Source organism: Pogoniulus pusillus, chromosome 29 (assembly GCF_015220805.1).
Source record: "Pogoniulus pusillus isolate bPogPus1 chromosome 29, bPogPus1.pri, whole genome shotgun sequence".
In the NCBI taxonomy this organism is placed as follows: domain Eukaryota; kingdom Metazoa; phylum Chordata; class Aves; order Piciformes; family Lybiidae; genus Pogoniulus; species Pogoniulus pusillus.
The window spans coordinates 18517540-18793033 of NC_087292.1; the positions used below are offsets into that span (position 1 = coordinate 18517540).

Consider the following 275494-nt stretch of genomic DNA (forward strand, 5'->3'; position numbering starts at 1 on the left):
CATTAGGCAGTAATTAACTAACCTGTGCCCTCCAAAAATCCCTGAGCACCTGCTTCTGCCTGTGACGGCTGCAAGGCAGGCAGGACATTTCAGAGCCGGTACCCAGCACAGCTTTTATGACACATCTTCCATATCTAATCCCAAACCTCTTAATCTCTGCTGCAAAACGTACCCGGGCAGCCGCAGGGGCTGGAGCCGCCCCGGATCGCCGGGCAGCAGGAACCTCCGCCGCCGCCTCGCCCACTGAAGCGGTGCCCGCCCGTCCCCGTGGCAGCTCCGCCACGCGTGGGGACGGGCTGCGATTTCACCCACACGACGGCCACCGCCGCCCTCTCCCGTGACCCCCGCTGCCCACCGCAGGGGCCTGCCGGAGCTGCCCCGGGAGTGATGCTGGCAGGAGCCATGTGATGCTGGGCTGGCGCCGCTCTCCCGTCCCTCTCCCGCTCGCTCGCAGGCTGTCATGGCGACTCCCAACAACCTGACTCCCACCAACTGCAGCTGGTGGCCCATCTCGGCGCTGGAGAGCGACGCGGGCAAATCCGCGGAGGGAGAGGAAAAGCAGGACTCGGCAGACCCCGCTCTCAAATCCCAGGACAGGCTGGTTTTGTACCACTGGACCCAGTCCTTCAGCTCACAAAAGGTAGAACAATGACGGCTGGGCAGGGTGCCGGGGAGGCATCACCTCCGGAGCCCAGCGCATCGCCTTGCTCGGGAGCGTGGCTGCACTCCCGGGCACAGCAAGGGCTTGGCCCCCGGGCTGGGGAGGGCAGCAGCCCGCGGCCGGCAGCTCTTTTACCCCTGCGGTTCTGCGTTTTCAAAGCATCTGCCTGGGGAAGGGCCGGCGATGGGGGGGCTCAGCCAGCTCCTGCTTTTGCTTTAGGATGGTGGCTTGCACCGGGAACAGCCCTGGCTTTGTGCTCGCTCAGCCCAGCTCTGCGGCCAGGAGCACAGACAAAGGCTGAGCCAGGCCCCGGGACCACCCTGATGCTGGGAGAGGAGGAGGCAGTCCCTGAGCCGGGCTCCTTCCAGAGAGCAGATCCCTGCACACAGCCGCGATCTGCCCCTGACATTGCAGCAGCGCCTGGGAAATCCTATTCCCGCTGGATGCCCGCGCCAGAAATCCCATTTTCCAGGCAATAGTAAATGCTCATTTTGCAGCGCAGCAGCAAACCCCAGCTCCCCCCCGCGCCAGCCCCGCCGGCACTCACACCCCACCGATGTTCTGTGGGAGATCCGGAGTGCTGGGGGGGCACAGAGATCCCCAGCGCAAGAGGCCCTCCCGCCCCGCAGGCTGGCAGGGAGGCCAAGGGAGGCCGTCGGCAGAGGTGCCCGTTCCTGCCGGCGGGCACAAAGCGGGGAGGGTGCCCGATGCAGCAGGGTGGTTGCACATGGTCGGCTCCACCGGCAGCGGTGACTAACGGGCGTCAGGTCCGCACCGGGAGGGGTGCTGGTGCCCGGCGCGGGCTGGCCTCGCTCTGGTCTCTGTCCCACTCTTTGGCTGGCACCAGCGAAATCACTTTTGGTTTTTTTGAGGAGGTTTGTTTGTTTGTTTTGGGGTTTTAGGTTTTGGGTTTTTTTGGGTAGGGGGAGGTGTCATTCAACCACCCTCAGCTCTGTGCGGCTGGAGACACTGGGTAAAAGGCAGGGCACACCCAGAGCCACAGCACTGCTGGCACAGCTTTGAGCTTTGGTTTTGAGGTCACCTGCAAGGAAAGTGTTTGCTGGAGGGCAGCTGAGCACAAACTGCTGTGATGGACATCACAGGGCAGGGGGCTTCAAGGGCTGGCCAGGATGACCTGCAGAGGAGTTTTGCTCAGATTCAGCTGTGGGGAAGCTTTTCCTGCTCTCCTCTGGGAGCTGCTCAGAACCACCCTCCATGGGCACTGGGATCCTGAGCCCCGCTCCCCCCCCCCCCCCCCCCCCCCCCAAGAATCTGCCTTGCCTGTGAAGGAGATGAAGGGCTGAAGGGCCTGGATGAGGTGCACCAGCATGTTCTGTCACCTCCAGCTGGGGTCACACCTTGGGATGCTTTCAGGGGCTTCCCTGAGGACAGTGTTTGGAGAGAGATGCCCTGGGTGGTCCTACCTGGGGTTTACCCATCAGTCTGGAGCCCAAGCACAAGCTGTGGCTGAGTTACCCAGGCTTTTCCTCTTGACTTTAAAAGAATTGATTTGCCCACCCTGTAAATAATTACAGACTAATTCCCCAGGAACACTGAGGGACAGCTAGAAATGCTTATATTTGTTAGGTTGTATTTTTAGCTGCTGCTGGAGGCAAAGAAGTGCTTTTCCCTCCTCCAGGGGTCCCGGGAGGTGTGGCTGTTCCACATCCCTGGAGAGGTTGGGGTCTTTTTGGACTAATTCACATAGCTCCTAACAGTCAGGTTTATATAACCTCAAAGCCTAAAATGCCTCCTCTGAGTGCACACTCAACACCATTCCAAGCACAAGGCAAAGCAGCAGAATCAGACCTGAGGGCTGGCCATAGGTGATGGGAATGGTGTCCTGCTTCCTCCTGCGTTGCTGGAGCTTCTGCTTCCTCTTCTCCTCCTCGTGTGTCTGCTGGGCTGTTCTGTGACCCACAGCAGAATCACCCATTCCTCCCAGCTAGGAATTGCCTCCTCTTCCCACCTGCTGCCAAGGGAGGCGCTCACAGCCCACTAGCAGTCCTGGCCCCTTCACCTGTCACAGAGGCTGCCAGCAGGAGGTGGTGGTCCATGAGCCTGCAAAGTTAGGATGAGATTTGGCCTCCTCTGCTGTGAGGACATCTCAGAGGCTGCCTTGATTTTACAGTTACCCCATGCCAAGAGCTGCTCAGCTTCTTGCAGGACAAGTGTGTGTTGTGGCACATCGCTGAGCTCAGTGACTGGGATGGGCCATGGAGGTGCCACGGGGGGATGGTGGCACTCTCAGGGTGCTTCGAGGGCCAGCTGGATGTGAAGGGCTGAGCCTTTTGGCCCCGGTCTCTCGGCGCAGGTGCGGCTGGTGATCGCAGAGAAGGGGCTGCCCTGTGAGGAGCGGGATGTCAGCATGCCCCTGATGGAGCACAAGGAGCCCTGGTTCATGCGTCTCAACCTGGGGGAGGAGGTGCCTGTCATCATCCACAAGGACAACATCATCAGTGATTACAACCAGATCATTGACTACATGGAGAAGAACTTCACAGGAGGTGAGGAGGATGGGGGTGGTCTGCACCTCGGGGCAATCCCAGGTTTAATCCAGACACTGCTTGCAATTTGCCCTTTAAAGCTTCAGCTTTACTCCAGGAGAGGAGCAGGCTGCCAGCCCTCTCCAGACCTGTGTGCTTTGCCCTGAAAATGAAAGATATCCAGCAGAAACTCTCCAGAATCTCTTGGAAGTGCTAGTGGAGGGCTTGGGAGAGGGGGGCATAGCTGAGTCCCTCTTTTTTTCCACCCTGGAGACCACATTCCCACACTGGATCCTTTCTCCCTGCTCCCATGGAGTGTGGTGGCATCTCACTGGAGCCACCACGGGCACAGTGCAAGGCAATGCTTCTGGATTTGGCCACCTCTGCACTTTGGCCTTGGGTAGTGGCATAAACCCCACCATGACTGGCCCTGCTGAAAGAAGGTGGGGTTGCGCCAGGTGCTGCTGCCTCTCTGTCCTTCCTCCACGGGCCCCGTGCAGCCAGCTGTGCACAGGGCACCCTGCTGTCCCTGGTGCCAGTGTGCCCTGGAGCAAACTGCCTACCGAAACGCAAACCTAGCCATCAGTGCTGGGGACCATGGGAGGATGATGTGACACAGACCCAGGGGAAGGGACAGCTGGAAGACAGAAGCTCACATTCCCCTGGAGCAGGGCGGCAGCCAGCAGAGCCTGGAGCAGCAGGAAGCTGAGGAGGCACTCAGAGGTGGCTCTTCGCGCGTCCACTGCGGCAAGCAGCCTCCCCCCGGCATCTCACGTCCCTTTGCCCCCATTTCCCCAAACCTGGGGGCTGTCAGGCTGGGACGCTCCATCGAGGAGGCTTCAAAGCTGAGCAGGGAGCTTGGGCTGTGCCATCACGATGCTCGCCCCAGCATCCATCCTCCTTGCAACAGAGACATCAAAAACATCTCAAAATAGTTCCCGAAGCAAGGGCGTTTTGCCAGCTCAGCTGCTGTCCTCTCCCGGCCCCGCCGCGCCGCGCCGCTCGGCAGCGGCTCGTTGCTCGCTCGCAGGAGGGGCAGCCGGGATGGGATCGACCGGGATCAGTCCGCACCGGCAGCGGCTCCTTGGGAACGGGGAACGCAATGGCAGCGGCTTTCCTGCCGAGGGGCTGCAGCAAGCACGGCTCCGCAGTCCCGCACCGCGCAGCAGCTTCGGCCGGTCTCCGGGAGGGGCAGGTGGTCTGACATATGTGACAACAGGCTGTCCCCAGCGGGGGGGAGCACGGTGCTGCCCGTGCACCGGGAAACGCCTGCCGCCGAGCTTTTCTAGCCAGGTGCAATTTCTCACCTCTTCGCTGAGGAGAGGCGACTCTGCTGGGTGCTCTGCTCCAAAACATCGTCGAGCACCGCCGGCAGAAGCATCAGCAGGAGGCTGCAGAGTTGGTGTGAGGGGGAATCGCCCACCCTGCAGGAACACACAGGGTGGAGAAGTGCCTTTGCAGGAAAGTGTTTCACGGAGTTTTGTTTTCCCCGGGGCTGGAGCACGATGTTGTTCAGCTGCTTGCACACACACTGCAGGTCAGCTCCCAGCGCAGGGTGGAGTTACCAGTAACGGTTTTCTTTCCCCAGAAAGCACTGAACAGAGCCAATAGGCCACCTTTGAGGCTGCTTCTCACTAGGGCACTTCCCAGCAGAGTCAAGAAACCACTGTTGAGTTGGCTGATGGCAACACACCTCAGAGGGGCTTCTCCAAGGACATCCTCAGCCCCATGCTTCTGAGCCTCCTCTCAGCCTACCTGTCAGGGCTCACTGCTTGTGGGCCACACACAATAGCAGCCCATACATGCAGGTCTGCTGTGGTATGCAAAGGCAGGGCCAGCACCACTGAAAAGCCTCCCTGGTACATGCTGAAGGGCGCAAGTTTGCTGCTGCTTCATTGTGGTCACTCGGTCCCGCCGCTGGCTAGGGCAGTCACTCTGGACGTGCTGGGGCAGTGCTGGGGCAGCCACTCTGGATGTGCTGGGGCAGTGCTGGGGCAGTCACTCTGGATATGCTGGGGCCCTGCCTCAGCCCCAGCCTGCTGGGTGCTGGCAGGCAGCCCTGTGGAAGCAGCATGCAGGCTGTAGGTCAGTTACTGCTATTTTGCTCAGCTGGTCACTTTTCTGGGGTGGAAAATCCCCACTTGGAGAGCTGGCACCCAAACAGAGGGCAGGGAGGAGCTGCCAAGGCCTGCCCTCACTCTGGAGACAGAACTGCTGATGCTCCTTGGTCACAACGAGCTTACAGAGTCCACCAGCAGAGACAGCCCCGATCTGGAGCTGTTGGGAGGGGCTGCCAGAATTCCCTGGATCCAGCACGGGAACGGTGCTGCCTGGCCCGAGGCAGGGCCAGCTGTGTCTGATGCCTGCTAGGCAGGCATCACCAGGCTGTGCCTACAGCCTTGCTAGTGCCACCAGCAGTGGGGCCGGGCAGAGCTGTCATTCCAGGCCCTTGGTTAAGGAGCTATGTTGGCCGCATCTATCCAAGTCCTTCTGCCAAAGTGCCTGGAACCAGGGTGTGTGGTGAACCCTGTGCTGGCTGCTGACCATGGCAGGTGGGCAGCCACCGTCCTGAGTCCTTTACTCACTGCCCATCAAGTGCTGTCTGAAAATGCCATAAACATTTATGAGCCCATAAAAAGTGGACCTGGTATTCCTGGGGGAGGCAAGAAGAACATTTCACTGCTCGTAGTGTCCTCTGCTGTGCATTTTGAGCTGTAAGCATAACAAAAAGAGCAGGACACAAACTGCCATCTGCGAAGGAGGAGTAAACCCCAGCAAGGCGAGGGAGGTGCCAAGCTGGTCAGGGCGAGGGGCACACCCTGCAGCTGAGGAATCAGGAACGTAGGGGGAAGATGTGCTGGGCTCCTTCTCTGGTTATCTGCTCCCTGATTCCCCATTTTGAAAGGCACTTTCAAGGGAGCCCAAGGAAAGCAGATGCCTCACCTGCAGTGGCAGGACTGCAACCTGGGAGATGCCAAGCTCACATCCCTGGCTTAGCTCTTCTCTGTAGCCTGACAAGGCTTGTTCCCCTTCTAAGAGATGTGGAACCAGTGTGCAAGTTCAGGAGCTGCAGAGGTGAAGGACTTGCTGCTCTGAGCTCCTGGGGATGTGGGGCCTGTGGGCCTGGGTAATGATACATGTACATGTCCCTGTGGTCCTGGGGGCCCACCCATCTCTAGGGACAGGCTGGACACTGTCCGGGCCACGACGGAGAGCAGGGATGAGGCAGAGCCAGGCACAGCTATGGTTTTGAGTCCATGCTGAGCAGTACTTGAGTCCAGGACTGCATGCTAGGGACTCATGGGGGCTGAGGAGCCCCTGAGGAGCACCCCAGTGACAGCTTTGCCTTCGGCCCCTCAGAGAACGTGCCCCAGCTGATCCCCGAGCCGGGCAGCCTGCTGCACGCGCGGGTGCTGCAGTACCGCGAGCTGCTGGACTCGCTGCCCATGGACGCCTACACGCACGGCTGCATCCTGCACCCCGAGCTCACCACCGACTCCATGATCCCCAAGTACGCCACCGCCGAGATCCGCAGTAAGTCTCTCTCCTGGGGCTGCCAGGGCTGGTGCCAGAGGGGGGGCTCCCACAGCCCTTCCTTCAGGCTCCCTTCGGCTGCATGAACTGGCTAAAGCCAGCTCTCAATCACCCTTCCACCTAAGCAAGCAGCAACAGAGCTGGGAAACAGCAAAGCACAGCCAATGTGGGAGCTGCAGCCACCTTGTAGAGGCTTCCCAGCCCCCATCTGGGTTCCCATGGACCGTGCATGCTTCTCACCGAGGTCCTTCTGAAGCACCTGGATTTGCTCCTTCCTCTGTACATCCTTTCTCCCTCCAGGAGCTCTCAAGGCAGGGTCGGGGAGCACAGCCAGGCTGGGTAGCAGGTCGTGGATGAGTTGGCATAAGGCTGTACCTGTCCTTCAAGCACTCATGAAACATTGATGATGCTTAATATAACCCAATGGCTGCTGCTGGGGAGTCCCTCGCCAAAAAAGTGACCTTGTTAGGAGAGCACCAGAGTGTGCCTTGTGCCCCCCCTTCAGGCTGGTGGTCCCAAGCAGCACCTGCAGCAAACTCCATTCCCCACTGCAGCTGCCTGAGTCATAGATGGTCCCTCTGAGATGGGGGACACTCAGCCACAAAGAGGCTGCTTGCTGGCACCCTGCACAGGCAGCTGTCCCTATGTCACCAAGCATCACCTCCTCCCCTAGACCTTGGGTAGAAGTAGGGTGCAGAGCTCATCCCAACTTGAAAGGGTCCTGCAGTGATGGCTTCAGACCTTATCTGCCTCACTTCACCTCCCCAGGACTCTGCTGAGGTCCTTAAAAATATCTTCCCACCTGAATATCCTCGAGGGTGGCATTTTCCCCAAGCCATTGCTGTGGGCAGGTCTGTTGGGTGCCCCAGTGCCAATACAGTCCTTCCTCCCAGTACATTTCCTGTGCCCAGGAGCTGGTTGGGCTGCCCTGCTACAGTGGGTGCAAAGCAAAATCCAAGTAGTTGTGTCCCAGCGAGAAGATAAACTGAGGGCCAGGCTCTGCAGGTGGCATCCAGGCTCCCACCCAAGCTGCAGCCCCAGGATAGCTGGCAGGCAGCCTGAGCAGAGCTCCCACGCTTGTGGGGGAAACCAGTGGGGGTCACTGTCCTGACCTGGACAGTGACAGCCTGCTGCTGGCTGCGACGCTGGCCAGCCCTGGCACCTCCTGCACCCGCAGGGGGAACAAAGAGGGAGAGGCAGATGGTCCCTGGCAGGAAGAGACGAGCCCAGCTTCGGTCAATTTCTCTTGCCCCTAAGCTGTTACTCTGCCTCTCGTAGCCTCTTCCATTTACTCTGCTCCTTTCCTCTGTTAGCTCCCTTGCACCGTGCCTTGGATTCCTCCCCATGCCCTGGGAGGGAGGAGAGTGGGCATCTGCCCCATGCTTTTAATGGGCTTCACACTACTAAATTCCACCCCTGGACTCTGAGCTGGGTCACGACAGCTTGACTGTGTGGGGAGTTGCCCCTCAAGCTGCTGCTCTGCACACACATCCATAGGTGGACAGTTTGTTCAGACGTCCCAAAGGGTCAGCCTGCTGGGGATGGAGCTGCAGGAACCAGGTTATGGGGAAAGCTCAGGAGTGTTCTTGGAACTGCAGGAGCCAGGGACCTGCTGGCAGCTCTAACGTGAGCTCAGCAGAGGGAAGGAGGAGCTGAAACCCACAGAGCTGGGCCTCAGCACAGCCAGGGAAGGGAACCTGCTGCGTCTTGCAGCGGGTGCTGTGAGCCATGGGTGGGAGGATGGAGAAGCCACTTGCCCTTGGGAGGGTGCTGAGCCTTGGGCACCAGCCCACTGGTAGCAGCCAGCCCTGAATTTGGCCCATCTGAGCTCTCTGGGGGTTTTCTAGGTGCCACAACACTCTGCATGTAGCAGGAAATGCTTTGTTGCTGGATGCAAAGTCATTCTGACCTCTTCCAAACACAGCCCCCCCAGCCCCCCTCTCTGTCTCCCCCCAGGACATTTAGCTAATGCCAGCACAGACCTGATGAAGCTGGACCACGAAGAGGAGCCACAGCTGTCAGAGCCCTACCTCTCAAAGCAGAAGAAGCTCATGGTGAGTGGCTCAAAGCCACACACATCTCTGTGCCCATAGACCTGCCATGGGCACTTGGTGCCTTGTGGCCCACATGGCTGCAGAGACACTGTCTGTCTGTCTGTCCATCTGCCCACCTTTCCCTCCTCCCCTCCTAACCCTGTTCTCCACTCAGGCCAAGATCCTCGAGCATGACAACGTGAACTACTTGAAGAAGATCCTTGGTGAGCTGGGGATGGTGCTAGACCAGATCGAGGCTGAGCTGGAGAAGAGGAAGCTGGAGTACCAAGGTAGGTGCTGGGCTGCATTCCTGGGAAGTTCTCCCACACCAGCCTGAGGTGCTACACCAGGAACAGCCAACGGCCTGGCACCTGAGGACCACCCCCCACGAGGCAACCCCCAGTGCAGCCAGGCTGCTTCTGGGTTCTCCCAATTCGGGGTGCAAGGCTGCCACTGCAGCTGTGCTCTCACCAACCCCCAGCAGCGTGGGAGCCTGCCACACTGCCGCAGGGGACAGCAGGACCCCTGTCCTCATGGCCGCTCCGAGGCTGCTCTGCAGCCATTGCGGGGTGGGTGGCAGGTCCCCTCCACCCCAGCAAGGGGCTGCTAGGGACTGATGCTCTGGCTGGGAAGGAGCAGACTGGCCCCAGGCTCTTACACCGCAAGGAGCACAGGCACAAGTGCAGGGCTGGGCACATGTCCTGCAGCCAACCTCCCCCAGCCACGGGTCCGAGGCACATCTCAGTGGGGCACAGGCAGGGAAATCTGATGGGAATCTGAGAGACCCTGGAGGGGTGGCAGCTCTGACAGGGCCTGCGTCAAATGCCAGCGGGCGGGAGAGACCCACACCAGTCACGCCCAACATCAAACACAGGCTGCTGGGTGCCTGCTGAGAGCCACTCCGGTGGCCTGGCAGGCAGGGCTGCATGGGCACAGCTGGGCACGGCTTGTCCCAGTGCCACCCCGGGTTGATGCCGTCATCCAGCCGTCGCTGCTGCAGGCAGGGCTCACAAGCCCAGCCCCAGAGCAGCCGCAGTGCCAGGCAGTTAAGCAGGAGACCCTGCCCTCAGGGCTGGCCGCGGCAGTGGGAGCTGTGCGGCTCACCTGGGACCACACCCAAAGGCCCTCGGAGGTGCCAGGGTCGGGCCCTGCAAGGCACCGGGATGAGCATTTGCCAAGAGCCCCGAAACATTGCCAGTGCCATCTTGTGCTGCCCTCATTAACTGATTTGGGGCAGCTCAGCAGAGTTCAGCCTAATGAGGTGCCCCGAGAAGTCACCCCAGGTGCCTGGAGCAGTGGGGTGGCTGCTGCTGCCTTTGGGCCTCAAAAGCTGATCCTCCCTCTGCTCCAGGCCCCCAGACCCTCCCTGCCATGCCTACAGCCAGGGCAGGATCGCAGCAGTGCACAAGCACAGGCCCCTTGGCACTGGCTCAGGAGCCGCAGGGCAGCAGCTCTCCTCCCACGCAGCCCTGGCTGCAGGCCCAACAGGAGCGATGTGCACAGGGCAGGGTGGGCAGCAGGAGGGTGGGAGACGCTGCGGGAGCACAGGAGACTCCCTGCTGCAGGCACGGCTGGCATAAGCTAGTCTGAGCTGGGGCTGCTGTGGATGCAAAGCAGACAAGGTCTTTGCTCACATTTCTGCTCCATTTGGTGCTGGGCAGGGGTGCAGGGGACTGGCACAACCCATAGCTGCATCCAGCCCTCAGAAGGGGGCACAAGCCCAGAGCCAGGAGGGGTAGGTCCAGATGGTAGCTCTCTTCCAGGGTCACCATCCCCACACAAGCTCTCACCCACAGCAGTGGGTGGGACCCGGGCAGCCACCTCAGCCCTGCTGCCCTTACCTCTGGGACACAGCATCCTCAGGGTCCCAGCAGCACCCAGGAGGCTCTGGTTGCAGCACCTCCACGATTCTTTAGTCACTGCAAACATTTATCGACTAATTAGGCCCAGGCAATCTGTGCCTCCAGCAGGATTAGGCAGGAGGCCAAGGGCTGCTAATTACCAGTAATGCCCATGGCCTGGCCCAGCAGCACCAGTGCCTGCCCGGGGCTGCAAAGACACCGCTCTCCGCTCACCTGATTACAACAGCCACAGGACAGTGGAAGAGCTCCAGAGCTGAGGATTTGGTGTAAACCCAGGGACTGAGGCTGGACGGGGCTGAGTTTTGACCCTCTGCTGTTCCTCCTTCCCTCCATCTGCCTTCACCTGCCTTATCTCCAGCCCAACCCACCTTCTCAGCACTGAGCCTGTCTCTTCCAGCCTGGCACCAGCTCTGTTAACTCCTGGGCACTCCTCTGCTGAGCTTACTTCCAGGTTCACCCATCACCAGGGGCTGTCAAGCGCATCAGTATCTTTCCTCATGCCCAGCATTCGAACCAAGCTCTGCCTGCTTTGCACACCCAGCTCTTGGCACAGATGTGCTGCCAGTTTTGGTGTCCTAGAGTAAGGTTCCCATTGCAGGAGAGGGGACAGAGAGAGGACCTCTCTGACAGCACACCAGGGGAGCAGGCAGTAAATGGGTTTGATTCCCAAGGACTCATATTCCTGAAACAGAACAAGCTTAACATGACAGCCCTGGAACGGCTCCCAGCACTGCCAAGGACAAACACTGCTGCTGTCCCTGAGTACCAACATAGCAGAAGGGGTCACTCTACCTCATCTTACTTCAAGGGGGACTAAGAACACTTTGCTGGGGATCTCCTGGGTACAGGAGAATGCCATCTGCTACTTCTGACTTGGGAGAGAGGCAGCAGAGCCACTTTGTGGACAGCAGCCTGTGTCTTTGGGTGAGCTGTAAATGCTCCTCTGCTGTTTGCACCCTGCTGCCTCCTGTCTCCTCTACCGTCAGGCCTGGCAGACGAGGTCTGAGCTCCTGGGACACCAGAGAGCTGGGAGCCCTGCCCAGGTCCCACACATTGCTCCTGCCTTCGTGGATCTTTTGAGCAAGCCCTTAGGTGCCCACCCAAGGGTTTCTTCTTACCCTGCCTGCTCTGTCACTTCCCTCTGCAGGGCAGAAGTGTGAGCTTTGGCTCTGTGGCTGCGTCTTTACCTTGGCCGACATCTTGCTGGGAGCCACTCTGCACCGCCTCAAGTTTCTGGGACTCTCTAAGAAATACTGGGAGGATGGCAGCAGACCCAACCTGCAGTCCTTCTTCGACAGGATACAGAAACGCTTTGCCTTCAGGAAAGTTCTGGGGGACATCCACACCACGCTGCTCTCCGCCGTGGTGCCCAACGCCTTCCGGCTGGTCAAGCGGAAACCTCCCTCCTTCCTCGGAGCCTCCTTCCTGATGGGATCTCTGGGGGGAATGGGATATTTTGCTTATTGGTACTTAAAGAAAAAATACATCTAGTGCTGGCTGCTGGGTGTTTAGTTTGGTGTCTGTGTGCTGTGTGAAGTGATGATGAAGCCTCAGTAGCCAGCTCCGAAGCAAGGTAGCGCCGCGTTGTGCAGTGTAACATTCCATAGGCTAGAGTAGAATCCTGCCCCGCTGGGGAACCACAACAGCCTCACCACCGCCTCCCAATGCCGCCTTTAGGTCCCAGTACCCACCGCCAGCAGAGGCTCAGGGCTTTGCAGCTCGGCTGTGCCCACCGGGGAGCAATGCTGCCTCTGGCACCGGCTGGCTCCAGCAGGAGATGGGGACCCTGGGAAGGCTCCCGAGAGGACTCCAACGCTGGCTCCTGTCCGTCTCCTTCCCAGCTGTCCACTGGTCACATTTCACACGCACAGGTGGTGAGGACTCTTCCAGAGGGCATTGTGTTACGCTTGGAGGCTCTCCTGGGGCAGGGTGCAGGAGCTGGTCATGGTCAGGGTGGGTTTGCATTCCTCAAGTCTTCATTTTCCAATTATTTCCATGAACAGGAATGTTTTTATGGAGCTGCACTCAGAATGTATCCACTTCCCATGGCTGGCTTTAGTGGGCTTTTTTTAGAGGAGTTAATGTCTGTCTTTAACTGCCACACTTTCTCTTGAAAGAAATCACTCTGACTCCCATCCTGCATTTTGGCACACGAAGGAGATTATTGGTTTAAGCCTTTTGGCTCCATCTCTAGAGTTTTCCTTCACGGATTTGCAAAGCATCTCTTACTGACTTGAACTCTGCAGTCTGACCACGCTCAGATCTCCTCAGCACTTTCCTGAAGGCTCTCTACTTTCTCTCCCACCAGGGGCTCTTTCCTGTCATTCCCTCGCTGTCTGTTTCCTCAGAGACACTGCACAGAATCACATTGATGACTTTCTTGTGCCTTTTGCATGCTGGGAAGGATAACCTCACTGCTACTCATGCTTTGCAAACTGAGATCCTCAATAAACCATTTGGGAGGAGAAATGGCTTCACATTTATGCCTGTGTTCATCACCCTTCCAGGCCTGCTTCAAAGCATGCCCCGGGGCAGGGGAATGTGTTGCTTCTCCTGTACTGCACTGGTACTGATCCCCGCTGGGATCTCTGCCGGCTGCTCCTCGGAGCGCTCCGGTGGGCCCCGGCGACCCGAGCTGCATCCCTAGGCTGGGGAGTGTCTGCCAAGCGTGGCTAAAGCAATACAAATTGCATTTGCCTCTAACTGCAAAATTAGCTTTATCTGTCCGAAAGCAGCTTTGGTTCTCGATACAACCTGGCAGCCACGGCACTGGGAACACTCAGCAGGAATTGCCAGGGATGAGCACGGGGCAGCCAGTGCAGAACGCACCCCTCTGAGCCGTGCTGCTCACAGCTTCCTGCGCTGCTCTGACACTGCTGGGACGGGACAACCTGTGCAGCTGGAAAACTGCTTTGGTGTGAGGATGCAGAGCCCTGAGGCAGGCTGCCCAGAGAGGTTGTGACATCTCCTTCTCTGGAGAGCTTCTACTCCCCCTGGCCATGGTGATCCTGAGCAAGCTGCTTCAGCAGGTAGTTTGCCTGGCTAAGCTCCGGAGGCCCTTCCAGCCCCTATCTTTCTGTGTTCCTGTGATCCCTGTTACCACCCTGTGCTTAGGGCCACTCTTTACACTGCTGTGCAAGCCCTCAGCACCACCCACTGCAGAGCCAGTGCAGGCACCTGCAGCGAGGCTGCAAATATCCCCACTGCAAACACAGCTGCACTGCAAACACAGCCACGCTGCAAACAGCCATGTCACAAACACAGCCCCACTGCAAACACAGCCATGCTGCAAACACAGCCACACTGCAAACACAGCCCCACTGTAAACACAGCTGCACTGCAAACACAGCCACGCTGCAAACAGCCATGTCACAAACACAGCCCCACTGCAAACACAGCCACACTGCAAACACAGCCACGCTGCAAACAGCCATGTCACAAACACAGCCCCACTGCAAACACAGCCATGCTGCAAACACAGTTGCACTGCAAACACAGCCCCACTGTAAACACAGCTGCACTGCAAACACAGCCACACTGCAAACACAGCCCCACTGCCACGATGGTTGCAGTAGGAGGGGAACATCTGGCTTCAGACTGGGACAAGCATTAGGAGGAAATTCTTCCCCAGGAGGACAGTGAGGCACTGGAACAGGTTGCTCAGGTTGAATGGGGCATTAAGCCCTAGTGGGAGGTGTCCCTGCCCACGGCAGAGGGTCGGAACTGGATGATCTTTAAGGCTGCTGTCAGAGCAGTCAGCAGGCAGATCCTCAAACGTGACACTCTGCTGAAGTGCCTGCCCTGAATCCTGCACTGGCTGCCCTGTGGAGCCTTCCCTGCTTCGTGGAGCCTGGGGAGAGGAGCAGCACGGTGAGGTTACACATGGTGTGCCTGACACCGACAGCTTTGCATTATGACTCACTGCTGCAGAAAATGCAGAGCCAGAGCTTCTGGCTCAGAACAGCTGTCTCTGGTGGAGAGAGCCATGCAGAGCTGATGGCAGGTGAAGATGGTGCAAAGCCTAGTGAGCCTTGCAGCTGAACCGTTGCACCCAAAGCCACCAGGATGGTGCCAGTGCAGAATGGCTCTTGGGAGCTGCCCTCTGTTCTGCTGATGGCGGAAGCAAGGCCAGGTTTAGTGTGTGCTTGCTCTCGACTCAGACAATGCACAGCTCTCCCAGCACTGTGCACTCTTGCTCCAGCGTTGCAGAGCCTGACCTAACTGGTTTGGGATTCAGAAGAATGGGAGTGACAGAGCTGTGCGGGGGTTGGGAACATTTTGTTGTCGGATGTGGTTTGGAAGTTAAGAAATTAAGTTATACCGGGGTGGGTTCGGGGCAATTTTTGGAGTAATTTGGGTTTATGGGGAGGTTTTGGGTTATTTTGCTGCTTTTTTTCTGCTTCTGGCCAAGAATCTTCCCTGTGGCTGTTCTGCTGTTGGCTGCAAAGGCATGGAAATAAATTGCTTTTGGCAATCACACCTAGAAGAGCACTGTGCAGGGCATGGGTGGCACAACCTCGTGCCGCAGTGTGTGGAAGCAGCACTGAGCAGTGCTCAGCTCCGTGCCAAGCAGTGCCTGCAGCACTCCAGGCACTCTCAGAGCTGGCTGCACCCTGTTCTAGTTGCAGAGCAGTGTTATTTGGGTTACTCCTGCAGCTAAAAAGGATTTAGGTCACAGGAGAGATGTGGTGCTGGTAGGAAAGGGCTGAGGCAGGAGGCAGGGGAGGTGGGGGGTGGAGGTGTTATTTTGAGTGAAGGATTTTTAGCAAGGCTTTGTCTCCTGTGTCCCTTGGCTGCCCTTTCTCAAATGCTGGGACAGGAGGTGCTGTGTCCACTGGTGCACAGCTTCATGACCTGTGGGCTCCTGACAACAGAAATGGCTCCGAAGATGGTCCCCAGCTCTCTGCAGCAGGAGACTGAAATCAAGAGAAGCCAAGGGACAGGAAAAGGGTAGACAGTAGAGACTGGTAAAGAAGAGCTGAAAGTAGGTTTCTGTGCAGAGGAAATAGACAAAGATATACAAAACCTCCAGTGAGCTCCAGAGGACTGTGTGGAGCTTTGCCCCTTTGCTCATCAATGCTCTTCAGCGTCAGAGCCTCACCGGCACAGAGAGTATCTGCTGGGCAATAGCTCTGCTGCCTGGAGGGCCAGCCTTGGACTGTAGGACTCAGGTTGTTGCTGTCTGCAGCGTACACCTTGGCCTGCAGCACTCAGCAGGGTAAGCAGAAGGGCAACCGAGCGGGGCATGGCTCTGAAGTCCAGCATGGTTTCAGTACACTGAGCATGCCCTTCTGTCCAGGCATACACCCCACAGACAGACCAGCTGCTTTTAACGATGCTTAGTTAGGAGCTCAGAGTCCCAAAGGCTTTCTTTGCTAGAATTAATTACTTTCATCTTAGGATTTGGTGAAATATGTAAAAGAGAGAATTAGACAGAGGAAGTAAGCACCTGGCAGGGGTAAAGAGCTTTTATTACTAACCTGTGCTCCAGGAGGCAGGAGTGAGCCATGAAAAGCAATAATGCCAGGAAGTAGAGAGGCACAGGCTGAGCAATGGGCTGTAGAAGGCTGACTGCAGAGCTTAGTGGGACAGCCCAGATATGGCTTCCCTGAGAGCTGTGACCACAGACCTGTGCTCACCAGTCCCCAAGCATGTGGTCAGTCGCAGCAGCCTGTGGGCCAGAACTGGGTGTCTGTTCCTTTGCCCTCAATGGCCACACATCCAAACAAGCCAGAGGGTGACTTCTGCAGCAGCTCCACAACTCAGGTTTCAGCACACACAAAGAAAGTGGCAACCCAAGAATCCTGCTGAGCACCAGGGAAGCATGCGTGGGACAAGTCTGCTTCAGCCCCCAACTCTGAGGAAGGACCAAAGCCTGGGTTCAGGCATGTTCAAGTTTAGGCTGCTCAAAGCTCTTACAGAAGGTCTGAACTTTCCTGTCTTGCCTCCAGTGATGCAAACTTTTGGAGAAGTCCCAAGTAAGTGAAGAGTGAAATAAGTCCTAACCCAGTTAATCTTCCCAGGCTGTGCCAGCTGAGAGTCCAGTCCTTGCTGGATCCTGCAGAGGAAAGTGTTTAAGGCACCAAGCCCTGTCTCAGTCCCATCAGTCTGCTGCTCCTGTGAAGGTGCTGCGAGACAGAGCACACATGACAGGCGGCACAAGCGTGGCACCAAGGGACGAGCACGCAGACACTGAAGGAATACGCAGAGGCAGTTCTGGTGTCATAAGTGCATCTGGGGGAGGGAAGTCAGTCAGGTAACAGTGATGGCAAAAGCATGAACACAAGATCTGCAACGTTAGTTTCCGGTTAAAGTGCAAACAAAGACTTGCTCTGAAACAGAGCCTCAAAGGTCTGGAGCAGAAGGGCACCTGAAGCCATCAGCTGGTGCAAGGTCCGTGGGTACACAAGCACCAAGACCTCCAGAGGCACTGCTGCAGCCTGCAGGGCTTCCCCATCCACACAAGTGCCCACGTCTAGAAGATGAACTGCCTGGTGTGGCAGCCACTCAGCAGGAAACTGCCCTTCGTTTTGGTTTGTCTCTTCTAGCATCCTGGACTTTTGAGAACCTGGGCTGCATTAACCTCTCGACACACTGCAGAATGATCAGTGTCAGTCTGTTCCTATCTCAGTAGTGACAGAAGCATCAGGAGTCTGGAACACCCCAGGAAACAAAGAGCAGCAGCATCTCCTTAGACGCCAGGAACAAATGCTCAATGACACAAACACTGATAAGGTTTTCCAGAGCTTTTTTTTCATCGTTTAAACCGCAGCTTTGAGAATAACCACATGCCACATGACTCCCACAATCAAAGGGCTGGATGACACTGGTGAGGAGTGGAGAGATATCTACACAGTGACTGCACGAAACATCTGTGGAGCTGAGCATCAGCAATCAGCTGGTTTCAATAAGGAGTGCTGCCTGGCGCCACTTACATAGAGACATTTACACATAATGGAATTAACCAGGCAGCCCTCTGGGTATTTCATCCCTGTTCATGGTGAAGGTGGCTTCTGTTCTAGCTTAACTCTGTGGGCAGCAGGCTTACAGTACATCAAAAGAAGTCTGCAAATGAATTTGCATTGTTCAAACAGATTGAGTTAAACCCAATATGAGTTAATCAGTGCAAGCTTCCTAAAGAGTCAGCTCCAAAGGCAGTCTAACACAAAAACAAGAGGAGGAGCAGAGCATACAGAACCTGCTGAACAGCCCCATTCAGAGAGGTGATCTCTGCTTCCCCAGGACACAGAACACCTTCCACAGGCCGCTGAATTCAGCAGGCACTCAGGTGGGTTCAGCTCTCCTCAGTGGCAGGCCACAGGTGTGGATCTAACACTGCTGCATTTATTGCAGATGCTGCTGCTCTCTTGCTGGAAGAGAGCTGTTGAGATGACAAAAGGAAACGTGCTGAGATTAGGCTGTGGTGCATTGTCCTCCACACTCAGCAGAACAAACCCCTTGGAGGTGGAGGCTGCTGTCAGAGGAGCAGACACTGCCCACAGCCCTTTCTGGTTACCTCACTCTGCACCGTGACTGCCAAACAAGCTTTGTGGAGCTGGGTCATGAACAAGCCTCCAGGAAATCATAAAAGGCTTTTTGAGATAAAAACTATCTTAAATGTCTGATGGGTATGATGAGGAAACCCATCCTACCTCCCTGCTCTCCATTACTTACTGGTAGTGTTCTACTCAGCAGTGGGTTTTCAGCCACTCCCAAAGTGGCCACCCAGCTTTATGTGCAATCCAAATTAAGCAGCTTATTGGTACTGCTGGCTAAGCAGGAATAAGTATTGCTTCAAGCACCCTGCTAGGACAAACAGGGTGCATCACCCGTTACCAATCAGGCTGCTGGGGAGAGAGCAGCTCAAGCTATGTGTTCTTTGTACCACATCACTGCTCTCCTAGAACAAACCACACAGTGCTGCTCCCTGTTGCAAAGGCTGCAACTCTCAGGATTTAAAAGCAAATTCAACCCCCAAAGCTTTTAGTGAAACTGTAAGGGGTTGGTTGTTTCTGTTGAGAATAAAATGACCAAAGTGTTCTATAGACACTTCACCTAAGGAGAAAGTTAAGGCTTGGTTTGCAAGAGTTTCCCTTCCAAAGGCAGGCAGGGATTTAAAGTCAGTTTGCTCAGACACTGCACCTCAGGGGTACCTGCTGCAGCTCAGCAGCATTGTGGCAAATTAGTGTATTTAGGCTGAGCTGTTGCAGTCTCACAGCAGTGCTGCACACTGCTGATGCTTCCACGATACTCAGCAGCACCATCACTGTCACAGCTCCCCATAAGGCAATAAACAGGAGTATTAAAAGCCAGGTTTGGATCACCTGTGATAGTCAGAAATAAACCAAAAAAGAAAGAAGGGGAATTAATCTGACACCAGAGCAAAGGCCTCTATCAGCCTTGGATCTGCTCCTCCAGTCATTATCAAGGGGAACAGATCCAAGCTCTGAGTTCTTTGCTGAGCAGGGCAGTCAGCAGCTCCTGACCAAGAGAAGCTCTCTTCCAGCAGTCATTTCTCTCTCCCAAGGAAGAGGTTCACTGCCACTTGTCAGCCAGTGGTGACTACAACTTGGGCTCCTCCAGCACCTCATACCTCACAGTGGGGCCACAGTAACCATCCTACATTCTACTCCAGTGCTGAAAGCCAACTCCAACCCCATCATGACTGGTTTTATCTGCTGTAGCTGTACTTCTTAGAACTCAGTGGAACATGTGGAAGAGGCAGTCCAGGAGAAAAGGGTTTCAAGTACCAAACCCTGTATGTCCCATACCAAGCTGTCAGACCTATCAGCACACCCAGGAGCTTCTGACTGAAGTCATGGAAATAGAGGGCAGTGCAGAGAAACATGAACACCCAGACCATGGTGAGGAGGCACAGGGAGACAAGGAGGCCATCGATGACAGCCTGCAGCTTGGAGTTCTGCTGTGTGGCCAGGCCCTCCAGCACCGCCAGCTCCTCCACCATCAGCAGGGCACAGTAGGAGAGCAAGAAGCAGTGGCCCGAGATGTCGAAGCCGCTCCAGACGCCGCTGGCCTGCAGGCATTGCTGCTTGGTGGCAGGTGGGTGGTGGGGCTGGCTGCTCTCACCCGGGATGGAGCATGTGCCAGTCAGGTTCTCGATGTAGAGGAAGAGCCCAGTGCAGATGTACCAGATGGCAGTGCCCACCAGCAGGGCGCTCAGGCGCCGCAGCACCAGCAAAATGCTCTTGGTGGGACCGTAGTGCAACTTGCTCTTGGCAAACTGGTAGGTGGTGACTGCCATGAAGGGCAGCAGAAGCCACAAGGTCCATGCCCAAGCCACCTTCACGAAATACCTGCCAGAGGAAAGCCAGGAGAGAAACGTGAAACTTCTCAGGAGCTGTGGGCTGTGGTGCTACTTCAGGAGGAGTGTCTCAGTGCCAGTGCTCAGAGCCAGCTGAATCAGACACTTGTGCCCTCCTCTCAAAGTAAAGCACAGCTGAAGTCAGCCCTCTCCCCACTGTTCTCCCAGGCCCAACACCTGAACACTTCCTCAGCCAGCAACTTTATCTGTGCCACTCAGACCCAGAGCCCTGGTCCAGACTTGCTGCAATCTGCAGTTCAGTTTTGCAATGGCTTTTACCCTACAGACCTGTTCCACTCTGCCCTGCTTGAAATGCAGCTGCAGAGAGTTTATTTTTAGCTTGCCACCCTGAGCACAGTAACTCTTTCTCTGGCTCTCCTCCTCCATCCCAATTATCTTTGCTTTCAAAGCCCTTCACAGCCTCAACTTCTTGGCACTGAATGAGGTAGCAAGAAGGGCTACTCCCTGCTCAGTCCATGAAGCTTCTCCATCACCATCTCACAAAATGAAGCAGCACCATGCTGGCTCCTCCGCTGTCCCTCGTCCACGAGAGCCTTCCTTTGGCAAGCACACCCCCTTCTGCCTCTCGATCCTCTCTCTTTCCTTTCCAGACTGGCAGTGGAGCATGTGCAAGTGAATTTACTAATGTGTTCAAGAGATCACAGTGCAGGATCTCCTGTTCTGCTGGCACCTTCCACCACAGCTTGGTTCACATCAGCTGGTATAAGAGGGATCTGCAGCCCCCTTGTTACCCATATCTCACTTGGAAAGACAGAGCAGAAGATCCCCTTTTATTCAGACAGTTAAAACCAGAAGAGACCACTGACAGAACTGCCAGTCCTGCTCAGCCACACCACAGCACTCCTCTCCCACACATCGCCAAATGACGACCTGGAATCGACAAAGTACAAACTCGCCCATGCACAGGGCAGAACCACGGCTGTGCTTTGCCGTTCTGACCTCTAGCAGGTGAAGCAGGCATGCCCCGGCCCAGCTCATAGCCTTCCTCATGCCCTTCCAAACGTTCAAAGGTTATGACTAAGCCACTTCAACCACTCCGAAGTGCTTGGAGAGGACAGCAGCGACTCTGCTTTCAGAGGAGGTGGTTTCTTCAGCTTGCTTTAGACCAGCTCGGTAACTATCAGTTTACGCAACTACGACGAATTGCCAGGGAGTTAAAGGGGAAAGAGTGAATATTCCTTCCCTTCCTCTTCCAAAAAGAGAGTAAGAAGCTCCACTCGTTCGGATGCCTACAGTCCTGCGGGCTGTGGCAGGCACCGGGATCAGCAAATCCAACAGAAGGCAGCACCTCCCGCGCCCCGCAGCCTGGCGCACGGTGCCCGACTCCTCACCAGCGTCACCCCCGGCACCGGGACCGGCCAGAGCCGCTGCAAAGCCACCTCCAGCTGCGACCCGGGGCCTGCCCGCCCCACCTGCCCCCCCCGGGCTCACAACAGCCACAGATGGCAGCTCCCAGCCCTCTGTTCTCCCCCGGCCCCTCGGGGCAGCCCCTCCGCCCCAGGGCCAGGGCACCGCGGCACAGCCGCCGCTCCCGTTCAGACCGGGTGACCCCAGCCCGACAGGCTCCCCCCAGCCCGACCCCCAGGGCTCACACGTTGAGCGGGTTGTGCTTGTTCTGCATAGGCGTCTCGGGCACCAACTCGTTATCCTTGAGGGCGGATCCGACGAGGACGACGGCGAGCAGCAGCCAGGGCAGCCGGCGGCGCACCCGCCCGGCGGCCAGCGCAGCTCGCAGCCGCCGCCCGCACCGCTCCAACCGCTCCATGGCCCGAGCCGCTCGGCCGCCGTACTGCGTCACGGCCCCCGCCTGCCGCCACTCCGCTCGGGCGCCCCCTGGCGGCGCCGGCCGGGCTGGAGGCGGCTCCGGGAGCGAGCTGCGCGCATGCGTAGTGCTGCCGCTTCGGCCGCGGGACGGGATGGGTCTGTGCGGGAGCGGCCCCGGGGCGGGATGGGTCTGTGCGGGAGCGGCCCCGGGGCGGGATGGGTCTGTGCGGGAGCGGCCCCGGGACGGGATGGGTCTGTGCGGGAGCGGCCGCGGGGCGGGATGGGTCTGTGCGGGAGCGGCCGCGGGGCGGGATGGGTCTGTGCGGGAGCGGCCGCGGGGCGGGATGGGTCTGTGCGGGAGCGGCCGCGGGGCGGGATGGGTCTGTGCGGGAGCGGCCCCGGGACGGGATGGGTCTGTGCGGGAGCGGCCGCGGGACGGGATGGGTCTGTGCGGGAGCGGCCCCGGGACGGGATGGGTCTGTGCGGGAGCGGCCGCGGGGCGGGATGGGTCTGTGCGGGAGCGGCCCCGGGACGGGATGGGTCTGTGCGGGAGCGGCCGCGGGGCGGGATGGGTCTGTGCGGGAGCGGCCCCGGGACGGGATGGGTCTGTGCGGGAGCGGCCCCGGGGCGGGATGGGTCTGTGCGGGAGCGGCCGCGGGGCGGGATGGGTCTGTGCGGGAGCGGCCGCGGGACGGGATGGGTCTGTGCGGGAGCGGCCCCGGGACGGGATGGGTCTGTGCGGGAGCGGCCCCGGGACGGGATGGGTCTGTGCGGGAGCGGCCGCGGGGCGGGATGGGTCTGTGCGGGAGCGGCCCCGGGACGGGATGGGTCTGTGCGGGAGCGGCCCCGGGACGGGATGGGTCTGTGCGGGAGCGGCCCCGGGACGGGATGGGTCTGTGCGGGAGCGGGGTCCGGCGCCTCGGCAGCCCACAGGCGTGCGTGTCACGAGAGTGTCGCTGACACTTCACCGGCACCCACGGCGTGACTCCACAGCAGGGTGGAGGCTCCCTCCCTCCGTGGCTAAGCCGGGGGATGCGGAACGGGTAGAGGTTGCCCAGTGTGGTGTTGTGTGATTCTAACACTCCCACGGCTACACACAGCCACGTCTCTCAGCACCGCACCTACCTGTCTGCTAAATGCCCCCAGGGGTGGTGAGCGCAGAACTCCCCTGGGCAGCCTGTGCAGGGCTCCACAGCCTTTTCAAAGAAGAATATCCAACCTAAACCTTCCTGGCACAATCTGACTGTAAGCAAACATCCACTGCTAGAGGACAGTGCCACCCCTCTGACAGCATCTGGCCCCCACGTCCGAGGGAAAAGTGGAGAATTTCCTCACTCAGTGGTCCTCTTTTTTTTTTTTTTTCCTTAGGCTTAAGAAAGAGGGGGAAGTATTTCTGGGACTCCTGAGGCTCCCACGCCTATTTCGCTGCCCATGTTTGCAGCGGAAAGTGGAGCCCAAGTGCTGGCCATCACCCTGGTGTTTAGGACCCATCTCATCTATTGAGCTGCTGCTATTTCAGCTCGGTTTGTGCAAAATAAGAGAAGCATCAGCAAGCAAGCAAAGGGCTGCACGAACAAAGAGCCTTTGTTCTTCCCCATGGCCTCGGTAAGAAAAATGTGAGAGGGGAGAAAAACAGCAGATCCCATCTGAGACAGGATAGGAAAGCGTCTGCTGCCAGAGCGCGTTTCAGAGCCGGGCTGCAGGCACCCTCGGCGCATCTGACGACGCCTGGGCCGAGAGCGCAGGAGGGCACATCAAGGCAGCCCTAGCAGATACAGAGTTTCAGCTAAGGAGGCTACCCAGGGTGAATGGCATTTGGCAGCTTATTAGATGTTGTTTTCAACCAGCCTGCCACGGCCACGTCTGGCACTTCAGGCGCGGCACTGCAGCCCTGAGAGAAGACAGACAGCTGTGTGCGCTCAGACGGGCGAGGACGAGAGGTGCTAGGGGCAGGTGTGACAGAGGCCTGCATTGTCTGCCTAAATGCCCCCTGCCTTTGAAACCTTGCCTTCTTTGCTTCCCGGGCCTGGGGCTCTGATCTCCAGGCTGTTTGCAGTGCCTGCACGCTGAAGGTGGTGAGCTGCTGGGCTGGTTGCTAATGAAGCGTGCTGTGGAGTCTGCCACATAGCAGGAGGACTTCATAAGCTTGGCACCTGTTCCAGATGAATGGAGTTGATGGCATGGGCTGGAAATGTGTCTGTCTTCAGCCCAGCTTGGCATGACTGAGGATTATCTCTGTAAATCATGGACTCTCACAAGAACAGTGAGCAAAGCTCAGCTGGGTCCAGGTGCCCTGCAGATCCAGAGTAAACCTCTGCTCTTGGGCCGTGTATTTGCTGCCTGTGCATCAGCCAAAGCCAACAATACTGAGGAGCCCACTGCTCTTCTGTAGAGAATCAGAGAAGTGGAATTCAGGCCTTTTAAAGCTGCAGAAAAGGCTTTTGCTCATGAATGAGGAATAAGGTTTGTTCTAGCGGGAGTGCAGAAGGTTCTCAAAGAGCTCTCACAGAGATCTGGTCCCCGTGTGGCAGGTATAAACTATACCAGACAGAATTAGTCAGTATAGCAGAGGTGTTTGTCCTTCCTTCTCTCCATGTCTTTTCTCTTAACCTCACCATATCACTGCCTGATTCAGGCTTAAATTTGATTGAAGATGATTGGATTTTGAAGTTGCTGTTGTCTTGTTTGTTTCTGGTTTAATTTGATCCAAGACCCTCAATAATTTATTCCTCTTTCATCAAGGAACCACATTTTGCCTCTAAACTGCAGGGCCAGACCCATTAGGGGCCATAAAGGCAGTCTGAGAGCTGAAGAGTGGTTGGAGAGCCTTGTCCCTGCGGGCCCAGCCACCTGCAGCCTAGGGCACTGACTCAGGCTGCAGAGATCCCAGCTGCAGAGCAGAGGTTTGAAGAGCCCACACGCCTGGGAAGAGGGAAGAGCATCCTCACTCCTGAGCTGCAGCATGTTTGAGGGAGGCCTTCCCTGGTCAGCGAGTTCCTTTTGTATTAAGTATTTCACTGTTCATTGGAACAAGAACAAAGACACTCTGAGGTAATGGTTCTAAATAATGTCGTTGCTTAGAGAATGAATTAGTCTCGCTCAGAGGATTCTGTCAGTCACACTGGGTGCAAAGGGAGCTGCCTGGCTTCTGTGGCACTCCTGTGGATGCCTCCCTCAGAACTGAGGATCCCCAAGACTGAGGAACAGAGTCTTAGTGTACAGTCTGTGGAGAGACAGGCTTAGAATCCTTCTCAGGAGACTGGGGCAGCTCTGGATGCTTAAGCCATGGAGAAATTCAAAGCTTTTTCAAGACAGGCTGATGGTGCTGCCTGATGCTGAGAAAATGATGCTGCAACTCAAGAGGCTGCAGCAGTGTCACAGCCTGCAGCATGAATGCCATGAGAGCTCTACTCATAAGTTCTTGCTGCTAAGCATGCTCTGAAGCATTGCATGCCAGGAGAAGGCAAGGTTATCACTGGAAAGTTGGCTGTGCCTTAAAACTACCTGCAGGATGAGTTACTGGAGTCTAATTCTTCAGACCTTTGACAAAGCCCTGCAGAACCTTCAGCCCAAGCAAAGGAGTGTCCAGACACTGAAAAGTAAACTGGCTTGGAGGTTTGGAGGGTTGCTGTGGAGCAGGATCAAGAAGTTTGGACTGAACTTTCACCTCAAACAGTTTAACTGAGCCTCCTGACTCTGCTGAATAGGAATTAAACCCCATGGCTTTGTAGTGGTGAGATCCTGGGTGCACTGTGCTGCGCCACAGCCCAGGAGCGATGCCTGAGGGAGGAGCAGAGAAAAGCTACCAAAGCAGGGGCTCTTTTCTGACCCAAGTCTGGAGGGGTTCTCACAGACTGATGGGCACTGCTGGGAAGGTGGGCTCCAGGGGCAGCAGGAGGAGGTGATGGTGACCTTCTGAGCACACTGCCTAGAGGGACCAGCAGAGCCACTGGATGGTGTCCACACACTAGGTGCTAGGTTACCCCACCGGCAATGGCCCAGCTGCACCTGGGAGACCTCCTCTCTTCCTGGCCTGTCCTCCTGCCTCACAGCAATTCCCACACCCCCTGGCACCTGCTCGCCCACCGCTGCCTACCCGGGCCCCCAGCAGCCCCAGCCCCTCCCTTTGGATGCAGGTGGTGGTGATGTCCCTGCCCTCATTGCCCACCAGCCTGCACTGCTCTGTTTCGCTTGCTGAGGCTGCTCACATCTTCATGACTGATTGTGTTTGAGCTGAGCCTGGCCCGGCCTGGGCTGTTTGCCTGGGAGGAGCTACCTAAGCAGAACTGGTGCTGTATTTTCTCTGCCTAATAGCAGCTTGAGCTTGGAGTTTAAGACAGTTTTAGCCCTTTGCTGAGACATCAGCCCTCAACCTCAGCGCTTTGAGCTCTGCAGCCTCCTCTGCTTGCTATGGGCTTAGAGCCCAGAGAGGTTCAGATCTGTTCCCTTCTGCCAGTGATGCCTTTGCAGTGCTGCTAGGGGCAGGGGCATAGCAGCCATCCTCTTCTCACTGGCCTGGCACTTTGCCACCTGTCTCTGGGGCAGGGATGCTCCTGCTGTCAGCCCCAGCCTTGTCACCAGGCTGGTCAGAGCCAGGGCTGAACAAAGACAACCTTGAAGATTCAAAAAGAGGTTCCTGTGAGCAGCTGCTGGGTTATTTACAGCACAGATGCTGAACTGGGAGGCAGGAAGGAGACCATGGGAGCTCACCAGCTGTGTGGCTGCCCAAACAAGTGGGAAAGGACTTTTCCAGCCCTGAAACCCCAAGAATTTTGGAAGAAGGTGTGGAAATTAACCCCAAGGAATGTGTATAGGCTGAAGCACTACTGGACTCAACATGAAAACATCTGCAGGTCACACATTTCCCCTCCTCAGATGAATAGGGAGGGTCTGATCTGAGCTGTGGGGAGTTTTCAGCATATTTAGTGGTTATCCCCAAAGAGCAAAATATTCAGGGCCAGGGGCCAAGGCACAAGAAAGAATCAGTTCAGTTTTCAGCAGCACAGTCTTTAGTAATGCTACAAATTAGTAGCTGCTGCTGCCCAACATTTACATTTCCAGTTCTGCACAGCCAGGCTGCAGCAGAGCAGACTACTGAGGGGCTTTGATCTGCAGCAGGGATGGCTCTGTAATGAGCGTGGGCTGTCAGGAGCTGGGGTCAGTCTGTAGCTGTGCCCAGCTCCCTCTCCAGCCATGGGCAAGTGCCTTACACTCCACCCCTGTACCTGAGCATGGGAGAGGTTCTGCTCCCCTCCTCCCTACGTTTCTTTCAGAGGTAGTTGTGAGGTTGCAGAGGGATGGGCTAATGGTCTGAAGAACTTAAAACCAACCAGAGTTCACAGAGACACCGAAGAGTTCCTCTCCCTCCCCCACAAACCAGACAGCTCCAGCTGGGGATGTCCCTGCTCAGGGCAGGGGGGTGGACTAGGGCAGGGGGGTGGACTAGGAGAGCACTGAGGGCCCCTTCAAAGCCAGTGCATTCTCTGACTCTGCGACTATGAAATCAGCATCCTGCAGAACCTACGGTGATGACTTCCCCCAAACCCTCTGCTGGGTGGCCCTGGAGCTACTCCACCGAAATACCTCACTTTCATTTCAGCTGAAGAAAGTGCTCCTTGTTGGAGCTGATCAAGGAAGGGAGGGGAATGGTCTGTGTCTGTTCATTCAGAGCCAGAAATATGAACAGTTCAGACCTGAGTGCAGCATTTTTAGCTCATGTTTGCAGGGCAGAACCAGTCATGGATTAAGGTGCAAACTCTGGAGGTGACTTCAGGTGGAGTAGCTGCAGGGGCTGCAGTAGACAGCCTGTGCCTTCAGCTGGGTGGGTTCAGCCACCTACCGTGGCTGTGGCTATTTCAGCCTCCCAGTCTATAGTCACAGACACTGAGTGTGAAACTGATACAACAAATTATTGTTCTGTAGGTCCTTAGTTCATGTTTTCACCTGAAGCTACTCACCAAAGGCTGCCCAATGCCTCAGCTTTCAGAAAGAGAGGAGGATGCCCCAGACCCTGGGGGGTTGTGCCATGGGTGACGTCTAAGAGGCAGGCAGGACAGGAGGACAGCAAGGGCAGAGGACAAGGCAGGATGCAGAGCAATGCTCTGGGCAGCCAGCCCCAGGGTTAAGGCAGTGAAGAAATGAATGTGCCTCAAGGAGAAACCCAGAGCCACAGGCACCTTGTCCCAGCAGGGCTCTCCCCTGTGGCTTCTGCAGGGGTCCAGCAGCACTTCCTTCACTTTGCTTTCCCAGGGGGTCTCACCAGGTACAGGAGGAGAACTGCCGTGAGGGTTACAGCTCCCAACACAGCCCAAAGGGAAGGTTAGGGAGCCTCCTTTGCACCCTCCCCAAGGCTTCTCCCGATGCCCTGGGGAAGGTGCCAGGCACAAGAGGTTGGCAGGGCCATTACCAGCCCATTATGGTCTGGCCCAATTTGCTGACATCAAGTGGGCCAGACTGGCACATCCCAGTCTGTCAGGAACAGAGCAGCTCCCCAAACACAGTGATCCAGCCTGTGTCCTACTGTGAGGAAGGAAGGTGTGGAAGGTGGTCAGCAGCCTCAGGAGGAGGTGGGTGATGAAGGTTGTGGTCCTGCTGCCTGGGTTCAACCAGTTCTGAGAAGAAGCATTTGTTTTCCCCCTTTAGCTTTAAGCTTGCAGAGAAATAAAAGGAAAGCCAAACCCTAGAGCTTTAGCTCAACCAGAGCCTGTATCAGCTTCACCTGGAGAAGCAGGAGCCCTCTCACCAGTGTTTGCACAGCTCAAACAGGGCAGCTTTCTAAATGCAGCCCACTGCAGCTGTGTGACCCAGCCCAGGCTGCTGACACCCTTTAGAGGTTAGCAAAAAGGCCACAAGAAGCATTTTCTGCCACTCCACTGGAAAAAGCTTTTCTTTGGGCTGCTTATTTAATGTAGTCTCCAAACAAGTGGCAAAGCTGATCCTACCTTGGCGTGGGCAGGCGAGCAGGACCCTATGAGGTGATGGCAGATGCCAGTGCTGCACCAGGTGCCTCCAAGGAGGACAAGAGACTTGGATCCCTCCTTGCACAGCAGTATTTTTGCAGCTCTCTCCCCCTAAGAGGTCAGCATTGCTGGGGCTTTGAACTCCACTTCAAAGCTGAGGCTGCAGTGAGGTTTCTGCAAGGCCAGGGAAGCAGGTAAACATTTGTCAGTCTGTTAACCCCTCCACCACCTCAGCAGTCACCCACAGCAGCCAGCCGAGGCGGGGCAGCAGCACCCTGCTCATTTCCTGACCTGCCTCGGGAGGTGAGGAGGCCTAGAGGCTTTCCCTTAGCAGGGCCCACAGACTCACAGAGGTTCTCAGCCATTCCATCACTGCAGCAGGCAGAGAAAAGGCCCCATCCCTCAGCCCTGGACCTCTACAGGGCTCTAGAAATGCCATCAAAAGCCTGACTTTCCTTCTCTGCCAGGACGGGCATCAGGGTGGCTGGGGCTGCTGGTGTTTGAAGTAGGGCTTCCAGCAAAGCATCCCTGTGCTGGTGGGGACCACAGCTCTGACAGTGCCATGGGGGATGGAGAGGTGGGGGCGGCTGACTCTCACCTATGGACTGAGGAGATCAGGCAGGGTCCCAGCAGCCTTGCTGGACTCACCCCCAGTGGGGTTTACTCGAGCTCAGCAGGGTGATAACAAATAAATGCACAGGGTTTCAGCCTGGGTTTTCTCACATCACAAGATGAGGGAGATCAACTCCTCCAACCTGTAAGTCAGAATCAAAACCGCCTTTCATGATGCATGGGCATAAACATGCCCATGGGCAGAGCTCTGGATGTGCTGGACCTCTACAGGGCTCTAGAAATGCCATCAAAAGCCTGACTTTCCTTCTCTGCCAGGACGGGCATCAGGGTGGCTGGAGCTGCTGGTGTTTGAAGTACGGATGGGGGAAATTAACAGCTTCCAGCAAAGATGGAAATTGAGCTTTCTGCCAGCTCACAAGGGAGGAGTATTTCACCAGAGCAGCAGAGGTTGTGCAGAGTTTGGTCAAGCAGAGCCCTGGTTTAGTTCTGTTGTAGCCCGGTAAAGAGAAGGCTCCTGCCATGGAAAGCCACCACAGCCTCTGGGCACAGGGATGCGCAGGCACCACAGCAGATCCCATCCCTCAGCAAAGGGCAAAGCCCTGCTCAGTCTCGTGCGGGCTTGCGTTACCATTTGCCACCTTGATGCACGGAGCGGTGGGCGATGCCCAAAGCCAACAGGTGGGAGGAGAAACCCCAGCAGAGGAATGCCGCTGTGCACTCGTTCTGGAGCAAGCTGCTCTGTCTGCTGCGCGGAGCAGCACAGGTGGTCGTCTGTGCCAGAACAATGCTGTGACCCTAGGGCTTTATCTCTCTCTTCCCCCCACGATGCTCGTTCGAACGGGACTCTGCCGGCGCTGTGGTGTCCAGCTGGGTGCTGTGAGCCTCTTGGCTGCCTCGCTGCAGATATTCTGCTCTGGCAGCGGGGCCAGTCTGGGCTGCAGGATATTGCGCCTGGCAGGGACACAACCCCCTTCCAGTTCCTGGAATCCGGATTGTCTCGCGGAGTGCTGATCAAGCAGTGCTTTCAGGCTGCACCCAAGACAAACCCCTGGCCCGGGCTCTGCGCAGGGGTTCGGGGCGGCGGAGCTGCTGCGTGGCAGCCGGAGCTGAAGTGGCTCTGCTCCGCGCCACCCCCAGCGGAACACAGCCCCAGGCAAACCCTCGGGGGCGAAGCTTTGCAGTTCATGGGGCTTGGGGAGACTTTTCCTGGCTCAGGGCTCTGCCTTTTGCGAAATAATAAATCATTAAAGCCCTCCCCATAGGGCAGCCCCAGAGTCCTCCCCACTTTGGTGTGCACTTGGCAGCAGCTGTTCCTCTCCGTCTGCCCAGACTACGTCCCCAGTCTACCCCAGCTGAGACTGCTGCTGCGTGTCCCCATCTGCCTTTCTAATCCGCTGGGAATGAAACCTCCGTTCCCAGCTTTGCCATTGAGATTTGATAGCTGGGCTGTAGACGGCTCTGTGTGTGCCGTCCTGGAGGGTATCAAGGACTGTCCTGCCACCAGCCCCTAGGGCTGGCACCTCTGCATACAGGTGAACACAAAAGAAGGGTGTTGGCAAACTGGGCACGGTGCTTCATCCAGCACCCACAGAGAGGTGGTTGGTATTTCAGGGTGGTCTGGTGCTGGGAAGGTGAAGCTGAACTCATTAGACTCCCTTTGACAAGAGCCTGGAAATCTGGTGGGCTCTGGGAACCACCCTGACACCCTGGCATGTCCAGCACTGGTACTCACAGCACGGCACAGCTCCCAGCAGTGTGCCCAGCCCTGCCAGTGCTTGGGGTGCTGCTGCCCTCTGCACCAAAGGGTCCCCTCTCAGTCCTGCAGCAGGGCCAGAGGTGCTTCAAGAGCAGTTTCCCTGTCTTTGCACTGGCACAATCAAAATCCCACCTGCTGAGTGAGGAGGGGGTGGAAACATCACTTCAGCTGCTCCTGGGGCCCACAGCATCCTGAGCTGCTTTATGAGAGAGTGGGTGCCAGGAAAAATACACACAGGGGACTGTGTCGTCAGAGGCTCACAGCAGGGTGAGGCTGAGCACATCAGCTCCGCACCTGGATGTTTTTCCCACATCCCTTGGTGACCTGGTTTTGCTTCCCTATCCACAGATCCCAGCAAGACCCCAGCTGGGGAGGAATGAACAGACAGCTCTAGGAACCTCTCCCGGCAGGTAGCTTGAGAGCCGCCCCCCCATCCAGCAGCCCCTCCGCCCGCTGGAGGAGCGAGCTGGGCTCTGCTCACTTCCCCCGGGGGCACGGAGTACGGGTCAGCGTGCCTGCGTGCGCCTGAGTGCGCGGATGCCTCCACCAGCCTATAAATCTCCTAGCAGGGCTCCTTCCAAACTTCGGGACATTCCCAGGGGAAGAGTTAAGATGCAGCTTTTGCGTCAGATGCCGCAGTGGGCTGCCCGCCGGGTCTAGGCTAAACCTGCCGCCCGAATCTGCCCCAGCAGGTTGTTCGCAAAGGTCAACCCCAGCCGCTGCCGCCGCTGCCGCCGAGCTCGGCTGCCCTTGGCTCGGTCCTCACGGTACGTAGTCGGGGGAACATCCTCTCCGCCGCTGCGGGGAGGGCTGGCAGGGATGCTGGGAGCTGCGCCGGCTGACCAGGGACAGCCCAGACTTTCCCTTGTTGCTTCTTAAATTATCTTGCTTTTGTGGTGGTTTATTTTCCTTTCCCTGAGCTAAGGCTGGTGAGGATTTCTCGTCGATGCTTTTCCCACTCGTGTCTTCTGTGCGAGTCCCGTTTGCGCTGGCGACTTGCTCAGCACACCACACGCCTGGGAAGTCGCAGGGCAGGTAGCTGCAGCGTGCTCGGCATGCTCCCGAGTAGTCCCTGCCTGACAGGTATGTGCGAGAAGTGAAAAACGGGGCAGATTTTGTACCAGTTTTGGGGGGGGGTTACAAGAAACAAGAGCAGCAGCTCCCACCCCTAGCTGTCTCCTCGCTTGTCCCGGGGAGGCTGCTGTGCTAAATCAGGTTAGCAAGAGGCTAATGTGAAGAAGTATTTGGGAAAGGGGGAAAAAATGAAAAAAGGAAAACTTCCACCCTCCGTGGAAGCGAAGCCTGAGCAGCGCCTGCCCTGTGCTCTCTCCTAGGTCCCCGTGCTGGCAGCAGGCGCCAGCGCTCGCCTCTGTCCCGGCTCAGCTCGGTGCGGAGCGGCGCGGGCCGGGCCGGCATGGCCTCGCTGCACCTGCACCTGTGCCTCACTGCCCTGGGCTGCTGCATGGCTCAGCAGCCCAGCTCCTTCCCGCTGCTCAATGCCACCGAGCTCCTGTCCCCCGCCGAGGGCAGAGCCATGGGCCTGCCATGGGGCGCAGGGGTGCCCCGAGGCCGTCGGAAGCGCTACCTCTCCCCCCACGACGTGGGTCTAGTTTTGGACTATCACAACCAAGTGCGGGCACAGGTGTCGCCCCCGGCTGCCAACATGGAGTACATGGTGAGTGGGGCTCTGACAGCGTGGTTTAGGGTCTACAGCTCTTAGGTGCTGCAGTGGAGGCCAAGGGCTTGCCTATGATCTGGGCACCCAGCCTGGTAGGGACAGGGCACCCACACAAGGGGATGCCAGGGGGATGCCCTGGATTCACTGCTGAACATCTATCCCAGGGGACAATTTAATGTCTTTGATGCAGGGCAGACTCATGCAGATTCCACACAGCAGGGCTAGAGTTCCAACAGTGATGTTTCTACCCAGGGTAGATGTAGGGTCCTACAGATGTCCCTGGTCCCGTACCTGGGACATCTGGGAGCTTGCAGACTGTGGGATGCAGGATCCACCCAGCTGAGCTGCAGAGGCAGCATGTGGGGAGCAGGTTTCTCCTTTGCACTCCTCCAGGCACACCACATTCCTGCCTGCCCTTGTCCCTTCCTCTTGGCCAGGTGTGGGATGAGCAGCTGGCCAGGGCAGCAGAGGCATGGGCTGCACGCTGCCTGTGGGATCACGGGCCCCCCCAGCTGATTAAACACGTGGGGCAGAACCTCTGCATCCAGTCGGGCAGGTGAGTACTCCTGGAGACACCCTGCATGCTGTGGTGGGGCAGGAGGAGGAGCAGAGATGTTCTGAGCCGGAGCTGCAGAGGACTGAGATGCAAGCAAGAAGCACATCAAGCCCCCAGGGAGGAAGGTCCAAGTCTTGCCCTAGGGTAGATGTGCAAAACCAGAGGTGCCCACTGCCCATCTGGGCAGGATGAATCCCCTCTCTTCCAGACACAGGGACTAGTGATCTGCTTTGTCCTTGCTCGACTCCCTGCCATGGGTCCAGTAGCTCAGGTGCCTCCAGCAAGGGCACAAGCAGCCTTGGCACAAAAACACCATTGCCCCTGCCCCATCCCACTTCTCTCTCTCATTGTCTCAATGTGGAGCCTTCCTCTCCCTCCTCTCCATTGCCTAGCCATGAGCTGAAGTGGAGGAGGTCACCTCACACCCAGCATCTCCCTCAGGCAGCGCTCCGTGGTGGACATGGTGAGGTCGTGGCACCAGGAGAAGCAGCACTACTCCTTCCCCCACCCCCGTGAGTGCAGCCCCCGATGCCCCTCCAAATGCAGCGGCTCTGTCTGCAGCCACTACACACAGGTGAGCACCGAAGCCCCCTGCAGCCCCCGGGGACAGCAGTCTGGGCTGCTGCAGCCCCTGGTGCAGCGAGCAGCCCTTCTGCCTGTGGCAGCTGCCTCTGGGGTCAAATCCTGGCAGCTGCCTGCTTCAGGTGAACTTAGGTAAGGGGTTGGGCTCAGTGATCTTAAGGGTTGCCTCCAAAATGGTTTTGTGATACCAGGCCACAGCTGGAACCTTCTGGACAGTTGTCTGGAAGGCTTTCTATTATTAAGTTTTTTCCCTTGTTTTAGCCTTTTCTTCCTCTCTACCTCACTGGCACCTTCAAGGTGAAGATCAAACCAAAGCCCTTTTGTGCTCACTGAGCATGAATCCTCTCCTCTGCAATGGAGCAGCTTTATAGTGCTCAGCTGTGTCCAGCCCCCCAGGACTGCATCTGCTTCCCCCCCCCCCCCGGGTCATCTTGGCCAGCACCAGGTGGAAAACATCCCTCTGCTCCCTTGCCTGGTGGAAGAGTTCTGTCAACCTGTGATTACTTCTTCAGCATGGCTCCGACCTTTGCCTGAGCTCCTGCATCCCCATGCAGCTCATCTGTGGGAATGCTTTGGGTTGCAAACAGGCAGGAGGGTACATTTTGTAAGGAAGAAGTTCAGCCTGGAGAGGCTTTAGGAGGAGCTTCTGGTTCTGTTTCACCTGCCTGTGTGCAGGGGCAGCTGCCCAGTGTGCTTCAGAAGGAGGCTTGAGCACTGATTTGGGTAAAACGGAGAGGTGACTCAGACTGCTGCTCACTGAAGTGAGCTTGGCGAGGTAGATGCCTTCAGGGCATCACGGGCTGCAGGCAGGAGAGAGACTGTGACAAAGCAGGGCCAGTGATGGGCACAGCAGGCAGCCTGAGCAATCTGGGCAGGCAGAACTTAATGCCCTGGTGGGATGGAGCCCTGTGCGGGGCGCCAGGGTGACTGGCTATGGGATGCCTGGGAGGTTGGTCACCACCAACGCCTGCTCTCTGTGCCGATGCAGATGGTGTGGGCATCCTCCAGCCGCCTGGGCTGTGCCCTCAGCAGCTGCACCAACATACAGGTGTGGGGCAGCACATGGCGGCATGCCACCCTCCTCGTCTGCAACTACGCCATCAAGTAAGTGCCTGGAGAGCAGGCCCCTGTGCCTCACGCCAGTGCTGGCAGTGGGGTGCTGGTGCTCAGGGGTGATGCCCTCCTCTCTTTTCAGGGGCAACTGGCTGGGAGAAGCGCCATACAAGGTGGGGCGGCCATGCTCAGCCTGCCCCCCCGCCTATGGTGGGGGCTGCTCCAACAACATGTGCTTCACCGGACTCAGATCCAACCAAGTCAGCTGGTTCTAGGGCTGCAGCCCCACGAGGAGCCCCCAGGCACGGGGAGGAGTGAACCAGAATTATTTATAATACCAACCCCCTGGCCCAAGTGCCCAACCTGCTTCACCCCTCCTGCTGCTAGGAAACAGCTTTTGTAGTGCACCCCTCCCACAGCACTCGCCCTGCCTGCCAGCCTGCCAGCCAATCTGGGGGAATAAGGATGCTTCAGATCCCTGCTTCCTGAAATAGGGATGGTCTGGGGGTGCACAGGAGGAGCAAGGCTGACTGGTGTGCTCCCTGCTCTGCAGGCTCAGGGAGCTCACTGCCCCCCACCCATGCTGTGGCAGAAACTGAGGCCAGTCAGATGCTCCTGCCACAGCAAGTGGGAGGAGAACTGGGGAGCTCTGAGTGTGCTCCTGCTTCACAGCAGCCCTTCCTGCCACGGGGCCCCCCAATAAAGTAGCCTGGAGACCCCCACGTCGTGTCGCTCCTCCCTCGCTCACAGCTTTGTACACCAAGCAGCTACCTTGTTCTGGGGTTCGGGGCGAGCAGCCACAGGGTGCAGGAACCACAGAATCATGAAGGCTGGAAAAGACCTTTAAGATCATCAAGTCCAACCATAGCAGCCACTACACTGAAGCATCAGCACCTGCCAGCCTTTCCAAGCAGCCTGCAAGGTCGTAACGAGCGCTGCTGGTCACTTGTTCCTTGACAATCTCCCTTCCCGAAAGCCCTCTCCTACCTGCAGTAGCCAAGGGCCATGGCTGTGGGACATGCCCGGGCGCTTTGCTCCATCGTGTGGGAGAAGCCAGCACTGCTGGGACACCAGGTGATACCATGAGCTTCCTGTCCCATCCAGGCTGCCCATGGCACCGCACCGCCCTGCCTCACTCCTGGCGCTCCTGAGCACCCTGTTAGCCACGTCCCCTCCCTCTCTAGGACCTCTCAGCACTCAGCACGCTCAGGAGTCCCCAGATTCCCAGGCCTTGGGTCTGAGCCCCGAGCTGTGGGTTCCTGAGCTGCACCTCACCATGTCCTGGCAGCCTCCTCCCTGCTCACCCCTGCCTGCTGCATGTTCCCTCCTTGGGATGTGCTTTGCCATCCAGAGAAGTCCCTAATTTTGTGCCCTCGAGGCTGCAGGGCTTTGGCAGCCAGGACGCTGGGACATCTCAGGGCTGGCAGACAGCTTTTGGTGCCACAGAGCTACCAGCAGCACAGGGGCTGCCACGGCCCCATGGGGAGGCTGGGGACCACACCTGCACCCCTGCCAATGTGAGGTCCCTGGACTCCTCCCAAGGGGCCTCAGATGGAGCACAGACACCTCTGAGCAGGTGCAGCACCTCATGAGTCCTTCAGCCTGGGGAGCAGGGGACAACGGGGGTGAGCTGCCAGCATCCTGCACCAGGGCCCGCATGCTTTGCACCTCACTGCTGCATCCCTGTGCTCCATCCCCAGCTGACCCCTCCAGTCCTGCAGAGAGGCAACAAGCCCTGGCTCACTTCTGCCCCTTATGCCTTAGCTGGGCTCTGCTCTGCCCAAGTCACCCCTCAGTCCCTGGCCTCCTGGGCACTGCTTGCTCCTGGCTGGCACCCAGGCTCAGCCATGGTTTGCCCATCACGGGTGGGTGATGGCACCGCACCTGGCAGCGCCCTGGGTGCCGAGGAGCAGGATCTGGCCACCTCGTCCTGCCTGAGCCACAGGTGAACCCCAGCCCCGTGGCTGCCCCAGCCTTGACACCGGGTGGGGATGGGAGCCCCAGAAGAGTCCAGTAAAAGCCATGTTTGAGTTCCCAGCTTGGCAGCAGTTACTATAGCTACAGCAACACCTCGCAGATTGGTTTCCACCAGAGCCTGGTTACTGTTTAACATCCCCACCCACATTAGCCCTGATTAAGCGAATCAATAAGATAACAGGAGGGGCAGGCTCCTCGCCCTGCCTGCCGGCTCCCTCCCGCCCGCGCCCCGATCCTCAGCGAGAGACATTTTATTTATTTATTTAGATCTCTTTTTCCTCCTCTGGCGTTGGCCCCAGGTGCCCCTGGCAGCGGCCGGCGGCCATGGTCACTGTAAGCACGCAGCCGAGCGCTGGGATGGAGGCTCCGTGTGGTGAGTACGGCGACCCCACGCCCGCGGGGAGCGGGGCTGGGAGCGGGCAGCAGCCCCCCAGCGGCCCAGGGACCTGCAGAGGCTGGAGCCGGAGGCAGGACGGGGGTCCCCAGTGTGCTCTACAGACACCCGGGCAGTGCCTGTTTCCTCTGCCAGGGCAGCAGGGCTGTCCCAGCAGCTGGCAGGACTGACAGAGCTGGCAGAGGGGCTGCTGCTGGGCTGGCAGCAGAAGTGAAAGCAGCTTAGGAGCTGATGTGCTGCTGTGGGACGTGCAGCCAGCCCCAGTGCAAGAGCTGCAGATGGCCCATGGCACGCCCGGGCTGCAGGCCTGGGTACAGTGGGCACTGGCCAATGCTGTCCTATCACTGTGGGCCAGGGCCAGGTTGGCATTACAGCTGGGTAGGCTGCTCGGCCAGGATGAGCAGCAGCCTCCAGTCTCTGTGGTGCAGACCATTGGGCAACACATCACTGCTGGGCTACCCAGCCACAGGGAGATGCCTACCAGGCCTGTGCCCACACTCCCTCTGTGGCACATCAGGTACCAGCCCAGAGCAGCCCCACACTGCTGCTCTCTTTGGTTATGCCCAGTGCCAATTGCCAACAAATGCATGTGGGCACCAGAGGATGGGGTCTTCCTGCCCAGGCTGGCATTGGCCTGCTGTGATCCCTGGGACAGGTCCAGCCACACCCATGCTGCAGCTTCTCTGCACAGTGAGGAGCTGAGGCTACTCTGGTCCTGCATGGTCTGCTAACCACAGTGCCCTGGGCATGGCCAGGTTGTGGAGTGAGGCCCCAGCAGATGAGAGCTGTCAGTCACAAAGTTCCTCATCACATCCTCGTGGCTCTCCATCACTCCCTGGGGTCTTCATCACAGCCTCTACCTCTTCATGGTGTTACCTTCTCTCTCCTTGCTTTGCTATCCATATCCTGCTCCTCTTCCCCTTTGCCACATCTCTCTCACAAACTCCTACAGCCTCACCAGCCCCTGCTCCAGCTGCCACCTGTGCTCTAGCCAGGCCCCAGGAAGGCTTGTGGGCACCCAGGGCACCTCTTCATGCTTGGTTATGGCCCTATTGTGGGTGGTGGCTTCACTTGCTCCAGGCCTACAGCATCCTTCAGGTGCCACCTCCAGCTCTAACCTGCTCCTGTCCTGGGCATCTGCACTGCAGTGATGAAGCCCTGAGCTGGAGGGGAGGTCACTGAGCTCCTGGAGACTGCCTTGTGCCTCATTGCAGGTGAAAGGGGGGCTCAAGTGACTTTCCCATCAGCCTGGAGGAGACAGCAGTGTGGGGTGACCGGGTCTGGGTGCCCCTAAATCCAAGGTTTCTGTGTTCTGCTGAGTCCCAGCATGCAAGGCAGCTTCATTTCTGCAGTGACCAGCAAGCTTTGCCTCACCAAGGTAACCTAAGGAGCTGGACCAGCCCTTTAATCATTTACAATTAACTTCTGCCCACCTGCAGCTGGCTCTAATGTCAGCAGCTGCTTGGCAGCCCTGGCACATGTGCAGGCAAAGCTTCCTGCCATTAATTTTCTTCTGATTCTTTAAACTTAATTCTAGTTTTCTCCTGTTTTTTTCAGCCTGAGGGTCAGTGGGCAGAGGCAGCTGAGCTGGGGCAGATGCAGGCAGAACTGTCTGGGGAAGACTGAGTGCACATCCCACCTGTGGCTTGCTCTCCCCATCTGCTCCCGTGGCCAAACAAAGCTTGCTGCAGCCGGCAGCCGCTGCCTGCCAGCTTGTTGTGAGGCTGAGCTGCTGAGCCTGGGGCCTTGCAAGGGGGTGAGAGAAAAGTAAGAAGACTGAAAAAGTGAGCAAGGCCTCCAGCCCAAAGAGGAAATGCAGAGTGTTGGCACAGGGAGGGGAGTCCTCATAAATAAAACCGGTGAAAAAGTTATCCAAATAGAGGAGAGGAAGGACTGGCAGGGATGCAGGAACTGGCTTCCCCAGGAGCCTGCAGTGTCATGGGGCTGGGCTGGGCAGCAGGTTGAGTGCAGCACCTGGGATGCACCATGGGGCAGATGGCAAAGTGGTGGCCAAACCCTTCTCAGGGCCACTGGGATTTATCCCCTTGCAAAGCAATGGGAGTGCCCTGCAGAGCAGCATCGGTGCTGTGCCCACCAGCACTGCCACTGCAGGCCTTGGCAGGACAAGACACCCCAGCTGGTATTGCCCTGGCATTGCACTGGCATTGCTGGGGCTCAGCCAGTGAGCACCTATCAGGCTCCACCAGGTGAGCCTGCAGCCTTGGAGGGGCTACGCAGATATTTCCCGGGGCTCTGGGACAGCTGGCAGGGCTCACCTGCTCTTTGCAGTGGTGCCATCAGTAAGGGCAGAGTGTGGCATTGCCCTGCTGCAGGATTGCAACCCTCCCCATCCATGCCTGGCCCACACTGGCCTCAGCACTCACCCCAATACTTTGGGGGCAAGAATTTCCCTGTAGTTTGTGTAAAGGACTTGGGGGGTGCCTTGTGACCAAGCTGTCCTGTCCAGACCCATGCCTGGGTTCCTGAGTGAGGAGGGAATGATGCCACAGTTCCCCAAGGGCTGCAGGGCAAGTTCAGTATCCTCAGCAGCAGCTGCTGGGGATGGGCTGTGAGATGGAAAGGGCTCCTCTGAGCATGCTGGAGCTGAAACTCTAGAGCAGGCTGTAGATGGGTGTGTGAGAGGGCCAGGGATGGGGACAGAGAGAGATGATGCTCCTCTGGGGGGCAGAGGGGAGGTAAGGGTGTGGGGGAGTCCCTGGCTTTATGCTCCCATCAAGACTTGGGAACGATCCGGGTACTTGCCCTCAATCCCAGCCCAAGCAGCACCACTCCCCAGTTCCTGGAGCAGCTCTGGGAGCAGGGGATCCCCAGGGCTGTTGGTTCCTGCAGGCACTGGCCCATGGCTGAGGCCGGCTCAGCAGAGCAGATTTGGGAACTCTCTGGGAAATGCAGGACACCAGAGCTGTGGAGCTGCTGTGGTCAGAGAGAAAGGCTCCAGAAAAAGAATATAAGAGGAGGCAGAATTCCTAAGAGATTTTACTTTTCACTGTGCAGATATTACTTTCCTTTGCCCAACAGACCTCATTTTTTACAGCTTTCCACTAGATATGACCCAAACTGAGCCTTTCCACTTTGATTTCTCCTGTCAGCTACTATTTAATTCCACTGTTCCTTGTGCTCTGTGCCCATGCCCCAGAGGTGGTTGGGGATCAGCACGTGGGAGGACACCCAGAAGAGCCTCCTTCCTTGTGCCCACTCCCACTGTCCCCACCGGCTGCTGGGGGTGGCTGTAACACTGCTGGCAGGGTCAGCACTTAGCAGGGCAGCCAAGGAGTCTTGCTGCTCTAGGAAGGAGCAGACACTGCTTTAGCCACCCTGGCTTGATCCTAAGGGCTGTTTGCTGGTGCTCAGTGGAGGTTTCCTTGGGAAAGAGCTGGGGATGTTCCCCTCATCGTGGAGGGCCCAGAGAGCAAACGTGATGGCAGTGAGCACAGAGGGTTGCTGGCAGTGCCCAGTGAGCTGCAGCTGTGGAAGGAGGGCAGCGTGAGGCTGGGGAAGAGCTGTCGCTGTGCTGTGCAGGGCAGGTGTGGTGCTGCCAGGCTCTGCTACTCTGCTGATGACACTTCTTAAATGGCACTGAAATGTTTATTGGAAGTGAGTGATGGTGCTGCTGGTCCTGCAGGCAGCACGGGACAGGCAATTTGCTTTTTAATACATCAGGATTTGCAGTGGGACCAAGGCCAGCACACAGGGCAGAGCCAGCGGGCACACTGGGCAGGGGGCACACCTGCAAGTGTCCTTGCTGGCAGGCTGGGGGTTAGAACAGGGCAAAGACTGCAAGAAAATGGCCATGACTGTGTTCTCTGTTTGCTTGCCTCAAATATTCAAGCAAACAATGTTCCTGGCAGGGGTGCTTGTAGAAATGGCAAATGTTGCAGGATTTCACAGAAGGCAGGTTTCAAGGCAGTGGCTGCATGGTGAGCCCAGGACTGTTGGCTCACCTGTGCTGGGCAGAGGCTCCACACTGCCTCTGGGGCCTCTCAGCAAAGCCAGCTCCCAGAAGCAATCACTCCAATGGATGACTTCTGGCTGAGCTTTGGGCTGAGCATCAGCAGCAAATCACCCAGCAAATGCCTCCATGAAGTGCCTCAAAAAATATTGTTGGTCTCTGGATGATGCATTGGGGGTGTGAGAGGAGCTCCTTCGTGCAGAGCAGACTGCTGTGGGAAGGCACCAGCAGCGAAGGAGCAAACAGATCCTGGCGCCAAAAAGCTGCAGGTTCTGCAAGGCTGGACCAAACGTTCTATCCTGAAAGGCTGCAGCCTCTGCAGGGACTCAGGCTGCATCCCAGTGGTACCAGGATCCCTGATTTGAAGGGGCAGATGGAGACCATCACCACGGCCTCAGGCCCTTTGAGCCCAACCCCAAGGTGTCCCTTTGGACTCAGACAGTTCTGGCATCTTCTGTTGGCAAGAGGACTGGAGGTGAAGACTAGGCAGTGCTGTGCCTCTTGCCATTGGCCATCATGTGGGCATCTCCTCTGCAGTGGTGCTCTGGGAGCCCTGACACTTTGTCTCTCTGGACAGACAGACTGGTTGGGCACTCCAATGTTCATGGCAGCTCTACTGACCTCTGACCTTGTCCATCCTCTCCCAGTCTGCCAGAGCAGCATCTTCCCCATGGCTTTGCCCATCCACTCCAGAACTCTCCTGCCAGGATTGTTGGCTCAGATCCCACCTGAGTGTGGGGCCAGAGTCTCAGCATGGGACCAGTGGGCACCTTTCAGCTGGCTCTGCAGCAGAGAGCCAGGCTGGGCATGGGCACATATGAGGCCACGTGGGTGACAAGCTGGGAGGCTGGGAAGCACCACAGAGCCGCACGGCAGCCTCCTGGCATGGCTCTGCTCAGGACAGCTCATGTCAACAGACAGGGCTGAGGGAAGGGGCAAAACCAAGCACATGGCACTTCTGAGAACAAGAGATGTAAAGCCTGCACAGACCTCAGCAAGTGCCACAGCACTTTTACAGGCCAGGACCAGCAGCTGAGCCCTCTCAGCCTGCTTGCCAGCAGCGCTCACAGGTGCTGCTCAGCCCAGCTACCCCTGCCCTGCCCAGCCACACCTCTCCCTTCCTGCGCCCAGGGAAGACTCAGCACTCTGGGCACAGTCCCCAAAGCCCTGCTGCCCCACAATAAAAAGCTGCTGCTGATCCTTTCCCATGTGCCAGCCTGTCCTGGTTTCCAGCTGGCTGGGTGAGTCCTGCCCATCACTGGGTCCACCCCCCTGCCCCAGCAGCTCAGGCTGGGAAGAGGATTCACTGGAACTAACGCCACCCAAGGAAACTGGACCACGTGTGGTGAGGCAGGGCAGTGTGTCAGGTTAACAGACAGGGCAAAATTTGGGCACGCAGCAGAAGGCGTAAAATAAGAATTGCCCGGTGGGAAAAGCCCTGTCTGCGTGGCAGGTGCCAGCCAGCAGCTGTGTGGCCTCTCACTCGCAGCCAGCACAGCTTGTGAACTGGAGCAGACACTGCCCCAGGGGCACGCAGGCTCAGCCCGGGCGGGGTGTCCCGGCAGGAGGAAGCAGAGAAGGCACCGATGGGCACCTGAGGGAAGCAGCTGGAATGGAGAGCCTGGCGCCAGCAGGGCAAAGGTGGCATCAGGAAAAGTGGAATAAGGAAGCAAGAGGGACAGAAGGACAAAGAGCTGTGCTCCAGACCCACAGCCCTGGCTGCTCCTCTGCCTGGAGTCTGCTGCCTTCGAGGACTAAACGGTGGTGGGATGGAGATGGAGGCTTTGCCCCCAGCTGGGCACCCTGATGGAAACAGAGCTGGGGGCTGCCCTCAGCTTCAGCCTGGGGCCTGGCACCAGCCGGGAGCGCTCTGTCGCCCTGGGTGTGTCCCCTGAGCGAGGCGAAGCGGGCAGGAGCTGTCCCGGGCTAGGCAGAGTTCGGGGCCGGCCCTGCCCTGCCCTGCCTGCCGCGCACGGCCGTGCTGGCACCGGCCCCATCGCCGCTGCGCCCTTCCCCTGCCGCTCGTCGCCCACTGCTGGCGCAGCAGGAGCCTCCTGGAAGCTGCTGGCAGCTGCCATCCCCACGCTGACCGAATGCCCCCCGGCAGCCCGGGCAGCGGAGGCTGGCAGGAACAGGGCAGGAGCCGTTACGGAGTGGTTCTCCTTTGCTGTGCCTTCAGGGTGGTGCGTGGAGGGCAGAAACGAGCTCTGTGCCAAGGCAGAGAGGAGAGGCAGGCTCGGAGAGAGGAGAGTCGTCTGAGGAGGAGGGAGAGCGCAGGGGCACGGGAGCCTCAGTGCTCGGGCGGGCGCAGCCCGGCGAGGCTGTGCGCAGGGTCGCGGCCGTGCGGCACTGCGCTGCCCGCAGCGGGGCCAGGTCTCCCTTTCAGCACTCAGCTCCTTGCTGGGTGTCTGTGCGAAGCCACTGAAGTGCCGCTCTAACCCCTGCCCCTCGGGGCTGAGCAGGGCCACATGTGCCCGCACACGCCGCCGAGGCCCCGGCGCCGTGCTCCCCTGCCCTGCTCAGCCGACAGAGAGCCCACAGCAGCTCCACGGAACGCCCAGAGTGCAGCCCTGCGGGGGCTTCTTGCAGTGTGATGCAGCAGAGTCCCCCTGCCTGCTGCTGCACTTGCCTTGGCCTGGCTGCAGTGCAAGGGAGCAGCCAACATTTCAGGTGCCTGGCACATGGAGCCCCCTGGATTCCCCTGGCAGCACCAAGCGGCATCAGCAGGGAGGAAATCTCAACCCTGAGAGTTTTGCAGCTTCAGCAAAACTGGGGAAAGGAGGCCACTGGTAGAGCCCAGCAAGCACCCAGGGAGCTGTGGCAGAGTGGCAGCAATGACTTCAGGGGTAGTTTGAGTCACTGGAGCTGCTTGCTGAGGTCTGCAGGACACAAAGCTCAGGGCTGAGCACTGCAGACTGGGAATGTGTGCCTGGAGAACAGCCTGGCAGAGGGGGACCTGGCAGTGCTGGGTGACAACCAGCTGGACATGAGCCAGCAGTGTGCCCAGCTGGCACAGAAGGCCAACGGCATCTTGCCTTGTACCAGGAACAGTGCAGCACTTCCTCACAGGAAGGGCCATTAGACACTGGAGTGGACTGCCCGGGGAGGTGGTGGAGTTGCGGTCCCTGGAGGTGTTTAAGGAAAGGTTGGATGTGGCAGTTAGTGCCATGGTGGGGTCAGTGTGGTGGTGTTAGGTCAGAGGCTAGACTTGGTGATCTCAGAGGTCTGTTCCAGCCTCAGTAGTTCTGGGGAACACTGCCATGTGTGTGGCTCCCTGCCTGCTGCCCTGCTTCGCCCTGGACTGTCCCAGCTGTACCACTCCTGCTCTTAAACACTTAGGCACATCTTCTGGAGCAGGCTCTAGAGCTCTGTGCCCAGTCAGGCATACCCTGCTCCACAGAAATGCAGTGCCAGGCCAGAGGCCAGAGTGAGAGCACCCTGGAAAGGTGGCCCAGAAAGCACCAGGCATGGCTGCGGGCACCGGCAGTGGGGTGCAACCCCAGAGCCACCTTATAATCCCCCTCCAGGCGGTGGTCAGAAGCCTTTAAAGCCTGCAGCTCTGCAGCACAGCCTCCTGCTCCCCATCAAATCTCATTGTGACCAGCATTAAGGGATTAGCTGGGTCCTGCTGCCGTGCCACAGCCAGTTCCCAGCCATGGCTCGTGCCCCACAGCCTGTGGGGGTTCGCTGGCTGGACTGCCCCATCCGAGGGTGAGACTCCCCTAGCTCTGCCCTCGGAGCTGAGCACCCCTGGAAGATGAATGGCAGCAGATGTGACCTGCTCCAGGACACACCAGGTACTTCCCCATGCTCCCCTGGCACTCAGGGCTGTGCAGGCAGTGCTGCAGAGGGTTTGTGAATGAGGGGCACAGGCAACCCCCAGGGGCTCCAGTGGGATTTTGGAGCAGCCAAAATATACTCCTCCCCCACGTTTGTCTGGCTGGCACTGAGGGGACCTCCACCTCTCTGCTTTCAGATTTGCCCCACGCAGAGTGCAGGTTTGTGGGTGGCCATGGCTGATGTCCCCAAGCTTGGCTCTGGGGCTTGAGGAGAGGTACCCCAAGATGAGGGGCATGGTGGAGAGGGTGCTGTTGCTCTCTGAACAGAGGTGGTGCAGCCAGGCTGCTGTGACTGCCTGCACCATTTGGGAAATGAATTCTCAACCTAGTTCTAGTGTCTGGTCTCACTGCCCAGCACTGCAGCCTCAGCAGGCCTGGGACAGATCCTGCCCACGTGTGGCAGAAGCCTGGTCCTGCTCTCTCTTTGATGCCTGCTCCTTAGCTAGAGTTCTGCAGTGGGACTTACCCATCCCTGAAAGCTTAAAGACAACCAAGAGAAAAGTACTTGTGAAGCCAACCTCACCAGCTGCACAGAGCTCTCACTGGAAAGGCTTTCTGGGTTATCCTCCAGTGCTGGTCTCCACCTCTGTGTTCAGGGGTGTGGAGGGGAGCCAGCAGGGAGGCTCAGGGCACTGCAGGACAAGTCTCGAGCATCCCAAGCCCCCTACTGCTGCAGCTTGCAGAGCCTCATCCACAATCCACTATGCCGGCCTCTGCTTGAGCTCAGGGCACAGCACAGCACCAGGGGCTCCTCTTGTTTGAGACATTCCCTGCATGCAGAGCTGGCACTGGTGGTGAGGTTCACGGGCAGCCTGCACACTGAGCCACCATCCCGTGGGATGGGCTCCTCGATCCAGCACCTCACAGGGAGCCATGTGCTGGGAGCTGCTCCCAGCAGATTCCTGTGCTGTTTATCAGCTGGGCACTGCTGTAGGAAAGTTCAGGGCTGCAGCACCCCAGGCTGGGTTACTCGAAGTGGCTCTTTTCCTCGAGTCAGCTCCTTTATGGTCATCATATACTTTAATCTCTTTATGGCAGCAGAGGACAATGGCACTTGGCAGAGGCCAATGGCACTTGGCCCTGCCGCAGTGGCAGATAGTGCTGCTCTGACTGCAGGCAGAGGTCAGGTACCCAGAGGCTCGTTAGCAGCTTGCTGCATTGTTCACAGGAGCCAGGCAGCTGGCACTGCAGCGTCTTGCCTGAGGGGACATGTGGTGGCCTCTCCATGCTGTCCTCCACACAGCAAAGCTTGCCTGTAGAGAGCTTCAGGACAGGCCCAGGTACACTGCACTTTCCTGGCATTCCTGGCTTTGTGGCAGATGAACATCTTCTCCCCACACCTTTGCTTTCTGCTGTGGTTTTTTGTTTCTGGGGCAGTGGACAGGATGGTTCTGTTGCACAGGGCGTGCCGTGGTGGCCATGGGCTGGACTGGTGCAAAGCTGCTGTGGACCTGGAGTTCCTGAGCACTGTTTTGCTCCCAGTTACCTCTCTGGCACTTGCTGTGCTCTGGGGACTGAGGGCACTGGGGTCAAGTGTGGCTCTTGGGGCACTCTGCACAAAATCATCCTGCATTATTAACTTGTTTCCCTCTGACTCCAGAAACCAGGATTGCTCAAACTTTAACTTGCCACCTCCTCTTCGCTGCCTGTCCCAGCTCAGACCAGCTTCTCCCATCTGTGGCAGCCTTCCCCTCTCCTCATGCTGCCTGCCATCAGACACACTCGTGGGCCACTGCTGAGATGCTTCCCCAGACCCCAGCTCCCCAGCCAGGGCTGATTTTGCCAGCCAGCCTGGGGCAGGAAGAGAGCATCTGGAGCAGCCCACAGCTGCTGGGTTCAGGGAGATGTTTTTTGTCCTTGAGGAGCCCTTGATTGTCCTCCTCTGGGCACACAGGCTTCGACTATGTCCTGCCACCCTTGCCCCACTGCAGCTCCCCCCCACACCCCTGGCAGCGCTGCAGTCTTTTGCCTTGGTTTCTAACGAGGGCTGCTCCCAAGAGCCCTGGCAGTGACAGGAGGTTGCTCCCAGCTGCTCTCTGGTGTGTTCACCTTTGCAAAGCAGAGAAAAGACACTTTTAAAAAGCCAAACTGTTGATTTTGGCTGTTCTCCTCCACCTATTGCTCCACCAGCTGGAACGATCCAGGAGCTGTTCTCCCTGCATGCGGCGAATGCAAAACGTCCATGAAACCCCAAAGCCCTGCAGACAGCTGGCAGGGCTGAAGGCAGAGGCTTGCTTGCCAAACTACAAGCTTGGTAGGGATCTTTTTTCCTGAGAGGCTGCAAGATTACTTCAGTTCCAAAGAGATCACATCCACCTGCTAAGCAAGTTCTCTCCAGGTCCAGATGTGAGCTGCCTGGCCTCATGCTTGCAGCCCTTTCCCTGCCATTTTGCATAGCAGCTGGAGTTATTTTAGCCCCAGCAACTGCCTCCAACATCCACCCCAGTGCTGGCTGAACTGCACATGTTGCTTTTGGAAAGGAGCTCAAGTAGACTCTGCTGCCTCCTTTGAAGTGTCTCTTTCCCATGCCCAAAACCTGCCTTGATCCTCCATGTGGTGATTTTATGGCCTGCGGGTCTGGATAGTTTGGGTTGGTTTGGCCACTTTTTGATAGCTTTGGCACTGGTGAGCAACCCATAGTCTGAGGTTGTGGTGAAGCTGTTTCTGCCCCTCAGCTGCACCACTGCATGCCACAAGCTCACCAGTGTCCAGGTCTGCTCAGGCACCACCTGTCCCAGGCCCCTGTCCCAACTGCAGAGACAGGTGCTTCAGCACAGGGAAAAGTGAACCACTCAGAGCAAGGATAGTGAAATATTGATCTTCCCCTGGGCATGGGTCTGTGGTCACCTCCTGCTTCTCAGGGCTGGACCTTTCTGATCCACCTCCCTGGATGGAGGTGGTGGATTTTTCTGGTTCACCCCCACAAAGTGTTTTGCCAGGACAGGGACATGCTGTGTGCAGCTGGCCAGGGGCAAACAGACTCTAATCAGCTTCCACTGAATCATCAGTTTTCCCGGACACTTCTCTCAGCTGCTGGGGACATCCTGGGGATGGACACAGGGGGAGACTCTCATCTGTGTGTTCCTCCTGATTGTCCACAGCAGAGGCAAAGCTCCACCACTTCAGCTAGGGGCTTGCTCCAGCCCCTCTGACCTCAGCCCTCCAGGCCCTGCCAAGCTCCTTGGAGCTGGTCACTGATGCCAGGGCAGCTCTGCTGCAGAGCCCTGGCACACAGAGGCAGGAGGCAGAGGGGTTCGACAGCCTGGCCTAAATATCCCTGTTTACAGAAAGTCTGACAAAACACAAGCCCTTGGCTTTATCTTCCCCGTTTGGAAATAGCCCCAGAGCAAATATACCTAAGGCCCAGAGGGAGAGGATTTCTGTTGACTCGAGAAAAAGCTGCTCTTTAAAAACAGGAAAAGAGCTCATCCCAGAGCTGTGCAGGCTGCCTGCAGGACCCCCAGCCCTGTGCAGAGGCTTAGGGCTGCCTGCTAATCTGTGGCAGTTGTGTGTGAGCAGGTCATGCAGTAAACTGCTCTCTGTTAATTTTTTAATGCAGAATAAACAGGTCAAGAAATGATTAGCATGAGAATAAGTTGATCTTAATCAGGAGAATTAGAAAAGATGAGAGAGAAGAGGCAGCTTGGAGTTATCAGTTAACCACATGGACAGGCTCTGCCTTCACCAGCTCCTCTCATTTCCCATCCCCTCGAAGCTGCCTTTCTCCCCTTCCCTAATTTAAATGAGGAGCTCACGTTGCTGGTACAAGCAGCCTCTCTTTCTCCTTCTGCTTTTCTGTCTGCAGTGTCTGCCCAAAGAAATCACAGCTGATAAGGCTCCTACCTGGTTATTCCCAATGGTCCTTCCCATTCCACATGCAGAAAGGGAGCTGCTGACATGGAAGCTGAAATGTGGCAGATCCACTTTGTGCTGCGCTACAAAAGCTGCAGCATGCTGCTGGCAGTGCCGGGGACTGAGCAGAGGCAATCCTGGGCAAGGGGAAGAGCAGTCCTCGGGACTGCTTGAGTGGAGTTTGGTCAGTGGTCGGAGATCTATACTCTCAGATAGGCAGGACTTTGGCCACAAACTGGAATTTGAAATTTCAAAGGGGAAAAAAAAAAAGGCAGAAGGGACCTTTGCATGTGTGGAGATGACTGCGCTGGGAGCATTCCCCTGGGCTTTCTGGGCTTTGTCTCATACTTTTGTCTCCCTCCCAGCTCACTGGGCCAAATGCTGGTGCACTGAGCAGGGGCCCCAGCTCTGTTTGGAGCTTTCCTGCTCTGGTTCAGACCCAAGCCCATCTCTACCTCACTGGCATGCCAAGGTAAAGTCACTGCAACCTGCAGTGGCCTTGGAGATATGAGTGGCAAGGAAGGAGCTGATCTGGAGTGGAGGTGGCAAGGGGCAGTGGTGGCATCACTGATGTAAGATGCGGTTGATCCTGCTGGGCATTTGCAGTGGCATTGCAAAAATGAAATCACCACAGAACACTTCATGCCCTGGAGCTCTCACAGTCTCCTTCGCAGACACCTCCTGGTGTAGAAAATGGTGGGTGGAGGGCACAGAGAATGGGGACAGGAGGAGAGAGGAGAGGAGAGGGCCTGAAAGCTGAGCACCTGGTCTGGGAACAGCCTTTGCCCTCCAGTGGGGGTTTGCCAGCCGTGAGTTGTCTCAGGCTGGGATAGAGACAACAAAACATCTTCTGTAGGACAGCATTTGGCTTGGCCACACAACCAGTTCAAACAGCCACAGGGCCAGCACAAGCCATGACTGCCTTGGCAAGACGTCCCAAGAGCCACCAGGCATGGATGTCAGTGGCACAGAGGCAGAACATCTCCAGGCAGGCATCAGCCTCATGCAGCAGACCATGGCTGGGGAGCAGGCAGTGCCTATTCATCATGAACCCATCCTGGGGGCAAAGGAGATGCAGGGTGTCCCTGACTGTTGTGGTCCTCAACCTCCAAGCTGAGACAAGGGATCTGGGAGGGGGCACTGGTGACAGATTGAGGACACTGGTAGTGAGAACATGAGAGCCACTGTGAGCCTGGGCAGAAGGTGCCATGTCCTACTGCCAGCCCCAGCCTCATGAGCCACCTAAGGCTCTCCAAACTTCCCTGTTCCTTATCTGCCCCTCTCCTGTGTGCATCTCCTCTCCCAATTCTGTTTCTGGTCCTTCCAATCCTTCCTGCTTGGGGAGCAAGTGGCCTTTGCAGCCCTCCGTGCTCAGCAGGCACTGAAGCACAAGGTTAGTTCTGCTGAGCAGAGCAGAAGGGGCCCTGCTGTTAGGGTATTTCCTCAGACGCTGTGGCAAGCCCTGCACATATTTGACCTGGTGTCTGCAGCATTTATCTAATCAAAGAGATCACTGTGGCCTGGCCAGGATGGGGATGGAGGTCCCTGGGACGGGGCCACGGAAGGGGCCATGATCTGCCTTAGCATCCTGATCCCACTACACACATCATAAAAACAATTCTTGGCTGGAGATGGCTCCTGCTGGAGGGAAAGCCACAGGCACAGTAGTATGGAGAGCTGTGGCGCTCTTGGGAGCCCAGCCCAGGGGTCTGCTTGCCCTGCAGCAGAGGATTGTTCCTCACCAGTCCCAGGGGCTCCTCCTGTGCTCAGCTTTGCTCAGCAGATCTGCAGCTCCAGGGCAGAAGAGCTTGTTGGAAGTGCTCTGTAAGTCAGAGCCCTGGATCCCTTGTGCTCCTAAAACGTGAGCACCAAACTGTCACTAGCACCACTGGCCAAAGGCAGTTCTCTTGGTGTGGCATTGTGACAGCGATGCCACCATGGCCAGGGTGGTCTGGGGAGCCAGTGGAGCCAGGGCTGCATTGGGGTGTGTGGAGAGCAAAAACACGAGGCAGCTGGGGGCCCAGTGCAGGAGCCTGGGACATCTAGAGGCTGTTTTCACTGCAGAGCAAGCAGACACCAAACCACCAGCAGTCTGTTCTCCTGCCCTCAGTTAAATTCCCACTTGTTGGTCTTGCAATTACACTGAAATATCTCCTGTCTGAAGCAGGGCCAGCAGGGGAGGAGAGCATCTGGGTTAGCACAGGCAGCTCTGCCACGTTCTCTGGTCCCTCCCGCCCAGGACAGGTGGGTCAGACGTCAGTACCCCCTGGACAAAGTGACAGAACCACCACTGGTGGCAACAGCTGCACCTTCTGAAGCAGAAGTGCCACTGCAGAGCAAAGCTCTGCCACCTTGTAAAACATCTAAGGACAATTTTAAGGTGCATCAGTCAAAAGCAAAGTTTGAGGGGTGTCTGGCACAGGGTGGCTCTGGCAGTGGGCAGCAGCAGTCTCAGTGATGCCCAGGGCACCCTGCAGCCCTACACACCATTTGGGCATGGCTACAGGGTGGGAACTGTTTACAGTGCATCCAACCCCTGTAAAACTCAGTTTACAGGGAAGTGAGAGATGTGCCTCGGTGCTTTGCATAGCAAGGTGTGAACTGCCGGGCAGGCTCTGACCTTCTCCGGGGTGAGGCAGAAAAAGGAAAAGGCGCAGGAGGGATGGGGGAGCCAGAAAAGGGAAAGACCGGGGAGAAAGCAGCCGGCGGCGGAGAGGGGAAGGCAATGACAGCCGTGAACAGCAGCCTTGTTCTGCTGGTGGGGTGTTTTCCAAGCTTCCCACCCCAGGTACAATTAAGACCGACGCTGGCAGCTCAGCATCAAGGTCAGCAGCCTGGGAAGGTGTTCCCGGGGAGTGCCTGCTGCTGCCTGCGCCTGGCAGCCGGGATGGGCAAAGCACCTCGAGGTTCAATAACAAACAGGCAGAGGAATCAGTGCAGCTCCACCAAAAAGCCAGCAGCTCCCTGGGCCAGATGATTAACGATTAACCCCCTGCCTCCTGCCTCCTCCCCTCCGGGGAGTCCAGGCCTGGAGGCTCAGCAAATCCCTTCAGAGAAGTATTTGAAATAAAAGAGAAGGCAGAGGGGCCGGAGCCAAGGCAGAGGAGGCAGCAGGGCCAGCAGCCTGTGCCGGGGCAGGCGGCGGCAGAGGACCATGCGCCTCTCCAAAGCCCTGATGGACATGGAGATGGCAGACTACAGCGCGGCGCTGGACCCGGCGTACACCACCCTGGAGTTCGAGAGCATGCAGGTGCTGGCCATGGGCAGCGGTGAGTCCCCTCCGGCCCTGCCCGCCCGCGGGGGATCGGCTGGGGGCTGCAGGAGGAGAGGTGCCGGGGCAGAAATGCTGCCAGGGCGGGCTGGGGCAGGCTGGGGGATGCCAGCTGCGGGGTCCTAGCAGCTCAGTGAGGGCTTTCTGCTGCCCTGGGCAGACATCGAGAGGCTGGCAGAATCTGTGCTCTGTGCAGGCGGGACAGTGACCTGCAGCCCAGACACCTTGGGGACAGGCACATGCCAGGAGCTGGGCACAGTGAGGGGTCCTCACCAAACATTCAGCCCAGAGACCAGCCCCGGGCTGAGCAAAGGATGGGTCCCAGCTCAACCAGAGCCCAGACAAGAGAAAGGACTAAAGCTGAGCAAAACACTGCTGACAGCTCACCAGACAGGCAGCCAAGCCCCACAGCAGAGAGCCAGCACCAGCTCAGCAGCAGCTGCAGATTGGCCTCCCTGGGCATTTAGCACCTCACAAGGGTGAAAAATGATTCAGGCATTGCCCCCACAGCTGCCCAGAGGCCTCAGCCCTTCCCCATGCAGCACAGGGGTGGGGGGTGGCATCCCCTTCCCTGGGAGTTCTGCGGGGCTGGGAGGCTCAGTCCCCGGGATGAGGAGCAAGGGGACCCGGCAAAGACAGAGCATTCTCACCCTCTCAGCAGGACTTACCCCACCTCCATTTGCACCTGGCCCACTCATTTGGCGACCAAGGTGATTGAGTGCTCAGCAGAAGATTCTCCAAGTCCCCCCCTAAGGTCTCTCTGAATAGGTTAATGGCTAAACAAAGCAAGCCACAGGAAGCGACTCCCCAAGCCCTTTTCCCCCTGCTTGCTGTGCCCAGGCTGCCCAGACACCCTGTTCTGCCAGTGCTGTGCCAGCAGTATGGGCTCTCCCCTCATACCCTGTGCCTGGCTGCCCTGGGCTATGGCTGTGCTCTGTCACAGCTGTGACACCACAGTGTCAGGGTGGCTCTGCTGTGCTATAACCCCCGCAGCAGCAGGCTCTCAGCCTCTTCTCTGCTCCTGGAGGCTGATCTGCTCACCCAGGGGTCTCAGAGCTGAGAGCAGTCCCCTTTGGCTCTACCAATGCCCATGTGGACCCTTTGGGTCACACCCAGGTCTTGCTCCCTCTCCAACCCTGCAAGCAGAAGCTCCAGCAGAGAGGAGCTGTGTCTTGGCCTCCCCAGACCAAGACTCCCCACGGCAGAGGGACACAATGATTTTATGACAAGATCAAGCACAAAATGAAATCTGCCCAAGGGGTGGATGAGTCAGCTGGGTCAGGCAGCACCAACACCTCTCCTCCTCCTCCTCTGCCCAGCTCCAGGCCAGGGGCAGGTTTTGCCTCTGGGACTACTTGGCACTCCAGCAGCTGCCCACACCTCTGCCTGCAGAATCTTCACCTGCAGAACCTCAGGGTCCTGTTCTGGATGAGGACTGCAGGATTGCTCAGCCCCTGCCCTGCACATCTCAGCAGCTCCAGCCCAGAGGTGGCTGCTCAGCAGTGACCAAGTTTGCCACCACCCCCCCGCAAACTCATCCCCTGCTCAAGGACCTCTCCAGGAGCTCCTGCTCTAACACAAGGCCCCAGACTGAAACTCCAAACCAGCCCCAGCACACCCACAGCTGCAGCAGCTAGGAGCCCACATCAGCTTGACTGGAAAATGATCCAGCAGCCAATAATTTATTGCTGGCTGGCTCTGCCCAGGGATGTTGCAATGCCCTGGAGAGTGGTGCCAGCCTGTCCTGCTCAACGTGCAGCAGGTGACACAGGACTCTGCTGAGCAGGGCTCTGCCTGGGCTGCCACAGATGTGCAGGCAGTGTGATCACAGGCAGCTCAGCTCTTCCTCTCCTAAAAACCCAGTGCTTAGCTTTCCCTCTGGAATGATCCTCCCCCAGCCAAGCCCTTGGCATGCATTGGAAGAAATGATGCTTTGGAGGCAAGCTGCTCATGGGACAAGAGACAGCCAGAGCAGGCTTGGAAGAAGCTCAGAGCTTTGGCAAAGGAGAGAGAAGCTTTGCTTGAGCAGTGCTGCACACATGGGAATGCAGCTGTGTGCCAGGCAGGGACACAGAAGGGGCAGCAACTGACATCAGCTGAATTAAGGGCTGAGCTCTTCAGCCTTGAGGCTTGTTTGGCTTGCTGGAGAGGTTTTAGTGTAGGGCTTGGATAGGTTCGAGCCTTTCAGGTGCCCTTCCTGACAGAGGCTGCTGCAATTCCCCATCCTCTCAAAGGAGCCCTGCAAGTGCCAGCCCTCCTCGGCCTGTGAGGGCTGTAAGATGCTCCAGTCTCAGCCGTGCTGGGACTAGATTCTGGAAGACACTCAGGGCACAGCCTGCACCCTTTCTTTCTAGGCCAGCTCCATGGGCTCTTCCTTGCATGGGCGCTGCTTGCCCTCAGGAAGCCGCTGGAGTTTGTTCTGCATTCCAAGCCTTGCTCTCCTGCAGAGCCACCACACTGGAGCTGCACACCCAGCAGAGAGGTTTCCCAGCAAAGGGAGCTGTCAGCTCAGGGCCCTGGCAGCACTTGCCCGGGGCTGTCCCAGCCCCTCTAAGTGCTCTAACACTCACCCCGAGCTGTCAGACCTCAGCTCCAGCTCTGCCCCAGCGTCTGCTCTCCACACTGCCTACAACCCCCTGAGGAGCTCCTCTGGCTCTGCTCTGTGGCTCTGCAAATGGGTGTCTGAAGGCCTTTAGCAGAGCTGGCACAGGAGGAGCTTCTGCGCCCTGCCAGTGCAGCGAGCAGAGCCCTGCAGAAGCAGCAGCAGCAGCAGCAGTGCGAGCTGCTCGCCCCAGGACACTAACGTCGCTGTGCTGTGCCACCCTCCGGTGCCGCAGCTAGACAGGCAGTGCCTGACCGATCCCCTGCCACTCCTGCCTGCCTTTCCTGGTCTGTGGGGCATGGCTCCTGGCTGGCAGGGTCCTGAGCTGCGCCACGCAGCCTGGGCGGGCACTCCCGGCCTCCCCTCAGGCCGGCTGAGGCAGAAGGGGTGGAGGACCCTGGAAGGCCAGACTGGGTTTTTGTGCTAATTCTGACTGCCTTTTGTATCCCTGCGCTTGTAAATAGCATCTCCCTTGACACTTCCAGCCCGTGTGCAGTGTCCTCGTCCCTAGTGCTGGAAAGGGGCAAGAGCCGTCGCTGTCCTCCGGCCCCGCGCACTCGCGGCCTCGAGCCGGAACACAGGTCTAGCACTGCAGCCTGCGCCAGGGAACAGCAGGGCTCTGCCTGACTCTCCTCCCCGTGTCCCCCCCAAGCAGACACATCTCCCTCGGAAGCAGCCAGCGTCAACGCTCCCAGCAGCATCGGGGTGAGCGCGCTGTGCGCCATCTGCGGGGACCGCGCCACGGGCAAGCACTATGGAGCCTCCAGCTGCGACGGCTGCAAGGGCTTCTTCAGGAGGAGCGTCAGGAAGAACCACATGTACTCCTGCAGGTGAGGCAGGGGCTCCCAGCCCAGCGACACAGGCCTCCACCTTCCTCAGCCTTCTCTTTCTCTGACCTCACTCTAGCTGGGAAGGGTCAGAGACTGGTCTCATTCTGGGACTGCCCTCCAGAGATCACCAGGGAAAGGCTCTGGGAGGCCTCATCCCTTTCTTTACGTACCTCGTGTCATTGGTGGCAGCCCACAGCTCTCTGGTGCCAGCAATGGCTGCGACCAGCCTGCTGCCTGCTCTGAGCAGCCCACGTGGAGATGGTCACAGAGGAGGAAGCCAACTCCAGCTCAGTGTCTGAATCACTTGGGCCTTTGGAGTCAGTCACTCCTGATGGCCTGACAGCCACCTGGAGAGCATGAGGATAGCATGACTCCAAAGCCCAGGGCTGTGGGTGCATGTGGGGCACACTGTCACCTGCACCCCAGGGCTGCTTAACTGGCTGCCCAGGGAGCTGCAGTGGGCACGCCAAGCTGCACAGCTCTGTGGAGTATGAGTTTGCATAGCAGTGCTAAACAGATACTTAGAAAGCTGCTCTCAGGCATCTATTTGGGCAAATCTTGGCTTGGGGCTTTAAAAAGCACAGTAGAAGAAAAAGCACTGAGCTCAGAGGTGCTGGGAGCCCTTTCCCAGCTCCCTGGGCCTTTGTCTTTACTGTGCAGACTTGAACAGCCAGCAGCAAACCAGCAAATTTGCAAGTGAAATTCCTGCTGCCACCGTCCCCCAGGCTTGTGCTGCAGGCAGGAGGCGCACACTGGAGATGAGTGTTTGCCTGCCACGTGTGATGCCTCTGGTGGTGTAAGCACAGAGGGAAGGAGCTGCTTGCTTCCCAAGTCCTCTCTGGCATGCAGGTGGTTGCAGAGCTGTTTACACACCAGCAGTGCTGTCCGGACGTCAGGGCCAGCCTGCCCAGATCCCGCACAGCTCTGGAGATGCAAGGACACACACCCACTTCTTAACCTGACAACCTCAGGACAACCTTCTGCCCTTTTTCTGTTCAAACGCATTCTCCTCCCTCCTAAGCTGGCGCTGACCCTCCTGGCTCACACTTTTAATTTCACTGGGACTTGCTAGTCCCCCGTGAGCATTCTGTGCCTAGTGATCAGTGAGTGCATCCAGCAGCCTGAGTTCCTGCAAGGGACTGTCAGGCTCCAGCTCACCCTTGTTGAACACCCAGAGGCAGATCCAAGTGCTGAGATGCTTGGTGCAAAGCAAAAGCCTCGAGTTACAGCAAACACGGCAATGGCACAGGCTGGGGCTCCTGCCTCCCAGCGAATCACCGAGACACTGCTCTGAGCACATTGTTGCCTGGGGCTCTGTCTTGCCCTGTCTTCAGGCTCAGTCCTACTGCTCCTCACACCTCTCTTTCCCCTCAGGTTTAACAGGCAGTGTGTGGTAGACAAAGACAAGAGGAACCAGTGTCGCTACTGCAGGCTGAAGAAGTGCTTCCGAGCAGGGATGAAGAAGGAAGGTGGGTGATGGGTGGCATCCCTGTGCTCCCCCTGCAGCAGCCACACTGGCTCAGTGTGTCTGAGGGAGCCCTTCAGCCCGAGGACAGCCCCTGCCTTGCAGCCCAGCCCAGCCATCCTAGCCCTGGCTTCCCTCCACCCTGCCCTCTTGTGCACACACCCAGGCTCCCATCACAGCAGGGTTTAAGCAGTTTGGGCCTCCAGGCATGAGCCCTGCATGTGCCCAACCTACCTACTCCCTCCTGGGTGAAAGCAAAGAGCCCTGGTTCCAGCAGCTGAGGGCAAGGAATGGTGGCCCTGCACCTTCCCAAATTTGATTTCAGGGCCTCTCCTCAGGCACCTCTCAAAATGCCAGCAAAGCTGCCCCAGGAGGCAGCTGCGGGGCTGTGCCCACGCCCACGCTTGTGGATGGCACTCAGGCCTCTGCAGCTCACTCTTGCTCACACTGGCACACATGGCCCTGCTCCCAACGGTAGGGCAGGCTGCAGCGTGCTGCCGCTGCTGACCTTGCTGGTGGCCCTGCTGGGGGAAGGACAATCTGCCAGGAGCAGCCCAGAGAGCTGCCTGGTGCTCCACATTGCTCCTCATGTTGATGTCTGCTAAGGGACAGCTGGGAAGTGTTTGGCCTCGCTGCCTTAGGTAGAGAAACGAAACTCTACTCCTCCCAGTCCACAGCCCCTCAGGGAGGAACTCGGGAGAAAAGGGAAGTGAAGACAAGAGGGAAATGCTCTGGCTTGGGTGGCTTGCCCAGGTCCCCAGCCTGCAGAGCACCTCTGGGCAGGCAGACTTTGTCCCTGCTGCACGAGAGGCTGAGGCGTGGCGAGCAGCTCAGGGTGCCTCTTTCTGAAGGACGGAGGAATCCTCCTGTGCCTGCTCATCCCAGGCCCAGAGGCTGGCTGCTGTCTGTTAATGTTCAATGGAGGTTCCATTAGGTGCATGACCAGCTAATACTGAGCAAACATTTGGAAAACATCACGGCGTGACTGAACTCGGGGGCCTGCTGCTGATAACGAGCAGCATAACCTTGAGAGCTCCTATTTACAGCCGCTGACTGCAGGCTTTTCTCCGGCACAGCCTCCTGACTGCTTTTATCAGAAGCATTTATACATGGAGGAGGCTTCAATCCAGAGAGCCACCAGCTAAGGCAGGGCCTGTTCTGGTGCCCCTGCCATTGACCCATGCCTTGTTGGATCAGATGGCTCTGAGTGGCATGGCCTGGGTAAGTGACAGCCAGCCTGTCACAGGCAGAGCCTCCCCTCAGCACTCCTGCTCCTGTCTGCCTGCTGCCACCTCTAGGCTCAAAGCCCAGATCCTTCTCCAGAGCAGGGCAAGCATGGAGGCATGCAAGGGGTCAAACCTGTCCTGGGACTCTCCTCATGATAAGGTATGAGAGGACTCTGCTGCTCTGAGTAGATAAATAGGAGCTGCTCTGCACTTCCTTCCTTGTTGTAGTTAGAAGGAACTTTTCTAACTGCACCTACCCAGAGCAGGAGCTTCACAAAGAGAGCTCACAGAAGTCATGTGGGCAGACAAGCAAGCAGTGCAGGTACTCAGCTCCTCCATCCCACACCTCATGTGGGCTCATGAATATAACCACTGTGTCAGACCCCATCTCTTGATGTGTAAACGTCAGAGCCAGCTCCTCAGGAAGAAGCCCTCCCCTTGAGCCCCACAGGCTCTGAGCCAGGTGCCTGGCCCCTGCCATGAGAGCAGAACAGGGCAAATCCAGAAACAGGACTTCAGGCGTAGGCAGGTCCTGCAAGCACCCAACACAAACCAGACACAGCTACAGCTCCACGTGCCAGGCCAGGGAGATGGCAGGCAGCAGCCAAGGCAGAGCATGGTGAAGGCCTGTGTGGGCTGCCAGTGGGCACTGCTGTGCCACGGCTCAGCCAGAGGCTCTCTTGCAGCTGTGCAGAACGAACGCGACAGGATCAGCACCCGCAGGTCGAGTTACGAAGACAGCAGCTTGCCCTCCATCAATGTCCTACTGCAGGCAGAAGTGCTGGCACAGCAGGTAACCTTTCCTCTCCTTTCACAAGTGCAGAGGCACCAGGCACTAGTTGGCTAGCAGAGCTGCCTGGGTATTTAACAGCCGAGGCCTCAAGCTGCCACCTCTTCTCTAAGTGGCCTGCCGGCTGGGCTCTGTCTCCCCAAGGGCATTTGCTCCTTGAAACCTTCCCTTTGCGTTCCTTGGTCCAGAACTCCACAGCACACAGCCATCTGTGCTGCACCAGGCAGCAACTCCAGTCTCATCCCACCCCCAGAGTAGTTATATACCCTGAAATAAGTGTGGGTGCTGCTCCCAGAGGGGTGGGTGAGTTAATGGGGTCCAGACCTGCGAGGGAAGGACATTTCTGAGGCTCTGAGTCCCTCAGTGGCAGCCTCTGCAAGGCTGGGGCAGGGTCGGCTGGTAAAAACCACCCCCATGGCCAAATCCAGGAGGGGTCCTGCTCTCCACAGGGCACACAGAGACTCAGTAACCAGAGAGGCTCCAGCACAGTAATTGGTAACTTTGCTGTGCCCGGCTAATTAGAAGCAGATACTGCTGAGGAGCTGCTGTCTCCAGGATCTCAGGGCACTCACTCAGAGGTCGTTATTTGTTTGCTAAGCCTTACCAGGCCCTCTGATTAGAGCAATACTTGGTGAGGCTTTTACAAGCCTACTTATTCAGTAATAGCTCCAGCGCTGGAAGGCTTCCAGGTAGTGCAGCTTGAGAGAAAAACATGCAGGTGGCATCTGAATCCTGCTTCCTTGGGGAGGCTGGCAAGGTCCAAGGGGAGGGTGCTGGCAGGCCCAGGACAGGAAGAGCTGCTGCTGTCCAGGAGCAGGGAGAGCAGGGGCTGAGTGTCTTGTGCACAGGAACAGGAGGCTTAAGCAGTGGCTGAGGGTAAGCCACGGGATGGGTTGGGTGAACAGTGATGTGAGAGGCCCAGGCAGCAGTTCTCTGTCTGACAGTTCTTGCATAGCTGCCAGCCTTGGCCTCTGCAAATGGAATGGCCTCAGTTTGCCTCTGCAGTGACAAACAATTCACCACACCCAAAGTACAGCCTGTGCCCAGTGTGCTTGCACACATGCAGCTGTGCCACAGCTGGCTGTCCTTGCAGCTCACACTGGGCAGCAGCAGTTACTGCCCTGCTGCTCACAGAAAGCAGTGCCACAGCCTGGAAGCTGCCTGCAGCAGGCTCCTTGTGCCCATGCTGACTCAGACAGGGGAAGCAGAGCCTCAGTGTCTCCTGCCAAAAGCAGACAAGACAGGTCTGTGCAAGCACCAGCCCTGGGCCAGGGTGGAAGAGGGGAGCAGTTCTCTGCCCTTTGGTGGGATCCTGCAGCTTAGGCAGGCACTGGGTGCACATCTCCTTGCTGCTGCTACAGCTGACCACTGCATGAGCCTCACTGGTGCCTCCTGCGTCATGACAGGGCACCGTCATTCAGAGGGAGGAAGATCTTGGCTTAAGAAACATTTCTCCTGAGGGCATGACAACTTACCAAGACCATCCACAGACTCAGCATTGAAGATTTTCAGCCCCCCAGGCTGCTCTTAATTTAAATGAGTTATGCTGGGCTACATCTTGTGAGAGCTGCAACAGAAAAAAGTAACTGCAGCTGCTGGATCTAGCATCAACCCACAACCCACGGGCTAGGGAGCTTCCTGTGTGTTTCCTCTGAGGCACTGAAAGCTGAAGGGTCCCTTCTCTCCCTCCAGATTTCATCCCCAGTTCCTGTGATCAGTGGAGACATCCGAGGGAAGAAGATTGCCAACATCTCTGACGTTTGTGAATCCATGAAGCAGCAGCTGCTAGTGCTGGTGGAGTGGGCCAAGTACATTCCTGCCTTCTGCGAGCTGCCCCTGGATGACCAGGCAAGCACCTCCCCCTCCCCCCCCCGCGGTGAAGGCTGGGGGGAGCTGAGACCTTCCAGGCAGATGTGCATTGTGTGCTGTGTCACCCTGGCTGCTGCAGCTGTCTGGGAGCAGCATCCACACAATGCCAGCACAGTCCAGTCAGACAGCGAGCATTGGCCTGATAAGGCTGAGCTGAGCTGGGTGCACTATCAGGAGAGCATTTTGCACGGGGCTGGCAATCAATTGCTCACTCACTGCAGATTGTGCACCACTTGGGACACCTCCAGTGCTACACAAATGATCAGGGCAGATTTGTAGCCTAAGGTCTGCTCAAGACTTAAACCCAAACCTGCCTGTCCAAGCTTCCTTTCTGCTTCCAGCCTGGGGACAGGTTTGTGTCCATCCTCCTACTGCAGACTTGGCCTGGAGACAGGTTTGTGTCTATCCTCCAACTACAGGAGGTTGATATCCTCTATAAGATGGCAGGGGCTCAGGCAGCCTCAAAGATACACCAAGAGAGGCCTCTGTGTTCAGAGGCCTGCAGCAGATGCTGCAGGAGATGATGCGTGCCCAGCCCTGAACAGCACACGTGGGGAGGGGGCAGCATTTCTGGCAGAGGACAGCACAGGTCTTGCCACAGGTGGGAAGGTTTTCCCAATTCTCCTAGTGTCCAGCCACAAAAGCAGCATGTGCTGTCTTCAGCCAGGATCAGTCTCCAGCCCTGCTAACCTAGAGGGGCTCTTTCTATCCTGGAGACAAACTGGCATCTAGACAACAAGAGTGCCCCCATAATCCTCAGTCCCAGCCCTCTAGGCACCACCCCACAGCACACAGCTCCAGGGAACTCAGTGCTGTAACAACGGAGCAGGTTTCCTCCTTTTCCACTGTGAGCAGGTGCTAAACTCTTCAAAAGAGTTAAGGACTCTCTTAAACTGCTAAGGCCAATACAGCCCCAAGAGCTGGACTCCAAAGGCAAAGTGCCAGTCACACAGCAGACAGCTGCAGCCCTGGGGGGCTTGCCCACCTCTGCACCACACAGCAGCTTCACAGGAGCTCAGTCAACAACTGAGGGGCTGCAAAACTAAAGAGCAAAACAAAGATGAGCCTGGCTGAACCCTGCCTTCTCGCGGGGAAACGCTGTTCTCAACATGTTCCACAGGCTTCTGGCTGAAACAGGTCTTCTGCTGTGACCAGCCAGTCCTCAGCCTTAGCTGTTCCCAGGCTGTCCCAAAAGGCTTGAGAGAAAATCTGTGCTGCCTTAAACCTGACCAGTTATTGCCATCCAAGGATGGTGTGAGTGCAGAGGCAGCAGATTCTCAGGGGAGTGCAGGAGGAAGGAGAGAGATGCCAGGGAGCCGGATTCAAACCGCTGCATGCGCGGCCATGCCCGGGGGGCAGGAGGACCGGTCAGGGCATGCCCAGCGGGAAGCACAAGTCCAGGTCCTTGCGGTGCTCCCCGAGGATGCCCCAGCTCTGCGCAGGCTTTCACGGGACAGGGCACACCCAGCCCTTGTTCCTCCTTCCCACCAAAACGCTCAGCTCGGGGTGCGGGGCAGCAAAGCCAACACACACTAAAGGGAAAAGCTCTGTCTTGCTTCCGTGTTTGCCGGAGCCTACAGGGCTACGCTCCCTGCCAGAGCAAGCAAGAAGGGTGCTCCAAGCTGGGCTTTCTTAAGCAAGGTATTTCTGTGCCAGGGCTTTCCTTCGCCTTTGGACCTTCCACCTCTCAAAGCCTCCTCACAGAGGAAGGCTCAGTTTCGTGCAGCTCAGGTAATCAGAAGCAGCACCCACCCGTTTGGATGGTGAGAGACTGGCCTTGGCACATGGGTGGAGCCACTCGGGCACCAGGTGTGGTGTGTGCAGGGACCTCCACTCTCTTTATTCTGAGTCACTTTTTCCACTGCCTGCAAAAAGAACAAGTCCCTCTCAGACAGCAGCAGCTGCTGTAACCATAGCCCTCCTCCACGGGTGCCCTTCTCCTGGCAGCTCTGGCAGGACAAGACTTCTCCTGGCTTTGTCAGATCTGAAGGGTACCACAATGGGCCAGGGGACTGCTCCCAGCACCCTCTCCAGAATCCCTTCATTAATGTTTAAGTGTTGTTTTCTGCAGCAGAGGTTCCTGGCTGGACATTAAGAAGCCTGTGTCAGGCTCTCCAATCGTTAACTCCTGATTCTGCCTGAATCTCTGAAATTTTTAACTGAAGGAGGGCAAAAGATTCAGAACATTCTCAGGAGCCACTGGAGGGTATAAAATGAAACACTTCAATCATTAACACCAGGGCAGAAAAACATCCCCATGGCTTCCCCAGCCCAAATGCCTGCTGCTGGGGAGGGAGCCATGGCCAGAGGGTTACCCTTGTGTTACCAGCTGTGATTGTAGTGGGAGGTGGGCACAGCCCCGGGGCACAGCAGCTGTCCAGAGCAGGGATTGCTGCCCCTACCTCCCAGGCTGGAGCATGGTGCCTGGCTCTGCTACCTGCTGGGAGCTGCCTTGTCTGCTAATGGCCCACTGTGGGCATGTGCCACTGCTGCCATCATGTCCTGGGACAGCCTTGCTGATGACAGGTGCTGTAACTATGGGATGCTCCAGATGCTGTCCAGTAGCTGCTGCATCAGCTGGACTTTTAGCTGTCTATGCACAGGAGCACATAACAAAGGCCATTTTGTGCCCTCTGGCTGCAGAGGGGCTCTGGCTCCCCACCCCCGAGGGCAGCCAGGGGCACTGGGCTTTCTCTCCTGCTTGCAGGAAATCACAGCTGTGGCTCTGCCTCACCCAAATAACCCTCCCCTGCCCTTGCAGGTAGCACTGCTGCGAGCACACGCAGGGGAGCATCTGTTGCTGGGAGCTGCCAAAAGGTCCATGGTGTTCAAGGATGTCTTGCTGCTAGGTAAAGAAGTGTGCTTCTGCTCCTGGCCCTTCTGCTTCTGTGAAGCTTCCCTGCTGGGATGAAGAAGAGGGTGGTTCAGCATCTGTTTCTTGCAGGGCACTGGTGTGAGATCTGTATATTAGCAAGCCCAGGCCATGACATGTGGCAGAGCTGGGGGTCTGGGGTCTGTGAACATTCACAATGTCCCCCCGCGTTTGTGTGAGCAGGCTGTGGTGTGAATGAGAGAAGGTCTCACTCCCCGGTAGCTTCTCCTCGCTCGAGTGACTCTCGTGTGAGGAGAGGCTGCTCTGGCAACACAGCTCAGCATTTCTGGTGTCTGGGCCAGGGCAGGGGCAGAGGAGGAGCTTCTGAGGTCCTCCACCCTCAACATTATCTCAACATTGGTTGCCTGGGTTTTGGACTCCTTGACACCCTGACAAGGCGATGGCCTCTGCTTGCCCTAAGGAAACGACCACATCATCCCGCGGAGCTGCCCCGAGCTGGCGGAGGTGACACGCGTGGCCGTGCGCGTCCTGGACGAGCTGGTGCTGCCCTTCCAGGAGCTGCAGATCGACGACAACGAGTACGCCTGCCTCAAGGCCATCATCTTCTTCGACCCCGGTATGCCTCAGCTCGGTCAGGAACACCAGCAGGGGGCCAGTTGGGCTTGTGCCCACTAGCACTGCTGCGGAGCTCTGGAAACGCTGCCTGCTTGCCGCTCTGGCCAGGCTGCTCTGGGAGGGAGGGGAGAAGGCAACCTGAGAAGAGAAGCATCTGCTGCAGCAGGTGATGAGCACGCAGCTTGCCTCGGCCTCACCCAGCTGCAGGTGTCCCTGGAGGGCAGCTGCCAGAGGAGCAGCCTGGGCAGTCACTGTGTGGGTTGTTTCAGATGCCAAGGGCCTGAGCGACCCCTCCAAGATCAAGCGGCTGCGGTACCAGGTGCAGGTGAGCCTGGAGGACTACATCAACGACCGGCAGTACGACTGCCGCGGGCGCTTCGGCGAGCTGCTGCTGCTGCTGCCCGTGCTGCAGAGCATCACCTGGCAGATGATCGAGCAGATCCAGTTCGTCAAGCTCTTCGGCATGGCCAAGATTGACAACCTGCTGCAGGAGATGCTGCTGGGGGGTGAGTACCTGAGGGTTCCACAAGAGGCCTCTCTGTGTTCCTCAACCATTCCCCACATGAGAACCGACACAGCTCCTACCTGCAAAACCTGGAGACAGCCTGCAGGCAGCTCAGCCCTCGCCTCACACACAGTCCTCTCCCTCTAGCACTGGGAACAAAGGGTCCCCCACCTCTGCTCACCTGAAGAGCTCTATTGGCTGTGCATCCTCTTACAGGAGGTGTCCCCAGCTCTCTGCACCTGGATAAGCTTTGCTGGGCCACTCCCAGGCCCCTATCAGCCATTGCACTAACCCTCCTCCCTGTCAGAAAGGAGTCACCAAAGCAAAGGGGTCTGAAAGGTCAGAGTGTTCCAGATTTTCCAGTGGGAGCACCCAACAGGACAGAAGAGAATGGGAAGTGGCCACTTCTTTATGTGGAGCTGTGACTCCGCAGGGGAACATAACCCTGTGAGAGAGGCAATGCAGGCAGCAGACAGGGGTTAGGGAGCCCAAGGCACCCACGAAGGTCAGAAAGAAAAAGGAAGGCGGTGCTGCAGTCACACCAGCTGGCCCTGCACAAGGTCTTGGGCACTCTGAACTGTCCACTTCTGCCACGGAGCCATCTAACTTCCTGGGCACGTTTTTAGGCTCATCGAGCGAGACGCCGCACACTCACCACCCCCTGCACCCTCACCTGATCCAGGAGAACCTGGGAACAAATGTCATCGTGGCCAATACGATGCCTCCTCAGCTGCACAACGGGCAGATGTGTGAGTACCGGCAGAGAGGGCAGGGGCCCACCCAGAGCTTTCCTGACCACCTGCCTCCAGAGGACATTCCCATGCAGGAGAGCCTCTGATCATGAGTGTGTGAGAAATTCCTGTGCAAAAAGAGGGAAGGACTATCAAAGTGGTGGGTGAGATTAGATTAGGACAGACTGACTGATCCCACGGGATGTGCCCTGGCAGACTGCAGCTTTTGCAAAGCCTTCAGGGGGGGAATAATCCCATCCAGTGCCTGCTGAAAGCAGTGGGAAGGCTCCGCTCACCTTGCTCACTGCCCTCTGCAAAACAGGAGACTCTGGGGCCACCTCTTGGGAATTTGGTCTGAGATCACCTCAAGTGACCAAACGAAAGTGGCCAGTCCAGCTCAAAATGCCACAGGTCTTCTCATTTGACATTTGTTATTGTAGTTCTTCCAGGGCATCTGACGGTGCCTCTGCATCCAGGCTGCCTTGCACACAAGCCTCTAGGAGCAGTGATTTTGCTGCAGAGCCTTGCTCACAACCTTGCGTGACTGACGACAGATCCCAGTGCTGTCAGAGCCACGAGGCCCTCTTCTGATTATGTTTCTCTCTTTGTAGCTACTCCAGAAACTCCACAGCCATCTCCACCTGCAGGCTCAGGACCAGAGCAATACAAGCTGCTGCCCGGAGCCATCGCTACCGTGGCCAAGCAGCCCAGCTCCATCCCACAGCCTGCCATCACCAAGCAGGAGGTCATCTAGCACCCGCAGAGCAGCTGGCCTTGGTTAGAAGACCATGTGGGAGAAGAGCCCAAACTGACTCTGTCACTGTGAAAGGAGAAGCCATCCAGAGGCACCTGGATGCAAACACTTGGGCTTGGTTAGTGGACTGCTCCAGCACCATCAGCAGCTACCTTTTGCAGCTACAGACAGCATGTGCCATAGGCAGCCCCAGGCTCCAGAGCCAAGGCTGAAGCCTTCCTGAAACCCTTAGTCCTCAGGGCCAGATTTCTGTCTCCATCTGTGGGGAGGTGGCAGGGGCTGGCTGGGGACAACGCAGCTGCCTGTTCCCCATTGCCACCTCTCAGCACTGTTGGGCACACACCAGACCCTGTGGCCTCTCTGTGGTGTGTGAGCAGAGGGCTTCCCTCCCACAGCCATGCCAGCTCTGCAGCAGCCCCCAGTCCAGCCAAACTTGATGGAGATGGAAGCTCCCTCAGGAGCATAACAGCAGGTGAAGAACATGGGTTTTGCCAGGCACCGCTGGCAGAACTGCTCCTCGCCCTTGGCTAATCCCAGGTCCTTGCATGGTGTCCCCTCCGCACACTGACCCTCCTAGGCAGGTCTTACAACCCTCTACAGCTGATCCAGGGGCAAAGTCTGCCCCCCCAGCATTCTCCACTCTGGTTTTGTTATTTCTGTGCCATGACCACCCCTCCCACCACACAGCTCAGAGAGACAGCCACTGCCAAATCCCCCCCTTGCACCACTTATGCCTTCTTGCTTGGCCTGGGAGGCTGGAGGACCACGGGACTTGGGAGACTGCAGCTGATGGCATCAGCTCACCCTGCACAGGCTGGGAGCAGGCAGCACTACCTAACGTGTCTCAGCAGCCAGAAGAGCACTGGATGCCTGTTTGGAAAGAAGCAGAGGGAGGGACATATGGAGAGGAGAGAGCCGTGAGGGTGGGAAGAGCCCAGGCCTCGCAGACTGGGCCAAGGTGGAGTCCTGGGAGCGTCGTGTGCCAGGCTCTTAGCTGAACCAGACCCTGTAGTCTGCTTGTCCAGCCCGGTGCCACTGCTGCAGCATGGAGAGAGTGGCTGAGAGCAGATGGGAAAGCCTTCATAACAGGATAAGAATTGCTTTGGCTCTTCAGCCCTTGGAGGGTGTGAGGTCAGCAGCCCCAGCCCCACTGCCTTGATGCCTGCAGAGAATGCAGAGGCCAGGCAAAGGCCCTGCCTCACCCACGTCCTTTGGGCCTGCACCCCCCCGCCCCGCTCCCTGCCTGCCACAGCTCCTGTTTCTCCGTGCCTGCCTGTGCCCCAGCCTCACAGCTCTGCCCCTTGCTGCCCAGTAGAGCACAGCCCTGCAGCAGCCAGGCTGGGCAGCACAGGGCCAGGGCAGCCCTAAGCAACTGCAGGCTCTGTAGGGTGCTGGCCCCTGGGGAGATGAAGCTGGGGGAACCTCGGCTGCTGAGAGCTCCCCGGTGGGCAGCAGTGAGCCAGCCCAGCCAGGGCAGCTGCAGGGCTGTGCCTCGACTCCCAGTGCAGAATCAAGCCCTTGCCTCCTGCCCACAAGTGTTGTGCTGCCCTCAGCTGTGGTGGCATCCTACCAAGTAATTTATTGCAATGATGAAGCCAATCATTTTCTGTAAATTAGTTTGTAAATCACATTGATTATTTATAACTGGGAGATTAAATGCAACCCCCCCCTAGTAACCAGGCTGTCTCCTCCAACCGCAGCAACCTTTTCTCCTCTACCTAGAGACTCTCTGCAGGGAAGCCTCCTCTGATCTGTTTGCACCAAGCATTCCTCCATACTGTACATTAATTTTTGCTGGTTACTGCCTTCCAACGGGAACAGAGGAATATTTCTTCACTGCAGTTTGTATTCATGGAGAAAAAACAAACAGAAGAAAAAAAGAAAGACAAATAAATGCCAAAGTGTTTTCTAACCTTTCCCAGACAGGTGGATTTCTTCTGGGAGGATTTATTTGCAGTCCAGGGGCTCACCTTGCTGCTGGGCTGAGCACAAGGCATGTGTGTGCTGAGGACAAAGCCCTACCAGCACTTCCATGGGAGCCCACGTGTGCTGGAGTCACAGGAGCCAGTGACAACTCTGATCAACACAAAAGCGAATATGGAGGAGAAATATTTGCTTTCAGGGTCTCAGGGGGCTTAAAGACTTGATGTAAGCACACTCTGACAGCCAGGCAAAGGGAGCCAAAACATTTCAGCGGTTTGGACCTTTTGAAGTCCAGAGCTAACTTCTGAGCACTCTGAGGTGCTGACTCTGCCTTGGCTCACATGCTGCCAGCCTTCAGCTGCAGCCAAAGGCAGCCTGAGCCTACGGGGCACACGAAGACAATAAAGTGAAAGTCAATTTGCCACTGGTTGTAATGACCCTTCATGGTCTCCCATCTCCTGCCCCTGACATGGAATCAGGTGGGCAGCCTCATCCCAAGGAAGAGGCAGGAGAAGCAGGCTCATCTCCAATCCCACTTGCACACTCAGTGGCCTTCCACTGGGCACTCCCACTGGTGAAAGCTGCCAGCAGGTCAGAGATGCAGGGATGAGATTCAGCCTTGTTGGAGCACTCAGAGTCTGCCTCCACTCTGGGGCCAAGGACCCAGGGAAGAGGAGGGAGCTCAGGTGATGTGCCCTCAGTACCTGTACACCCATGATGGTCCTGAGCCCTGAGTGACTGAGCAAGGCCAGCAGTGGCAGTGGCAGGACAGGTGTCACCTCAGCACACACACTGACTGATTGGTTGTACCCTCGAGGGAAAGAAAAGGAGCTGGCTCCGTCTCCTGCCGCAGGACCCCTGGACTCAGGGTTGGTTCTACCTGGGTATATGCCCTAAGAACCTCCACAGGTGGAATATCAAATCTTCAAAGCAATAAACTCTCCTGGGTTCTTTCCCATGAACTTCTCTATCAAGGTTGCTCTTTACCTGGTTAATTTTAAACTAAATCAGTACAGCCCCCACAGAAGGCTTCTCGTGAGTGGATTTAGAAAAACCCCTCAAAGTGCCCCAGGGACAGCCTTGTGCCAACAGCCAGCTCTGCTGCCCCTGCAGCCTGCAGTCACCCTGACATCCTGCTCCGGCCACACAGGGCTGTGTTTGCCCTGCTGGGCTCCCTGCAGCCCACAGGCACAGGAGATGGCTGCTGCGAGGCCAGCGAGTATCAGCCTTTAAGACGACTTCCCTGTGTAGGCTCTGGACCTGGAGCTGCTCACTGCCCTGCTCTGTGCTTGCAGCAGATGCTTGCCTGGGAAGCAGCATCTCCAGCTGTGAAATCTCTACAAATGCCCAAACACAGATGTGTGGCTGTGACCTTTTTGGGTCCTCTGGCCCCTGTGAAGTGCATTCTTCTCATATTCCTTACACAACCTTCACCCAAACAGCCAACAGGCCCTGGAGCCCCCCCCCAGGGCTTTCAGAGCTCAGTGAGGGGAAAAGAGAACGGCAAAGGAGGTTTATGGCCTGCGTTCCACTCCTGAGCAAAGCAGCTGCTGCTGAGAGGGCACACACAGGCACAGACAGCCATGGACGAGGAGGAGGGACAGCTCACGACGTGGCACTGCTGGGCCAGGCAGCTCTGTGCCACCCTGCCCAGCTCCCTCAAGGCTGGGTGCAAACGGCACCAACCAGGCACACACTGCACAGCTCTGTCCCGTTCAGGCAGGCTGGAGGAGGGTATGGTTAAAACCCCTCTCCCCATTCCTAATGGAGATGTGACCCTGATAATCCTGAACACACCCAGCCCCTGCAGAACTACCAGCCAGGCCAGCAGAGGTGGCAGCACCCTGCCAGCTTCCTGAGGAATGGATTGGGCAGGAGAGCTTGGCAGAAACAAGGCTGCTTCATCCCCAGCCCTGCTTCCCTGCTTCCCACTGCTGCAGAGGCCTGTGATGGGCACCAGGGCAAAAGCTCCGAGAGCAGCAGCCCCCAGCCCGAGGCAGGCAGCAGCCCCCAGCCCGAGGCAGGCAGCAGCCCCCAGCCCGAGGCAGGCAGCAGCCCCAGCCCGAGGCAGGCAGCAGCAGCTTTCCCCTCACTTTGCCCTTTGTCACCTCACCCTTGGAGTGGAGTAGCTGTGGGACCGTACCACAGCCAAGCCCTCCTTGGACCTGGCACCACGTCCAGAGCAGATTCAAACAAGCCTGGTGTGGCCCTGCCTGGGGCGACCAGCAGGGTTTGCTGACTCCCTGCAGCCCTCTCCACACTGCTGGACTCAAGCCTGAGACAGGCCCTGGTGCAGGCAGACCTGGCCCAGGACCGCAGGACAAGTGGCTCCCTGAGCTGAGGCTGAGCTGCCCCAAAGGGCTGTGAAATCTGTGGGGCTGAGGTCCCACCTGCACCCCAAGGACCAGAGACCCTCTTGGCCTGAACTGCAGAGGGATTATCTTTATTACAGGCCTGTTATGTTTGCACAGTTTAGTGATCTAATATCAGTTTAAAGCCTCCTCTGAGCAGTGTTGTTTGAAGTCCTGCTCTCCTTCCAGCCCCAGCTTGCCAAGACTGTAAAACGTTTATTGCCAGTGGTGGAAGCCTTAAAGAAGCCAAGATAACTTTCCCAGGCTGGGCTCCGAGAGCGTTCCGGTGAGTAACTGAGTGCAGAGTGCCACACAGGCTCCATTAAAGATCAACCCCCACCAACAGCCACTGCTTTGTAACACAAGGGCAGGGCGCACAGGGACAGCAGCGAGCAGCCTGGGGGGCTGCACTCCCCACAGGGCTCCAGGGCTGGCTCACACCTCCTGGCTGAAGCTCCTGTAAATACTGTAACTGGGAGCTGATGAAGGGCAGAACCGGTGGGGCTCACCTCCCCTGGGCTGGGGGGAGCTGCACTGCACGTGGTGCAGCATGTCCTGCAGCTGTGGGCTGCTGGGGGAGGACTGTTGGTGTCTGGATGCTGCTTTTCCGTTTGCTGCTTTTACTTCCTTATAGACAGGTTCTGCCTTTACCGATTCCCAGTCACAGGATGCCAACAGCAGGTAGAGCCAGTGGCACCGACACCTCCTAGCGTTCCTGTGGCAGTGCTTTAGAACTCCCCCTGCAGCTCGGCTTGGCGCCTGAACCCCTCACCGCCATTCACCACCCACCGCTCCTCCTGCACGCCAACTCCCCACGTAAGAAAAGCTGAGCTAAGGTAGTTACTGCACTTGGAAACCCTCCCCAGACTGTATCCTACCTCCAGTCCTTCTTCACTGTGCAGCATACTCCCTCCTGCCTGCCTTCCTTCCCCTCTCTCAACCTGCCCAAGGCTCAGGCTCTTATTTGAATAAACCCTTTCAGGTCCCTCTCGCTGACTGCTTCTGACTCTCACTTGTTTTCTGCCCCTCTGGTCCCTCAGAGCAGAGCCTCTCTCACACCCCCCTTCAAACACCCCTACTTGCTCCTAGCACCCTGCCGCAGCAGCCACTCACCAGTCAGGCCTGGGGCTGCCACCTCCCTGCCTTCTAGGAGGGGTGCAAACTTCAGCCAGGCTGTGCAGCCTGCAACACCAATCGCTGTCTGCAACTCCATCCTTGGGGCTGTGGAGCCTTTTCTCAGATCAGCTTCCCTGACAGCTTCAGCCATCAGCTGGACAAGGTTCACCCAGGAATCTCCTCCAGCCGTTCAGCTACGAGGCCACAGACCTGTGGGGCCCAAAGCAGGGCCGGACGGGGCCGGCAGCACAGGGCTCCCACGCTCAGTGCCGGGCACTGAGGCATTTTCTACTCTGGAAGGCTGAGACCGGAGAAGAAGGGACTCAAAGCCGAACCCGGGCGCAGAGGGGCCTGCCTGCCGCCGCGGGCTCCCAGCCTTTGTCCAGCTACCCTCGGCTCCCTCTCCTGGCGGAAAACTCGGGCTACAGGCAAGAGGAAGCAGCGCCCGCAGGGACCCCCAGCCCGAGCAGTGCCCAGCAGGACGCCGACCCTGCTCTGCCATCAGTGTCCGCTGATTAGTGCCTACCGAGGTGCCAGGTTTGCCTCCACCCAGGCTACAGCTGGCTCGACTCGGGCCCCAGGCCCACCCCACCGGAGGAGCCCTTGCCTGGACCCTGCTCTGAGGCTCCCTTGACTCGGACCAGGCAATTTCGCAAGCGGCCGGCAGGAGAGGCTCCGCTGTGGCCACGCTCCCGGCCGCCTTCCTCCTCTCAGAGGTCGCTGCTGCTGGAAAAACTCCGTCCTGGCCACACAGCTCGGGCAGGGAAGAGGCCCTGGAGGGCTCAGTCCGCCGCCCGAGCGCTCCTGCTCTCCAGGGCAGCCCCACGGAGGCACTGCATAAAGACACATCTAACGGTGCTCCTGCGGCTGGAGGCAGGAACCGCCGTTACGAGCATGAGGCCGGAGGGCGGACGCGACCCCGCGGCGGACACCGCAGGCGGCTGGGGGTAACCCTGCGCTTCCTGCCCAAGGCCAAGCGGGGAAACCCGCACGGGCGGCCCGAAGTCGAGCCGCCTGCACCGGTGCCGGGGCGCTGACAGGGGCTGCGGGAACCGCTGCCGGGGGAACCACCACTCCGGGGGGAACCGCCGCCGCCCGGGGGGAACCGCCGCCGCCCGGGGGGAACCGCCGCCGCCCGGGGGGAACCACCACTCCGGGGGAACCGCCGCCGGCAACGGCGCCGCCAGCGCGCTGCGCCCTGCGTGCATCACTTCCGAGACGTCACTTCCGAGACGTCACTTCCGGGAGGACGCTGCACTTCCGGGGCGCCGCTGCCTGGAGTCGGCGCTGCGGAGCGGGAGCCTTCCGGTACGGCGAGGCCGCGGTGCGGCGGGGTGCTGCAGCCGAGGGGCTGTGGGGGGGGTGTGTGGGGTGGTGCTGCAGCCGAGGGGCTGTGGGGGTGTGTGTGGGGTGGTGCTGCAGCCGAGGGGCTGTGGGGGTGTGTGGGGTGGTGCTGCAGCCGAGGGGCTGTGGGGGTGTGTGGGGTGGTGCTGCAGCCGAGGGGCTGTGGGGGTGTGTGTGGGGTGGTGCTGCAGCCGAGGGGCTGTGGGGCTGTGTGTGGGGTGGTGCTGCAGCCGAGGGGCTGTGGGGGTGTGTGGGGTGGTGCTGCAGCCGAGGGCTGTGGGGGTGTGTGGGGTGATGCTGGAGCCGAGGGCTGGGGGGGGGGTGTGGGGTGATGCTGGAGCCGAGGGGCTGTGGGGGGGGTGTGTGGGGTGGTGCTGCAGCCGAGGGGCTGTGGGGGGGGTGTGTGGGGTGGTGCTGCAGCCGAGGGCTGTGGGGCTGTGTGTGGGGTGGTGCTGCAGCCGAGGGGCTGTGGGGGGGGTGTGTGGGATGGTGCTGCAGCCGAGGGGCTGTGGGGGTGTGTGGGGTGATGCTGCAGCCGAGGGCTGTGGGGGTGTGTGGGGTGATGCTGGAGCCGAGGGCTGGGGAGGGGGTGTGGGGTGATGCTGGAGCCGAGGGCTGGGGGGGGGGTGTGGGGTGATGCTGCAGCCGAGGGCTGGGGGGGGGGGTGTGGGGTGATGCTGCAGCCGAGGGCTGGGGGGGGGGTGTGGGGTGATGCTGCAGCCGAGGGCTGGGGGGTGCGTGGGGTGATGCTGGAGCTGTGGGTGCCTTCTTGCCCTGTGCGCATCTCAGTACGCAGAGCGCTGGCAGGGTTCTGCCTGCCTGTTGGGAGCAGGGGCCAAGGGCTCGGGTCCCACAGAGCCCAGGCTGTCGCACATCCCTGTGAGCGATCTCTGCCCCCCAGCCCTTCCCCGCCCAGCCGCCGGCAGGTGTGAGCGCAGCGCTGCCTGCCAGGCCGGAGGCAGGTGCGTGGGGCAGGCCGGTGCTGCATGACCCCCAGCTGCTGTGGTGTGCTCTGAGCCATGCTCAGTAGGAGCAGCTCAAAGGATAAGGCAGATTTTTACCCTTTCACTCCCAAGTCGATCTACAAGAAGAGCACCAAACTCTTGATGACTTTTCACTCATCTCTATTTACTTGCTGCTGGATCTGAAAATCCAGCTCCCAGGTCAGCGACGTTAGCAAACTCAGCCCTGCCAGCCTGCAGTGCCGCCACAGGGCTCCTGGGGCTGCTCTCCTGCTCAGCAGGGCTGTGAGCCGCAGCCGCTGCTGGCGTTCCCGAGCTGCTCTGAGCCCTCTCGTGGCGGCCGTGCCGAGGGACGCTGCTTTGCCAGAGAAGCGGATGGGAGCTCCTGGCTGGCAGAGCTCAGCTGGGCCGAACGAGACAGTCCTGCCTCACTGGGGCGGGTTCCTTTGCTGTCGGCTGGGCACGAGAAATGTTAAGGCACTCGAGCTGTGGGTTTGTAGGGAAGCTCTGTCGCTCTGTAGTGTTTGTGTTACTACTCTTTGTGGTGCTTTCATCCAGAGTATTTCCTGCCTGCTCTGCTGGACAGGTTGATCAGAGAGCCTTGCACTTCAGAGTGCTGGGCAGAGAGTTCAGATGTGTGATGTTGTGGCTGTGGTGCTGCTCCTTGGCAGAGCAGTCTCTTCAGATAGGAGACAGGGTTACAGGACATGATAAACCTCCCTGTGAGTCCATGGAACTGTTTGAACCCTGCAGCACTTGGGTTTTGGCAGGTCCCTGCTGTGCCATGTCGGGGGACAGCGACTGCACCAGGACCAGTCCATCGGCAGGCTCTCCATCTGACACCGAGTTCGCTCCAGCTCGGCCCAAGTATGTTTGCTCCCTGTCTCCTGACCTGGTCACCAAAGCCCGGGAGGAGCTCCAGGAGAAGCCTGAGTGGAGGCTCCGTGATGTGCAGGCCCTGCGAGATATGGTGTGCAAGGACTATCCCTCCCTGGGCACCTGCCTGGATGATGCCTTTCTGCTGAGGTTCCTCAGAGCCAGGAAGTTCGATTATGACCGAGCGCTCCAGCTGCTGGTGAACTACCACAGCTGCAGGAGGAGCTGGCCCGAGGTCTTCAGCAACCTGAGGCCGTCTGCAGTAAAGCCTGTCCTAGAGTCAGGCTTTGTCACCGTGCTGCCTTGTCGTGACCCCGAGGGACGCCACGTCGTCTGCATCCGCCCAGGTACTGCCTGGCTGCCCTTGCTGCCCACCTTCGGGCCGGGGCTGGGCTCTGCTTCCTGTGCTGCTCTGAACAGTGGTGACATCCAGAGGGTGCCTGTGTTCTCTGGCCATGTTTGTTAGCCAGCATGAAGGCACTTGCTCTTCCTGGCGGCAGCAGCTGCAGCTGTAGCTGTAGCTGTGTGAGTGCTGTGCAGTCAGGTGAGCTGCTGCCATCTCAGTCAATGCAGGAGACAGTAATGTGTGGTAACCCCAACTGCAGTGAGGCTGCTGGCCCACGGCATGAGACTTGGCACTTGTCTCGACAGTGAGTGGAGAGGAACTGTGGCTTTGGCTCCTGGGTGAGTATTTGGAGCCTTGGGTATGCTTTTGGTGCTGCCAGACTTGCAGTAATTTTCTCTTCTTTCATTCTCTTTTCCATTTACCTGCTTGCTTTCTGAGCTGAAACTGCTCCTAATAAGCTGTGCTGAGTGGAGAAAGGGATTCTTGAAACCATCGCCTTTGCTCTCTGAAGTAAGCCTGAGCTGCTATTTAACCCTTGAGAAAGGCTGCTCTGAACTAGGACTGTGGCTCTTAAGCATTAGGCAAATAGAGAAGGTCTGGAGTGCTGTTGCTAGCTGCTGCTCGCTGTCCGCTCACCGCCCGCGTTTCGCCCGCAGACAGGTGGAGTCCCAGCCAGTACCCCATCACCGAGAACATCCGCGCCATATACCTGACCTTAGAGAAGCTCATCCAGGCCGAGGAGACCCAGGTGAATGGAATTGTGATCCTGGCAGACTACAAAGGAGTCAGCTTATCCAAGGCCTCTCATTTCGGTCCTTTTGTGGCCAAAAAAGTGATTGGAATTCTCCAGGTAAGCCCTGATCTGGCGGGAGAATAACCTTGTGCATTGTAAATGACTGCTGCTGTGTCTCGAGTTCTTGACTGTCACCAGAAGCTTAACCACCTTGGCTTCTCCTGGCAGACTTAAAACAGGTCTCTGCCCAGCCAGTTTCTCACACCCTGCCAGCTTACCTCACTTGCCCTGTTTTGAATCCCTAAAACTAAACTGGCTTTTGAAATGCAAACTTTGAGTTTGAAAAGCTTAAGTAGCTCTGCTAGGTGTGGTGAGGGAGAGCAGGAAACTGCAGCCAGAGCAGACCCTGTTGTGCCTGAGTGCTGAGGTGTGTCTCCTGCCAGCCTAGGGGCTGCTTACCACTGGGCAGGTGCAGGTATTGCTGCAAACGTTTTGCAGAGAGGACTCTAGATGTGACGTGAGTTGTGTTGGGAGGCAGCCTGGGGAGACTTTAAGAGGAAGCTGGCAAATGTTTTTTACACTGCATCATAAAAACCTCCTTTACCCTTCAGGATGGATTCCCCATCCGGATAAAAGCTGTTAACATCATCAATGAGCCTCGGATATTCAAAGGCATTTTTGCCATCATCAAGCCCTTCCTGAAGGAGAAGATTGCTAACCGGGTAAGGGTTTGTGTCACTTCAACACCACTTCAGTGTCTCTAAGCTCCTGGCTTGGACACTGCAAGGAAACACCACTGAAAACTTCCCTGCCAGAAAAGCACTGGGGCCATTTACTCCATCTGAGTGGCCCTTCCTGCTTCACCTTGACAAATGAGCCTGTTGGGGAAATGCTTTGGGAAATTTAGTATAGGCCCAACATTAATGTGGAACTTCAGTCCTGGGCTGTGTGCTCAGGATATTGATTCCGTCTCTGGGATTGGATCACCTGGGCAAGTAACACTTTGTTTATGAGGTGGTGCCACAGGAAATCTGTGGTGGCCCTTCCTTGCTCTTCTCAGGCAAGTGTCCTCCCTGGCACCGGGATCCCTCCCTAGGCCTGGCTGTAGCTGCAGAGGCTGATGCCTTTCTCCACAAGTGCTTGCAGTCTCTTGAGCTGAGTGTGGACCCCTGGCACAGAGCAGCAAACATCCAGGCTCTCGCTAGGGTTTAAGCTGTGCTGGCCTCGGATCACCTGAAGGCTTCTGTCCCTGCTGTGCCTAACTGCACCTGCTCATTGCTGTCTGCTGCTCATAAAGATCCCGCCTGAGCTGTGCTCTTCAGCTCAAGACAAGCCTGTTAGCTGCAGAGTTTTTGATAAATGCTCTTCAAGCTAACTTTTTGTTTTCTTCTTCAGTTTTTTCTTCATGGCTGTGATCTTAATTCCCTTCACCAAAACATTCCTCCCATGATTCTTCCTGAAGAGTATGGTGGCACTGCAGGAAAACTGGACATCTCTGCCTGGAATGAGTTGCTGCTGGCTTCTGAAGAGGATTTCCTGCATGACTTCTCCCATCTGGTTCTGCCATGTGAGAGCTTGCCTCAGGAGATGCTTGTGAGTGGGGATGCTGAGGAAAAGCAGTGCGATGACTCCCTGCGAGGCATGAAGGCTCAGCTCTACTACTGCTACTAGCTGGGCAGGGAGCTTCCAGCATAGCTGAGAGCTGCTCTGAGAGGTGGCCGTGGGAACTCTGCCTTACTCCTGAGCCTGCAGCTTGGGGACAGGCCACTGAGGCACTTTGCACTGAACCAAAGGAAGCTGAGCAAGGCACAAGGGGGCAGGGCAGAGCGCGGGGAAGACAAAGGCAGTGCAGCAGAGCCCTTGAGGCTCATCCATGAGTGAAGCAAACTGGCCTGTTGCCACCATAAAGAAAAATCCCCGTTGCAGGATGTAGGATTGTCAGCTGCTTGGCCTCTCCACGCAAGTGAGAGGGAGCACTGCTGAGGTACTTTGTGACCATCTGTTCCCTTCCCCTTCTGCAAACAGCAGCAACCCAAGGCAAGAAAACTTCTGAACCCTGCAAAACACAGTTCTGTCAGTGAAGGCTGCTTGAACACATGCAGGTGACTTGGCCTGTCCTCTGTCACTTGGCACTTCTGAAGTAGCTCCACGGATATTTGTCTCTGATAGAAAGCAAAACTTCCTTCTCCAGAGTATCAGTGTGGGGATAACCTCTGCAATGTCTGCACTGCAGGAGCAGCACTGTCTGGTGGATCCGCTGCTGCAGCAGCTGTGCCAGGGCTGGTTATAAACAGATGGAGCCTTCATTTTCAGCATCAGGAGTTGTTCAGGCCAAGCTCTAAGGCTTTTGATTAGCTAACAGCTTCAAGTACCAGGGGTCAGGACCAAAGAAGAAGCACCTGTCAGGCACCTCCCTGCTCAGTTCTCTCCCTCAGCGGGTTGTGAAGAGCAGCTGGGTGAGTCCCTCACAGAGGGCAGTAGTTGAGGTGCTCCTCCAGCTGGGCACTTGGGGCAGTTTGGCTGTGGAACCAAAGGCAAGCAAGCTCCTTGCAAGCACATTTTGCAGTCTGCTGCTCCTGTAGCACTTTGTTCACCGTGCTCCTTGTGAGTTGTGACAGCTTTGTTCTTCTGTTTCCTGATCCCATTTGTCTTTATCTGTCCCATGCCTGTATGAAGTAGGCTTGAATAGTCTCTGTAATACTGACCTGTAGCTTCTGTGCCTGTGCTTCTAGGTCTTTCTCTAGAGACAGAACCAAGGCTCAGGTGTCCAGTCAGGGTAAGATACCTGTGTCTAAACTGTTCCTGCCTCCCAGGCTCACTCTGTTTGGTCTTAAGCAGAACCTAGCACGCTGCATATTTTCCTGCACTGTGATAGTGTGGAGAAGGGAACCCCTCTAGGAGCAGCACAGCACACCCTGGTACTCCAAGGGGAAATGTCTCACTCTTGGTGAAAAAGAACATTCCTTCCAACTGGTGACTTCTCTCTAGAGCACTTTCTCTGGCTGGAATCTGTTTAGTGCCAAGTGTGGTTCAGGTACCAGCTATGTTTCTGTAAAGCATCTGGAGATCTCAGACTTCCACTTTTCCAAGTGCCAAACTCCTGCTCTGAATGTCTCTCTTCCTCAGTCCCCCTGCAGCCTGCCTGCACTCCTCTACGCTCAACTGATTCCCTGACCTGGCAGGAGACCTCATCCTGGGACTAGAGGGAAGTAAATGCCCTACCTGCTACTCCAGCACTGTGAAAGGAGGCTGGGTTTTGGAAAAGGGTAAACTCAAAGCTGAAGTGTTCATCTGGGAGGCAGTTCAGTCTGTGGGAGCAAGGAACTCATTGCTTGAACTGTTTTGGCTCAAAGGTGAGAAAAGACAAATTTTCCTGACTGAAAGCATCTGATTTTTCCAATCTTTAGAAGTAAATTCTTACTCCTCTTTGACAGCTGTTACCTTTAGTGTGGGGTGAAAAAAAGAAACCACTGCCATTTCCGTCTGCTTAAAACCGGGTCAGAGTGCTCCCAGCCACTTCCTCCTTCCTGAGCAGAATGTGCTGCCTGTTCTGCAGAGGTGTACTTCGGTTCTCTGTGCCACCCGGCAAGACAACAGCACACAGCACCAGGACTTGGAAAGGCAAGTGGCTGACCACAGTCTGACTGCCAGAAGAGACTGGTGTTCGTGGTGCTTTAGAGCCTCTTCATTCCAGCCACCATGTAGAGAGTGAAAAAGTCAACCAAGGCAGGGCCATTTTTCCTAGAGGTGAAGGCCTCTTTCCTTAGTGTGCTGCAGGGTCTGAAGTGCTATTTGGAGAGTTAACCTCTAAGATGTTGTGTAACTACTGGAGAAGGAGGTTTGAGTATTTGAGGTTCAGTTCAGTGCCCTTCAAAAAGAAATAAATCCAGTGGTCAGCAGGAGGCTGAGGAACCTCCGCAGAAACAAAACCCTTCTTCAGGCTTTTCTGTTCCCTTGCATGCCTTACACAGGACAGGCAAACCAGACCCAGTTCTCTCCCTGTTCTTTGCTCACAGAGAAGCTAATAATAAAGCCTAGGAGTTAAGCAAAATAGGTAAGGCTCTGTTACCAGTCCTGAGAGCCTCTGCTCTGCCTCCAGGACATCCTTTTCTTCAAGCTGGCTGCTGGGCAGTTGATGTCAAGATACTTAAGTAAGCCAGGCCTATCTTTAGCAAGCTTCTGTTACTCCTCATTTGCTCCTTCTTGGCCTTCAGAGTCAGAGCTGCAGGTTTCCTGAGCTGCAGCTCTAACCCTCTTTAGGTCTGTAACCAGTGCTTGCCTTGTCTATCAAAGCACAGCTCTGCCTGACAGAAACCTGCCTGCTGAGTGAGAAAGGCTCTTGGAGCCTTAGCACTGACCTAGCAGAGCAATCTCTTTGCTCCCAGCATTGCTGATGGCAAATAAGGGAAGCAAGCACTAGTCTGAAGTAGACAATCTCCTTACTGCAAGAGAACAGGCAGATAGCAAAAGCACCTAGGCTGGGCTTTGGGGGTTGATTTGTTTTGACCTTTTTTTCCCCCCCAGCACCAAAACTCTTTTTTTCCCACTTGACAGCTGTGCCCCAGGGGAGCTGCCTTGCCCAGTACAGTGCCAGCCCTGCCAAAGCCAGCAGGGAACAAGGAAAGGCAGCAGAGCTGCACTGGGCAGCCCTGGCTTTCAGCATCAAGTGGGACAAAAAGTAGCTGTGTCCTGTACAGGAAAGGTACTTGAATTTTTGCTCCTGCAGCTGAGTCCTACAAACCCTGAGGTGTTGCCAGGAGCTGGCTGAAGTGGTTTTGGTTACCTCTCACTTTAGCCTGAGGTAACCCTGGTGTGGTGTTGGGGGGGCTGGCAGTGCTGGGTGGGTCCCTCCCTCTGCATCTTATTTGACAAAATTTATTTTTGTATTGCATTTTGTAAAGTGGAGTGGCCAAAGTGTGCAACTTTCTGATGTATGACTGGGTGAGCCAATACAGTGCAGCAGTTCCACCTTTCAAGTGTTTGTCTTGTGTCCTCTTGGGCTGTGCCACTGTAAGAGGCAGCAGTGACAGCTGCTCAGTCTCACACCAGACACAGGTCAGGGACTGGAGCTGCCCGGCAGGACTGCACCTGAGCACCTCCAAGGAGAGTGACTGGATGCAGAATCACCTGCATGTTGTTTGTTCCAGAAGAAATGTACTGTGACTTGGTTGCTGCATGAAGAAAAGCTGCAGTCACAGCCCCCAGGCAGCATCTGAACCACTCTGGGCAGCGTTTTGTGTTAACTGCTTGCTGCTTACCGTCTGCCAGCAGGCTGGGCCCATTTCAGTAGTAAGAGCTCTTTATTCAAATGAGGTTACAGTGCAAAATGCCTCTGTGCCACTACTCACTGTGTACATTTTCTAAGCATACCAGACAAGAGAAATCCATCAGCAGCTCTGCCGTTCCACCAGCAAGCTGTCTGTCACACAGCTTCCCAGTGGGGTTTGGCAAACATACTAAAAGAAGTTACCAGAGAAGCTGCCTCTTAGGGCAACTTTGTTCTTACACGGAACTGGAGATGAACCAGAGATTAACTCGAGATTCTTCAGCCTCAAAAGTTGAGTTCTTTCAGTAAGGAGTAAGGTTTTCTGCCACAACAGAGGGAGGTTTGTGAAATTTAAACACACTTTTTGAGTGGAATGCAGAAATCAAGCAGCATGGTTTGACTTGCAGGAACCAAAGTGTTAGCAACCAGTGCTGCTGACTAGAACAGATCTGGTTAGGACAAGCTTAGGTTGGGTCACTGGAACGGTTGTGGCTACTGGACAGAAGAGAGATTTTCTCCTGTGCTGTGACAGCACAGCTGTAGTGAACTTTGTAACTGCAGCAATAACATAACCATAACTGAAGGTTAAACTGGAAGGGTAACTGGAGGAAGCTTGGGTCCCTCTCAAGCGTTAGGCAGCAGCGCACAGCTTTACCCCTGCAGGTTAGTGTGGACATAAGGAACAGGACCATGGTGAAACTAAAGCAATGCATCAGCATTTTGGGTTTCAGCAACGACTTCCCCACCTCTGTAAGCTCAGAGTGGTGCAGTTTAACTAAAGTCCCTGTTGGTAAGGACAAGAGGGGCCACTAAGGTCCACAGATAGAGAACCAGACAGAACCAGCTGGAGGTTATCTTCACCCACACTGCTGGCCACTTACTCGTCATCGTCTTGAAATCTGCATCAGGGCTAGAAGGAAAAGAAGTCAATTAGCAGATATGAATTAGACCATCCACAGTTTGTTGCTACCTGTCATGCTAATCCAATTGTTTGGGACAATCCAGTGCAAGAGCCTTTGTGGGAGCACAGTGAGACAACTAAATACAGTCATTTCCTGTGGCTCCTCCACATGCTTCTTGCTCTTGGCACCCAGGTCTGAACTCAGCCTGTTGCTGCTGAGTGAGCTGTGCAGAGAGCCCTGCTGCTCTGCATGTGCCTTTGCCCATCTCTAACTTGTAGCAAGGAGGTACAAGCTGCAGAGGATTTGCCCAAGTTCAGTGCAGCTGGCCTGCGGACAGCACCTGAGCCATCCAGGCAGCAGCCTCCTGTCTCCCCTGGAACAGCAGCTGGCACACGTAGCCCACAGCTGCTGTCCTGCTCGTACCTGTACCAGTTGGTGAGTGTCATCATGATGTAAAGGGAGGCCAGAAAGAGCATGAAGTGGAAGAAGGTGTAGCTGTACTGGACGCCGTCCCTCTCGTTATCTGTGACGCGCCGGATGTCGCCCTCCTCGGCTGCGCTGCCCAGTGCTGCGGTGTCCTCCAGCATAGCACTGTCACTGCCAGACAGTGTCAGCTTGCTCACCTGGCTGTGGCTCGAGGAGCGAATGCTGCAGGGCAATAGAGAGAGGGGCACAGTTCTAAGACCCTGCTTCAGTCAGCGAGGGACCACAGTCAATGGCTGGGTAAAGAAGTCCCTCCCCAGCTCTCCTGTAGCCCCCTTCAAATCCTGAAAGGCTGCCCTAAGGTCTCCCTGGAGCCTGCTCCAGACTGAACAACCCCACCCCCCTCAGCAGAGGTGCTCCAGCCCTCTGATCGCCTTCAAGGCCTCCTCTGGGCCCACTCTAGCAGCCCCATGGCCATGCCAGGGTGTTTCTCACTAGACCCAGATTCAGACACAAAAAGGCAAACAAAGCCCAACTGTTTGTCAGGTGCTAGCAGTGCAGATCCTACCTGGAGTACAAGAGGCAAAGGACAAAGATAACCAATCCCACAACACTCTGGGCATCCCACCACTGCAGGGACTTGGGTGGACCTGGGGTGACAGGCACCACAGTGGTGTTCTCTGGCGCAGCTGTGGGTGTCGTTATCTGGGCGATGATGTTCAGCAAACTTGGGTTACAGCTTCGTTCTGAAAGGGATTGAGGCAGGTTAGAGGGGGAGCTTTGTCAGCACTTAGCTAGGAAAATGTAACAGGGAAGCCTCCCGTTTTTCATTCCCTTGAAATGCTGATCCCTGGTTGCCCAGAGGCAGCAATGGCATAGAATATTTTTCTCTCCTCTGAGCTGTGTAAGGGTACAATACATACAAACACAAAATCACCCTGGCACTGGGTTTCTTCCCCTCCCCAGTGCCCCAGCTTAGGTCTGCAGAGGCAATTGGATAGTTTCAGTGAGGTCAGCTTTACTGCTCACTGCATTTGATCTGACAGATCAGCAGTGCCCAGAGATACGAGACAGCTCCAGGCCCCACCAGCAGCCACTGCTCTCACACCAAAGGAAGCTGCCCAGGACTGGCTGCTGCTTACCAGGCTCGTTGGACATGGCTGCCCAGGTGAGGTACATGGTGTAGAGGGTGATGATCGAGGACTGGAGGAGGCCAGAGCGGGGCTGATGCTCCTGTTCAAAGACACAGAAGCAAGGCAAGGTCAAAAGGGCAAGGGCCTTGGGACCTTTCCTTGGGCATTTTATGCTATTCAGCAATCATCAGCAGCATGAAAAGTTTGCATCAGGCTTTATGCTTCAAAGACCAGAAGAAACTCCTTAGACACTCTCATTCATGCAGCGAGCAGCTCAGACATGAAGGAACAAGCAGGCCAAGTTGAGTTCTTCTGTGCCTACGACCTGGTTCTGAGTTCATCCCAGCTTACAGTTTTGTAGGTCTGCATTTAGCATGAGGCTTACTGGAACACCACCAGTTCAGAACCAAGTGGCAAGGGAACTTCTCCCCTTATTAAACATGCTTCCCCACCATTCCAAGCCACAGCACTAAGCTAACAAATTCCCAGCTTCTTTTGTTTTTTCCTAATGGGTTTCTCTGTTCTGCCAGAGCCTTCAGCACTAAAACCACTCCAGCAATTCTCCACATGGAAAAAGTCCAAAGTGACACTGGCACAAAACACAAAGCCTATCTCCAGGCAACAAGGCAAAATGCTTTTCAAAGGTGCTCCCACCTTGTACAGTCCCAACAGTCTGAATGCTGAAGTTCTTAATGTCTGACTCTGCTGCATCCTTCTTACTTCCCTGCTTTGTAATGTCAGAAGAGAACAGCAGAGCAAAACCACACCTGAACTTTTGGAAGGACAGAAACGATGGAGACAGCAATGCAGAGGATCACATTAATGCTTATGAAGATCTTGTTCTCAGTGCAACCATCAGGCCTTGTGTAGAAGACACAGAAGAGCACGAGGAAAACCAGTGACAAGGCATAGAACAAGCCTGTGCAGGAGAGCAGGGCTGCAGGGAGAAGAATGGAGAGTTACAACTCGCAGACAGTGCCAGGTGAGTTACCGACACTTCCCACGGCAATGAGACCCCTCCTCTTTCTCCCCTGGAAACCAGCCCAGCAGAGTGCATGTTTGTTAGCTATGGCTGAACTCCTGCACTAAGCAGAGTAGCTCACAGCAAAGCTAGGCTGCCACCAGGGCAGTGACACCTGCCTTTTGCTTTCACTGCTGCTAGGCCCCAGTGTCACGATCAGAGTGCTCTCTGCACACTCCTCACGGCTGTCTCTTAAGCTCTGAATTCCCCCTTGCATGCTAGAGGCCAATCACTGCTTCCATCTGCTCCCTTCTTTGTGAGAAGCCCCAGAATGCTGCTGCAGCATTTGCAGCTATGAGCAAAGCAGCACAGTACTTAGCACTTTGCTGCTCAGTGGTCAGCTCTGTGCCATCCTGCAGCCCGTCACCCACACAACTGACTTCCTGAGGGCCGCAGTAGAGTGAGTGGCAAAGACAAGTTAGAGTTGAAGAGATCCAGACTGCTACTGCTGCATTTGCACTGCAAACCAGCCAGGTGCTGGCTGCTGTGACTCTCAGACCTGCTCATCATGAGCCCAGAATAGTCTGCAACACTGCAGATGCTTACAGCAACGCCTCAAGAAGACTCGAGTGTAACTCCAGGTATGCTTGCAAACTGGTGAGTGATCTGCAGAGTACTGCCAGCAGAAAGAAACCATTACGGGTGAAGGCTCCTACCTGCATACCAACATTTAGCATTTCCCTCCTCCATTCTCTCAACCCAGCTCTCATTCCAAGAGTGAGCAAAGTCCACAAGCAGCACTAATTGGATAAGAATGAAGAAGAAGGCTCCAAAAATACCAACGACAAACCAAGCTAGAAAAGGGTGCAAGAAACACAGCATTAGCTTCCATCAGCTGCATGCTAGCCCATTTTGAAATAAAACACAAAGTTCCTAATTCTACTGCAGCCAAGCAAAGGAACAGTCTGAGCCTGCTGTCTGAACAGCAGCTGCTATGCATCCCTCTACCCTGCAGAAGCCTGTGGAGAGCCCCAGTCACTCTGGGGAGCAGCCTTTGCTGCTCCTTTAACCCAAGGTGTTTTCAGCATGAGTGCAAGAGCTGACAGGAGGCAGCTGTGGGACAGACGTGTCATCGTGCCACACTGCTTTGAGGATCAACAACCCCTTTGGGCTGCTGTGATGTGGCCAGACAGTAAAAGTTCCTTGCACACATTTTTCAGACTTTAGGGAATTATTTAGAACCTGTCAGTGTTCTGAGCTGCCTCTAAAGAGGGGCAGAAGGCAGCCCAGTAGCAACTGTGTGATGAACACCAAATTACTAACACCCAGCACTCAAAGGCAGATTGCTCACTGCCATACCTGCAGGTGCTCATCAGGACACTGGCTGAAGCAAGACACTCAAGAAGCAGGGCAGAATCTGTGTCTCCCAGCAGATAATTTTCACTAGCACAGCTCTAGCCTAGTGAGTTTATTAAAGAGAATTCCATGATGATTTAACTGTACCTCGTGTGAAAGGCCCTTCAGGAATGTAAAATGCCCCAACCATGAGAGCCACAATGGCAGCAATTTTGAAGAACCAGAACCTGTAAAAGAAAGAAGATGAAAGCTCTGGGCTGGCTCTGCACACAGCAGGCACACAGGCAGCTTGCTGGGCACCCACAGCATAATGAATCCAAAGTGGTCTTTAGTGGATTCCAGAGGAAGGTGTTCACCAAGCCAGAGGAAGGGGCAGAACTTCCAAAGTTCAGCAAAGGCAAGAACAGAGCATTGCAGCTGGGACAGAACCCTCCCGAGCAGCTGGGCAGACTGGGGCAGCCTGGCTGAAAGCTCCTGCTGGAAGAAGAGCTCCAGCAAAGGGAACGTGTGCCAGCAGCTCAGCCCTGGGAGGAAGGCTGGAAGGCTCTGCATTGCACAGCCTGGGCAAGGGTTAGGGTTTTCAGCTGCCTAAAAGAAAGGTGTGAAGACCAAAACCGCAGACTTTCCTTGAAGGTGCACAGTGGAAGGATAACAGGCAACACAGGCAAGCACAAATTGGAACTACAGCTAGATGTGGCAGAATACTCACAGGTTGCCCAGAGAGGCCAAAGCATCTCCATCCTTTGAGATCTTCAACACTCGACCAACAAGGCCCTGAGTAACCTGCTCCACGTTGGTCCTGCTCTAACCAGATGGCTGGATTCTATGACCACCAAAGCTGCCTTTCCAATTAAAGGGCTCTATGATAACTCAGTCATCTAGCCTAAAACTAACCCAGTTAAATCACTGGATCAGAAACCAGTTCCTGCTGGCTCAGTGAGTCTGACTGACCTTGTGAGTGAGCCAGAGAGTCAGTGCCAGGCTGGTGATACAAACCAGCTGCAATCTAGCCTCTCGGTGGGCACACTGCAGGTGCCCAGAGCACTGTCCTTGGGTTACCTGGCCTGAGGGCATCACTGGGAAGTGGAAGCTTTGTGGCAGACTGGAGCATTACTGTGTTCAGTTCAAAACAAACTCAAGGCTGTCTCTGCAGGCACAAACCATCTGCCACTGTGTCCAGCACCTAAAGGAGAGGAATGAGGCTGGAAGCCCAGCGCTGGCTCACGTACCCGTTGTGCACCGCGGCTCGCGGATCGTTGCTTGTTTTCACTGCTATCATGAGTAGAGAGAAGAGGAAGAAGAACACAGCCATGGCAAAGCTGATCCGATAGACTGCCCTGTAGCCCACGAACACGTCGCAGCTGACAAAGCCATCCATGTAGGGGACCAGAGTGTGAAGCCCCTCCTCACAAAATCCAGGTATCTGGGCAAAGACACGTTCAGCTGTCAGCTTCCACCTGCATTTGCAATTACATTCTTTAAGCTGCAACACCTAAAGCTTCCTGCGCTCCTCTGGCAGATCTGATAAAAGACCTTGTGCTCAGCCTTCCCCCGTGTTACCAATAAAAGCAGCAGGGCTCTGGCAGCAACTGGCAGTCTCCAGGTCTGGCTGAGTTTCAGGAACCAGGAATTGTATTTAAAAATTCACATTCACTACGTTTTGTATTTCTGACAGAAGCCATTCAGTACAGGCAGCCCCTTAACTCAGGGGATGAGGCACACGGGGGTGTCCATGTCTCTCATGTCATCCGTTCCAAGGGGGCAATCAATACTCCCTGGCACAAGTAATGTTTTGTAAACAGTTACAAAGAGGTTTTCCCCCCTTCATACCTTTTTCAGCTGCTCTTCCATCCCCGGTGCCAGCATAATGCAGGCAAGAGCAGTACTGAGGAGGAGGAGGAAGGCATAGATAAGACGAGTCACTGTGGAATTCTTGCTGTTCGGACAACATCGGCAGAGCAAACAGGAGGCACCGCTGCACAAGCAGGGAATCTGGAGGGCATGCAGGCATAGTTAGGGCACGTCCCTCGCAGCCGACACCGAGTGTTCAACCACGGAGACAGACAAACCTCAGCTCCATTTAGGGACGCGCCACTGCCTGCTGGACCATACCGATAAGCCGTTCAATCGCCACTGCTGACTGACAGCGTGCGGAAAACTACCCGCAGATATCTGCCTCATCCGCTCGGGTTCAGCTCTCGGAGGTCTGTGCCCGGAAGCCGCCAGGCCGCGGCCCCGCAGCCACCGACAGCGCTTCGCAAGGGCAGGCCCCGCCTGCTGGCCACACGCCGCGCGGCCGTGCGAGCCCGGCGCCCCCGGGAAGCCGCGGCATAGCTACGGCCCGGCGCCCCCGGGAAGCCGCGGCATAGCTACGGCCCGGCGCCCCCGGGAAGCCGCGGCATAGCTACGGCCCGGCGCCCCCGGGAAGCCGCGGCATAGCTACGGCCCGGCGCCCCCGGGAAGCCGCGGCATAGCTACGGCCCGGCGCCCCCGGGAAGCCGCGGCATAGCTACGGCCCGGCGCCCGCTCTGCCTCGACGACCTGAAGCGGCTCCCGGGGGTGGCGGCACCAGGACCACAAGCCGCGGTCGGGGAGACAGCAGAGCACTGGCTCCGGGGCCCCCGGCAGAAGCACCCCACCTCGGGCAGGCAGCGGGAGCGCTGGGCTGGCTGGCAGGCGCTCACCCGGTGCCGCCCGTCACTCACCCAGCTGGCCAACGAACAGACCCCCAGAGCCGCTCCCATGGCGCCGCCACCGAGGCCACTCCGGACGCTTCCCGCTTCCGCCCCCACCCCGCGGCGTCATCAGGTCCCTGGCAGCGCAGCCGCCGCTCATTGGCTCTTCCTGCTCTGCTGGCGTGCGTGCAGGCCAATGAGCGAGCAGAATGGAGCCGCGTGCTGGCAGGGGGGCGGGCAGGGCCAGCGAAGGGCGTGGCAGGGAGATCGCTGTTTACGGACGCTGCTTCCGCCTTCCCCCGGGCGAGGAGCCGGGACGCTGATTGGTCGAAGGCGCCACTGAGTGGGCGGTTCATTTGTCAGGACAGCCAATGAGCGAGGCTGATGTGTGGGCCCGCAGCCAGTCGCCTCCCCGCTGCAGCTGGCGGCTGCCGTGTCGCGGGTGGAGTGTCGCGGGTGGCGTGTCCCGAGTGGCGGAGTGTCGCGGGCGGTTGCCGTGTCGCGGGCGGCGGGCGGCGTGTTCCGAGTGGCAGAGTGTCGCGGGCGGCGTCGTGTCGCGGGTGGCGTGTCCCGGGTGGCGGAGTGTCGCGGGTGGCGTGTCCCGAGTGGCGGAGTGTCGCGGGCGGCTGCCGTGTCGCGGGCGGCGGGCGGCGTGTTCCGAGTGGCGGAGTGTCGCGGGCGGCTGCCGTGTCGCGGGCGGCGGGCGGCGTGTTCCGAGTGGCGGAGTGTCGCGGGCGGCGTCGTGTCGCGGGTGGCGTGTCCCGGGTGGCGGAGTGTCGCGGGTGGCGTGTCCCGGGTGGCGGAGTGTCGCGGGCGGCGTGTCATGGGTGGCGGCACCGGGGCTGGCACCCCGCGAGGTGTGGGGCAGAACGCGTCACTGCCCGCCCCTGAGCGCCAGCTGCGTGAGTGACACGCGTCACTGCCGAGGCACCGACCGCCCCGGTGGGGCCGCGATAAGCCGGATGCCGGAGGAAGCCCGCGGGAGGCCTCCTGCCCCGTGTCGCAGCCCTGTGGGTCACAGCGGTGCGAGGAAGGCTGCGCCGCTCACGGGCTTGAGACACTGCCGTCACCTGCCCTGCCTCAGGCCCGGGGCCTGCGTGGGCGCTTGGAGTTATGGACTGGCTGGCAGCCTGAAACTCGTCCCGACTCGTGTCCCGCCGTGACCCGGGCACAGGCTCACTAAAAGAGCTTGGGTCAGAGTGCTGAGCACCGAGCTGCCTGCGAGCTTTGGCTTGCCTGGCGCTGGGTGGAAGCAGCTCACAAGCCTCTCGGGTGGATCTCTCAAGGGGATGCTTCTGCATCAGCCCACCCTGAGCTCAGTTGATGTTTTGAAGGTGCGTGGCAGTGAAAGGCAGAACTGTGCTCCTTCCAAACGGCAGCAGGGCAAAAGGAGCCATGTGCAGACACCCTGCCGCTGCTCCCGCCGCTGCTCCGGGCTGGGCTTAACCGGTACACGGCACCACGAGCAGCTTCGAGGAGCCGAGACAGCCAAGCGACTCCTCGTAGCCAAAGTCTAGGACAGATGGGAGAGAGGTGGCTGTGAGGATATCGCAACAGGGAGATGGTGACAAATGTTCACACACAAGTGTGACGAGGAAGCTGGAACTGTTTAATTCAAGTTCGTGTTGCAAAACATCAGCGGGCCGGGCCAGCGCTGCCCGCAGTGAGCCGCAGGCTGCATGCTGGCTGTAGCGGTTGTAGCTCCGGCACATCACCTCCCACTGTCTCAGACCTTGCTTTCCTCCCACAGTACCTTCCAGAAAAACCTGCTGCCACGGCAGAGAGGGACAGATAGTCACAGTGATAGCTTCGTTGCCATCTCAAAGTGCCAAGAGACGATAGAAAGCGTCCAGCCACTCACTTTGCACAGCAGCTTTAAGACTCAGAGCGTATGAACATGATGTTCACAGCATCAGCTTCCCCTCACCAGCCTCCTTCGTGAGGACACACAGGCTGCTCTCAGCAAAAGATGACTCCACAGATCACTGCAGCTGTGCCCCCTTCAGCTAATGTGTGAGCCTTCAGCGTTAGCATGCTTCTGTTGTCCTTGGTGCACCAGCTGGGGCTGTGAGAAGGCTTTTGCCGCAACTCTGCCACTTCACTGTTTCTTTACACAAATGTATGCAGAAAAAAAAGGGCAGAATCCAGAATTCTGTGTTTCCTTGTCAGTAGTCCAGGACCAGTAGCTCAGTAGGTGTGTTACTAATAATCTCATAGGTGCATTACTAATACAGTGATGAAACTCAGCTGAAGCCTGAGTCTGAGGCTGTTTTCGTCACAGGATGTTTCTGAGATAAGTAGGTTTGTGAAGTACTGTGGGATGCTCCTCTGGATTCTGCCAGGGGAAGACAAAGAACAGCAATAAAAAGCTTTTTCCTTCCACTATCCATGTAACAGAGATTTCCAAGCTCTCATTTTACTTCCTGATGTAACCTTCCCTGATTCTGCATAACATCATCTCAAACCACACTTAACAGGAGATAAGGATGAAGCCAGCCTAGTGGCTGTGAGCCTTGGGAAAGAGCCAGGCTGTGGCAGGAGGTTATCCTGCCCTGAAGCATATCAGCTCTGAACACCCTTGGGTGCCTCCCTGCTACATCTCATAAATATCCCTGTGTTAGCTGAGCTGCCAAGATCAAACCCCTGGAAATTAGGTAATGAGAAAGTGTGTCCGATGCAAGCACCTGAAAGCAGCTCTCTGCAGTCTTCTGTGCCCCTGAGCTGGTGAAGGTTGTCACTCAGGCTTGCCACTGGAGCTCTTCTGGCTGCTCTTGAGGGTCTTCCTTTTCTGAGAACAGAAACACAGATTGTGTGCTGATGTTCCCCAGAGCACCTAGAGTCACTGTGCCCTGGCCTGTGTAAACGTCCAGGCTTTGAGGTGTCTGCACAGCTGTCCAGTGCCATCCTGACTGCTGGGCTTCTGGAGGTGTTTGGCGTTGAGCAGTGCCTATAAGCCTGTGCTGGCTGGATCCAGAGCACAGGATGCTGCAGGTTCCCTCAGGGACAGCTTCCTTGTAGCTGCTTACTTCCAGCTCTGCACTGAGCTCTGTTCCACCACCCAGCTTTTCAGCCATGCTTTGAGAAGAGCCAGCAAAGCCCTCCACGAGGATGATGGTGGTCAGAGAAAGAGTGGAACACTGCTGTGGCTGAACTCCTGCTGGGTCTGAGCAGTCTCTGTGTGCTCAGGGTGAAGAGCTTCTACAAAATCCTGTCATCCCAGCAGGGTGCAAAGGCCTCCAGTTCGTGGCGCTCCCAGGTGAGTCCCTGGGGTCTGAGTGTGTCCTGTGGGCAGAGGGGCTTGCTTACTGCTGGCTTGTGCCAGCACAGGTGCCCAGTGCCCACCGTGCGGCTCTGCCTGGTGCCAGCCTGGCCCCTGCGGTTTGAGACCAAGAAAAATGAACCTCGGCCACTCTCAAACCTTCAGACACGAAGCTGCTTTTCTCTGCAGTGCTTTGCTCACAGGTTTGCAGCTCTCATCTTCCCTTGGCTGTGCCAGGTGACTGCACTGGCACCTGCCTCTGCACTTCTGAGACTCCCTGTTGTGCTGTCATGTCATGGATACATGAGTCACCCTGTGTGTGATCTGCTTAGCTGGGTGAGAGTCATGGCAGAGCTGTGTGCTGCAAGGCCATTAGTAATGCAGCTAACCCTTGCATAAGAGATTCCTCAGGGTCTGAATCCCTGAGAGATTGAGTAACCGTTTTCTTCTGCACCCCAAGCGACTGCAGCTGGATGAGTCACTGCTGTTATGACAGAGGGACTGCAATCCTTGTGCCTTTCCAGTCTGGTTTGGACAGAATTTTATTCTGTAGGACACCTTTGTTCGATCTGCTCTGTGTCCTCCTGTGTCACCAAAGGCCCTCTCACTGACTCCAGCTCACCCCCGGAGCTCGTGCTCTGCTCTGCAGGCAGCGCTGGTTTGGGCTATTGGTAAAGCATGTGGTGAGAAGTCTTTGCTTTGATCCCATCTCCTGGGAGGACAGCACTGAGTGGTTCAGCTCATCATCTATGGAGGCAGGAGAGAATCTGAAATCTTTTGGAAAGTATCAGAATAGCATTAAATAAACGCTTGTTTTCCCCAAGCAAACACAGAGCCCAGAGACCTACGGATGGATAGCTTGTGCAGATCTGCAGCAACGTCAGTGGACGAACCATGGAAGGCACTAGCAGCAGATGGCTGGCAGAAAGGGGGGAAAAGGTGGCCTTTGGTCAACCTGCTCTCTGCACCCAGCATGGGGTGCTCAGACAGTGCCCTCTGGGCACAGGATCTGCCCCAGCTGGAGCTGCTGCTGCTGGAGCAGCCATGGCCTACACTGCCTAGAGCTGCCGGTGACTGTCCCAGGAGAAGCCTTGCAGCCAGAGACACTGCTGGAGCTTGGCACCTTTCCCACCCCCTTGGGCAAGGGTTAGTGCAAAGCCAGGCTTTAACCCCTGTCCTGCCTGGCACTGCTGATGCAGGCTCGGGGTGGTGCTGCAGCACTGCAGGCTGCACAGGGCAGCAGGGGTTCTGTGGTTAAGGCCTGCCTGGGGAGTGGGGCTCAGCGAGCAGAGCCCCTGCAGCGCTGTCCAGGCATGCGTGGGGGGCTGCTGCTTTACTGCTGCAGTCTTCTCCTGGTTCTTCCTTGCCTGAGAGATTGTTTTTAGTACACCAGGATTTATTTCCCCTGTCTCTGTGACCCCATCTGTCCCATGAGAGCCAGCACTGAAGTCCAGCTGGACAGCTTCTAGTGGAACAGCAGTGGGAGGGGTGGTCAGGAATTTCTGGATCCGGTCCTGCTGGAGCAGTGAGGAGTTGTGTGGCTGTAGGTGAGCCACAGGACTGAGTCAAAATGCAGTGTGGGCAAACGAGCACCCGGCACCGGGGCAGGCTCCTGCTGCTTGTCTTTCCACAGCCTGGGTGAGTGCCTGACCCCACTTCTCTCTCACAGTAAGGAAAGCACTGCAGGAGCACCCTGGCCATGGGTGCTTTTAGCTAGCTGGAGATGTCTTTCCCCCTCCTTTTGCACTGTCCCCTTCAGTGGCACTGCTGCTCCTCAGGAGACAGTGAGACTTTTGTTTCATGTAAATCATGCAAATCCTCCTGAGGTAGCAGCTGACATTTCAGAGGCTGCATTTCTGCACCTGTGCCAGGGAGCATGTAGCACGGCACAGTTGCTTTTGTTGTCTTCTGTTCAAGAAGGACAAGCAGCTCCTTCCCCTCCTGTCTCCAGCGGAGGCTGCTGCTCTGCGAGGAAGGCGTCCACACGATCCGGGGATGCGTCAGATCAATCTCGTCCCACGTCTGCCGCTTGCTGCGCTGCAGGGTCGCTACTGCAGCGCCGGTGGCTGGGCGTGATTTAACATCTCACAGCAATCTTTTTCTCCCATTCACGGGCTCCGAAAAAATGAAGTCTAAAAATGAAACTCTGCATCTTAGGAAGCTCACAAACAAAACCCTCTCCACTGCGTTATCTTCACAAACGTTTGTTAGTTTAAAGCTGGCCAAGAGCTCCAGAAATACTTCTGAGATAACAGAAATGTGCGTCCAGAGCTGAGAGGAGCTCTGTGCAGAGGCCCCGAGCCGGCCCCGGGGGCGGCTGTGCCTTTGTGCTGCTTGCCCCGTGGCGTTGGGTGACTCACAGCGCTCGTCTCTAGGGAGATGCTTTTCCCATCCTACGTCAGTTAGAGGAAAAAGGACCCTGGGGGAGTCCAATAGCACAACAGCACCTACAGCCCCGTGGCTGAGCCCAGCCTGGCTGCTGCTCGAGAGCAGTTTGTCGAAGGCAGAGTGGGGCTGGTGAGGCTCAGAATTCACTGCAGCCACGCACCGGGGCAGAACCAGCCACGGGCCTGGCTGGGGAAGGGAAGGAAGGGGCAGGGCTGAGGCCTGAGCACTGGGTTATCAAGACACCTCTCAGAGCAGCTTCCTGCTGCAGAACACCTGCAGAGCACTGAGCCTCTAGTACCAACTCTGCACTCTGAGGCTGTCACCAGACTGGAGCTTCCATAGGAAACAGAAGCAGGGCACCATGCTAGGGCTGCGCTCCACAGGCGTTGCAGTGGCAGAAGCAGAGTGGTTCCCCCTGACAGAAGGAAGAGTTCAGTTCTGAATTTGCTCTCTGTGGGAGATCAGACTCAGAGTGGCTTCTAGTTTTTAACTGAAATCGTCACACAGTGCATGGGGTTGGAAGGGACCTTTAAAGGTCATCTTGTTCAACCCCTCTGCACTCAGCAGGAACACCTTCAACTAGAGCATCTTGCTCAGGGTACCACCAAGTTTGATCTTAAATGTGTCCAGGAATGGAGCCTCCACCACCTCTCTGGCCATCTTGTTCCAGTGTTTCACCACCCTCCCTGTGCAGAGCTCCCTCCTGGTGTCCAGCATCTCGTTGCCGTGCTGCAGCTTCAGGCCACTGCCCATCACTGCTGCCACATGCCCACGGAACAGCAGAGCTGTGTTTGTCACCCTGTGCTCGGGGCTCTTGCAGAACCAGCTGCAGTGCAGCTCTGATCGATGTTCTTTTTTCAAAGCTGTTTTTTCCCAACCATGCACTTGGTGTCCTTACAGCCCTCAGACAATTTCATGCCAGAGCCAGCAAAGCAGCGCAGAAAGGGACATGCTGCTGCCTAATGCGCAGGGCTGAGCAGTTCACACAGAGCAGAGGCCTCTGGGCTGGGAAAGAGTCCCTGCAAGTGCAAGCCTTTGGTAGAAGTGAGGGCTCTGTTCCTTTCCTGCTCAGATGGGTTCTATCTCACTGCCCTGAGGCTGACTACCAGGTCAGGATCTAATCCATGGTAGCTACTGAGCTGCACCTCCAACCAGTGAGGATGGACAGACAGATGTATTGCTCCCTGACATCTGGCCTGCCAGCTCTCCCTGGGGCCTGGCCTCTGCACGCTATCACAGCCACTTTGATGTCTTATTTTTAGAAGAGTTTTTGAGAGTTCAGAAGGGAAGTCTGATTGTAGCCAGATACCAGCTTCAGTGAAAAAATAACTTGCAAAAAATAACTTGCTGGTCAGTAAGAAGTGTGCTGGGCAGTGTCAATCTCCACTCACTTCTCTGTCTGCAGGGGCTGGAATTTAGTGCTTTACAGTCACGCAGCAGCTGGTGTGAAGCTTTGCTGAACTGAAGGGACATTATTTACCATCAGTGAAGCTGACACCATGACATGTTCTGTGCGGTGTGGCTGTGCTGTCACAGCTTGGCAACGGGAGCAGGAGGAATTAGGCTGCCTGGCTTGCAGTCTTGTCTTCATTGTAGAGGGGAGAATAATGAGGCTGTAATTACCCAGCCTGGAACTAAATGAACCCAACTGAAAATGCTGGATGATGAAAGGTGGCTCCTAACAGCTTCCCAAACTTAGCTTGTTTGGATACCATCACTGATGGCCACTGTCAACTCCTGGCTCTTGCTGAGCTGGATCCATTGCCAGGAGGCACAGCTCTGCTGTGCAGACCACGGGGGTGTCCCTTTCCAAAGTACTGCAGAACAAACAGTGGCAAACACACCACAGGCCTTGCCAAGTGTCCTCTTCACACAAGGTCAGCAACTGGCAAATTGGGCTGGAATTCATGTCCCACAAGCCCCCAAGTATTAACTTGTGGGGCAAACTCTTGTCAGGTGGTGCTTTTACTCCCGGTAGTGGTTTACTCCTGGTGAGCCATTGCCTTGCAGGGGGGGCACACACTCCTCCCTCCACACCAACATTTCAGTGTCCAGTTGATGAGGTTTCTCTCGTTTCTTGTCTCAAGGCTGTACCTCCCCTGGCCTCACCAGCAGCTAGAGCAGATAAGCAGCACCATGCCTAAAGCCGTGGGATGGCACAGGGCCAGCTCAGCTGTCACAGCTGCTCCATGAGGAGGCCTCTGCTTACACACAGCCCTTAACGAACCAGCATGGAGAGCAGGGAGTCATGCCAGGGTAGGCCTTAAGGAGTGTTTCTGGTGGAGCCTGAGGACTGCAGCCCTTTGGCTCACAACAGAATTGATAACCTGAGGTCGATCCCCTGCCACTGCAACGCAGGAGTGCTCCGTTCAGAGCCCGTTGAGCTGGGGCCACAAGTCCAGATCAGAGTGTTAGCCTGGCTGCTGCACACCTGCAGCACAGACCTCTGGCTGCCAAACACCAGGGGAGAATCATCCCTGCAGGCTGGATGGCTCTGGCATGTGTTACAGAGCTGGCAGGAGCGACTTCTCATTTGTTAGTGTGCCCCTTTGCTCTCCAAAGAGGGAGAAGCAGCACAACCACCAGCCCAGCCTGCCACTCGTGTTCTTCCAGCCACCCCCTCTGTCAGGAGCAAAGGGACAAAGGGAAGGAAGACCCCTGCGTGGACCCCAGAGACCTCCTGCTGCCCAGCCAGCAAGACCTGAGCAGTCATGAGCAACTTCAGCAATACCTCTCCTGCTGCACCTTCTCATCCCCACAACTGCGTTTAGCTCCTCCTGCGTACCTGACCCTTCTTAACGAGCAGCATTAGCCTCCTAAATTAGTACTTGCATACTCCCCCCAGCGCCCGACAGGTCCCTGCGCAGAGAGAGACGCCGCGGTCCCTCCTGGTCCCAGACAAGTGGGCTGCTTTCTGGGGAAGCATGTGCTGATCCTGTGGTGCTGGGTGCGTGACCCCTGTGGCTTACGCTGAGGAAGCTTCTGGATGCCCTCAGACCAACAAAGCCCTCAGCAGGCAGGGCTCACGCTCCGCTCCTGGCCTTTATGCCGCTGTCAGCTGCAGCGCTTCTCCCGTCAGCAGCAGGTAAAGTCCTTCTGATGCAGGGCGTGGAAGGGAGTTTGCAGGGGGCTTCGGGACCCTTTGGGTAGAACGTAGCACAGGTCAGTGCTGTCACTGACTGCCACCCTGGCTTGCCTCGGGAGTTGAGGCTTGCTTGTGTTCGTGGCAGCTGCAAAGAGGCAGCAGCTGAGTGAATTCTTTGGACTGCAGGACGTCGGCACGAAGGAGGGTTTGGAGGGAGCATGTCCACAATGTGCTCTCAGCAAAGGCTGACTTTGGAGACTATGAAAAAAACCCAACCACTTCCTTTCTTTTCCAAGCTGAAAACTTTCCCGGGGGGGGGGGGGGGGAAATAAAACAAAAAAAAACCAAAAAACCAACCAAACAAAAAAACCCAAACCACCTTTGGGCTGAGACTCCAAATTATCCTCCTAGGGCAAACCTTCTGGAGGTGGTTGGCTCCGAGGAGAGGAGAAGGTCCCTGCGGAGCCGCGGCTGGGAAGCGGGCAGGGACGAGCTTGTGGAGTGAAACTGCCCAGAAGCGAAGCACAGGCACTCACTTCGGAGTGAAAAGCTTTGTCATCGCCGCCCAGATTACTGCAGCTAAAAATAGCTACAGCTGAGAGCAAACAGCTGAGCTGTCCCTGTGCCCAGGGTCTCCCCGCCGCAGGCTCTACTCACCGACCCTGCCCGCTGCTAGGGGGACCCTGGAGGGGGTTCACTAATGAGTTCAGCCTCATTACAGCTTTGTCTTGTGTTTCACCTGTTGCTGAACCCTTCTGGATGAACAACTTCTATAAACAAATGTGGGTCTCAGCACAGGTGACGCAGACATCCCAACACCCACTCTGTTCCCTGATCCACAGCAACCCCTGCCCTGCATTTGGCAGCAAACAGCTGCCTTTACCTGTCACTCTCTCCTCTCCTCGTGGCTCTCCAAAGTGCAGGCTGCTGTGCAGTGGCCTCAGACATCTACACTTTCCTTAGGGAGCCAAGCAGGCTGCCGAAGGATGTTTGGGGGAGAGGGTTTTATTTCAAGTGTTTACTTTGGGGGAGGAAGTCTGGGGAAAAAAGTCAGGTTTCCATGCATATCTTATTCCATATTTCCTTGCAGTCGTGATGACATCAAGCAGCAGGGACTGCTCAATGCCTGGGCAAGGCAGTGGGAAGCTGCCCTTACGTGAGGAGGCTCTGCACTGCATCAGGGGCTGCAGCAGCACTGCTCCAGCCCCGGCAGCAGCTCCTGAGGGAAGCGAGACTTGGGCTGTGAAAACAGGTCAGAGACAGGTCAGGTCCTTCTGAAGTGACAGCTTTCCTCCTTGGGCTTCAGAGCTTCCTGGAGGGCCCTTAGTGCTGGTGGCTTCTCTTGCTGGAGCAAGCAGTGTAATCCAGCATCACAGCACCACTACAGGGGTGGGTTTCTTTAGGGTGTACCCTTGGGGATCTTCTCACCTCCTTTTGACACCTGCCCTACGAGATCGTTCTGTCTTTGTGCTTCCTCCAGCTACAGGCTGACGGTCAACCCACGGGACAGCTGCTTGCTCTCCCCTGGCCATACTGTTTAATCCTGTGCTGCACCAGAGCAAGAAGGCTACAGGGCATTGTAGGTCTGTCTTTCCCCAGGCTGTTGCTCTCTGCACCCTGCTCTGTGATGCAAAGCTGAAAAAGCAATCACTCCAACTCCCTGCAGACCCAGCTGCACAGTCAACAGCAGCAACCAAGAGAGCAGAGCCAAGCAGCAATGCCACCAGCACCAGTCTGAGAGCACGCAGGAGAGCGCAGCACAAAGCAAAGGGCAGAAACCCTCAGCACAGACCAGGCAGGCCACTGGAGCTGATCGTGGCTGGGGCAGGCAGCTCAAGGCTGCAGGACCCTCCACGCTGGGCAGCAACTGGAATGCTTCTCAGCATAGTCCACACCTCTGGGCCAGCAGTGTATGAAGCAACAGGACAAGAGCTGGTCAACCTGAGAATTAGCTACAAGTTTGAGTGGATTACCAGAGAAAAATGACAGCTTTCGGTTAAGAACAGGAAGGCTAAGGACAGGAAAGCCCTGCATTGCTGTCCTAATGGGCTGTGAGCTTGAGGAAACTTTTTGGCATCTCAAGAGTTTGGGGTTTTTTCCCCTCAAATTGCATTTTTCTACTTAAAAAGAGTTTTGTTGGAAAATGTTTGAGCAGTCCTTGTAGGGGACAGTAGTGGGTGAGGAGGTCACTGTAAAGATGCTGCACTGAAGTGCAGGAAAGGACAGACTCCTCGAGGGATGTTCTGAGGGGCTCGTTCCCAGGCCCAGACAGGACCAGGACAAGGCACATATTAGGCTCTCAGTGCACTTGCTGTGCTCATGGCTTCCCCAGGTGCTTTCTTACTGCGTTGCTCTATATTGCCTACGTGGCACAGGCTGGCACAGGCTGCCAAGGAAACTTTGTGTGGGTTGATGCTGTGGCACTTGCAACCTTAGCAGATTTGGCCTTCAAACCTCGCAGCCCAAGCATTAGTGTAAAGCTGTAGCTTCTGGATCACTTTCAGAGAGGGCCTGGAGTAAAGAAAGATCTGTAGCCTTGGCCAGGCTAGCAGAGCAGTGTCCCGCAGCACAGCCTGGCAGAGCCCCGCTCCCTCTGCTGCACCTCGTGAGGACAGGCAGCGCTCCCTGGTCAGTCCCTCACTGCTGCTTCTGGGTAAGTGGCAAGGCGTGACTCAAAAGCACTGGGGAGAGGGATTTCAGCCCAGGAATACATCTCAGGAAAGCAAATTGGCTCCCTGAGGCTGGTTTTGAAATAAACCTGAACTGAATCCAGAGGCAGAGCTCCACGAGGTCAGTTTGAGGATACACTGAGTGTGAGGATTTCTGCTCTGCTGAGGTTCGTTCCCCTTGCTCTATGCCTCAATATTGTCACCAGGGTGCTTCCTGCACTGCCTGCTGCTGTTGTTGGTGTTTTTATCTCTTCCTGCAAGCAGTGACAGGGGTGTGGGTATCTGTCACAGCAAACAGCATGTTTTCGGGTGGGCACAAACAGATTCTGGCTGGGGGTGGTGAAACCAGCAGAGGTAGAGGAGATTTGGCTGGATAGTTTATGCCAGGGCTAGAGGAGAGACTGGTGATCCTCACTGGCACCCGCAGCAAACTTCCATCTGTCATGGAAGAACTGCAGGATGGAAGAGATGCAGTTTGTGTGGTTGTCTGGGACAGTAGCTTGGGAGAGCCAAGTCCTCCTGGCTCACCCTGCTCACTTGGCTCGAGTGGGGACTGGATCTGGTCCCTGGCAAACACCTTTTGTACTCTTCAGTTGAGTTGTGTCATTTCCTCTCCTTATGAGTCTGAGGACCTGACTGTCCTTACAGCAGAGATAAAGAGAGTCTTTCACTCTCTTAGCAAACAATCAGCGCTGAGGATCTCTGTTCCAGCCTGGGTACTCAGGCGAGAGCAGGCAGCAGTACCAACACTTCTGTGTGCTCACACACCTTCCCCCCACGCTGGTAGAGCTGGGCAGGGGCATGGGCCAGGACAACTGGAGTCCTGGCACTACAACCACCTTGTTCCTTTGGCTTCCGCCACCCACTGCTGTCTTCAGTGCTAATGTGACAGCCCTCAGAGGCATGCTCCTGGAGCCAAGAGTAGCAAGAGCTTCCTCTTTTGCTGGAGCAGCCTTGAGCTTGCTGAGAGCTCCCAGTCTGTGTTTCGCATCAGGATGGGCACCAAGGCATGTGCTTGGTGTTAGGGCTTGCTTTGCCCTAAGCATCTGCTCCCATTAAAATCTGGGTGCTGTCACCAGCTCTGCATTTCACCCCCCAAGTAAGGCTGGCAGCCAGGGACAGATGAGCTGAAAGACACTTGGATTTCACCCCGTGGGAGTCAGTGGATCAACAGGTGCTCCAAAACGACACAAACTGTTTTTCCTCTTGGGAGGCACTTCCCCAGGACTACGTCTGGTAAAACAGCTCAGGCTGCACGGGGGGTGACGGTGCCTTTGGCCAGGTGTGCAGACAAGGATGGATGGAGGGATGCAGCTGTGCACGCGAGAGAAACCTGGGGGAGTGATGGGCAGCAGGAAGCATCCTGCAGCAAAACCACTGCACCCAGCGTCGCAAGGGAGACGTTCGGGCACATGCAGCTGCTGGGAGACAGGGTTACACGGCGAAGTTAAACAAAGATCGCTGCCGGTGGTAAGGCAGGAGCCGAGCTGCTTGACATCATCGGGATGAGCATTGGATTACAGCAGGCAGGGACGGACTCGGCGGGGAGGAGAACACGCCCCTCGGCCCCAGAAGGGCAACTTCATTTAGCAGCTCCCAGCGCAAGGAAACTGCAAGTCTGAAAGTGGCAGCGGCTCCGCGCCCGGCTGCCGGCCACACGGGGCAGAGACGCGGCCCCGGGCAGGGGATTCGAGAGGCAGCGGGAGCCGAGGCGGCTGTAAGTGGGGCTGTGCTGCGGGGCGTGGGGCAGGCGATGGGCTCGCAGGGGTGGCGGCCAGGAGACCTGCTGGGCGGCGACGGGCTGCGCTCCTGCTGCCCCAGCGCGGGAGCCAGAGCCGTGCTGCGAAGGGCTGATCTGGTTAGACACAGCTAACTTTAGATAACCGCCACAACGGCCTCATTTTTGCTGCCCGTAAACCGTGGGCTGAAAACTGAGCTGCATCTCGGGTTTCCTGCTGCTGGGAGAGGCTGTTTGTGGGCTGATGGCAGGGAGGTGGCTGCCGTTTCACTTGGAAAAGGATGCAGCTCAGTACTTGCCATGCAGGGCTGGCAGGGAGAGCAGCCTTGGCGATCAGAAATCACAAAGGACCGTGGAACGGTGATCCCCGTGGGGATTTCTGGCCTCGTTTCTGACATGCCTCCACTTATTTTGAGCGACTCGCCGGAGGGAATCCCGTGCAGCACCAGGGCGGTTCTGTGCTCGCATGGGAACAGATGCCAGCCTGCGGGACAGGCACTCTGCGTGCCATCTGTGCAGGGCTGTGGTATGAATCCATCCTTAGGGCTGTTGGGAGCTGCAGGGCTGCCCGAGGCTCCCCTTTGAACCAAGGGCTTCGGAGAGCATGGTGGCAGAAGCGGGCTCGGAGGGTCACTGGCATCCAGCTATCCAAGCGAATGTTCTGAAGAGCAGGGGCTTGGGATGAGAAAGAGCTGCTGAGTGGTGGCGCTGCCAGGAGGCTCTGCAATCCCTGCACCTCGGAGCTGTGTCTTCCTCCTCTCTCCGGGCTCCCCTAAGCAGCTGGCAGAGAGCCGTGGTGCGAGCTGTCACATGCATGCAGTGCCTTGGTCCCAGAGGGGAGTTTGGGAAACATTTCCCTTTGCTTGGAAGGGGAGGTTAGTTCTGCAGAAGAGCCATGTGTAGCTGTGACCCCAGAAGCAATGCCTGGGGTGGCTGGGCTGGTGGCTTGAACTAGGAGGAAGATGTGCCAGGGTCAAATGAGCAAGAGGCAGCTGTAGTGGGGATGTTGTGGCAGTGCCACAGAGGAGGTTTGTGGAGAGGAGCTGGCTTGGCTGTATGGCAGAGACCATCAGATCCTTGCAGCCCCTGAGACCCTGGTCTGTTTGCTCACAGTGAAGTTGGCACACCTGGTGTGGGTAGCTGCAGGGCACACCTTGGTTTCTGATGCTCTTGGGTAGAAAGAACCACCATGTGGCTGTCGCGGTTCTGCTCTTGTGGGGGGTGGTGTCTGGGAAAGAAGGATGCACAAAGAGCTCAGTTCAGTGGCCACTTAAAGACATGGATGCACCAGAAGTGCTCTGCACACTTCCAACAGGACAAAGCATCGAGTCCTTCAAACAGAGCTCCACAGCAACACAGAAGTCTCCCAGGCCATCGTTCTCAGGGATGCTTCCCAGAAAGTGTAGACTCAGATGCCTCAAGGAGCTGGGAGCCATTGGATACAGTGCACAGGCTCCCGAGTGCAGGTCACAGAGAGGTGAAACCCCAATGTCCACAGCCATGCATTTCCAGCCACCTGGCATTTCTGTTCCTGGTGGCTGGTTCTGAGGAGGATGCAGTTTTGCCTTTGTCCTCTTCCTCTAGTGAAAGGCAGATCTACTGCTGATCCCACTCAAGAATACCCACAGGCACAAACCTTGCCCCCCAGTACAACTGTGAAAGATGTTTTCCAAGTTGCTAACATTTCCTGATCTCCCACATTTCAGAGCCAGTTCCCACAGCACACTGCTCTACATTCAAGCCCTCCAGGCTGCCTGCAAACAAACACCAGCATTATTTCTGGGCTACGAGGGCTGCACAAAGCAGGTGACTCTCCTGGGCGCAGAGAGGTCTGTGGCACACTCAAGGACAAATCTTGTGTCCATAAGGAACAAGAGAAGCCTCAGTTCAGCTTTTTGTTTGTCTTTCTATGCCACCCTGTCCTGGTCTCTCCTGTTTTCACAATCAGAGCCTGGTTCAGCTGTTTCTCTGCTCTCCAGGCTTTCCTTAGCATCACCCAAGCTGTATGTATGGACCGATCCAGAAACATTTTCCAGCACAGTATCCAGGACACTTCTGGTTGTCTCTAGCCCATGACTAGAAAACGTCAAGTCATAAGGGGAGCTGCTCCAAGGCTTGCCAGCACCAGGCAGTGAGAAGGAGAGGTCGAACTCTTGCATGGACTTTGTCCCTAGCTCCTCACAGTGGCAGTTGGAGAGGTTGAGACACCGCTCCAGGTCCCAGCTGGCACCTGCAGCAGAAGCAGGAAAAGCAGCTGGACTATGAACCCTCTTTCTCAGGCCTGGCTCCCTTGAAGCCTGCAGGGCAGTATGCTTTACACCACCCACTTCTGGTTGGCAGGGCAGTTTCTCCAGGGCTCCTGTCCCAACTGGGCCCTTGGCACAGCTCCCCCACAGCAGGCAGGGTGCTGGGCACCAGCCGCTGCTGCAGGACCAAAATGCCAGCTTTTGTTGATTCTTGCAGTGAGGTAATAAGCCAAACATATCCCCACCAGAGCATCAGCAGCTTGACTGGAATTACTGTTTCCACAAGGTGTAATTAATCTGTGGTGCTGCCTGCCACAGGACACCGCTTGGCGGGCAGGGCGTGGGTATTGGGTCATTATCTCGGTGACGAAGCAATCTTGGCCGTAATTAAGAGGATATTGCATTTTAAGGGTTATAAACCCTCCTGGTTCAGGGTAATTAGGAGCTGATGGAAACATTCCACTACAATGACAAGTTTTCTTGCACCTCAGAGGATGACGATGCCAGCTGCTGCTGGGGCCAGGCCTCTGAAAGAGTGGCTCGGTCTGCTCAGGGAGAGCAGGCCTGCCAGGGATGCCTCCAGCCTGTTGTTTACCCAGGAGTCAAGAGACACCAGAACAACCTTCTCTCTGCTGCCCTCACCTTGCCTGAAACCAGAAAGGATTTTCTCTCTGGATCAAGAGCAGCACCATGGCAGCTGTTGTGCAGAGCAATGCTGGGTTCTGTCAAAGCCCTTTCTGGGTTTCTTTGGCACCATCTCTTGCTCTGGAAGCAGTGCTGAGAGCACAGACTTAGTTTTGTGTCTTCATTCCTTCAGGTAACAGCTGATAAACATGGAAGGAATCTGAACCTCAAACGTGCATCACACTGATGCCTTTGCAACCCATTCCTCATAGGCTTTGAATGGGCAACATCTCCACAGGGTCCAAAAGTCACCTGCAGTACCTCGATGGCTTACAGAAGTAGGCTAGGAAATACAAAGTGTTCTTTAACAAGCCCATCCTTAGCCATAGGGCATGGACTCCACGTCACCATCCCTCAGTTCCCAGGCTGCCCAGGTGGGATACTGCCTTGTCTTTGCACATAGGGGCCCTCAGGGCTCTGCTCATCGCCCTGGGAATAGCAGCACTGGATGAGCCAGAAGAGGATGAGCCTCTGAGGATGAAGTACAGGGCCCAGCTTCAGACTCCAGATCCTCAAGCATGGGCAGAAACATCAAGGTAGAGCCAGGGCTGCAGGCTTGGAAAGCAAGACCAAAGAGTTTGTCTCCAGTGTCAGCTTCTTCAAGAGAGAGAAAATGGACTTTCCCCCTCATGTCCCATCAGGAGCAGGGCTGCTCAGTGATAACTTCTGCTTTGGAGATCACTGCTCCAGTTTGCTTTAAGCCTCTCTTGGCAGGGGGCCATGGATTTTGAGATACTATGCAGCACATGTGAAGTGCTGGAGGTTTAACCATTGGTGCTGCAGAGAGGCAGGAAGGCAAAGGAGGAGAATAAAGACTGGTGGATTTCCAAAGCTGGCTTTCTTCCTTCCTGCTTTTGTTTGCCTCCTTGGTGCCCCCGCGGGGCCGTGCATGTTCCCAGAGCTGTGGGAATGCTGCTTCTTTTCCGCTCCAGTGCTTCCAGTCAGCACTCCACTGTCAGTGGAGTAAACACCAACAACAGAGCGTTGTTAAATCCTCCTACCTTTGTGTGGCTTCTGCCATGATCAGAATCAGTATTGGCCACTTCTGCAAGCCTGTCACCTGCAGATCAGAAAGTGCATACAGTGAGGGGTGCTTGTCTTAACAACGCCGCTTAACAGATGGGGACCTGCCACAGGAGTAGCAAGTGCCTGTCCTTGAAGCCCAGCCAGAGCTCCGACAACTTGGGAGCATTAAAAGTGAGTCAAAACACAAAGACCAAGGCTGTAGGTCTGGGCCAGCTTGGGAAATGTCGTGGAGTAGCTCCAGTCAAAGAGCTGCTCAGCCCAGACGGGCCAGAGAGGAGCTTCTGCTGACAGAGTTAAATGGGTCGTGTCTTGCCTTCTGTCCTGCTAGTATTTGTGCCTGGGACAAAGTGAAAAAAACAGTCCACAATGTTCCAAAAAGCCTGAAAGCTGAAACAGCTGCTAAAATAAGCAAATGTCTTGTTGGCTGGGCTCTGCAGGTCAGAGGATTGCAATGCACCCACAGATGCTAAGGCTGCAAAGGAAGTGTCTGAGCAGGCCTGGGATCAGCAGGAGGAGGCACAGCTGTGCACAAGCAGCAGAGAAATGAGAGCAGCAGGAGACTAAAAGTACCATATCTGACATCCCCTTTTGCCCTGGAGAAGCTGACTTGGGGGTTTCACTTCATTCAAGGGCAGTGAAGCTGCAAACCAATATTCACTTATCCTCCTGAGGCAGCCACTGGGTCTGCCTGGGGGGCAGGTCAGAGACCTGAACTTCTTCGGTTCTCCCACACACACCCACTTGATGCTAACAAAAGGAGAAGCAAAACCAACATGAACTTCTCTGTGAAGGTAGGCCCATGCCTGGGCCCCCTTTGCTCCTAGACACAGCAGCCTCAGTCTCTGCAGCCCTCCTAAGAAAGTGTTACGTGAGCACCACCATCCCTCAGCCCTTCATTTGGCATTTCCATGCTCACCCAGGTGCTGTCCAAGCCCTGGTAGACCCCACGCCCCCTTCACTGCCCTGGTCACAGCCAGTAGAAGCAGCAGCTGAGCTTTATACTTCCCAGGAGCACAGATAATGTTTCCTTATGTTTCTTTTCCTTCCTAGAAGCCACTGTCCTGCTGCATGTGAACCTTGTTTGAAGTCATGCCCAGAAGGAAAGTCAACTGAATCAGGTAGGGATTCACAGCATGGACTGATGCAACTTTTGTTGACAGGGAGGCATCACCCAAACCGGAATCACAGAGTGGTAGAGGTTGGAAGAGACCTCTGGAGATTGAGTTCCACCCCTCTGCTTGCATGGGTTCACCTAGATCAGGTTGCACAGAGCACATCCAGGCCGGTTTTGAAAGCCTTCAATGAAGGAGACTGAGTCTTTCCATTCCTGTCTCATAAAGCCATTGGGCTTTCCCCTGGATTCCAGATTGCTAGCTGCTAGAGAAGTGCTGAGGGACAACACATCAACAGCCCTGCTGCACTGCCCCTGCCTCAGCCACATTCCAGCAGCACCTCCAAGAGCAGCTCCCAGCCCAAGCCATGCTGCATGGGGACAGGACATTGTATGTTGACTCTGTTTACAGCCTGCCCAACCAGAGCATTGTTTGCTGTGCGTGAGCACACGAAGGAGTTTGACTCTGCATGTGGAGCCAGCCCAGCCAGAGCTAGGGGTTGCCGAGAACCTAACCTTTTGTGGTGCTTGTGGAAGCAACAGACCCACGAGCTCAGTCCTTTCCCTGGTTTCACTTCTATGGCTCCTGTGCCATAGGGTGAGCATCTCCTCACCCTTCAGATCAGCTTGCTGCTTTCTCCTGCTCCTGCACTGAGCTTTCCCTGCACAGAGTACTGTACTGGCATCAGTTGCAAATCTGGCAAGAGAGGCTCTGCAGTCATTCCTCCTGGAGGTCTCTTAGACCAGTTCATCTCTTGTACTCAGCACCTTTCCTGTCTACACCAGAAACACTCCATGTCCTTCCACACCTAGGCTGCATTCCAGTGGACCATAATTAATTTCATTAAGAGCTTTCCATTTCCTGAAGCTCTAACTTGCAGTGATCTCTGAGCACCCCCAGTGTAAGGTCCCAGGCATGCTTCAAGCACAGCTTTGACTCATGTCTAGAGGTCACCTCACTGGTGACACAGGCAAATTCACCTTGCCTGCAGAAAGGCTCAGAAGCTGCTGTCACCTGAGACAGATGTGCAAAACTTCCCCATCCATCACAGAACCCTGAAGAGAAAGGGGTGTGTAGGCCAGGAGGGCCGTTCTGCCCAGATAAGGCACCAGCAAGGTCACACAGCCAAAGGGGCTGCTGACTCTGGTGGGTAACTGAAGCTGTGAAGCCTCCTCAAAGGGCTTAGCTTGGCCACCTCTCACCGCCAGCCTGTTTTGAACTCCTGCACTTTCTTTTTCTATCGTATGTGAAGCATCCATAGCACCACCCCAGTCACCTAATCCTTCTCACGGCTCCCTGACTCTGTCCCCATCTTCCAAGGCAAGTTTTGCCCCTGCCCTGGGCTGGGCTTTCTCCTGTGCAGTGGGGTGGAGGGGCAGGGCAGCCAGCTCCAGGGAGCAGAGCTAAGCCTGGTTTTGCTAATCAGCCTCATTCCATGCTGACACTCTGAAGAGTTGTCCTGGATATTTTTAGGCACCAGTGCCAGACCTCTTGCACCTCAGGAGGTTTCACAGCTTCTCGTTCAGCCCCTTACAGTACACTGAGTCAGAAGGACTCTTGGTGCAGGATGTGAGCTCCTGTGCAAGCCCAAATGAGGAAGAGCCAAGGCAGGCAGCTCTCAGCTTCATGCACCTTGTGCTAGACAGAACCTCCTCAACTAGCAACAGCCCAAACTGCATGGACAGCCTGGAGTACACCTCTCCCAAGCCAAGCTCTCCTTCCCAGCCATGCCAGCCCCACTTTCACGCAGCAGCAGAGCTCAGATCCTCAGACCACAAAGCAAACCTGGACAAAATTGGTTTTTTATCCTGCTAGGTATGAAGAGCCATCCTTGCTTACCTCTGTCCTCATAGAAGGATCTTCCTCCACCCCAAACCAGAGACATCCCCACAGAGTCTATTGTAACTTCCCCTTCTTTTTATAAGTGACAGGAGCAGCTGTGCTAGAAAATAGCCTCAGCTGCATCTCCTCTGCATTTATTCAGCTTCTCCTTGCCTAGGGGAGCCTACAAGGTGTTGGGGAGGTTGTGCTTGGGATAAGCATCTCTGGACCAGGAATTCAAGCAGGGTTTGAGTAGGCAAAGTTCACTCAAACAAAGGTTGGTGCCTTGGTGTGATCAGAAGAGCTGTGGGGCCACCAGGGAGTTTCCAGCCTTTGAGGTGAAATTCAGAAGGGGTTTTTCTGCCTGGGTGATTTGAGGGAAGTGCAGGAACTCAAATCGGAAGAGGCTTCCCATGGCAGAGGAATCCACCCCGCGGCAAAGGTGTGATGGAGAAGACCCTCTGGCATGCAGGAACAATACTCAGGTCTTCCTGTAACATGCCTGCAGCAGCAGCTGGGGGCCTTTTGCACCTGAAGGGTTAAAGTGACTGGTCTGTGGTTCACCTACTTTGCAAGTGCAGGGAGCAGCAGATCTTCCTCCCAGTCACTGATGTTGCTCATGTGAAAATATGTTGACAAATAAAAGCAGATGAAGAGGGAGCTGGGAGAAAAGTGATGGAGAAAGGCAGAGCCTCATACTCCTTAGGGCTTTGGAAGGGTCTCTGCAGAGGACAGGGAGAGTTGTGGGTGCTGTCTCAAAAGGTGCTCATGGCTGTGCTGGGAGAATATGAGGGTTCACTGCTCCTTGCTGAGCATGTCAGAGCCATGTCCACCCACTGCCAGCTTGGCTTGAAGGGCTGAAAAATGGGGAGGGGAAAGGTGCCAGCCTGCCGAGTCTCAGGCCTGATGGGGCCAAGCGTGCCCCATCCAGGTCTGCCACCCTGCCGGGCTGTGTGTCTGGCAGAGGTGCTGGGGGGGAACCGGAGAGTCCTGATTCGTTGGCACCTCAGAGCTGTGGGACTTAAAAAACAAGCTCGACCCGGGCACAGAACAAACACAAGCTGCTGCCACGGCAACTGTCTCCAGATGCACAGAGACCAATTATCGCCATTAATCAACTTAGTGAGACGCGGCAGAAGCGGCTGAGGCTGCAGCCGAGGCTCGGTGCTGGGAGGAGCGGGGAGCAGAGCTCCATCAACCCCAGGCGCGGAGGCAAGCTGCGGTTCCTGCCGCGGCACAGGTCTTCCTGAGCAGACATTCAGCACCCATGCCCCATGAGGGCTGGCAGAAGGGTGCTGCCTTCTCCAGGCGTGGAGGTGCAGATTGGCAACGCTGTGTGGTCAGAGCTGGGCACCTTGGCTGCTCTCCTGACAGGCAGAAGGATGGACGGAGAGATGGCTCCCTCCTGCCATCACCCGCATGTCCTGATGCTAAAGAGGTGCCGATGGGGCTGAGCAATCCCATCTGCCTCCCCGCTCCTCTCTGAGCCCTCCACTCTCCTCTGGGGACCATGGCAGTGCACATAAGAACTCACCCTACCCAGATGCCAAGGGCATGTCAACTGGGAGCCAGGCAGTGGCTGGGGGGTTGTGGGGCAGCAGGAGGTACCCAGAGGCAGCAGAGAGACTGCAGTGGGAGTCTTTGGTGATGTGCTGAAGGTCAGCGGAGAGAGGAGGGAAACTGAAGAGCTTGGCAGAATTAAATGCAAGGTTTGAGAAGTTGTAGAGGAGTCAGCCTAAGCCTAATCTTAAACCTGGGGCTAAAGAATTAGTTAGCAGTTCTACGGGCACTAATTGACCTTTAGATTGTAAAACCAGGCCAGCAAAGTCAAGGCTGCAGAGTTTTGAGTCCTCACAAGGCACTATGGAGGACTTGGCCTAGGCCAAGTGGCAGATTTGGCAGAGCCAGTTTATTTTGGGGGCCAAGGGAGCAGAGGTGGCTCTGGGGAAATATCTGATGTCTGTGGCAGCCGATGAGGGGCTCCTGCCCTTGGGGCCAGCTGCTCTGGGACAGGCATCACCGCATCCCCACAGCAGAGGGGACACAGCCTCTCTCTAGACAGCACAGAAAAGGTTTTGAGGCACGGGCAGCAGATCTTGGGCCCCTGCTTGTGGTCTTTTTCCCCGTGCCATGCATGCCCTGCCCCATCCCAGTGGGCTGGCACAGGGACCGTTTCTGTAACCCTCATCGTGGCACGGGAGGCAGGAAGTGCCCCTCTGGGGACAGCTGAATCACCTCACCGGAGCGCCCTGGAAACCCTCCCCGGTGCATCCGTGTGCTGCGGGCTCAGCCCTGCAGCGCTGGCAGCAGCTAGCACCTCCTCCCCTCCTGCCAGCTCATGGCAGAGTAAGCAGAGGGGGGGAGCTGCAGGGTGGTGCACCCCCTCATTGCGCCCACTGCCTCCCCTCAGTGACTGTCCGTGGTGACAGTTTCAGGTGGAACCGTGCGGACAGGTGGCAGGCAGGGGATTCCTCCCTCGTCCTGGCAGACGTCTGAAGATGTTTCCACTGACTAGAAACCCTCTGAGCTGCTTTGCACCTGCCTGGAAGTGTGGAAACGCTCTCGAAGAATCAATTCTGCCCATCAGAAATAGAGGGTCCTGCTCCAGTCACCCCCTTGGCTCAGCGCTGGAGTGCCTCTGCCAGCAGGGAGGGAGCCACTCACAGGGCTTGAGGAGCCCTTCGAGAGCCGCTCGCCCGGAGAGTCCCGGCGGAGTGCGGCAGACCTGCGAGCTGCGCTCACGCAGCCGCTGCGGCTTCTTGCGTGGGGCTGCAGTCCCGGGACGTGGACAAACCACAGGCGCCACCTCCCGGCACCCAGCCCTGCTCCTGCCGCCGGCATCTTCCCGCCTTGCAATCTGGATCTGAGCCTTTTCCCATGGGATGGCACATTTCGTCCCTTGGTACATCACTGCCACAGCTGAGCACATCTGCCTTGGGCAGCTACACCGAGGGACACCAGGACAATTGGGGATGTTCAGCCGGGAGAAGAGAAGGCTCTGGGAGACCTTAGACTGGCCTGTCAGTACTTCAGGGGGCCGATGAGAAAGCCAGGGACAGACGTTTGAGCAGGGTCTGTATGATGGGACAAGAGGTGATGGTTTAAAACTAAACCAGAGGGATTTAGAGTGGAGAGAACAAAGGCATTTTTCACAGTGAGGGTAACGAGGCCCTGGCCCAGGTTGCCCAGAGAGCTGGTAGATGCCCCATGCTGGAATCACCCCAGGTCAGGTTGTTTGGGGCTCTAAGCAACCAGCTCTAGTTGCAGATGTCCCTGCTGACTGCAGAGGCTTGCACTGGATGACTTTTAAAGGCTCCTTCCCACCTAAACTATTCCACGAGTCTATGAACATGCCGCATCCTGGGGGCTGTCCTGCTCCTGCTCCTCACGTTGTGGAGTACACCCTGCAAACCAAGTGGTCCAGCCAGTGGTGCAGGGGAAAGGCCCCTGAGCATGTCCACTCTGGACTGGCCTCACTGACATGGGGATGGTCCCAGGCTTGTGTGGACTGCTTTTAGGGAAGCGTCTCAAGTCCTCTTGACATCACTCTGGCAGCTACAGGAGGTCAGCAGCCTCCAGACTCTGTTAAGCTGCCAGGAGGACACATCTGGGAATGCTCAGTGCTTGTTGTGTCCTGGGAAAAGGCATTTCCCTCGCTGAGCTCAGCCAGGCTGCTGCACTGGGAAGGGCATGTCTGCAGAGCAGGGAGCAAAGAGAGGAACAAATCCAGACAGGATCTCTTCCTGGGACAAGGGATGCAGCTCTTGGCAAGGCCTACAGGGGCCAAAGGGATGCCAGACCCTGGAGCAGGCAGCTGTTTGCACAGATTTGCTGGATTGGAGACAGGTTCTCCTGGGAAGTGCCACCAGTGACTTGGTGCCAGTGCTCCTTGGGCTGGTGACAGCACCAGAAAAGGAGTCCCTGAGGCTCCCAAAGTGTTCTGGGTTCATGCAGGTTCGAAGTTACTGCACCCTGCTCAGTCTGTGGAACAAGGAGACTCTGATCTCTTTTCTCCTGGTTATGGAATCTTCCTTCTGCTGCTCTACAGCAGGGCTCACAGAGCGAGGAGAGCAGTTCCTGCCCAGGCTGGGGGTCTGCCAGCAGAGTTCCCTGGAAGGAAGATGAGGGTTAAGCAGGATTTGTGCAGGAGGCTAAGCAGATTTCCCTGTGGGGCATCAGTCCCAAGACACAAAAGCACAAGAAGAGGAATTTTTTTGTTCGTTGCTTGTGAGCATTTCCCTTAGGACCTCTTCTAAGCACCAACAACATCAGCAGGGCTAAAGGCATTTGTACAGGGAGTAGGATCAGGATCACAGATAAGACAAGGATTAATCTCAGATGTCCTCCCAATGCCAAAGCCAGCGAGCAAGGGGAGGAACCCAGAGCAGCAAGTTGGCATCAGTGGGCACCCACTATCTCTGTGCCGAGACACCTGCAATACATCCCCCGGGCTGCTGAGGCCCTCGGGCTCTGCCTGCTGCACCAACGCTGGCCAGGGAGACCCTCAGCAAGGATGAAACTAACCCCGCAGGGACTCCTTAGGCTGAGCCGAGAGCTGGCTGGCAGTGGAGCTCACAGGGGCCCAGTGCCTCTCTGAGCCTCTCTTGGTGCCTTCTTGGCACAGACACAAGCCTGGAGTGCAGGGAGCCCAACATCCCTCTGAGGGGCTGGTTTGCAGGTGCTGAAGTGCTCATCTCAGAGCGGTCCACGCCTGCGCTTCTTCAGTGGCACCCAACAGCCAGTGGAGGCCAGTACTGGCCCAGAGCCCCTGCGAAATACTGTCCCCAGGCTTCCCAGCTGTATCCTTCTGAACCACATCACTTCCCATTGCACTTCCAGGCTGGAACAGCATTCCCAAATCTGGGCTCTGCTCAAAGCTTCATTTGAGGAGGAAGGGGGCTGTAGAAACAGCTGCTGCAAGTGACCTTGCAGCTCCTAAGGGAGAGTGGCAGGAACCCAGCAGCAGCAGATGGCCACTGCCTCGTCTGCTTTGCTGTGCACTCAGAGGGCAGCACAAGGACCAGTAAGGCAGCTGAGACGGATCCTTCCTGCCCACCTGCCCTCATACACCATGGTAGGTCACCTGGAATGGTGGGTGACCCTGCATGGAGAATGACCTGGCAGTGAGCCACCTGCCCTGGCAGCTGGCCCAGTATGGTGGCACTCGGTTAGGGGCCCCAGGTGGCAGAGTTGATACCTGAGATTTCAGTAGCTGCTGCCAAGGAGCTGGAGCAGTGCAGGGACTATTTCCTCATGCTATAGTTGAACTCCACACAGTAACCTATGCTGGAGGGGGCTGCGGGTGGGGGCTCTCTGAGCACCGCTGGCCTCACAGCCGCTTCCCCGCAGCGCCTGGCAGGTGTGTGGAGATGCAATGGAGGTCGAGTCCAGCACCTACACAGACTTCATCTCCTGCGACCGAGCGGGCCGGAGGAACGCGGTGCACGACATCCAGCCAGACGCCAGCGCCGTCAGCATGCGCCAGCTGACCCAGGGGCTGGGGGACCTCGCCGTGGGGGCAGCAGGTGAGCGGCCCCGGGGCAGGGCTGGAAGGGCAAGGCCTGAGAGGGCAGCGCCGCTGGGCACCGCTGTCTCCGGGAGCAGCGCACAGATCCTGCTCCTTGCCACAGGCAGTGCCTTCGGGCTGGCACTCAGCTAGTGGGAGACTGCCCAGGCCAAGAGGGTGCAGTGAGTGGGATGGTCCCAAGGCTGCTGGCACATGAGCACTGCACACTCCAGCCAAGGCCTCTTGCTCAGCTGCTCTGTAGAGCCACTGCTGCTTAACTGAGACATGAAGTGACCAAGAGCCGCACCAGGGCAAATGGCACACCAGAGACCCCGCGGGCTTTGTAGAAGCCCAGCTGTGGGGCAGGTGGTGGCTTGCTTTTTGTTTGGATGGCTTTGGGGTTTTTAGATCAGCCTCCAGATAGCTCCCCAGGTGTTTTACACAGCTGGGCTGATTCTGATCACCATCAGCCTTCTCCAGGCTTTCACCTGCAGCCCAAAGACAGCAGCAGCAGTGCCCTGCTCTGCATATGCTGGCAGACAGGAACAGTCAGAGCAGGTCCAGAGAAGGACACAGAAAGGATCAGAGGGCTGGAGTGCCTCTGCTGTGAGGACAGGCTGAGACAGTTGGGGCTGTTCAACCTGGAGAAGGCTCCAAGGAGACCTCAGAGCAGCCTTGCAGTATTTGAAGTGGGCTACAGGAGAGCTGGAGAGGGACTTTGTAGAAAGGCAGTGGCAGGATGAGGGATGAACTCCTCCAGCTGGAGGAAGTTTGATTGAGATTACACATTAGCAAGAAATTCTTCCCCATGAGACACTGGAACAGGTTGCCCAGAGCAGCAGTGGAGGCTCCAACCCTTGAAGTGTTCATGGGCAGGTTGCATGGGGGCTTGAACAACCAAGTCTAGTAGGAGGTGTCCCTGCCCATGCAAGGGCATTGGAACTGGATGACCTTTAAGGTTTCTCCCAAGCCAACTCATTCTGATCCTGTGACTACATGAAGCATAAATCCTCTGCTCAGAGCACGAGCAAACCAGCCTGCCCCATCTCACTGGCAGGCCACCAAACACGCTGCAACACTCAGCTGTTCCCTTGCCCTTGTGTTTCTCCAGCTTGCAACCTGTAACTACAAAACCACCTGAAAACATTTTATCCCCAGTGTGCCTCTTTCAGCACTGGCACAAGTCCATCCACCCAGCCACAATGAGCACAAATTAGAGCGCCTGTAATGAAGAGCAGCTCAGGGAGCTCTCAGGCTGGAGCGAGTTGCCACTGTGGGTTAGACAAGGCCAGCACAGGCTCCCCCAGCATCACCAGAGATGCTGAGGAGTGTTTGTGCCCCGGGAGCAGAAGGAGCACCCTGATAACTGTAAGCCAAGCATCTGGCCATGGCGGGTAGTGATAAGTCTTCAGCTGGCAACCAGGATAAAATCAGCTGCAGCAATTGCTGATCAATGTGTCCTCAGCAGGGTGTAACCAACCTTTCCAATCCTCCCTCCTGCAGACAACCAAAGAGATGCCACTTCTTCTGAGAAGGACCCTGGAGCAAGACCAAAGGGGCAGGAGAAGAGCCCCTCCCCATGAGGGTGCCCAGGAGGTGGGGTGGGCAGGAGGAGGGCCTTGCTGGCAGCATCAGACAAGAATCTCTTATTGAACCTGTGGACAAATGCCAACCTAGAACAGCAAATGCCTCTGCTGCAACTTCTGTTCAGAGAGCCACAGGATGCTGTGCAAGGACTGGCACCACCAAAAGACCTCTGCTGCCATCCCTAAGGGTTCAGGGCAGCACTGCTGTGGCTCTGCTGCGAGCATTCTCAAGATGCCTTAGCTGCAGCTTTCCCCTCGGGGAAGGAACAGTTTCAAGTAATAACAGACACATCAGGCTCCTGCCCAAGGCACCTTCTCCTCTGCAGATCCAAACTTATTTATTCTGTTTCTACAGATTACAAATTTAGATTCTTGGGGTTTTAAGCCTCACCCCCATCTGCATCTGAGGACTGGCCTGGCCTCTGGACTGTCTGTACAGCCCCTTGTCAGGGTGGGCAGAAGGGAAGGGACCTGGCCAGCCCTGCTGCCTTCATGTCAAGCACCACTCAGTGTACTGCTGCCACTTAGCATCAGGAAAGGACCAAAGCACAGCTCCGTGTGGATGAGTTCCACCTGCAGCCCCAGCCCCAGGCAGCAGTTTCTTTGGGTTTTAGCATTTTAAGATCTTCTTAAAGGGAGAGGAGAAACATTTTGCTGATTTGACTGTTGAAATTCAGGCTTAGCTCTGCAAGCTGTTAGCTGAGATGATCTCTGGTAGCATCTCACACCGTTTTCCCTTTCAGCAGACATGTTTTGTCTTAAAGATGGTTTGATAGAACTGCATAAGCTGTTGGAATAAACAAGCAGTCCTGGAGGCGGTTTTGTCTGCCTGGATGCTGCTTCTTCCTCTGTTTTGCCTTGCAGCTGGTGAAGCCGCAGGGGCCTACACCAGCTCCCCTTAACAGATAAACGTGGAGCTGAAACCCCACCCAGCTGGGAGCTGCTGTAGTTGGCACAGAAAATGCTGGAAGTGTGTTCCCCCTTCCCTGGCTTTCCTGCCCAGCACAGCTTTACCCAGGATGCTTCATCCACGCCTGGAGCTCTGCTCCCCTCCACGTTCCTGCCCAAAAAGTCAAGCACAAGTCTGGCCTGGGGCTCGGTGGAATGTCTCAGACACCAGCAGAAGAGGTGCCAGTGGGAAGCTCTGCAGCACAGAGCTACAAGGGTGTTGCTGGGATTTCACCAGCCCAGGAGAGCAGGTTCCACTGGAGCTGTATGCAGCAGCTGCAGCCCAGCTGGAATCCACAGCTGGCATGGGGATGAGGCATGGATGGCCTGAGAAACACTCTCCACTGGTGACCCAAGGGCAAGCATCACCCTGACAGCCTAGGGAAGGGCTGAACACTGCAAGCTTCCAACAAGGCCACAAATAAGCAGAGAAGTGGCTGCTGGACAGAGGGAGAATTGTCTGTGTCTGAGAGGCGATGGCTGTGGGGCCAGCATAGAGCTGCCCACGGCTGCAGCCCCCTCAGGAAATGAGGATTTGGCAGCCAGGCAGTGGCTGCAGTTGCTCTTTGGCAGCTGCAGAGCAGATCAGCTCCTGGCACTGCTGGCGTTCGATGGCAGCTCTGTGCCCGGACAGCAGCCAAGAGCCTGCTCCCTTTCCCTTGTGCCCGTGGGCACAGCAGCTGGCAGCCCCTGGGCTTGGCTGGCCACACAGATGGGTCTGTAAGGCCCATTTCCATCTCTCCTCACTGCCACTGGCTGAGAGGCAGTGCAGAGGGACTGTGCACCACACACAACCTCCAGCAGCCAAATGTGGGCTAATCTTAGGTCTCCCTGGTCAGAAACCATCTGTTCCAGAATTATATTTAGGTGGATAATTAGGGACCTGTTGGGTGGCTCTCCCCAGAGGGCAGGCAAGAGGCATCAGGTTCCCTCTGTAAGTCAAGGCAGAAGCTCAGCTGCTGTCGCCGATGGTGCTGAAAGACCAAGGACATAGGCTTAACCCAGCCACATCCTGACCTGCAAACTGCTGAGCACAGGGCTGCTCTGAGCCCTGCTCTTCACTTGAGCACAGGGGCACAACAGACCTCCTGAAACTCTACCTGAGCACCGAGTGACCACAAAGTCTTTCAGCAGACTGTCCCCTGCCCAAGCTGGCACAGTAGCCCAACAGCCAGGCAGCCACTTCTGGCTCTGGGTCAGCCCTGTGCAAAACTCTGGAGGCAAAAAAAAAAAAAATAAAGCAAGTATTTTTGGACACAGCAGAAGTGAGCACAGTGCTGGTGCTGCTGCTTCCAGCAGGGCAGAATGCCCCTTGCCTCACCGAGCCGGGAGGACACCTAAGGTTAGAACCACCTGAATCCTCAGCCCCAGGCTGCTCAGCCAGCGAGCAGGGCTCTGGTCCCGCAGGCTGCCAAAGGGCTCTGACCTGGCAAGAGGAGAGGGCAGGAATGGGACGGCCAAAGGCTCCTCACACCTACTGATGAGCCCTTGTGCTCCAGCAGGGGTACAGTGTCTCAGGTTGGGGACCGTGGGACCCAGCAGTCACCCTTGAACTGAAGGGCAAAGGGATTTACCTGCCAATAGAAATCTGTCACTTTATTAAACAGGATCAACAATCAACTGTCCAGAATCCAAACAAAGCAACTCTTCTTCACAAACCATTCTGTGGAGAGAAATCACCCAAGAAAGCCTGGTTCTTACTGCAATCACCTTCTTCAAAATGCTGCTTTATGAAAGTAGGAAAATCAATCTCTTACATCCACCTGCCAGCTGGGTGCACCAGGGGCTCTAGAGATGAGCATCAGCAACAACTGTGGAAGCCCAGAGAGAAGGGAAAAGCTGCCAGCAGTCACTGCCTGAGGCTGGACCAGCTGTGACCATGGTGACCACGGCCCCCCCACAAAGGCAGCTTTTTGGTGCAGTATCTTTGGAGGAAGCATTTTGGCAGACACCTGGGATGCTGAACACACCACACACACAAGGGAAGGAGAGTCTCTGCTCCAGCTGCACAGCTCTGTGGCAGAGCAGGCAAAGTGTGATAAAGCACCAAAGCACTCAGGAACTTTGGTGAATCGTTTATCAGTTCTCCAGACTGAAGGTCTGACTTCTAGCCAGTGCTGTGGTTGAGTGAGAGAAGCCATTCAGACGGGTCCTGGGCCACCGTGTGGCACTGGGCTCTAACCAGTTAATGTCTTTAGTCGGTTCTCATGGTGCTTAAAGATTAGCTTGAAGCAGAAGGAGGGCAGAGTGGTTCAAAAGCAACTGACCCTGAATCCCCCAAGCCCTGGACAGAGACAGAGGAAGAGCAAACTGCACTTCACAGCAACTCTCCCGGATGAAGACCAAAGCAAACCAGGAAAAGTCCCAGAAAGCAGACTTTGGCCCCAGATGATACAAATACATTGCAGCTTGCTATGCATGTGGCAGCACTGGCATGGGCAGCTGCAAGCACAGCTGGAGCCCAAGCCCAGGGTGTGTGCTCCTGTGGCAGTGGTGCTGGTGGGCTGATACCCAGAGTCCTTGTCCAGCAGAGGCCAAAAAGGGGTGCTTGAAGCTGCCCTTCAGAGCTGTGCACGGGCAGGGCACCAGCTGCCAGCTTGTTATTGTTTCAGGCATGTTAGCACAAGACTAACCCTGGGTAAATACAGCTGTAGCCCAGGGACGGGAATAAAGGCTCCGTTTGTGAGGTGCCTGCTCAGCCCCTGTCAGCACTCACACACCTTTGCCCTAGGAAGGTGGAGATGAACACGGGCCACAGTCACAGCTAGAGGTGACTATTTCTGCACTGCAGACGAGGCAGATCGGTGAGGCAGGGCAGATAAAGCTAGGGAAGAGAGGGAAAAGAAGCAGGAGAGGTTCTTCTGTTCTCACTTGCAGTACAGAAAGACTGGCAGATGGAGAAGGGAGTCAGGCCAGGAGGCAGCTGTAGTCTGTGTGCACCACAGCAAGATAGGAAGTTGGAGATCCATTTGGGAGAGAGTTTGGGAGGAGTGATTGACAGGCAGGCAATGTGATATCCTGATTCTGCTCAGCACTGTCAGGGTTAATGCAGGGCTGCCAGGAAGAGAGACTGACTTCAGGCACCTTCTCCTGGTGCTCCCATAGCACAGAGGAGAGTCACCCACAGGCAGAAGGGGCCACGGCTCCAGGCTGGCTCCAGGAACGGGTCAGGATGTGTTGGGGACCATCCCATAGGCTTCATACAGCGTCCTGAGCAGCTCCCGCTTTTCCTTCTCAGGTAAGAAGCTGGACTGAGCTGCATTGAGGTTCTGGAGAGGTAGAGGGGGAAGACATGTCAGACAGGAATGCATGGTTGTGCACATGCCAACATCTGGCTCTGAGCAGCAAGGGGCAGGGAAGGTTTCCACTCTCAAATTCACTGCCACAGTCTCATTTTACAGGGCAACTGCTCTGGCACATCACTAGCAACAGTCTCAAGAGGAGTGAGGCAGGCACAAAGCAAAGGTCTTCAAATACCTTGGAGTTTTTAGGACGTGCACTTTAGACACACTCTTACGCTCCCTTTTGCAGCAGAGCAACGTGGTGGTGGCAGCCTGATGTGCCACTGCTGGCACACAGCCTGGCTGTGCAATGTAACCTGCTGGCCTGTCTTGAGCATGGACCTTGCTTTTGTTGCACAGGAAAGACCTGGCTTGTGCAAGAGCAGGAGGGGACAGCTGACATCGGAACAGCTTTGGTTGCAGGCACCCAGAGCTCAGAACTGTTTCTCCTCCCTGACCCAGGCAGTGATGTCTACAGGAGAAAGGGACTTGTTCCTGCAGCCAGAGCTGGGAGCAGGCCTGATGCTTTCTTGTAAAGTGCCCCTTGCACTTCCCAGCCCAAGCAAGTACTTTGGGAGACGCCTGGGTGAGAGTGCTGAGCGTGGCTCTGGATGCAAACCCAGGAAAGCTTTCCCTAGTAACCAGGGAGTCAGACTCCCAGCAGTGGTCCTCTCTCTCTGTCCTGGGTGAACAACCAAGGATGTCACCAAGACACAGCCACTGCATGTGCCCAAAGCAAAGCCAGAAGGCAGCAGACTGTTTCCAGCTCAGTTGTTGCATCCTCATGCTGCCCATGCAAAACTGCAAGCACTTTCCTGCCTGCTGAGTTGTGCTATCTTCTGGGCCAGAACCTGAAATTCCCTGCCTGCAATTCCAAATCCAGAAAGAAAAAGGCACCAGGCACCTTCCTTCCTCCCTGCTAAGATCTGCTGCGAGGATCTCAGTGGATCATTTCCACTCTGACCTGTTTTCCATGAAGCCCAAAGCTGTCAGCCATGAGCCTTGCAGAGCCCACCCCTTCTCCCCACAGCCTCCAGACAGCCCAGCAGCCACCTGCAGCCTTGTGCCCACTGCAGGAGTTTTGCATTTCCATTGAAAACTCTGCATCTTAGAAAGGAAAGAAGCAGGTTGTCCTGGGCTGCAGCAGGACAGCAGCAGGGCGTGCAGCTCAGGCCAACTCACCACTCTCCTGAACTCCTCTTCAGTGAAGCCCATGTAGTCCTTCACAATGCTGTAGTCCTTGTCAATGCTGGAGTTAAAGATCAGGGGGTCGTCTGTGTTTATAGAAAAGTTAGCTTGATCCTTCCTGAACCTGTAAAGAAATCAAGTGGAACTGGTGGGTAAAGCATTGGACAGAGCACAGGAGGCACAGGACTGCCTCCCCAAGGAAGCCCTGCACCCCCTCCAGCTGCAGCAGGCCCCTCTGTGCCCAAGGACGAGGATGTGCCACGTCCTGCTATGGCCAGATGTGTGTTGCCTTTGTGAAGCCACAGAGCAGCTCCCACCATCCCAGACCATGACTACTGAAGATTGCAGAGAGTTGAGAAGTCTTACTGCACTGCTGGGTGTTTCCTGAAGTCTGGAAGACATGCTCCAGTCAGATAACTGGACCAGGGGCAGACCTGTTTGGGGGAATCAAACACAAAGCCCAGATCAGGCAGGTGGCTCAGAGCTGCAGCTGTGTGGGCTGAAGCATGCTGGTAAAGCCAGGCACAGCCAGAGCTTTGCTCACAGCCACCTCAAGAATACTGCAAGTCCCAGAGTAGGGATGTGAAGAGTCCACTGCCCACGGGTTGGTGGCAGGAAGCCAGGGCCAGTCAGGCAGCAGCTGTATGTCAGCCACAGCTCAGAGACCACCGACACTAAGCATGCACACATCTACTGCACGGAGCAGCTGGGGGCACTGACGGGAAAGAGCCAAGGACAGCTGCCCACCCACTAACTCCCAGGCACTACCACCCTCCACCAGAAAGCCCAGTTTGTGGGAGAAGCCTGCAGGCTTGAGGTGCAAATGAACAAGTCCTCCGAAAATTGTCCACAGCCAGGATCCATTTCCCTCCTGCAAGGCACTGGGAGATCCTGCAGTGCTCCTCACAGCAAAGATACAAGCTGCTGTGGCTGATTTTCCACTCAGGCAGCAGCTACCTGGCAGTCGCACACCCACCACCATCCTTACCTCAAAATGCATCTTAGCTTTCAACAGCTCCTTGTAGAGCTCAGGGTCCTCCAGCACATGGTAGCCATGGCCAATGCGCTCGGCCTTCAGGAGGTAAACTGCCTGGAGAGCACAGGAAATCCATGTACAGCTTCCAAGCACCAGCTCAGCCCCTGCATGCCCAGAGCCCCCTGCCCCACCACGGGGGCAGCCTGCCCCACTGAGCCAGCTCCGGAAAGGTCCTTCTCTGAGCTACTGGGTCTGGTTCTCCACCTGTGTCCCCCACATTTGTGCTGCTATGAGAGGACATGAGTTCAGGGGGCACTTCCCAGCCCTGCCCCTGTCTCTGCCCCCCCAGCCCCTGCTCCCCGTACCTCCTTGACCATGGCGGCCGGGCCAGCCTCGCCCGCGTGCACCGTGCGGTGGATCCCACACCGCGCCGCCTCCTGCAACAGAGGACACCCTCCTGTGCCATCGCCCGCAGCCAGGGCAGCAGACACCCGCGTGGGCACCATTCCGAGCCCCCAGCACACAAGCCCTTCGCCCAGCTGCATGCTGACTGCTGGAGGAGAGTTTGGCAATGCCCATGAGAGGAGCTCGGCAGGCCTGGCACCTTCCCTGGCACCCATCCCTCAGTGCCGTTAGTGCAGGCACTGCCCCCACTCCAGACAGCAGCAGGCTCAAGGCTCTCCTCGCTCCGCCCTGGTGCCCTTCTGCATGAACCTTGCAGCAGTTCCTGTCTTTGAAATTTTACCTCTTGGGCTGCAGCCAGGTGGGAGACTCCCAGCACAGAGCTGGCACAATGCTCACACACAGAGCTCTGAGCTCCTCTAAAGGGCTGGGGACAGTCAGCCCAGCCAGGAGGGCTATGAGGGTGCAGCTTTGGGGGCACTTTGAGAGACTCTCCATGGCCACCCCAAAAGATGCCTTGCCGGGGCAGCCACAGACCACGGCAGCCCCGGGAAGCCAAGACCCGAGCGCAGCCGTGCTGGAGAGGGGCCGCAGCAGCGCGGGCAGGCTGCAGGCACGTCCCGCACAGGCATCCTTCCCAGGCTCCCTTCAGGGCTTTTCACTCAGGACTTTTTTTCAGTTACTTCATTTTCAGCTCCTCAAGGGCTGCACACCCAGGCCCAGTGAAGGTCAGCCCAGGCTCTGCACAGAAAAGCTCTCTGTGCAACGACCTGAAAGACACTCTGTGCTCCCTGCAGTGAAGGGAGTGCTGACTCTTCCCAAGCAGCTCATTCTGACAGGAATTTAAGTAACAGAAATCCTCTGGCTAACCAAGGAGAGAGACAGACTCACACCAGCACCGAGATTTTCCGCTTGTTTCTCCCCAGGATGAAGGGAAACTGGGAACTCTCACCTCGCCACTACAAAGAGGCATCCCTAACTACCCCAGCAGGAGGTGAGCTACAGGCAGAGGGGCCAGAAGGAGCACATGCATGGGGACCCTTCCCCACTGGCCTCCCTGGCTACCAAAGTCTGAGCCCTTCCATCCAGGAGGGAGCTCCTGTCTAAAATCCATCCATGGGCATATCTTCCCTGGAGTGCTTTAAGCCCTTCTCAAGCCCTTTAGCTCAGACACACAGAGCTTCCTGTGGCTCCTCCTGCAAGGATCCTTGGACTCGGTGGTTCTAGGATGCTTGGCCCTGCAGTTCCTGCTGCTCCTCTGCAGCCAGCAGCCACAAGCAGCCCCGAGATCTGCCAGGCAGAAGGTGCTTGCTCAGAGGACACCACAAGTGTCCCAGGTTTCCCTGGATGCAGCAGGTGCCCCAGAGGGCACAGCAGCAGTGTTTATGGGGGGTTATTTCCCTGCCATGCTGGCCAGAAGGGGCTGACAGGAGCAGGGCTTGCTTGAATGTCTTAGAGCCTGAGTGAACTCCCAGCACAGGGACAAGAGGTATCCTTCTGACAGAGCAGTCTGGACCCGGCACACCAGGGCAGGATGAGATGCCCCTGCCCATTGGTTAATGAACTCCTGTGCCCACATCTCAGTTTCTAACCCCTCAGTTCATGCAGCACAGCAGCAAAGGCGGACGTGCTGCTGCTGACAGGAGCAAAGCTCCCCGGAAAGCCTTGTTCCAGGTCCGACCACTGATTGCAAACCACTCAGTCCCTTCTGGCAGCAGTGGTGCACAAGCTCCCTCCCACTGCTGCAGGACACCAGCAGCCCCAGACTCCTGCAGCCCGGAGAGGCAAGGCATGGAGCTTCCCCTTCCAGCTGCTGCCAAGGGCCGGCGAGAGACTGGCACCAGGCTCCTGAAGCCATTCCAGCCTTTGCCTGTGAGGCCATCAGACGAAAGCACTTCAGACCCGCAGCTTCTCCTCTCCCCTTGGGGGGTTTCTGCCAGACTGGAAGGGCCACTCTCTTCCACCTTTGGTCATGCTTCCATGCAGCCCCAGGAGAAGAGCCCAGCAGTGCAGTGCTGCCAGCGGGGCACGGGCTCCATGGTGCTGGTGTCTCACCCAGGTGGGCAGCGTGCCAGGCTCCATCTCCAAGGCCATGCTTAAGCAATGATGCCTGCCATTAATCACTTGGCAAACGTAAACAAACACTCTTTCTGTTTAACAAAATGTTTTTCCCTAGCTGCAAGCAGCGTCTGAGCTGTGCCAGCCGTCAGCAGCCTCAGTAACATTCCATGTGTCCCTCACACTTGCCCCCAGTCTGTCCAAACCCACCTCGTAGGCCTTCTTGTGCTCGGAGGAGTTCTCCACCTTCAGGCACTCATCCCCAGCCAGGTCGATGGCCACCACGGAGTTGTTCCAATACTTCTTGCAGAGCTCCACCACCTCTGGAGACCAGCCTGGAACAGGCAGTACCAGGGTTCAGGAGAAGGCACTGCTAAGGGTCACAGCTTCAGCACTTTCCTGCTCCTACAGCTACAGAGCCAGAGTGGTCTCCTTTGCTCCTTCCTCGGGCCTGATGCTCGGAACGGCGACAGGCTGCTACTAAGGTCTGCTGTCTCCAGGCAAACAAGAGCTGCCAACTAGGAGGCAACCAGATGTATTTGCCAGCTCTAAACCTGCTCTCATCGTGGGTTTTCCACACACTAAGCAAGGGAAAGAAACACAGAATGCCCTTCAGACATGGTGGTGATGGCTGCTGCTGGCCCAAGCTAGGCTGGACTGCACAGCCCAGCTGCTGGAACACAGCTTCCTCCCCATGGCTGGGCAAGGTGGGGAAAGGGGAGAGCCAGCCTGTCAGGTGTGCTGAGTTTGGAGTGATCTCTGAGGGGGCCCATGCGACAGGCAGCCCTGCCCTGCTCAGAACATCCTTGGCTTCCCCAGAGAAGATGATGGAGGACCTGGGCAGCCTCCAGGAAGGTGACCTTCGACACTCCCAGGGTTTTCTCTTTTGCTATCAGTGAGTAACTAGTGGCTGACAACCCCTTCAGAACAGTCCCTGCTCAGGAGAGAGAACCTCTGGGGAAGGACATGCACCTGCCAGCTGCTTCAGCAGCTACCCTTAGCAAAGAGGGACAAACAGCAGTGTTAAGAGCAGGGTGCATCCGATCCCCAGGTGACACAAACCCATACAGACCAGGTGCAATTTCATCTTCCCATCTCAGCAGCTCCCAGCTGATGCCTCAGCAGGACCATGCTGGTGCAGCAGCACACCTGTGAGCGGTGAAGTGCCAGACCTCATGCCTGGCCCCCTGCCCCTGTAACCACTGGCTCTCAACTCTCAGGTGGCTGGGGCAGATGCAACCACTTGCTGTGGCACTGTCTTCAGCTGGGCCAAGGAGAGCTCCAGCCTTTGGGCAAGGTCTAGGGTAGGAGCAGAAACCACACCTGCCCAGAGCAGGGCTGAAGAGCCTGCTTGGCCTCCCTAGCAAGACCCTTTGGATGCTGGTTGTACCCCCAGGTCCCCACTCTTGCATCCGGCAGACCCTTTCCCACAGCAAAGGAAGCAGAAGACTCTCAGAAACAAGCCCTACTCCTCCTCAGCACGGCCTGGTCCCACATCAGACCCGGGGCCACAGGACCAGGGCTGTCCCTGGGGCCTGAGCCCAAGGACCATCCCCCCGCACACATCAGGGAAGGGGAGCAGAGCAGCAGGGCAGCTGCAATACATTACTTGGCATATGGCGCATGCAGCATAGAATAGACCTGGCTTTGATGTGGAAATCTCTTTCTCCATCCTGCAGGCCCTGATTTACGAGGTTAACCACTTCATCTGGAGAGAGGTCTCCCCTGCAGGGAAGAAAAGCCATCAGGGAGAGGTGGACACTTACCAGGGAGGCAGCAGAGCGGGTCCAGCCCAGCATCCCCAGAGGACATCCCACACCAAACCGGCTCTGCCAGGGCTTCCACTTGCCTCAACATCCAGAGGGGCCCAAGCAGACCACCCAGCCAAGGAGCACCTCTCACACCCATGCTCTGGCCACGTGGGGCACAAAAGCATGCATGGATGACAGTAAGAACTGGGTGCTAATCTTGCCTGAGGAGAGGAACCTGCTCTTTGCCAGGGCATCTCATTAGGGCACCCAACTGCCTGCAGCAGGGCAGGGGCAAGCACAGGGGCTCAGCACCCACCCCAGCACAGCTTGCAAGGGCACATAGAGCCCAGCAGTGCTTTAATGGGAGGCACACATCACAGAGGGGGTGATGGCAAGGAAGGGATGGGATATCCAGCCTCCTCCAACGCTGCCCAGTCTCTGCCAGCTCCAACTCATGTTTTGCAGGCCCCTGTCTGAGTGCTGCTTTCCCTCTCATGGAGAACAGCAGCAGCCAGAGGTTCAAGCACAACTTGCTGCACACACAGGGCTGGGTGCCCAAGGCCAGGGACATTAAAACAGCCACTCAGGGATGCTAGAAGAAGAACAACCCTGTTGATGAGGGCAAGAGCTGGAACCATGCTGGTTCTTGCTGTGCTGGACAAGAGAGGAGCTTTGGTTACACCAGACTTTGAACACACACTGGCTGACCTGCTGGGCCATGCCCTCTCCATGCCCAGCGGGCAAACCGGCAGCACTGGAGGGGTCACTCACTCAGCTTGGCCCCATGGGATGGGGTCCACGCGGCAGTTGGCCAGGAGGTGAGGGCTGTACCGGACCTCCACATAGACAATGCCTTCCTTGGCCTTGGTCTCCACCAGCTCGTAGGCGATCCTGCGCACCGCCTCCCGGTCACCCCTGCAGGGACAGCAGTGGCACCCAGTGCCCTCAGGGCACACTGAGGATGAGCAGGCTGACCTCCAAGGTCGAGCAACCCTAGCCAAAGGGTTCTGCCAAGGGCCGAGGGGAACGAGGCAAAAAGCATGGAGCTTACGCAATGGCAGGCATGTAGTGGTTGAACTTCTCCAGAAACTTGGTGAGCGTCAGAGGGGTTTTGTAACTGACGTGCTTCAGGAGGTCATCCACGGTGTTGCCAGGGAGAGGAACCCCTCTTTTCCTGGAAGAAAAGCCACAGGTTACTGATAGGGAAAGCTACTTCCAAGGGGTGCAGCTCGCCCAGCAGTGGTGGTCCACGCTAGCAGTATTCCGCTTCACTCCCCAACGTGGCACACATTGTCCTTCCAGCAGCTCCTCCAGCACCTCCAGCCCAGAGCCTTCGTGGGAAGGAAGGCAACCCAAAACACAGACCAGGCAGGAACACAGCTGAAGATGAGCCCAGACTGACCCAGCAGGAACACAGCTAGGGCACATCTGAAGCTTAAGGAGTTCACCTAAAGGGGCTCTGGGTTTTTTCTTGGCACCTCCTAGTCCTGGTGGCAGAGTCGCCAAAATTCTTTAGAGGAGTTGACTCCCATTTAGGCAGGCTCCAAGGGCTGAAAACCAAGGAGGTGCTCCCAGGCAGAGGTCTCATAGTTCATGGGTTCAATGCCAGCAGCTCCTGCAAGAGAGCTGGTTCCCAAACTCAGCACTGTGGTGGCATCTTCTGTGACAAGAACATCTCAGGCAGGAGCAGGCAGCAGTCCCAGTAACTGCTCATAGCAGAGGGATGGAGGTGGCTGCCAAGAGACCATATGGGGGAGAGGTATCCTGGGTGGGGTGGCAGATGGGCAAGAGGGGGCTGCTGGCCAAGGACACTGCCTGCTTCCCAGGCAGGCCTTTCCACCACCACCCTACCCTCTGGTACTCTGCACATGCCAACCTAAATTAGGGATAATAACCAGACAATTTGCTTGTAATCCTCCTTCCTGCTGCAGTGGACTACAGCTAGCAGAGACAAACCAGCACCAGCAGCTTTAGGGTCCCAGTGCCAGCAGCCATCCCCATGAGCAATCTGCAGGGAAGCAGCCCAGAGGACCCCACTTCTGGGTTCAGTGAACATTGCTCACTCCCTGCTCAGGCAGGAAGGAAACCAGTCCCATGCTCAGCCTTCAAAAGCAATCCACATGGATTAAGTTGCTGGCACACAGCAGGGGACATTCATCACTGCCAAGACATCAGTTTTCCTCTCCGCCTTGCCCTTTCCATGCCACTGACACATGGGTGTCTGCTCCAGGAACCCATCTACATCTTCCTCCACCTGCCCAAGGAGTTTCCCACAGCACAGCCACTTCTCTGACCTCTTTCCTGTGCTTCCCAAAGGATTGCCTCTGGTGGACCTAATCAGCGTTGCTCTGGGAGCTGCTGCAGCTGTCTAACCTGCCTGATAGCTGGAGCCTTCCTGCAGCAAAGCTGCCCCTGCAGAACCTATTTGTGCCCAGGAGCACCTCAGCATCCTGTCACTGGCAGCACTGCATACATCATCCCACTTTGGAGCAGGCACCTCTCCTGGGGACACCCAATCCCATGAGGGGTCTGTTACCACTCTAAACCCTTTTGCTGAGCAGGGGGGGTGGAAAGCCTGACTCAGACCTGACAGAGTTGGAGTCCAAGTCTCTAAATGCAGAGAGTTCAGCCTCTGCCATCAGGGGCTTGTGCACCCCAGCAGCTTTGGGTTCTTTGTCCACAGTCAGCCACCACCTGGCAAGTTTATTTCCATCTCTTTATCTTTTAAAATAGCCCAGGAGCAGCTTTCTGTGCCCAGGGCGAGATTCTGAAGGTGGTTCCCTGCAGCCTCCTGCACTGCCCCATTGCTTTGACATTGGTGTGAGCACTGATTTTGGAGCCCAGGAACAGCACAGCCTTGCTCCAGCCCAGTCAAGGTGGCACCTGAGGACTGGCAGCCCTGGGGGATGCCAAGTCTGTGTGAAAATAAGAGGGAACTCAGCACACACTTGGGCAGTGAACACTTCTGTGCTGACAAAGAGACCTGAGATCTTCAGGTGGTTGATGCCTCCTGGGCCTCAGGGCTCCTACAGCTCTCTTGGGGGATGCCAGCAGTTGTCTTTTGCTGGCAGAGGGACTCAGCAGAGTCCCAGGGAGCCATGACTGACTCCTCTGCCCATGGGGACTTGCATTTCAGCCCTGCAGTCCACCAGCAGCATGGGCAGAGCCAGCAGGGCCCCTGGCTCTGCTCACCATGCTGGTGTCCTGCATGGAATGAGGTAGACCTCTCTGATCCACCTCCTTCACTCTGCACTGCAAAACCTACAGCCACTCTCTGCAGAAAAAGCTGCTTCAGCAAGAACACTCCCTCCTAGCGTCGCTGTGCCTTGGAGTCTGCTTGACTCATGGGATGCCAGAGCCACTTCCCATCCTCCTCAGCACTGATTTCCTCTCCAAAACACTGGAGTTGTGCCTAAGAGCTGATTCCTGAAATCTCTAAGCTTGCTGCTCTCTCAGCCTGAGGCTATCTGATGGTCTCCATTAGCTTTCTGAATAGTCTTGGAAGAAGTCCTGGAAGAAGTCTTCAGGTTATTTTGCTTACAGCTGTGGAGTCAGGTCCTCACCTCAGTTAAGGAGCCACCCTGGAGCTTCCCACACAGTGGCTGAAGCAAGAGGATGCATGTGCCAAGGAAACAACCTCTCTTCAAGCCACTGCCAAGGGCTCTCCCAGGGCACCCTCACAGAATGCTACTCCTTGGTGTTCAGTGGCACACAGCACCAGGGCAGGAAAGAGCCCCCAGGCTGGGCTTTCCTCCCAGGATTGTGGTACCACCACCAAGGTGGCACTCCCAGCCTGCTCTCATTTCACTTGCTATAGCAATTGGGCATGTGGGGGAAAAAGAGACCAGAGAGACCCAGCGCAGCTGTACCTTGGTGGATGGCTCCAGCTTTGGCACCTTGCATGGTGGCTCCTCTGAGCTTGCCAAGCTCACAGAGCTGGTAGCCACCGCACTCATGCTCTTGCCACTACAGCAGCCCCACTGCAGCATTGCTCTTTGGGATGTTCTCTATCTCCCCTCTCCGTGCAGCCAGAGGACCCTCCTCTGAGAGGTGGGACCAGCACCAGCCAGGTCTGCTGCCCGCACAGCAAGGAAAGAGCTTTCCCAGCCTGCCAGCAGAAGCTCTTCTGTCAAGGAATGATGCTTTTGAAGTGCATCACCCAGAGCTTTCTTGCCCCTGCCAACTCACCTGCCATAGTGCAAGATTGTCTCTGGTCTAATGGCTCCATCCAGGTGGACATGAAGCTCCACCTGCAGCAAGATAAAGAGAAACTGGTGAAACAGGTACCTGCCATGCAGACAGACACCCACCTCCCAGCTCATGGCCAGGGTCTTCACTGACCACTTCTGCTGCAAAAGGCCACCACTGCTGGGGTGGGACAGTGCCCAGGCTCAGGCCACCTATCCAGGATGCATATAAAGCTGCCACTGAAATGTGCAGCAATGGGATGCTGTGCTGGTTTGAGGCTGATTGGAATATTTAAGTGAGAAAAATTAGACTATAGGCTGTGAAAAGGAAATAGTGGTGATGTCTGCTTCACTCCTAGGCTTGCTGAGATGTATAAAAGCAAGAACACAAAAATAGATAAACAGTGTGTGTGTGTGTGTGTGCCTGTTGGTGTTTCTCTCTGGGCTTTTGTGTAACTAATGCTTCTGCTTCTAACCCCCCTTGCCAATCCTCTGAGCTCACCTTGAACATCAGGCAGACTCTGGGATAAGGTAGAGGGGAGGAAAGAAGGTGGAAGGGTGGTTGGGAGCCCCTCCTGGGGACTCTGGTTTCTGGGAGGGCTGCTGTGTTCCTGTGCTGCTTTTACCTCGCACATTTCGGTGTATAGCTGTATGTATTTGTGGTATATTGTAAATCTCTGCTTCTATATCGTGCTGAGCTGTGACTATAAAGCTTCATTCCTTAACTTACAGCTGGCTGAGTCTAGTCTGGGTGATTTCAGAAGAGTGGGGGGGCAGGTAACTCCCAAACCATCACTGATGCAAAATGCCAGTGAGCAGGCTTGGGGAAGCTCTTGCTGCTGATCCTGCACCATTCCAATCAGCTGGCCCAGGGGTCACAAATGTCCCCACTGACACCCCTGCTAGCAAGTTGTAAAAAGATAGCCCTGTCCCTTCTCCTGCCCTTAAGACATGATCTGGATCTGCAAGGATGAAGTTACACAATCCTGCTTATGAGGACTAAATGTCCTGAGAGACAGCAGATAGAATAACAGGGTGCAGACACAACCTGCACCGCCAGGTGTGGACACCTGGCACATTTTCCACTCGAGCTCCAATCCCTACTTCAAACCATGCAAGCTTCATTTCTTGATGTTTTCAACAGCCCTTGTGACATTCTGTGGATTTACAGGCTGGAACTCATGCTGGATAGAAAATCCAAGCAACACAAACCTTCTTGGGGTCTTCTCACTGCAGACATGATCTCGAACATTTCCTGCAAGAACATCCCAACATGACACTCCCTTCAGTGAGAGAGCAGATTTAGTGGTGTCTCTCACCCGTGCTGCAGGTGGCATCCTGTGAAGCAGCAAGATTTCTCTCCAATACCAGCAACAGGCTCCTTCTCCACTGCCAAGTTTGGGTTTGGGGGAACCTCAGTGAAATGCTAAGAAGCCCTGTGCGATACTGCTTGGCCCAAAGGTTTGCTCCTCGAGCCGAGTGCTCAGGGTGTTGCTTCCTGCAGCTACGAGCTAATCTAGGCTACATTGATTATCGAGGGACATAGAGGCGAAGAAGTAAATGTGTGTCTACAAGGGACTCCACCAAGAGTCAGCCCTGGAAAGAGTCATCCTAGATAAGGATGCAATCAGCAGAGGCACAACTCAGCATCTCAGCTCCCCAGGCACCCTGCAGTTTCCCAGCTCTGTGGGAGGCTGCTGGCTGCAGATTACAGGCAGCTCGCTCCCTGCCTGTGCTCTGGGTAAACAAAGCACAGGACTTTTCCAGATACAAGTGGGTGATGTGACCTTGCCTTAAGCCAAGGAAAGTACCCAGACAAAGATGAAAGGGTTTTCTCTGGAACTCTGGCTCCATGGGGGTGATGCCTGAGCAAGCACAACTAAGGTGAACCCAAGGGCCCAACTTCTCTTCCAAGGATCTGCTCCTCAGCACACAGGGGTCCAACACAATGAAGTCTCCCACCCCAAGCCCTTCAAGTGCATTCGAAGAGGACATCTGCACACACAGATGAAACAGGCACCAGCAATGCCTGCCTTCCTCACCGCAGACCTGGATGTGGAACATGGGTCCCAACGAAGAACGAGAAAGCAGCAAAGCTCTCAGACACTTTCCTGAGGCAGAAGCTCAGCTCTTCCTCCAGCTGCAGCAAAGTCACTCAGGACCACCTTGGAGCAGTCACCCTCCAGCCCTTTCCTCTGCACCTCCTCAGCACCGCAGCTGAGGGCAGCTCTCTGCCCACCAGCCAGGGCATCCCAAAACCCCAGTGCAATTCAGTAACGCCTCCGAGTGTGTCTGCCGCTTGCTCGCAGCCAGAGAGATGAGTTCAAAAGCAGGGGTGGCCATAGGCTGCGGCGCTCAGCACGTGGCCCCGGCAGGCTGCTGGGGCAGACCCAGCAATTCCCATTTTTAAGCAAAGAAAGTCATGGCCCCAGCGTGGCACATGCCTGGCTGCAGGCACCAACAGCCTGCCTCAGGCCTGAGAAAAGGGGAAGTTTTAAGGGCTTGGGCTTTGCTTTCCTCTTCTGAACATACTCCAATGCCTTCCTTGAACCCTAGTAATGCTCCACAAATAAATCCAAACACAAAGGGGGACACTTCAAGCAAGTGTGTTCCATTCAAGGGTCATTTGGGATTATTTTGAATTCGGGGAAATTAAGAGGAAAAAGTTAACCAAACACCCAAAGTACTTCCAGCTATGGTCAGATTTCTCTGTTACTGTAGAGTTTGCTCAGCAGACCATGGCAGAGCAGTTAGCTGTTCACTTTGCCTATTATGTGGCATAAAAGTTGCCATCTGAGCTGAGGCACTGAAGAGAATTTCTGAAGCAAGTGGTCTGGGGGCCTTTTTCTAAGTATGAACATCAGCCCTGGCAGCACGGTAGAAGTAGCAGCACCATCACCTTTTACTGAGGTGGCTTCCAGCAGATGTTAATAGATAACCCAGGCAGCTGCTAGAGTTGCACCATTTTAGAGTCCCTAGCAGTGACTTTGCCCAGGATTATTTATCAGCACGTTAAAAGGTGGCAATTTAAAGTTCACTCTGTGTCAATCACTAGAAAACCAGAGTAATTACAGGTGCCATTTGCCAAGTGGTAGATAAACATGGCAGGAAAACACTACTAGAGAGCAAAATTCAACAGGAGGTAGAGGGAAGGGCAGTGTTGCACGGGGAGCGAGCTGTGGTCCCCAGACGCTGGGTTCACCAAGGAGTGCTGACAGCAGCAAAGCTCTGCTTGCCATCAGCTCACTACACAGGTTCCTCTAGAAGCAGGAGGTGAGAATGGATCGAGAGGGATGTGAAGTGGAAGAGGCACAGTGTTATCCTCAAATCAGAATGTGTTTTGGAGGTGGACCTGCCATAGTCTTCAAGGCTTACACCATTAAAGGAGAAAGGGGGAGACTGCAAGACCTTGCCCCATGGCAAGAAACACTCTTTCTGGGGAAGCATTCACACCACACCTGGCTTTGCTGGCTGAGGAGGATGCTCCATGCTGCGCAGCCTTGAGTGCCATCCCTCCTGACACCACTTACTCAACCTCCGCTGACCTCAGTGCAAGACTCCTGGTGACAGTGGCTGTGTGTGCCACTCTCCTGCAGGGACAGCTCACAGGGGGTGGCAGGGCAACATCCTTCCCCAGGCCACCACAGACCTCATACCAGACATGGCTGGAGCAAAGCAGTGCTCCGGAGCAGCACAAAGCTGTTCACTGCCACCACACTGGACAATTGGATCTGGTCAAGGATGGATCCACTACCCACAAGGGTGGATTCACTATCTAGGAGAGTGTCCGCAAAGCATCACTGAGGGGATGCCAACACACATCGCTGCCTAAGGTACAGCTGAGCCTGCTGCAGGCACAACAGCAGCAGGCTTTGACCCATGCCAAGCTGGTGAGGGGTCAGGTGGAGTGCAAGAAGTGACTGAGTGGAGGTAAACATCATCCTAGGTACATCCTTATGCACCTGCACCTCCCACAATAAAGACAACTTTAAAAAGATATGTTTCAATTGCTGCAAGTTTTGAACCCAAGGCAGAACAAAGTGGGCACCCTCAGTGCCACCCATGACTTGCTGCTGTCCCAGCCACTGACAGGACAGTCAGCTCTGGATGTCTCTTCCACTTTGCAGTACAAAAGGCACATTGGAGACAGCTGCCTCCTTTTGTGCAGGGACAGGGCCCACCAGATGCTGTGACACACACCGTGTGCACCAATAGGGCTTGTGGGAACCCCTGCCCAGCATGACCTAAACTTATTTTGGGAACAAGCATCTAGCAGTAAAGCTACACCAGTGCCTAGGAGGGTGTGGGCTGACCCCAGAAACTCCCATTTCCCTCCTGCTCACTGCAGCATAGCTCAAGGAGCATGAAAGCCACAAAAGAGCCATGTGTCCCAGAGCCTGGAGCTGCGGCTGGCCCTGCAGGCAGAGAAGCCAGCAGCCAGCGAGGACACAGTCTCTGCTCCGGCTGCGGAGCAGAGGGAAGAGTCTGATGGTGGGTGACCGGGAAGGGGAAGTATTTTCTGCTCTTTTATGGTCTGTGAGAAGCAGGGGTCAAAGCCACCCTCCAGAAGCCCCAGCAGCTCCATCTGCTGCAGCTGCTGGGACTCAGCGAGTTCCTGAAAAACACGGAGGCAGCCCTGGCCCCGCGTGCAGCTGAGGCTCGAACCTGCACCAGTTACCAGAAGCATCTCCAAAACACAGAGCTGATGGTTCCCAATGGCAGGGGGTCCAGGACAATGAATAGGGCTCTTTAACTGACTCCAGACCCATTTTTTTCCCGCAGGCCTGACTTAGCAGGTTCACAGGACTGAAAGGGACTGCCTGACTCAGGAAAACCAGTCTGGTAATTGTGGGCAAGCAGGCAACGGCAGCCTGATCTTACTGGTCAAACCTTGCAGTTTTGAGTAGGTCTCTCTTCAGCATCCCACTCCCCACACACTGGGAACTTCTTGCAGCCAGAGGTTTAACATCAGTGGACTCAGACAACAGTTTTTGTTTCTAGTGCAGCTGATGAAATGTCAACATCTCCCAAAATCAAAGTCACCTTAAAAAGGCTTTAACCACGACCAGACGTCAGCAGTCTCTGCATTTCAGTACCGTTTGCCTGCTACTGCCTGGGTCATCAACACCAAGAGGGAAACCCCACAGTGATGGAACGAAACAGGCACCCGAGCTGTGCATGCCAGCTAGAATTTCCTGGTGTGAGCTCAGACTGAGAGATAAGTGGTTTGGGAGTGGCAGGGGGTGCAAAGAGTGGCAAAAACCCCTCCACTTCTTGAGTTTTGGAATCAATCTTCTGACTCAGGAAAGCTGCATTCAGTTAACACCACTCAGTGGCACCACCACAACCATTGCATGATTTTTCTTGGTCTCCTCTGCTCCAGCTCCTTGCTGCTCATCAACAGCTCAACCCCACCTGGCAGTCAGCACCAGAGCCCAATGGTGTGCTCCCAATAGCAGTTCACCCAGAGCACAACCTGAGAGACAATGTGGCCTGCAGCACAGACAGTGGCTCTGCTAGCAGATAAAGAGTTACTGCTGGGCACATCTGCTCCAGCTTCCTCCTTCTCAGCTACTTTATAATTTGATTACTAAACATGTTCCTCTATGAGCCTACTTGAGGTGTGTTTCTACAGCACACGGTTCGAGAGAAAGCTTGGAGTCCCCCTGGCAGCACTCACCAAGACGGTATCTTGGGTGTCTGAGGAGCAACTGAACTAAATATTTAAGAGGGGAGGGAAAAGGCAACACAAAACCCCAAAACAAAACCACCCACAAAACACACAACCAAACCCCAAAGCAAAACACAAACGAGACAAAACATGTTTCAGACCACGACACCGGTTGGGGCACTGGACCCGTCAGGTCCTCCCCTGCCATGCCCCAGCCAGGCTACGGCATATCTCCAGTCCGCAGTGCAGTGACACAGGCTGGGCACCGGCACGTCCCCGCGGCGGGGAGCCGGCCTGGCCAGGACACCCGGGGCAGCTCCTGGGTGCGTGTCCCTGCGGGAGCACCGGCCCGGGGCAGAGCAGACTCCGCCTAGTACCGCCGAGCGACACCGCAGATACAAGGCGCGGCCCGGCCGCGGTGTCCCGGAGCGTGTCCCCGCTCTCACCCCGCGGCTCGGGCACTGGGGCATGCCCCGGTTCTCACCTCGGGGGCACGTGGGGCGATTCGGCTCCTGTACACGACACGGCTCCCACTCCCGGTGCGTGTTGCTGTTCCCAGCTCCGGTGCACAGCACCTCAGCCCCGGTGCGTGTCCCAGCTCCTGCCCACGGTGCACAGCACCCCACCAGCGGTTCCTACCCTCTGTGCACAGCACTCTGGCCCCCGTGCAAGTCCCGTTCGCAGCCCAGGCCTCACCTTGGGGTCCCCAAAGACAGAGAGCCCCTGCTCCATGCTGCCTCCTCCGCTCCGCTCCGCTCCCACCGCCCCAGTCCCGCAGCTCCGCTCCGCCCCGCCCCGCCCCGCTCTTGCCGGCACCGCCCCGCGGCACCGCCGCGGGATGGGCTGGGGCTGACCCTGGTCCTCCGCGACCCCGCGGTCCCGGGGTCCCGGTAATATCGCCCCCGGCACTCCCTTCCGGGACCGAGCGCCCAGTGGAGCCGCTCCTCGTCCTTCGGGAGCACCGGAGGCGAGCACCGCACCGCAAAACGGAGGCTCAGCTCGCAGCACTGGGGTGCGATCTCCGGCCTGGATCCAGCCTTCGGCCAACGCAACAATACTTTTTTCAACCTGCAAAGGACTTACCTGTTCAGTTTAGGGTGGTGCGTCCCTCACCCCTCTCCTGCTCTCAGAGCTGCCGCCCGGTGGCTCACCTGCTCTCACCGATGGCCACTCGGACCAGTCTGGGCCATCACCTTCCTGCTTTCAGCTCCTGCAGACTCATGCCCAGCTTTTCATTTTGCATTTCGAGTGATTTGCTCCTGTTTCACTCTGCTTCTCTGCCCCCTGCCTTTCTCTCCCATAGATGATGCCCATGGCAGCCCACATCACTGAGGGGCTTTGGGAGTCCTCCTCCTCCCTGCTGAGTGTGGCTCCTGTGCAGAAAGCTGAGCTGTCAGCCCCTCCCGTCCTTTAGGTGGACAAATCTGCAGCATGAAACCACTTTCCAGACTGGACTTTGAGGAGCATTCCCTGGGTCCTGGCACACCCCTGGGTGAGATGAAATCCCAGCAGCCTGGGAGGTGCTGAGCCAAGCAGGTGATGTTTCCAGAATCACACCAGAGGCAGGGACCGCAGCCTGGTGCTGCACAACTGGAGTGTACCTGCCTAGGTGAGGCTGTCCCCAGATCAAAGGCCCTTTCTGCACGGAGCCTTGGAGATGCAAATCTCTGAATCAGTGTAAAGTACTTTGGTCACTTGTCCTGGTGAGGGAGCAAAGAAAGCACTTGGGGCTGCGGGCACCAACACTGTCACAGATGGCTGGAGAAGTTTCCTCATTGCCTTCCCCAGCTGTGCTTACACCTGAGAACACTGTTTGTGGAAGCTAGCAGCAGGGAATTAGCTACACCACAGCTCTGCTGATGGGGAGGGCTGGGTACTTCTCTAGCCCCATGCTGTCACCCCAGCAAGGTGACATGAAACAGCCCAGGAGAGTGAGCGGCAGCCCTGGAAGTCCCAAACTTCTACACTGGGAAGACAGAGGTCACTTAGAGCTTTATTTGAGGTTAAAGGAAATTACAAGGTTAAAAACTAGCATTGAGCAATTTTATATCAAGAGAAGGGTTATTAGCAGAGGTCAGAAAGAGGCAAATGGAGCTGAGAAGGCCCCAGCTGGAAACGGTGCAGTAAGGGGTTTTGATGTGGGGCTTTTTCTGCTTAGCAAACAAATGTACACTGCAGACTCAGCTCTTTCCAGGAGTGTCAACACCAGGACCATGCAGCATGCTCAGTCCAAACAACTGAGCTGCAGAGCCTCAGAAATAAGGCTTGGGCTGATTTGAATTGACCTGACCCTGATCCACTTTATCCATCTTTGCCAGTGGCTTAATCAGGTGGCTGCAAGGACTCCAGTGCTCTTGGCCTCCTGCAGAGAGCTCCACATCCTCCTGCAGCCAGCAGTCTGTTAGTTAATGGCTGATGGTGACTTCCCACCTGGGAAGCCAGAGGGACACAGACAGGGACCCCTCTTCCACCCAGACCCTTGCTTGGATATTTGTGTCAGCCCAACTCTTCAGACCCCTTTTGCCTTCCCTTTCATTGTGGCCTTGCCTTTGAGTCACTTGTAAAGGCAGCTGGCCCTGGGCTGTGCTCAGGTTCAAGGAATGATGCTTTTGAAGTGAAGAGCCCACACCCCTCTGTCCCTTCAGCGTGACAGATGAATCCCAGAGCCTCACTGTTAGGAACACGAAGCAAACAACAACTCAGGAGGAAAACAGTTATGAAGGGGCCCCAGTGTGATCTTGCTCACTCCGGTCACATCACTGCCCTCAACTAGAAGCCTCTCCTGAGCCCTGCAAACTAGGAGACACAGTCCTGGGCATGCAGGCAGGAGGGTGCATACATAGGCAGCTGCAGGAGTGCCATCTCTGCTGCTCCTCCAGGGCTGCTAAAGTGAGGGTGAGGGATCAGAGCACACACAAAGAGGACTGAGGGATGCAAGAGTCACCCCAGGCTGCATTACCATGTGTGGAAGCCACCACAGGCTAACAGGGATGATAAGAGAGACAGGGACATATCTCATGTTTTGGGTGACCTGGCCAAGTACAAGGCACCACATGAGGATGTTCTGGGACCATCCCTGGGGGAAGCAACGGCTCATCTGCACAGCCTGCCCACGGCTCTGGTCTCTGCTGCTGTTTATCTTTTGTATTTTTAGGAAAGTCCCAGGCAGCAAAGAAAGGATAAAACTGATCTTGGAAACTATTTCAGTGCTTATTTCCCAGGAGCTATATTTAAATTTGCTCTCTTTCTCTTGACCCCACAGGTTAATACCAGCTGTGTGTCAGGGCTGCTGGCACCTGCAACATCTTTCCAGAAGAAATGTGCTTATACTGGAATGAGAGGTTTTAAAAACAACAAACTGGAACACACACAAAACCCCAAACCACAAACAAACCAAACCCAAATGAACACGAAAACAAACAAACAAACAAACAAAACCCCAAACCAGCAAAAAACACACAAGAGAAAGACCCCAACACTCTCCTGTTTTCATTTGGGGTTAGTTTGTTGCCTTTTTTTTTCACCAGGTACCAAAGAGTGCCACACTGCAGCTTGTTCTACGTGGCCACGGGAGGAAGAAGTGTTTAGACTAATTGTAGCAGTGAGATATTAGAAATGCTGCTGTCATCTCTAACCTGACTGGCCACTTTCATGAAAGCAGAGGCTCTCAGCCCAAACATCCTTTGCTTCTGCAAAATGTTTGGGTTTGAGACAAAGCCTTAACTTATCTCAGCAGTTCCCATTTAGTTTCTACAGCTTCCCCACAGGACAGGGAAAAACTTGGCTCCAGGGCCAGCCACTCTCAGTCCCCAGTGTTGGAGTCACTGGTGGGAACTCAGCTGTGACCCATTCGGCTCCTGCTGGGGATCACAGGACCTCGTGGTCATTGGGAAAGGCAAAAACTCAGCTGAGGAGCCACCTTGCTCCCCAAAGGGATGTCATTTTCCCTTTGCACTCAAAGGAGATGAAAGCAGACACAACACTACCCCCCAAAAGAAGAAGCAGGTGTTGGAGCACACCACAATCCCAGGCAAGTTGTCTTCCAGATGTCCATCAGCAGGAGTGGGTGATGGACATTTATGCAACTACAGCCCCAAGAGCAGTGGGGCAACCACAGAGTCCTACCGAGCAGCTCTGCAGAAGGCTGGTGGCTGCCTGGGTACATTCCCCAGCTACAGCTGGGTAGAGCTTGCTGTGCGCTCCTGCCTGGTGCTGCTTCCCAGGGAAATGACATCTCTCACCCCACTAGATGCAGTACTTCAAAACAGAAAGACTCGTTAATCTCTACAGCGGAAACTCCTCAAGGCATACCCTAGGGTGCAGAGGCTTCATTTCTCCCTTGGGGAGCATTTTTGATCAGCACAGACATGCCCACCTGGATGACAACAACATGCCCAGCACATGGGGACATTCAGGGATGCAGCTTCTGGCAAAGCCACGTGGGCTGCTGCACACTAGCCACACTGATCCCCTAACTGGATTAGGGCTGTACCATGGGGACCAATTTGCTCCAAGCATCAGGTCCTCCTAAGGTATTGCAGCCTATTCAAGCATCCCCTACACCATAAGGGATGCTTGATCTAAGCTATGGGGAAATGCAGCTGCTCCAGGGCCCACAGGACATGTGTGTAGCACAGCTTTAAAGGTGAGGCAGCAAAGAAGAGGCAGAGAAACAGTGCCAGTAATGTGGGCTGTGGAGGGGGTGCCATGGTCTGGCAGTATTTCGGATCTAGAAATGCCCCTGAGCCCCACCCTGGCAGCTGTGGGCTAGCCAAGGATAAGTGCCACCAGCTTGCACCCTGCTCTTCAGATCACCTGGTGCCTGCAGGTGAGAGGAGCACACAGTCCTCACAGCACGAGGCAGTTTTCTGGGTGCACCACCCTGCCCTCTGCCCTTTGTCAACCTGTTTCACAACATTAAAACCAAGCGAGCACAAGAAAAAGATGATCACACCACGAAGGAAAGTGAGGTTCACCTCGCTGTGTCATGGAGCAGAAGTGCAGGCAGCTCCCCTCTTCCTGAGCCCTTGGGTTCTGGCTGCCCTTTGATGTCTCCTGTAAGTAAAGAGGAGCTGACTCCATCCTGTGGAAAGATGTGGCCCTGTTCCCCTTCTGCCAGCACTGTCAAGAGCAGCTGAGAGGAATCTGAACCAGCCACAGCAGCTAGGACAGAAACCTCACTGAGTTCTGACCCCTTCCCAAGGAAAAGCCAACATCACTATGCCAAGATCTTCCTGAGGAGGCCAGGAGATAAAGGAGTGGGTGGGTAAAAGGCTTCCCCGGCCAAGTGCACTGGAAGAAGCTCGCTACTTTCACCACAGTGGATGATGAGCGGGAGGAAGGTTTTGCTGCCAGGGAATCACTGAATCTGATGCTAGCTTGCACGACTGGAGCCACCTTCCACCAGCTGCTGATTGGAATGATGAGAGGTTCCCTCGCCTGCCCTGCTGCCTGGATCGGTGCCCAGAGACCTCCACCAGGTGAGCCAGGAAGCACTCTCAATGCCTGCATGCCAGGGGAGCCCAGTTCAGGCACACACCAGGGCCCTGGCCCTGCTTTTCACAGCGGAAAGCCCAGAGACAAGAGCAGGATAGGAGCCAGGCATGCTCCAGCAGGTCCCAGTGGATCCACACCCCACACTATGGCAGGCCCCAGCTCCAGACCCCACCAGTAAGGAGGTTGGGATGCTTCCCTCTGTTAATGAACACATCCTCTAACCAAGGCACTGGGCGTGACGGTGCAGGGGCTCAGCTCCGAAGCTCTGACGCCCTGAGCAAAGCCTCTCTGCAAGACTCAGAGGAGCCAAGGGGAGAGGCAGGACAGAGCCAAGTGGACCATTCTGCAGGGAATGTGGGAACAGAGGGGTCTGGGTCCTTCTCACTTTGCTGCTGTCATTGTCCTCCCCATAGACATCATGTGCCCAGCTTCATCCCAGCAGAGTTCAATGTGCTTCTTGTGGGGGGTTTTAGCACCATGCCCAAAGGCACAGTTCATCTGCAGATCCAAGCCTGGATAGAGGCAGCAGCACAGGGTTCAAGCTGGGGCTGGATCGTGACCCCAGAGACCCCCTAGAGCTACGTGACTTCTTCTGCAGAGGTGGACTAGCTCTGGGTCTGGCTCAGAGCATCAGCAGTGCAGCTCATGGCATTGGGACCTGACAGGAAGGAGCAGAGGGAAGCCTCCAAGCCTCTCCAGAGTGACACCCCACATGCCCCTCCCTGCAGCTCTTCTCTCCAGGAAATTTCACATGGGTCAGACTGCCCTGCTGCAGTCAGGGGGGTCACAGAGCAGGGCAGACACAGCTCCCCAGGCACGGCATGAGCCCAGGTGTGGCTGGCGAAAGTATCTCTACTCATGCCCACTCTTTGAAGGGGGACCAGGAGACACTGAGGCTGACAGCTCTGGGTTTCTCTGTGCAAAGCAGGACCTGGGGAACCAAGGCTGCTGCAGTTTCACTTGTATGGAAAACTCTGCAGCCCCAAACCAGTGCTTCTGGCCCCGCTCTTGCTCTTGTTATCCAGGGCTGTCAGGAACACATTTCCATCCTTACAGACCACTCCAGCCGAGAAGCAGCTGGATCAGGTTTCACATCCTATTCCCATGGCCAAGTGCTGTCTGAAAGCTGCGTAGTCACTGCACTGAGGCAGAGTAATGAGGATCCCAGAGAAACCCTCTGGCCAGGGTGCTGTATGCACACCTGGCAGCTGGGACCAGCAGGAACAAGCTTCTCCAGCCCCTGAGGCGGCTCTGCTTGCCTGGGATTTAGCTGCACGTGTTGCATTGGGGACTGGGCTGCCATCCAGCCCCCAGCATAAGCAGGTAATTAGATTGCAAGTGCTTGACCAGACACTGCCACCCGGGACGCTAAGGGACAGGGAGGAACTGAGGCCAACCTTTTTCACAATGGCTGTGCTACTGCAGGTCAGCTCCATCCACCTCATCTTCAACGGCACAAAGAGAAAGAAAGGCAGGAGAAAGCTTCTCTCAAATCTGACCTTGGAGAGGCTCTGCCAGGTCTGAGGTGCAGCAGGAGAACATTGCCCCCGTTAGACTCTTTCCAATATCACAGCCTCGGCTCACAGCAAGACAGCCCCAACCTCCCATCACAACGTCTGATGCTAGATTATACCACTCATACAGGCTCCGACCAAATCGTCTTGCTCAGGCTGTAGTAAAGCAGTGCCAGAGCTGAAGGTGGACCAGATGAAGACAGACCAGAGCTACAGAGTCTTGTTGTCTCATACCTTCATCTCCATTCCAATCCAGGCCAAACATCTGGATCTGAGCCCCAACCCCAGTGCTGGATCAGCAAGAGAAGCAGCACAAACTCAAGTGTGTCAACCAGGTCCAGCCTAGACTATGGATTATAAAACACTATCAAAGCAATGAGGCAGGTCCCAGTCTGAGACAGGAAGTCAGTCTGCTCATCAGGGCTAGGGCTGGGTTCAGGAGCACCAGGAAAGTCCACAAGGATGAGGCAGGACTGATGCCTCATCAGCCAAAAATATGATTAGCAGGTTGACATCAAGACCAAAGTCCCCAGGGTCAGGCACTGCTGTGAATGCACCAGAGCCCAGCACTCCTCCAGCACAGCTGGAGAAGAGCCTGAAGCTCTGGGCAGTGTAAACAGAGCACCTGGGGCCATGAGTGTGCTGGACCACAGCACACAGTACCTGAGTATGCTGACCAATACAGGCCATTAGTGCTCTCAGGGCTCTGACATGTGCAGTGTCACATCCTGCAAAGCAAAACTAGGACATTGTCTCCATTCCTTTGCCACCGTGATGCAGGGCACAGCAAGACCTGTGGAGCCCTCAGACCTGGCAGACAGCAGAGTTGATCCTGGCTCTGGGCATCCCTGTTGCTTCTCAGCTCTGCCCGCAGGTGGGTCTGGATGACACAGGGGCAATTCTGAAGCACAGATTTAGGGTCTGGGGAGCAGAGCAGTAATGTAAGGTGTCCTCCCAGGCCCAGCTCCAGGTTGCCATCCCAGGATGCCCAGATTGCTCACTCTGCAGTGCCATCTAGGGTCTGGCTGATCCCAAACTGAGGGTCACAGCACTCACAGGTGGTTCTGGTCCCAAGAAATGTTCCCTCAAACTCATCTTGCAGACCAACAACAGCAGTATCAAGGAGCAATTGCACTTGGTGCTATTAAAAGGAGGAATAGCAGGGAGGAGAGAAAGGCAGGTGAAGGGGAGAAGCTGCAGGGCAGCCAGATTCTCCTGCCCATCTCCCCACTGCTAGCTCCCAGCAGAGATGGTGGAATGTACCAGGGGGGCTGCCTGTCTGCTGTCTCAAAGAGAGGTGGTGGCACTTCCCTGGGCACACTTCACTGTGTTGAGCTAGAAACTTTTGGAGACACTTTAATTGATCAAATCCAGGCCCTGGATCCAAGGAATATTCTATAGGGTCTCCTGGAGCTCTTTGTTTGGCTTGGTTCTTGGCTTTGAGAGCTGCAGCAGAAACTGAGAACCGTCTGTAGGGGAGAAAGCAGCTTTCAGACAGCTGTCCCTGGCGAGGCTGGCTTTGCTTCCAGCCTCTCCCCAGCCACCATGCAGGGCTGCCTACAGAACGTTTTTTCCCAGTGGCAGCTGCTAAGCAGCAAAGAGTGAAAAACTAGGAACGGTGCTGAGCAGACAACCAAAAGGCTCTGCCTGCAGCCTGCTGGGCTTGCCCACAGCTCCAGCACCCGTGAGCACAGTGTCACAGAAAACCATGCGGGCACCCAGCCAAGAGGCTTTGGGGTGGCACCCCGGGGTGCAGGGCGGAGATGCTGGGGTGCAGGACAGGGGGTGCTGGGGTAAAGTGCAGGAGCTGCCGGAGGGCAGTCGAGGAGTCCGGGGTAGGAATGCTAAAGGGAGATGCGGGGCCGGGTGTACAGCCCAGAGCCCGAGCAGAGCAGCCAGGAGAGGGAGGCAGAGCCCCGTGCTGCGGGGCTGGGGCTGCTGCGGGGCCGGGTCTGCGGGACTACCACTGCCTGCCCCGCCTCAGACCGCAGCTCCAGCCCCACTGGAGGAGCTGCGTTGCGGAGCTATGGGCCCCGATACAGCAAGTAGAGAACATGCTCTGTGGGATGTCAGCCTGCTCCGGTGGTCCCCAAGTGAGATCGCTGACCACCACCCCTGGTCTGCTGGCCAGGCTGGGGGAAAGAGGATGAGCGTCTGCGTACATAAGTCATGGTCCCAGCCCCCATGAAGGGCTGTTTTCTCCTCTCATGGCAGCTCGCATGCCAAGGCCGTGTCCCACTCCCCATTCACACCAAAGACAGCAGTTGTGGTTGGTACACTCTGCAGGTCAACAGCAGGACCGAGTAGAGAGGAAAGCCTGGGAAGTCCCCGTGGTTCAGCTGCCCTCTGTAAATCAGGGGTGGTCCTCCCACTGTGCCCTCCAGAAGGCAGGGAGGAGCTTGCAGGGAAGAGCTTGCAGAGATGAGCTGCCAGTCCCTGTGGCTGTATGTCCGTCCTGCGTCAGTGCTTCTGGTTTGATCCCAACCAGCACCACGATACCTAATTAGCACCAGGTGGGGTCAGGACCTCAGTCCCATCAAGGATTTTGGTACCTCAATGGGCCCAAAAAAGCATGGCTAGTGAGCCCCTGATGAAACCCCATCAGCAGCAATGGCTTGTTAGCAGATGGCATGATCCACCAGCCTGGGACATTGTCACACCCTGCAAACATACCTGGCGAGGAGGAGGCAGCTGAAGAGCTGCAGCAGACGTGTGTTGGCTAGCAGGGGCCACGGTCAGGAAAGCAGTTAGAGGAGAGAGGAGACTTAGGGAAGCTTCCCATGGAGGTGCTTTCAGAATACCATCATGCCAGGCTGCTGTGGGCTTTGCAGTAGCACACAGAACTGCCTCTGTGACACAGATGTGGCCCAGACATGTGAGTTCTGCACTTTGGCCACAACAACCTCAAGCAGCACTACAGGCTGGGGACAGAGTGGCTGAGAGCAGGCAGGCAGAGAGGGACCTGGGGGTGCTGGTAGAGAGTAGCTGAAGATGAGGCAGCAGAGTGCCCAGGTGGGCAGCAGAGCCAATGGCATCCTGGGCTGGCTCAGGAGCAGTGTGGGCAGCAGGACAAGGGAGGTTCTTCTGCCCCTGTGCTCAGCACTGCTCAGGCCACCCCTTGAGTGCTGTGTCCAGTTCTGGGCACCTCAATTCCAGAGAGATGTTGAGGTGCTGGAAGGTGTCCAGAGAAGGGCAGCAAGGCTGGAGAGGAGCCTGGAGCAGAGCCCTGTGAGGAGAGGCTGAGGGAGCTGGGGGTGTGCAGCCTGCAGCAGAGGAGGCTCAGGGCAGAGCTCACTGCTGCCTGCAGCTGCCTGCAGGGAGGCTGTAGCCAGGTGGGGTTGGGCTCTGCTGGCAGGCAGCCCGCACCAGAACAAGGGGACAGAGTCTCAAGCTGTGCCAGAGGAGGTCTAGGCTGGATGTTAGGAGGAAGTTGTTGGCAGAGAGAGTGATTGGCACTGGAATGGGCTGCCCAGGGAGGTGGTGGAGTCGCCGTGCCTGGAGGTGTTGAAGCCAAGCCTGGCTGAGGCACTTAGTGCCATGGTCTGATTGACTGAACAGGGCTGTGTGACAGGTTGGGCTGGATGAGCTTGGAGCTCTCTTCCAGCCTGGTTGATTTGGTGATTCTATGATTCTATGTTAAGCAGCAAATTCTAACCTAAGACTTTTGAATGAAAGCCTGAAGTCACCTCAGTGAATTACCACCCTATGGAAAGCCACTCCTTGCAAAAATCAGTCTTTGGAGGGATGCTGCACAGGGGGTGGCACCTGTGACAGAGTGGAGCCGGTTCCTGGCACTGCTGGCATGTCCTACATGCTCTGTCAGGTCAGTGCCTGGCCGGAACTGGTCTGCCTTGTGGCTTTCTAAGAAGACTGAGAGCCCAGGGCTGCCTGCCCTATCTACTGACTTGAGAAGGGAAGAGGCAGGAAAGAGATAAGCAAGCAGGGCCGGGGGACTCATTCATCCTCCCTGTGCTTGCTTTTGGCACGTTCTGGGTGGCCTCACTGCGGAGCAGCTCTATGTGCTGCACTCCCCCCACGCATGCCTGCCTCACACCCCCTGCCAGCACTCACTCTCCCGCGGTGCCTAGGGCTGAGCCTGCGGTACCTCAGGCAGCAGCCTCCACCCGAGACACACGGACCGGCTCTCTGCTGAGCAGGAGGCCTTGCGTCCAACAGCTGCGGCAGGCACAGCCGCACTGCCCCGGGCTGCAGAGGTGTCTCCTGGACGAGAAGCATGCTGCTGGCCAGACACTGTCTCTCTGGCCGATTTGCTGCACTCCAGCATTTTTCTTTTCCACATATAAGGCAGGCAGCTGACTCCTGCATCTTCATCCCTTAAGCTCTGGGTGCCTTGGTCTGGCTTAATGCCACTAAAGTGACTTTGAATCCATTAGGGGCTTCAGTGATGCAGTTGCTGAGTGTGGCCGTTGCTCTCTAATGAGCTGGTAAGAGACGGGCAGCAAAACTCTCCCAGTGCACTGGATAGAGTCTGGAAGGGAGCCTGAGAACAAGCACATGCAGAGGGTAGTGGAGGGACAGGCTTCTGCCCAGCCACAGGCGCTGGAGAAACATCTCAAGTTAGAGAGATGGGCATGGGGGGATTTCCTCCGGGGCTGCTGTGATAGCACAAAGGCAGATCCAGCCCAGATGCAAGCATGGCTCTGCCTGCCACAAGAGGAAGAGTTTTGTGACAAGCAGCAATGCTCCTTGGAGCTGACTTCTGCACTGAGGCACTTAGGAAAGTCTGGAGAGTGACCAGAGCCAGGACATGAAGTGCAGGAGGGCGGCCACACCCCCAGAGACGCCCAGAAAGTGGCCAGGGCCACAGCATCTGAGTGGACAGATGGCCCCACTGCAGGTGGCACAGCCACCTGAGGTGGGAGGCTCACAGCCCCGAGTTCCCTGCACTGCACAGGAGAGTTTGGCCGAACGCATCCGGCTTTGCTTTGCACATTGCTGAGATCTTTTCTTTGTGGGTTTATTTTCACACAAAGTCCCAGAATGCAGAAAGAGGCAGGAAAAGTGAGAGCTGAAAGCAAACAGGAAGAAGGCAGGTTCCCTGGACTGCTATTTTTAACACTGCAAACATTACTGTCATTATATTTAGGAAAAAAAATTCAGAGCATTTCCTGCCACCCCTTTCAATACCTTCAGCTATTTCCTTGCAGATGTTTTCAGGGGCCAGGGCCCAGAGGCAGGAGATGCATGGTTGGGCTTTCACCCCACAGAGCAGCCCTGGGAGGGGAAGGTTGTGGGAGAGGAAAGCTGGCTTGAAGCCCATGCCCCTGGCCCTGTGTGGGGACAGAGAACCAGGCTGTGGAAGCTGCGCCTGGGTCCAGGCAGAGGGTGCACATCACTGAAGAGGTGCCTGCCTATGAGTTGTAGCTCCTTTGGTGCTATCAAAGGTGGCATAAGAGTGAGTGTACTATCACAGCACAGGTTTAGGGAGAGAAGCTGCAGCAGCCAAGGCTGGAGGCACAGCTCTGCCCTGCTGCAGAGACCTGAGGCTGAGCAGAGCATCCCTGGGCCAAGCTGCTGGACAAAGGGCTGGTCTGCCACAGGGCCGGCACCACTGGTGTCCTCTCACATCCAGCACCACCTCTGCGATGGGGATCAGCCATGAGGTTGGTGACAGCAGCAGAAGCAAAGTGAGATCCCACAGCCAGAGTGGCTGATGTCCCTTGGAGTCACAGCCTCTGCACTTGGCACTCCTCTGCTGTGACAGGCTGGGGGGGTGTTCTGAGGTACTCCTGGCTGCTGTGCATGCTCTCTGTGCCACGTTTCTGATGTGATCTCCTGCCACTCGTGTGCAGCTGGGGACCTTCCCCTCTGCTCCCACAGCTGTCGGCTCACTGCCAGGGGCTGCAGTTGGCAAAGGGATTGTGAGGAGTCCTCACAGAAACCACCCAGTGCATGTTCTGGGTGTCAGGCCAGCAGAGTGGCTATGTCTGCACAGGAGGGAGACCACATCTCAGCAGAACTGCGGGATGTAAAGAAAGCAGGGCTGTGAATGTGGGCAGCTTCTGGTGGTGGCGAAGACAGCCAGCCCATGGGGAAACAGAGCTTGTGGCCCTAACTGTGCTGTGCTAGATGTGGTTTCCAGCAAAGTCACAGCACAGGAGACTAGAATTTCTTCATGTGGCCTGGGGAGCTCGAGGAAGGAGGTGGAGATAATGTCAGAAAAGAGACATAAACAGCAAGCACAGTGGCCAAAGACGCCTCAAAACATCCCCTGCAGGCTGGACCATTACCAAGGGCTGAAGAGCATCCTGGCTGCTGCCCATGCACCTATGGCTCTCCACGCTCTAAGCTGCTGCTTTGGCAGTACCCATGGAAGATGTCCTTCACTAGGCTCAGCCAGAGCAGAAGTCTGCCCTAGCCACAGTGCCAGGACTTCTGGGCTGCATTTCCCTTCCTGGAGCCTGGTCCATGTGAGGAGCTGCTTTGTGAGATACTCTGGCTGACTGCAAACCAGAGAGGGAAGCCTTGCCAGGAGCAGCTCCTGAGACAAGCTGAACTGCGGTCGGGCTGCCACTGCCGTCCCTGGGCAACCACACACAAACTGCCCCACTTGTGGGACACTCCCTCTCTACATTTCCCTCTCCAAAGTCCGGCAGCAGGTGGAAATCCAACCACAAAGCATTTTGATTTGAAGGCTACTTGAGGATTCCCAGTACAGCCCAGCTTGTCCTGCCTGAGGGCAGGAAGCAATCCTGCTGCAGCTCCACCAGGAGTTGCTGGACTTTGTCCCAAGGTGCAGATAATGGCCATGGGTAGGAGTCTTGCTCTGGTGACCCTCGACAGGAGCTCTTGTGAATCTTCACCCGGGGCTGCAGGGGTCTGGGCTGAGCTCAGGGCACTCACAGCTTTCACAGCAGCACCGTCCTGCCTCCCTGGCCAGGGTGTCTGCAGATGGCCACGGGAAGGTCTGCAGGGCAGGAATGTTCTGTGGTGCTCGGCAGGCTCCTTTCAATCAGGATCATCCGAGCCCTCAAGGGGAGCTCACCAGCAGCTCCTTGGAGGAGCCATTCCCAGTGGTGTGGTTGGAGCCAGGGAGGAGTCGATCTCTGTGCTGGAAACAGAACTGGACCAGTTATGCAAGTGGAAAAGGCTCCATGGTGAAAGGGACCAGCCCAGGAGGAGCAGAGGCTAATCCAGAGCCTGACACAGCCAAGTGAGTCACGAGGCCTGGGCTGCTGCTTTCCTTTTGTTTTAGATTTAAAGAATATAATGAAAAAAACTTCAGTCAGAAAAGGAGAAACTTCTAGAAGAGTCTCCTCTCCCACGGCCAGGACACCCCATTCAAGTAAGAATCCAGGAGTCTTCCTGCAGCTGCTGCTCAAACATCTTTTGGGAATGAGGTGGCTGCAACCCAGAGCCTCACTCTGCCAGGTAAAGACAGAGCTGCCACCACGGAAGACAGAGACATGACCACCTTCCGTGGGCAGCTGCAGTTCTGAGTGGTGGAGCAGCTCGTGGGAGAAAGCGAAGCACTTCCCACTCCATCTCCTGCCCCGCAGCGCCGGGGCACAGGGAGCTCCCAGCCAAGGGCTCCACTCATCTGTTTCTGCCTCTCTGCAGCTGTGTTACAGGAGATGCACTCCTGAGAAGTCTGACTGGTGGGGAGAGTTTTACCATGAGGTTTTCCACTCTCTCTGGAGCACAATGGAACAAAAATGAGTCTGTCTCAGCCCTTGTCCTGCCCCTTCCTCACCACATCAGGGAAACTACCACTTTATGGGAGAACCTCATGGCCCAAGACACCAAGCCTCAGCCTCTGCTTGCTTTCTCAGGAGGAAAGTCCTGCAGTCTCCAGCTGGCCACAGGCATCAGCTTTGCAGGGAGTCACAGGGATCTCACAGGCTGTGCTTCCTCCTCTCTGCTTTTGTGAGTGCAGTTCTCCAAGACCTTCCCATGCTCTTAAGGAGAAAACATGCCCCCCACATAGATTGGCACCAGGTTTGACACAGCTTGGGGTCAACCAGCATGAAGTCTGAGGCAACATCCCCACCAGCTCCGTCCTTGCGGTCCAGCCCCCTTCCAGTGCCCATGCAGACCTCCTGTCCGGGCTGTGGTGGGTGCCACACCGCGGCCATCAGCACAAGCCAGCAGGGTTGTAAAGGGGCAGCATCAGCACTTGCTGTGAGAATGAAGCTCAGAGGAAGCCCAGCCAAGCAGCCCTGTTGCTTTTAATTAGCCCTGGGACATGCGTGAGGCAGCCACCTCCCGGTTCCTTCCTGGAGGCCTCTGGTTTCATGGCCACCAGTTTGCAATTAGCAAGTCACTGCTACCCCACTTCCCACAGCAGCAGGTCACCCCACCCGTGGGCAGCCTTGTGGCCAAGCACCTTGTGCCAATCGTGCTGCAGAGCTCACATTCTCGGGCAGTCTATGAGCATTTTGTCTCCTCATATTGATCAGGGCTGGAGCCACAGTAATTACATTCATCAGAAATTATGTCCCCTGATTTGGAGTCGTACTTCAGCTGGTGCCCTGCTCCTCCACTCACCCCTTGTGCCCAGCAGCCCTCTCTGCATTCTGGCACATCCTTCCCAGGCAGCATCTCTGCTTTCTGAACCACAGTGAGACCCAGAGGTTTGTTCTTCTCTGCTGGCTCCCACACACTCCCCGAAGGTTTCAGCCATGTCTTTATTGACTTGGCTGGGGCTGTGGACAAGAGGAGATGGTTTACGTGAAGTGAGTGCTTGGGAGATGTCTCCAGATGTCTCTGGCATCAGGAAGGGGAGGAAAGGAGGGCAGGGGCCTGGGACCCCTCTGCCTATGGAGGCACTACTGGCCTTAGGCTTTCTTGTCTTGCTCAGGAGCTGGAGAGCAAGCCCAGCCCTCACTTTACTTCCTGGGGGGCAGGAAGTGGCATTCACTTAAGCCTTTGGCATGAGCCCTGGGGAGTGGCAGCAGGTCCCCTTGCCGACTGGTTTTGGGTAGTGACCAGTCACTCAGGTTTAAGTGCTAGTTGTGAACAAAGTTCTGGTGCAAGGCAGGTGAGCTGGAGCTCTTCTGCCCTCCCCAGAGCAGCCAACCACACTGAGGCCTGCTAATGTGCCCCATGTCTAAGCTGAAAGCCCCTTCCCTGCGTGAGCCAGACTGCTGATCACCAAGGATGCTAACAAGTGCCTGCTGCACATGGTCTTTGGGAAGGTCCCAGCAACAACCAGGAGTTGGTAAGGAAGCTGTGGAGAGCATTCAGTGTGGAGATGCCAGCTGAGGAGAACTATCTTTGCCCTAGGTCACTGTCCTGTTCCCACGCCATCACCCTCCTTTCCCGGCACACAGTTGCAGCATCTTGGATCCACCTGAGCTGACCCTGCTGATGGGAAGCCAAGGCCAGCCCTGGGTGGGTGAAGAGATGTGACATTTGACCTGTGTCACCCAAACCTCTTCCAGCTACAGGCATAGCACCAGCTGCTGCACTTCCATCACCAAAGCTCTTCCCAGAGCCACAGGGCTGGAAGGAAACAAAGACATCACCTAAGCTCTTCTCTAAAGCAGGGCTGGCTGCAGACAAGGTGAGTGTGGCCAGACCTGAAAGCCTCACTGGCTGTCCCTTAGTGAATGCCTCAATTTGCGGCCTATGGGATGCTGCAAGGCACATGGCAGGCACTTGAGAACACACAGCACCCCTCAGCAAGACAGGAACTGGAAGGAAAACACTGTCTGCTTTAGCCTGACACCACAAGAAAAACAGCCAGAGTGAGCAATGTGGTCAGGAGACCTCAGCTTGCCATGCAGCTGCATGGAAAATACCCGGGGCCTGTCAGTAACCAGCAGACCAGGACCCAGGGGCTGTATCTTCTCTGAAAGACAAAACTTCTGGTGAGATCTTCCTTTGGACAGGTCGATGTCTGGGGGTGTCCAGTGCACAAAACTAACTCCCAGGGGTCACAGTGTTTGATACAAGATGACTTCTGACACTGTTTGCCACATGGGAGCGGCAGACTCAGCTGGCTGGAGTTTCCAGGCTTTGGTTTACAGAAGCCTTATTCTTTGGGTTATCAGAATGTTTCATTTAGGGGGACAGTTATGGATTGCTCTTGTTTGGACTGCAGGAAAAAAACAACCCCACAGTTACTGCCAGGGTCTGCTGTCGGTTAAGGAAAGCATGAGCCTCTCACAGCAGCTGCTGCAGGGCTGTGCTGTGCTAATGACAAGCCCTTCAGCCTGAGTGATGAGATCACAGTATCCCAGTGTCATCAGGGTTGAAAGAGACCTCACGGATCATCAAGTCCAACCCTTCACCACAGAGCTCAAGGCCAGACCATGGCACCAAGTGCCACATCCAGTCCTGCCTTGAACAGCTCCAGGGACGGCGACTCCACCACCTCCCCGGGCAGCCCATTCCAGTGTCCAATGACTCTCTCAGGGAAGAACTTTCTCCTCACCTCCAGCCTAAATTTCCCCTGGCACAGCCAGATCTTGCCACAGCTCAGGCTAAGCAAGCCCTTTCCTGGTTGTGATAGTCCATCTGCTCCCCATGGAATCACTCAGCTCCTTCCTCTTGGCAGCATCAGGTTTTGAGACCAGGACCAGCACCAAGTCCCATTTGTCAGTGCTTCCCAATTAATCCCACTTAAAAATGCCTGGGAAATGGGGAAGGGTCAGCTTCCCCATCCAAAAGCCCCTTTGTCCTTTGGAGAAGGCAATGCCTGGTTGATGCTCAGTCCCTTGCTGGCCTTGCCATGGTGGCTGGGAGCTTGGAGGGGGCAGGTGGTCCCAGATGCAGCCCAAAACTTCTGGTATAGTTGCCTGGCCATCAGAATCTGGACACCAGCCCTGAATTCTTTTCTGGCAAGTCACTTGGACAGGCACCAATGATAAATTCTTTCAGTCTTTCCTAGCCCAGGTCTGGGGTGGAAGCAGTGACCTCAGAAGATTGCCTGGCCCATCCCTCGGGATGGTCAGTCCTCCCAGCCTGGCTCCACTCCTCAGTTAAGGTGTGACAACCAGAGGGAATAAAAATGGCCAGACAGGCATGGCAATGCCCATCACCACCTCCTCAGCTCTTGCTATTTAAAACCAGAGCCAGATTCATTCTGGTAGAGAACAACTTTCCCATCCTGCCAAAAATGAAGGTATTTCAGTTTCCCAAAGCTGGGGTGTTTCCAGAAGTCTCGTGAAAAACAGCCAGCAGCCACTCCAAAGTGTCCAACAGCTGAGGGAGACCTGAGACACCTTCTTTTTTGGCTCAGGGCTCTTGGATTTTCCGAGCTATGTATCATCTGTCCAGCTTTCTCAGCAGCACTGTCCACCCTCCTTGGACAGCCCTGCTTCCCCGCAGCAAGGATGTGAGCCAGAAGTACCCAGAAGCAAAGGGGATGTCTGCCCCACCCAGGTCTGGAGCGGGGCTCTCTCTAAACCCATGCATTCCCCGCTGATGTGAAGAGGAACAGACCCAGCCAGGACACAGGACAGCCTGGGTTGTTGCCTGGCAGAAATGGACATCCAGACCCCGCTCTGATTTCAGCCAGCTCCAGGGCCAGTGCTCAGCGCAGCACGGGGAAGGGCCAAGTCTAAGCAAAGGGAAGGGGCAGAGGGAGAACATGGTCGACGCCCACCGCAGAGATGCGACTGCAACTGAGCAGAGTGCACAAGGGGGAGCTTTGCAGTGGTATTCAGCGTGGCACAGACTCGGCTGTCGGCAGCGGGGACTGACGGGGAGAATTCCTTCATTCCTATAGAGACGGCAGAGCCTGCCAGCGGCTAACTCAAAGGAGATGTCTGCAGATCCCTGTATCAACTATTTTCTTGCACAACTGACCACAAAAAACCACAAAAATTACTCCACCCCCCTGAAAAACCTCTGAGACTAACACCATGGAAACGGCGGAGCACAACAGGCAGGCTGAATCACCGGCCCTGACCCCCACCGTGTGCTGCAGAGCACGTTTGGGGTGCATGCTCCGGAGGGCAACCTCTGTAAGCACTTCTGCAGTGAGCTGCTAATGTGCTGCTCTGCTGCGGCCTCGCAGCCCGAAACCTGGGCAGGGACTGTGTGGGGCTTTGCTGGGCTCTGCCTGCAGACTCTGCACCGCCACCACCTGGGACCCGGAGAACAGGGAGAAGGCAAGCTCAAGCCTTTGTCACCCATGGAAAAGCCTCCTCAGGAAGGCAGGGTCTAGGTGGAATTTATGGGCACTCCTCCATCTGGCTCCTTTAGGCACCCCTAAACCCATCAAGGTACCACCAGAGGCAAAAATGCCATCTGAAGGATAGACAACTGATTGGGTGTGTGATGATGGCTTTGGCCCAGGTCTGGCTGACTGAGCTCTTCTGGCTTCCTGGTGCTGCCATACCACCATGGTGCTTCCATACCGTCATGGTGACACCACCTTACTGCAGTGAGATCTCAGTGACATCAGGCATGTGTCCCTGCAGCAATGTCACTTTTTGTCTCAAGAGGAAGGAGAGGGCAAAGCAGAGGTTCTTGACACAAAGGGCTGAACCTGTACCCAGGAGAGGGCAGGTGTCAGAGGGGTAATTACCAGTGGGCAGTCCTGAGCCCAAGCCCCCTCGGGAGCACCCCAGTATCCTGCAAGGCCTCATCCCTGGGGCTATTGGCTGCTCCCCAGGCTACTCCAGGAGGTCACCAGCATTGTCACCTGATTTCCAACTGGGAGATGAATCCATGCCCATTCATCAGGAGTCCCTAATAAACACGAGCCTGAAATGTGTACCTGAAGTCTCTGTCCTCTGTGGCTCAGCTGACTCAGTGCTTTGGTTTCTCTAGAGCTGTCACTGACAGAGGCACCACAGTCACATCTGGAACACCTGAGTGAGCTGCAGCACCCAAAACAGGGTGGATGGTAGGAGGACACTGGCTCTGGGGAGCAGAGGAGAGAGCAGCAGCACAAGATGTGCCTCCAGCCTTCAATATTGAACCTTCTGGCTTGTGAGCACCAGCTGGTAGGGCCTGAGCCCCTCTGCCAGCAAGGGTGGAGCAATGCATGGTTCTCACACCTCCCCTGCCATGGGCAGGCCTGCCAATGCAGATCTCTGGACCTACAAGCAGGGTGAGGGTAATGCAGGAAGCTGGGGCTCCAGTGCAAGAGGTGGGGACTCCAGCACTGGGATGAGTGACAGCAGCCTTTGGAAAGTGGCCTGGCATTGCCACAAGCTGCCGTGACCTCATTAGCAGACTGACTGCAGCTGACAAAGCAAAACCAAAGCAGATAAATGGGGTAGTAATGGAAGAGCTCTGACTGCATTATCCTCCCTGCTAAGTTCTGCCTTCCCTGTTCCATGCCCTGGCTTCAAGGCTGTGGCAAGCAGTGAAGCTGTGTTTGGGACTGATGATCCGGTGAGTGGGGACCTGTTTTGCAAAGACAAACGCAACAGGAAGAAGAAAAGGGCTGGAGGGAGGGAGCACCACTCTTGCTGCATCACTCTGATCTAGTCCTCACCATACTGCAAGACACAGAGAGTTGGTGCATAGCTGCCAGGATCCATCCCTTGGGCCAGGGCAGGAGCAGAAGACCCATCCAGAAGACCATGTTCTGTAGGCAAGGGATGTGCAGAAAAGGAATAGGGAGATCTTCAGAGCATCCCACATCCCTTTGTGAGACTCAGGCCTTTCCTTTGAGCTCTGAACTCACAAATTCCTCTTCTTACATCTTTTGATAAGATCTAGGGATGGGAATGTGGAACAAGGATTCAGTTTCCTGAAGGTCGTGAGATGTTTAATTTTTTCTTTGCAAAGAGGCAGCCTAGAATACCCATCCCAAGGCTGTCAGGAAAGCTTAGAAAGGGCAGTAAAAAGCAGTAAAGCATTGGGAGGCAAATCCTGGGCATCCATTTGTCTTCCTCAAAACTGGACTCTAAATTCTCATCATCAATTAAGATGGTCATAGTTGTTCAGGAGCTGAACTGGGGGTTATATGGTCTGGAACCAGCAGTGCCTCTGCAGGAGCCAGCCTGCAGTCTGCTCTGCATCACATACCTGAGACAATGCAACATGATGTGCATCCAACCCGTGGCCTCAGCAACCCCCCTGGGCAGACAAGGCCCCAAGTAGAATGAGAGTGATGTAGCACCACCACCACAGCAAATTCCTTTCCTGCTCTTATTGTGACAGAGGATAGGAGAGGGAGGCACACCTGGGCTGTCTGGAGAGCATGTCTGGCAATCAAAAGCAAGCCACATGCTGTCCCCAGCAATGGATGGACAGGATCAGGGCTCTGTACAGCTGTCCCCTCTCTGACAGCCTGCCATGCATCATGCTCAGCTTAAAACACAGGGACAGGTCCCCTAGTCCTGCTCAGTGTCCCAGAGCCCTGCCAGACCTTCCAAAACCCAGCAGGAGTCTGGCTCGTGTCTAGACAAACCTGGATCAGCAGGAAGAGGCAAAGACCTTCCTTCCCAGATGTAGCTAGCAGCAAGTAGTAGGTTCAGCCCACCAGCCTGGCTCCCTGGCCTCTCTCCCGGGACAGCATCCCTTGCCTTCTCTGCCTGTCTCGGTGGGTAGCACGTTCTCACCTTGAGCAGAGTGGAAACGGCAGCTGGAATGTGGACTGGCAGAGAAAAGAAAGGAAAGAAAACAAAAAGAAAATCTTGAGGCTTGTCCAAACCTACTCATGTTTATACTGGAGCCTGTGAGTGACATCAGAGCAGGGAGAGTATAAACACCAGCAGGACCTGCTCGGGGTTTTAAAACCTGCGCACACGCCACTGCCTTCAGCTGCCCGGGGGCAGAAGCTGAAGCGACAGGAGGAGAGCAGAATGAGGCTCCAGCTGGAGAAGCAGCTCCTCTTCCTCTCCCTTCTCTGTATTTTCTGTAAGGTAAGAGAAGTGCTGCCCTTGGGGTGGCTTTATCCTCGCTCAGGAAAAGTCTCGGCTCTCGCAAAGTTCGGAGCAGGCAGGACTGGGGTGTTACGAGTCCGGCGGCTGGTGCTGGCCGGCACGGGGCAGAGCTATGCTTGGGAGAGACATTTACAACTAAGCAGCAAGGTCCTCATCTCCTCGGGCCAAAGACATCCGTGGCACGTTTCCACGGAGCAGGCAGGAGTGACAGTGACAGGCTCTGCCTGCTCACCCAGTCCCTGCGGCTCCCGGCGCTGCGTGCCTGCGAGCGAGCAGCAGTCCGGCGGCAGCGGCTCCTGCAGGCTGTTCGGTCTCTGCCCAGGCTCCCGAGGCAGGCGTCCCAGCAGCGAGCACCAGCCCCGGCATTACTCAGCTCTCCCTCTTCCCGGGACGCTCGTACAAAGCCAACACTTCCAGCAGGAACTGGGGGTTAGTACTGATTGGGTTTTTTCCTCCAGGACTCGGTGTCAAATAGCTGACTGTGCAGAGAACAGGGAAGGTGAAAAGTTTGGGGTACCTCAGCTCCAAGGTCTTGTGCGGCTGCTTGAATCCCAAGACAGACCTTCTGCAGGCAGGGGCATAGAGGCAGTGTCATGCCTCTGACACCTTGCCCAGAAAGCTGGAGAGGAGACACACTGCCAACCGAAGACAAGCTAATTACAAGGAGCAGGGGGAACAGATTAAAAGAGTTGGCTTGGCCAAAGCATTGATTTGTAATAGCAGCCTCCTGAAAGATGAAAAATGCCCTTGGCTGTCTGAGCAAATCTGTAGCAAAGAAATTACTCCTGCCCCAGGTACTCATGCCTGGAGAGTCACCAAAAGGCCTCCTGCCTCCAGCCCAAACCTGGCCACCACAGCCAGGTACTCAGTCCCTGCCACACATCTCTCACTGGTTTCTGTCCCACTTGCAATGCTGCTGCCTGATAAAGCAGAGCAGCATCCAGACTGCCCAGACCATTTTGAACTAATTTTGTCTCCTGGCACTGCCATTTCTACAGGCCCATGAAACCCACCTGAACTGCTGATAGTGGGGAACAGATAGGACACTAGTACCCACCTTCTCTAACTGGCCATGTCAGACCTGATGTTACTGAAAGAAACTAAAAGAGAAAGAAAAGTGGTATCTGCAATCCACATGGTCCAGCTGAACCCACTGACCTCTCAGTAGCCTCAGCAGAGACACCACTGTGTGGGACCAGCACAGGGCTGAACCGCAGAGTCACAGAGTGTCAGAGGCTGGAAGGGACCTCCAGAGATCAGCCAGTGCAACCTCCCCTGCCAAAGCAGGATCACCCAGGATTGTTTGCACAGGAATGCATCCAGGAAGGCTTTGAAAGTCTGCAGAGAAGGAGACTCCACAACCTCTCTGGGCAGCCTGCTCCAGGGCTCTGTCACCCTCACTGTAAAGAAGTTTTGCCTCATGCTGAAGTGAAACCTTCTCTGTTCCAGTTTGTAGCTGTTGCTCCTTATCTTGTGGCTGTGCACCACTGAAAAGAGCCTGGCCCCCTCCACTTGGCACCCACCCCTCAGCTGTTTACAGACACTGATCAGATCCCCTCTCAGCCTTCTCTTCTCCAGACTAAACAGCCCCAGGGCTCTCAGGCTCTCTCCACGGGGGAGATGCTCAAGTCTCCCAGTTATCCTCGTGGCTCTCCACTGGACTCTCTCCAGCAGGTCCCTGTCTCTTGAACTGGGGAGCCCCAAACTGGGCACAGTATTCCAGGCATGGTCTCAGCAGGGCAGAGCAGAGGGGGGAAAAGAACCTCCCTAGCCCTGCCAGACACACTTTTCTTGCTGCCCCCCCAGGATGCCATTGGCTCTCTTGGCCATAGGGGCACATTGCTGGCCCATGCAGAGCTTGCTGCCCACCAGCACTCCAAGGTCTTTCTCCATGGAGCTGCTGTCCAGCAGGACAGCCCCAACTTGTACTCGTGCCTGTTGTTATTTCATCCTGTGGTGGTTTGGGTGTTCCCTGCCCCCCCATACTCTGGAAATCACCCAGACTAGACTCAGCTTATATTTACAGCTTAGCAAGATAGACAAGCAGGTATTTACAGTATATACAGAAATATACAAGGTAAAAGGTAACACAGAGACACAACAGCCCTCCCAGAAACCTGAGTCCCCAGGAGGGGCTCCCAATTGCCCTTGCACCTTCTCCCACCCCTGTCTACCTTACCCTAGATGTTGCCATGTGCCCAAGGAAGATTGGAGGGTTGGCCGGGGGGGGGTTAGGAAGCAGGGGGATTAATCAAAGAGACGGCAGATTGGGTTAGAAAGAGAAAAATGCAGCTCACAGCCTGGACAGAGAGCAACTCCCTTATCTGTGTTTGGATTCTTGCTCTTATACCTCTCAGCAAGCCTTTGAGTGAAGTAGACATCACCATTGTTTCTCTTTTCACAGCCTGTAATCTAGTTCTTCTCACCAAAACATTCTAGCTAGCTTCAAACTAGCACACATTGCATATGCAGGGCCCTGCACTTGTCCTGATTACACTTCATGTGGTTAGCCTTCATCCAGCTCCCAGCCTGCCCAGATCTTGTTGGGTGTCAGCACCTCCCCAGTTTTGTATCATCAGCAAACTTGCTGAGGGTGCACTCAATGCCCTCATCCGGGTCACTGATAAAGATACTGAACAAAACAGGACCTGGTATTCCCTCCGGGGAACACCACTGGCCACGGGCCAATGTTTTGGCTGCACGGCTGATGAAGTGTTGCAGTGTTGCTGGCCATGCAGCTGGGCGTGTGGCAGGGCTGCTGGAGAGTTGCTCAGAGCTGCTGTGTGAGGCTTACACACGAGCAGACACTGCCAGGCCAGCATGGACGGAACGTTTGCTTTCAAACTGCAGAGCCAAATCTCCTGGCTTCAGGGCTGCTATGCAGCAGCCCTGTCAGGTACAACAGGAGCACAAGCACTGTCAGGGTGACTGTGCAAGCAGAAGGGTGGGTACAACACCTCCCTGCCTCGGCCAGCTCCTGCAGGCACAGCCCAGGCAAACAGCCATGGTGCAGAGCCCTGCCAAAGTGATTGCTTGGTGTAGCTGGGAGGGGAAATGTAGCTCCTAGTCCTCAAAAACATGTCCATCTCAGGGCTCCTCACCCAGTGTCCCACGCCAGGCAGAGGATGCTACACCAGGGACAGGCAAAGGCAGCTGGACCAGGGAGAATTACAGAATCATAGAATTGTTTCAGTTGGAAAAGACCTCTAAGATCATCGAGTCAAATCTTCAACCTAACACCACCATGACCACTAAGCCATGTCCCCAGGTACCATGTCGACACATCTTTTGAACACCTCCAAGGATGGTGACGCCACCATCTCCCTGGGCAACCTGTTCCAACATCCGATGGAGCACAGCAGTGAGGTTTGCTCAGTTTCAGCTCCCCCACTACCCAGGCAATGCCCTGTTTCTTGTTAGGAATGAGAGCTGTTTAAGATTGTTTGGAGCAAGCTGCTGTGCCCTCACCACGTGCATTCGGACACTGCAAAGCCTCCAGCTGGACACTGACCTGCTGCCTTGGTGGCAGGCATGGGGCAAGCTGCTTTCTCTGCCTCCTTCCCAGCTGCTTAGAGCAGTGTATGACTGCTTCCAGGTCTGCTAGCCCTGTTAATTAGCCACAACTGCATGGACTGTTCACCTTGCAGATCCACCCCCATCCTGTGTAGTCAAAGCAATGGTGTGTTTAAATTCCCATCCCTAAGGTGACAGCAGCTTTCCAGGTTGCTTCACTGTATCCTTGTGGATCTGCAGAGTCTCCCTCCACCAAAAATCTGTCCCCATGATGGAGAGGAGGCTGCCTGGCTGTCCCTGTGGAATAACAGTCCTTAGCCAAAGCACAACCTGTCTGGACTCAGCGATGGCTTTGCCTCCACAGGTGTGTGCCCAGCTGTGCAGCAGACCATGCTACTGCCCCTGGGTGCCACCCCGCTGCCCCCGTGGGTCTCCCCTGGTCCTGGATGGTTGTGGCTGCTGTCAGATCTGTGCCCGGCGCCTGGGAGAGCACTGTGACTTCCTCCACGTCTGCGACCAGAGCCAGGGCCTCATCTGCGACTACCGCATGGCATCTGCAGGGACAGGAGCCACCTGCAACTGTGAGTATAGGGCTACCTGCTGCCCCTGGCATAACTTCTGTCCCCGGCAGCTCCAGCCAGGGCCCCGGGCAGTGCCAGGCCCCCTGCAGTGCTTTCAGTGAAGTGGTTAGGACTCAGAAGCATCTTTTTTGAGGCTGGAGCACACTCTTGGCAGCAGAGCTTTGCAGCCAGCTCTCAGACCAGTGACCAGCTGGGGATTCAGGGTGGGTTGAGCAGAGATGGACATGAAGGTCCCAGAGATGCTTCAGTCACCATGATGGGGCTGGCACCTGGGGGTCCTGCAGAGAAATTTCAGATAAATTTTTCTAGCCCAAACACCTGAACAGGCAGGGTGGGAGCTGAGGGGCAGTGAGTTTCTCACCAACTGGTGAGCTGCTACTTTGAAAAATAGAGAAGGTCTGGAAGTGGAGGCAGGAAGAGGGGAAGGCTGAGTGAGGTACATGATGCTGCAAACCTTTGTCTGCCCTACACACCTCTCAGTCACTTCCTCCCTTGTTAATGAGCCCCTTCATAGTGGCTCCATGGCTTTCCCCATCAGTCCCCTCCCCCATCCACATCTTCCTGTCACTTTATCCCTAACGGGGTCCCTTCTGTCTGCAGTCGAAGACAGCGAGGAGGGTTGTGAGGTGCACGGCCGGGTCTATAGAGACGGGGAGGTTTTCCAGCCCAGCTGCAAACTGCAGTGCCGCTGCCTGGACGGGGGCTTCACCTGCGTCCCGCTCTGCCAGGAGGATGTCCGGCTGCCCACCCCTGACTGCCCTTACCCACGGCGCGTGGAGATCCCAGGCAAGTGCTGCCCCGAGTGGATCTGTGATGCCCGGGACCAGCATCTCCGTCGGGATGCCGTGGCAGGTAAGATGTGGGACACAGCTACACTGGTCACTGAGGATGGTCCCTTCATGCCATCTCACAAACATCACCAGGAGAAGCCTCACTGTCCGTTTCTCTGCCATGCAGGGCACGCTGTGCAGCACCTGCCTCCAAACACTCCTTTCTCCCTTATCTCTTTACATCCAGCCCCCGGGGCAGCATCCTCGCTTCTGTCATACCTCTGCCAGGAGTGGAGCACAGAATGGAGTGCCTGCTCCGTCTCCTGTGGCGTGGGCTTCTCCACCCGGGTCTCCAACCAGAATCGGTACTGCAGGATGGAGACTCAGAGGCGGCTCTGCATGGCCAGACCCTGCCCAGCTCTGCCTGCAGCATTCCCAGTGGTAAGTGAGAGAGCCTCGGTGACGCTGGTGCCTCTGGGCAACCGGTGTGACCAAAAAAGGGAAATGCCAGTCAACACAAGCCCCACTTACCTGTGGGCACCCTATCACCCCTCCTCACCCGTGAAGTGGCCACATCTCAGGGACGGAGAAGCCATCTTCTGAAACTCGCTCTCCACTCTGCCTTTCCAGAGAGGAAGAGAAGGTCATTTGTAGCCATGCCCACCTCAGTCACATCCCACTGCCAATGCCTCATCCCAGCAAAGAGTCTGGCACAAGCCCATAACATTGTGATTTCAGTCGAGATGGAGGATATGTTCCTTGGGTCAGAACTGTTGGACTTCAGCTGCAAACGAGAGTGGAAATGGAAAACAGGATCCCTGTGCCACCCAGCACCTGCCTGCTCTGTGCATGTGGCTGCCTTGGGAGGGGTTACTGGGCAGCATCCCAGAATTTCCTAGGCTGAGTGAAATGGAAAACGGAGAAATTCTGCCCCTGCTATGAACCCATTCAAGCAACCAGGAATTTGCTCTTCTCTGGAAGGGCAAAAGAGGTGATGCTGTTCCTCTACCACATCATGCATGCAGTGTAGGGGGCTGTGAGAGAGACCATCTGGAAGACTGAATCCTCAGAGGGAGCCCTCCAACCCTGGTACCTGGGGAAGGAGCAGGCACATCAGGCTGCACACCGCAGGTCACCACCGTGCCAGGCTGAGCAAATCAGCCGCGTTCAGCCAACCCACGGTATCCATCCTGCATTCCAGCAGCCACATTGCTGGGCAAGGGCAGAGGCATCCTCCTCGACGGCAGCTTTAATTCACCTTCCCTGCATCCCTCCAGAACAAACACGAACTCTCCCTCTCCTCCTCCCGGGCAAGGCGCTGGCGGTTTGGCCGGGCTGGGGAGCGCAGCGCCGCCGGCATTCCGCCCGCCGCTCAAGCGACGCCCGCCGCGGAGCGGGGAAAAGGAGGAAAGGAAGCCCAAAGACGAGTCGGGCTGGTGCCCGACGGGCTGCAGCTGCTCCAGCGCTGTCGGCTCGGCAGCTCTGCCTTTACTTTCTCGCAGCGATGAGAAAACCTCCCTGGTCGCAGAAAAACGAGACCCGAAAGTCCTCTAACGGCCTGGCACAGCGTGCAGAGGGGACACGCGTCCCGCGGCGGGACCAGGACCACAGGCAAGGAGCAGCGGTTTAGGTGATGTGTGCGGGGGATGGACAGGTCAGGTGTGCATTTGTGGAACAGCAAATAAAGATTTGCTCATGGAAGTGTGGAGCTTGCCTCGGTGCATCTGTGCAGGGGGAGCCCTGATGCTCACGGGCAGCTTGGCTGCTGCAGGAAGGGTCTGACCCAGGGCAGGGTGCTTGGAGGTATCTCCATTCAGGCTGCTTAGCGCCATAAGAGAAAACAAAAAAGGCCAAAAGTGTGTCTCAAAGCACTGAAACCCGTGATGACAGCAGAGTATCCTGGATTAAGTGATGCCCTTTCACTTTTACCCATCTCTAAGCTCCATCTACTCTGCTGATGGATCTGACTCTGGACATAGAGGTGCCCAGATCGTGTAGGACAGCATGGCATGGCACTGGCTGCATTACTGCTGGGTCTGCAGCTGCACAAACCGGGCTGTACCTCTTCTCAGACTCTCAAAACCCAAAGACCAAATTCTCCTCCTGGAACTCATCCTCCCACCAGTTCCTTACCCCAGGAAACCCCTGAAGAGAGTCCACTAAAGGCTACAAGGGTGCTGAGGGGCCTGGAGCATCTCTGTAAGGAGGAAAGGCTGAGAGCTGTGGGGCTGTTGAGCCTGGAGAAGAGCAGCCCCAAAGGGGATCTGATCAATGCTTGATAAGAGCTAAAGGGTGGGGGGCAAGAGGATGGGGCCAGGCTCTTTTCAGTAGTGTTCAGTGACAGGACAAGGGGCAAGCCTACTTGGACATTGTGATCTTGGGCAACCTGCTGTGGCTGACCCTGCCTTAGCAGGGGAGTTGGGCTGGATGGTCCCCAGAGGTCACTTCCAACCTCCACTATACTGAATGTGATTCACTGCTCATGCAGTAAAATGTTGCTTACAGAGAAGATTGTTTGTGTGATCATCTGGCCTCTGCCTGAGCACAGATCATTAATGCAGTCTAATATGAGGGCCTGTGGTGAACCTCTGGCAGGCAGTAGAGCGTGGAACAACATGGCCCCATCTGCAGCCCTTGTCAGCTTTTTCTGCTTCTGCTATGGCCATGATGAAAAACAGGTGGCATGAGGCTCATATAGACTTTCAAACCACTCTGTCCTTTGACTGACATGGGTAAGACATGCTCTGGGTACTGCAAATACTGCTTTTAAGCCAGTCCTTGTTTGAGCAGATTGGGACATGGACACTGGTTTCATGAGCTGCTGTAAGGGAATGATGCTGGGACTCTTACCCTTCCCAAATCCTGCCCAGCCACCTCTGGGTACTTCTAAAAATCAAAAGGCCACATTTAAAGCAGCAACTTGCAGTTCTCATCTCAAACAGAAGTGACTCAAGACACCTCTGCTATATTTTTTCTCTTTTCCCTGTGAAATGTCATTGGTCCCTGATTCACTGAGCAAGAAACATCTAAATAATAAATCAATGAATCAAAACAAATCAAAGTTATTTCTCCCTAAGAATAAAGGGAAATCAGCTCTTGTCATATGATTGCCACCCTCACAATATCTGCTCTTTTCTCTAAAGCTCTGCTACCCTGGAAACGTGGGGTTGTTGAGGAACACATTTTTACAGCCTCTGACCCTGGGCTTTGTCTTCTCTTGTGGGGCAGCAGATGAAGAGCTGCTCTCTACAAGGCGTTACAGAAACCTGTACAGATCAAAACAATCCAGACCAGAAGGCAACTCACCCCTGTCCTCAAGGCATACTGACACATCTGCACACATGTGGCACAGGATTTGACAACTCTTTCCCCAAACCAGTGACTAGCAACAGCTCACAGCTAATTGCAGTATGACCACACACAGCAGCTGATGGAGGAACTGTGCTGATCCATGAGTGCACAACACACGCCAATTCTCTTCCCAAGCCATTCCCATGACTGATGATTTTTAAAAGCGTGGAGTTGTCTGAGAAAGGGCTGGATGAGTCCCTCATCAAAGCTAGACATCTTCAAATACACCCTGAGCACAAGAGCAATGCTCAGCAAGGCTGCAGACCAAGTCCCTTTTATTTTGTTAGAGAAAAGCCTTGAACTGGCTGCCTGAAAGCCCATCCGAGGGTGTGCGCTGCTGCCTGCGGGAGCTCTCCCAGCCCTGTGTCCTTGCATTGCCCTGGATGTCCTGGCAGCAGCATTGCTGCCACATGCCAGAGGTGGGCACTGGAAGGGAGCACCCCCAACACAGGCTGCTTGGGCAGTAGCACCTCTACTGCAAGTGAAACCATAGGTCAAGAGAAGATCTTAAACATGCCAGAGATAGAAGCTGTGATGCTGTGTTGTGCCTCCAGCCACTCCAAGGAGCAAGAGGTGTGGATGGCACCAGGCTGCAGCTGGGCACAGGCAGCGCTCCCTATGCCTGGCCCTGCTTCTCTCTTTCCAAGGCTAGAGGCATCCATCCTCAAGCCTTCATTTTGGCAATGGAGGAAGTTTTGCCTATGCTGCTGAGAGCAGCTTGTGACCCTTCCTATGACTACAGCAGTCCTTGTGGCCAGCTGTGGCCTCTGCCTCAGTTTCCCCAATGGCTGATGCTGTGAGATATCTCATATTGCATTCACCTCACTGCACTTCTGCACCTCCATAAAGCTGCTCTGCAAGTACCACCCCAATAGCCAGCTGCAGGAGCAGCTATAAAGCGTGGAGGGGAAGGGGGCAGGAGCAGGGGAGGATGGAGGACTGCTTTCCTGAGAGATGAACACCCATGGGCCCCTCTTCTGCTGCTGCTTTCTGCAGGAACACAGACTCACCAAATGCTCTGCACACCTCAGAAGAGCCCTATTCTCACCCCATGGAGACAGCTTTTAAGCATCACCTCACTGAGCACAACTGTAGGAGCCAGATTTTATCATGTAGGCAGAAAACGACATGCAGCTGTTCATCTGCTCCAGCAGGCACTTTTTGGAGTCAGCACAATGATGCTCACAACAAGCTGCTACCACCATCCCGTGTCTCAGGCTTCCCTGTGCTGGTCCTGACCTGCCCTGCTTGAGCACAATCCAGCACAGATGTTCAGCTGCTCCTGAGGAGGGAAGGGCTACCAGGGCGGCCTGGCAGGACTCACTCCCTCCTTCCCCACCTATCAGCCACTTCCCACCTGTTGCCCTAGGCTAAGTTCCGGGAGAGCAGGTGGCCCTGGTCCTTCCCAGACCCAGCCCTTCACCTGAAGCTGTTTTACCAAGGTCATTTCCCTGAAGCTTTCCAGGGCAAACTCTCCTTCTGGCTGCGGTCTGTTTACTCCTGGGTCAGAGATGAAGCTGTTTCTGGTGTCCTTTGAGCAGTGACACTGCTCAGCACTGCACACAGGGGCTGGCTTCCTTTGGGGGTCCTTTCTGGAGATGCTGGTTTTAGCTCTTGCCCCAGCCTCTCAGTATCTGGCTGTATTCTGGGTGGCATCCCCTGCAACAGGGGTAGCAGGAGAGGAAGGTCACAGCTTCAGCTTGTCTCACATTGTGCCCCTGCATGGGTCAAAACTGCTCAGAGCGGGGCTGGAGAAGGACGTTTGTACATGGGGTGGGGTGCAGCAGTAGGCAGCAAGAGCAGATTGGTGCCACAGCAAGGTGCAGTGGACCAGCAGGTCTGGGGTTTGCTGCTGCCTGCACTGGGGACAGGCAATGGCCCAGTTCTGTCCATGGCACAGAGAAAGCTGCCACCTTACCCCTGCTCCTGGCATCTCTGGATGGACAGCATGGTCTGAGCAGCAGGGCCAGCAGAAAGGCCATCAGGAGTGGAAGTGGGCTCATGGTGTGCAGGCTTCCAGCCCCTGGTCTGGAGGGCTGGGGTGGTGTCTCACCCTGAGTGAGACAAAACAGAAGCAGGCTGGAACCTTTGGCCCTCATCATCACACATCTCCTGCTTGCTTCAGGGCAGAGCTCCTCTCCCCCCTCCCTGCTCTCCCCAGGCACACACGAAGCAGCCAGGGCCCTGCAGAACACTGCTGCCTGCCTCAAAATATTTCAAGTGGGCTGGAGCAGGCATGGAGGAAGCAGTGGAAGCCACCAGACACTGAGGCTTTGCTGCAGCAGCCTCACCACATCCTCCCATTGCTTCAGTGGAAAGTCCTGTGCCCTAAACCCCCATCTAGGAGAGGGGAGGGCAGCTGCAGCCTGTGCCAGGGAATGCAGTGGTGCCAGCTCTGGGCGTGACACTGCCAGTGCTGCCCCACCCCTGTCACCACTTCTTCAGCCACCGGCACCTTCAAGTACTGCCACAACCAGCACAGCTGTGGGAACAGCCACCCTGCTACAGGCAGGGCTGCCACAGTGTCCCATGGCCACAGAGGATCTGGCCCCATGGCCCAGCAATGCCAGCAGGACCTTGTGCCCCGTGGATTCCACCTTTGCCCAGCACTTCTTGCCCATTGTTTACCTGGTGGTGATCCCCATGGGGCTGGTGGGGAATGGGCTGGGGCTATGCCACCTCTGCCTTGGGATTTGGCATGGCACCCACCACCCCCTTGGGCTGCTGGTGGGCAGTCTGGGACTGGCTGACCTGCTGTATGTCAGCACACTGCCCTTCCTCGTCAGCTACTACCTGCGGGGCAGACTGTGGCTCTTCAGGCACGGCTGGTGCTGGGTCACCTGGGGCCTCTTCCACCTCAACCTCTACACCGGCATCAGCTTCCTCACTGCATCAGCGTCCACCACTACCTGGGCATCGTGCACCCGCTGAAGGCACAGGGCAGGTGCCAGGCAGTGACCTCCTTGGCGTGGCTCAGCGGAGTGCTCTGGCTGTGGGTCGCTGTGCAGGTTGCTCCAGATTTTGCCTTCAGCAAGATGGATTACAAGGGGGTGCGGTGCCACGACACAACAGGACATGAGAGCCTGGGCATTTACCTGCCATACACCACAGCCATCACCATCACTGGGTTTGTCATCCCCCTCCTCATCATCGTCGGATGCTACTGCCACGTGGTGGTGGTGCTCTGCAGAAACGACACCGTGGACCTCGGCCTCAGGAGAAGAAGCATCAGACTGGTGATTCTCATGGTGGTCCTCTTCTGCCTCTGCTTCCTCCCCTACCACATCTTCAGAAACCTCAATTTGTTGTCTCGAGGCTGGCAGCTGCAGGGGTCCTGCACACAGGCTGGAAAGAACATCTACATTTCCTACCAGGTGAGCCGGGGCCTGGCCAGCCTCAACAGTGCCCTCAACCCCCTGCTCTACCTGATGACCAGCAAGGACTGCGTGTCCTGTATGAGGACCGTCCACCGAAGTGGCAGCCAGTACCTCAGGTCCACCTTTAGGAGGAAAACCTCTTGCAGGGGAGTGAGAGGAAGATGGGCATCATTCTTCCTGAGGAGGAGGCTTCTGATGAGCTCTGAGGCACCCAAAACTTCCTCCAAAGGATGCATCACTTCAGTTTGTGCTTGGCCCTTTCTCAGGAGCAGCTCCCTCCACCTGGTTTTCAGAAGGATGCTGACCGCAGCACCACTGGCTCCAATCCCACACAAGGGATAGACAAAGCCATCAGAGAGCAAACTAGGACCAAGTCATAGAGCAAACCTACTCAACCCAACCCTTTCACCTATAGAATGCCTGGAGGTGGAAAGAGATGAGCATTGCATTTACTCCAGTCCTGAACTGTTTCTCAGTCCAGTCTCCAGGGCAGTGGTCTGAGCTGATAAACAACTCCCAGGCTCCCTGGCTGCTTGTCAAGCTCCTCAGGGAGTGAGGCATGGGGATGAACGATGCCTTGATGCCTTGTCCCCACCACTGCATTTCTTCTCCCCTGCTGGACATGTATTTGAGACAGGATTACATCCTTCTGCTAAGCAGGGAGCATCGGTAATGAACTACTGTGCCACAGGACAGCTGAGATGGTGAAATGCAGGGGAGAGGAAGTGCTGTGGGTGTGGAAACACCACAAAAAATACCAGGTCTAAATAGGTGACTAAGCTGTGCCAGTTCCTGGGTTAGCTGCTCCCAGGTGACTGGGCTGCTGCAGGGCATGTGCCCACCTCCTCTGCAGAAGCAAAAAGGCTATCTGCATTACTCACTCTCTTTGGGCAGAGTGTGCAGCAGCCAGCAGCAGGCTGGTATTGCAGAGGTTCTGGAGGCTGCTGGTTGTTGGGTTTCTTTGCCAGGTGAATGACTGCAGCAGCCTGAACCGTTGCTGTCAGCAGACAAATCCCAGGAGGGTCCTGAGATCTTCAGGTGAGTGGTTGCCTCCTACTCCTGCATCCAGTCTCGTGAAGGGATTAGACTCGTCTGTTAGAAACGAGACATGTGAAAGAAGAGAAGCAGTGCTGGTCTGAGGGCTGCGAAGGCAAGATGTGATGGGCAGTCCATCTGTGGTCTTTGGCAGGGGCTGCGGTGATCTCTGCTTCAAGGGAGGGCAGAAGACCCCATGCAGCATTTTGGGTTTTGCTCTTGGTGTTCCCTGCCACAAGCAGCTTGAGTGTTTCAGTCTTTGTGGAAGGAGAGATGTGATTTGCATCAGCAGACCTTGCAGTTCCGCTGGAGGAAGAGAACTCCAGGTTCAAGTCAGCTCGTTCTGGGAAAGTGCTGACCCGCAGCCGTGGTGCTCTTTGGACCAAAGCCCAGTAGCTATCACAGTCTCCTTGCAAGGACCCATCTCTGCTGCTGCTGGGGAGGAACCACAGCGGTCTTCAGATGGAGTTAGTATGTGTAAAGTGCGAATAACCACCAACTGCTCCCCGCCGAGCGCTGTCTGGCTGCTTTGAGTGCCGCAGAAGCGCAGGGGCCAGCTGGCCTGCAGGCTGCAGCGGGGGCCCGCCGCTGCCGGCGCCCGGGACGAGTTTCCCAGGGCCCTGCAAATGGGGAGCTGCCAGGAGAGCCTGGGTGGTGAGACTGCAGGCACCCAGCCAAGAGCAGTGCTGAGCCAGGCAGGCTGTGATGTACGTCCCCAGAGTCTGGTCAGCACCAGGCAGGGGAACAGAGAAGCCCTGAAACTTTCAGCTCCCACCTCAGCCAGAGGAAGCCAGAAGGCAAAGCTTGCACTCCCAGAGGAGCTGTTGGTCTGTCTCTGCAGAGGGTAAGATCTTTGGGACATTAGGAGCAGGTCTGGCCTCTGCTGCTCACACAAACTCCTCAGATCTGGGGCCCTGCAGAGCTCTGAGCCCTGCTCCTCCTTTCCTGAAAAATGCTCACACTTCAAAGGCTGCCCAAAGCTTCATGCTCACACGTGGATCCCACCCGAGAGGCTGCAGCTGCCCACAGAATCGCTCTCGACTCCCCACAGCCTTGGGATCTGCAGCACCGCACCACTTGCACCCACTTTGAGTGGCAGATTGAGTAAAGCATCCCTGCCCCCGGGGAGGCAGTACAGTGTAGGAAGTGCCAGTAGCCTCTGCCCTCACCCCTGTCGTCTCCAGCTCCCCCTCACATCATTGTTAACGATGATTTAAAGATTTGTATCCTGGAAGCATCTTGCAGCCCCAGGGATGGTCGCAGGCATAAATCTGCTCATTTTTCTCTGTCCTGCAGCTGTCAAATCAGCAAAAGCCATTAGAAGTCTGTGCCTGGGCTGAAGCCCCTGAGATATTGGGGGGTTGTACCTCTTGCTTTGCAGTCCTTCTCCTTCTCAGATGACGATGTGAATTAGCTGAGTAATTAAGGGCCAGCTGCTGGCTCATGAGCCTACACGGCAAGAGTTGCACTAGGTGGTGGAGCAGCACAGGAGCTCTCCTCCTTCCAGCCCTCACCATCAAGGTAAAGAGCAGTCACTGCCTCTGTGGGACACTCTGCATGGGACACTGTTCATGGCCACTGCCAAGAACCTGCTTAAAATATGTGGGCATGGCTGGCCCCTCCAAATCTCCCCCGTGGTGGGATACCACCCCCCCCCGCCTGCCCCCCAGAGCTGGGATTATCCCTGAAGTAAAGAGCTTGGGAGTACTCGTGGCATGAGAAGAGGAGGATGTAAGGCGTGTTTTGGCAATGGATGAGGGGATAGGGAAGGTGGTGGGTGACATATTCCCCATTTTCAGCTGTCAGCAGGACCATGCACAAGTATTTGCTGCTGGCAGGAAGGTGGTCACTGCCCACCAGAGTTGCTGTGCTGTGGCTGCATCCTGAACCAGGCATCAGCCTTGGTTCCTGGCTGGAACAAGCACAGGGAGAAAACCTCAGCAGAAGACCTTCAGCAGTGCCTGAGTCAGCATCCACCTACTCAGGGGCTGGTTTTGAGTGAGCTTCTTTCTCCTCTACTGCAGGGACCTTCCAGCACTGGCAGGTTCCTTTACACAAGCTGCACATCCTCATGGACCGAGGTGGCTCTGCAGGAAGGAATAAATTCACTTCACCCCATTTGGGCTCCTAGCTTGCAATGATCTGAATGTTCCTCTTCCCCTCCCTTGGCGATCTGTTGCTGGAATTGAAGATGCCTGAAGTCAGGCGAGAAGAGTGCCACCTGTGCGGTCTGCTTTTCCCACAGACTCTCTGGCACAGCAAAGTGGAGCAAGGAACTTGTCTGCAAATCCAGCCTCAGTGCCGACTTTTAATTCCCTTACTCAGATTAGACCCAGCCAATGAACCAAACATGGTGGGAACTCTCCTGATGACATTAATGGAATTGGGATCAAGCATGGAAAACTGGCAGCATTTCTTTCTCCATTAAACAAACCCCTCATGGTAGAGGGTTTGTAGCAAACAGTTGAGACCTGTTACGATAAAGAGAACTTCTGAGCTGACAGCTCCAGGAAGCCACTCAGACAGCAACAGGTACAGGGCCACCTTCTTTCCCCAAAATGCAAAATTGTTTGCTTTGGCATGCAAATTGCTCTGTGAGAATAAAATAGCACTGTCAGCAGATAAACACAGAGGACCTGAGCATTTCATTCGTTATTTCACTTTGCATAGGTTTCTAAAAGGATGTTGTGCTTCCAGGCTCTGTGTTTCCAGATGCACCCAGCAAAGCAAGTGGGCGAGGGGCTCCTGTGTGTGAATAACAGGGAGAGAGGAACTGGGAGTGCTGCAGGAGTTGCAGAGACTCCCTGAGCTCAGCAAAGTCATTGCCAGGTCGAGTTTGTCGGCTGATGGCTGCAGAGGTACAAGACGTTAGCCCACTGGAGTAGGAGGATTTTCCCTCCCCTGCTGCATGCAGAGTGCGCGGTGGGTGACACACAGCCTCCGGCTGAAACAAGGCTCTGACCGAGCTACCCACCTCACTCTGGAGAAGGAGGGTTTGTTACAGCCAGTAAAGCCCTGCTTGCAAGCAGGGTGGGTTAATAACGTGGATTTAGGCATTTGTCACCTTGACAGAGATTTATACAGCCTGAGAGGGTGGGAGCTGCTGGTCACACAAGGACTGGGGCTGCTGGGGACATCACTGTGGGACTGAGATGATCCAAATGGTCAAAAGTTCAGCCAGCCCTGGCACACTGCACCACGGGGCTGCACCGTGCAGATGTGGCAGCTCCACAGCACTTAGATTCCTCAGGCCCCGGCTGTGAAGACTATGCAGTGGAACTGGAGAATAAGCAGCATGAGCAAGACGCTGCCACAGGTCTTGGCTCCCTATTACTCTAGGCACCAGGCAGCAGGACTCTGTGGTGCAGCTTTGATGGTGCAGTGGCAGGCTGCAGCGTGCACACAAAAGGGATGAGTCACTCGGGTCACAAACAAAAGGTCACAGCATCCTCACCCTCAGCGAGAGGCATTTATTTCTTCAGCAAAGCAATTCTGTCGCTAAAGTACCTTTGGCTACAGGGACAACAGCCCTGCCAGGTCATGCTGTTAACCAAGGACAGTGAGCACGCTGACAAAAGACCAGCAGGTGCAATTCAGGTGACCTGGGACAAAAGGGCAAATACTCCTGGGACTGGGTGCCACTGGTGAAGATGTTTCTAAAAGAGAAGGGGAGACATTGCTGATGCTGTGCAGAGTGGTCTGGCATCTGGGAGCCTAACAGCTTGCAAAGAAGAGCAAATCACATAAACAGAGTAACATTTAGCATGACTGTGTGAGGCCATCAGTCTAATATGATTCCTGCAGTGCATGCAGTCACAAACAGGAGCTGCTGTGCAGTGTGTGGCCTGGGCAGAGGCAGAGCTGGGGAACGCATTTGCAGCTCAGTCCTGCGCAGACTGCAGCTGTGACCTGCATTTGTATGTGCCTCAAAGCAATTGCGACTGCAGCCCGCGGGCACGGATCTGGCCTGGAGGACATGGCGAGCCCAGCCTTGATAGAGACGTGCATTTTTCCAGACCACTCCTCTAAAGATTCCCCAGCAGCAAGCCCTCTGTGCCCGTTGCCACGAGGCAGCGCTGCTCAAGGCAGGGGTCAGCAGAGAGCAGGACAGTGTGAGAGACCCGGAGCTGCTCGCTGCACCACGACCTGCGCTGCCTTCTCAGCAGCCTGGATGTAGACTATAGTTTGAATTTTACCAGACCTCCTCTCTGCCCTGAGCAAGATGCTCAGGTTGGATCTGACTCCCTGAAGAGCCCTTCGTGCCAGGGCACAGCCCAGACAGCATGAAATTCTTCTGCTTGTTTGGGCTGATAGGTACAAAGTTTACCCTAAGGAGCATCAGAAAGCTCCCAGGCTTCTCATCAGCACCACAACTCCTCCTCGGAGAGGCTGATTCCAGCCATGCAAAGAACACATAAGGACAGGAGACAGATTAACACTGTCCTGGCTGCCTTTGCTTTGATGCAGAAATGCTGCTCAGCAGAGGTGGGGGAGAACTGTCAGTTCCATCACCAGAGCCACTATCCCTCTGTGCCAGGAGGTGGGGAAGAGCTCTGAGAGGGTTGTCAGAGGGCTGAGCCTGAACAGATGCTGCAACAGCACAAGGTGCACAGTGAAGGAGAGGGGCTCCAAGAGCTGAAATGTCAGGGGCAAGTCTGGGGTTTAACCCACCTGCCCATAGGAATGAGCGTGAGCCATCTCTCCATCGCTGGATTTTGTGACCACAGCTGGTGGAACCAGCCTTTGAGTGGGCCAGTGCCTCTTCTTCCCCCTTGCCAGGTCTCTATCTCATACTCCTCATCCCCAGATTTACTGACAGGAGCTCTGGTTAGCCTCATGGGTGCAAACCCATCAGTACAGAGGGCAAGAGGGGGCTTTATTTTCCTTACCCAGTGCCACATGGGTGAGGCACAGAGGGTGGTTTATGGATGAACCAGAGCAGCATCCTCTACCAGAGGCAGAGTGCAGGAGTGGGTGAAGGACTTGCAGTCACCTGCAGAAACCAGGCTGGGGGACAGCTCCCAGCTCTTCCTACATAAAAAGGGTCTTTGGTAAGTAGTTCCCAAGCCAGAACCCCCAAAATTGACATGCCCCGAGTCTGTGGGCTGACCCTGTGTGGAAGTGACCTGGGGGAGGGTGGGTGTCCAGATAGTCATCATCTCCTGGCACTGCTCATCACCTCAGCTCCCACACTAGGACAGCCCCGAAAGGTAGGGAATCATCTGAGCTCCCAGAGAGGCCTCCACTTTGTTTCCTCCTGTAGCTCAGGTGGTTTGCCTGCGTGCAGCAGAGCCTGGTGTTAACCTGACTCCCTGCAACTGACCGATCTGGAGTCCTGATGCCCAGAACAGCTCTGATTCCTGTGCTGTCCTTTCCTGTGCCCAAGAGCAGGGCTGGAAAAAAGGTGCCAGGGCTGGGCAAGCAGCTAGGCCAGGCACCCACAGCTTTGCATTTGCAATTTGAGAGGATACATCTTATCTCCCAGTTAATCCTTGCAGAGGAAAGTCTGGAGAGACGCAGCTGGGAAATCTTTGCATATAAAGGAGACTTAGTAAAATCTACAGTTCAGAGGTGGAGGAAGAACTATGTCCTCAACAGGGTCCTGTCAGCGTGAGAGAAAACAAATAGTTTCATTTTGTTATATCCATTTCCCACTGGGAATCTGCTGTGCTCCAGGAATGGCACAGCTGGGAAGACCTTCACAGGGCAGTTCACAGCTCCCACGGGTGGGAAATCGCTTCTGGCCCCAAAGCTGGAGCTGCCTCCCGGCAGTGGAGTCTGGGGACTGGGACCAGCCTGTGGGGCACTGCTAGCAGGAGAAGGGAAATGTATCTCGGTGGGATCAGACACTGCATCGAAGTGAGGCGGAGCCTGGCTGGGAAGCTCAGCCAGCATCTCAGCGCCAGTTCCTTGAGTGTCAGAGACAGGACAGGAAAGGACATTTTGCGTTCTCCTGACGAATGCACTTTTCACCGGCTGAAGTGCCCAGGCCACTTTATTTCCTACCGAGTTATTTTTAGCACCAAAACAAGCCATTTGCTGTAAACTGTCTGCCTGGGAAGCAAAGCCCTGGGGCAGCAGGCAACGCTGTCATGGCTCCCACACCACGAGGTAGTCACCCCGGAGGCTGGCACCTCCAAATCTCACACCTTTGGTGGTGATGGCTCAGCTCAGCCCTGGGATGGGAGTCACCACCGATTCTCCATGCAGCAGCCCCAGGTAGGCAGGTACACGTGGTGCCAGAGCTGGGATCCAGGAGCTGGTGGCAGCTGCCTCCTGCTCCAGCCAGCCTGGGATGCCCTGCAGTGGGACTTGCTGTCCTGCACTGCCACAGGACTTGGGGACACAGTTAATGAAGGCAGATGCCTTTGCCACTGAAGCTGCCTACAGAGCTCTCGGTAGGGATGCAGAGCTCACTGGGTGCTACATGGGTTCAATGTGCCACTCAGTATGCCAGAGCCCATGGCTCACCATGGGGCGACTCACAGGAACACTACAGTGCCTCAGGATCATTCCAGCTCCTGCAGCAAGAGTCTGGACATCAGGACACCCTCTGAAAGAGCCTCACATGTCTGTGATTGATTCCCAGCCCCTTTCCCTGCTCCTGCCATTGACCTTCCTGGCAGCCCCATGGGCTGTAATGCAGGAAAGTCATTTACAGCACCATGACATTGCTGTGGTGGGGGCAGAGGCATGCTCAGGTTCAAGCCCTGCTACTCCACTTAGCCAAGGGTTTGATGTGGCTGTTTCTATAGTGAGTCTGAGGCTATGACAGCTTATCTCCAGATTAACCTTCTCAGAGAGTGGAGCTCTTCTCCAGACATGTTCCCAGAGCCTCTATCCTTGGGGTCCAGTTAATCCTCACAGGGACCAGCCCACCCCAGCACCACCAGGGAGCCTCCCACCTCAGCCCCAATCCAAACTGGCTGCCAATTCTGATTTAACAGGTGCTCAGTAAATATTTCCACAAATCATTAAGCAGGGGCATTATTATCTTATGTTATTGTTTTATTCTTAAAGCCAAGATCCTCAAATCAAATAAATGAACCAATTGCAGTGGCTGAGATCAAGAACTTGCTAAAGCAGAGTGGCACCTTTCCCATTTGGTTGTGGTCCAGGCACTTTATGGCAGGTACTTTGTGTCTGGCTGATGTTCAGCTGACAACTTTCCAAGCCAATAAAAAACTTATTAGGCTGAAAATAGAGTTTGTGACCATAAGCTGTCAAGAGCACTGTCAGCATTTCCAGCCCAGGTCTGCTTCGTGTACAAGCACCAGAAAATCGGGCTGCTGGGGAGGATGAGGCTGTGCATCCCCTTGAAGGACATGTTTTGGGTAGGAAAGGTAATTGGGGAAGGCCCACAAGTGTTAGCAAGGCTGGTACTAGACAAGGTGGGTGAAGACAGTCAGATGGAGCTGTGTTCACCTGCCCTGGGGTTTGAAACCTCCAAGCCACATCCATGGTGACCAAGCTGTATTTGCAACCAGTTCATACCCAACACTTTGTTAACTCCCTCGTTGAGCTTCCAGATCACAACACAAAAATGTGCCTGCAGCCATCTGAGCTACAGAGTCAGAGAGGGAGGCAGCAGAGAAATCCCAGAGCTGAAAGCTGAGAGGCTCCTGAGCCTCCAGCAGCCCCAGGCATGGCCTGCAGGACACAGCGAAGGTAGCCCTGGCTAGCAGGAGGACATTTTACAGAAGGATTTATGGAGCAAATGCTGCTAAGTCCAGTCTGGATGTGACCAGGGACTCTGTCGATGGAAGAAGACATCACCTTTATCCCTGGCATGGAGAAAAGGGCAGGCCACTGGTGCCCAGCTCCACCTGCCCTGGGAGAGCCAAGCAGTGCCTGGAATCCCACTGTCATCTGAGCAGCTGCAGCTGGTATCTCAATATCTAATCCTTTCAGCAATGAACTAATCCATTGCTTTAAAAATGCCCTGTAGCATTGGGAGGCTGTAATCTGGGTATTAAATGGCATTACAGCCACAGCTGTGCCAATGCTTCTGCTAAGGCAGGAGGAAAGATCTCTTTGGTCTTAAAGAAAAACAAAGCAGCAGAGCATGACAGGATGGTCCTCAAGCCCCTGCAGAGCTGGAGCACCTCACAACTGAAATGCAGGGAGGGGGCTGACGCCTGACAGAGCCCATCCTTGACCATCAGCCACCCCTGGGTGGGCAGCATGTTTGGCACTGCAAGTCCTGCTGAGACCAACCCTTTGCCTGGGGACCAGGAGCTGTCTGCGCGGCCCAAGGCAGCACCAATGCCTGAAGCAGCTTGGGGAGAGCTGGGGGGATGCTCCCATCACTCACCTCCTCCACTGCGCTGTGGGACCACCTTGCACAGACCCACACTGTTGGGGAGCCCACCCCTTACTCAGCATCTTCCACCTGAGATGGTTAAGAAGCTTTGCTTATTTCAATCCACTAAAACTAGAAAAGCTTTTTAATAAGCTCCTTGCCAGCCTGGAATTGGTAGACATGAGCCAATTAAACAGATTAATTAGGTCCTGGTTTAAACACAGATGAGGTTTGACTTTGTTTACTACCCTGGGAAGGAAGCAGCTTCTCAAAGTTCACCTCCAAAGGACCAAACAAACAAGCCACATTGGCTCCTGGTCACAAGAACCTTGCAGAGAAAGACATCACCTCCACTTTGGTTTATTTTCACTCTCCTCTGCCTCTCCATGCAATAAAAATGAGACATTTAATCTCACAAGGCAGCTCCTCACTGGAAATCAATGATAAGGCACATTACCCTGCTGGCCTGATCCTGCAGCTCCAGCCTGACCCTTCTCCAGGTGGGGGGAAGGCAAAGGTTGAACTGAGGGAGCTTCCTGGTAGAAAGAGTGAGACTTTCCTCCCCCTGCTCCAGAGAAGCTGCTCTGCACCACAGTGATGTGACACAGTTTGGTCTCACTCATGCCCCCATGCTTGCTGCATGCAGGAAGCAGCAGTGTGTGAGCAGCAGGGACACAGAGCTGACACCAGCACCATTTGAACTCAGAAGTCTGTGACCCTGTTCAGAACAGGGCTCTGTGTGTCACTGCCATACGCTCCTGGTTCCATCACTGCTGGATTTGTTACTGCAGGGGTTCTCATTAGCAAATGGATCCTGCTACCCTGATTCCCCTGGATCAGAATTTATTCCACAGGAGCCTGTGACTTGCACAAGGGCAAAGCAAGCCCCAAAAGGAGAAACCAGAGCTGTCCCAAGCCCTCATCATGTTGCATCATGCCTGTGCTGAATGAGAGCCTCTTCCAATGCTGCTCTATGGACAGTATCTCTGTCTCCAGCAAAAAGATTTGCCTGATTCTTCGACCTGTGAAGAAAGGCCTGTGCCACAAGACACTGACAGGTGAAGATTTCTTCTGGGTCAGGAGAAGATCTTGGGGCCAAACAAGGCCCACCTGTCACAAGACCCAAAGGGGCCAGAGCTAGCAGAATCTACTTCAAGAAAGCTCTGAGAGCTGTTCATACTGCAGGGGTGAAAGTGGCCCCCACTGCTCCAAACAGCCCCAGGCACAGGCAGGGTGAGATCCCAGGCGCATATCTCCCATATCTCCTCCCCGTGTAAGCAGTGTCTTGAGAAGGCTGTGCCCTGTCATGTCTGTCCAAGCACTGCTGGCTGTCGCTGCAGAGTTGCACTTGGAAACAAGCTGTGGAGGATGTAGGAAGCCTGTGACCATCTGAGATTGATGCTGCTGCTGAAGGGAACTGTGCAATTACCTCGTGCCTATCTTCGCCTATGGCTGGAGCATGTCTCAGGGATTTGTGTGCTTGAACCTGCACTGGCATGTTGGCCCAGCATCTGCACAGACTGTCTGGCTTTGGATAGCACGATAATGCTCCAAATATTACCTGGGCTCCCCAAATTTTCACTTGTAGGGCACTGGACTCCCCAGATATCTCCTAAAAGATGTGACAGGCACATGGTAATGCGATCACCATAAGATCTCCTCCCTCTGTAGCGGAAGCAGCAGGAGCTCAGCTAGCAGCACTGTGTCCTGTCGCCAAGGTGGAATGTCATTGCTGACCAGCGGGAAAAATGCCAGCAGCTGCTCGGCAGAAGGGGAACTCCATCTCTTCTAGCAGGCAGTCCCACCTTGCTCTGGGCCTGGAGGTCCCACAACATCCCAGTGCTGCAGTGACACCACAGAAAACATAAACCAGACACATTCCTCCAGCAAAGGCTTTGCAGTGTGATTTAGGTGGCTGAAAGTGCTACAGTGTTGAGCAGCAACCCGCCGACGGCTTGTGCAGCTGCTGCTGCTGGTTGCTGGAGCCTCTGGTTTTAATTCAGCAACAACTTTCACTAATGGTGCTTGGAACAGAGGCTCAGCAGGGAGAAGGGAAGTGGCAAGTGGCCAGGGTGAAAAAGAGTTCATGCTCACGGCAAGAAAGGGCACCGTGTCCCCTGTGCTGGCCACGGAAGGGCAGAGGACAGGGCTGAAGGGGTGCCATAGGGCATCAAGGAGAGCATCGGCTGCATCCAGAGTACTCCAGCAGACCCCATGGCATCTGCTTATCTTGTCTGTAAACTCCTCCGGATGGGGCTGCCGCTGCCTTCCCTAACCGTTCCGGTGTTCTGCTCTCCTCAAGGTCAGGAAGTTTTCCCTATGCCAAATCCAAGGCCCCGTTGCTGTAATTAGAACTCTGGGCATCATCTTCTGCAGAGAGAGGTGAGCTGGGAGCAGAGGGATGCCAGCCTTCGTGCTGCTTTGTTTTCCTGTTTTGCTTTGTTCCAAGTCAAAAGGATAGCTCGTTTCTTGGAGACATCATCTCCTGCAGCTCACAACCACAAGCAGCATCTGTGTTTAAAAGCGAACCTGAGGGTTACAGAAAAGCTCAATAAACGAGTAATGAGGAGCAAGGTTTTCTCTTTGTGGGCTCTGCTTCCTCCAAGGGCTCCTTTTCCTGCTCATCTGAGCCCACCTGGGCTATTCACAGTGCATCACTGTAGGGAGGTCCCACTCAAGCCCCCATGCCAGCACCAGGCTGGGGGCTTCATGTCCTCCCATGCCTGCAGCATTGTGCCACAGAAATCAGCAGAAACACTGAGTCTGGTGATTTTGCTCCTTTCTGCTCTCCCAAAGCAGCACTGGGCACAACAGCCCATGCCATCTGCTCTGGTGGGTGGCTGGGTAAAGCAGAAAGAACAGAGGACACCACTGTGCGTTCCTCACTGCCCTGGAGTGATGTGGCCCCTCTGTGGTCAGAGCCCAGAGGAAGAGTGGGGTGAGGGCTGCCCACACAGGGATGGCACCATGGGACTGTGGGAGCAGTGGCAGCACACACACTCCAAAAATCCCTGCTTTTGAGCAGGGCAGAAAGGGCAGGGGTGCACAAAGCCTGTACCTCTGGGAAAAGGACTACTACTAATGCCACCCAGCACGGGGTGGATCATGGCCTGGTGAGGGTTCACCTGCCGTGTGGGACTATCAGCTCTAGCCCAGGGCTGCCTAGCAGGATGGGTGCAGGTGCTAATGCAAAGGGGAGCTGATACCGGTACCCAAAGCAGCTGGTGCCCGGGGAACCAATGCCCGGTGCCCACAGGAGCCGGTGCCTAATGCAGTCAGTGCCCAAAGAAAGCGGTGTGCAGCGCCCGGGGAGTCTGCTCGCAGGCGAAGGTTAGCGGTGCCCCAGGACTCGGTGCTTGGAGCCGGCGGTGCGCGGTGCCCGGGACTCGCTGCGCGCAGGGGGCGGTGCGCGGTGCCCGGGACTCGCTGCGCGCAGGGGGCGGTGCGCGGTGCCCGGGACTCGCTGCGCGCAGGGGGCGGTGCGCGGTGCCCGGGACTCGCTGCGCGCAGGGGGCGGTGCGCGGTGCCCGGGACTCGCTGCGCGCAGGGGGCGGTGCGCGGTGCCCGGGACTCGCTGCGCGCAGGGGGCGGTGCGCGGGGGCTGCGCGGCGGGGGGCGGCGGGCGCGGGGCCATGCGGAGCCCAGGCTGAGGCGCCGGCGGCCGCCCCTCGCCATGAAGCGGCAGAACCTGCGCACGGCCGCGCTCATCCTCTGCATCTTCTCCTACCTGCTGGTGGGAGCCGCCGTCTTCGATGCGCTGGAGTCGGAGGCGGAGAGCGGCCGCAAGCGGCTGCTGGAGCAGAAGCGCGGGGAGCTGCGCAGGAAGTATCGCTTCTCCGCCGACGACTACCGGGAGCTGGAGCGGCTGGTGCTGCAGGCCGAACCGCACCGCGCCGGGCGCCAGTGGAAGTTCGCCGGCTCCTTCTACTTCGCCATCACGGTCATCACCACCATCGGTGAGTGCTGGCACCTGGACTGTGTCCTGTGCCTCTCGGCTCCCACATCCCCGCACCTCTCCGTCCCCACATCCCTCCGACCTCAAATCCTGGCACCTCTCCACCCTCACGTTCCTGTAGCCCAGCATCTCTGCGTGCCTGTGTCCCCATATCCCCGTACCACATCATATCCCCATCCCTCCGTCCCAGCACTTCTGCATCCCCACACTTCGTCATCCCAACTTCCCTCCATCCCCATACCTCTGCACCTCCAAACCCCAAACCCTCCCACACCTCCACCACCTCTCGGTGCCCCAGCACAGCCCTGGAGAGAGGGTGAGGGGTATGCTGCCTACATAAGAGAGGCAGATCTCACCCTTGCAATGCTGGGGTATCCCTTCAGGCCATTCCCCAGCACTGACCCTGTGGGAACCCCAGTGCCCAGCAGCTGAAAAGTAATCCGTGGGCAGGACACGGACTGCTTGCAGGCATCTTTGTGAGAGGCGGTGGCAGAAGCTGATGGGGCTGCAGAATGACAGACGTGGGAGCCCCGCCTGCTCTCTGTGCAGTGTTGTGGCCAGCAAACCATACTGATGAGCTGGGCAAGAACTACTGGCTTCTCTGCCAGCTCAGAACTCTGTCTGTTTGGCTGTTTGAGACCTGGCTTCAGGAAACCAAGACAGCCACCAGGTGCTGAATCTGGCTCAGCCTGCAGGGGAACCTGCAGAGGTGGGGGTCAGGGGGCCTGGCGAGGAATGAGTGGCATTAAACCTCATGTAGATACAGTTACCCAAACCAGAGCCCTACTTCAGTTCTGCAAAAGAATGAAAGCAAATCGAGTGAGGATTGCCTTAGTCCTAGGTGAGCTTGGCCATGAGGGAGCTGAACATTAATTAATCCACTTCTATTAATCCATGTATCCTGAGCATCCTGTGGGGGTAGACAGGCACAGGATCCTGTGCTCAAGTCGTTGTTGGTGCTGGGATTTCAGTCTGCAGACACGATTTGAAGCCGGGAACCCCAAGGCTGAACCTGCCCTTCCCTAGCCAACAGTCCCCTCCTTATCCCCTGGGACAGGGTTCAGCCTTACCAAGGGGCTTGGAATGGATGAAACACATCTGGTAGCTGAAAGCATCATCGCTCGGGAGAAGGGCTGGTGAGATCAGCTGTGCTGCATTCCCAGGGGATGAGAGGTGGCAGAGGAACAGTTACCCCCACAGCCCCTGCCCTGCGGGTATCCATGTATCCCCACAAGATGCAAGGCGGAGTTTGTGCAGCTGGCCATGCACATGGCCAGCAAACAGCAAGGGGCTCAGCATTAGCTTAGCGATGGGCCCCTGCAAGCGGGTAGGATGGATGGTTTCAGGGAGAATCTCCATCACCTTCTGACAGGTTGCAGCTTCATTTCCATCATTGTTCCTTTGACAGCGACAAACAATTGCTGCACTTATCGCAAGCCCCTGCCATAAAGAATTCCAGCCCGGGTGCCACATTTCCAAAACGCTGGCACCTCAGGCCTCCTTCTGTCAGGCTGTGCTCCAGATCTGTTCTAAGGTTAATGGGTCTGTGTTTACTCTGTCTAATTCCCTTTGTCAATTCCAAAGCATCACTCAAATGCTCTTTCAGTAGTCTCTCTTAGTACAAGGACTGTTTTTCCATTTACTGCTCTTGTGGATCATTGTTTTTACCCTCTCCCTGCTGTCGCTGGATTATCTTGCAGCCCAGCACTGGATCATTGCACTGTGTTGTTAAGCTTGGATCTGAGTGGGTTTTTTATGACCACTGCAGCCTCAGGTCTGCTTTGTGTTCTCTGAAATGTGTCGTTGTAGGCATGAAGTTTAGCAGCTTTCGATTGCATGGCTTTAGAAAGAGAGCAAGTACAAACCAATCCCTTCCTGCCTGCTTGCACCTCAGAGCACAGCACGGTCAAGTGCAGCACTGTCCTGAGCCTCCCAGCCATGTCCCATTGTAAGAGTTTCTTGGAGCAGGAGCCTGGCACAACGTGGTTATCATCCTCTGGGCTTCCCATTGCTCCATTCTAATAGCTTCCCTACAAAGTCCTGGAAATCCACTGGCAGCAGAGACAGAGGGAAGCCAAGTCACAGCTATGACCAAGACTGGAGAATTAAAGAAAACATTAAGGAGGGGGCTCTCCATTTCTTCATGCAAAATTCACATGGTCACTTGGGCACAGATAGGTGTTTGCCATGGGCCCTGCAGGAGCAGCTCTGCAGCCACCTGCAGAATGGGAGTTTCTCACAGAAACTGAAAAGCAAGGTTTGGATGCTCTTGAGTTACTCCCCACACTGCCTGCCTCCCTGGCACCCAGTTCCTGACTCATCCGCTTAGGTCAGAGGCCACTGGTGCCTCTTCAGGCTCTGTAATGAAGTGAGGTGGGCACAGAGTCACTGCGGAAGCCTGGCAGGTCCTGGTGAACACTTCAGCACCACTCATGGTGTAATTGTGTGCGTCCCTGAGTCACAGCTCTGAAACGTGGAGCAAGGTGAGGAAATTAAATCACAGAAGGCATTCAAGGAGAACTTTGTCCTTCTTGAGCTCCTTGTTCCTGGGACAAGGGCTGACAGGGCTGCGCTGCCATAAGTAACTTCTCTGCATCTAAAACAGCACAGACCCTCTTGCCAATGGTCCAGCACTGCTTCATGGTCTGAGTAACACTGGAGCAAAGCTGAAGCTGCTCTGCAGAAGTCCTCACAGGCTTAGCTGCTCCTGTGGGAACTCACCCTATAGCACAGGCCCTATAACCCCTACCCAACAGTTCAGGCAGCAAATGATCATATAGCCTGAAGGTGCACATGGCACTGGAGAGCTTGGGCTGGAGGGGCCAGCCAGGTGCCAGGGGGAGGTGATGACGGCCCTGCAAGGGCAGTTTTGTTTAGGAGTGGCTGGGTGCATCCCTTCCCACAGAGTGACTTGTCACTGCTGCTTTCAGTGCCCCTCTGTCCTCCCTCACTGGGGGAATCACTCAATCCAGCCCTAGAACCATCAGGAGGGGACCTTCTCTCTTCAAAGGCCAAGTGAGATTCTGCCCACATCCAATGTGCCATCATACCAGAGCACATGTCACCCCGTGCCCTGTTAGCATTGCTTGCAGATCTGTTACCAACTCATTTCCCATTTCCCCCTTACTCTACTGCTCCTCTTGGTCCCAGGTCAGCTTTGCTAGAAACCCCAGTGAGACCCTGACACCTGCCTGTCCTCTTCCCTTCGCAGGCTATGGGCATGCTGCCCCAGGCACAGACGCAGGCAAAGTTTTCTGCATGTTCTATGCCATCCTGGGCATCCCCCTGACGCTGGTCATGTTCCAGAGCCTGGGGGAGCGCATGAATACCGTCGTGCGGCTGCTGCTCAAGAAGATCAAGAAGTGTCTGGGCATGAGGACAACCAATGTCTCCATGGAGAACATGGTCCTGGTTGGCTTCCTGTCCTGCATGGGGACCTTGTGCATCGGAGCAGCAGCCTTCTCTTATTTTGAGGGCTGGACTTTCTTTCATGCCTATTACTACTGCTTCATAACCCTGACCACCATTGGCTTTGGAGACTTCGTGGCTCTGCAGAAGAACGAGGCGCTGCAGAAGAAGCCCCCATACGTGGCTTTCAGCTTCATGTACATTCTGGTGGGCCTGACGGTCATCGGTGCCTTCCTCAACCTGGTGGTGCTGCGGTTCCTGACGATGAACTCGGAGGACGAGCGGCGGGACGCCGAGGAGCGAGAATCGCTGAGGAGAGCCCACAACAACATCCACCTCAGGCCCGCGGGGGACAGCCGGAGCGGCAATGCCATTTTCCTGCCCACGGAGGACAGGACGAGCCAGGTGAACCTCATCCCTCTGGTCCTGGAGGACGCGGAGCGGCAGCGGCGCCGGTCAGCCCACTCGGCGGCCGCCGTCCCCTCCTTCTGCACATGCCTGTGCTACAGACCTCAGCTCTGCGGCAGCCCGGTGCCCTCCCACCCCGAGACGCTGAGCTGCCACACCAACCCCGTGTACTACAACTCCATTTCCTACAAAATCGACGAGGTGTCCCTGAGCACGCGGGCTCCGACCGGCTCCTCCCCGGGGAGCACTCTGTCCTCCAGCAGCCCCCGCTGCCGGCACCGCGCCCGGCTGCGCAGGAAGTCCATCTAGGAGCACATGTGGAGCCCTGCTCAAATCCTACCAAGGTGACAAATGAGGAACAGAATGTCAGCTCCTTCTTAATGCTCCCATTTCCCCCATCCTTCTCCCCTTCCAGCTGGCAGCTGGTCCCACACAGGGTCCAGCAGGAGCGTTTAAACCCTGCTAAGAAACCCTCACTCCTTTCTGTTGCACTGAATGGCATCCTTAGGTTTTGTTCGCTTTTCGCTCCCATGCAGGTCCCAGCCTTTGGGTCTGGCAAGAGATTCCCCAGTGTGAAGTCCAGCAGCCTCTAGGTTTGCTTTCCCACCTCTCTGCTCCCCAAATGGAGACACTGCTGCCCTCCCACTCTGCCCAGGCCCAGCCGTGTGCCCCTTGAAGCATGGGCTGGACTGCACTTGCTGAGAGGGCATCAAAAGCAAAGCCCATGTTAGTGAGCCTGGCAGGGTTGGGGATCTTTAAGTTGTCTGCTGACGCTGGGTGCAGGTAAGTTGGTGCCAGACAGCAGGTTTGCAGTTAGAGGGTGGGCAGGAGGGGACAGGCTGAGGTCCTGCTGCTCAGGATAAGGGAACAGCTCCATGATTCACATGCCAGCCCTCCAGGTCTCAGCTCAGCTTGGTGGCCAGTGCAGTACTTCTGGAAGCTGGAGGTGCTCACCCCCATAAGGCACACCTTACCTGCACACATTACCTCACTACTGGTAGCTTCTCCAGGCTGAGCTGGCTGATGGGATGCCATGTCCCATTTGCAGGGGAAGCTGAACTCTTCCACCCCCACCATAAGCCTGATTTTTGCTGAGCCTAGACTGCGCCGAGGGCACAGCCCCAGGGAGAGCCACCTAAAGTGTGGCCCCGAAGATCATTACCTAAAAATCACCCTTCACCTCCTGCTGGCCACCCAGCAGCATACCTGCCCTTCACCTCTTTACAGTCCCCAGGAGTTCATGGGCTCATGGCTGCTGGGGTGATCAGAGGCAGGTGATCCCATCTTGGTGTGCGTTCCCGGCTGGGATGTGGGAGCCACACAGCCCCACCTGGGAGACTCTTTCACCTGTGCTCCCCATCGTGGCCCATGTTCATCCTGTGTTGTCTCCAAGAAAACAGAAATGGGCTCTGACATCAGTAGGAATGAGCCCCCACCCCCCAATAACAGACATTTTCACTCTTAGTTCTATCCAAAACACCCTCTGAGCAGGGTTTCCCAGAGGATAATCCCAATTTCCGGGTGGGGAAGGCATGCGGAGTGCCAGCATTGGGAAGGGCCCAGGGCAGGCTTTGCTCTCTCCTCTCTTTGTTCTTTGGCAGTTTAATAAAAGGTGAATCCAGTGCTGGTGTTTGCTTATGTGTCACAAGAGGGAGCAAAAAAATGAGCCCCAGCCTTGCCCACTGCAGGGGTATGCCAGGGCATGGACAGTGTTTATGCCCAGGGGTATTATCCCTGTGGATGTTTGCTGGGCTGTCTGGGCACTGGAAGCAGGAGCAGGGTAGAGTGGTTATCCCAGGGATGGGAAGCAGCTGGATCTTGGTGCACACTGTGGGACAGTGGCTTTGCCCACCCACCATGGGGATGCCATGAGCTCCTTCACCCTCTCTGGCCAATGACCTTCACATTGACAACCCTCCCTGTGATTAGGCTTGCCTGGAGGCAGCTTTGGGCTTTGGTATCACCCCAGATCTGCACAGGCTTGTTATGACTTGGTCTGTCTTGTTCCAATCTTTAACAACATCAGGGATCTGCGCTTTGAGACAGGCGCTGGCCAAGCAGGCAAGCTCAGAGCCTTGCTGCTGGGGCTGGCAGGCAGCAGAGGAGTGCTGGGCAAGGCAGGGCTGGGTACCCTCACCTGGTACCTCTGCCTGGGGCATGCTCTATGTTCTACACCACACTGGAGGCAGAGACAGGACTTCACATCCACTCCTGGGTCACAGCAGCTCCATCCTTCCTGCTCATGGGCAGCAGGACCCTCATGCAAGATTCTCAGCCCTTTTTGGCCTCAGCCCATCTCTTTGTCCCACGCGTGGGCAGGGAAGGGACAACGACAGAGCCCTGAGCTGCACAGCCTGGGGCACACAGGCAGGGAGGGTAGTGCAGGCATTACTGGGCTGGCATGAGGGGCTGGTTTGAAAGACCATCACCTAGATGCTCCCACAAACCCTTTGCGGTGTGTGGCAGCCCTGGTTGCAGCTCCTCACCCTGCTCAGCAGCTGCACCACTTTGCACCCATGGCCTCAAATCAGGATGAGTGAGCTCATATCTGGAGCAGCTGTGTGAGCCCTGGTTTAAATAGCACAAGGGGAAGAGGTGGGGGAGAAAGCAAGCTGTGAGCTTCAAAATCCACCTGTCAGTGCCACCTCGGGTCCTCCATTGTGCTTTCATGCTGATCCCCACCAACTCAGCCCCTTGGTTGCCATGTCCCACTTCCCCCTGCCCAGCCTCACTAGGGCTCTCAGCCCTTGCCACCAGAGCTGTGCAACAGATGGAGATCTCTTGCCTTTTCCACCCTGCACCCGGAACAACCTCTGAGGGGCGAGGACGGAGCCAGCAGCTCTCACCCTCCGTCTGCACTCATGGAATGAAGCAGCTCTTCAGTTCCTGCACAAGTCAGAGCCCACATGGCATCACCCTGGTGAAACCCACCTCTTCTGGAGCTGGAAGCAGGAGAGGAAGCCCAATGTGGAGGCTCAGCCAGCCTTGCACTCTACCTCTGGATTCAGCCCTGCCAGTGCTCAGAGGCTCTTTGCTCATGCCACAAACCTGCTATGCCACAATGCAAAGCTGGCAGAAGTACCAGGGCTGGTGATACAGCTGCACCACGAGGCCTGCTGGGGCAGAGGAACCTGCTTGGGTTCTTGTTGCTTTTGTGCAGGCCAAGCTGCCAGGCATGGCTGCTTGGGAGCTCAGGCTTAGTGACTGCCTGAGGCCTGCCCTGCTTTTGGAAGGTGATGATGGTGTGAGGGTGGCAGATGTTGTTCCTCTCCAGCTGCCATGCTGGGCTGCCCTGACCTCCCAGACACTCATACTGGTGAAGAAACTTTCCTCCTCCTCCACCTTGTTCCTCTACCACTGCTTCCCCAGGGGCTGTAGCAGGTGCAGGTGGTGGCAGGGTGGGGAGCTGCCTGGTGCCCTGCAGAGGGTCTTAGAGGCATGACAAAAACTGAAGTAGTTCTCAGTGATCTGGGACTTGGCAGTCTCTCATAATTCACATGGGAAAAGGGCTTGCAGGTCCCTGGGGAATGCTGCCTGTCCTCACCACCTCCTCCCTCAGCCCCCGCAGCAGGAGCCACACTGGAGCCCCCAGACACTTCCCATTCAACAGCTTGCAGGTCAAGGCCATCCAGGGCTAGGTAGTAGCTGCACACCCAGGGCCACCCATGGGTCTCCTTCCTGAGGATTCCCCAGATGCCTCTGCACCCACACTGCCTCTTGGTATTCCAAACAGCCTGCGCAAGTGTAGGATTTTCTGCCAGCAGTATTTTCACCTCCAAGGCCTCAGTCAACCTTGAACAGCCAGTGCAGACCACAAAGGGTCTTGGGAGGGAAACAGAAGGCCTCTGGTTGAGGTAGCGAGCAGAGCACAGGCTGGGAGCCAGCTCAGCTCTCTTCCTGGAGCTGCTCACGGCCAAATTACATCTGGAAATGGCACAGGGAAATGCAGGTGTGAAGCTGGGGCTGATTCAGAGAGGGCCCTTCCATGGGTAGGACTGGGATGTGCCAGACTGGGCTGCTCTCGTTGCCTACAGACACAAGGAGAAGGGACAGGCCAGCTGAGATCTCAGGTTGAAGACAATGGTGACAACAGAGAGGACAGAGATGTTCCACAAAGAACTCTTTCAACACACCATAGGAAAAAGAAAGGTTTTATTATCACCATTATCAACGTTGTCATTAGATTAACACTGAATTGTAAATCACTCAATCAATACATATTGTCTGAATAAAACCTACAGACAGGAAAAAAGTCTAGCAGAGTCCTCTCCTGACTCCAGGCCAGCAGCCAGCGCCACTCCGGCGCTGCCGGGACTGTGTCCCACCTTCCACCCAAGGCAGCCTGCGCACCTCACAAGCTGCTCCCCAGCAGGCTGCCCAGCTCCATTGCCTGTGTTCCCACTGGTTCCAAGGGGACTGCATCTCACCAGGTGATGTTAAAAACCTCCAAAGAGCTTTGGAGAGGGTTACGGAGGCCAGAAAGAGCAGATCAGCTGCCTCCACTCCTACGGAAAGGCAAGAGGAGAGGTAGCAGCTGTGCAGTGCCCTTGCAAAGCTTTTGGTCTTCACGGAACAGTTAATGAAGTGGAAAGGTTGCACATTTCCCTACCGTGGCCAGGCCCCTGGCAGTGGGGAACAAGGCAGAGCAGCGGGCACTGGGGAAGGACAGCACGGATGGCGGAGTGGGGGCTCCATCCCCGAGCAGAGGCCAGCTCTGCAGCACTGCCCCGGGGCTCCCCGCGGCAGCGTGGGATGGATGCTTCAGTGCAAAGAGATGTTGTGGGCAGCCTCAGTCCCCTCGGGCTGGAATAAGGCCTCGTGTGGAGAGGGAAGGGAGAACCCATGCAGGAGCAGAGGGCACAGGGGACCACAAAGGGAACCAGGAGGGAAGCTCACTGGCAGCTCCCTTCTCCCTGGCCAGCACAGAGGCAGCTCCTTCTTCTGCCTTCTCCTGGGTGTCACGGCCCCAGCACAGCTGTGGAGCCTCTGAAGAAGACCTCTAACTTCTACCAAGGACAGGAAAGGAAGGACTCCTGTGGTCTGAACTCAGGACTGCCACAAAAGGTGGGCAGCACACTGGCACCCCAGGCGGGTGGCAGGCCATGGCAGTGCTGTGAGGGGGTGTTGGGTGAGGCACTGCGTGCCTGGGATGCCCTTTCCACCTGGTACAGAGAGCAGTCTGCAGCTCGCTGGAGGGAAGGCAAGCCCAGCATGGTGCAGCTGCAGGAACATGCTTTGGATTTGCTCTCCAAACCTCACTCTTCCTTGCTCCAAAGAAAGCCAAAACCCACTCCAGGTCAAGAAGATGGAATCATAAGAGGCCAGCGAGCAGCACTGGGGAAAGAGGAACAGCCCCAAAATAAACAGTGCTGCAGGATTTAAAGTTCCAGGGTGGTGTTTAGGGGCATCTGGAGCCCCAGTGGGCAGCTACCACAAACCATGGTGTCCAAGCAAGTGCAAAATCCTAGCTCCTGGAAAGCTCACGTGCCTCAGTTGCTTCTGCCTCATGCAGAGCTCACTGTGCCCAGGTTCTGCCTGTGCCCACAGGACCCCTCTGCTGGCGATCTCCAGCCCACACGAGGTGCCCAGTGTGCAGTGTAAATGCACGAGCTGCCTATCGACCTGGCAGAGCAGGGTGTAACGACACAGCTTTGCCATTTCAGCTACTGGAAGGTCACGAAGGGAGCATGGCTGGGGGGCAGCCTCTGCTGGTGCTCTGCGAGGGCTGCTGCTGGCTCACTCTCAGTTTCAGCCACTAAAGTGCAAAGAACCAAATGCTACAAGAAACTCTCCCCAGTTCCTCTCCTGCACCAAGATGAGAGCAGCTACCACAGGGAAGGGTGGGCAGAAGGGTACCCACACCACGGGAAGATCTTGAGGGTCCTCAGGAGAAGTCTGAAGCTGCCGTGGTGGACAAGGGCTGGGGCTAGGGATGGAAGTGTGGCTGTCTGGTGACTGGGACACTGGCCAACCAGTAGAGAGGAGCCTGGCAGTGTGGGTTTAAGACAGCCACATTGTGGCAACACCTAATCACTTGCAAAGTGCCCAGGCAAGTGTCACCTTCACAGATATGATGGAGCCAGGTGGGCTGTCGGACATGCTGGGCACAGCAGGAGCATGGGGCTCTGCCATGCCAAATTTCATGAGTGTCCCATGGACTCAGCTGCTGGGTCTGGTGTGGGCAAAGGCTCATGTAAGGGAATGAGACACAGACTGCACAACCAGCCAGCCCCTGCTAAGGGATTCATCCTCCCTAAGGGAACTTGGCACTTTCCAAGGTGTTCTGCTCTGTGCCTCTATCCATTCATGCAGACACATCCCTACAGACAGCCAGGCCTTGGCAGGGTGTGCTGGGCTGGACATGGAAAGGCTTTCACTGGTCAGCCTCTTCTCCAGGTGTTTGGTTCACATCTGGTAGCTGCAATTTCATTTAGATGCTCACTCCAGGTTTCACTATGCCCTGGGCTTCTCTGCTGACAACACTTTGCATTTACACTGCTCTTTTCCCTCTCAGAGCCATTTCACAACCCCCCAAGAGTTAGTTCTCCATTCATGGGGCTCCAGCATCACCAGGGCAGTGACTTGCTGCATGGTCACACCACCATCCATCCTGAGAACAACATCAAGGTTTTTCCTATGGGAAATGCTGCCAGATGTCCACAGGCAATGGGCTGGATGCTGTTTGGGAGTCACTTTGGTTTATGCACTGCATCAATGATAGAGAGGACTCAAAACCCAATATCCTGATCCTGCCACTTTGGAAAATTCCTTAGCTGGTCCCAGAATCATCTGACTTCTGAGTGGCCCAGAACAGCCTGGTCCTGTTTGACATGGCAGTTCCTGTGATCTCTGCGAATGTCCAGGTCTGCCTTGGGTGGAATTCTCTAACAAAATGGTAAATACCACCTGTGAAATGGACAGAATAACCCACAAAGCCTTTGAAGAGGAGCAGCTCAATCTGCTGCTCTGAAAACACCTCTCCCTTTAGCTCACCTCTGGTATCTCAAGGAAAACAGGCAGCTGTTAGGCAGAGACTGTGTGGCCCCAGGGTGCAAAGGCTTTTTTGCTTTATTTGGGCTACAGTGGCAGTGGGAACCATTCTCATCGAGTTACAAATACTAGAGAGCCTAAGAAAAACAGTCATCAAGTTTATACTGAAACTGTTTACTACCTCTGCAGTAGGAAGTCACTTACAGCTGTTCCACTCTTGGCCCGGGGGCTTCCACAGGCACACCAACTCACAGAGAAGTCTACAGCAGAAATGCCTCTCTCAGGGCAGCAGCAACAGCCCTGTCCTTCCTTTCTGCTACAGTCAAAGTTAATGTGGACTTCTGTCGAAAGTGATGTCACTGCGATTGAAGACAATTAGGATCTGTATCAACAACATGCACTCCAGCCTGCCAGTCACCCCTCTGCACCCCACTCGGAATATATTATTGCTTGTTAGCCTATGAGAGTTTCTTTATAAAAAGAGCTTCGTACAGAGAACAGGACTACGACAAAACTCGCTAAGCAGTGCTCCTCTTGGAAACACAACATCGACCCCTTCAGCAAAGGCCTGCAGAGTAGCTGAGAGTTAACGACCTACAGCAAAGATCTGCCAATCGGTTTATGGCCCATTTGAACAGAATTCCTTACAGGACTCTCCTCGGGTCTGTATTTACATAGGTCTCTTCTTTTGGAGGAAAGCTGATAAAGTGTAACAAGGGACACAGCAATCAAAATTACGAACAACCCTCACAGCAAAGACATTAAAGGCTTTTGCAAACACTGACTCGTGTTCTCAGTTAAAAAACATACATTGCTTTGTCTTTAAAGAAAAATATTCTCCTGATTTAAAGTATCACCAACAGCATGTAATAAACAAACTGAGAATGAGCTTCGTAAAAAAGTTGTCTCGCTGTCCAGCCGTTACTAAACATGCTCAGGCTGAGATGCTGCCAACTGCCTCTACACCTTAAAACCAGCTCCTTCACAGGGATCTGTGATGCTTGCACTCCAGAAGACCTGCCAATTTAGAGCAGCCCATTGATAAAGGATCTGGCCACAAGAAACAACAAATGTCTCTTTTCATTCAGAGCAAACAATTCTGCAATGGCCTCTGAAACAATCCATGGCCAAGAAGTGGGGATGCACTTGGCTAAACAATAACATCATCTGGCCCTTTCCCTGCCTGGGACAAAGGATGCTCCAGCCTGGCTGCAGCTGCAGGGTGAGGCCCCATGGACTGAAGTGCAGAGTGAGGGCTTTGTGTTGGCTCTACAGCATCCCAGCTGTGCTGGGGCAAAGGGAAAGCAACACCAGGAGACTGGGAAAACGCCATGATTGTTGCCTGAACAAACCAGAGCTAAGCGTGGTCAAGGCCCCTTTTAGCTCAGAGCCACGCGCAAGGCGATTCCCACTGGGGAGAGACCAGTCTGCTCTCAGGGATGCTCTTAGCACCAGGATCCCTGGCTTCCATGGTAATAGTAATGGAGATCCAGTACCATTTTGGGATGGGATATCCCTTTTTTTAATCCTCCCACTACTATTAAAATGTCATGTTTCATGCACAAGGAACAGGGAATCAGACCTGATCTGGGCGAGATCTGATCTCTCCTCAGCCTCACCCCTCACCGCTGCTCATGGACAAAAATACTACAACACTTTTTTTAAGGCTCCTGCTCTTCCTCTCTTCTCTACATGACTGTAACTAACAGCCAGACTCAGGCACAGGAAAAGATCAGTCAGGACTTGCAAAGGGGACCAAAGTTTAGTTCTGAGCCACTCACCACTCCAGCAAACTGCTACTTTTCACATGACCACACTGGTCACCCCAGCTGGCACATCACCTCAGACTGAAACTGGCAAGTGGAATTTGAAGGGTAAAAAAAACAGGCGGCTTTGAAACAATAAGCTCTTCCAAGCCTGAGACTTGCCTTGGATGCTACACTAGGAGTCTTTAATTGATGGACAACTAGGGGACTTCTTCTTAACTAATACACCATGGCCAGAAATCATGGGCATAAGTGCAGGCAGAATTTAGATTAGGGTACTGTGTAACCCTCCTAGCCTCACTCAGTCCACCTAGGGCACTCTCAAAGGGGGTCCTGTGAGTCTGCTTTATGAAGGAAGGTGATTTGCACCTGCCAGTCTGTGTAACTTTGCTGCCTGTGGCAGCCAGGGCTTGCAACATGCACTTCCCAGGGGAAAACAGGACTTGGAAGGGAGCAGAAACAAAAGTGAGAGTCACTGGACTGGGATCGACTATGTGCGAAGGGCAGAGGACAACAGGAGAGAGCAGACTGAAAACTGCCTCCAAATGTCAGGATCAGAGATGTTACAGAAATAACAGCTGACAGTGACCTTGTAGCATGATTAAAAACATATGGGAGACAGTCCTCAGTGTTCATAGTTCCATGGTAACCAGACTGATCATCACCGAGCCTGCAGAGCTTTCAAGAGGGGCAGGATATAGAGACAGGACTATAGGAACTGAGCTGTGCAAGAGACAGTCATCAGACAAAGTTTTCTGGGGGGATATATTTGATGTGTACAGACTCCTACTCCCCCTAAAGACTGCACAAATGATGCATTCATCTCGCTGGACGCAGAAAACCCACGATTAACTAACTGTTACTGCAGACAATGTCCAAACCAGGTACCCATGTAAAGCCTTCAGCACAACCTGCGGGAGAAGCCCTGTCACTCAGCTGCTTGGCGGGCACCCAGAGCTCCCCACAGTCCTTTTAAAGTCAGAGTTATTAAAAGATTCAGTGCTACAAACCACTAAATTTACCTAATCTAGTCTAGTTCATACACATATTGTACAATATTGCCTAGTGCTCACTACGTACCAAGAGGAAAAGATGCTGACTGGAATTACAGTAAATGTGCTTTTCTTAAAAACTAAAACTGAGAGAGCCACAACAGAGTTCGACCAGCATGCAACAAACTTTCCTCAGCTAGCACAGAGAAATTGTCTAATACGATCAGAAAAAATCATCAGGGAGAGGCCTTTGATCAAGGAAACTAAGAGATTGATCTGAAATGTTGAGGCTTTCACCACTGAAGACTCACAAAACTGTTCGTTCTATGTCCTCATCCTCCTCCCCTCTCCTTTACACTGTTTTCACACAGGCCAGCATAAGGCCCCTCGTATTCTGTCATTTACCTCAAAGTAATTCCAAATGCCACAGACAACCTAGGACCAAAAGCAACTGCTCTCACCACCCACTCAACACTCCTGCCTTTATTCTAGCAAAGCTGTGGCCCACGTGCCGAAATAAATGTCCAGTACATCTCTAGGCAGGTCAGGAACCTGCTGCTTCCTAAAGGTGACAAGGGACCTTTGCTTTTAAATCACAGGAAAACGTCTCCAAAGCCTAATCTGAGATAACAGTCACCAAATCTTCACTAGAAGCTGAGACAAAGTTTGGCCCAAACAGCTGTGTCAACAGGAAGTCTCTGGAGATTCTCTGTGATTCTGGACACTAAGTTGGTAATTATCTGAAGGACCTATCACAGACTCCAGCATGTGACTCTGCTGACAGCAGCTGCTGTGCTTCACTGGTTTCATTTACACCGGGAGCTGCACTTTAATTTATGAAATACACAGGCTGTGGCCACTGTGTCTTCAGGTTCCTCAGTCCACAGCCTCTTTCTCCATGCTTTGGGGATTGCACCTCCTCTTGCAGGAGCACTTGACAACGCGTGCACTACTGAGACTGCCTAAAGCACCACTCTGCACAGGGATGGCTACACACTCTCCAGAACCTTCTTGTCAGATGACAAACTGAGGCTTGTTTCTTCTGCACCCCTAGAAACCTCACTCTCCTCTCCCGTGGCAGAGTAAACCAGTCCTGTTTCAGGTCAGTCCATAGCATCTCCAGCAGATATGTACCAGTACAAAGGAGATGGAAGAAAAGTAGGAGATAGAAGAGATAGAGACCGCAGGACACACAGCAACAGTAAGGGAGTCAGAACCTTGTATGTGACAACACAAAACATCTCGAGCTGCCAAGTCTGATGTTCAGCTCCCACTTCCAGGGTGGGGTGTTTTGGAGCAAAATTGCAGTTAATTAGCCTGCTCAAGTCAAACTCTGTTGGAACTGCCTGGTCTAAGCAGGTGCTGTTTGCTCCAGCAGCAGGGTCAGACAAGGGATGCCACAAAGATGCTTGCTGGTACTTTGGCACGGTCTGGAAGCAGCAGTGCCGGCGTTACGGTGAACATGACTCAGTGGCAGGGAACTGACTCTAAAGATAAAGAGTTGCAGGTCTCTTCCCTTCTTCGAGAAGAAACACCTCATAAAAACCCCTAATGCTTCTCTTAACCCTTCTGCTCCTGCTCACTTCAGGTCAGATATTGGCCTCTGAATTTTTCAGGAACCTTCTCCTGACAGAATCTGTATTAGAAATTTCTAAGACACGCAGTTAAGAAAAACTCCTTCCTCGCTCCCCCCAAATTCTTCCAAAGGCTGCACCTTTCCAGGGTTAGTACTGGTCTGAAACAAGAGTCCAAGAATGACAGTGAGAGAAGTGAAACAAGAGGTGTATGTCTAATTTGACAACTAGGACTCATGCCCCATGGCACCTCCTCCTCGGGTGGGGAGGGCACAGCACCCTCCCCCTTGTCTTCTGTCTAAGGTCACTGGTTTATCCTCCTCTTCCAGCTCCACAAGAACTGACTGAACATGCATTGCACTTGAGGTCAGAGTTCCAGCAAACAAAACCTTGACAGCATGTTTAAAAAACAAAAGCAGTTCCCCCTTCCTTACTCACTAAGACCTGTCACAGCAGGGTCCCACTGCGCTCTCCAGGGAAAGCTGTGAGGACTGGCGCAGGAGCGGGCCTGTAGTGGGATCTACCATCGAGGAGGTTGGGAAGAGCTTGTACCAGCCAATCGCTAAAGTCGACAGATCCAGTTCTTCCAGGAGCACCCTGGCGACTCCCATGAAATGCTTGCGCTCCATGCGGCCGTAGTTTCCCCAGACTATCACCTTGGGAACGAGAGCAGGGGAGCACATTAATCCCACACCTTGCACACCTGCTTGGGAAGCACCAGTCTGACCGATCCCTCCTCCTACTCAGCCAGCACTCAGCATGTGATGGGAAACTCTGGATGACCAGCTTGCTTTTTCCCTACTAAGCACAGGCTTGCAGAGCCTGCTGTTACCAGACTGCTTTTCCCCCATGGGAAGAGGTGAATGTGACACCATTCTGCTGCTCTATCTGCTGAGCAGGGACCACGTGTGTGCAAAATCCCCAGAGCTGCAGCTAAACCTGGTCCTGGCACAGAAAGAGGTCTTGGAGACAACAAAAGGTGGCCTAGGGGAAAGGGCTCAGGAAGAGCTCCCGATCTGGAAAAATAAACCAACAGAAAAAGCTGAGCAGTAGCTTGAGTCAAAAGCCAAGGAGTCTGAGGAAAGGAGCATGTCTCAACCTCTGTGCTCAGAGCTTGGGACACGGGTCAGATGGAGACCAGACACAGCTGCCCACCTGGAGAAAGCGCAGGAGCCTAGTGCTGGCATGCGGTGCTGGTGACGCAAGAGGCACACAGGGAGCGGCACACAGGGGAAGTGGAACAGGCTGCTGAGAAAGGCCTGTGGGCACGGAGTGAGGGCTGAGGGAGGACAGCTGGCAGACGAGCAAGGAAAGCTGAATCACACTTACGATGTGATGGAGAACAACAGATGCAGTGAGGGGTCATGGGCTTTGGCATGCTGGAGGGCTGCACGTGAGCAAGTGGCCTTGTGTGGCTGAAGACAAAGGTGATGACTGACTCCAGAGCGAGTCCATGTTGTGAAGAGAAGATGAGGATCATGGGTTATGAAGATGGTGACTAGTGATCTCTGGCTAATCATGACAGCGTCTTTTCCCTAGGATCCAACAACCACAATGTTACAATCTTCTGTAAAATGAGGCAGGAGAGACAATAAACATCAATTAGAAAGCAAAAATGAACACTCAAGGTCAGAACGAGATGGAGCAAGCCACTGCGAAATGCTGGTCTGGTGGCATGGCTGCTGGCAAAGAGTAAGAGCCCTTCCTGGTAGCAAGGCAAGGAAACCTGTACAAGGGAAGTGCAGAGCAAGCCAGGTCCCACTCCATTTCAGTCAAAAACGTACAGTCTCCTTGCAAGAGGGGAAAACATCCCCAGTCAAGGCAGATGAGGAAGAGCTCACTCATCTCATTACAATCCATCAGGTCAGCTGCCAATCCATATGCCAGTGGAGGAGAAGAACAGAACCTTAAGGATCAATGATGTCAGTGTTAGCAGCAGATTTTAGCCAGGCCTTACTGGTGGAGATGCTTTAGGTAGGAATGAACAATGCACATCCCTCCTTGCTCTAGAAACACAAGCACAGAATTGGAACTAGGAGCGTGGCAGAGAAAGAGTGGCAGTAAAAAGGCAGACAGAGGTAGGACCTGTGACCAGCTGATGGCCAGTGCAGAGCGCTCTGAACACACAAACACAGAAGACAGCTATGCTGCAAGACTGTTTAGGATCTCTAGGTGCTGCCTGTCTCATAACTGGGTGGGAAGGAATGAACTTAAAAAAACAAAAATCAACCTTTTCCTGGCAGACACCTGTGTTATCTGAGGGGTGCCAAATAATCCTCAGTTTGAGCACAGCACAGAGGTTTCCCTTTCCATCTGTCATGCTCAGATCAAGTGCACGTGGGTCAATGAAAACATTGCCTTTTTCTCATCTGCCTTCCTTATCCAGACCCCTTGCCAGACTCAAGGCCTTCCAGCAGAGGTGGGAGATGGGCAAGCTTGAGACTTGCTCTCTTACCTGTAATACTTTGCCTTGGGGGCTCTCAGCAAATAGCAACACCTGATTGTACAAAGGGTCCAGGGACTTGCGAGCCACCTTTGTCTTCTTTTTGGCAATGCAGACGCCATTCTCCAGCAGGTAAGCTTTGATGTAAGCAGCTGGAAAAAAGCAAGTATGGAGAAGTGTATAGAAGAGTTCCCTGTTCGTTTGAGGAGAGGCAGAGTGCCATGTCTTGGATATTGCCAAAGAAGGCAGCTAGCACATTGGAAAGATTTGCTCAGCCAGGCTTATTTTCGGCATGGCGCACAGGCTGCTTACTCCCGCAGAAGCCAAGTGAAATTAGTTCTTTTCCTAATTAATACCCAATTAATTCTCTGACAAGTGTTGCAGGGGCTCAGCGAATTACTTCAGGAGGTCAAAGCTTATTACCTGGCAGTGTTTTGGAGCCGGGTTTTGGTGTCAGTCCTCGAGCTTGAATAATATCCACTTCTAGCTGCCCATTTCGCTCTTGCAAGCCAATTTCCACATCCCCTAAATCAAAGTGTTAGAAGAGATAAGACTTCAAAAAATACATCTGTGGGTTACTAACTGTTAAAACCCAACAATCTGCATGTTCCATCTGCTACGAGCTGTAGGAACTGTAAGCCCTGAGTGCAGGTCTTACTCAAGGTCTCCTCCTGCAGCAGCTCTGGAGTGCCTCAAGCTCAAATTTCCAAAGGCGATCCCTAGTGTCAGCCTCTACCCTGACTTTGGCGACTCAGCCTCACGCTGCTCAGGGCAGCTCTGCCAAACTCGAGTGCCTGGAGCTGCAGGCTGCTTTGGAAAACACAATTACGGTGGACAGTAAGAAAAACCTTTACAGAGCTTGGTGGGCCTCAGAGAGCAAGGAAACATGGAGTTGCACAGGATGCATTTTCAGGACTTCAGCTATGTTTTACTTGCCTGTGCCTTTCAGATCTGAGGGAGGAAAGCACAAAGCTGGTGCTCTCCTGATAACGCCTCATTTGCAGCAGTTGGCAAAACCTTTCAGCCAAGCTTACTCAATTTAACAGAGCAGGAGAGTGGCAAATCAGCAGCTGCTGGACACATTATTAGGTGGCTTGCAGGGGCAGTCCATTCAAGATTAAATTGAAGCTGCCTAACATCTTTATGTTCCTTACCCATCGAGGTGGTGGCCAAGGTCTGACGCCCAACAAACTGTGCAGGGCCCATGCTCCCCAGGAAGTCACTGAACTGCCCAGCAGATGCCAGATGGACTCCACTGAAATTCAAGCTGAAAAATAAATGGATTTTGGCAAGTGGTTAATTTGCATTTTAAAGCAATCCAGCAACTGAGGAAGCAGATTTAATGTCTGTGAAAGGAATGACAGCCACAGGAGCACAAAGGTGGTGCTGAGGGACATAGCTTAGCACCAGACTACAGCAGTTAGAGAATGGTTGGACTCAATGATCTTAAAGGTCTTTTGCAACTAAAACAATTTTCTAATTCCAAGCCTTCTCCCCCTGCAAAACTCACTGACTGCCAGACAGCTTAGTTACAGAGAATCCATTTAAATACCGTTCCTTGTACAGACCTCAGTAATGACTGCGGTCCCCAGCTGGTCAGTGCCTGGATAGCTCTGTAAGGCAAGTTCCTGCCATCTCAGGCTCACCTGCAGTCTCTCACCTCTTCCAGGCAGCACTACAATCTAAGTGGCTTCCTAGCATTGCTCATAGGATCTCTTCGGGTAGCTGTCCCTCACCAGCCCTCCTTTCTGGGTCAGAAACAAAACATCCAGAGTAGCAGTTAGAAGTGGAATGAGGGTGAACGAATCCCTTTGGCACTCAGCTCCTCGTTTCTTTATGGCTTACAGCACAGTGCATCTCCTTGACCAGAGGACGCATTTCCTGCTGCTCCACACCAGAACCATCCACCACGTTTGCTGCATGGGTTTCAAGCATGCTTCTCTGACCAGGCCTGAAGCGATCACAAGGAGAGCTTGAAAGCTGGTTCAAGGTTAAGTGGTCATCACCCTCAAGCACCAGCAATGCCTCCAATGCAAGAAAACATTTGCAGGGGACAGAGGCTCCAAATCCAGTCACCAGTCATCTGAGGCTGGTCTAGGGTATGGTCACAAGTGCTGAAGCAAGACAGAAGGGGTCAAACCCTGTGATGCACTGATAGAAATACCCAGTTGTACCCTGACTTAGACAGCTGCCTCAGAGTCTGTGCACAAACTTGCTGTGAAAGGCAAGGAGGAGGCTGAAGGCCACTTTTGACACCTACATTTGTCCTGCAGGTATCTGCCAAACCATGACACAGCTGTGCCAGGAGTTTTGTGTCAGGGCACCCATGCTCCCACGCCAGGATCTGCACTCTGCCTCTGGGAAAGCTGCTGCACACCCAAGTCAGGCACAACTACGACCCTCCTACACTTTTCCAAAGGTCCTTGGTGGGGAACAATCACCCAGCTCATGACACAGCTCCCTGCCTCCCCAAACTCATTTCTGAGGAAAGATGCCATGAGGAGGCTGCATGTTCAGTACACACAAAGCAGGAGGGGAGCCCTGCCTGCAGGGTGGAATGGAGACTACTGCTCTCCTGGAGCCTGAGTCAGCCACAAAGATTCAGCAGCTGCCCCCTGCAAGCCAGTTACATCTACAAGATATTTCAAAAAAGGATTTTTTTTAAACTCCACTCAGCCAGAAGGTGTAGTTTCAGGATGGGATTTCAGCTCTCCTTAGCTACTTGTAAGCCTGGTCTCAGACCATAGGAATATTTCTTTACTCAGGGGATGAAGCAGCACATAGAGCTCAGCATCCCACACACAGAGGCCTTGAAAAGGACATGTTGTCAGCATGTGCCCTCATGACAGGGAGCAGGGTGCCCTGACACCTTGGAAGACAGGCCTGAGAGGAGCTCTGCACGGGGCAGGTTTTCTCTAGTCTGGTGGTTTTTCACCCTGCACCCATGTGCTGAGATACAGCAGAAGCAGCAGGACTGACAATAGTTAGCGGAGAAGTTTTCAGACTCTCCTCGTGTTTCTGTGCCACCAGCTCCTCAGAGGCTCAAGGCACATCCCCAGGGCTGTTGTCAACCCTGGTGGCAGAGGTGACATGGGGCTGTGGTCATCTCCTCGTGGGTACACAACTCCTGCCCCAACACTCAGCCAGCCCCTGCCAGCCCTGCTGAGGCTGTCCCGTCCGGTGAGCAATGTCCTGAGCATAGGACCAGGGCACAGATGCTGGATTCGCAGCCAGGCTCCTGAGGATAGACTGTGCACAGATCCATCTCCAGGGCTGGTAAATCTGCAGGGACAGGGACATGTGATGGGGAAAGCAGAAAAGGGAGCCTGGAGCCAGCAGGCTTTATCAGGCTCAAGATTTGCCCATAGAAGGAGGGAGAAGTGAGTCCTGGTGCACTCAGGGACCAGCGAGACTCCTTGAACCTGCTGGCTCAGGCATTTTGAGCTGCTCATGGACAGTCAAAAAAGGACAAAAACTAGTGCTTAGGGAACCCAAAATAGTGCAAGAAAAAGGAGGCCCGACAGAGGAAGATGTAAGGTTCAGCAGGAGAAGAATGGACCTTTAGCCAGAGAGTAAATATTGTCTTAATTCTCCTGGAGTCGGTGAAGATGGATGGGCCAAGCCTGGCTCCGCTCCTGCTCGGGCAGGACGTGACCCGAAGCAGCAGTGTACATCACAAGCTGGCAAGACAGCTCACAGCCCTTCAGCAAAATGAGCACTGCTGAGCTCAGAGCAGATGCTTGGGCTCATTAACAAGATGCTGAGGACCAGGGCAGCAGAGGGGAAACCCAGAGCTGTGCAAAGCCTAGTGCTGTGACTGAGTCTCGGAGAGATCCCTCTCCTAGGAAACATCTGGCCATGTTCCTGCAGTGGGGACACAAAGCTAGGCAGACACAGTCCCTAGAAACACCTCTCACTGCATGGCAGCACAGAGGCGAGATCCTTCCAGCTCCTGAATGCTCTATGTAATTCAGGAAAGCTGCCACAGGAGACCATTTCCCTTTAACCTGCTGGGAGGAGAAACATGTTAAGGGTGATGCTAGACATTTGTCTGGCATGATGTGTGTCTGGAGGGAAACCACTTGTGCCCTCTCACCCTAGCTCACTCCTCCCTCAGGCAGCACTGGTCCTTCTAAAGGCTCTGCCCAGCAGCTGGGGCAGCTCAGGAGCAAATGCAAGCACCTGCTAACAGAGGAACCAGTGCTGCAGCCTCCAAATGTCAAAATCAGCTGGAGAGCAGGACAAACAGCGTTAAAAAGCACAAGAGCTGTTGGGCTGAAGGTGAACCAACAGCAGCAGGAAGTTTCATAGCAAAGCAAATATTGCTGCTATCTCTACCCAGATTAAGGAGTCAGAGGGCTCAGGGTGACCTGAAAACAATGAATGCGCCTCAGTGCAAGTCATGGTGAGAGGGCAGGACAGAGCTGCAGGGACAGCAGGGCTGTGCCACAGGCAAGGACCCTCACAAGGACAGCAGTCCAGCTGCTGCATTGCAGCACTGAGACAGATCTCCACAGGAAAGGTAAAAGCCCACTTAAAAGCACAGGCCAAGGTCAAGACAGTTTGGGTTGAGCCTCAGTTAAGGTTTACTAGCTCCACGTGAAAGTCAGTATTAGGTCAGAGAGTGAATACTCCCTGCTGTTTTATCTGACTGGAAAGGGAAGCTGTAACAGGTTAACCCACGAGCTGATGGGCCTGGCTGCCACACTGCACAGAGGCTGACCTTTTGCTTCACTGGACATTAGAAGCAGAAGCTTTAAATCAGGCTCCTTGGCTTCCACTGGTTCCTGGACATATATTTGGGTATTGCCAATAACACTGGAATGAAAACAATTTCTGTCTGGAATCATAAGCTACCTCCAAGAAAGTCACTACTTCTCCCTTGAGAGGAGCTGCCTTGGCTAAAATGAGGATGCTCAAATGCAGCTCAGTGAGCTCTGTCAAGTGCTCAGAGAATCTGGGATGGAGAGGTGAGGGGCTGCATACAGCGTGACTGTGAAGTCAGTAGGACAAACCTCCCCATCCATTCACCTGATTTTCTTGCAGAAGAGCTCCAGGGACCACCAGGACTTCTTACAGGTCTTTAAACACAATGCTGGTACTCCCAAGAAGCCCTGTCCTGCCTCTCTGCTGCCTGACCTCTGAAGAAATCAAACTGTCTCACCTTCGCTGCATTCAGCAGCCAGCTCTCCAGTTTAGCTGGATGTGCTCCCGAAGGGGTCTGCTGCAGGTGGCACTCCCTGGAGTGGCAGCCAGCAGAGGGGTTTCACAGGCACGGGAGCAAACCTGGAAAGCTCTTCTCATCCCATCACCAAACATACTCCTCCCTTAAGGGGAGAAATCACTGCAGCCTGCTGCTAACAAACAGGAGATGTCTTGGTTTTATGTCCATCTAAACAGCAGAGCTAAAAACAGCTGGAGGAAGGCAGGGAGGGGACACACACGCATGTGCTCCGCAGCTGACTTGCAAACAGCAGCTGTCATACCCAGGAGGTCCCCGCCGACCAGGGCTGTGGGAGGACCACCCAGCGGTGACAAAGAGCCACACAGAGGTTACCAGGTGACACTTGTCGCCCTTTAGAGCCTGCAGGGCACAAATCCTCCACGGAGCGAGGGCAGCCCAGCCTTCCTAGTGAGGAAGAGAAATTAATTCCTTCTACTCTGGCCTCTGCTTTCACTGATCATGATTCACAGGCTCTGCTTTGCCACAGCTGACGGGGAAAGATTTTAATGAAGTCAAAGACTATTATGTGCTGTGGAATTGCTTGGACACAGGGCACGATTCTGCAACTGACCGAAGGCAGAGGGAGGTCAGCAACGCCTCCAGGGTGCCAAGGGCAAATGAAGGACATTTTGCTGGAGGGCCCTCAGCCGCAGGTAAGGAGGCAGAGCAGGGGCAGCAGCAGGATGTCACTCTGGAGGCTACTGACCCTGGGGTCTCTGGGCCCACCGGGCTGAAGCAGCAGCCACGTGGACGGTGGTGCCGAGGCTGCAAACCCAGCTCAGGCGCTCTGGCAGAGCCCCTGCAGGCCAGGCTGGGGGCACGGCCGGGCACTGCTGCCGCCGCTGCAGGCGTGTGGACACTCAGGAGAGGCAGACAAGCCCACGCCGACGGCGCAGGCACAGTGCAGCGCCAGGCCATGCCCACACGAAACCCCCATGCAGAACTGGCACCCCACTGCTGACCTCGGCTCTGTGCGAGGCTGGCTGCATGCACTCTTGATGTCTTCTGTGACACCTTCCTATGCAGAGCAGAACTGCTCACTCGGTCCTGGCACCTCAGACCGGGGCCAAGACCGCTGCACTTGGCTGTTCCACTTCAAAGCGCAGCGTTCACAGTCCTGACCACTTAGGCCACCTGTGCAGCAGCCACCGGAGGCTGGGCCCCTGGGCCGAAATCTCTCCTCTGCAGCAGACTGTACGGGTGGCTCAAAGGCTCTTTGCCAGCTGCCTGTCCTTGGAGCATTTCACAGCATCATAGAACGGTTTAGGTTGGAAGGGATCTCAAGCGTCAGCCACTTCCAACCCGCTGCCACAGGCAGGGACACCTCCCACTAGGACAGGCTGTTCAAGGCCTCATCCAGCCTGGCCTTGAAGCCGCTGTAAGGATGTGTCCTTCCTCCCCACATGCAGTTGGTTCCCTCATGCCGAGGCTGCTGCTCTTCAGGGCCACTTGGATGCAGAGCTAGTTTTTCAAGGCTAGCTTGTAAACTGACCAGGATTTAAATGCCTAGCTGGGTCCACGCTGATTTCAGTATGGTCCCCCCCAGAGCACGTATGTGGCTCTGCTCAGCCTCCTCCACACCCTCAGCCGCTGTTCCCTGCACATTAGCATGCAGAGTATGCAACGACACAGACACATTAGGCACAACGTATCACTAATTTCTTCTCCTGCCCATGCAGTCTGTCGACCTCCAAACGTTTTCTCAATCGCCTTTGGGACTCTCTGTGCCAGGTGCAACACTATGCTGCTGCAAGCATCTGCAGCATCAGCTTGTCAAAACCTTGCAGAACCCACAGGAAACGCAGTGAGGAAGGCACCCAGGTCCCGAAGTCAGGGTGGTCTTGCTTACATCTGTGATGACAGCTGCTTGTCTGACCTCTTCTCAGAATCCCTCCTGAGAGGATGCATTGCTTTGCTCTCCTTCTCCCTCAGTCCATCCTGCGGCACTTGTCTTCAACACCAGTTCTGAGCTGCCAGTTTGAAGCCCAGACCAAGGCGTTTCCTTTCTTCTGCCGTTCGTACAGTGCTCTCTAACTCTGACAAGATCTGGGACTGGTCTCGATTGTACACACTTGTAATGGCTGCACCCTGGCTGCTGCATCTGTGCAGAAGACATGCAGGAGATGCTCCTCTTCTGCTCTCTTTAGAGGCTGGCTCTACCCTCCTTTTGTCCAGGAACTCTGTCAAGAGGAGGGGAACTGCGAAGACACTTTGTGTGTCCTCCTGCTTGGACCACAGCCCCATTGCTGCCTCCATGTGCCATGTGCACACCTCCACTTCTGCAGAGCTGGTCTGCGCCACTGCTGCAGGCTCAGCTGGTGGGGTGGTGAGGCAGGGCGGCTTTAATGCAGCCCTTCCTTGGCACACCCAGAGCACAGCTGTTGGCAGAGGACAATGTTTTGCCTTGTGCTTTCAAGGGAGTCATTCACGCAACCACCTACCTGCCTTTAGAAGAGATATGCTCTGTGTTTGGGCCCAGCTCTCATGAACTGTTCTGCTCTCATAAATACTTTTGGTCACACTTTTTCTTTCTTTTTGTCATCTTGGGACACAAAGTTACCATTGGTAAGCTGCCTAAACACAGCCAGGCTGCTGAAAGGTTTGCACCGCACAGCCGAACTGACAGACCGGCTGCTTGTTGACACCTGAAGCCCAGCTCAGCTCTGCAGCTTCAGCTTTGCTTTGAAAAGCAGGGACAGCAACACATACTTCCTCCAATGGAAAGAACAGAGGAGGGGGAAGTCTCCTCTGAGACCCATAACATATTTGATGGTTATTTTATTTGAACATTAAGAAAAAAACATCATAACTCCAACTTCAGGAAGCACTAATGTGCTGTTTAACAATCACACTCATCCATATTGCATGTTAAGGTCTTTTAAATCACATCCTACAGGCAGAAGCCAAGCAGATATCTATCAGCTAAGCAGGAAGGCAGAACTTGCCAATTTAATGTCCACTGCACCATCTTTCAAATATTGAGAAGGAATTATTAAAGCCACACACACCTGCCTGCATTGTCAGGGCACTGGACACAGCCCCTTACACTGGGCACGTTGAAGTGGTTGATGCAGGAGCCTCCACTCTGGATGGTGAGGCCGTCTGTGAGTATCCATCCCTGCAGGATACAAACCCAGCCCCACCTTTGCCAGGCACTATCCCCAACCCTGCTTCCCAACAAGCCACACTTCTCTCCTGGCCACTGCACCCTCTGGACCATTTTTAGCCCTGTGACACGCTGATGATATGCTGCAGCACACAGTGCTCTGCTCACACATCACTGCCTTCTGCTGTATCACTTCTGCCACCCAAACACTGCTGCAAAGACCTCCCCCATTTCTCTCCCCACCCTTCTCCATCTTCAGCCATCTCAGACATGTCCAATGAAAGTCAGCTACCTGCCTCTGCAGAGCAGTTCCACCTGCTCCCAAGTCAGGGTGGGATTCTCTGTGCTTACAGCCCTAAAGCTGGCATCCTTTTGAGCTGTGCTGGTCACACCTAAAGGGACAAAAGGATGCCCTGTGGCTGAACAGGCTGACTCACTTCTTGGTGTATTACAGAAACAATCATAGACTGGTAGGAGCTGAAAGGGACCTCCGGAGATCCAAGGCCCCTGACAAAGCATGATCTCAATCTCCATGCTTTCCCCTTTCCTTCTTGAAAGGCCTGCATTTGTTCCAGCCTGACCTGAGTAACAACCTCTTTCATTGTCTTTTGTTGAAGACCTTGGATGCAGGGCGAGCCTCTGGCTTTGGACAGCAAACCAGAGACAGTGAATGGCTTTGACACAAGCTCCTGAAGGCTGTGCTTAGCAACCAAGTCTTCTGGCAATTCTCAAACGATGTTGGGTAACTGGTGGTGAATTTGCCCAGGCCAGGTCAATATTTCCTCTAGCCTCTTTAGCTCTTTCTCCATAAGGAAGCAGAGAAGGGCAGGAAGCTTTCCCAGCCCAAGTCCCAGATCAGGATCACATCAGCCCTGGACACAGGTAAGAGAGCTGGTACAGGTTGCAGCTTGCAGAAACAGCATGAGAGAGAACAGAGCTGAGGGGTGCAAGGTGCTGTTGCGGCGGGGATTCTGCCACCTACGCCAATTGTGGTGGAGGGGAGAAATTAATTGGTGGGAGATGATATTCTATGAAATATATAATTGATTAATTTTAATGTTCTGCACTCTCGCCACCCCCAACCACTGAATTTTAATATTAATTTGTTTTTACATGGTTATGGAAGACATTCTAGGGATAACACCAACCAGTAACTTGCTAATAACTAGCCAACATTCAAACTATAAACAGAGAGAACTTCCCCATGGCCAAATGCCACTTGCAGTCGACACGCTGCTTGCCCAGTAGATGGGCCCAAGCTCTTTCTGCTCTAAGGCAGAAGGCAGTAAAGAATTACAGAGGCATTAAAGCATTTACTCAGAAATTCTTATCAATTATCAATCACCCTCCGGGGCTAGGTCACAGCCTATACAAGTGTCCAATCTTCAGGAACTCTTTGCCCATGGATGATGAGGCTGGAATCTTCCTGGCTTCAGGGGGAAAAGACAGTCTCTGACCTTGTTCTCCTGGCTTCTTCTGGATGCTCTGTCCAGGGATTCTGAGGCAGGACCTTCAGGTGCAGAGGCAGGGTGCTGTATGGTCTCAGCACGGTGTCATGCTGACCACACAGGCCAATTGCGTGCACACAATCCAGGGTCTGCTCCTGGTAACTCACGGCAGTGAAGCTTACCTGGCAGTGATAAGGCAGCGGGCGTGCAATAGGGTGCACGGCTGCACGGGAGACTGAGCTCTGCAGATAAAGGCAAGCAATACAGAATCCAGTCCTGGTAACTCACTGCAGTGGCAGGCAGGTGTGCACAGCTGGCTGCGAGCCCACGAGAGACTCTGTCTCCGTAGAGAAAAGGAGATGCACTGTGGGTGAACAGTCAGGCAGGCAAGCAGAAGCAAGGTGTTTACCTGTGTACCCTTATTAATCAAATGTGGGCTGAGATTAATGGCCTTTTGGCCACCAAAATGCCCAATCAGCTTGGCAGTTAGCCAAACCATGCCATTAATAGGCAAAGGCCACAGGCCTGGCTCTTCCCAAATATGGGAATCACTCTGGCCTTGCACTAGGCAGGCACAAGCCAAGTGTGTGTATCTTACACAACCGTGTTACACAACCTGGGCCCTGGGCAGGCCAGACCTTATGGCGCCAGGTTCTATTGTGTTTCCTTATGTGTTTACCTCTGGTGTGGGCAGAAAAACGTGTCCAGGCAAGAATAGGCATGTATGAGCCTATTTTGGGCCTATGGGCCCTCCACGACAGGTGCTCGTGCCAGCAGCACATGAGCCAGGCTGCATCCTGCCCTCATCACAAGAGTGGCTTCAGGCAGAGCTCAAGATGCACCTCCCTTAACGATGAGAAAAGAAATTATATGGCTACAAGATGTTTCCTTGCTGGAGGGACAGACACATCTCAGATAACACAAGAACAATTCTTGGAGTCTTTGTCAGCTATCACCTGCTATGCTTTTCCAGGTAAAAACCACCTCAGCTCTCCAGAACTTGACCGTCTTGGCAGGAGACAGGCAAGCACAAAAAAAGCATTGAGTAGCACTTCCTAGGCACTATGGCAGCCAGCAGTCCTTTGTTCAAGGTTTGGTTTTGTGTTTCTGCACCATTTTCAGAAAGAGAAGTGGTTGGCATGAATAAATCACACTCAAGTCCAGAATCTCTTGCTTTCTCCATGTTGTTCATGGCCTCGTGCAGCCAAACAAGATTTAGGCTGTGCAAGAACCAAGATGCAGCTGCAGGTATCTGTTGAGTTGCAGGGGTTTGTTTGAGAGTTATTCCCATGTTTAGACTTCTATCCTTGCAGTGATCTTGGTGTCAGGACAAGTGTCCTCTCCTGCAGATGTTTACGTACACAGAAGAGAACACTCACTGCTGCACACCTGTAACCAGAGCTAAGGTTGGTCTGAGTGCAGTATGAATGAAAATGTCTGTGCATGCAAAAGTGCAACCAACCTGTCCAGAGTAGGCCTGTCCACTGGCAGCAGGAGGACAACAAGGTTAGAGAACATCTCACTTCCATAGTCTGCCTGAAGGCAGACTGTAGTCATAAATATTCCCCAACATGGAAACAAAAAGGTAGCAGCACAGCTTAAAGACCTATGGAGGTTGAATTGAAGACAACAAGACCCAAATGTGAAAGATCACTCCATAATAGCAGCCCAAGAAACAGTCTGCAGTGAAGAACAACTCAGAAGACACAGTCAGGGCCTGGCAGATGGTGTCCGTGGTCCCCTCCTGTGGCACACAGCCAGGCCTGGCTACAGCACCTGGCTGCACCTGCATGGGGCAGTGAGCTCAATGTGAGAGGTCATAAGAAATCTGATTTAGGAGAATACATTTCTGCTCCTTAAAGCTATTGCCCAAAAAAAATCCCGTCTTTGTTACAGGAAAAGAAAGCAGAGGAACTACCCTTCCACCATGTTTCAAGAGAAGAGAGCCCTCTCAGCAGTTTGTGCTCTCAGCCCTGTTTGCTTATCACTCAGCCACAATTCCCACCAGCTTTCCAGTGGGCATTGATTATCCAGCTAGGAACAAAGCATCCAGGAACCACTTACATCTCCCTGTTCAGAAAAGGCAGAGGAGAAACCCTGGCAGAGGGACTGGTGAGGATGTTCTGGCAGGGTCTGAGACTGGACCAGGGAATGTTAGACATGTTCTAGTAAAGGCAGCTGGGTGGCCAGATGTGTTCTGCTTTGTGGGGCTGACAGCTGCACGCCGCCTGCCTTCAGGGCAAAGCTGCCCTGCTATGGGTGCGAGATTCTGCTGGCAGAAATATTCTCTCTCCAGGAAGGCTAAATCAAAGCAGTCAGTGCATGCAATGACAGGACACAGATCCTTCACAGGACTGCACCCTCACCAAGGAGGGTAAGCTATGCAAATATAAAAAGAGAAGGATTCTGCTCTGCATGAAAGCAGAGTCCTGCCCCACACTGCCAAGGGACTGAACTTAATCGCTAATCCCCTGCACATCATAGCAGAGGCAGAACTCCAAGCCACAGGACTGTGCTAGTGTAGCAGAAATATTTCCCTGGAGGCAGCAGCTCAGAGAAGAGATAAAGTACATCACAGCTTTGGAGTGACAAGATTGCCATCTCAGCCTGCGCCTCATTTCTATTTTCAACCCTCAGCACAGATCTATGATGTCTTTCCAGGATTAGCCTACTTCTAAAGCTAAAGAAAGCCTCTCTTAATTTACAGCCTCTTACTTATTTAACACCAGAACCACATTAATCGAGCGTGCCTTTGGACCATCCCATCATTTTAGCAGTACAGTGTACTTGGAATATCATGTAGGACTAGAGAGAGTGAACAGGCCTGCCAAGTCTGGTACTTGGCTTTAACAGAGCACATTTTGGGTATACAAACATTCTGGCCTCACACCTAGAAGCATGAAATCTGATTGCATGTAGTGCCTCATTTTGTAAAGACTGGAAGGGTTTTGCCTTCAAACATTCCCATGAATGGTCACCTTACTAAATTATAATCACCTCCACATATGGCTTCACATAATGGAAATACTCAACCAGAACTGGAGAGAAGTCAGCGCCCAAGGAACTGGCCTAAGGACCCCCTGATTTGCATTCCAGTGTAAAGCCGAAATGCAACAAGGAGTGCCAGAGCTGTCCTTGACATCCAAACCCTTTCCTGAAGTACATTCTTTTACAAGACCCTAGCTCAGATGAAGCAAACCCAAAAAGGCTTGTTACCAAAAACATACACACGCTTGTCATGATGTGCTTTGGGCAGCAGAATGATTGCTTTGCTTCCTGCACCCTCTTCATCACCTCGGCCCTTTGCCATACATCCCCCAAACTAAAAAGCTATTTGGAACAGGGGAGATAAAACAACTACTGTGCAACTTGAAAAACTAACAGCTTCTGATTTATTACCAGTAAGGGCTCTCAGCTATCCACCCCGAATTGGTCTTCTGAGGGCCAAGCAATTAAAAGTAGCAGGTATCTGCTTCAGATAGAGTAATGAAGGCAGCTCAAGAGGGTGCCAGCTACACAGGCACAGAGATCTGCTCTGATTGAGCAGGCAGGACACCTTCAGCATAGGCAAGTCACAAAAACACAGCATCTGTCATGATGGAAAGAAATGAGTAGGTCTGAGGACAGCGCATGCCACAGGTGATTGCCCAGCTCCCCTGCAGTTACTTACTTTCCCTCTGACCCATAGCTGTTCATGCTGTCCTCGATGGACTCGTGGCTGGCCTGGCGGATGGTCCTGCTGGGCATCTCCACTGCCAGCCCAGTTTCTGTGCTCCTCTGGATGGCTCCTTTCAGTCTCCGACCATCCCCATCTAGGAACAAAAGGGGAGACCTGCAGTCAGCTACTGTTCCCTGAGCCTTCCCCAGCAACAGAGGCAAGGAGAAGCAGAGGTGGTCTTTCAGATCATCCTGGCATCTGGCACACAGGCAATACTTTGCTCTCGGGCAGCATTCCAATACTCAGCCCTGCTTCAGCAGCAGCTCCCAGTCATCTGGAACAAACCTAGTGCTCCAGCAAGCCAGGGCCCAGCACCATAGCCAGCACTCTTCCAGCTCCAGCCATTTGCACTGACTGATCACGCACTGAGCACAGGCATGTGCCAGCACAGGCTGGCTAGACATGGGGCTGCCTGATTCGGGAGCACAGCAGCAGCAGCCATGGGCAGAGGTGAGCTGCAGAGCCTGATCCTGCCTCCAAACATCTCCTAAATCCCATGCTGCTGCCTCAACTTGAGCGCAGCAACAAAGAGGCACAGCTCCTGGTGACCATCAAAGGAGAAGACAGGAGGAAAAGGCCAAGCAGCAGCAGAGGTGATGTGAAGGTAGAAGCCCTCCCAGATCAGCCACAGGAATAGCTGGGCACAGCCAGAATCTTCCCTAGTGGCACCTGAATGGCACCAGCAGTGGAAAACCCTGGAGAGGCCTATTTCCCTTTGTACACACCCTCGGCCACCGCACAGTGGGAATTAAGTAGGTTCTGATTCCTCCTGGGTGCAGTCTTCAGAGACTCAACCCTCTGAAATTAACAACTGCTATTTTCATCCTCCATCTCCAGCAGTCTGCTTCGCAGAGCAAACCGCATTATGTAATGAATATGTAATGAACACCATTACTATTAATTGCTTTAGCTGGTGTTAGGGAGCTCCAGATTCCATCCCATATGCAGCACTCATCCTGAAACACATCTGCTGCAAGTCTTATGCACAAAGCAGAATTAACTAAACCCTTTAAAGATGTCCTCCTGTAAACTGCAACCAGTTAATAAATCTCTGAGCATGGGGCTCTCAGAAACCCACCAGCCTTTTGAGTGCCACCCTGGAGAAGGAATGACCCAGTTATCAAGTCTACAGAACCCAGGATCCCCAAATACTAAAGAAAACAAATCTTTCACAGCTGCTTTGGAAATGTGAGGATATCTGCAAGAAGCCATCTAAGACACACAGAAGGTGGTTATTTGTGTAGCAAGCTGCTTGACCTAAAACACTTTTCTTTGGATCTTGGTGTGAACAACTATGTTTAAAATAAAGCCACCAGTAAGGTATCAGAATCCTTCCTATTCTACTTCTCATTCCACAGCTAGGCTGAAATGCAAAAAAATCTCCCATAAATACAGGTACAAAGTCTCTTCTCCTCTGGTATTGTAAGGTTTCCAGGTGGGTAAATGTGTTGGCCCCAGGGCTCTGCATCAGCTGCTGTCCACACATATGGTGCAGCATGTGCATGTGTGTCCCTGTGGGCTGAGAGAATGGAATATGCATGTTCTGGGTTACCATTAGCTGCAGTCTGTACTGTTTGTGTGCCTACAGCAGTGTGGGGAAAAGCCTGAAAAATCAGGAAATTAGACAAACACAAACCATATTTTTAATGTGCTTTCAAAACCCAAACCTTCAGGCAAGAATAACAACAGCCTTGTCTACCTCCCTGACCACTGCACAACAGTTCTCCTTGTTGCACCTTCCTCAAGCTTTGGACAGCTTGCTGGATCTTCTGGTGGGTTTTGTAGGTTCCCTTCAGACAGCATCCCACAGTTTTGTGGGCAGACCTGATGATCCATTCAATTTCTCTCTCACTCACCTCCGTAACCTTTCCACCATCTACATCCATCCATGCTCATCCCTCCCTCACAAATGTACTCTCCAAACATTCATCCTTCAATGTCTTTTAGGACAGAAATGGGATCCAGGACCCTAACCTACCCATACAGTCTTTTAGACAAACTTTGCCTGCAGTCAGCATGTAACAAAAACGTGGTGTTTTAACCCTACCTGCTGAGGGAACAGGGCAGGTGAGGAGTAGCACTCTTAGAAAGAGTCAGTGCAGAAAGGAAACAGAGATGGACAAAGCTGTGCTGGTCCTCTGCGGGCCAAAACCACTGCACACCGTGGAGCCCTGCAGAGGGGCTGTGCCTCTTCCCTTACCTGAAGTGTCAGGCTGCACCACCTCGGCAAATCCAGGCAAATGCTCCATGCCTGTGTGGGTGCTGCCTGGCAAACCCATTTACCTTCGTCTAACTGTTAGCAGTCTCTGGCACAAGTCAGAGCCGCATCGATGTTACCTGCAGCGCCACCAGATTTATTCTCTGCACCACTTCCAGTTCAGCAGCAAACGGCAAAGGTTAAGCAGCCAGTCAAAGCTGCAGCACCACATGCAGGAAGGAGCAGAATCTGCTTCAGAACGACCTTGGGAAGAGTAACTTTTTCTCCAATAGGCAGGATACAGACACACGGCACCTTGCAGCACCAAGAGCCAGAACGGACCAGCAGACACTGTGCCAAGTTCTTTGTCCACAGGCCTTTAGATTTTAGCTCTGCTCAGCCAAACAATCTACCTTTGGCCAAAGACTGTCTTCTGAAAATCTGTCCACTCTGGATTGGAAGATGCTGGGTCGAGGAATCTGCCCTTTGTCTGTGCAGTTTATTTTACTACCTGGCATTCTGAGACCTGACTTCAGTATCCACCCACTGGGGGTTGTGTGGCCTCTGCTGTGAGGGCTGCTTTGCATCCTCGCTATGAAGGTCCTTCTGCAGTGTCATCAATCATCTCTCCATCTTTTCTGACAAGTTTAACATGCTCTGGCTTTCTTTTTTTTAACCCCTTCCGCCCTTGAATCTTTTCTGTGACCTCCTCAGCTTTTTCCATACCCTTTTGAGAACACACACAGCAAAACCACATCTCATCTTTCAGTGCAGAAGTGCCCATCTCCACTGCTTTTGTTGCCTCTCTCAAGACCACAGTAAGCTCCTAGCATAGGACCACAGCCCTCCTGGATGCTGCCAGCATGACCCTGTAGAACATTATATTAAGAAATATGTAAGCAAACACATTTTATTTGAAGAGAGAGAGGTCAAGAAGTGCAGCTAGCTCCCACGCTCAGTACTATTTCCTGTCCTTCCAACGTGCACATCACCTGTGAATTTAGTGAGGTTTAAACTCAGACTTGCTCCAAATCAATGAAAACACTGAAGAGCACCAAGCCTTCAGAAGAGCCTCTTGCCTTTGAGGCTTTTCTTTGACCACTGCTTTTTGAAATGTGATGTAACATTTTAATCTCTCTGTCACATCTTTTAGGGTCATGTTGTTCTAGGACAAACCCCTTATCATACTTACCCAGATAACTTCTACTAAAGCTTAAAGGGGGAAAAAGGTTTAACAAGACCCATTTTCCCTAAATCCTTCTGGACTAGTATTAATTATATTCCATCATTTTGTTTTTTTAATTGCATCTCATTATCATGTTTCACTTAATTCTGTCTGTGAGTGACCAAAAGCTCCCTCCAGACAACCCAGCAATGTACGGAGAGGAGCAGAGTAACTGTGCTGGTGCCTTGCAGAGCATCCTCTGCCAGGCTCCCTTCCTTGAATATATTTTCATCTGTCAGTCACATCCAGAGGCAGCTCTTTTCCAGAATGAGGCCACCAAGAACTGCATTCAGCTTAAATCCTGGGGCTGGTAAAAATAAGAGTGGTATTGTCCTCTTCAATCCCTCAGGGAAGGAATCACCATTTCTTAAGTCCTCTTCTGTGTCAGTCTAGAGCAGGACTCTCCAAAGCCCTTCCTCCCTGCTGCTGCCAGGTCTCCCCATTCTCAGAGGCCACCAAGACTTGAAAAGTCTCCCTGAGTTTTGCAATAGCTCATTTCATACAACTACTGCTCCTACACAGAATTACTTTACCATAGAAGCCTTCTGAGGGACACAGCACGTCCCTTCCACAGTTACCCTTACCCTGCCCCCTCTTTTGTTCCTCCTTTTCCTCCACCCAGGTACCTGGTACCTTCCTTTCTCTGTTTTCAATTTTCTCCTCCATGATTGATCAGTTTACTGGGTGCTCTCAACACAAAAAGAAGTCAGCATGATGCATGTGCTATGGACCCTCCCATGCTTTAGAACTGATACTGATTTAAACCTGAGATTAGGAATTGATTGAATCACAACTTAGTCAGCTTTGCTTCTAAATTAACTAACTTCCAAACGCAGAACACAGTGGTACCCAGAGCACATGGCCAGCCATCACCAACACAGGCCACCCAACACACACCCAAGGGCCAGCAAAACAGTGTGGCTAGCTTCCTTCACCTTGGAGTGCAAGCTCCAAAGGAAGGGCAATCAGTTGAATGGCTGCTTTCAGGGCACATTTGTTCTTGCTGTAAGGCTTTGGACAAAATATAATTCTGTGCTTTCAAGGAAAAATTAGTCCAAGCCTGAGTACAGAGGCTGCATCTCCACTGCTGTTCTCATCCAAGCCAAGCAGCAAGCATCGATTTGCACTCAGCTGTCAATGCTGCAGGGCATCAACCTGAGAATATGCTGCTCTCTGGCTTCACACCTGGCTTCCCCAGCAACTGAATTATCTGCTTTGCTCCAGAATGAGGCCCAGGTACAAACCCACACTTATGAAGCACAAAGAGTTGACAACCCCATCAGGGAAACAGGGAGAAAGGCAACTGACAGAGTCAGTGCTCCCTTCGGAGCACACTGCAGAGCACCTGTAAGCAGAGACAGGGGTGATGAATGTCTGTGAGAGCAGAGCGCACCTGCAGTCAGCATGCAGGGGTAGCAGCATTTGTGGCTGAGTGGGGCAGAACCTGAGTGTCTGCAAAGATATGCCTGGAGCCTTGGAGCAGGTGATGCCAAATCTGCCTGCTCTGGCCTTGGCTAAAACATGGTCTCACAAGCCCTTTCATTTCCCACAGCCAAACACTTCACTCTCAAGGTCAAAACCAGAGATGATTCTTTCTTTCTTCTCTGTGAGGATCTTACCCAGAGAAAAGATGACAAATATCAGTTAGAGGCTCAAAATGAAAAAGGGAAAAGCATCAAGCATGCATCTGGATGTTATCATCTTCTGAGATTAGAAAGAAGGTCCAGCAACAGATCTTCAGTGTGGCCATGAACAAAAAGCAGTAGTGGATGTCTCAGGCTCAGCACCCTGTAAGCCCATTTTACCTGTGTCTTACTTGCCGCTATTCTGACAAAAGGGCCAAGGCATGAGCTCCTCTGCTCCCAGCCCTGTCATCATCTTGCTGTTCCTAATGGGTCTAAAAATGGAAGACTGCTCTCTGTTTACTCAGATGCTGAATCCCTGCAGACATGCACTAACATTTGTATGCCCACGAATCGATCCTGAGATGAAGAAAAGCACTGCATTGTTTGGCTTCAAAGGGGGAAAAACAGAGAACTTTGCCCACAGCCTTGTGTAAATACCCAGCACCTGTGCCAGCCTGGCACCTGCTGTGTGAAGTGGCTGTCGGGTGGGCATCGAGGGCCCTTCTGCATCCCTGTCTGTGCTGGGAACAAGCCACGCCGCTGTCCTAAGAGGATGCTACTGCTAAGGAAATCAGTAAATATATAAACAGCTCCTGGCTTGTCACTTCACACTGTTTAACGAGATGAACTCCATCTCCTCGTGCCTGGCAAGCCCTGACATCCTGCCAAGTAATCCCTACACCAGCATCCTAATGGAGTGTGAGTTATGAGCACCTCAGGAGAGGCAGTTTGTGCTGTGCTCCAGAACATGCCAAGCTACCCACATGGCCCGAGGATCCACCAGAAACAACAAGAGATGGCTGCGGGAAGCAGAGGCACTAATCAGGCTGCTTGCTTTGCTCCCCTCATCCTGGTTTTACACACCTTTATTTCATTACACCTTTCTTTGCCAAATTAAGCAGCAAATATTGCGTGGGGTGAAAAAAAAATCTATTTGAAAATGTTAATTCTTAATCTGTGCATATGAAGTACATCCACGGGGCTGGAAAAAGTCACCCAACTCCTGTGTGAGCCAGAAAACAGTACAATTAGCAACTTGTATTGCTGTGACAGCCACAGACCCCAGCTCAGAGCAGCCTCTGGAGACACCTCCTTTGAACTCCCACCCACAGTGTACTCATCCACAAGTCCCACTGCTCCTGAGCCACAAAATGCTTTCTCTCATGTTCAAATTCAGCCTTTCCTCACCATACCAATGGGCAGTGGTCACACCTGTGCCCAGGCACACACAGCACATCAAACCAACTCCCTCTGAACTTCTTGCTTCTCACCATTTCAAGGAGCCACTGAAGCTTCTCTGAGGAGCCACCACACCTCTCCATCCAGGACATTTCTAATGCTCAGCTCCAGTGTTTTACCTTCACTCAGGATGTTCCTCGTAAACTGCAATTATGCAGCAGAGCTCTTTGGGGGCACTGGCTGGGATCTTTCTCTACCTTCTCAACAGTGTTTGTAGACTCTGCAGATCTTCCACTTCTCTACCAAACTTGGCTGAAACTGCTACATCGAAGAGAGAGGGGAGAGAGTGAAGACAAGGCTCTGGCTTGAGTACTGAAGAAAGAGTTGCTTCTCTCAAATTCACAGCTAGAGCAGACAAATCATAGGATTGCAGGATGTCAGGGTCTGGAAGGGACCTCGAAAGACCATCCATTCCAATCCCCCTGCCAGAGCAGGATCACCTAGACCAGATCACAGAGGAATGTGTCCAGGCAGGTTCTGAGTACCTCCAGAGAAGGAGACTCCACAACTCCCCTGGGCAGCCTGTTCCAGTGTTCCGTCACCCTCAAAGTGAAAAAATCCCTGAGTTTTGGTCCAGGCAGAGGGACAAACACAGGGTACAAATACAGAGGGAAAGAGCTGACAAGGCCAGGTTTGTTAAGGGCTTTTTCCCCTTTTCTTCAGCCTCCCTGATGCTCTTTCAGGAGCGAGTGGCTTTGAAGAACACAGAGCGAGCTACACGGCACAGGGAATGAGTCATGCAACCTTGTGTTCATTTGTTATCAACACAATTAACAACACAGCCACACTTCTTTAACAGCCATGAAGCCCCAGCACCCTGGAGTAATTCATAAACCAGAATCACAGTGCAGAATCACATTTAGAATAGAGTTTGATTTGTGTTTAGCTTGGGCTGTAATTACTTCATCATATTTTCCTTAAGGAAATGAATGATCAAATTCACAAGGAGTTGACTTTGATTATAGACACTGCTTAATAACTTGTGACCATTTGGAAGCAATTACTTGGTCCACTGTGGAAGAAGTGAAGAAGAGACAATGGTCTGGTTCCAGGCATCCAGCTTCTAATTCCAAGGCAGCTTCACTCCCTCTCACAGGCCCCTTTGCAGGGTCCCAGGATCACTTCCATACAGCCCAAGTGTTCGGCATGAGTCGAGCGAAAGGAGAACACCCTACCCATTGTGGTCCTGGTAATCTGGCTTTAGGGATCTCTGGTCAGCTGGAAGACAGGGTCAGGCTGTGATACCCTGAAGCAGGACAGGAGTAGCAGTCATTCATGGTGACTAAGAAATTTAAGTACTCAAAACATTGGGTTTCATTTCAAAGCAAAGAGCCCCGCCAATCACACATCATAAATACCTTCAAACAAGTCAAGCTCTTAAACATGAAAACCACCACCCAATACCAAAGCCAGAGGCACTGAAACACAACTTGCAGCCTCCTAAGAAAGAAACGTTCTGGCAAACTGTCCCCAGCCCAAGCCCTGCAGAGCTGCATGCAGACTCACATCCACATCCAAGTGACAGACTCCCACAGACCAACGTGGCAGACACAGAACTGCCTCCCATGCCTGTTTTCTACATGCATAAAAGCAGTGCTCAGGTAAAAAAACATCTTGAACTATTTGAAGTCCATTGGCAAATTCAGTTCACAGTTTGTCTAAGCAGTAGTGGGAAAAAAGCCTTTTGGCTAGAGCTAGAAAATAGCCCTCGTGTCTTCACTGCTGCTGAGAGAGACTGCAGCATGTGGGAAACTACCCGAAACATCGTGTCTGCCTGCTGATTCTGGGGATCAGAGGAAGTGCAGCAGATGAACGTGTTCTAGGGATGACACCAAGCTCCAATCTTCTCAATTGGCAGCCAGCAGGTGCAGGAAGTCCTTTGTGAAGAAGAGACACAAGCTGGCATTAAACACTGCTCCGAATGAAGTGTGTGGTAGCCACAGTGCAAGTCAGTCATGCACCAGCGGCTGCACAAGCAGTGGGTGGCCCTCTGTGGCATGGCTGCCCCAGGAGCAGTGTGCAGCTTTATTTAAGAGTGAAAAAATATTTTTAACAGCACTGACAAAAAGGTGGTGGATGTGAACCTCTTCACACGGTGTGCAAGCCATAACTGAGCTGCAGTGCTGGAGCAAGGTCAGCAGAGGACACCGTGCACTACGTTTGTTTCTGAAAGGTTTGCTTAACTTGCTTCCTTCTGACATCTGTGGTTAACTTGTGCCCTTCTGACCTCAGACTTATCCAGGGCTGATAGGAGGCCTTGGGGTTTCTGAAGGTGGCACTGGCAAGGACGGAGCAGTAGAATCCCCTTGGGTGCTCTGTTTCACTCTACTGGGCACAGTACCTGTGGAAGTGACCTGTACAGCCACCAGCCCCACCTCAGCAGTCCCAGGGTACAGCTGTGCTACCAAGCTTCAGCCTTCATGTTTACTTGGACTAACACAGAAACAAAGCTAAGGAGGCAGGACGTACACCATCCTGAAAGCCAGCTTCAGAGACAGACCCTCAGACCCAACCCATTCACCATTCCCAGCCATGAGTCAGAACTAGCAAGTGAGCTCAGGAGCAAAGCACCATCCGCTCTTTCCTCTTCTTCCTGCCCAGAGCTCTGTTTCCTTGGCAACAAATGAGAGTATCACAACAGCCTCCTTGCTAGCAAATGGCATGCAAAAATGTGTCACTTTTTTTCCTCTTCGGTGTCTTTATCGCTAGGGAATAAGCCTGAACTCAGCAAAGATGGAAATAGGTACCCATTGCTGCTACTTAAAATGTAAGTATCTCTGGAGCCTTGAAGCTTGCCCAGAAACAGGTACTGAGTATGGGATTTGAACTTCCTCAGTTTAAAAAAAACAACCACCAACAAAAGAAGCCACCGTGCTGAAGCTCACCTTTACATTGCACAACTTGAAGAATCTGAGGGGAAAAAAATAAAGCTCATAAATTTAGGATCTGTATTTTAGATTCTGTTAATATTCACTTTTGAGAAGCATTAAAAATGAAGATGACAAATTTAATAATGTAACACATGGGAGGAACTCTCCTCCTCTCCACGTAAAGAGGCAATTTGTTCTTGGCTACAAATTGATTTTCTGTTACTGTCATTAAGCCAGCACAATGTGCTAAAATTAGGGTCTGCCCCATCACAGCTCTCTGGCAACCCACAGCTAAGAACTCATCATGCCAGCAACTTAGAAGGCACCTTAATGAGGTGAGAGGAGCAATGTCCTGCCAAGGAGCAGGTATCTCCTCAGTGAAAGACTCTCTGGTGCTGCTGGACATTAACAAGGGTTCAAAAAGCAACTGGACAAAATTAATGATGAAAAACAAGGTCAGGAGCATAGAAAGTGCCTAAGCCAGGAGTCAGTGGAGGCTGGGCCAGCATCCTGAAGAAGTACTGCAGTAAATGTAGGCAGCTGCCAAGGGCTGGATTATAAGGAGGGCACCAACAAAAGAGGCCAGGCTCACGCTGGTGGAAGTGGAGCTTCCTAGAAGGAGGCCACGCTCCTGCCTTCAGGTTCCACTGCCTCCCATTCAGCTGCCTTAGAACACAGGTGTGGTGGTAAACTGTACTGCAGGAGGCTGGGAGGTCAGGCTGATGCCTTGTGCCAGCACTCATCTCCCTCGCGGGTTTCCTCCATGGTGCCACTCTTTCACCATCTCCTTGACTTTCTGCAGATGCCTTGCAGACACGAAAACCTTTTGCTCCTCCCACAACACAGAGAAGTGAGGTCACATCTCCAGACTGCAGTAGCCTTCTACTCATCTCCTAAACCGCTTCCAAGTTTCCACCCTCCACGGCTCGTGCAATATGTTTAACCGAGGTCCCACATGGCATCCCCTGCTTCCCATGAACACCATGCACCAAGACCATCACAGCAGCCCCTTTTCTACACACAGAGCATCCTGTCCTCTCCTCTCGCTTAACAAGCTCCTAACTGCACACATGCCTGGACCATCAGGGATGATGCTGCCACACCCAGATGACAGCCTACCTGGCAGCCCATCATTAAACCAATATGCAGCAGTTTCTGCAAGCAGAAACGGCAACCAGCAGTTGCTCCATGGAAAGAACATCAAAAGTGCACTGTCAGGGCTTTACAGTCTCATGTCCCACAGCTCTTCTTCCATCTCCAAGTTATAACATGTTCGACTAATAAAAGAAGCCTCTTCACCACTTCTGGCACCATTTCCCGTTTTTGCTGGGCACGTGCCCATGCTGCTGCACACAGATTCCACCATTTGCTTCTCCCTTCTTAACCTGCTGCACCCATGCTTTGTGCAGCAGGCAGCAAGAAGCCTTGCTCACACCTTAGTAACTAGCACCAGGAAATGAGTTTATAGCAACTGTTGATAGTCCTTGTTCTTCCTTTGCTCAAGCATTGTCCCAGGTTTTGGAAGCAGAGAAGCTGGTCCCTGTTCAGGATGACCAGCACTGGGCAGCACATCCAGCACCCCAACATACAGCCCTGGCCTTGAGCAAGCACGTTGGTATTTATGGACTGCTGTGCAGCTCTGATGAGATGTGCCCTTCAGTCCATGATGTGCCAGTCCCCATACCGCTGCAGGACTCCAAGCGCAGGCACCAGTATTTGCTACAGAACTCCCCATTTACCCAAGTCCTCGTATGGGGAACCATCATGGTTGGAAGTGAAGAGGAAGGGGACTTGTGACAAAGTGAATCCATTTGCAAGCCTGACACATGCACAGAAAGCATTTTGCAGTCCCACCAAAGCCTGGCTTTAGTCCCTCTGCTGAAGCAGTTTCCAAGCACATCTGCAGATGGTTGAAAGTCTGTGCCTTACCCTTGGCCTGATTTGGAGAAAGAGGACATATTTTGCTTCTGCTAGGACTGTACATCTTGATCAGAGCGAACCATAAAGTAACACTTGATTTGGAAGTCACTACTGAAGTTTAGTCCTCTTGCACCTCTTCCTGGTCTCCTGTAAGCCACACTCCCACTTAAGTGTCCTCGTGCTGTATCTCTTCTCCTCAGAAACATCACTTTACCAAGTCAGACTTGATCTTTCTGGATGTTACACAACAGGTGTCTGCACATATTTTCTGCAAGTTAATTGACTTTCCCCCTGTATTTTGGTGCTGTACAACACAGTTTTCCCTCTCAGCACTCCCCCTCCTCTGCACAGACACTTAGTGAAGTCAAAAGTGTGACAATTTGTTTTCCACCGTGAGGTGTAAAAGAAACAGTAAACCATCACTGTGAGCTGGACTAGAATGTGAAGCAAGACCTCCCCACCAGTGAGTCACAGTTGTCTCAACAGCACCCACTACATGTTGCAATACTCTGCTTGTACTCAACTCAAACTTCACTGAACAAATCAAAAAGACAACTTTGGGAAGTATATAAAACCTTCTGGAAGTGAAACTCCAACCCTGGATCTGTTCAAAGCCAGGCTGGATGTTGCATTCAGCAGCCTGGTTTAGTGGGAGGTGAACCTGCTCATGGCAGGGGAAGTTGGAGCTGAATGATCTTTAGGGTCCCTTCCAACCCAAACCATTCTGTGATTCTGTACAAGCCCCAGGGAAATCCTCCCCACATTTTTGACACTCAGTGTGCTAACCCCACCTGGTCACTTGCATGCTTTACTCATGCAACGGTTCCAGGCTCTAAGTGGATTTATAGCCTGGAAAGACTTCCCAGAACACTGCACAAACTCCTCTGATGTCGCCCACGCAGGAGGCTACAAATTGGTACTAGTAGCTGTCAACATTTTGTTTTGATCTTTCAGCAAACAAATCCACCCTCTGAAATGTTTGCAGGATGCAGAGATAAAAAGCAATAACGAATAAGGACCAAAGAAGTTGGAAGGGTTTATTTTCACCAAGTAATCAATACCTTCTGGCAGTCTTCCTCCAGCTCTAATAATACCAGCGAGGACAGTAACCCTTGGCACGCTGCTCTGCAAACACGAGCCAATTAACCACCACAGCCCGCTTCTGACAAGAAAGCAGCATGGTCTGGAGCTCTTCTACAGCAAGAGAGACACAAGATGAGTGTTTGAAAGGGGCGCTGACAGCCAGAGCAAGGCTAGAGCTTCGGAGCTGCAGGTGTGGCACACCCATCTGCTCCATATGCTGTCCCCCAGGGCCAGCCACAGGGTCTCTGCTGGCACACCCTGTACCAGCCGGTGCGGTCTGTGCTTACACCAGCCCTGGTGCTTCTTGGCTGCAATGCAGCATCTGGACAGCTGTCCAAGCCAACTCACTAACAAATCAAACGACAATAAAGCAGTTGGAGGGAGATGGATTACTGAACTTGGAGCAATCTAGTGCTCAGAGACAAACTATATTCTATAAGCTGGGAGCTACTGAACCTGGAGCCCAGTTTCCTTTGTGGCACTTTTACTGACGTGCTGTAGGCCAGTGGAAACCTGGGAGAGGAAACACCACCTCATCCCCTCACTAAAACACATAAGCAACACCAGCAGTCCTTTCAGAGAAGTGCTGTCCCTCTGCAACTGCTTGGATTCTTCTGTGCAATCATTTCCCCATCTCATCCACTCAAGCCAGGAATTACTAAGCACTCGCCCATGCTGGGCCAGCGTTAGAGGGCTGCAGAGCTGCATCATCCTTTCCTTGCCAGGATAGTGGTGCCACTGCCTCAGCACCCAGCCTCAGTAGGGCAGTTGTGGCATTTCTCTACTTGATGCCCAGTTTCAGCTCAGGACCTTGGAGCAACTCCTCCTGAGATGGTGGACTGTGGTCCTACCTGCTCATCTCTACTTTATGCTGTGCCATCTTAGACTGTTCCACATCAACAGTAACATTCTCAAAATGGGGATTAAAAGCCTCTCAGCACTGTGTCACCTCCTCTGCAGGCAAGGCAGAGCATGAGAAGATAAAGCCAGGAATAATTCAAGGTCCCACTGGAGGACTCTCAGTGACCTTCCAGACATTGCTTGCTGATCCACTCCTGATGCCCAGCAGATGACAGTAGCCCACTTCCTGATCTCTTTACCATCCAGCCTCAATTTATGAAACAAGCCCTGCATATGAGTCAGCTGGAAAGCCTCACACATGAGCTAGTCCTTGGGACCTATTCCTCTCCTTTCACAGCTAGCTGTTCTCATTAACTTCCACTGTGCAGCCTGGGCACAGCTATCTAAGAGAGAACCAACTCTTCTGAGTCCAACCTGCTGAAAATCCGAAGCACCCTGCACAGGCTGCTGTACTAAAGCCTTGCACAGTGAATGCATTACAAAGCAAGCAGCAGTTGCATCAAATAAAATCTCTTTTTTTCCTACATTTGTGGCCAGCAAATGCAGAACTACCTGCAAAGATCCCAGTTATAAAGCAGTGCACAACAGAAATGCACTTCTCAGAGTCAGAAGGTTGCCCTAGTGACAGAATGCTGCATACTGACATTTTTACACTTTGAGCTTTGTTTCATCTAAGACACAAGAAAGAAGGTCTGGGAGTGGCTGCAGACCCAGACCAAAGGCAAACCATGGCTTGGAATGGTGCAAACGCTGATCCTAAGGCAGAGGCACAGATACTAGACACAGAAAAGTGAGCGTGTGCTCCAAGCCCTCAGCAGCAGACATGCTAAACACAGGGAGGAAGTCGAGACTTTTTTGGAAATTAGAATTTTAAGATACAGTGACCAGAAAAAAGGGAGAAAAAAAAAAACAGTCTCAAATCAGAGATAAATAAGACAGGACAAACTGGTATTAAGCCAGAGTGACATGAACCAATTTGATGTTAAGAAGAGCAGCTCCTGCTTACTCCTCTAAGCGCTGTGGAAGGTGCAACTTCTTCAGACTCTTTTTGCATATGCCAGCCAGTTTCAGAGCACTAAGAGGAACAGTTCTAGTAGAGACACCATTTCCTTCAGCACCAAAGAGCCATTGACTGCTGGTGCAAGTTCAGACAGCTGTGACACTCTGATCTGCGCCAAGATTCAGAGGGGAACACATCCTCTCACACCTTTTCAGTGTGGTGACCAATAGTTCATGTTGATCAGCAATACTGAAGATGGAAGATTAATCTCAGATCATCACATCAACCGGGAATGCAACCCTGGGGATGCTCACCTTGCCCTAAGCTGAGTCTAAGGATGATGTCTAAGCCCACTGGCAGCAGCACTGACGTTAGTCCCCTCCTGCAGCCTCCTGGAAAACCTTTTCTAGCGGCAGCCAGTAGAGTCACGGCATTTAGTCACCCTTTCCCTCCTGCACTCATTAATCACACACTGTTTAACTACCACTTAGTCATTTCTTCTCCCAATCCTTTTCAAATCCTTCCACTTTCGCAGCTTCTTTCAACCCTGCTCCCTTGTTCATTGCACTCCTCCGCCGTCAGGGGCTGTGTCACCACAGGGGTGCTGAGCCGGAGGGGTGCGATGTGCCCGATGAGTCCTTTGCTACTGCCACAACTAAAGCACAAACACTGTTCCTGGAAGATAATCAACTGCCCTTCATTATCTGGACAGCTACTTAGAACCTTAGGGGAGGAAGGGTGAAAGACCACTGAATAGTGTACCTCAAAACAACGTCTGGAAAAGAGCAACGAGAGCAGGGAAACTGCCTGGGACTGCCACCTTCCCCAAACTAGGAATCTTGCCGCCCTGCTGGGCAGGGCTGTCTTCCAAGGACTGTTACTTGCAGTTTTAGTGCATCCTGAGCCAGTCACACAGCCTAAGAGTCACAGGTTAGTGTAAGCAACGTCACACCCAAATGGCAGATGCCAAAACTGGGTGATGAGTGAGAGACTGAGCAGACATCACCTGAAAACTTAAACACAGTTGCAATATCCATGGCCAAAAGGCAGAGAAGAGGCATTGATGTGTACAAGGAAAAGAAGGAACTGAGGAAACTGGATGACTGTGTGCTGTAAGGAGAGATGGATGAGCACCCAGAAGTACATGGAGCATCAGAACTCTCAACCCTAATGTACACATCCACAGATTTACTCCCTGCCACAAGTCCAACCACACAACTCACTTCCATCTCATCCACCTCATCCTCCTGGCATCCCATCTCAAGGAAAGAGTGCAAAGTTCAAAGGGGAGCTGACCTTCATGCACTTTGTGCACCTCAGAGTTCCATCCAAGCATGGTTTGTCACAGCAACACTGCCTGATAAGCCAAAACGTTCAGCTAAAATGAAGGCCCAAACACCTCCTCAAACAACATCAGCACCATGCAGGAACTGGTTGGACAGCTTCTCCGTACCAAGAGAAGCACTGTGGCCACAGTAACTCCCAAATACAGGCAGGTCCTCTAACCCCATTAGAACTGTAGCTCCTAATTAACTTGAAGCATGCATCAGTACTATCAGCAAGATGTAGTGAAAGTGATGAAGAGGAATCTTTGTGCATCAGATCCACAAGGACTGGCTGTAAACAGCTTGGCAGCAGCGGGAGGTTCCTCCACGCACACCCCTCATCTTTCCAGGTTTGCAAGCACTTGGCAGTGTGTCTGTAGAAGCTGGTAATGAACACCTTGCTAAAAGCAGTTACAATCCTGCAGCTATTAATACAACATGACATCAGCTATGCCAGCTTCCCAGTGAATCACAGTTGCAAACTTGTAGGTGTACGATAGCTGGTTGTCAAGTCAAAATAGAACATTGTTAAATATAATCCAAGTCTGCCCTAGTTTTGCAGCTCTTTTCCCCTTTCTGCACTGCAGCCTTAGTGGACCAAACACTTGCCGATGTGAAGAACTACGTCTGCTACCAGAGCACTCAGATCGGTCAGTTCTAACATGTTTGCTTTAGGACGGCAATTTCCTCTCCAATCTGATGACTGCAAGAGCTTAGAAGAGTGGGTCACTACTTCTTTTACAACCTCTAAATCTTGTAAGATGTGCTCATTATCAAGACGTTAAGCTTTTCTCCCCCCTCCTTTACAAACTGAAATAAGAGGCTGAGAATCTTCCCTGGCAGAGCATTTCTGCATCAGGGCAGGGGGAACCCCCATTTACTAAGTATCAGAGACCAAACGCTGCTCTGGCACCTGCAGAGCACTTTTACATTGAGCAGCTCCCACATTCCTAACAAAACTGCCAGAAGCCTGGGGAAAGATCAGTGACCATTTTTAGCATGATTAATGAGCATTCTGAACATTTCAGGTCCTTGTGGTGTCACTAGTTCATAATTCACTTCCCCCACCCAAAGCATTTCTCATGTGTCCCCCCTTTACAGCTGATCTTTGAAAACCCAGACTTAGGGCTCTAGGGGAAAGCTGGTTTAGGAAATCAACAGTTTTCTGCATTTCAGAAAATGAAAGAAAATGCATGGCCTGAAATAAGACTTCCTGATGTTCACAGTCAACCCATCCTACAAGCTCGCTGGCACTCTGCAGCAGGTGGCTGCAGTGAACAGACTGTGCAAGCAGAGTCAAATCCAGCAACTAGAAGGGACTGTGGAGACCTTGCCTGCTTATTATGCCTGGAGCAGCAAGCCAGACTTCACCTCAGCCCTCTAGCAGGAATCCAGGCAGCACTGAGATAGGAACAAAAAAGCACCAATGAAGGGCTGACAAAATGCGAGGCTTGGAGGCACTCGGCTTGGGTTGAGTCTGGGGAAAAACTGAGTTTAGGATGGAGTAGATGCCTCCCGTCCAGGAGCAGTAAAAGTGTGTGTGAAGAGACAGAGCAGACAGGTCAGAGGAACAGATCTGCTTCTGTTACTAGGCCTAAGTCAGGAATTCAGTAGAAACAGATGAAAAATAGGTTTATAGAAAGATAATCAAGATAACCCTGGCATGATTCAAAGCAGAGCCCTGGGCAAAATGGGATAAAGCTGAAAATTACTGTTGTGAAACAGTCCAGAAGTGGATCCTAAGGAGCAGATACAACCAAAGTCAGGCTTTGTTCCTTCCTCTAGCCTCAGCTTGCACTTTCTCAAGCCTCACATTTAGCCTCTCAGCCCCTTTATGTGAAATGCTTTAGGCCAGGTGTTTCAAAGTACACCACCAGGGTTTATCACCATGATCACTTTACAGCCCTGCTGCACACACATACCTGCATTGCACACCCAGAGCTTGTGTACACTGGGTAGGCAAATCCCTAGGTAAGTGGCTGTCCCTCTACCAAGATCTCTCTGCTGCTCTTCTGAAGCACCAAGCAGAAGTGAAAAACGTGCACTGGTAGAAGGGCCACGGGCTGCTGTACAGAAAACATCTTCATTATCTCCTGTTAGAGCTCTAGTTTACCAATAAAACATTGAGAACAGCTTTGTCTGTGGCAAGGGAAAGAGTCAATAAACATGTGTTGCCTATACAAGTGGGAAAAAACCCACAATGCTAAATTTGGAGTATGTCACCTGGTAGAAATACAGAAATAAAGAGAGAGAGGGGAAAAAATCCCACAGGGAGAACACTGAAAATCCTAGTGGGACCTTCTTACTGCAGAGATGGCAGCAGGAATTGAAATATTTACAGGCAGGCCAAAACCAGGGATGGAGACACAAATGAAATCAAAAGTGGCACAATGCTCAGCAGTGTCTGGAGCAGCCAACTACTCCTGCAAAGGAGGGGGAGGAGGAAGCAGATCACTGTCAAGCTGCAGGTAGACATCAGCAATGAGCTTTCTCCAGGCCGAGAGGATGGGACTCAGAACAAGACTGGAGCATCTCCATGAGCTGAGCCATTGAAGAGCCACCTGGCAAAGAGCTGTGTGATGGAGTGCAGGCGCCTCTGACAGCAGGCACAGAGCAGCCATCGCAACAGGAAAGCTGTCTCCACTGCACAGTGGAAAGCAGCCCCAGGTGCTCTCAGAGCTGCTGTGCTAAGAGATGGAATACTTGCCTTACTTAAGACATCCAAAAAAGCTCAGTGCATCTCTCCCACCCTCAGCCCCCCCCTCTAGGAGCAGTCATGAAAGAGATCCATATGGATTGGCACCACAGCATTCCAAGGCCCAGATGGAGGAAGTCCGACGCTGCCAGCACGCATCGATGCCGCGGCACAAGGAGGGGCGACCTGGGATGCTGACGTTGCCGTGGCAGTGCCCTCACACTGCCTAACACTTTGACACTGTTCTCTGAGCGGCGGTGAGCGTTTGCCATGGCCAGCAGCGGTCATGGCCAGCTCAGACTGCCTGGGCACCGGATCCTGGCAGCTCCACTGGCTAGAGTGCACGAGGAAGCTTTCACAGACAGGCTGACTGAACGTGGACTGCCTGCCAGGCTGAGCGCTGGCCTGCACACCTGCTTTTGGCATCGCTTGCCCTGCTTCCCAGAGCAGAGTTTGCAACGCTGCTTCATCAGGTTACCTGAACTGCAGAACCCAGAGACCAATCTGCTCCTCTACTCCAGCTGGCTCTGCCTGACCAGCGCAGCAGTCTCAGCCCCACACCTGCAGGGCTGTGGGGTGATGTCCTGAACTGCTGAAGGCAGCTGTGGCCCCCGATCCTGATCACTTTCCAACAAAAGAGATTAAAACTCACAGACATTTTAAAAATACCCAGCTTTGCATATCTAAAACTCAGAATGTGCACAGACTCTTGCCAAAAGCATATTCCCTGCAGAGAGCTTGTGTTTATCTCCAGGCACAGCAAGCAGCACATTCGAACCTGTTCCCATTTTCATGTATTGAAAGAGAAGTCCCAAATCAGGAGGGGATGCGACTCTGGACCATGCAATTCACAGGGGCAGACGTTCAGAGACCAAAGCACACCGAGAGGTGTGGGGTCTGGACAGAAGTACCAAAACCACCACTGAAATGTGTGCGGAGCTGCAACAGCGATTCCTGCCATTCCTCCTGGCCTGGGGAAGAACAGGGCAAGACTGAAAAGCCTCAGAAGTTGTCTGGACCACCATCTACCTTTACTATAAATTTAAACTACTAGACAGGAGAGTTCTGCTCTGCAGAACTGCTGCAGAGCAACTGCTCCAGTCTCATGGGCCCCCAGTGAGGTTTCATGGCAGGTAGCAGGGCTTCAACCAGAGGGACAACAGCAGGAACTGAACCCAAGAGACAAAGGAAGCTGCTGGATCTTATCTGTCATGATACCATCATTCAGAAATGAAGTGACTACAGCTAAAGTCGAACAGGCATCAGGAAGAGGAAAAACCTTCTTGGTTGTTTTCCTGACAATCTGATTAAACTCCAAATAGGGACAGGAAGTAGCAATCTTAAAATCTTCAATCAAGTTTTCCTAACTTCACTAGGGCTGTGATGTCACATAGCAAATACAAGAAAGCAAAGGTAAATAGTAAAAAGAAAAGAAAAAGCCACCCACCCACACATCTTTCCAGGATGCTGGGAAGTGCTACACTAGGAGCTGGATTTCCACCAAACAAAATAAAAATCTTCATCTCCTTAGACATCTTGGCTGCTGCTCAGTTAGCGTTTGCCATCCACGTGGCAGGATACATTCCCTGCTAACTGTAAATATGCAGAGTGCTGGTGGACAGCTGGCAGAAGTCCCACACCACTGGGAAACTGCCACCACTGGGAAACATCAGCCTCATCTGAGGTGCCCGTGGGGCCATGCGAGGGGCAGGCTGTGCCCACACACCCCTGGCTATTGGTGACACCACTGCTTTCTTGCCAGGGTGCGTCGTGGCACAGGCCTGACCCCACCAAGAGCTGAGCTGTTGGACCCGAGAGGATGGTCAGCTCCAGAGAAGGACAGAATTGTATGTTCCTTGGGAAGGGAGACCAGAGCCTCTCGGATCTGGTCTGTCACCAACATGCAGTACCATTGACCACAATTACCTTTATTGTGGCTACTGTGAGTGACACCTCAACAGTACCTTGAGCTGAGCATTGCAAAGTGAGGTTATGAGAAGCTGCCTGAAAAAGATCAGGTCACTGCAGCTGCACTGGAAGCAAAGGTTTTCAAGGACACTGCGTGTCACCCATGAACCCTCAGGTACAGAAGGGCATCCCCAAAACAGTGCAGTATTCCCGGGGACGGAGGACACAGCGCCCATCAGGGTCATCCAGCACACCTCTCAGTCCCACAAACACCCCAGCAGCACAGGTCTTGCTAAACAGCAGACACAGAATTGAGACCAATACCGATAGGATAAAATAGCTCATCCCTGCAGATCAATAGAGGGAAATTCAATAAAGACATGAGTGAAAACCAGGAACTGCAGAGTGCTGGAAAAATTGAATGCACAAATGCCAGAAAGGGAATGAGTAGACAGGCAGCAAAGAACCATCTGGAATGTGGCACAGATCATACCCTGTACACCAGCCAGGAGTGGAGACAATTGCAAGGCACTATCCTTAGGTACACTGCACACATGGCATGGCATCTGCACAGCAGCCACAGCATTGTCCACACCACTCCTCTTGCAAGAGCCCGAGGCCAGAAACCAGGCCATCAGAGGGCCTGGAAAACTGCTCTATGCAAAGAATGCAATTAGGCTTCTCTGGTCCAGAAAAGGAAAGGTGAGAGAGGATGTCATAGTTCCAGCCACTTCCCAGATGGGATAATCGGCACAGGACAGAGAGTTCTGTCATGTGAAGAGTTGCTCTGAAGACAGCAGCCACCACTTGCTTCCCCATGCTGCTCAGAGCAAGGCAACAGTAATCTGCTCGACTTCCACAGAGATTTAAACTAAATTTCATGGTAAACTCTCCTAAAGAGGAACTGGCTTGTTACTTGGAGACCAGGCACAAGTGACTCTCAGGACCGCTTCTCCCTCTGCATTCATAAGAACATGGACACACAGGCACCAGCACGAGATCCTCCGAGCCCAGAGCAGTTTTGAGATGGTGACAGTTACCTCTGTCCATGCTGTACTGTCCAAACGGCTGAGCACTCAAGCTGCTCAGCCTGCTCTCTGCAATGCCCTATGAAAACACAAAACATGCAGACCACAGCTTGAGTGAAAACGTTCACATTTCTCATCTAAACAAAAGCATTCACATATGAGCACAGTGTCACAGAAAATACCAGCACAGATTAATTATCCCTCAAAGCGCTACTCCAATCAAACCTAATTCTTCTCTGCACAAAGCAGATATGTTCTGTCAAACAGAAATGCTAAAGCAAAGTAGTTACAGCACTTCAGCACTTCTCCTGACACAGGAATTGGACAGAGGAAAGGTAATTTTTTTTTTTTAGCCTGGAGAGCAGAGTGCTTTTGAATTAATAAATGTTGCATTAGAATTAACTTCACAGGAAACAGACGCAGCCTCTCCCCAACAGAAAGCTTTCCGGGGACAGACTCTTTTATTTGGAACTCAGCTGACAGCAAAAGAAGAGGATTCTTGCCCCATGGCTGGCAGGGGCCACGTCTAGCCAGCCCTTTGTGACTCCCGCCCACGTGGCTGGCACATAACGTATCCTTTGAGCACCTAAAACCAGGCCAGATGCAGTCACCTATGAGGGAAGGAGCCAATATTGTGCTTTGCGAGGACTCCAAGCATGTGCTGCAATAAGCAGTGCTTGGGGCGCAGCACTGTGCATCTGCACCCAGACAATCACTAAGGAAGTATCTACACAGCACATCAATAGCACAGCACTTGAGACCCCAGGGCTAGCTGCTACCTCTCTTCTACCATTTCCTACAGAATTTAAAACAATTCCTCAGCCTACAGCCAGCACAGGTGGATGCTTCAGGTTGGGACACACTGGACTATTGCCAGGGTGCCCCATGGGAGACAAGAGCAGCAGCTGGTGCCCCAGGAAGGCTGTGTGCCACGCTGAGCGCTGATCGATACCACGTCACCCTTCCCTGTGCTCTCCCACCTGTCCAACTGCACCCATCTGTCAGGTTTTGCCACAGACTGCAGGCTCTTTGGGACAGAGACTGTCACCTCACTTTGCATTTCCACAGGCACAGCAGGAACTTGGCCAAGGACCACGGCTCTCACATGCGGCTGCAACACCAAGAGCAACATGAACGAGGATGAGGTTCCAAATCCCTTGTTCCTAGTGCTGACTCATTCAGAGGGCTCCTGCTCTGCTCTGGTCTCACATAGCCACAGGAGAAGACAAACCCTGTCCTCTGTAAAAGCAGGTCTATTGATCCCATATGCAAGCAACAGATCCAGGGTGCAGAAAGCTGCCTTCAGCACACAAGGGATGCAAGAACAGCACAGCTTGCTCAGCTCTGCCCCAATCACATGCACCTGCTGTGTGAGAGTCAGTCCTGTGCAGTCTGGATTAACTCCTGACTGGGAGATCCCCAACCTCTGCAGGTCTTACCCATGGCATCCTGGTCTAGCTATTGGTCTGTTTCATACACATTCCCCTGATGAAACATTGCTCTGAGAGCAGCCCTTCTAAAACCATTCTCATTTGTTAACTCATTTTAATACCTTTATGAACAAACAAGTGCTTTAACCTGCCAGACCTCTGCTGGGACTTTAATACTGCAGAGAAGAGGCAGTCTAGAAGGTTCCTAGAGCGTGTGGAGGACAACTTCTTATCTCAGCTGTTACATGAGCCTACCAGGGGGGCAGCCCTGCTTGACCTGCTGCTCACAAATAGAGAGGGGCTGGTGGGGGATGTGGTGGTTGGAGGCTGCCTGGGGTCCAGTGAAATTATAGAGTGAAACCAGGAGGGGCATCAACAGAACCTCCACACTGGACTGCCCAAGGGCAGACTTCGGCCTATTTAAGGAACTAACTTGGAAAGTTCCTTGGGGGGCAGCCCTTAAAAACAAAGGGGTCCAGGCAGGCAGGACCTACTTCAAGAGAGAACTCCTGAAGGCACAGGAGCAGCTGTGCCACTGTGCCGGCAGATGAGCCGAGGAGGGAGGCAGCCAGACTGGATGGGCAGGGAGCTGCTGAAGGCATTAAATATAAAAAAGAGTGTATCACCTTTGGAAAAAAGGGGAGGTGTCCCAGGAAGAGTTCAAGGATGTTGCTAGGTCTTCTAGGAAAAAAATGAGAGAGGCAAAAGCGCATTTAGAGCTTAGGCTGCCACTGCTGGTAAGGAGAACAAAAAATGTTTCTATATCAATGGCAAGAGAAGAGGCAAGGACAAGCTCCAGTCCTTATTAGATGCAGAAGGGAACATAGTGACAAAGGATGAGGAAAAGGCAGAGGTGCTTAACACCTTCTTTGCTCAGTTTTCAGTACTGGGACAGGTTGTCTCCAGCACAGCTGGACTCCTGAGCTGGCAGATGGAGTCAGGGACCAGTATAGTCCCCCTGTAACCCAGGAGGAAGCAGTAAGGGACCTCCTGAGCCACCTGGATCCTTACAAGTCCATGGAACCGGATGGAATCCACCCTAGGGTGCTGAGAGAGCTGGCAGCTGAGCTGGCCAAGCCACTCTCCATCATTTATCAGCAGTCCTGGCTCACTGGAGAGTTACCCAGAGACTGGAAGCTGCCAATGTGATCCCATTCACAAGAAGGGTCGTAAGGAGGAGTCAGAAAACTACAGACCTGTGAGCCTGACCTCAGTGCCAGGCAAGGTGATGGAACAGGTCATCTTGAGTGCCATCTCAAAGCACCTACAGGATGGCCAAGGGATCAGGCCCAGCCAGCATGGGTTTAGGAAGGGCAGGTCCTGCCTCACCAACCTGATCTCCTTTTATGATCAGGTTACCCACCTGGTGAGCGTGGGGCAGGCTGTGGATGGAGTCTGCATGGACTTCAGCAAAGCCTTTGACACCATTTGCCACAACAAGCTCCTGGCACAGCTGGCAGCTCATGGCTTGGACAGATTCACTCTGATATGGGTCAAGAACTGGCTGGAAGGCTGGTCCCAGTGATGAATGGTGCCACATCCAGTTGGCAGCTGTCACTAGTGGTGTTCCCCAAGGATCAATGCTGGGCCCAGACCTGTTCATCATCTTTATTGATGACCTGGATGAGGGGATTGAGTCCAGCATCAGTAAGTTTGCAGATGACACCAAGCTAGGAGCAGGTGTGGAGCTGTTGGAGGGTAGGAGAGCCCTGCAGAGGGACCTGACCAGGCTGGATGGGTGGGCAGGGGCCAACGGGATGAGATTGAACAAGGCCAAGGGCAGGTTCTGCACTTTGGCCACAACAACCCCAAGCAGTGCTACAGGCTGGGGACAGAGTGGCTGAGAGCAGTCAGGAAGAAAGGGACCTGGGGGTGCTGGTAGAGAGGAGCTGAAGATGAGGCAGCAGTGTGCCCAGGTGGGCAGCAGAGCCAATGGCATCCTGGGCTGGCTCAGCAGCAGTGTGGGCAGCAGGACAAGGGAGGTTCTTCTGCCCCTGTGCTCAGCACTGCTCAGGCCACACCTTGAGTGCTGTGTCCAGTTCTGGGCTCCTCCATTGCAGAGAGATGTTGAGGTGCTGGAAGGTGTCCAGAGAAGGGCAGCAAGGCTGGGGAGGGGCCTGGAGCAGAGCCCTGTGAGGAGAGGCTGAGGGAGCTGGGGGTGTGCAGCCTGCAGCAGAGGAGGCTCAGGGCAGAGCTCATTGCTGTCTGCAGCTGCCTGCAGGGAGGCTGTAGCCAGGTGGGGTTGGGCTCTGCTGCCAGGCAATCAGCAGCAGAACAAGAGGACACAGTCTCAGGCTGTGCCAGGAGAGGTCTAGGCTGGATGTTAGGAGGAAGTTGTTGGCAGAGAGAGTGATTGGCATTGGAATGGGCTGCCCAGGGAGGTGGTAGAGTCGCTGTCCCTGGAGGTGTTCAAGCCAAGCCTGGCTGAGGCACTTAGTGCCATGGTCTGGTTGACTGGGTAGGGCTGGGTGACAGGCTGGGCGAGTTTGGAGCTCTCTTCTAACGTGGTCAATTCTATGATTACCAGGACCTAGAGTGTGCCCAGCAGGGAGACAGGCATCTTCTGCAATCACTAGGATAACCCACAACCAAGCATGCACCTCTTCCTGTGCAAGAAGGCAGCAAAGCTATGGCTGTCACTGCCTCCCACCGCAGCCATGAGAGCTGGCCAGGTGCACAGGGGGGATCAGGCCATAGGCAAACTCTCTATGTACCTGTATGTGCAAGCCAGATTCAGATTTGTCCTGCAGCATCCCTAGGGTAACACATTGCCAGATGAGCCCTAGAGTCTGTGTCTCTTCAGGGTTAGAGGGAGGGACTATCAGTCCATTTGAAAAAGACTAAAACCAAAAGTAATTCACATTCTAGATGCACAAATAATTTCCCTTGTCCTCTGTGTGCCACTCAAGCACAGCTACATACCCAAGAAACAGCTAACTGAACTGGCTAAAGCCTTTAGGAACCTTCAAAGAGAACCCTAGCTGAAGCTAAACCAGACTAGACACCAAAGGATTTGCTATATATACATTTAAAAACCATACAGAGGGACGAGTTAAAAGATTTGACTCATTATTTTGCTTAAAAATCCTCTGTAACCCAACCCAACACAGTGCTGCAGCTGAAAAACATCCACACAAACATGAACACACACAGGCTGCCTAGCTTTGTGATGCCTTAATGGTTAAAATGACAGAGAAGTGTAATGTTTCAAATTAGAGAGAAGGTAAAGAGATAAAAGCCATACAAAAGAGTTTTCTGAACTAAACTACTTGTCCACACCACGTTCTGAAACCTCAGCTTTTTAATGGATTGGTAGAAACACTGACACACATATTTCACACAGCTTCTCTTCTAAGCAGTCGGCTGCCACCCAGCACACCTGCCAGCACACTCGACAGTGGGAAAGCAGCAGCCCAGAGTGGATTTTATCTCTAACTCAACTCTCTTCTGAGCGAGCAGCTGACATGAGGAAGGTTTTACTGTCAGCATCCAGGAGACATTTTGACTTTGGAATCCATTTTCTCTCTGCCAGATGCTTGGTTCCAGCTAGCTGAGACAGGATTTGACTCTGCTGTCTCGTAGCCAGGGCAGAGGTCTGCCAAGCTGGGCAGCACCTGTGCTGGTGTTCTGACTGGGCACTTGGATGTCTCTAAACTATTCTGTACCTTCTCCTGCCTCCTGATCAGCACATTCATGCTCTTCACATTTGCATGGGCATAAGATCTCTGACAGAGAGATGCTTAAGTTGTACCTAGACTTCAGGATAGCTGCTTTTGCAATATGACCCACATCTACCATCTCCCATGCATTGAAATCCACATCTGGCCAGGTGCCTTCTGCCAGTGCAAGTGTTCTTCCTGAAAAAAGCAGGATGCAGGATGAACAGAGAGAAGCAGGAACATTCCTGCATTACAGCCACTGAAGCCACAACACAGCTGAGCAAACACTAAGGTCCGAGAAGTGCTCCTGCATTCCACCACTTAGTCACAGGGGCTTAAGGAAATGCCACTTTCCAGTGTTTCCCTGCCTGTGTCTCTTCAAGGGCAGTCTTCCTCCTCTGTAGAACCCCGGGTCTCCATCTGGAAACTTTTATCTTTTCAGAGCCAAGGACTACTCCAGAAGTAGTACTGCCCCCCAGCATTCCCACTACCATTAACTGACTGTTAATGTGCAGCTCCAAGTCATCTGCTCTTGCTCTCTTACCAAATGCTCACTTTCTGTTCTGCTTTAGCCAGTTCTCCAAACCCCATGCTTTGCATGTGGAGGGAACCAATGCTCCTCCACACCAGCAAGCACATCCACTTTAACCCTAACAATGTTCCTCACCCTGGACCAGGCAAGGCTGTACCAAGGAAGCTGTTACTCCAAGGTGGATTTCGTGTATTCCCAATTCCACAGTTAGAAGGACTGCACCCAGGCCTCACAAGCTGCTGCAAGACACATCCCACAGCCACCATGGATCCTCAATACCCTATGATCAACCCACACGCCCTTGTCCTTGCCAAACGTGAGCACATCAAACGGCTGGTTCCAGCCAAGACAAGTGCACGCAGAGCCTAGGGACTGCCAAGCTCAAAACAGGCACCAATTGAAGGCTCACACTGCTAGACACATACAGGACTGGCTTCCACCTCTTTCTAGTCTGCTTCTCAGTAACTGAAACATTACCAGAGCTCAGGACAGACCTTTGCATAAGCCAAGCCAACAATTACAATGATAACAACCACAACTTAAAAATCCTTCTCTTCACTGACTTTGCTGAGGATCTTAGTGGAGCAAAGACAGAGGCACTGAGCCAGCAGGAAAGACAGCAATGTTACCATGCCCAGATCAAGACAGCCATTAACCCAGAGTGCTCACACCACTGAAGGCAGCTAGCAATTTCTGTTGTTTCAAAGCCCAACTGCAGCTTACTAGTGAGCAGAGCTGAGCATTTGCTCAGGATATCCTCTCTGTACATGCAGCTGGGGGTGAGAAGGGCATTACACCAGAGGAGTGAGTGCAAGTCCACAGCCTACTCTTTCAAGAGACAGGCATGTGGGTTTATTTACCTGAGAACATACCTGAAGCCCAATCACTCTCACTGTAGGATCACTGATTCTAGAAATGTTCAAGAGATCCAGTTTATTGCTTCAAGTCCTATCACTGTCCTGCCTACACCAGCCTCCGGCCTCTGCACAAGAAGATATGTCAGCATCACCTGCATCCACCTCATTGCCAAGAGGTCAGCTCAAGACACTTGGTATGGTGGGTAGAAGAGCTGTGGAAGCTAAGAGTCTTCTCACTTAACATCCAGAAGGAGGATGGCAAAACCACAAAAGGAAGGAAGTGCAAAAGAAGCATTCTGTAGGTAAAAGCATTTTGCAAAAGCGTCTTTGAAGACTAGAAGTGGGAAATCCTGGAGCCCAGGGCTCAGCTCTGGCCAAACGTGGCCAGCTAGGTGTCCACACCACCAGGGCTCTTAGCACAGGCACTCCTGAAGATTTCCTTTAGCACTCCTCTGATCTGACCCTCCTGCAGTAAGCTAAGAGAAAACCCTCAAGAACCCTTCCTGTCTGTAGATTTGAGCTCTCAGGAGGTTCTTTTTCCTTTTCAGAGCAAAACATCAAGTCTCCTTCAAGCCTGGCCATGTCTCAGCTCCTCTCCTTTCTCCAGAGGTTGACTCTTCTCTTAAAGACATGCCTCTCTGCTCAGACAAAATGGATGATGTGTCTGTTCAAAACAGGATTGTTTACTTTGCCAGTGCTCTTGGGATCAATTTTGGATTTCTTTCTGCTGCCTTCTATGGAGAACATTTGGGCCAAGTGCAGCATTCACCTCCCTGAATCAGCTATCAAGACCTGTATTTTGGACAGGAATCACGCTGCAACCCAAACCAGTCAGAGTCTCTCTCCATTTCAGGAGCATGCATGGGTATGAAAAACAGAGTCTTGCCTGGCACAGTTTCTGCCTTTCCTTTATTATTTCTCTTTCACAACAAGATTTTTCTTGAGAAAATTACACACTTGCAGTTTCAACACAAAAATATGAAGTGGCACTGATTGTTCTTGCTATTTGCTCATGCGTGTGTGAACACACTCCTAGGCACACAATAAGGAGCAATACTGCAATGTCCCCAAACTACTGAGTGCTACCCCGGGCAGTTTTACTAGCAAGAGTAACTCAGACAGGCAAGATCCACTAGTAAGATGCTGGAGAAGGAGGTCTAAATGACAGATTTAATTCAGACATACGTGCTTGCACCGTATCAAGAGCAGCCTATTAACATGTAAGCATGAGAAGTCAGAAGTGTGAACACAACCAGTTCAGTGCAGAAGCACTTTTCAAAGGGCTGCAAGAGGAAGCATTCACTTAAAAATCAACCTCCTCAGAGAAGCAGGGTCGGGCAGCAGGCAAGGAAACGCTGCCCGGGGCATTGTGTCGGCTCTCTATTCAGCGTGTCTCGCCATCAATCATTCCTGAAGCAACAGCGCCGAGACTTCCCAAAGCTCCCGTCACTGCCGTGCACGCTTCCCAGCGTTCCAGCCAAGTGCAAATAAATCATCGACAACATTTGAGAACCGAAATGAGATGAAAGCATCTGGTAGAGGATACAAGCTTCTCCCTGACACCTCTGCACAACGCTGATGACAATCCCCAGTTAATCACACAGATGATGAATTTATTCTTACGTCAACGCCTTTAAAAACAACAACATCACAGGTGTGGCAGCAGCAGCAGCAGGCTGATTTGCCTGTGGATTCCTGCTGGCAGCTGCACAGCTGAGGAAGAACCGCCAGACAAAGGAGCACGCCGGCATTTTGAGGGATGCAACCATGACAGCCGGTGCTGAAACGCTCTAGGCACCAGCTTCCCCTATCTGCCACTCAAGAGGCTCACTACGGTTTTAGCCTCTGGCACAGTATGCACCGTGAACAACATCTCCCACCCATGAGTGAGCGGCTGGGGGCAAAGTGCCTTTACCTTGTTCACCATCTACTCCCTCGCCTGTCCTCCCTAACCACGCAGCTGCGGTGCCGCCCTCTACTCCCAGCACCTTCTCCAGCACCTAGCATCCTTCCTTTCCTATTCGAACCCATTTCTTCCCCACTTTTCCTTGCCCATAACCCTCTTCTTGAAGCTTGGTCCTATTTTATGACCACTCTGAGGTCGTTACGCAGCGGGCAAAAAACACTGCAGTCATTCTGAAAAGCTTTTGTATGTATTTTGTGCCACGCTTCACCCTCATCTCAATGGAACCTCTTTTGTACCCCTGCCTGAAACAGCATGGTGCTAACAACCCCAGGAAACAATCAACCTGGGAGCTCTCCGTGGACAAGCCAGTAGCGGACTGGACGCATCGCCCAGCAGAACATCACCGTCTCCGAGCGCTGTCCTTCACCACTCCACCCCAGCGCAGGATGGCAGCATGAGCCGCTCCATCTGCGCACAGCCCGGCTCTGCCGCCGACCAGGTGCGGGGCTCGTCGGCAGGGATAAATTCTTTTCTCTCGCTTCCCAGCACCCACACCCATCGAGAAGCTGTCCCTCACCCTGCCTCCAGCCCCACCGACACCCCTGGTTCTCCCCATTGCTCTGAGTCCCCCTCCCGCCTTTCCCTTCTACACCCCAACCGCCATCCACCCCCAGCCAAACTCGCGACCGAGACCCGCCGCCCCCCGTACCCGCATCCTCCTCGTCGAAGCTGTTCATGCAGGGGAAGTAGATGGCCAGGGCCTCGAAGGAGGCGGAGAGGCTGAGTCGACTCTGCGAACGCTCCATGAAGAGCCCGGAGCCGGGGGCGCCGCTGGGGGCTTCGCCCGCCGTCGCCGCCGGCTTGGCCAGCTTCGCCGCCCCATTCTTCACTCGGAGCACGGCCCGCGGCGTTTTGGCTGCGGCGAGGGCCGCGGTGAGGCGGCTGGACGGTGAGGCGAGACGGGAGCGCAGCGCCGCACCGAGCGGTTCAGCGCACAGCCACCTGCTGCCGCCCGGCGCTCTGGGCGCCGCCCCGCCCCGCCCCCCGCCCGGCGGCGCCGCCGCCAATCGCCGCCCGCCGCCGACAGCGGGACAGGCCGGGCCCGGCGGCGCTCCGCTGGCGGCTGAGGACGGGGGTCGGGTGTTCCACGGCGGCTGGAGCCTCAGACCCGCCAGGGGAGCGCACCCCAAGAATGACCTTGAGACTTGCGAGAGGTTTATTCCAAAAGGCGGGGCCGGGGGAGAAGGTGAACGGCACCGAGGTCATTCCAGGAGCCTGCTGGCTCCCCAGCCCCACAAACAGCCGTCTTGGGGGCAGCTGCTCCCCTGAGGTGGACACGGCGTCAGAAGGGCTCAGACACCTGTGGTGTCAACACTGGGTGCATCCAGCCCTCGCTCTCCTGAAGGGTGCTTCAGCTACTGACCATCAGCAGGCAGAGACAGCCTGGCCGCGACAGCATTCACTTCCATGCTTCCCACCTTCTGCCCTTTCCTGTACCCTGCTTGTGCTGCTCCAGAGAACACAGATCAGAGCCCACCATCTCACAGAACTGCCAGGGCTGGGAGTGACATCAAAGATCATCCAGTTCCAACCTCCCAGCCATGGGCAGGGACACCTCCCACTAGATCAGGATGTCTAGAGCCACATCCAGCCTGGCCTTAAAAAACTCCGGGATGAGGCTTCCACCACCTCCCTGGGCAATCCATTCCAAGGTCCTCATGGTAAAGAACCTTTTCCTAACATCCAGTCTGAACCTACCCACTTCTAGTTCTGCTCCATTGCCCAGTCCTATCACTAACTGATAGTCTAAGAAGTCCCTCCCCAGCTTTCTTGTAGCCCCTCTTAAGATACTGGAAGGCCACAATAAGGTCTCCTCAGAGCCTTCCTTCTTCAAACTGAGTAACCCCAACTCTCTCAGTCTGTCCCCATAGCAGGGCAACTCCAGTCCTCTGATCATCCTCATGACCCTTCCCTGGACACACTCCAGCAGCTCCAGATCTTTCCTGTACCAGGGGTTCCAGAACTGGACACAGTGCTCCAGGTGGGGTCTCACCAGAATGGTGCAGAGGGGCAGAATCCCCTCCTTTGCCCCACTGCCCACAGTTTTCATGCAGCCCAGGCTCTGGTTGCCTCTCTGGGCTGCAACAGCACACTGCTGGCTCACATTGAGCTTCTCACCCACCAGTACCCCCAAGTCTTTTCCTTCAGAGCTGCTCTCAAGCCAGTCATTGCCCAGCCTATATTAGTGCCTGGGATTGCCCTAACCCAGATGCAGGACCCTGCACTTGGCCTTGCTTAACCTCATGAGGTTGGCTTGAGCACACCTCTGCAGCCTTGTCAAGGTCCCTCTGGATGGACCCCTTTCCTCCAGCATGTCAGCCACACCACACAGCTTGGTGTCATCAGCAAACTTGCTGAAGGTGCTTCAATGGCACTGTCCATGTCACCAACAAAGATGTTGAACAAGACTGGTCCCAGTAGTGACCCCTGAGGGACTCCACTTGTCACTGGCCTTCCCTTGGAGGCCACTGTCCATAAGGAAGAGTAGCAAAAACTCCTGCAGGCCGAGTGCTGCAGAACAGGTGAGACCCCACCTGTTGGGGCACCCTGGGGTCAGCCAATCCCAGCATTGAGCTCAACCCTATTTGGGTGTCAAAGCTATCATAGAGTTAGAGAACTCATGCTTAGATACCTTGCTTTTGGTTTAATTTCCATGCACAGTAAGCAATGAAAGAATTACAGTCCATAGTATTACCTGCACTCTTCCTTCTCTCAAACTGCTAGTCATTCAGTCCATTAAGAATCTTCCACATAGCACAAACCCTTCCTGAGCTGTGGTGTATTTTCATCTGCCAGTGTCAGGAAGCAGCAAGAGCAGGGCTGCATCCAGGAAAGGAGAGCCAAGAGCAGCCTCACCAACCAGACACAGTCCCATGCCATGGGAGGTGGAGCACAGTGATGATGGCAATGGGTCCTATCAACACACAAGCTCGAGAGTCAACCAAGGAACACCAAACACCAGTTCAGGAGCAGGCCTGAGACACACTCACCTATATCATGGCCCAGACAAGTTCTGGGGACTGGAGGTTAAATAGAGGTCCTGACAGAGAGAGTGAATATGAGTCCCAGATGAGGCTCCTCAAGGCCATTAAGGCAAATTAGCACACTCCCAATACTGACACTCAGAGTCTTCATTACTGCCGGTGCATGCAGATTAACTGAGGTCATTTGAATGTCATATGCCAAGCTGAGCATGCAGAACTTCTCAATAGAAAATACATTTGCTATTTCCAAAACTAATCAAAATCTGCTCTGGAGTTAGTGAGTTACATGAATGCCTTCATCAAAGCCAGGGTGGGCAGGCAGTAAAGCAGAAGGAACAGAACGAACTTATTACAGACAATGATGACTTCAGGTCTGAGTTTTGAAAGGCAGGGACTTCAGTGAGGAATGTATTACCATATGTTTAAGAAGCAATTTCAACAGCACCAATCAAGGCATTAGCAGCAGCTATAGAGGCAAATCCAAGCACATTAAAAATGTTAAAACAGCTCCTGTCTGCCCCATCCTGGCATCACATTTGATCAGGGAAGCAAGAGGCATCTGTGAATCAAAATGTGCTTCCAGGTTCCCAGGCACAGGAACATCCTAGAAGTGCTGAGAGCTGCTAATTCATTTAAATTGCAATGTAAGGTGAAATTTAAATGGTGGGTACAAATTTGATCTCAGCCTTGTGCTGTGGTGATCTAAACGTCTCTCATTTCACTACGTCGCGAAAGCAGAGTGATGGCAGAGGTGCCAGTGCCTAATGGGCAGGGCAGGCCTGCAGCTTGGACAGGGCGTCTCTATGCCCCACAGCGTATTCCTCTGGCTTGCACTTTCTTCACCAGTGGGTGCACCAGGACTGAAGACTGCCTCTGCTTTGAGACAACCTGTGAGGTGCTGAGGTGCTATCACCATCACCTGAATCGTCATGTGCATCTTGCGCTGCCCTCTGCAGGTGCAGTCTGAACCTCTCACATCTGCACAGCTTCTCAGCACTGTTTGGTCAAGTCTTCTTGATGGTCCTTTTGTTCATTTTGTTCTAAGGTGTCTCACACTTTCCTCTTTACCATGTCAGTGGGACCAGCCATGCTTGTGTTCTTTCCTGCACCCTTCTATCACTGAGATGCTTAGACTGAGTGCTCTCAGCATGATCTTTTAGCTCTGGCATAATCTGCCCCTCATTTGCTTGCTAGATTTTGCTCCTCAGGGCAGGGCTCTTTGATCATTGGTCATGCCAAAGCATCTAAACCAAAACCACCTGTGAGAAAAAATGCATTGACATCTAGAAATCAGATGGACTGTCAAAGGCATAATTCCCTCCAGATGCCTGGAGGAAGCAGTTTGTTTTGGCTGCCTGTTGAAAGGTAATAAGGATTTGCAGTGAAACTGGAAACTGTTGGTCCATAGGTGGTGCCCTTTACTGGTCATCATGGACAGAAATGTCCTTGGGAGAAATGTAGAGAAGTGAGGACAAGCAAGGAGGAAGATTCTTGTGATGCTATGAATAACCAAGAGTGCAATTCAGAACAAATAAACTCAAAGATTTACCACCCCTAGAGCAGCACATCTGTGGCTGCTCTCATGGAAGTGGTTAATTGATTGTTTCCCCAGCGAAGCAGACTCTGACTGATTGAACCATGGAAAGCTTTGATAGATTTTTCCTGCTGGCTCTTTCTCTTCCCACTAGTCACGTAGCTTGTATTTTTGCCTTGAGTCTTGGGTGCTTGGGTCAGCCTGGGAATTTAGTTGTTACATACTGGAGTGAACATGATGCCCTCTCCCTCTTGCACTCCCCTCTGGCCCTGTGTGTGCCTGTTTTGGAAAACAACAACAAAAAAAAAAAAAACTCCCTGGCTTGTGTCTGTTGCTCTCTGCCCTGTCTGCTCACTGGCTTACTTAAAAAAGAGTCCACATGCTGGGAGTTCAAATGCAGCAGAGCAACAAAGCCCAATAATGAGAGCACACCTTGTGCATGAATCTACTCAGAGTAAATACAACATCCCTGACAGTAAGGAGAGTTGAGCTCCTCCCTGTCTCATACCACCCCTTCCTTCCTCAGGGCAAAGCTGGTGCTGGAGCCAGACAGTTCATAGCTGGTAGTACAACATGTTCTCCAGCTCCTAAACACAAACCTGGTCATTCCTGCTCTCCAGGGCTCTGACTGATCTTTCTGAGCAGGCTGGAGGTGAGACATGGTGGGCATGGATACACATAACCAGTGTCACTTGGGACAGTGACAGTTGTAACACTACTGTTTCTTACTATTTGTATTGAGGAAACACTGCAGACGTGCCTCAAAGAGCCAGGCACAGCAGCAACAGTGAGAGCCTTTTTCTTCCCTGAGTGCTGCCTGCCTAGCTCCCCCAAACAAAGCTTTTCCTACACAAGCCCAGCTTGCAAATCATGGGAGTTTGACCTGCCTCACCTGGGAATGCTTACGGAAAGTCTCTGCTGGAGAGCCGAATGCAGATTGCTGCTGTAGTCTCCAGACTACCTTCTGCTTTTCACTAATAGAATCAATGTTCTAACCTTAGCAACAGGACATTGCAAACCAGACAGGCTGGTTGGGATTCAGGTGAGCCAGGACGGCTCTGTTTTGTTGGTAGTACAAGCAAGTGCTGGCCTCAGCCAGCTATGTTGCATGCATAGTGTAGTTTAATGGTCTGGGTTGGAAGGGACCTTCAAAGGTCATCTAGTCCAAACCCCAGTCAGCAGGGCCATCCTTAACTACATCAGGTTGCCAAGAGTCCTGTCGAGCCTCACCCTGAATATCTCCAGGAATGAGGCCTCAACCACCTCCTGGGCATCCTGTTCCAGTTTTCCACCACCCTTATGGTGCAGAACTTGTTCCTAACATCAAATCTAGAGCTATGCTTCTCTAGTTTGAAGCCATTGACACTCACCCTGTCACTTGCAGGCCTTTGCAAATAGTCTCTCTGCGTTCTTCTTGTAGCCCCCTTCAGGTACTGGAAGGCCACTCTTAGGTCTCCTAGGAGCCTTCTCTTCTCCAGCTCCCTCAGCCTGCCCTCATAACAGAGGTGTTCCAACCCCCCTGATCATTTGTGTAGCCCTCCTCTGGACTCATTTCTTTAAGTCCATGTCCTGCGTGTCTTGAACCCCCAAGCCCCATCTAGGCAGATCTGTTTTCAGTCTTTTCTGCTCTTCTTGTCTAGCAGCCTGTTGTCTTAGAGTCACATCTCTCTCTTTAGCTAACAGAAGTAGCCTGCAAAGATGCTAAACCACTAGTAAGACAGTGCTGAGAGAATGAGTAATGAGATGCTGAGCTATCAGCCCTGGGTCCCTTGCTAGCCTTGCTTCTTCTCACACTTGCCCAGCTAGCCTTTTCCTGATGGTTAAGAGACCTTGAGGCTTCAGAGTGCACATTGCACTCAGTTTTCACTGCTGGCATCTACTAAATCTGGACGGGTTCAGCCCATTCAGTGGCTTCCAGCTCCCAGGAGCAGGAGTGTGGGAATGGGTTAGGCACTGCCATGGGCTATAACTCATCAGACAAACATCTGTTTCCCTGTGCCATCCTCAGTGCTGGAGTTCTGGTTGGGTTTTCTTGGCTCCAGGCAGGGTGGGTGAGTGGATGTTAAATCAGGCTGATTCTTTTCTGATGACTAAAAATACAGAGAGGTGCACAGAACGACAGCGTGCTGGGTAGCAGCAGTTCATAGACCTACCTCGTCTGTTGCAATGTTCAGCCACCACCAAAACAGAAGAGAAAAGACCTTCAAGTAGAGAAGTGCTTACCCACTTCCCTGATGTAATCCAAACACACTCCTTCCCAGGGGCTCTGCTATCCCCTAGGCTGGGAAATGCTGGGTACAGTGAGGAAAAGAGAGTTCTGTGAAAAAGAGAATGGAAGAGCAAAAGCAAGAAGATGCACAAAAGGAGCTGGAAAAAGAGGATGGAAGAGCAAAACAAGAAGATGCACAAAAGGAGGAAGGGACTGGGGAGTTTAATCAGGCAAAAAAGTTTTGCAGCCACAGGCAAGTTCAAGAGAGCTGGGGCAGTGGACATAGGACACATTCTGTGGCCAGGAGCAGAGATGAAACACTGAGTAGGAACTCATGTAAGTGAACAGCCCATCTAGCTCTTCTGAAAAGCTTTGTGAGAGAAAATCCCAGCTGGAAATTCGGCCAGCAGTTACAGACATCTGTGTGTTAAAGCAGCAGGCTGGCTCCACAGGTGGCGAGGAGCTGCAGCTCAGGCAAGGGGTGTCTGTCCTGCACGGACCTGAAAACAGAGAACTCTTTTTGACGACTTGAACCGCAGTGACGTCATCCTACACCGTGGCCTGCAGAGCAGACGTTTAGTGGAACACACCCCGGGGTTTGGGAGAGGAAGGTCAGCAGGTTGCGGCCGAACGGTGAACCGCTTCCGCCAGTGCTTTCATTCCGGCGCGCTCGGGTGCTGGCAGCGTCAGGAGCAGAGGCGATGCTGGGGGTGGCAGGTGGAATTCAGTGCACTTGAGTTTCGATCAGCAATTGTTGTAAAACACAAGGATGCTTCAGCTCCGATGCCCAAACTGTAGATTCATCCACTCCAGCTGTGAATTTCCAACCTCCCTCCTCCAAGCAGGCAACGATGGCTGGAGCAGTAAGGTGGCTTGGAGCCATCCAGCCAAATTGCACAGCAATAGCTGGTACCCATCTCAGGCTATGCTTAGGAAGACTCAGGCTTGCTTCTCTCACTGACCATCCAACAGACTGTCTGCACCCGATTCCCCTGTGCACACACACAGGGAGATGCTCGTGCACGCAAAACAAGAGTCAATGTTTAAAGGCTGTTTGAACACAGGGATCCAGTGCCAAGGCTGGGCAGGTCTGCTACTTGTGTGACTGGAGATCTCCTGGAAGGAATACAGAAGAAAAACGTCTTGTCTTGCTGGTAGTAGCTTTGAGTTTGAAAGCATGAACCTAGATTTTTAGCTCTGGATGTGTTCATGAGCTGTCCGCTGTGATGGTTTGGGGGTTACCCCGCCCCCCACACTTTTGAATTTGCCCCAGCTAACTCAGACGGACCCTGGGAATATAGATGAAGCAATTTATTTACAGCTAGCAGAATTTACAAGCAGCTATTTACAATATATACAATTATATACAGAAATATACAAAGGATAAACAATACAAAAGCACAACTCCCCTTCCAGAAACCTGAGTCCCCAGGAGGGGCTCTCAAACCACCCCAACACCTCCCCCCGGCCCTCTCAACCTTACCCCAGTTCTCAGGAAGAAGAGAGGTGCAGCCAAGAGGTTAGGGAGCAAGGTTAGTAGGAGCAGGGTTAATGAGATGTGACCAGGTCAAAGGCAAAAGCAAGAGTGAGCAAAATGGAGAAAGTTTTCTTCTTCTTCCCAGAGTTCTCAGTGAGACTGTGAGAGAAGTTGACATCAATTGTTTTTCATTCCACTGCCTGTTATCTAGTTCTGTTACCAAAACATTCCAGCTTGCTTCAAACTAGCACATCTGCACATAAGGCATTTGCAGGCCTCATTTGCAGAGCATCTTCCAGCCAAGCCAGGAAGCATCCCAGAGCAGGGACCAGCCCATGCCCTTTCCAAGCCCCCAGGCACAATGACAGCTTTCCAGAGCCTGGTAGGCTCAGAAACCCACAAATAGGGCCATGAGACCTCTGTGCTGCAGCAACTGGAGTGCTGCTGGTGCTTGAGACAACTGGGAACTGAGCTTCTTTGGATTTTCACAGAACTATAGAATTGTTTGGGTTGGAGAAGACCTTCAAGATCATCAAGTCCAGCCATTACCTAACTCTACCCAATCTAGTGCTAACCCATGTTCCTCACATCTGTGTGCCTGGTTTTGTGCTGCAGTTGATAGCCCAAGCTCTCCCTCAGAGCAGATACCTCCCAGCAGCTCAGTGAATGGTGATTTAATTTAGATTTAATGTTAGCATTTGGGTCCTTCAGTTGCCATAACAAAGACATGTGGAGGAAGTGCTCCTCAGCTCAGCATGTCTGCTCCCTACAGCAGTGGCTGCAGAGTCCATCAGTGCTGCCTAAGTCAGTGCCCTTTGTCACTGTCTGCCTTGCATGCACTCAGCCTGAGAGCTGATGGGTCTGTGAAACATCTCCTTTCAATGACTCTGCTGAGCCTGTAATAAGGAAAGGACAGAAGAACCCTGTGCATGACTTCCTACAGTCAGGCTTTAGCACCTCTTAAGGTTGCAGCAAATGGATTTGCTCTGCGCTTCTGTAGACCTTGACAGACTTTTAGAGTGAGAGGCAATGCACAGAGCACCCACAGTGGAACTGCATCTTGGAGGGAGAAAGGTCTGGAAGAACCTAAGGGCACTTCAAATGTGTTGCCACCTTGCACCAGCACTGAGGCCGATCTCTGCCAAAAAGAGCTTGTGTGTCCTGCAGTGCAGGACGAGACCTTAGGAGCCACTGGAGAAAGGGGAAGTTTTGTTCTTCAGCATCTCATAATGCCAGCAGGAGTTTGACAGAGAGCGTTTGCGTGTTGGTGGCACTGCCACAAAAGCTGCTTTTACCCATTCCGCTGGTGCGCCTTGCCTCTTCCCTCCCTCCTCCCCGCAGGCTGTGACAACCACGTTGCAAAAGCAAAGCCAGATTCACTTGTCTACAGCTACCAAGGGGGCTAAATTTGTTGTACATTATGCACATTTTCCACGATGCAGCATTTTTTGATGAACTCCAGAGGAACACTGTTACATAAGGAGCCCCTAACAGATTGTTAATAGAAGACTGTACCAGACAAATAATTCCAGGCTGTGACTCAAGCTGTGTAACTACAAACTGAAGACCAGTTTTGATCAACCAAGTGCTAGTGACATTTTATCACAATGCCCTAAATCACTGCATCAAGTTGAAAATAAGCAAAGATCTCAACCCACTGCAGTCTTCAGCAGCAGGCTCACATTTAACTTCACAACTCTGTCTTCTGACATAACCTGTCCTAAACCCAAAAATACTGTTCTCTGCTCTGTGAAAGAGCAGACTGCTCTCTCAAGTGTTGCAGCTCCTCTCTTAGTTCTCTAAGGAGAAAAATGTAATCATAGATTCATGGAATCATTTAGACCGGAAAGGACCTTTAAGATCAGCAAGTCCAACCATTAACCCAGCACTATCAATTCCCCCACTGGACCATGTACCTCAGCACCACATCCACACAGCTTTTAACCCCCTCCACAGATGGTGACTCCACCGCTTCCCTGGGTAGCCTGTGCCTGGGGCTTGACAACCTGTTCAGGGAAGTTTTCCTTTATGGCCAAGCTAAACTTTCCCAAGCATAACTTGAGGCCATTTCTTTTTGTTCTATCACTTGTTCCTTGGGAGAAGAGACCATCCCCAACCTGGCTCTAACATCCTTTCAGGGAGCTGTAGAGAGTAAGCAGGTCTGCCCTCTGCCTCCTTTTCTCCAGGTTGAACAACCCAAACTCCCCCAGCTGCTCCTCACAAGAGCTGTGCTCCAGACTTTTCACACCAGCTTCATTTCTCTTCTTTGGACATGCTCCAGCACCTCAATATCCTTTTAGTGAGGGGCCCAAAACTGAGCCCAGTAACATAGGAGAGATTTGACACTGGGAGGGATGTGTCTCATCTTAAACTTTAAAGCAGCTTATGATAAAATCCACTATGAGCACATCCCGGAGATGCCTTTTTACACCGATTTCTCAAGTGGGCTCAGAGCTGTTCTGTTTCTCATCATGTGCCTATAAAGATACTTTGGGTCTGGTAGCACCAGCAAAACCCAGCTAAAGCTTTCCTCTCTTCATGGAGACTCTCACACCAAGCACCTGAGTGTGGCACTCCATTTCTTGTCTCACAACTTGTACTTTTATTCCACTCTCCACGTTTGAGTTCAACTTTCTTTTTCCTTTGCCAGATCATCAAATCACTGTCAGTCATGGCCAGGGCATAATTGCCAATGTTTCTAGTGCAGTTCAGACTGGATTCCATTCTTTTTGCCAAGAAGAATTCTTCAGATTCATCCAAATTGCTGCCAGTCTTTGGAACATTAGCCCCACTCACTCAAGTACTGTAAAAACAGTTTACTTCGCTTTTTTCACTTTTCCTGCCAGAAAAGACTTCCTCACATTCAAGTTCAACTATCAAAGCTTTTATCACTATTGCCTGAAAACCTGCCCTTTTTTTCCTCCCTTTGGTTCTTGCCATTCAAGGTTTGACGTTCCCCATTTCACAGAGAAACTGTGCTTAACTTCCTTGGCTCCAGTGGAAAAGACCTTTGGTTTGCCTCTCACAAAATGGAATTGCAGCAGTGGCTCAGGACTGCTGAAAACCTGCTGTAACTAAATAGGACACTTGTCCTGTGAAAGAAAATATGGTGTGGGTGCATCTTGGAGGGCAGTAAACCTCCTACTGCTGGCTTCAGAGAGAGCTACCTTGTCTTACAAGGTCCAAGAGTTGCATTTAGTCCAATAAAATTGTGGTGGATGTAGCAACATGAGTCCTTCAGCATTGCTTGTGCACCAGCAAGTGTTGCTCCAGTTCTTATTGGGCTGCTTTTTGTACTGGCAGGACACTGCAGTCCCCATCCTGGAGGTTTAGGGGCTTTCAGCTGGGTAAACACCGTGCTTGTGTTTCTCTCTCCTGCCTAAAACTCACATCACTAAAGCAGGGAGGAATGTTGTGTTTTCAGCAGCATCTCTGCCCAAGGTCTTAGTGGACTCCTGACATCCTCCTCACTGTTTGTGCCAGCTCACTCTGGGGATCCAGTGGCTCAAATCCACTTTCATTTTTTCATGAACAATGTGCCAGTTAAACTTGCATGTGTCCATGGTACATGCCAGCTCTGGCAGAGATGTATCCCACACAGCCCCAGGAGGTGTCCTGTTCCCCAGAGCTGGTGTGCTGCCTGTGCTCCGGGTCCTGTGCAGCACCCCTGTACCACCCCCTGCCCCAGGTTTAGCTTGAGCAGGGACTCTTCCTCCAGCAGGTGCATTGATGCCCTGAGGCACACCACTCAATGAAGCAGCTTCTTATTTTTGCCTTTCAAGGGAAAATACACTCAGTGCTGGAGTCCTGGATGGACTGGAAGAGGTGCACCCCCAGCTGATGGCTCTTCTGGCATCTGCCCAGCTTCCCTGTGCCAGGGGCTCTCCTCCCTACCCAAGTCACTTTCTGCAATACCAGCAAGGGTTAGAATGGCCTTATGCACAGGAACAGTGTGGCCAGCAGGACCAGGGCAGAGAACATGCCCCGGTACATGGCACTGGTGAGGCCACAGCTTAAGTGCTGGGTTCTGTTTTCAGCCTCTCACTACAAGAGGACATTGAAGGGCTGCAGCAGGTCCAGAGAAGGGCAATGAAGCTGATGAAGGGTCTGGAGACCAGGGCTGGTAAGGAGCAGCTGAGGGACATGGGGACATTCAGCCAGGAAAAACAGAGGCTGAGGTGAGGCCTCGTTGCTCTCAACAGCTCCCTGAAGGGAGACTGGAGCCAGGTAGGAGTCAGCATTCAGTTCTATTGTCCCCAGCTTGCTGGCTCAAGCAGTGTCTCTAGGTCCGCATTGTGGATGTCACACGTGCTGATGCAGGCAGAGGAACCTCCCCAGTTCTTCCTCATGCAGCAGACAGAGGCAGGGATTGTCTGAACACCTCTTGGACATCTACTCTGGTCACTTCATAAGTCCTCTCTGTGCACATCTTTGTTCTGGAGGTTGGTCTTTGATGTAAGGAGGAGCAGCTCCTCACAGGTACCAGGGTTCACCTGATTTTGCCTGCTTTCCCCAGGGTTTAGCTAGCCCTGGGTCGTTTCCCTGCTCTTCTGCTGTCCTCTTGCAGACACAGGGAGCCACAGGTATGTGAGGCCATACAAGCACCATAGCAGGTGGAAAGCCAAAAGGTGGCACTGCCCTTCTTGGCTGCCAGTCAGAGCAAAGTCTGGAGACTGGATCCATCTCCAAAAGTCTTGATTTCATTAGCTAAATCAAGCAGAAAGCAATTTTCTGAAACAATCTGAGCAGTGAAAAGCCTTTTCAGAATAGAACAGGGAGGTTTTCTTCCCCCCTGAAAACACTGAAAGAGATGTCTGGATGCTGTCAGATATTTTTGCTTGTTTCACCCCAAACCAAAATTCCAGCAAAGTGAAGTGAAGTGCTTTGATTCTGACGGGGCCATGCACGCTGGCTGCAGTGTTTTTCTGGCTGTCTCCATGTGGGAGAAGTAGGAGGCAAGGCAGAGCAGATGCCACCCAGCACACAGCAGAACCGGAGATCTGGCACCCATCTGACAGCCTTCGGAAGTGTGGGAGCAGGTTTGGGTGCATCACAGCCTGTCAAGGACACACCGAGGAAGAGGAAGAGCTGCAGAAACCTGGCTGGTGATGGGTCCACGGAAACCACTGGCTCTGATTTTTCAAGTAACCTCAAGCAATTGGGGCTGTTCAGCCTAGAGAAAGGAGAGCTCCAGGGAGGCCTTATAGTGGCCTTTAAGTGCCTGAAAGGAGCCCACAAGAAAGCCAGTAAGGGACTTTGTCACGATGGGTTTAGATTGGAGATTAGGAACAACTTTGCTAGTGAGGGTGAGGAGGCACAGGTTGCCCAGGGAGGTCACAGATGCCCCCTCCCTGAAGGTCTTCAAAGCCAGGCTGGAGGCCCTGAGCAACCTGGGCTGGTGGAAAGTGTCCTTGCCCGTGGCAGGGGTGTTGGAACTGGATGGTCTTTCAGGTATCTTCCAGCACAAGCCATTCTATCAATATATGATTCTAAAATGTCTGTGACCTGTAAGAAGCGAGCAACAGTTACTCTAGGACCACTGCTTCTGCCAAGACTTCAAGCTCTTTAGGACTGCAGCAGCCTTCTGCGTTGTTATTTTGAGCAGCAGATTGGACAGTGCAGCCTCCTCTATGTCGTGGGCTCTCTGCAAGCAAGAGCAGTCGTCACTTGGACCCGTCAGTTTCTGTTAAGACAGGCAGTGGCAGAAGAATTTTAATGCAGATCCCAGCATACCTCAGACACAAAAAGAAACCCAGGCTTTGCAAAGTCAGAGAAGCAGTTCAACCCTCCTGGGATCAGCAAAATAGGTTAGGATGCCAAAAATAAACTGCTACTAGTTATAGATGCTCTATCTCTTTTACCAAGACATGAAAATCTGAGCTGGGTTTAATACAAGACACTTGTTTAGTGTCACGGTGACCTTCTGCAGATTCCCACCCCAGCTCTAACCGAATTAGAGAGGAATTCATCCTGTCACTTCATTGCTTTATCCTGGCTCCTGCACTGAGTTAGGCTCACGATGCAAAGCTTCCTCAGCAAGACTCAATCTGGTTCTGCAACAGCTCTGTTTCCTCCCCAGATCCATTTGCCTAGTTCCCAGGCTTCAGAGAGAAAATATTTGGCCCTTCTGAGAGAACTACAGCCCAGGAGTTTTCTAAGGGAAATTCCCCAAAGTACAAAGCAAGCTGGCAAATTCCTGCTCTAGCCCATTGTGTTGGACACAGGGGAAACAGAGGAAATCAGCTGAGCAGGACCAAGAGGTGGCCTCACCCTGGGGACTTTCAGGTGCACTGTGGTGCAGAGGCTCTGGGTGCAGCAGGGAGCACCCACATGGGGTCTCACAGGCACTTCCAGACCCAGCTCTTTTCATCCAGTCTCCAACAGCAACAGTTGAGCATTCAAAAAACAGAGCCCGCCTGAGCCAGGCCAGGGTGGAGCATCCATGTCTCTCTCCATCCCAGGGTGTCCCTCTGGCTCTCAACAGGAGCCCTTCCTTTTCAAGCATAGAGAGCAGCCCCAAGCTCTTTCCATGGAAGTGGAGTTTAGAGGCAGGAAGTGAAAGAAGGAAGGGGATGGGGAGACATGAAATTTGGTCCTTCTCCTCCCTACCTTTCTCATTCCAGCTGTTGTGTATCCCATCTGCTTCTTTCTAGTCTCAGCAGTGCCAGACCCTGCTCTGCATCCTGGAGAAGCCATGAGGACAGAGGTAGGGTTTCAGCAGAGGACAGCCTGCAGAAAAGGTCAACAGTGACACTCAGGGCTGGGAGTGATCACACCTCCTGTTCCCTCTGCCACGGTCCCCACAGTGATGGAGCAGAGGTGAGGGGAGAGGCAGCAAAGGGCATCACTGGAACAAAGAGATAAGCAAAGGGCATCACTGGAACAAAGAGATAAACAAAGAAAATCTTTCAAGGAACAAATCATCGTTTAAAGCCAAAGGAAAGGAACAGTTTCTCATCTAGAACAGCATTATCTAAATGGATTAAACCACTTCAGCAGCAAACAGGCATCACAGGGCTCAGAATATCCACCTGGGCAATCACCCTGGGTTGTTCTGGTGGCCCAAGCCCAGACAGCCGCATCCCACTGCTTTTACTGGTTTGTTTGCAGAGAAGGGCACCCGTGGCTCTGGAGGGTGCCTGCCTGAGAATCAGATGCTCTCCAGGCAAGTCACTGCCCTTCGCAAGGTCTCTCATCACGAGAGCAAAGACGAGATGTTCCTTTCGCCTTCACCCCAGCCTCCTCTGTCCTGAGCTTCGCCCCAGCCTCGCCACTGCCACAGTCACTCTGTCGTTTAGTGTTGAAGCTGCAATAAGTACTTTAGTCTGCTGATGTGCCTGTTTTGCTGAGGCTTCATCCAGGTCATCACCCCAGATTGAACTTTACCAGACTAACTGAGAAGGCTGGCAGCAAGATAAAGCTCTGCTTTACAGCAAAGCCACGTTTGCAAGCATCCACACACAATATACTTACATCTATTTACAATTACACACAATAGTACAGAGGTTCAATCTTCCCCCCCAGACAAAGACCGGCCCAGAAGGGGCCAATGCCACCCTCTCTCTCCCCAGGCAGAGCACCAGCAAGGCCCTACCTGTTACCCGGCCAGTGAAGGTTGGTAGAGAAGAAGGAGCAGTGACAGAGCCAGCACCCAAAAGCCAAAAGACCAAAGTAGTTTACACATTGTTGTTTTATCCCTCTGGGCAAACCAGTGACTGAAAGAGACTTTGTCATTGTTATTCTTTCACATCAAATGATTCCACACTGAGCTTGCAGGAAAGTCCTGATTTCACTTCTTGGCCTTTTCCAGTAAGCCTTACACTACCACACCCACCTGGGAACAAACCAATGTATTATCTAACCAACCCACATTGCACCTGAAGAACTGCAGTTTGCACTCATAACGTTGCAAGAGGAGCTTGCTTAGTCCACGTGAAAATGAGGTGGAAACACAGATGGTCTGAGATAACAGTTTGTAAAAACCTCTGGCTGCCAAGCAACTTAACCAAGCAAAACCCTGAACTGCATCATGGTCAGCCGGTGCCCGACCTGGCTGGGCACAGTCAGCACCTCACCTCCTAGCCAACAGGGAAAGCTTTAACTTAGTTACAAAGCAAGACAGAGTTTTAACCACCCTGACACAAGAGTGCCAATGAGATTATTCCATTTCCCTTGTTAGGGATTCTCAGACATTTCCTCCATGCTCATTCAAGGCTTCTCAAAAGGTTTCACAGATTTATTGCTGGCATAATTACGGCTTTACAAATGAGCAGGAAAAAGCAGCTGAACATAGAGGTGCTCAGCCCAAGGGGGGCAGCCAGCAGCCATGGGTGATGCTGAAGTGACCATCAAAACTCCATCCTGTCTAACCGGGGGGCCACCAGGCCCCCCGGCCTTTGATCCCCTCCACCATTCACCCTGTGCACACCATGGACACTCACCAGTGACGACAGGAGGAGGAGGATTCCTCTGCCCAGTTGGGCACAGCTTGGGGCTTCTACCTTTCCTGGGGTCCATTAAAAAGGGGAGTGGGCAGGGAGGGCAAAGTGGTCACACCTGGGGTGGGAGGAGACTCCAACAGAACCCAGGTGCTGTGGGTTTGGGGGAAAAAAGAGGGAAATGTGGTGTGGGAAAGAGGCAGATGAGGTGGAAAGGGGGAGGTGATGAAGAAGGGAGAGAGATGGAGAGGAAAAGGATAGAGAGGAAAAGAGGAAGATGGGGGGAAGAAGAAGGAGATGGAAAGGAGGAAAATGAGGGAGAGGTGAGATAAAAAAGAAAAAGTACAAACGCCAACTGGAGTGCAGTGCTTGCACTGAAACAGCCTTCTCATCACTAACGCTTTGTCACTCCTGCTTGGAGCAGTAACCAGGCACCTCCACCAGCTCACTACACTGGCTGAAGAAAAGCAAGTCACAGTTGTCTAAGAGGAAAAAATGAGGAAGTAAAGAGGAAAATTAAGAAATAAAAATGAAGATTAAAAAAAAATCAAATTATAAATATATATATACACAAAGTGTGAGGTCTTCCAGCAAGCTCTGCATGGGCCAGCAATGTGCCCCTATGGCCAAGAGAGCCAATGGCATCCTGGGGGGGGCAGCAAGAAAAGTGTGTCTGGCAGGGCTAGGGAGGTTCTTTTCCCCCCTCTGCTCTGCCCTGCTGAGACCATGCCTGGAATACTGTGCCCAGTTTGGGGCTCCCCAGTTCAAGAGACAGGGACCTGCTGGAGAGAGTCCAGTGGAGAGCCACGAGGATAACTGGGAGACTTGAGCATCTCCCCCGTGGAGAGAGCCTGAGAGCCCTGGGGCTGTTTAGTCTGGAGAAGAGAAGGCTGAGAGGGGATCTGATCAGTGTCTGTAAACAGCTGAGGGGTGGGTGCCAAGTGGAGGGGGCCAGGCTCTTTTCAGTGGTGCACAGCCACAAGATAAGGAGCAACAGCTACAAACTGGAACAGAGAAGGTTTCACTTCAGCATGAGGCGAAACTTCTTTACAGTGAGGGTGACAGAGCCCTGGAGCAGGCTGCCCAGAGAGGTTGTGGAGTCTCCTTCTCTTGCAGACTTTCAAAGCCTTCCTGGATGCATTCCTGTGCAAACAATCCTGGGTGATCCTGCTTTGGCAGGGGAGGTTGCACTGGCTGATCTCTGGAGGTCCCTTCCAGCCTCTGACACTCTGTGACTCTGTGAAGAAGGCCCAGGAGCTGATTGGAGTTGCAGTTTGGCACTTAGCATGTTCAAGAATTCTCTGAAGCCAGAGAAAATGTCGGGAAGTTCCCTGGATGAGGTTTGGAGAAGGGCAAGGAATTCTCCACCTTTGCACACATTGCAGCTTTTCTCCTCCTCTCAGAAGTTTCATGGGCCGTGGGCAGGTCAGTGCTGGGGCAGTCTGCTTGTCTGCTCTGAGCCGCCGGTGAGGAGGAGGAGGAGAGCTCAGAGCTCCCCAGAGGCGGCTGCTGCTGGCGCTGTTGGCAGGCTGTCACTCCAACACCTTCCTGCGTAGAGCTGACATCGGATGCCTCTGACAAACTGCTGTCAGTCAAAAGCCCTCTCACCAGCAGAGGCAGTGACACTTTGCAAGGCAAACGCCAGTCCTAGCCCAGCTTTTCTTTTCCTTCTTTTTTGAGCACACAGATTTAAACTTTAAGTTGCTCATCCATGACTGGCCTCCTGAGCTAATGGTCTCTAGAGCTGTGTCCTGTCCTCTGCCTGCCCATTGCCACGGCTCTCAAGATTAGCCCTGGCCCTTGGGAGCCTGCCTGCAACGAGCAAGAGCCCAAAGCCTTGTCTCCACCAATACCATGAAGCTCTCAGGAGTGTGGAAGAGGGTGATCAGAAAAAAACCCTTCATCTCCTAGGGCAGAGACCCTGCAAAGGCTCATTCCCCACTTCCCCTCCCATTTGTCTTTCTTTCCTTTCCTGTTCTCCCTTTCCTCCTCAGAGGAAGCAAGACTGTCCCCTGCTCTGGAGATCCTGGGCCCTCCGTTCTGAGGCTCTGGGTGAGTTTAGGCACCCAAGCAGGGAGCAGTGCAGCCAGGCTGGTACCATCGTCTTCTCCACCCTACTCTGTGCTGCATCCCAGGGAGCGCAATATTTGCTCAAACACGTTGGTAAATCTCCCTGTGCTGCAGGAGGTCACCTTCCCTAATCTGCAATGTCCAATTGCATAACTGAGAGACTGAACAAATAGCTTACATTTAATCTCTGCTTTCTCCCATCTCAAGTATGGCAAATCAATTCCTGGGCAAGAACAGCTCAGTACAGAGCTGGGAACATGTGCTGGTCACATCAGCCTCCAGAAGATGAGAGAAATGCACCAAAAGAGGTTTTACTGCCTGTTGCAGCACCTCTCCCTGCCAGACATCACTCTGAGGCTGGGATTTTGATGTCTTCAGCAGATGACTGTAGCAGAGGCCAAGACTTGCTGCTCACCATGGCACTGCAAGATGCAAGGCTCTGGATGTCAGCAGATGGGTGCAGTGCCAATGGGAAACCAGCTCTCACCTTCCTCAAAATGCCCCCACCCCATCTAGCACCGATGGGAGTGTGGTTCCTTCCCCCAGCAGATTAAAAACAGTAGAAAATGGCACAGGACTAGGGGCAGCAAGAGTGCAGCAGTGCTTGGAAGGTGTCCTGGTTGCTAACATGGGTGATGGGAGGCAGAGAGAGGGATTCAGTTCACTCATTTCCCTCCCTGCTCATTTTTCTTTGGTTTGTTAATGACCTTTCACACCGCAGCAGGGATATTAATAGGATGCTTCAGTTCCAAATGTCCACATCTCCCTTCCCTGCTCCTCCTCTCTTGCCACTTTCTGGCACTCTTACAGCTTCCTTCACATTAAAACAAACAACAAGCTTATGCATTTCACAGGGTAATTGAAAAAGTAAACTCAGCACTCATCTATGGCCCAAGTCACTGCAGGTGGAGCAAAACCAGCTCTTTTCTCCCTGCTGTCATTTCTCCCTCTTCCTTTTTGGGAGAACTTCTCCACTGAAAGGGTTATCAAAGCCTGGCATGAGCTCCCCAGGGAGGTGGCTGAATCCCCATCCTGGAGATGTTTCAACCAGGCAGAGATGTGGTGCTGAGTGACATGGCTTAGCCCCAGCCTTGGCAGAGTTAGAGATTGGTTGCGCTGGGTGATCTGAGGTGGCTGTTCCTGCCAAAACGATCCAATCATTCTGTGAATAAGGATGTGCTTCAAGTGTCCATCCTCAGCCTGTCACCATGCTGGGTAGGAAACTCTGTGCCTGCAAGCACCTGCTGGGTGTTACCTGTTCTGCTTCACTGCCCTAAGCTGCTCTGGCTGGGCTGAAGCCTTTGTCACAAGCTGTCACTCCTCTCTGCATCGCATGGTGTCCCAGGTGCCTTGAACCCTGGACAGCATTCCCCACTGCCTCCAGCCCAGCTCAGGGCTGCATAAGGTAGACCTCAGCTCTGCAGCAATGTTCCACTTGTTGCCTCCGGAGGGATAAATGGTACCTGACACACCAAAGCCTGCAGTTAAGCCCTTAAATGCAGCCTCTTGTGGAGCAAACCCATGCAGGGCTCACAGCTGGCACCAAAATTCAGGAGTAAATTCGTATTGCTTGCTGCCTTAGTCTGAGCGCGAGCTCCTGCCACAGGCCTCAATGCCATGGGTATCAGAAGAGACAGGGAGAAGGCTTAATATAAGCAAGTTCCAAATCCAGTTTATTGCACCCCCAAGCGTGGGCTTATATACTTTCTATCAGGCTAGATAACAGGGTTACAAATCACGTTAGACTCTGATTGATTGCATACATTTGCATTAGGATTACACACTAATTAGTGTAGACATCCTTCCTACTCTCTCAGCAGCAGGAGCATTGTGTCTGAGCAGTCTGCCAGCAGAGACAGGCGAAAAGCACAGGCTCCAGCCTTACATTTGTTTATGTATGTTACACCATTCTCTAAGGTCATTCCAACCTTCCACTTTGGCTCTATTCAGCACTTACTGGGCTCACGCACTCTGGCCTGTCCACGGCTTCTGTTCCACTGTATAACGTGGCAATAGCTGTACCACAGTCAGACAATTCTATGAAATCACTGCATTTAATATTTCTATATCCAACAAGCTCCTACCAAACAGCAGGAGGGGGCCAGCACAGAGCTCTCTTGGGGCTCAACCACCCCTGAGGATGGGAAATAATTCTGCAAATGGATTTCATCAGCTGGCGTTTGCACAGGCACTTGTGGCAAGGAAATACAAGTCTGGTGCCATGGAGGCCACAAGAGTGGCCAGCATGGGTTTCAAAGGGAAGGACAGCAGAAACTGGTGGGAAGGAGCACATACTATCTCTCCAGGGCTGCAAGGAAGCACCAAATCTCTGCCTTGGAAGTGGCCAGGGAATAGGAGACTGCTCCCCACCCCACAAAGCATCTTCTGCACATGAATTAAAATCCTTAGCTTCAAATTTCCTAATTTACCTTGAGTTTTCCTCTTTAATAGAATTCATAGTGGGAGCCATCTGGAGCAGACACTTTATTAGCTTAGAAGCATTCAGCTGCTTTGTTAATCTCATCCCATTTCACAGGGTTCACTCCAGTTTCCTCATGGTGCACCCTGGGACAGGGTGGCTCTGCCACCCTAACTGTCCTGCCTTATGACTGCCTCTCACCCAGGGACCCACAATGGGGCAGCCACCTTCATGCAGCTCCTGTCCTTCCAAGCACAGGCTCAGAGATTTCTGCAGGGTCTCTGCCTCTCTTAGCAGACAGTTGGAGGGTGCTATTTCTGCTGGAGTTTCCCACTGGCAAGGCAGGGGGATCTCAGCAGATCTCTGCCACTCCTCACAAAGCCTCCCTGACCCCTGGCAGAGGCAGAGCTTGGCAGTCCCCAGTGGCCCAGCCATGCAGTGCCTCATTCCCTGCTGGGAGCCTTTCCCAGATCCCAACAGGAGCCCAGCAAGCAAGTCTACCCCTTGGCCATGGCAGCCACTTGCTGCCCCAAACACTGACCCTGTTGCAAAACCATAATTGAGCCTGTACCAGCCAAAATCATTAAACTGCTCTCTATTGAGACAAGCCAATTCCCAGCAAATTTCCTTCTGCTAAGTGGTCTGCAGGCTGCTTCCTTGCTTTCTGAGCCCACGCAGAGGGACAGCTCTTATGGACATCGTGTTCCTCTCCTCCCCTCTCATTTCTTTCCCTCTCCACTTTTCCCTCTTCCCTCTCCCCTCCACTTTGCTGGAGAAATAGCAGGAACCACGTGAAGGAGATCATCTGCTCCAAAATTACTCACACTGAATTAATCACTCAGAATGGCAGCAGCCACAGTGGGAGTGAGCTGGGGTCACCAGGGAAGAAGCTGGGGCTCGGGGAGCAGGAAGCAACCCTGTGGCAGAGGTCGTGTTGCCTGGGCAAAGGTCCTATGAGGAAGGACCCTCTCTTTTCTTCGCTTGCTTGACTTGCCTGACTCTTCTTGACTCAGGGCTTGTGCAAGGCATGCGCTGTGGCACAAGCTGTGTGCAAAGCCCAGTGTGTCCAGTTGGATTTCCCTCCTGGAAAGGCATGCAGAGCCTGGAGGGGTCAGCAAGGTGCGCAGCGTGGTTCCATACTGCATCCCTGTGGAGGTATTTATTGTAGTGCTGAAGAAACAGTCCCAGGGATGAGCTTGCTGTGTCCTGGTGGAGAACCTAGCTGCAATATCCATGGGGCCATGTGCCAACATGAAGCCTCATCCAGCAGCTCCCTCTTCCTTGAGCCCATGCTTCACACAACAGGAGTTAAAGCTGAGGCTGGTAGAAGAGTGTGGCCACCAGAATTAGTTCCCTCTGTCACCATAAATTAGAAGTGCTTGTCCTGCCAGGAGGCTTTGGCTTCTCTTTAGTAGAAAGCCAGCCCTCAACTACCTGTTTCCCTTCCCATAGCCCTCCTGGTGCCAGAGCAGTGGGCATTGCCGGGGGGATGCTGCTGTTCCTGGCAGGGTGCTGCAGAAGAGCCTGGCTGCCCATGGAGTAGCAGCCAGTGCTTGCAAAGCTGTTTGACAGAAAGGAGACTTTGCCTGCATCAGTCTGTAGTAGCAGGTGACCACAGTCATGGTGACAAGCAGGACAAAGAGGGCACTTTCCTAGCAATGTGTTCTCACACCACTCCTTAGGTAATGATATGCCCAAGGTGCCTGTGATGCTCTCAGCAGGTGCAGTTAACTCCCTGGTACCTACCTCAGGTCAGTGCACACTGCTGCCACGGCTTTTCCTCAGCCTCTCCTGATGGAAAATGCAAAAGGGAAAAAAAATTTAGGGGCCTGGCACAAGATGAAATTGCTCAGGCTGACTCAGTTTCAATGCCAGTGTGAATCTCAGCAGGAGTAAAGCCACTGCAGTGGTCTGGAAAGGACAAAGCAGCCAACAGAGCAGGGAGAACGGCCTGTTAAGGAGCAGTGAGTGAGCCAAGAGCACAGCAACAAGAGGTGACAGGGAACAGATCACTTCTTTTGTTGCTGTGTAAGCTGTGACAATGTCCTGCCCCAGCAGGGTCTCAGCAGCCTGCACAGAGCTGTGGCCATGGGGAAGTGGCACATATCAGGCACGAAGCCACAGCCCTCCTCTCACCACCACACTGAGCACCAGGCACCACACCAGCTCTGCAAGAGCTTTGCTCCTCAGCCAGCAGTTACACTAGTGGGGAGCCTGAGTGGCCACAAGTGTATTTCTTCACAGCTCAGGCTGAACTGTTCCTGGTGCCCTGCATCTGGCCTCAAGCACCTTGGTGTGTGCTCAGTGTTTTTGCTCCCTGTCCTATACTGCACCTTCTGCTCCCAACTCCAGACCTCCTGCTCCATGTAATGAGATGTACCCAGGGGCACTTGGCACAGACTCACTTTCCCAGCTGACAAAAGCCCAGAGCTTTTGCTAGGGGTGAGTTGTTTTTTTCAACAGGGTGAGTTAGTTATTTCCCATGGAGGACAGCTTCATGACCCAGCTGTTAAGTGAGCCTACTAGGGGTCAAGCTCAGCTTGACCTGCTGCTCTCCAACAGAGAAGGGCTGGTGGGAGGTGTGACAGTGGGAGGCTGCCTGGGGTGCAGTGATCACAAGATAGTGGAGTTTTCGATATGCAGGGAGATAGGGAGGAACTATAACAGAACCTACACCTTGGACTTCCGGAGGGCAAACTTCAATTTGCTCAAGAAACTTATTTGCAAAGTCCCCTGGGCAGCAGTCCTTGAGAACAAAGGGGTCCAGGATGGTTGGACCTACTTTAAACAGGAGCTCTTGAAGGCACAGGAGCTGGCAGTTCCCATGTGCCCAAAGATGATCTGGCGGGGAAGGCGACCAGCCTGGATGAGCAAACAGCTCCTGAAGGAATTGGGGGGAAAAAAGAGGCTGTATCCCCTCTGGAAGGAGGGGAAGGCTTCTCCTGACATGTTTAAGGATGTAGCCAGATTATGCAGGAGAAAAATTAGAGAGGCTAAGGCCCAGCTAGAACTTAGGCTGCCACCTCTGTGAAGGATAATAAAAGCACTTTTATAAATGTATCAACGCTAAAAGGAAGGGCAAGAAGAGCCTCCACTGCTTACTGGACCAGGAGGGGAACACCATAACTGATGACGAAGAAAAGGCTGAGGTCCTGAATGCCTTCTTCACCTCAGTTTTCAACAGTAAGGAGGGAGGAGTTCAGGGCAAGTGGCCTCTTGAACTGGGGGATGGGATCAGGGAGCAGTGTGTTCCCCTGGAAATCCATGAGGAATTAGTTCAGGACCTGCTGAGCCACCTGGACACCCACAAGTCCATGGGACCAGATGGGATCCATCCCAGGGTGCTGAGAGAGCTGGCAGCTGAGCTGGCCAAGCTGCTCTCCATCATTTTCCAGCAGTCCTGGCTCACCGGAGAGGTCCCAGGAGACTGGAAACTGCCAACGTGGTCCCCATCCACAAGAAGGGTCGGATGGAGGAACCTGGGAACTACAGACCTGTCAGCCTGACCTCAGTGCCAGGGAAGCTGATGGAGCAGGTTAGCTTGGGGGTGATAAGAGCACACCTGAGGGATGGCAAAGGGCTCAGGTCCAGCCAGCATGGGTTTAGGAAGGGCAGATCCTGCCTTTCTAACCTGATCTCCTTCTATGATCAGGTGACTGCTTGGTGGCTGTGGGGAGGCCTATGGATGTGGTCTATCTGGACTTCAGCAAGGCCTTTGACACTGTCCCCCACAGCAAACTGCTGGCTAAGCTGTCAGCCCATGGCTTGGATGGCAACACTCTGTGCTGGGTTAGGAACTGGCTGGAGGGCTGAGCCCAGAGAGTGGTGGTGAATGGTGCCACATCCAGCTGGCAGCTGTCACTAGTGGTGTCCCTCAGGGATCTGTGCTGGGCCCCATCCTCTTTAACATCTTCATAGATGATCTGGATGAGGGCATGGAGTCAGTCATCAGCAAGTGTGCAGATGACACCAAGCTGGGGGCAGATGTGGCTGGGTTGGAGGGCAGAAGGGCTCTGCAGCAGGACCTTGACCGCCTGGACAGATGGGCAGAGGCCAATGGGATGGGGTTCAATAGATCCAAGTGCAGGGTGCTGCACTTTGGCCACAGCAACCCCATGCGGAGATACAGGCTGGGGTCGGAGTGGCTGAGAGCAGCCAGACAGAGAGGGATCTGGGGGTGCTGATTGATACTCACCTGAACATGAGCCAGCAGTGTGCCCAGGTGGCCAAGAGAGCCAGTGGCATCGTGGCCTGCATCAGGAATGGTGTGGTCAGCAGGAGCAGGGAGGTCACTCTGCACCTGTACTCTGCACTGGTTAGACCACACCTTGAGTGCTGTGTTCAGTTCTAGGCCCCCCAGTTTAGGAAGGACACTGAGATGCTCGAGCGTGTCCAGAGAAGGGCAACGAGGCTGGGGAGAGGCCTTGAGCACAGCCCTATGAGGAGAGGCTGAGGGAGCTGGGATTGGTTAGCCTGGAGAAGAGGAGGCTCAGGGGGGACCTTATTGCTGTCTACAACTACCTGAGGGGAGGTTGTGGCCAGGAGGAGGTTGCTCTCTTCTCTCAGGTGGCCAGCACCAGAACAAGAGGACACAGCCTCAGGCTGTGCCAGGGGAGATTTAGGCTGGAGGTAAGGAGAAAGTTCTTCCCTGAGAGAGTCATTGGACACTGGAATGGGCTGCCCGGGGAGGTGGTGGAGTCGCCGTCCCTGGAGCTGTTCAAGGCAGGATTGGACGTGGCACTTGGTGCCATGGTCTGGCCTTGAGCTCTGTGGTAAAGGGTTGGACTTGATGATCTGTGAGGTCTCTTCCAACCTTGGTGATACTGTGATAAAGCAAAAGCACTTTGCTTTTGCCACCCCTGCTTACAGAGCACAAGGGCATGAACAGGTTTGCTAAACATCATCCAGTAACATTAGCACCTAGGGTGACTGGTGCTAAGGACAAACATCAGGGAGCTGCTGCACGGGCACACAGGAGCCAGCTCTGCCTGCAGCAATCTGGAGTCACTGGTTTTTCTCCCCCAGGTATTTTTGCAGGCAATGTTCTAATAACATGACATTACCTGTCATACCACAGATAGATGCTGTGCTGTTGCTGGGGACAACCAGTTCCTTACAGCTCCTGGTCCCAGAGCCAACTGCCAGCTGCATAAAGCCACCTAAATCTGAGACACAAAGGAGGAAAAGTATCCCAGCTCCTGCTCTCTTTAGTACAGTGATGATGCCAATCTAAATCAAACATTTGTCTTGCACAGCCATGTCCCTTGCACACTGCGACAGAGTCATGGAATGGTTTGGGCTGTAGAGACCTTCATAGGTTATCCAATCAGCAGGGGCATCTGCAACTAGAGCAGGTCACTTAGAGCCCCAGACAACCTGACCTGGGATGATTCCAGAGAGGGGGAATCTCCCACCTCTCTGAGCAAGCTGGGCCAGTGTGAAAAATGTCTCCCTTCTATCCAGTCTGAATCTCCCTGTTTTAGTTTCAAGCCATCACCCCTTGCGCTGTCACAGCAGGCCCCAGCTTTCTGATAGGGCCCTTTAAGTGCTGAAAGGCCACTGTAAGGTCCCCTCCCTTCCCCCAGGCTGAACGATCCACCTGATGTCAGTGTGTTTGGGTTAATTAATGTCAGGCAGAAGATGAATCCAGGCACTGGTGCGAACCACCAGCAGCCACCGAGCTCCTGCTTTCCACCTCTCAAAGCTGCCTGTCTGGGCCTGTGGTCACCCTGGCACAGGCAGAGCCCTGCTAATGCCCATGCTAATGTCCACCCAGCACCTCGTGGCAGGAGCTCTGAGACAAGGAGCAGGCTGCTTCCCCTCCGTGAGTGCCATACTACTGAGATCAGCTCAAAACTGGGATGCTCAGGCACATGCTCCCAGCTTGACAGGGGGTTCCCAGAGAGAGGTGCATGTACATGTAGGGGCTTCTTTGGGTTTTGTGGTGGGTTAGGAGCTTCCCACATACACTATTGGAATTTACCAGACTGGCTCAGACAGCTTGGAAGCAAGATGAAGCTCTGTGTACAGCAAAGCTGAACTCACAAGCACAGATACACAACTATACACAAATAAGAAATAATACAGCAATCCAAACTCCCTCCTGGACAGATAAAGCTGCCCAGAAGGGCTCTTTATCTCTCTACTTTCCCAGACAGGCAAACAACAACCTGCAAAGTTCAGGTGTTATTTGTCAGTGGAGCACTCTGAGCAGAACGAGGAGGAAGCAAACGGATCCAGTGTCACAGACCAGAGCGGGACAAACTGTTGACGCTTTGGCTTTCTATCCGTCTCAGGAAACCAATGAATGATACAGGCTTCATCACTGTTTTCTTTTTACAACCTAATTTCTCTGATTAAAATATTCCAGCTAGCCTCCAACCAGCACAGGCTGTCAGAAATAGAAGGGAGATGAGATCTTTCCTGCCTCTTTTCTGTGCTTGCTGGGAAATCCCATGCCTTAATGGAATGCTTGCCTGGGAGCTTCAGCAGTCACCAGCCCAGATAAAGTCCAAATCCATTTTGTTAATGTTCTGCTTGTGTCAGAGAACCCAAACTAAGTTTTGGGATTTATGTCTACCATAACCCATGATCCTGCCTCAAAACAGCCATCATAAGATGTGGCTGAAAATATATAGGTTTAATAAAAATTCGTGCAGTAATGTGGCTCTTAATCCCAAACACAATCTCCCTGCAAGCCACTGCAGTCCTGCAAGATTAAATTCTGCCTACACATTGTTTGTAAGTCTGATACCTTCTATCAGTCTTAACTGGGGTTTAAGTTCTTAAGTCATGGCTCTGTAATTGCACATCGTACTTGGTGATGCAAAGAGTTCCCAAGAAAGCTTCTGTACAGATTCGTTCATATCTGACAGTTCTTTTGCCACTCGTCTGTGTTTTGGAAGGCACACAGAGCAGGGAATGCAAGAGATCGATGCCTGCTAACAGGAAGAGCAGGCCTGTGTCTCCTGTTATTGTTTGCCCACTGTGCAGGAGGTCCCAGAAAAATCAGGACACCTGCAAACTGTTTTTTAACTAATTGCTGCATAAACGATGGAGAATCTGTTCCTCAGGCAGAAAGGGCCTGGGGAAAGGTGAGAATAGTCACACACCTCCCCCTCCTTGCCCTGGGCTTCATTTCCTTACAGTAATTAGCAAAATCCCAATTCACAATGGATAACTGAGTGGATATTTCAAGTGTGGGCTACAAGGAGAGACAGGCCGTGATGAAGAGGACAGAAACTGGAGACCTGGTGCAGCGCTAGACTCTCCCAAATGCCCTCCAGCAAGTCATTTGATCCTTATCTTCTGCTGGAAAGGCTGCTAAGGAGCTGTCTCTTTCCCCCACTTCAGCCTGGACTGCAGCCCCCACGGTGCTGCCTGTGCTCTGTGAAGGCAGGGTGATGGTCCATGTCCATCTGGAGCTGGGGAGCGAAGGTGACAGGGCATGTAGGGGGGGATGCTCACACCATCTTGGTTTGTGTGGGCTCCCTTCCCAGGGCTTGTGCAGCTGGCAGGAGAAGCCAGCCATAGTCAAAGCTTGGTCTTCATCATCTGCTGCTATTTCATCCCAATGCTCCCTTCCTACAGTCTCACACTGGAGCCTTTTCCTTCCTCTGAGGGTTATTTCATGATCTAGAAGTACATTGCTGGGACCCCAGGCAAAGGCACTGGGATGAGAAATCACTATAAGAGAAACCTTGTGAGTGAAGCTCAGCCCTAGTTCCTTGTTTTGTCTGCATAGGTGAGAGGGTGCCTGGAATGTGGGCTCCTCTCAAAGCAGCTGCCAGGAAACAGTAAGAAAACACAGATTCAGCATGGAGGAAATGTCTCCTCCGGGCACTCTTCATGGCTTCATTGTGTCTTGCCTGGGCTAGAGCAGGATCCTGCCATGGCAGTCACTGTGAAGGAGCAGCTGCATTGGTTTAGTCTGTTTGCAGCTCTGCAGAACACCTGCTTCCCTGGGGCTCGCTGAGGAAATGCCCTGCAAACCATGCCCCTGCTCCAGCCTGCGTCTCACTCTGCACAGTGCCACCCAGGCACGTTTCAGTCCTCAGCTCAGCTCTTGCTGCCAGATCCCCCCCTGTGACCTGCCTGGGCAGTGTCAGAATTAATGGTGCCCTTGCTCAGAGCCCAAGTGGAACACGTGAAGGCTCAGCTAGCTATAAATCACAACAGAGTTTCCATCTGGTCCAGCAGCTATTTTTACCTCACCAGCCCCAATTAACTTTGAAACTTGGGGCTGGTGGTTAAGGAGGAAAATTGTTCTTGAGAAGTGTGATGGGATCGCAGCGATTCGGGTGGGAGGAGGGATGGTGATGGCTGCTGCTTGCGTCTGCTCAGGGGCAACTGCATAGCCCAGCACTCCAGAGGACACTGAAACACAGCTTGGCCTTGGAATTTAGTTCCACACCAGCTGTGAGATCCCAAGGGAGACAGAAAAGTTCAGGGCTGATACTGAGTCCTGAATCTGAACATATATCTCCTGAAGCCAACTGGCTGTCCACATTAGACTGGAGATTAGGAAGAAATTCTTGGCAGTGAGGGTCATGAGATTCTGGCACAGGTTGCCCAGGGACTTTGTGGATGGCCCCTGCCTGGAGCTGGATGAGGCCTTGAGCAACTTGGTTTAGTGGCAGGAGTCGCTGCCCGTGGCAAGGGGTTGGAACTGGATGATGTTTGAGGTCCCTTCTGACCCAAAGCATTCTGTGATTCTATGATTCCAGGATCTGGGCACTGCCAGACATGACTCTTCTCCCATGTCAAAGCCAAAGCCAAATCCAGCAGCTCCACAGGGTCGAGAGGTTGTGAATCGGGTCCAGCAGCACCAAGTATTATGAGCTCTTTAGAAAAGCATCTATGAGTTGTGGGATGAGGCATGGTGTGGTGAGGATCTCCTCCATGAGGCATCTGGGTCCACCAGGCTGATTGCACTTCAGGCATACCAGGTCAGCTCCAGGAAGCTGATGCCTGAGAACGATTCTAGGTTCAATTCCCCAACCGTGTCACTGCTGCTCTTTTGAAAATCAGATCAGTAGAGACTGGGGGACCTGCCGTGAGCCAGCCAGGGGAAGCCAGCAGAGTCCTAAGAAAATGGCAAGACATCATCCTATGTGCATCCAGATTCTTTCCATACAGGCACAAAGCTGAGCTGGCAGGGCTTGGCTCCTCAGCAAGGACTCCATCAAAGCCGCCCTCAGAAAGCAAGAAGGTTTGCACCCTGGTTTAAGGGACAGTGCCACTTTCCTGATGCACACATTTGCCCAGCATCAAACCTATGTCTGCCAGCTACTGAGTAAAAAGGCTCAGTCTGACCTAGTGCTTGACAGCCCTGAAGTGTTAGGAGAAGCCTGCATTCAGCATGTTCCATCCAGCTCTGAAGAGAGGCACAGCTGTGAGGCTGACACTGCTGTGGGCTGGTCTCTGCAAACACCACAGCCCTTGGCACTGTTTTCCCTATGCTGTTTCCGTTTTTTACCACCAGTTGAAGGCTACACTTCCCTGATCTGTCAACAAAGTATTTTGTGGTGTATTACTCCAACTCACCTACAGCTTCCTCACCAGGTTCTGGGGCTGGTTTGGGCTCAAGTCCTTATGTGCCTCTCAGTGCAAAGAGGCTACTCTAGCATGAGGGGCTGTGGCTGGGTCACAGCATTGAGGGGTGGTACAAGAGATGGGCCACAGCATCCAGCATCCTCTGGGCAGATCCCCAGCTCTGCAGGGCAGTGGAGTGGCTGGGGACCACATCTCTTTCTCCATCCATGCTGGGTCAAAGTCCAGCTAGGGGCAGAGGTGCCTTCTTTAGAAAGACTCCAATTCTGTACCTGCTTCTTTGGCACCCTAGGTGGTGGAGCTCAGCCCTGAGCTGCAGGAAGCCAGCTCTGCCTGTGCTGCCTGACCGCTGCAGGGCCTGTTAAGCTCACCCTGCCCTCGAAGGAATCAGTTCTGCCGGCCGGTCTAGGCTCATCGTTCCAGACTCTTGCTAAGCCCTGGGGCTCAGCGCTGTGCACACAGGGCAACGCAATGTTATCAATGCATGCAGCTGCATCCGAGTCCTGGTCTGAAGAGGGTCAAGTGAGGGCCAATTTTACAGCGGCCAGCTCCTTCCGCCCACCTTCTGCTGACTGCAGCACGGCTCTGGGCTCTGCTGAAGCCGTCCGGGTGGTGCCGGGCCGCAGCTGATTGCTGTAAAGCACTAGAGAAAAAGCTGCACGACAAAGGCACTGCTCCCTCCTAGGGAGGAGCTCACGAATGCACTCATGAGATTGGCATCCATTCTTCTTTTGCAAATTCTCTGAGTCTGAACTGGGTGGCACACAGGTGCCAAGCAGCCTGGGAATCCAGAAAGCTGCCTGGCACAGGTTTTCTCTGTGTGCAGCACCAATAACCCAGAGCAGCTTCTCTCCTCTGCTGGTTTCAGCATCCCAAGCCATGAGAGTGCTCCAAGAGGATAATCAGGCTGGGCCTGCTACATTCTCATTCAGTTCCCACGAGGTTTCCTCACCCTGATGCTTGCAGACTCCACTGGCTCCCAGCTTCCTGTGCTCAGGACTGCTTGGAGGTACTATCCCAAAGGCAGAGTAGATGGCTGCCTCCAACAGAGAGAAATTTGTGAGAGCAAAAGGAGAGGGTGAGGGAACAGTAAAACCTGTGACATCCTTAGCGTTCATCATTAATTGCTTCCTCTTAGAACACCAAAATCTGCTAACTTTAGTAATTGTACTGGGCAGGAGAGAAGGCAGACTGGGAGACTGGCCCTACAGAAAACAAAGAGGAGGGCCAGTTTGTGGGAGAGAGCATTGTGTGTTTCTGCCCATGTTGTGGATGTGCAAAATCAGTCCTGAAGC

General features: G+C 54.3%; 12 protein-coding genes and 4 long non-coding RNA genes across 33 annotated transcripts; 11 read left to right on the forward strand and 5 right to left on the reverse strand.

Moving 5' to 3' along the window:
- Positions 1-216: 216 nt before the first annotated feature.
- Positions 217-13045, forward strand: GDAP1L1 (ganglioside induced differentiation associated protein 1 like 1). The gene is made up of 6 exons (XM_064167864.1): positions 217-640; positions 2976-3168; positions 6508-6681; positions 8638-8735; positions 8890-9004; positions 11724-13045. Exons 1-6 carry the CDS (start codon positions 461-463, stop codon positions 12065-12067), a joined length of 1104 nt encoding a protein of 367 aa, XP_064023934.1. The 5' UTR covers positions 217-460; the 3' UTR covers positions 12068-13045.
- Positions 13046-17307: 4262 nt separating this feature from the next.
- FITM2 (fat storage inducing transmembrane protein 2) lies at positions 17308-21692 on the reverse strand. The gene is made up of 2 exons (XM_064167737.1): positions 21512-21692; positions 17308-19890 (listed from the first exon to the last, which is right to left on the reverse strand). The coding sequence occupies exons 1-2, from the start codon at positions 21682-21684 to the stop codon at positions 19248-19250; spliced, it is 816 nt and encodes a 271-aa protein (XP_064023807.1). The 5' UTR covers positions 21685-21692; the 3' UTR covers positions 17308-19247.
- An 855-nt stretch (positions 21693-22547) lies between these two features.
- LOC135188357 (uncharacterized) lies at positions 22548-26431 on the forward strand. Its single transcript, XR_010307672.1, has 2 exons — positions 22548-22928; positions 23052-26431. It is a non-coding gene; the product is annotated as an uncharacterized LOC135188357 (long non-coding RNA).
- A 5947-nt stretch (positions 26432-32378) lies between these two features.
- On the forward strand, positions 32379-35737 carry R3HDML (R3H domain containing like). The gene is made up of 5 exons (XM_064167492.1): positions 32379-32646; positions 33087-33205; positions 33647-33779; positions 34776-34891; positions 34983-35737. Exons 1-5 carry the CDS (start codon positions 32386-32388, stop codon positions 35113-35115), a joined length of 762 nt encoding a protein of 253 aa, XP_064023562.1. The 5' UTR covers positions 32379-32385; the 3' UTR covers positions 35116-35737.
- A 1253-nt stretch (positions 35738-36990) lies between these two features.
- On the forward strand, positions 36991-68275 carry HNF4A (hepatocyte nuclear factor 4 alpha). The gene is made up of 10 exons (XM_064167639.1): positions 36991-37190; positions 55398-55575; positions 56950-57044; positions 58953-59059; positions 60749-60904; positions 63687-63774; positions 64219-64374; positions 64643-64879; positions 65505-65627; positions 66221-68275. The coding sequence occupies exons 1-10, from the start codon at positions 37142-37144 to the stop codon at positions 66361-66363; spliced, it is 1332 nt and encodes a 443-aa protein (XP_064023709.1). The 5' UTR covers positions 36991-37141; the 3' UTR covers positions 66364-68275.
- Positions 68276-72993: 4718 nt separating this feature from the next.
- TTPAL (alpha tocopherol transfer protein like) lies at positions 72994-80990 on the forward strand. Of its 10 annotated transcripts, XM_064168005.1 has the most exons (6): positions 73835-75282; positions 75938-76131; positions 76626-76736; positions 77410-77607; positions 78747-78790; positions 79141-80990. In XM_064168005.1, exons 1-5 carry the CDS (start codon positions 74529-74531, stop codon positions 78756-78758), a joined length of 1269 nt encoding a protein of 422 aa, XP_064024075.1. In that variant the 5' UTR covers positions 73835-74528; the 3' UTR covers positions 78759-78790; positions 79141-80990. The 10 variants fall into 10 exon arrangements, 6 of the variants coding, with proteins under 6 accessions (XP_064024076.1, XP_064024075.1, XP_064024074.1 ...); XM_064168006.1 differs by adding an exon at positions 72994-73061 and having other exon boundaries at positions 74830-75282; positions 77410-80990; XR_010307733.1 differs by having other exon boundaries at positions 77410-79367; positions 79449-80990.
- A 305-nt stretch (positions 80991-81295) lies between these two features.
- On the reverse strand, positions 81296-88870 carry SERINC3 (serine incorporator 3). Its single transcript, XM_064168002.1, has 10 exons — positions 88761-88870; positions 87886-88047; positions 87285-87478; positions 86203-86282; positions 85416-85553; positions 84506-84675; positions 83748-83838; positions 83174-83351; positions 82606-82830; positions 81296-82190 (listed from the first exon to the last, which is right to left on the reverse strand). The coding sequence occupies exons 1-10, from the start codon at positions 88797-88799 to the stop codon at positions 82052-82054; spliced, it is 1416 nt and encodes a 471-aa protein (XP_064024072.1). The 5' UTR covers positions 88800-88870; the 3' UTR covers positions 81296-82051.
- A 559-nt stretch (positions 88871-89429) lies between these two features.
- On the forward strand, positions 89430-92763 carry LOC135188396 (uncharacterized). Its single transcript, XR_010307680.1, has 2 exons — positions 89430-91986; positions 92450-92763. It is a non-coding gene; the product is annotated as an uncharacterized LOC135188396 (long non-coding RNA).
- A 5065-nt stretch (positions 92764-97828) lies between these two features.
- LOC135188431 (uncharacterized) lies at positions 97829-101449 on the forward strand. 2 transcript variants are annotated; one of them, XR_010307693.1, is made up of 3 exons: positions 97829-98244; positions 98553-98714; positions 98943-101449. It is a non-coding gene; the product is annotated as an uncharacterized LOC135188431 (long non-coding RNA). The 2 variants fall into 2 exon arrangements; XR_010307692.1 differs by having other exon boundaries at positions 97829-98714.
- Positions 101450-101622: 173 nt separating this feature from the next.
- PKIG (cAMP-dependent protein kinase inhibitor gamma) lies at positions 101623-116664 on the forward strand. Of its 2 annotated transcripts, XM_064167844.1 has the most exons (4): positions 101759-101848; positions 106876-106943; positions 114108-114283; positions 115768-116664. In XM_064167844.1, the coding sequence occupies exons 3-4, from the start codon at positions 114133-114135 to the stop codon at positions 115845-115847; spliced, it is 231 nt and encodes a 76-aa protein (XP_064023914.1). In that variant the 5' UTR covers positions 101759-101848; positions 106876-106943; positions 114108-114132; the 3' UTR covers positions 115848-116664. The 2 variants fall into 2 exon arrangements, with proteins under 2 accessions (XP_064023915.1, XP_064023914.1); XM_064167845.1 differs by lacking the exon at positions 106876-106943 and having other exon boundaries at positions 101623-101848.
- Positions 116665-118367: 1703 nt separating this feature from the next.
- On the reverse strand, positions 118368-137089 carry ADA (adenosine deaminase). 2 transcript variants are annotated; one of them, XM_064167842.1, is made up of 11 exons: positions 137009-137089; positions 130643-130704; positions 127506-127628; positions 127226-127369; positions 126313-126428; positions 124914-125038; positions 122609-122680; positions 122256-122357; positions 121634-121701; positions 121262-121391; positions 118368-120067 (listed from the first exon to the last, which is right to left on the reverse strand). In XM_064167842.1, the coding sequence occupies exons 1-11, from the start codon at positions 137042-137044 to the stop codon at positions 119966-119968; spliced, it is 1080 nt and encodes a 359-aa protein (XP_064023912.1). In that variant the 5' UTR covers positions 137045-137089; the 3' UTR covers positions 118368-119965. The 2 variants fall into 2 exon arrangements, with proteins under 2 accessions (XP_064023912.1, XP_064023913.1); XM_064167843.1 differs by lacking the exon at positions 130643-130704 and having other exon boundaries at positions 137009-137066.
- Positions 137090-158054: 20965 nt separating this feature from the next.
- CCN5 (cellular communication network factor 5) lies at positions 158055-164699 on the forward strand. Its single transcript, XM_064167515.1, has 5 exons — positions 158055-158114; positions 162013-162229; positions 162830-163081; positions 163247-163440; positions 163630-164699. The coding sequence occupies exons 1-5, from the start codon at positions 158055-158057 to the stop codon at positions 163651-163653; spliced, it is 747 nt and encodes a 248-aa protein (XP_064023585.1). The 3' UTR covers positions 163654-164699.
- Positions 164700-168346: 3647 nt separating this feature from the next.
- Positions 168347-169933, forward strand: LOC135188369 (P2Y purinoceptor 1-like). Its single transcript, XM_064167771.1, is given in 3 exon segments — positions 168347-169234; positions 169237-169866; positions 169869-169933. Coding segments are annotated over 3 exon segments (1050 nt in total). The 5' UTR covers positions 168347-168879.
- Positions 169934-182678: 12745 nt separating this feature from the next.
- KCNK15 (potassium two pore domain channel subfamily K member 15) lies at positions 182679-188457 on the forward strand. 2 transcript variants are annotated; one of them, XM_064167814.1, is made up of 3 exons: positions 182679-183020; positions 186231-187179; positions 187372-188457. In XM_064167814.1, exons 1-2 carry the CDS (start codon positions 182738-182740, stop codon positions 187142-187144), a joined length of 1197 nt encoding a protein of 398 aa, XP_064023884.1. In that variant the 5' UTR covers positions 182679-182737; the 3' UTR covers positions 187145-187179; positions 187372-188457. The 2 variants fall into 2 exon arrangements, with proteins under 2 accessions (XP_064023884.1, XP_064023883.1); XM_064167813.1 differs by having other exon boundaries at positions 186231-188457.
- Positions 188458-190970: 2513 nt separating this feature from the next.
- On the reverse strand, positions 190971-244487 carry RIMS4 (regulating synaptic membrane exocytosis 4). 5 transcript variants are annotated; one of them, XM_064167819.1, is made up of 8 exons: positions 244166-244249; positions 220580-220643; positions 214049-214190; positions 201755-201867; positions 201024-201125; positions 200613-200752; positions 198592-198813; positions 190971-194184 (listed from the first exon to the last, which is right to left on the reverse strand). In XM_064167819.1, exons 3-7 carry the CDS (start codon positions 214123-214125, stop codon positions 198595-198597), a joined length of 651 nt encoding a protein of 216 aa, XP_064023889.1. In that variant the 5' UTR covers positions 214126-214190; positions 220580-220643; positions 244166-244249; the 3' UTR covers positions 190971-194184; positions 198592-198594. The 5 variants fall into 5 exon arrangements, with proteins under 5 accessions (XP_064023889.1, XP_064023887.1, XP_064023885.1 ...); XM_064167817.1 differs by lacking the exon at positions 220580-220643 and having other exon boundaries at positions 198710-198813; positions 244166-244487; XM_064167815.1 differs by lacking the exon at positions 220580-220643 and having other exon boundaries at positions 244166-244487.
- Positions 244488-250446: 5959 nt separating this feature from the next.
- On the reverse strand, positions 250447-260201 carry LOC135188409 (uncharacterized). The gene is made up of 3 exons (XR_010307684.1): positions 260162-260201; positions 258330-258449; positions 250447-251359 (listed from the first exon to the last, which is right to left on the reverse strand). It is a non-coding gene; the product is annotated as an uncharacterized LOC135188409 (long non-coding RNA).
- Between the last annotated feature and the right edge of the window lie 15293 nt (positions 260202-275494).

What these genes read in the sequence shown, in the direction of transcription:
- TTPAL (XM_064168003.1), top strand. Translation starts at nt 74,529, where the DNA reads ATGTTAAGGCACTCGAGCTGTGGGTTTGTAGGGAAGCTCTGTCGCTCT. An exon ending in CGTCGTCTGCATCCGCCCAG is followed by an intron (nt 75,283 to 75,937) that starts GTACTGCCTGGC and finishes TTTCGCCCGCAG; the next exon opens with ACAGGTGGAGTCCCAGCCAG. An exon ending in AGGAGAAGATTGCTAACCGG is followed by an intron (nt 76,737 to 77,409) that starts GTAAGGGTTTGT and finishes TTTCTTCTTCAG; the next exon opens with TTTTTTCTTCATGGCTGTGA.
- HNF4A (XM_064167639.1), top strand. Translation starts at nt 37,142, where the DNA reads ATGGTCACTGTAAGCACGCAGCCGAGCGCTGGGATGGAGGCTCCGTGT. An exon ending in AGCAGGGATGAAGAAGGAAG is followed by an intron (nt 57,045 to 58,952) that starts GTGGGTGATGGG and finishes GCTCTCTTGCAG; the next exon opens with CTGTGCAGAACGAACGCGAC. An exon ending in CATCATCTTCTTCGACCCCG is followed by an intron (nt 64,375 to 64,642) that starts GTATGCCTCAGC and finishes GGGTTGTTTCAG; the next exon opens with ATGCCAAGGGCCTGAGCGAC.
- R3HDML (XM_064167492.1), top strand. Translation starts at nt 32,386, where the DNA reads ATGGCCTCGCTGCACCTGCACCTGTGCCTCACTGCCCTGGGCTGCTGC. An exon ending in CTGCCAACATGGAGTACATG is followed by an intron (nt 32,647 to 33,086) that starts GTGAGTGGGGCT and finishes CCTCTTGGCCAG; the next exon opens with GTGTGGGATGAGCAGCTGGC. An exon ending in GTCTGCAACTACGCCATCAA is followed by an intron (nt 34,892 to 34,982) that starts GTAAGTGCCTGG and finishes CTCTCTTTTCAG; the next exon opens with GGGCAACTGGCTGGGAGAAG.
- SERINC3 (XM_064168002.1), bottom strand. Translation starts at nt 88,799, where the DNA reads ATGGGAGCGGCTCTGGGGGTCTGTTCGTTGGCCAGCTGG. An exon ending in TGAAGGGCCTTTCACACGAG is followed by an intron (nt 85,554 to 86,202) that starts GTACAGTTAAAT and finishes ACCCTTTTCTAG; the next exon opens with CTTGGTTTGTCGTTGGTATT. An exon ending in TGCTAAATGTTGGTATGCAG is followed by an intron (nt 84,676 to 85,415) that starts GTAGGAGCCTTC and finishes TTCTCCCTGCAG; the next exon opens with CCCTGCTCTCCTGCACAGGC.
- FITM2 (XM_064167737.1), bottom strand. Translation starts at nt 21,684, where the DNA reads ATGGAGCGGTTGGAGCGGTGCGGGCGGCGGCTGCGAGCTGCGCTGGCC. An exon ending in AAGCACAACCCGCTCAACGT is followed by an intron (nt 19,891 to 21,511) that starts GTGAGCCCTGGG and finishes TTCCTCTGGCAG; the next exon opens with GTATTTCGTGAAGGTGGCTT.
- ADA (XM_064167842.1), bottom strand. Translation starts at nt 137,044, where the DNA reads ATGGAGCAGGGGCTCTCTGTCTTTGGGGACCCCAAG. An exon ending in ATCCCATGGGGCCAAGCTGA is followed by an intron (nt 126,429 to 127,225) that starts GTGAGTGACCCC and finishes TCTTCCCTGCAG; the next exon opens with GGGAGACCTCTCTCCAGATG. An exon ending in AAGAGGAGTTCAGGAGAGTG is followed by an intron (nt 120,068 to 121,261) that starts GTGAGTTGGCCT and finishes CTACCTCTCCAG; the next exon opens with AACCTCAATGCAGCTCAGTC.
- PKIG (XM_064167845.1), top strand. Translation starts at nt 114,133, where the DNA reads ATGGAGGTCGAGTCCAGCACCTACACAGACTTCATCTCCTGCGACCGA. An exon ending in CCTCGCCGTGGGGGCAGCAG is followed by an intron (nt 114,284 to 115,767) that starts GTGAGCGGCCCC and finishes TCCCTCCTGCAG; the next exon opens with ACAACCAAAGAGATGCCACT.
- CCN5 (XM_064167515.1), top strand. Translation starts at nt 158,055, where the DNA reads ATGAGGCTCCAGCTGGAGAAGCAGCTCCTCTTCCTCTCCCTTCTCTGT. An exon ending in GACAGGAGCCACCTGCAACT is followed by an intron (nt 162,230 to 162,829) that starts GTGAGTATAGGG and finishes TTCTGTCTGCAG; the next exon opens with TCGAAGACAGCGAGGAGGGT. An exon ending in CCGTCGGGATGCCGTGGCAG is followed by an intron (nt 163,082 to 163,246) that starts GTAAGATGTGGG and finishes CTTTACATCCAG; the next exon opens with CCCCCGGGGCAGCATCCTCG.
- KCNK15 (XM_064167813.1), top strand. Translation starts at nt 182,738, where the DNA reads ATGAAGCGGCAGAACCTGCGCACGGCCGCGCTCATCCTCTGCATCTTC. An exon ending in CACGGTCATCACCACCATCG is followed by an intron (nt 183,021 to 186,230) that starts GTGAGTGCTGGC and finishes TTCCCTTCGCAG; the next exon opens with GCTATGGGCATGCTGCCCCA.
- RIMS4 (XM_064167815.1), bottom strand. Translation starts at nt 244,262, where the DNA reads ATGGAGCGTTCGCAGAGTCGACTCAGCCTCTCCGCCTCCTTCGAGGCC. An exon ending in CTTGGCCACCACCTCGATGG is followed by an intron (nt 201,126 to 201,754) that starts GTAAGGAACATA and finishes ACTTTGATTTAG; the next exon opens with GGGATGTGGAAATTGGCTTG. An exon ending in CCCAAGGCAAAGTATTACAG is followed by an intron (nt 198,814 to 200,612) that starts GTAAGAGAGCAA and finishes CTCGTTCCCAAG; the next exon opens with GTGATAGTCTGGGGAAACTA.
- GDAP1L1 (XM_064167864.1), top strand. Translation starts at nt 461, where the DNA reads ATGGCGACTCCCAACAACCTGACTCCCACCAACTGCAGCTGGTGGCCC. An exon ending in CGCCACCGCCGAGATCCGCA is followed by an intron (nt 6,682 to 8,637) that starts GTAAGTCTCTCT and finishes GTCTCCCCCCAG; the next exon opens with GACATTTAGCTAATGCCAGC. An exon ending in GAGGAAGCTGGAGTACCAAG is followed by an intron (nt 9,005 to 11,723) that starts GTAGGTGCTGGG and finishes TTCCCTCTGCAG; the next exon opens with GGCAGAAGTGTGAGCTTTGG.